Here is a 213713-nt window from a genome sequence, read left to right on the forward strand (position 1 = left end):
TACTCAGCGCATAGTTAAACTATGGAATTTGCTCCCACAAGATGCAGTAATGGCCACCAGCTTGGATGGTTTTAAAAGAAGATTAGACAAATTCATGGAGGACAGAGCTATCAATGGCTACTAGCCATGATGGCTGTGCTCTGCCACCCTAGTCAGAGGCAGCATGCTTCTGAAAACCAGTTGCCGGAAGTCTCAGGAGGAGAGAGTGTTCTCGCACTCGGGTCCTGCTTGCAGGATTCCCCCAGGCACCTGGTTGGCCACTGTGAGAACAGGATGCTGGACTAGATGGGCCACTGGCCTGATCCAGCAGGCTCTTCTTATGTTCTTATGTTCTCCTGATGACTACTCCCAAGGATTTCATATAGATGTTAAACAGCATGGGGGACAAGATGGTACCCTGTGGCACCCCCCAGCACAACTGCCAGGGGGCCGAAAGATAGTCATCCAATGCTATTCTCTGAGAACAACCATGGAGATAGGATCGGAACCACTGTAAAACAGTGCCTCCAATACCCATCTCACCAAGTTGGTCCAGAAGGATACCATGGTCAATGGTATCAAAAGCCACCAAGAGATCAAGTAAGAATAACAGGGTCGTACTTCTCCTGTCCTTCTCCCGATAAATGTCATCCATCAGGGAGACCAACACCAATTCAATCCCATACCAGGCCTGAACCCAGACTGGAATGGGTCAAGATAATCTCTTTCATTCAAGAGTACTTGCAATCTCTGTGCCACAATCCTCTCAATCACCTTCCCTCAAAAGGGGCTATTTGCGATTGGGCAGTAATCACAAACCAATGGGTCCAGGCAGGTGGGCTTTTTCAGGAGTGGTCAAATCACCACCTCTTTCATGGCAGCTGGAACCACTCCCTCCCTCAACAACATGTTGACCACAGCCTGGATACACTTGGTCAGGCCCCCTCGACAAGCTTTAATAAACCAAGAAGGGCAAGGTTCAAGAGGACACGTTGCTGGCCACATCATTGCAAGCACCTTGTCCACATAATTACACCACATTAACTGAAATTGATCCCAAGATGTTGCAGCAGATGTTGCACTGGACATCTCACTGGGGATTACAGCAGATGTGGATGCGACATCAAGATTGTTACGGAGGCAAGCAACTTTACCCTCAAAATGCCTTGCAAACAATTCACAGTGGGCCTCCAAAGGGTCTAAAACTTGATTTCCTGGAGTTGATGTCAACGGACCCCTGACAATATGGAAAAGCTCCACTGGACGGCTACTTGAGGATGCAATGATGGCAGAGAAGTCTTTGTCGCCCTCACTGCCACACAGTAGGCACGGTTATGATGTTTTACTCATGCCCGATCAGCCTCACAGCACGTCTTTCGCCATAAAAGCATTAAAGGCCTCAGTCTGCTCCCAGTGTGTGGTGGAGAGTGCTACTCATACAGAGCTGTCTGTGGGCCTTGCCTCTGGCCTGCTGCTTTTTCTTAGGGATCTGGCCTTGGACTAGAACATGACAGATAGTTATATGACAAGAAGCATTCATCCTGATTTGCTTGTGGAATCTTTACATGCCTTCCCATTAACAATTTGTTCGTCCTGCCCTTTTCAGTGCATTTCCCTGTCACTTTCCAAACTGCAAACAGTCTCAGTATTATTATTTAGTGGATTTGTTGCTCATGGAGAAGAGCCCTTTAATCCACTCTTCCTATTTTGTAGTAACTCAGGTAGTTTATTACTTCCCTAGATATGGGGAAGGACCATAGCTCAGCGGTAGAACATCTGCTTTGCATGCAGAATGTCCCTGGTTCATCTCCAGGTAGGGCAGGGAAAAACTACTTGCCTGAAACTCTGGAGAGTTGCTGCCAGTCAGAGTTGACTATCCTGGGCTAGAAGGACCAATGGTCTGACTCAGTATACAGCAGCTTCCTGTGTTCCTAATTCCTTTAAAGCTGCAGGTGCTGGCCTGACACAAACGTCTTCGAGCAACAAGCCCTACTGATATCAAAGGGACTTTACCCGCTAGGTAAAGGTCTGCAGTGGGGGCCTGCTTCACATGCAATGAGAAGTTTCCTATTTCATATGCCAAAGAAGCAGACAGATTTCAGGACAGGCCATCCTGTTGCCCTGAGATTGCGAGTCTCCCACATCAGACAAACAAACTTGGATGTCATTGCATGGCATTGCTTATTTATTGGAAACGCCACACACAGCCCTCTTGAACTGCAGTTATGAAGTCCTGAAGCTCTGCTGCTGAGCTGGCTGCTGTGACGCATCCTCTGTGTGTGTGTGTGTGTGCGTCCCTGGCAGTGAACATCCAGGGCTACATACTGTACTCTACCCATCCCCAACTCTTCCACTGGTTGGGAGGCAAGTGAGGAGCTCCAGCACTGAGGCAGGCCGCAGAATCTCTTGAGAGCTACGGATTCCGCAGCACCGCCACCCTCTTCCCAGGCTTCCCCGGTTCTCGTTGCTTTTCAGAGCAACAACTAAAATAGAAGTGTTAAAAAAGGCGTGGACTTGCCACAAGCACTGAATGAGTCATCCCCACATTGCTGGTAGGTCACTAAGGCAGCAAGGAGGAGGAGGTGGGGGACAGTTGAACATCTGAACGGAGGTAGAATTTCACATATTTTTTCCTTTTAGAGCAATAAGGGAAAATAGGTAACTGTTCTGTAGAATTTGCACCCCCCCTGCCTTATTAAGCGGTCCCCTCCTACCTGAGCAGTGAGATGTTCGAGGAAAAGCACTCTAGTGCTTACTTCCCTTTGGGTGAAAGAATATTAAAGGCTTATGGTGTCCTTGTAATGGTGTCCTATCTGCAAATAGGCAGAAATAATGGCTGCAGATAGGCACCCCTGAAGCAGGCAGTAAATCTGCCAACCCTGCATCAGATCCCCAGGGGGAGCCGTGGAACCCCAAGGTGCTTCACCCACCACCTCCCCATCTTTTCCATTCTAACTGCAAAATTAGCTCCACCCGTTTATTTGTCCCGGTCCCTTCGCCAGCAGGTGTCACCTTCCAAAGCTCTAATCAGGGGTGGCTAACCTCCATCCCTGAGGCCTGTGACATCTGTTGGAAGGTTCACTTCAGTCCATGCATTGCCTCACTGCGTGCTCTGAATCCATTGACCTTTAGGGGCAATAGATATAGTTAGTCGGTTGAAAGGGCCCCTGCTTGACTTCTCTCCTGGTGACTCTCCTCAAGTTTAAGCATGCCTCTGGTCAGTTAGACTGATATTCTCAGGGCTATCATCACTTCCAGTGCCTCCTCCTCCTTCCCACAATTCTCTCTCTTCCGCCCTCCCTTTTGCATTCAGCGAGTGTAGATGATCAGGCTTTCCTATCCACGTGTACTTTCTTAATAAAATGGATTTATTTTGTTTAAGATCAACACCACTCTCTTTCATATGCTTTTTATATCTCCAATGAACTCTGTGGCATAAAGCAGCTCTTCTTCAGTCCCCCGAGCACATTTTCCCTCCAAGATGCATTGCCAACAGATAGTTGGGGTGCATAGCCTGAGCCTGGGGCATCTGAAGGTTTGCAAGGCTTGGTGAAGGAGTACTGGGTGCTTTTAGAGTATAGCTTCTTCCCAAGGATGCATGGGCACTGTAGTTCTGTGGGGGAATGAGGGCTGCCCAGCCAAGAATTCCATAGATCCTCATTAAACTGCCGCTCCCAGAATGTCTTGGTGGAGGCTACAGAAGTGGCACAGAAGCAAGTTGGCTGCACTGCATTCCTAAGTAGACTGGTGCCCAATTCCTTAAACATTAGGAAAGGACCATAGGCCAATAGCAGAGTACTTGTTTGGAAGCAGAAGTTCTTCGGTTCAACCCCTGGCTTCTACGGTTAAAGGATCTCTGCCTGCATTCTAGGAGAGAAGACCTCCGCCCAAGAGCTTGAATAGCTGAAGGTGTCAGGCAGACAAATACTAGGTTACAAGGACCAACAGTATCAGGCCATGTCACATGCTCAGAACACTGGTGCCTCTTGCACATAGTTGCCACCAGACACTGGATCAATCCTCTGGCCAAATCCCAAATGTAATGATTGTATAGCATGTTCCATCCACCTCATCTTCTCTAGCTGTTTCAGCTGGACTTGGACAGTTCTTCTCATTTCCTTGAACTGTTGGTTTATGCTTCTAGGCCCTTCTGAACACTTGTCAGAGATGTTACATCCTTTGGGTGGGATGAATTACTCCAATTTATGAGCATACAGTCAGGGTAAAGCAATCCTAGGGACACTTCTTTTCTGTTAGTGTTTGCATTAAAAACACATGCCTAATTTTATACTACAAGCTGCTAAACTGTAGTGCTGAGTAATAAAGGGCTTTTTTCATTCTGTTGGCAGTCATAATGAGCTTGCAGTCAATCTCTTGCAAAGCTCATCTAAACTAGCTTATAGATGATGTAGGAAGAAGAGGAAAAGAGCGGGGGGAGCCTTTTTCCATATAAAACAAAATGAGAGGAGGGAAACCAATCAGCAATTAATAGCAGGGGAGTTGGGTGAAGGTTTTTTAAAAACTAAATTTTATTTTAATTATTACCCACATTACGATCAAAATAACAGACAGCTAGTATACCTTACAAATCAAAATATTTTACAGCAAGTTATTACCTTAAATTAATTACAAAAACCAAATGATTCTGGCAGCAACTGATAGCTGTCAACTTAAATCATTTTCATTTACATACATCATGAATTTCCACCAGATGGCATCAAAAGCCTGTGCTTTTACTCTACCTGGCAGGTACCAAAGATTATGTGTAATTTTATCTAACACTGCTATATTCCATATATTTCTACACCACACATCTGAGTTTGCCACCTCACTACTACTGTTTGGCATGCTGCCATTAATAACTTTGAAATTAAAGGTTTTGCTTTTAAATCAGCATTTCCACCCAGAAATAAAGATAATAAGAACAGTTCTGGAGTCTGCTCCATCGTTTCTTTGATTATATTAGACATTTCTCTATGTACCATATTCCAGGGCCCTTGTGCTGTCTTTGCACAAGTTCACCATAAATGACAATAAGTGCCTTTAATCAGACATCCTTGTCAGCATAATGGACTTATCATAGATGAGATATGTGACATACAAATTGGCAACAATTGCCATCTGTGGAATATTTTTAACTCTCTCTATTATTTGCGGACACAGTCTTAGAATGTTTAAATACATATAAACTAATCCATTCTGGCTTTTCAATTTTATCTGCAAGTTTTCTTCCCATTGTTGTTTTAATCCCATTGGTTGACCCATCATTTTATCTATTAAGCTTGTATGCAATGATGGGACTCTCCCTTTACCTTACCTTCCCCATCCAGCATAGCCCTCTCAAAACTAGTATACAGCCTACTGGTATGCACTTTAACCACAGGACTTTTAAAAAACTGCTCTAATTTATATGCCCGCAGCCAGGGAGTTGGGTAAAGATCAACAACATTCTAAAGAGTTCCCATCACTGGTATTTAGAAAGAGATGACTAGTTATCCACATAAAAACATAGGAAGCTGCTTTATACTAAATCAGTCCAGTGGTCCACCTAACTCAGTCTTGTCTCTACACTGAGATTTCAGGCGTGGATTTCAGGCCCAACCTGGAGATGCCGCTGGGGACAGAACCTGGGACCTTCTGCATGCAAGGCAGACGCTCTGCCACTGAGCCACAGACCTTCCCCAGCAATGTTCCACTGGTGTACTCTGGGATAAATAAGCCTCCGCTTTTAGGGGGAGAGGTGAAACAATCTCTTGGTATCTTTTCCAGCCTTTTGATCCTCACAAGCATCTCTCCTGTCCCATATTCAGAGCAGCCAGTTAATAACATCCCGGTTTGAAAACAGGCTTCATAGTCTCAAGCCGAAATGTTGTAGCAGGTCCATCTGGACTGGGTGCCTATAAAACAGCAGTTGCATTTTCATACATACAAAGTGTTCTTGCAGCATGGAATGCGAGCAGAAGGTCTGGAGCAGTTAGAAACCTGACGCGGCGGGTTCCAAGGAGCAGATGGATGGCAGGCACTGGGCTGAATGCACAGGCTCTGTAGCCGGGAGACTGGGGACTGCTGTAGAATCGCTGTGTGGGTGAGTCATTTAGCTGCTCTCTGCCTGCTAGAATCACAACCCTCTTTTCCTGGCAAATTCAACTGGAGAAGCTTTCAGCATAGATGCCGTGGCAGGATGTGATCCACCTGTTGATTTTTTTTGCAAGTCACAGAGTTGTTAAAAGCACAAGATGGGGTTGCTAAATAATTGTAGAGGTGCCCTTACAGCCTACCTCAGGCTCTGTTCCTAGCATCAGGTATTTCTACAGGGGATGGGTCAGATCTAGGGTTGCCAGTTTCCTGGCCTGAGACTGATCCTTTATCTTTAGGAGAAGAGAAAGTCAGCCAAGTGCAGGTGTTTTTGCAAACCTGCAATGGGAAAAACCACAAGGTGGAATTCTCCCTTCCCCCTGTGCAACTTTTAAAGATACAGAAGACCTATTGGAGCATGGGTTCTCAACAAGGGGGGAATTCCCCCCTGGGGAGGAATTTTAGGGTTCCAGGGGGGGAATTGGGACCACTATTCAGCAAAGTGTGATGTCCTGTAGATTATGTACAATCTGTAAAATTGTAGTTTGTTTTTAATTTAATCTGCGACATTCAATAAAGTTTATTGAATGTCACAGATTAAAATCGATTCTTGAACATGCAGCATTATTTTCATTTGCAAAATTAAATTATTATTTAAAGACCGGAAAGTGCTCCAAGAAATTCTGTTATAATATAAACTAAGAAATTTTTCTCTCACGAGAAACACCACCGTCACTCGCGAAACGTCAACACGATATGAGAGACTATCTTGGGAAGGGGGGAATTATATTCTGAACAATGGTGAAAGGGGGGAATGGAGCAAAAAAGGTTATGAACCACTGTATTGGAGGCTGGGCCTGGCAACCAAGAGGTCTTTTGTATCTTTAAAAGTTGTGCAGCGGGAAGGGAGAATTCCACCTTGTGGTTTTTCCCATTACACTGTTGCAAGAACACCTGCACTTGGCTGACTTTCTTTTCTCTAAAAGATACAGAAGCATTCTCCGGCCCTGAGCCTGGCAACCCTAGTTGTATATCCAACTATGTCATACTTAGAGTAGACCAATTGAAATAACAGGCATGACTAATGTAAGTCCATTATTTCAGTGGGTTCTATCTGAGTATGTTGCCGCTGGATAGAACTCTACTCTTCAATTCCACTTTCAAGAGGGAGCTTCCAGAACATCCACATGAGATCAAGATACTCTTTCTTCAGAGATTCCTGCATAAGCAGAGGGATAGACTGGATGGCCTTATGGGCCCTTTCCAACTAGGATTGTTATGAACTCTCCTGAGTTTGAGTCCATTTGCATGGGGTATAGTAAAAGGATATTGGCTGCAATCCATGAGAGGGCTGTGCTCAACTCTGCTAGAAATGTGGTAACTGTTTCAGAGCACTGATTCCGCAAGAGGCGAAGACCCTGGGCTCCCTCCAGTGGAAAAAGAGAACAAATGCAACTGCTGTAAGGCTTTCTTTCCACACTCTTCTTCCACCACCACCACCCCATTTTAGCAATTTACGCCCTGTGCCAAGACAAGCCCCAAGGACTGTGCTGATCAAATGCCAAGGGCACACCAGGGTAATGGAGTGCGCTCAGCTCTCTGCAGCAATCCTGGGGAGGCTTCAGCATGCAAATGGGTGGTTCTTGGATGCTGATTCCTCAGCAACTAAATGAGATATAACGGAGCCAGCTGTGCTCTCCTGCATTTACATCAGCCAAACCCTTTCCTTCTCTTCTTCTGTTATGCAAAGAGCCATAGCAATGGCCAGTTATCATGCTACAATGCAGTGCCTTCCAACCTTTTTTACTCTGGGGATTCACCATGCAGCTAAGGAGCAATGCCTTGCCAGGCTCCCATCCAGATTCCACCTCCTCGTGAACTTCCAGCAATGCCAAGAGGCCCTACTCAACCAGCAGTGAGTAGCTGAACATACAGCTTAACCCTCAAGAGTCCCGTGTTTGATCCTAATTTCTAACAGTGCAATCCACACTATGTCTCTGCAGAAGCAAGGCCTACAAAATTCAATCAGGCTTGTCCCAGGTAAGTGTGCTTAACAAGATGCTCTTCCTAGCTATTGCAAGAGTGGCATGAGAACATAAGAAGAGCCTGCTGGATCACACCAGTGGCCCATTTAGTCCAGCATCGTTCTCACAGTGGCCAACCAAAATGGGAAGCCTGCAAGCAGGAACTAAGCACAAGAGCATTCTCCTTTCCTGTGGTTTCCAGCAACTGGTATTCGGAAGCATACTGCCTCCAGCCATGGAGGGAGAGCGTAGCTATCATGGCTAGCAGCCATTGATGGCCTTATCCTCCATGAAAGTGTCTAACCCCTTTTTAAAGTTCTCCAAGTTGGTGGCCATTACTGCTTCTTGTGAGAGTGAGTTTCATGGTTAGCTATGTGCTGTGTGAAGAAGTTCTTTCTTTTGTCTGTCCTGAATCATAAGAACATAAGAACATAAGAAGAGCCTGCTGGATCAGGCCAGTGGCCCATCTAGTCCAGCATCCTGTTCTCACAGTGGCCAACCAGGTGCCTGGGGGAAGCCCGCAAGCAGGACCCGAGTGCAAGAACACTCTCCCCTCCTGAGGCTTCCGGCAACTGGTTTTCAGAAGCATGCTGCCTCTGACTAGGGTGGCAGAGCACAGCCATCATGGCTAGTAGCCATTGATAGCCCTGTCCTCCATGAATTTGTCTAATCTTCTTTTAAAGCCATCCAAGCTGGTGGCCATTACTGCATCTTGTGGGAGCAAATTCCATAGTTTAACTATGCGCTGAGTAAAGAAGTACTTCCTTTTGTCTGTCCTGAATCTTCCAACATTCAGCTTCTTTGAATGTCCACGAGTTCTAGTATTATGAGAGAGGGAGAAGAACTTTTCTCTATCCACTTTCTCAACGCCATGCATAATTTTATACACTTCTATCATGTCTCCTCTGACCCACCTTTTCTCTAAACTAAAAATCCTCAAATGCTGCAACCTTTCCTCGTAAGGGAGTCGCTCCATCCCCTTGATCATTCTGGTTGCCCTCTTCTGAACCTTTTCCAACTCTATAATATCCTTTTTGAGATGAGGCGACCAGAACTGTACACAGTATTCCAAATGCGGCCGCACCATAGATTTATACAACGACATTATGATATCGGCTGTTTTATTTTCAATACCTTTCCTAATTATCCCTAGCATGGAATTTGCCTTTTTCACAGCTTCCGCACACTGGGTCGACATTTTCATCGTGCTGTCCATTAGAACCCCGAGGTCTCTCTCCTGGTCGGTCACCGCCAGTTCAGACCCCATGAGCGTATATGTGAAATTAAGATTTTTTGCTCCAATATGCATAATTTTACACTTGTTTATATTGAATTGCATTTGCCATTTTTCTGCCCATTCACTCAGTTTGGAGAGGTCTTTTTGGAGCTCTTCGCAATCCCTTTTTGTTTTAACAACCCTGAACAATTTAGTGTCATCAGCAAACTTGGCCACTTCACTGCTCACTCCTAATCTAGGTCATTAACGAACAAGTTGAAAAGTACAGGTCCCAATACCGATCCTTGAGACACTCCACTTTCTACAGCCCTCCATTGGGAGAACTGTCCGTTGATTCCTACTCTCTGCTTTCTGCTTCTTAACCAATTTCTTATCCACAAGAGGACCTCTCCTCTTATTCCATGACTGCTAAGCTTCCTCAGAAGCCTTTGGTGAGGTACCTTGTCAAACGCTTTTTGAAAGTCTAAGTACACTATGTCCACTGGATCACCTCTATCTATATGCTTGTTGACACTCTCAAAGAATTCTAATAGGTTACTGAGACAGGACGTTCCCTTGCAGAAGCCATGCTGGCTCTGCTTCAGCAAGGCTTGTTCTTCTATGTGCTTAGTTAATCTAGCTTTAATAATACTTTCTACCAGTTTTCCAGGGACAGAAGTTAAGCTAACTGGCCTGTAATTTCCGGGATCCCCTCTGGATCCCTTTTTGAAGATTGGCGTTACATTTGCCACTTTCCAGTCCTCAGGCACGGAGGAGGACCCAAGGGACAAGTTACATATTTTAGTTAGCAGATCAGCAATTTCACCTTTGAGTTCTTTGAGAACTCTCGGGTGGATGCCTCCAACATTCAGCGTCGTTGAATGTCCACGAGTTCTAGTGTTGTGTGTGAGAGACAAAAACTTTCTTCTGTCCACATTTTCTATGCCGTGCATAATTTTATACACTTCTATCATGTCCCCGCTTTCACTCGCCTTTTCTCTAAACTAACAGCTGCTATTAGAAATAGGGACAGAGCCATGCGAAGCAGTTAGCAGGCCAGTTTTGGCTTACAAAATATGTCGCTTTGAAGCACAAGTGCAGTTGGCCACTTGTCAAGGTTAAGCCCAGAAGTGTCAGTCTAGTGCTAAGATTGACCAGCGGTGGTGGGGTGGAGCCAAAACAAACATGGAAGACTCATGTTCCTGGCTCCTTTAGACCTGCTCTATATGTTGGGTCTAATAGCTGATGGGATGGTGATGGATTAGATTTGAGGACAGAGAGAGAGAGAGAGAGAGAGAGAGAGAGAGAGAGAGAGAGAGAGAGAGAGAGATGCATAAGAGGACAAGAGATGGGTAGAGAGTGTTGTGGATATGGATGGGGAAATGGAGCGGGAGAGTTGGAGCTGGCAAGAATGTGTTTAAAAATCACTTGCAAGTAGGGATGAGGGAGAAATTAAGTTCATTGCACATTTACAGCGGAGCCAATCAAATCCACGCTTTCTGAAACAAACTGAGAACCGGAACAGGGCCATCCTTTGACATTTCCACTTATCTGAATTTTGCAATGTGGTTCTCCAACCAATGTTTACCAAAAATGTGTATATTAGGATAAAGTCTGTATAAAAATACATATAAGTGAAAAATAAGATACCAAAAATGCATTGTATAAGAAATTACTTGCAAACATATGCACATAAGTCAAAACTGCATTAAAATATCTTTATTGGGAGAAATTTGCACTATTTTTTTAAAAAAATTGCAAGTTGCTGCAGAACCATAGAAAGATGGGTTTACTATTGGAAAAATGAGAGACGAGAGAGACAAAATCCACAGATCCTTCCATCCCTACTTGCAAAGCTGCCTTTAAAAAAAAAAGCCCTCATCCAGCTGTGCCAGGAAAGCCACATGTGATGCTTTGAACTGACGGAGGCTGGTCAGCACAGCTCTCTTAGAATGTTTGTAACAGCTGCATTGCAGTATACCTCACGAATATAAGCCAAGTATGTTCTGCTCCTGAGAACGTTTGATAATCCTATGAAAAGCGTCCTGTTGCCATTGCTGCTTACAGCTGTTTCACAGAAGGGATGCTGGAGCCAGCAACCTCTTGAACTCAGATCCCTGCTGCTGAAAGCCCACTGCTTTTGAAGCCCATGTGTTGGCTTGAAGCCTCTCTGAACAAACAGTCTGAATACTTTTAGAATGCCAGTCTCCATGGCAACAACTAACTGTGTTCTTTGCAGAGTTTGGGTCTATAAATACATTTGTGATCTATAGTTGTGATGTTAGCTACATGGGAACAAAAGGGCGGGAGGGGAAATGTGACACTGAAGAGAGAAGAGGATATGGGAACAGTCAGGTCTGTGAGGTGCCCCTTGCCATCCTCACAGCCAAGTGTTCAGGGCATCTGCCTGTGTCTTGCTGAGGCTTAGAAATAACTTGGAACATGACAAGAAACTGCCTCTTGCATATATTTATTTCATACTGAAGGTGATTACCATTAGAAAATGCAGCCTGCTGCAATCTGCAGGCATGACTCCGCTCTAAATGGAGCCATCGTGCACGTGTCAGCCTTCGCCACCCTGGTGCCCTCCAAAAGTTTGGGGCTACAACTCCCATCAGCCCCAGCCAGCTGTAGTCCAAAACATCCAAAGGGCACCAGGTTGGCAAAGGATGGTGTATGCCAACTTATGTCCTGCATTTGGGGGGGGTGATGTACCCACTAAGACAGGTGTGGAGAATCTTTGGTCCTGCAGAAGTTGCTGAACTACAACTCCCACCAGCCCCAGCAAGCATGGCCGGTGGCCAGGCATTATGGGAGTTGTAGTTCAGCAAGATCCAGAGGGCCAAAGGCTCCTCACCCCTGCACTAAGAGCTCCATTCACTGAAAGGGCTACATATAGAAGTCCATCACTACCACACTTTTTTCCACAGTCAGTTTGCAGTGGTGGACCCGTTCTCTGTGGCACATTATGATTTGGACTTTTTGCTGATGCATAGATAGGACCTCCCTTAGTTGACTGTCAGAAGCACAAAAGAGAGATGCTGGGATTCCAGCTAGCCCCTGGAGCAACATCATCTGTCATTAAAGCCATAGCCTGTCACACACCCCATGTGTGGGCTGGACTATTGTTCAGTAGTGAGGGGGGACCCTTTCTGCACATTTATTTATTTATTTATTTGCAGCATTTATACCCTGCACTTCAGCCAAAAAGGCTTCAGAGGAGCTTCCATAAATCATTTCTAAGACAGACCCTGTCCTCCGGTTCACAATCTAAAAAGACATGTCACATGAGGACAAAGGAGGGATTAGGGAAAAGCAAGCTCAAACCCACGTTCTCACCTTTCTTTAAGCTACAGCTGATGTCAGTGGCAGTTCCGGCCGCCTTGCCCCTGCTGAAGTGCAGTCCCTCCCCAGAAGCACTCTTCCCCCCCGAGCAGATCTAGGAACAGAGCTGGTGGCAATGTCCAGGTCAGTGCCATGCAGGTCTTCCCTCAGTCTGGCTGAATACACATGGTACATGGCTTCTCTCAAAGAATCCTGGGAACAGAGCTATAATTTCCAGCACCTTTAAAAAACTACAATTCCCAGGATTCTTTGGAGGAAGCCATGGGCTTTAACATTGTTGTAACCATAGATCAACGATGAGGCTATCATCGGCAATTAGCCATAACAGCAAGGAATGACACCTCCAAATTCAAAGGCAGTACAGTATACCTCTGGTTAGCAAGTGCTGAGGGAAAAGCGGTGGTGGTTGAGGGGGGGGGGAACGGCTGTCTCCATCATGCTGTTTTTGAGTCTTGTCTCAATCGCAGCTAAAGAGCACTGGGCAACAGTGAGTGAAATGAGGACAAAAGATCACTTTAGGGCCCTTCCAGATGAGGGCTTAATACTGCAAATGGGTCATTCAGCTATTGCAGGCAGTTCTTGGCATCAGTTTGTTTGCTTGTTGTTTTGTTTACTTATTGGACTTTCCACAAAAAGGGTAAATGTGGATTAAATTGGGATTGACATTTGACGCCAACTACATTGTCTGGACATCATGAAAAACTTGCATGCAAGAGCAGCATCAACCCCAGAATAATACCATTTGGGAAGCCCCCTGAGATGGAGTTCTGTCAGGTACTAGGGAGCCAGTGCAGTTCTTTCAGCAGCGGGGTGACATGTTGGCGATGCCCCAGTGAACAGTCTCACTGCTGCATTTTGCACTAGCAAAATGTATTTATTTATTATTTGATGTATATCCCACCCTTCCGGCAGGAGCCCAGGGCGGCCCAGTACCCTTCCCCTCATTCTGAGCCCTAGAAACGTCTTCAGAGTTATATTGCCTGTCATACTGGAGGTAATACAGTCATCAAGGCAGCAGAAGTTCACACAATTGTTTCAGGAATGCAGTGACCAAACTTGTGTCATGTGTCAAATAGAGATGCAAGTTCACATTTAAGGAAACCACCAATGCCTCATTTGCCCCCCTCCAATGATGAGCAGTTGCCAGACTAGAATGGTAGTGCCCATGAGGAGGACTGTATGAGCAGCTCTGATACCTTTTTGCAGATTTTTGAGCATTTTCACTTAACAGCCTTTTGTAATGATCTCTCTCTCACGCACGCACAGACACTCACATTGTCCATCTTTATATTATTTTAGTTATTGTAGTCAGCACATATACATTTAAATTTTGATGGAACTTCCATAGGTAACAATAGATCCTCCTCCTTTATTTAAGCCCTCACTTCCTTCTGTAGGATTTTCCCCCAAGTTTGGGCATAGTTTTAGTTTTATGTTACCTCAGTATTGATGGGAATCAGAGGGGAGACAATGTGGAGTGCTACTACAAAGTGTCCACTAGAGGGCACTGTCATACACGCACTCAGACTTGCACTCCTCCTGAGCTCTGTGGCCGTAACCTTTTGTTTATTATTGCACATTCACTGCACATAAGAACATAGGATCGTGTTGAACAAAGTCCTGCTCGGAGCAGACCCACTGAAATGAATGAAGCTAAGTCAGTCATGTCTGTTAACTTCAGTGGGTCTACTCTGAGTAGGGCTAGCATGGAATGCCACCCTTTCAACATAAAAAGAGCCCTGTTGCATATAGCCAAAGTGGCTCCTCTAGTCCCAGATCCTGTTTCCAACAGCAGCCACCCAGGTGCCTCTAGGAAGTCAACAAGGCAATGGCCCTCACCTGCTATTGCCCCCCTCATAATCTGGGAGAATGTGCTCTGTGAAGCTGAAGCCTCACACATTAAACAGCAAATGGGACATCAGCGCTATAGGGGCCCATCTTGACTCCATTCTTCTGTGTTTGGTTTCACTGTCAGCCATTAACTAAAATATTTGTGCTAATGTCGGTTATGAACAGAAGGACTTTTATGGACCCATATGGACCCAATCTCTTAGGCTAACACCCACCCATCCTCCCTCAGTAACTAGTATTCCATGGCAAGCTGCCACCACGTAGCCACCCCTCTTCATATGGAGGTTCACACAGCTAATTCTTCTGCTTTGGGGAATTTTTCTAATTTCGTTAAAGCCATGACGGCCACTGGCCATCACTGCATATGTGAACAACTGAAAGATCACTTGTCCAGTACTGATCCTTGCGGGATGCTACTAACATTTTGGCCCTTTCATAAAGTATGGGGGCAGACAGAGCAGTTTGCCTCAAGGGGAAACACAGTTGGGGGACGGTTTCTGAACCACACAGGTACAGGCACAGGTATTAAAGGATGCACCAAAGGAGTACCTTTATGTGATTATAATTGAGCCTTCCTTTTATGAGTACTGTATAAAACTTTACAACTACGTTGCTCCTTTTTTCTCGTTTGACATCTCAAACCCTTTCTATGCAGCACATTCTTTAGGGCTTCCCTTAGTTTCCCACAGCTGGTCTCTGTCAGCCCTGTGAGATCAGCCTGGAGGACTTATGGGAGCAAACGCATCCTGCCCACACGGACCAATTCTTCCAGCATTCAGCTTCATTGGATGACCCCGTTGGGCTCTATGTTTATGAGCAAAGGATAACAGTTTTTCTCTGCCCACTTTCCCCCCATTATGTATAATATACCTCTAATGTCCCTTCTTGCTCACCTTTTTATATACTAAAAAGCCCCAAACATTGTTATAACCTTTCCCCATATTCCCTTGATCATTTTGGTTGCCCTTTTCCACCTCTTCTATACATTTTTTAGGTGAGGTGACCAGAAATGTACAGAGTATTCCAAATGAGGTTGCACCATCGATTTATATAACAGCATCATGATATCAGCAGTTCTATTTTCAATACCTTTCTTAATGATCCCCAACATGGAATTTGCCTTTTTCACAGCTGCCGCACACTGGTTCCACATCTTCATCAAGCTGTCCACCACAACCACGTCTCTTTCCTGATCAGTCACTGCAAGTTCAGACTTTATGAGAATACCAGGGGCTTTGCTTCTGTGTGCTTTGCGTGCCAACCCAACTCCCCACAAGGCACCTACCTCACCAATGGAGAGCAAGGAGGAAGGAATGGGCAGGAGAGTAGAACGGCTGCTGCAGAGCTGCCCAGGCCTGTGGCACCTGTCTTCCTTGTGTGGCTTGCCTCCACCTCTCTCTTCTGCTTAATTTCTTCTCCACAGGAGAAGGTCTCGAGGGGCGGGGGAGATGCCTTGGTGACCTCAGGATGGGGGAAGGAGAAAGGTGTCTTGGCAATCTGGGGGAGGGGGCTGGCTTCAGGAGAGTGAGGAGAATGAGGGAGTGATGGCTGCGCAGCAATACCTGAAGCCACTGGATAGTTTGGCGTGGTGGGTGCCTGGGGTTTCCATTCCTGGGGTTAGGTGGTGGGGTTGGCGCACAAAGCACACGGGGCAGAGCCCCTAGTTCTTCTATATGCTTGGTGTGTCTATGTTTAATCATGCTTTCCACCAGTTTTCCCAGAACAGACATTAAACTAACCAACCTGCAATTTCCTGGACCTCCTTTGGATCCCTTTTAAATAACTGCTGTTACATTGGACACTTTCCGGTCCTCAGGTATGCAGGCTGATCTTTGGGACGAGTTGCATATTTTTATTAGAAGATCAGCAATTTAACATTTGAGTTCTTTAAGAACTTTCAAGTGGATGCTATCCAGACCCAGACTCCCTTCCTGAGAAAGTTAGTTCAGGCACTGGGATCTGCCTACATCATCTGCTGTGAAGACAGATTTATTTATTATCTTCTTTTCCTCCTTCAGCGCACCTTTGACTCCCTTGCTGTCCAGAGGTCCAACTGCCTCCCTTGCTGGTCTCCTGCTACTAATGCATTATTGGTGGTGGTCTTTATGTTCTTAGCAATCTTAATAGCCCATCTCATGTTATGTTTTAGAGAATGCAGTGATTGACAGGAGCATTCCCCTGATTTAATTATAGAAAGTTGTCTTTTGTACAGGGATTTTTGCCATCCTCCTAGGCAGCATAACCTCAACTTATTGAGCTGGTTAATATCTGCTACTGATTCTATCATGGCCGCAGTTTTTGAACTTATCCTCCTGCTGTCACCTTGTCTGACATGTGATTCCTGTGCATTGCAGGGGATTCTGAGCTATATTCCAGTGCATACATATTCACACAGGGGAATGGCCAGGCCTGTAGAACCTCACTGTATTTTCTGTGATGTAAGAATGCAACCTAAAATACACCAACGATTTTCCTCACTGGATGACCTGAGGCCAATCACTATCTCACAATAGCCTAGCCTACCTCACAGGGATGGTGTGTAGATACAATTGAGAAAATAACCACATTTGCTGCCCTGGGCTCCTTGGCAAAAGGGCAAGACACAAAATGTAATACGTAACTCAAACAAATTTAAAATATTCATGATCTGCCTTTCTGTAGGGTAGCCTATAAACCCCCCAGAGAGCTTCAGCAATAAATGCAATAAATAAATATAAGGCGGCTAACCCTGTCCTACCAGCCTCAAACCCTTAACTGCAACGTACCCTTTACTAGGGTTTACGAAGCAGGCAGCATCACATTCAGCATTCCCTGGTGTAGCTGTGCTGCCTGTTCTTTAGTTCAGCCTTCCCCAACTGATTCGGACTACCACTCCCATCAGCCCCAGCTTCAGCAGCTGCCATGTGTGGTGGGGTACGACCATCCTCCCTGCGCCAGAATCGCTGCTGTTTACCTGGGCAAAGGGTGGTGTTGACGCCAGGGCCACGCAGGTGCACACAGTGCTGCCGATCTGGCGCTCCTGCTGGTGCACCCATGCAGCCCTGGCCTTGCTGCCACCCTACCCAGGCAAGCAGCAGCAACACAGGTGTCTGGAAGGCACCTCCACAGCACTGCCCCACCAGATACACCACTTCTGCCCAGCATCATTGGGCCATGTTGGCTGAGGCCAATGGGACCTGCAATCCAAAACATCTGGAGGGCACCAGGTTGTGGGAGGCTGGCTTAGGCCTTTCTCCCCTCCTTATCAGGTACAACACAGGCCATTTTGGACCAAGGCTGTTGAGCCCCCAACCTCCTCCCTATTTCCTCACCCTTCCAAGCCACCCACAAGGCCCCTTCCTCAGGCCTGTTGCCTTGGTTGCTAAGCAACCAGAGCATTCCCTCCGTCCCTCATCACTGAGCAACCTCATCCTCCCCTCTTCCCTGGACCCTGTTGCTAAGCAACCAGGGCCCCAGCGCCCCCTATTGGTTCGGGCGCTTCTCTCCCCGCCCCTACCATAGCAAACGGCAGAGCACGTGCCCCAAACACGCACAGAAACAGATCTCCCTGGGGCCACGCCCCCTCCACCAGCGCCTTGGCCCACCGGAGGGCGGGGCTTGTGGGACGTGATTGGCAGCCGCGCCTGCTCGGCGGCCGGCGCGAGCGGTTCCCGTTAGGTGGGCGGTTCAGAGAGAAAGCGGAGGAATGAACCGCAGGGAGGGAGACAAGCAGAGTGGACAAGCTCCAGCCAATCGGGACGCGTCAAGAGGGAGGAGTGGGCGGGGCGTCGGGCGCGAGTGAGTTCCGGCCACCTCCTCCTCCTCCTTCTTTCCCAGCCGGCCTGGCCTCTTCACTTCCAGGAGAAGGGATCCCTCCGCCCTTGGAATCACCACGCATAACGGCGGCGGCGGCGGCACGCAGCAACAGCAGCAGCAGCAGCGTGTGTGTGCCTCCGCCCACTGCCGACCGCGGGGACTATTTGTCGTGCTAGTGGCGGTTAGAACCGGAGAGGCGGAGCCGGAGACGGGGCGCGGCAGCCGGGCGAAGGGGGTGGATTGGCCGCGCGGAGGGGCAGGCGGCGGCAAAAAGCCAGGGGCAAGAAGGGAGGGGAGAGAGTGAGCGACGGAGGCGGGCTTTTGCCTTTCGCCCGGCCGGAGAGAGGGATGGAGGGAGCCGAGCTGAGGCGGAGGGAGGGAGCCACCCCGTGAGGAGAAGAGAGCGGAGGAAAAGGAGGCGGGTGGGAGATCCGGAGGAGGAGGCCTCCCTCGGCTCCTCATCCGCAGGCCGGGCCTGGGCCTAGGCCCTCCTCCCTCCCTCGGTGGTTTCGGGGGGGGGCAATTGCTCGGCGAGGCCCGCGCGCCCCCTTCACGCCGGGGGACGGGGCACCCCTCGCAGCCCCTCTGCCGCCACCGCCGCCGCCTTTCTCCCTCCCCCGGCCTGGCCCATCAGTCCGTTGAGGAGGACCCTTGCCCCTCCCCCACCTCACAAGGGCCCCCTCCTTTTGCCCTCCCCATCTCCACCCAGGCAGGGGCTTCTGCTGGGCTCCTCCCGCTCTTCGCCATTCTCTCACCCCTTTCCCCCTCTCCCCTCAGGGTGCTTTGATCTCGTTGTTGCCCCCACCGCCTCTGAGGTCCCCCCCTTTTTCTTTTTGCAGACTTCCAGGGGCTTCTCTCTCTTCCCCTCCCTGCTTTTTCAGCCCCTTGTCATTAATTTCGCTTCTGCATTTCGCTCCCTTGTTAGCAATCTGCTGCTTTGTCCTTTCTCGGTGGGGGCCTGTGCTACCTGTCCCCTCAGTTTTAGTGTCTGCACTGCCTAAAAAAATAGCGCTAGGGCCTATCCTCTGGGTCTCTCTAGGGTCCTGTCCTTTTCCTCCTTGGCATTTCCCCCCCCAAAAGTGGCCCTCCTGTGCAATCCAGTCTCTGTGGCTGCCCTCTGCCCAAGGGGGGGGGGTTCTGCTGCCGCTGGTGGCAGTAACTAGCAGCATGGTAGAGAAGCGGTGCCCACAGCTGCAGAGAGAGAGTGTGTACCGCTGGTTTTCTGAGCTGCCCTCTCCTCAACGGGTGGAGTTCCTTTGTGGCCTGCTGGACTTGTGCATCCCCCTCGAGTTACGTTTCCTTGGGGCCTGCTTAGAAGACCTGGCCCGCAAAGACTATCACTCGCTGCGGGATTCCGAAATCAAGGCCAATAACCCAGCTGACCTGGGTAGCCTCACCAACCTGACAGATGAGGTGGTGCGCAGCAAACTCTTGGTCTCACTTGCTCTCCTGGGTTCATCCCACCGCGAAGCGGCTGGAGTCCTCTTCCGCACCCTCACCCATATTGATTCTGTCATTCACAACTATGGACTGCAGCTCAATGAGGGCCGGACTGGAGATGAGTTTTTGCTGCTCTTCACCATGGCCTCCAACCATCCTGCCTTCAGCTTCCACCAAAAGCAGGTGCTGAGGCAAGAGCTCACGAAGATCCAGAATATCATTGCCAGTACCAGCAAACGCCCCAGCACTCCTACAGCTAGCAACATGGGAACATGTCCTGGTTGCCACAAGGTGTGTATTATATCCAGGGACTTCTCTTCCAGGGTTTGCAGAGATGGCAAGGATAGTACTCTATCCTGTTGGGGAGGAAGAGTCTGCCTGGTAGGATATACTGAGCAAGAGTGTCTCTCAGCAGTTGTGGCTGACAGTGGCTGTCAGCTAGTTTCACCAGTGGGCCAGCGAGGACACTCTTCTCCCTATCCCACCTCGCTTCCCTTTCTCAGTAGAGTGCGAAGCTCCCTTCTCTTAGTTGTGTGCCTTTGCTCCCACTTTTCTTCTGTTTCTTGAGGTGTAGAAATGGGCATCCAGGAGTTGGCATCTCCTTTAAACCATATGGGAGTCCCATGCCTTGTGCGCAGAAGCTCCTCAGACATGGGTCCCAAGTGTACAATGGACTTGCCCTGGCCATTCTTGAGATGGGTTGGGGCCAGGAGAATAGTTTCCTGCTTATGGTGGGTGACCTAGCCTTTGTTTTCAGATGGAGTTACTGAGCAGTCCTGCTAAAGGGCTTGAGAGCAAAAGGGTTTAATGGCTGGAATTCTGTTTTAGTAGCAAGTGTCGGTCCAGTGGTAGTCAAAATCTTTTCCAGTCTTCATTTAGTTGTAAAAGCCTTACGGCCCTTAGCAAAATTGACTGTCAATTGTACTTGAAAATGTTTAACAGCTACAGATAACAGAGTGAAATCTGTGCGGCTTGAATCTACAGGTTAGAGTTACTTCCTGCGGATGTACTTCAGTAGGTCATGCCTGTTGAGTATTGTTGCCTTATGAGTGTGGTGTTCTTGTCAGTGTGTTATTTTGACACTTCCTTGTGTGTTTCTTCTGTCAAAATAGATAGTATCACTAAGCAGAGGTGAGTCGTTGAATGGTTTTTACATTCCAGGTAAGGTGCCAATTTAGAGAAGGAAGTTTTGTGCAGGCACACCGCACAGTTTCTAGCATCTTCAGAAGTGGCCCAAGGCAACTTCCTTCTCCCTTTGTTACTGTGGCCTTGTAAAGTACACTTGACAGGTCAGTATAAGTTCTGAGGAAGCTACATTAGAAGTACTGCTTATGAGAACTGTGAAGGTTTTTCAGGGTCTGTCTTTGGATTTTTCCCTGTGAAAACTGTTCTGGATCAGGGGTTCTGCCATAGACTGGTCCATTCTGAGACTGATAGAAGGTATTTGAATGGAAGCTTCTACCTGATAGATAAGATGCACTTTGCTACAGTACCAATTTTCTTGTATGTGTGAGAAAGAGACCTGTTCGGGTAGTGTTTTTTGAGTTCTGATTGCTCCAAGTCTCTGTATATTTAAGAGACATAAACCCTAATTTATCGTCACTGTGAACATTTTATTGCTCTTGGTGTGTCAAAGAATGAAGCTTCATTTCTTGGATTAAACTGTCTTTTCCAGACTAACTACCAGTAGCTATTTAAGGATATTTTTAAAAAGTCAAAAACATTGGATTAAATCTGTAGCTAGATGAGCAGTAGGCAACATTCTTAAGCTCCCAATTAAATGGTCCATACATACCCTAAGCACTATTAGATGTGAGGCTTCTTTACACGTAAGTACTGTGCTGTACAAGCTAAGTGTCAGAAAGCTATCACAACATGTTTGTGTGAAGATCTTTACCACAGAGAGGGAAAAAAAATACAAGCATGGCTTGTGCTTGAAAACTGCCAAATAGGATATAAGAGGTATTCTCTATCACATTTGGAACCTGCAGGAGTAGCCAGAAAGTGTGCAGAGATGAATTGTGGGCTTTGAAAGGGGAATCCCTGAACTTGAAGGTGAGGAATCTGAACAGTGAGCTTCCTTTTGGCATCCTGTGGGCTTTGTAGTAGAAGTTACAGTGAAGTTTTAGTCCAACAGCATCTGGAGGGCCATAGATTTCTCATCCAAACCTTAGATTGACAGACCTCTGCCTGTTTATTTTTATTTATTTCAAAACATTTATATGCCACTTAATCATTTGCATTTCTAAGTGGTGTACATAAAAACAAGCCATACCTAAAATAAACAAACAATAGAATCATAATAAAGCCAAAAACCTGTTAGGAGTTGGTATTGCTAGGTAACACATGCAAAAGTGGTCCCAAAAAGCTGTTAGTAAATGGTACTTTTCTTCACATTTTGTATTGTTTGACAGTTATCAAATCACAAACAGGAATACTAGTGATGAAAAAGTATGCTATCCTAGACTTGCATGAGGATAGTATTTTCATCGCTTACTCAGATGCTTCAATTCTACAAATCATTGGCTTATTAAAAATTATATCAACAGCAACACTTGGACAAGCTGAATCTATCAAATTCACACTTTCACAAACAATATGAGAACCGAAACGCAATCATCCTTTGAAATTCACACTTATTTGAATTTTTGCAATGCAGATCACCAACCAGTGTGCATAAAAATGAATACATGAATGAAAATTGCTTACACAAATGCATTGTATGATGAGGTGGCTTGCAAAAATGTGTACATAAGTCAAAACTGCTTACAAAATGTGTTTATTAGGAGAAATTTGCACTAAAATGATGGAGAATGTTCACCAGGATTTTTTAAAAAAAATAAATAAATCACAGATTGCTCCAGAAGTGTGGAGAACTAAATTTAAGATTGGTAAAAATGAGAAAGTAAGAAAACTGAAATTGACAGACCTTTCCATTCCTACTATGATGATGAGTCCTAATTCTGAGATGATCAAAAGCAGTTCTTCCTAGAATGTTAAACTGAAATGAGCTACTGAACCATTCTGGGATGAATGTTGCTTCTTGCCCTCGATTAAGTTAGCTACTGCAATTGTAATTGTACAGAGTTGAAGCCCGGATGGCTTAGAACAATTACATATAGGCTCACACTATTTGAGTAGGGCTTGTGTATTAGAAAATATAGATAAATGGTCTTTAACATCTTCTTAGGAGTGTGATGGTTGGGCAAATGCTGCGTTGGTGCACATGCTTCCATGTCTAAGGATGGTGAGCCATAGGGAAGGACAGAGCATGAAACTGAATGGAAGAGAGGTGGGAGATCTTAGTTGTGTGAAAGATAGCAAGGAGTTTGTTGGTTTTGGAAGCAAGTATAGTTGGATAAGGAGCAACAGCTTATTGGTATTCTGCTGGGACCAGATTTCCAGTAGGCCAGCTGGGGTCCCAGTATGGACTAGCTGGGCCCAGTTTGAGTTGGGTGCAAAAAAGACCTGTTGTGCCTGGAAGTTGGGGGTATTGAATTGTAAGACAATGTATATATACCATGGTGTATGTTTCAACAGTTGGATTTTGCAACTTTAAAAAGGGTAAGGGCCCCAGAAGACACAGCTTGTGCTGTAAACCATTGTTGTATTGCATTTTCTCCTGAGGAATCTCAACCACATACTGCCTTAGAGGATATGGCACTCAGCAGAAAAAGTTACTAGACAATTGTAAAAAGCCCCAACTAAAATAACACTGGTTGTCTTAAGTGCTGCACTTTGAAGTGACTGGGGTTTGTTGTTCGTATGCGTATTTTATAAAAGTGACTCATGGTATTAGGTGAACTGGTGATAATTGTGAAATGAGAGCAATATCTAGAAAAATGCAGCTTTGCACCTGGGAAAACAGTGAACCTGAGCATATGTAAAGAGCCAAGCGTCAATATGTAAGAGCCTTCAGATTATGCACATTGTTTTAGTTCACATGTAATGCCAAACCTTGGTTGGATGTTGCATATGAACTGAACCATAATTTGGAAACCTCAAAGTGCAATCCCCTGTTGATCTTCATCATGGGTATATGATAATATACCATACATACAAAGGAGCTTGTAAACAGGAAAGTTCCTTTCAAATAAATAACCATGAGACTATTAGAAAATTCTGACTTGGAGAATTAAAACTGACTAGCTTGTTTCTTGCGGTTTTCTTCCTTTCCAGGTCACCCCAAGATCTGAAACCCCCATAAACAACATTGGTAACAGTTTAGAAAATGCACTTCATACATCAGCACATTCCATTGAGGAGTCATTACCCAAGAGACCTTCAGGGAAACACTCCAAAGGTGCATCTACAGGTTTTGCATGATATTTCTACATAATATTCCTGTTGTTGAAATAATTTTAGAGTTGATACTAGACAATAAAGTGTGTTTGGTGTTATAGATAAACTCGCATGCACAAATTACGCCTGACTGCAAATTAGTATTTAATGCTCAGGTATTCTTCTCATTTCTAGACTTAGTCTCCAATAGCAACTAGACATCAGCAGATTGTTTTCTGGAAGGAATTCTGGTATATAATTCTGTGTAGCATAAGTAATAAAGCTGTTTCTATAACATTGGATAAGCCTCTCGAGGTCAACTCCTTCTATATAACAAATAAAATCAGTAATCCTTTTGAAACCATTGGTGAATTTTTATATTTTTCAGAAAATGCATTAGGATGTTGAAAAGCAGGACCTCCAACAAAATGATGCATTGTGGAGTGCTCATATTAACTGTTCCAATCAGTCATGCCCTCATGCAGGATATTCCATTTCATTCTAGTCCCTGCCCTCCACAACAGTTGGCCAGCATTCCGTGGCAACTGAGCATGCCTCAAAGCCCATTAGGCTGTTTTGACGGAAATACTTTTTTTCTGTACTTCTGCAGACCTTGGGGTTTCTCCAAGCGTGCCAATACCTCCCTTGTGGGTGTTGGCAGCACTCTTTCAGCCATAGAGAGAATTATGATTCAGTAGCAGAAAAATGGAGGCGCAGAAGCCAAGAGGTTTTGTCTTGGTTCCTTCATTTTTTTTGTTTGGGAACCTGGCCAGTGAAATGACATTAGTTACAAGTAGACACAACATTTATATTAATATTTCAGTTTATTCGTTTGAAAGTAAAATGTGCAGCAAATCTGAATTATTTTTTGTTTGGTTCGGTTTTGATAAAAACAGGAAACAATAAATTTCTAGAAGTGCTTATTCTGATTTGTGTATATGTTTATGAGGAAAATGGTGATAATCCAGAAGTAAGTAAAGTGTCATGTCTTACTGAATTCCTATGTTTTTTCAGTGAAACAGATTAATATCTTTCTGTGGTGGTTCTGTAACGATGAAAAAATTATAGTAGCACTTGCCCTCTGAGTTTCTAGTTAACCAACAGGAGTTGCTCTTCGTCACTGTATTTATATACAGGTGCTTCACTGATCTATCTTTAATTCTTTTTTGTGCCTTTAAAAGATACAAATTATAATTATAATCCATTATTTAGACAAGCAAAACATGGAAGTGTGCTGTTATTTCTGCTGCTTTATGTCTCGGTCAAGTATGAATCTGCTTTCAGTTTTTCTAGTTCATGCAAGTAGAGTTAAAAGCCAGGTCATATCCTCCCACTTTAGTAGCTGCAGCACAAGAAGAGATCTGCACAGCAGCTGGTAAGTTGGCATCATGTCTTGAGCAAGTAGTGCAGAGGCCTGTTGTGCTGAATGTTCAATGCACGAATGAACTTCTGCTTTAAACAACCTTAAGCTGCTTTCTGTTCCATTGCTATGTCAGTCAATTTGTCTTTTTCTACCATAATTGAAAAATGTCCCAGTGCTTGGGTGGCACATTTCCATCTCAACGTTGATATGCCTCATGCCTTGGAAATATGCACTATTGGAAGAGTATCTGTATAGGGCCGGCCCCCTTCTGTTTGCTCTGGGATTCTAGAATGTGAGATTTTATTAAGCAAAACGTAATTCACTCTGGTGGTAGCAAAGGTATCAAGACTTCCTTCATTCCATTTCGAAATGGCAACCTACAAAGACTTTTCATTTATGATATTACTCTCTTCCCCAGAATGTTCTTTGTACAAAATCTTAATTAAAATACGTTCCAATTCATATGTGAAACACAGTTGGAACATCATAATGGAAAACCTTGCACTGTCATTAAAGTAGGCACATTGTCCCTTGTTGATACTGTTTGACAGCGTGTTTTCCATGGACACTAAACTTCCTAAACTACATTTTGAACAAAGAGTTAATTTTGACTGTGCTAAATACTGAGAGATTCCAAGAAGTTTAATTCTTAATTCATACTGAAGTTCAGCTTGTCATTTTGTGTACATGTTAAATTGAGCTAATTTCTAAAAGAATTAAAAACAGTCTTTTCATCCATGAGATTACATGCACAGACAAAACTAGAGTCTATTTGACAATAACCCAGTGAATGATCAGTGTTCTCCAACCTGTTGCCCTCTGGATGTGTTGGACTACAACTGCATCATTCTCAAACTCTTGGCCATGCTGACTGGGGGTGATAGGAGAGCTAGTCTGGAGGGTGCTAGTTTGGGGAAAGATGGTCTAATCTGATAACTAAAAACAATAAATACAAATTCAGCAGATCAGTACTTGATAAACAATGGAAATGCCTTGTGTATTGTTGTTGGAAAACCTGAGATTAAGGTCCCTGAACGTAAAGAGAAAACAAAACAAGATTATTCTCCCTACCTCTTGAGCAAATGATATGAGCAACAAGTACTCTCGTGCTATGTATGTAGCACGTCTCTTTAGAACTGTAACAGATGTTGTTCTGACCACAGCATATTTTCCAAAAGCATAGTGTGGGATAACGTACATTAAATCAGATGTGGAATTGAATTCTACGTTCGATAAGCTCTTACAGTAGTGTTCTATAGTTTAGAAAATGTTAAAACCTTACTGCATAAGGCTCCTCATATGACTTTTTGCAAATACATAGGAACGCATAACAAGTACGCAGTCATGTCAAGATTGTAGCAGCTTCCAATCTCAAGCAAAAATGGTAATATAGAGAACTGTGGCTTTATGTGAGGTGGTGTACATGGCTTTCTTTCCATTAACATCTTTAGCAGGTTGTAAAATATATTGCATAAGATAAATTTCTGTATTGATATGGGAGGAGTGGGGGACCTCAAGCTGGGGCCAGATGCGACCCTCCAGGCTTCTCTGTATGGCCCTTTCCTGCCCTCTTCAGTGTTTTTGCCTGGGTGGAATGTGCCCCATGAACTCTGATGATGCTTCCTCTATGCTTGAATGGAGGCTAAAGAGGTGCGAGCATGTGTAGAAACTCGCCTTCTATGCAAAGGTAAAATTTACATTTTTTTGCTCCAACTTTTGCCTCTGGCATGTGGCCTCCAGAAGGTTTACCATAAGGGAATGTGGCCCTTGGAGTTAAAAAGATTTCCTGCCCCTCTTATAAGGCATAGTCGTCATATCTCAGTCTAGAATTGATCTGTCCCTTTAATTTTTTTCTCTTCATAGGTTATTTTCCTGCAATGACTGGTAAAATTTTAAAGAGGTGGAAGGATACCATTCATCATCAGTTGTATTCTTTGCTGCTATTGCCACTCATTCATTACTCAGTCCCTCTCTTGCTACACATCTCCTAACATTCTTGCTTGTATACGCATCTGTTTCTCCGCAAGACTTGCTTAAAAAGCATTGGAAACTAGACGTCTTGGCTTAAAGTTGGTGAGGTTAAAAAGTAAGCAGTAGTAATAAGAGATTAGGACCTGCTTGCACATGGATGGAAGGGAAAAGCTTGATTTTTATATCTCCAGTATTGAGTTGATTTAGAGATGACAGCTGCAGATATGTGCACTAGATCTGATTGAAGTCAAGTGAAAATAACATTTGTGCAAGGATTGGGAAAGTGCTTGTACAATTCCCTGCAGCCTGCTTGGAATTAGACTCCTTTGTCTAACTAGTTCATTTCAGTAGTCACTTAATGTATACGGTCAAAATGTGAACCAATATTGGGGCAAGGACTACTGAGAAATCTTTGATCAGCCAGCACCTGTAGCATGCAGAGCTTAGCCTGAGAGGAATATAGCCAGACAAAGTAGAGAGCACTATATGGATTCCTGTTCCCTGGATCTCCTAAAGTGTGGCTGGGTCAGGACCAGTGCAATGTGATTGTGAAGACCTACTGTGAATGGAAAACATAACTAAGCGATGAAGAAAGATGTTCAGCCCTAGCCAAGGAGAATGAAAACCAGATGAAACTCCAAATGCTTCACAATTTAGGGTTCTAAATGATGCAAAATTAGTATGTGTAAGCAAGCCTGTCGGCTTTCAATTTTGATAGTAAAATGTGGGTCTTATGTGCTTCACATGTAGCAGTGTTTTAAACTCAAGATGAAACTGAACATTGAGCCTGAACTCTGGCACTTTTTAATGTAGGGCTGATTTTTTGTGATTTCTCTGGGTTATTTTAGTTGTACACTTTACCAAGTATGTGTGTGTTACATTGTTTATGACATACTTAAGTTCTTCTGTTTTTAGTGATGTTAACTTACCCTGAATCTATGTGGACAAAGCAAGTTATAAATTTAAATCTTAAAGTGAGTAAACATTGCAACTTGGGGCCAGGTTACCTTCAGGACTGCCTGAGCCCTTGCATCCCAGCCTGATCACTGAGAACATCTGGAAAAGCGCTATTAGTTGTCCCCACATCCTCCTCGCTTTTGACTTTCAGGCATCTATTGAAGACTTTTTTATGCTGACAGGACTTTGTAGCTTTTTAATTTTTAACTGACTAGTCAGTCACTTTAATGATTATCTGTACTGTTTTTAATGGTGTTTTGCTTTAATGATATACACCACCTTAATGTTTTATGATATGGTGGTATAGAAATACTTTAATAAATGATGCAGGCTTTTGATCAGCTTTAGATGTATGAGGATGAAGATGTAGCAATACAGGTCAAATACCAAATCTGTGCAGGAGAAATGGAGGGAAACAAAGCACCCTTGTAGCTCTTCTCCTGCGCAAAGACCTTTTGAGGTAGAACTAATCACCATGTGTCATTGGATGTAAAAAAAGTAACTAAATGATTTGTTTACAACTGATGCTTAAGTGATTACCTGTTTGGGAATGATTATCTCAACTGGAATAGTCTTATTTTATCATTTGAATTTGACCAAGTATCATTTTGTTTTTTCGAAACAAGCCAAAAAGAAAGCAGGAGGAAGAAAAGATCCAAGTAGAAAATGCAGAGGGGCTCTCCTGGTGTCTTGTGTTGTGTTCCTTAGGAAAGACCATTGATTTATTGCATTACCTCACTACATTGCGTGTATCCATTTCATCAGTGTATCATGCCTGTGCTATTTTTAACAATAACTTGAAGGGGCAGAACTGATGAAATTACATCATTTACATACACAGCTGAAAGAAAGTGGTATAAATCACAAAGATCATTTAAGAGAGTATCCCTGTGTGACTCTTGTGAACAATTTAGGTTTATATGCAACTTCAAATGGTGATTGGGTGGAGCTGCTATTCTTTGGATAGCTTCTGATCAGTAGTTTCTTGTAGGAAGCAATGCATTTATAATAGTGGTGTGCTCTGTATTTGGACTTAGGGCAGGTGTTGTGTGAAATAGGGTTAGGCTTCATGTAAGATTTGACTTGACGTTACAGTTGTTCATTTTTTACTTTCATCCCAAATATGGTGTAATAGAGTTTTTTGGAAGGACTTGGTGAGGGAAAGGAGGAAGAATAGGCTGACACTGATAGAGAAAGCTTGTAAATAGCCACTCTGCTGATAGGAGGTAAGAATTCCCTTGAGAAACATTCAGAAAACAAAACTTTTGAAACTGAAAGAGGCAGTTAATTCTTTCAGGCTGTGACTTGTGTGTGAGAGTGAGTGTGTGTGTGTGTGTGTGTGTGAGAGAGAGAGGGGAGGGAGAGCCAGCCAGCTATTAACCTGTGTGCTTGGTTGCAATTAGAGAGCCAGTGTGGCGTAGTGGTTAAGGTGTTGGACTGTGACCTGGGAGACCAGGGTTCGAATCCCCACATAGCCATGAAGCTCACTGGGTGACCTTGGGCCAGTCAGCCTCTCAGCCTCAGAGGAAGGCAATGGTAAACCACCTCCAAATACCTCTTACCATGAAAACCCTATTCATAGGGTCACCATAAGTCAGGATCGACTTGAAGACAGTCCATTTCCATTTTGGTTGCAATTGTGTCTGGTCCCAATATCTTAAATATGAAATCTTTACACCTTGTTTAATGGACTTCAGTTGCATCAGTTGTTTTTACTGTAAATTCTGCCACCATTTCCTTTATGTTTCTATTTAAAGAACATGTTTTGAAGCTTATTTGTTAAGCATGGAATTAATTTATCCATCTCTCCAAAATAGGTTAAAAATAGTTTAATGTAAAGCAGTCCTGAAAGCGTGAGCTAAACACTTCAGCTGATGAAAGTTTTGAGGTTCAGAATTGTGAACTTTATCACATTTTCCTGAAATCTTGAATATTTTTCATTGTAGAGGCTTCCCATCTACCTGTCAGAAGCTCCTACGTTACACCACTTCTATATAAATATCCATTAGAAGTGCAATAAATTCCAAGTGCACATATCTCATTAGTTAAAGGATGCCATATTCTTATGCTTTGTGCCAGCTTAATATCAATAACAATTGCAAATAAAAGGTTTAGCAACACTTATTTTATTTACAAAACATACACCATGCTTGCCACTATATGCCTCAAAGTGGCTTATGGGAGGTATTGGGACTCAGACCTGGGCAAGCCTCTAAAGCGACCGAGCTCCATAAGCATGGTGGAAGGAGGCTTACAGTGTTCTCATGATACTAGTATTATAGTATTTAACATCTTAAAGTAAAATTGGCTCTTTGTGCTTTGTATGCATCCATATGTTTATGAATTTCATGGTTTCCACTGAAATCTCCACTTAACTAAAGGGCACACAGTATACTGCTAATAAACCCTCTCCCCTCGCTTCGTAATATGGCAATAACAGTCCCCCAGAATTGTATCAGAGCTTATGAAACTATAATAACTGAACTTGGCCCTCGGATAACAGCCCTAACAGTTGCTCCAGCTTCTTTACGTCCTAGATCCTGGTTTGATAAAGAATGCAGGATTTCAAAGAAACACCTCATCAAATTAATTAAATCATTCCGAGTCAGTAATAACCCGGCCACTTTCCATCAGATAATAATACGAAGGACTTATAAAACGTTACTTAAAACGAAAAAGCAATCCTTCTATCAGGCAAATTGGAGGGCTCTATCAAAAGCTGCCCGTCCGGGAAACGAATCAGAATTTTGGAGAATTTTGCAGGGGAATCTAGATTCAGCAACCTATACACCTATTCCTTCTATTACTCAAGAGGAGTGGGTGGCCCATTTTAGTATGATCTTTGGTAGCCTGCTTCCCCTAAGACCAGTGGTAATAGCAAAAGAGTTGGCCGGCCTTCCACCTTGGCCACCAATTACTCCAGAGGAGGTCGGTGAGCTTATATCCTCCCTGAGACTAGGGAAAGCCCCCGGAGAAGATATGATACCCTCAGATTTTCTAGTACAAGATTCATCATGGTGGGCGCCCCTACTGGCTGCCCTTTTCACCTATATAAACAATACAGGCAGGATCCCGCAGGGCTGGTTAACTAGTATTGTGGTCCCTATTTTCAAAAAAGGAGACCCCACTAAACCAGTAAATTATCGTCCCATAAGCCTCCTTAATACATCCTCGAAGCTGTATAGCCAACTGCTTCTAAATAAACTAAAGGATTGGGATCAGTCAAATCTGATAATATGTGAAGAACAGGCTGGTTTTAGACCTAAAAAGAGCACAATTGACCAGGTCTTCACATTACACCATCTTATGAATAAATCAAGATCCAAAGCTTACCCATCACTATATCTAGCCTTTGTTGATTTTAGTGCGGCCTTCGATTCAGTGGATAGGAGGCTCCTTTGGCAGAAATTGGCCAAAACAAATATAGACAAAAGATTATATTGGCTGATTAGGGCTCTCTATCAATCTAATGTAGCCCAGAGACGTCAAGGGATTAAAGGTCCACTGTCAATTAAAATCCCAATTTTTAGGGGGGTTAAACAAGGGTGCCTTTTGGCCCCTTTTTTATTTAACTTCTTTATAAGTGATGTAGTAGAAGCACTAACATCGCCAGCCTTTTCCCCCCCCTCAATTGGAGATAAGAAAATCGCTACCCTCCTATATGCCGATGATGTGGTTCTATGTTCCCTAACAAAAATCGGACTTAGACGTATGATCCACAAACCGGAGGAATACTGCGTCTCCCAGAACTTAACAATCAACCAGTCCAAATCCAAAGTTATGATTTGTGGGAAATTTATGAAAATTAAGAATAGCTGGCTGCTAAACGGGGTCCAAATAGAATAGGTTTCAACCTTTAAATATCTGGGTATCCACCTGTCTAATAGACTTTCCTGGGCCCCACAAATCAAAGAAGCGGCCCTAGCTGGCTCTCGAGCTCTGGGCTTAGCAAAAAAGTTTTTTTTTACCCGTGGCGGACAGCTTGTCCCCCCGATGATAAAAATATTGAAAGCAAAAATCCTTCCTAAGATCCTATAAGGAGTTGAACTTCGGGGAGCTTCAGCTAGACTAAACTGGAGTCTATCCAAAATGTATTTATGAGGCAAGTGCTAGGCCTTCCTCAGGATACCCCGGCTGCCCATCTTAGAGCCGAATTAGGCCTGCCTTCAATAAATGCCCGCATAGATTTAGCCCTTCTTAGATTCTGGATTCAGCTCATTAATATGGACGATACCACTCTCGCTAAGCAATGCTGGCAAGAACAAATGCAGTCAGCTAGAGGGCCCGCAGAACGGCAAGCAATACTTTCTAAGTATGATCTTTCCCCTTCCAAACTGATGGAACTAAGTAACATCGCTCTCCGTAATTGGATCTTTGATTATGATGCAGCACAAGATCGAGCATCCATAGTGACGGCCCCCTTCTCAAGATGGTACCCCTGTTTTAAACTCAATCACTATATGTCAAATTATTTAGTAGCCATAGATAGAGCCCCCATCAGAAGAGCTTTTTCAGCTCTCCGTTTTCAAGTTATGCCTACGGCCTACCTTGAAGGGCGATTTTGTAGTATACCAATGGCCCAGCGTCAATGTATCTATGGATGTAAGGCCATTGAAGAGATTGCTCACTCTTTGCTCCACTGTCCACTTTATGCTGATCCTAGACAAAAAATTTTATCCCCTTTCCTCAACTTTTTAAGACATAGCTCCGACAGTGAGATGGTAAATATGTTTTTATCTGATGATTTTAATTTAGTGACTATCGCTACTGCCAATTTTGCAGTGGCAGCTCAAAAACTAAGAAAATCCTTCGTAACAAAATTGGCCGTTATGCCAATCCCTACACAAGATGTTTTAACTTTGGATATATCAATTGAATTCTAAAGTATGACTGAATCTTGTATATTCCATATACAAGACAACCTGACTTATGCTATGTTATCTAATTCTAAATGTTTGTTTGTACTTTGCACATGGCTTATGGCTAAGTTGGCAATAAAGTTATATTCTATTCCACTTAACTAAACATCCCCCTAAACACCTAAATAAATACTAGACACTCAGAATGCAGAAAAGTACTCTCTTCTTCCTCATAATCTTAATTTTTTGGTTTCTTTACCATTGGATGTCTGAATTACATTAAGGCTGCATCTATTTAGCCACAAATGTTACCCTGCATAGAGCTTTTCCACACTGCCATCTGATTTCCTGGCTGGGGTGTCTAATCCCCAGACAGTTCTCCGAAGAACGCTGTCCAAGCAGCTGCGGATACTATATTGTAGTCCCACTGACATGTTCCCAGGTATCATCCCATGTGGTTGCATATTAATTAATGCCTGCCAACCTGAATGCTCTGCAGCTACTCAGATCATGAATTCTGATAAGTGGCTGTTTATTTCCTGCAATACTGCAGAAACTCAGTTTTAACATTAATAGACCTATTTCCCCCAAATTTGTCCATTCCTTTTTCAAAGCCCTTTAAGGTAGTAGCGGTGGCTACGTTGTGCAGCACTGAAATCTACAGATCAGGCCTTGTCCATTCTGGCAATAATTACATGGTAGAACTGTTCTTTGGCTGTACCACATCATTTCAGGAAAAGAGACTGCATACCAGTATGAACCCGTTTGCATACATAGAAAACTAGCAGATCAGAATGAATGTTGGATTAGAGCTCGTTTGCTATCAGAGGAGTTTTTCTCTACCCCGTTCATAATTGAACAAACTCTGTCATGTCCTCCACCCTAGCATTCCCAGTTTTTCTAAAATAAAAAGGGCCATACAGTTCCTGCCTTTTGATAATTTTTAGTTGCTCTTTTATGTAACTTTTCCAGCCCTTAAGAGATGGGGTGACCAAATGTATACATACAGCACATGTGGCTGCAACATAGATTTATATCCATGTGCTGTGATTTGCATCCAATACCTTACAGCTTGTTTTAATTTTGTGTGATGAAAGTTCGGTTGGGCTACACCTCTAGAGATTCTGTGTTTGGAGCAATCCAGTTTTCCCTTACAGAGAGTAACTTTCTATTACAGTTGGAGAGTGACCCTTGCATATTGTACTTCAAAGGCTTCACTCAGCAGTTATTTCTGTGGCAAAAACCCCCAGATTATTTGCACAGTTAGCTTTAATCTTTTCTGTCCACAGCTTTCTGGCTCCAAGGATCTGTTCCCAAGCTTCAAAACTCTCAAAATGTGCGGATGTTCATCTTGGCATTGCCAACCTCAGGAGTTCAGGTTGTTAGTTCATGTCTCCTTTCTTCCCAAAATGAGCTGCCTTTGACCAAGTATAGATTTTCTATATTTGGAAAGTTTATATTTAACTTGTAGGTTGTGAACTGACCTTTGAACTACTGATGACCACACTTTTCCAGAGAAGGGTGTGCACTTCTTATGCAACCTTGAAGGCTGAAATCTTTGTTTTTCAACTAGCATCAGGATTGCCAAGAAATCCAGGAGATTTGCTTAAACCTGCAGTATGAACTTCTCTTGCTGGAGATCCTTTGACACCTCTTTACTCCACCTTCATCTTTCTGCACACATTTCATAGCTCGGGTGTGCAGTCGATTATAAAGCAAGAATTAGAAGGAGTAATATGATAACAAGTTGTTCTATGGCAGTTTTTGGAGCCAATAATACAGCTTGTTTATTTTTCACAAGTTTATTCATTTGTTTTTTTTTAAAAGTCTCCTGGAAAGTGGGAAAGTGTATTTTCATTGTTAACTCAAGACATAGCACTGTGATCCAGAGAACTTTAAGAAACATCATGTCTTTTAACTTTTATCATCTGAACATGGTATGTTGTATTCAGCCGTTTTGTGCAAAAATAATATTCCTCTGGTTTTTAGTTTCCTGTCCCAGAGATGAGTCATTCCCCTTTTAAATAGCAGGTTTTTTTCTCATAACCCTTAATATACTAATAAACTTCTGGAATACTTGTTAAGATGGGCTTTGTGGTTAACTAAAATGCTGACTTCACTACTCCTCTGGCCATTGAATTCATACTTTGTTTTGATTTCATTTTTTTTCTAAGAAGGAGAGGATGTGAGCACAAGTTTTTCATTTAATCTAGATCCTGTTTTTGGAGACACATGAGAGTTATTCACAGTCTGAAAACAAAAGGAACCAATTTGCAGAACCGGCCAGAAACATAAAAAAATATTAGCACTATGATTTGAAAGTAAGGCACACAACCAATAAATAAGCACTTCATATGCTGCTGCTGTGAGTACTACTATTCTGTAAAACAGGAGCAGGAAATCTCTGGCCTGGGACATGGCCCTTGGGACTCTTCCCCAATCAGTGAGCCTCACTGCCCTCTGCACACTTCCTGAGTCCTTAACCAAAATGGAGACAATAGTCAAGAAATCAGAAGAAGGCTAGGACTGGGGAGGGTAGCTGTGAGAGAACTAGAAAAGGTCCTCAAATGCAAAGATGTATCACTGAACACCAAAGTCAGGATCATTCAGACCATGGTATTCCCGATCTATATGTACGGATGTGAAAGTCGGACAGTGAAAAAAGCGGATAAGAGAAAAATAAACTCATTTGAAATGTGGTGTTGGAGGAGAGCTTTGAGGATACTGTGGACTGCGAAAAAGACCAATAATTGGGTGTTAGAACAAATTAAACCAGAACTATCACTAGAAGCTAAAATGATGAAACTGAGGTCATCATACTTTGGACACATCATGAGAAGACATGATTCACTAGAAAAGACAATAATGCTGGGAAGAACAGAAGGGAGTAGAAAAAGAGGAAGGCCAAACAAGAGATGGATTGATTCCATAAACGAAGCCACAGACCTGAACTTAGAAGATCTGAACGGTGGTTCATGACAGATGCTCTTGGAGGTCACTGATTCATAGGGTCACCATAAGTCGTAGTCGACTTGAAGGCACATAATAACAACAAGAACGTTTCCTTGAACTGTGGTAGTGCCTCTTGCCTGGATAAAGGACAGACAGATGTATAGAAACCTCTAGCTCATGGATGGCTAGAAGGTGTTCTACTGTACCAAGGTAGGAGTTGGCTACGTTGCCTCTGGTCCTACCTATTATTGGCATGTGGCACCTGCAAGCTTCCCACTGAGGGCATGTGGCCTTTGGACTGAAAAAAGTTCCCTACCCCTCCTGTAAAACTGGGAAAGGCCTTTATATCTACAAGTAATTGTTAAATGGCAACTCTCCCATGCTTGCCTTTCACTAGCTACTGTAGACATTCTCTTGCTGACTTATATTACTAGGTTCCCTTCCTTGAATGATAGTGTAAAGCAGCGTTACCCAACCTTTTTCAACCCAACGCCCCTTTGCAAAATCTTTTTGTGCCCAACGCCCCCCTCAGATTAAGTATATGCCAATGCTTCCTATTCTTCTTTTAAAATATGAGTAATGCATAAAATGTATTTTCAATGATTACTGCTCGTTTTTATCATGCCTTTTTATTGCACTTAGATTACACATTGAATTCTTATATGATTTATTAATATACATACATAAGCAAAAACTAATTAAGTCCACACAGTATGAACCAATAGAATACACTGTGTTACTTAACAACAAACTCATTCAGTTTACCGGCATTGTTTCGTTAAACAAGTTCATTTAAACATCACAGAAACAACGGGTAGCGAGTGTGTCCCATTCCTGAAGAAAACCAGTGAATAACTGACTGTCTGTGTCACCCGTTTGCACACGGCACTCATCCGTTGGAAGAATGCGCCCTCCACCAATACACCCAGCTTATCAAACACTCTCGTGATTGGTTCCAACATCCTTCAAGACAGCATTGGAACATTACCTAGTGCCGGGGCGTGGCTAATATCCACATTCCTTGGTATGACACTGGCCGCTGTTCAGAATTTCTTTACTAAAGAGCACACAGTATTTATAGTGTTATTTCCATGAATTGAGACTATTAAATACATTCTAACTGGGAACAAAACAGTTTAAAAATTAATGATTTGTGTATTAAATAAAATTAAACTTAGATGCTTCAACTGTCGCATCAGACCGCCAAATGTCAATGCCCCCCTAATGAACCCAAATGCCCCCCTAAAGTTTGTAGTCACGTCAACTCCCCCCCGAAAGGCTGTAACGCCACCCAGGGGGGTGCTACTGCCCACGTTGGGAATCGCTGGTGTTCGCTGGTGTAAAGCAACCAGTTTGCACTGCATTTATTTTAAAGAGTATAAACTTTATTGCAAGCTTAGCCATAGGCCATGTGCAAAATACAAACAAACATTTTAAAAAGACATATCTTGAATCAGGACATCTTGCATTGGTTTTGTCCTGGCCATCATCTCTAAAACAAAGGACTCTCTCAATTTTTGGGCCGCTATTGCAAAATTGGCAGTAGCTTTAGTCACTAAGTTTGAGTTGTCGACTAGGAGGGCAAGTTGTCGACTGCATTTATTTAGATTGTAAGCCTTCTGAGCAAGGACATCATGCTTCTTACAGCATTCAGCAGTCTTTAAGTGTGGTTTCAATTTGTTTATAGGAGAAAGGTAGTGTAGTAAGTGAGCTTTGCAACAGATTTTGCACAAACGTTTAGCGGTAAGGAGGTCTGTAATGTCAAACAAAAGCAGATCTAAAAAAATGCACAACAGACTGAAAGAAAAAAGTGGAATAGTGACCTGGATTGCACATCATGTTAAACCATAGTTAATGTTTAACTACTAGTTAATGCACATGAACATCTTGCTGGTGTACATTGCTCAAAACTACCTGCTTTGCTTCTCCCCCACTCCTGGCTGTGTCATGCCAGGAGCAACAAACCATAAGACTTTGTTGTGTCATCTGAACCCAAGTTCATGGCTGGTTCCTCTCCAACCAAACAACAAGCAGTAGCCACAGCTTATTCTTGGCTTTCCGCTCATGATTTGTTTGGGGTGGTGTGGGGACCAAACCATGAACTTCGGTTTGGATGACATGGCAAGCCAAGGCTCGTGGTTTGTTGCTCCCGCCGTGAGTGGAGGAGGAGTGAACTGGGAGCTTCCGAGCAGCATATACCAGCATGCTGCTTGTTCATGTTAAACCATAATTAAATATTAACTATGGTTTAACTTGTTGTGTAAACACAGCACCTGAGGGCTAGTAGGACTTGCTGTTGCTACAGGGTTTCATATAAGGACAGTTTTTGCAACAGAATAGACTAAGAGCCAACTCATCATAAATGTCTTTCTGCATTCTTATAGGATTTGGTTGAAGCAACTCATTAAGTATAAGTGACCAGGACTGCCTCTGTTCCTTTGTAATGAGAAAGGGTGATGTCAACCTGGTTCTTATTCTGTAATTTTAAAAATCTTGTTTTTTACTTTACTCTGGGCTTCCTGTTTCCAACCAGTTGTAATCTTCGGGCCTGTCTTTGTATCCAGACACCTTAAGAGCCAGAACCATTAGGATTTCTCTTCTCCATAGTGCACAGTACACAAATACTGAGCCACAGGGACGGTGCCAGGCATGACTGGGCCCTTGGGCACCAGCCTGCCCTGGGCCTGCAGTACTGTGGCCCAACCCCCCATACAGATGGCGTGAGATTAATAAGCCCACCTGTGCATCCCACCTACCTCTCCCATCCTTGTGAATGATGTGTGCGCTCTGCACACATGCCTGTCATCATCCAAAATGGCAATGGGGGCATCAGCCCCATAAGGAAGCTCCATAAGGGATGGTGCCTGGGAACTCCCTTTCTGCTATCTGCAGCAGGATCAGGAGCTGATGCTGTCACGGGAGCACCACCCTCCCACCCTAAGGAGGGGCCCTTCAGAGGTGCCTTTGGGCTGCAGGGGCCCTAGGCCAAAGCCCAACCTGGCCCCCCTCTGGCACCAGCCCTGCTCAGGGAAAGGTCTGTCAGATTCTGAAGGGCTCCTGAAGGAGCAATAACCACATACGGTTTGTGCACAGACATACACAGTATCTTTCAGATATATAAAATGTATGTCCGGGTTGCCTGTATAAGGGGTAGCTATGATTCCACATTTTCGGCTCAAGTTATTGTGTTAACACTCTGGCTTCTGAAGCTAAAGCAAGTGAGTCACATGTATGATCCAAAGAGCTCAATTCAGTTTTTAAAACTGAATGTGGTTTAGGTGATCATACAGTGGGAAAACATGCTCATGCATAATTGATTGGGTTCAGATAATTCAGCTGGATCACTGAACAGGCACTGCCTACGAATGACTTGAAGCTAGTGCTCAGTCCCCCTCTCTTATTCTGCTATCCTATCCTGTCAGGTAGTACTTGTCTATGCATACCGCATCTTGCGTAATTCCTTCCTCATAAGCTGTGAGCTCCCATAACTGCTGTCTCTGCCTTTTCCTTGTCTCTTCTCTCTCTTTTTTGGAGAGAGGTGCACTAATTGTTGTTCATACACTTTTGCAACCCAATGAATCTTTTCTCTTTCGCCTGTCTTATCTTTTGAGGTCTTAAGTTATCCTGTGCCCAGCCCTGCACACTCCCTCTCTCTCTCCCCCCCCCAACACACAAGCACAGGATAAGGCTAAGCACCACAAGCAGTTCTTTGAAATGCTAATAAAACCATGTGTCTTACTTCTAGGATCCTAGAACAATCTGGCAGTATGACAATCTTCTTACTTTCCACCTCCCAGCTGCTAAAGCATTGCCTTTGCTTTCAGATACAGCAAAATACTAAAGCAGGAATGGGGAACCTGTGGCCCTCTAGCTGCTTGCTAGACTCCAGCTCGCATCATGCTCACATTGGCTGGGGCTGATGGGAGCTGGGAGTCCAAACAGCTGTCCAGTATCCCCAAGGAGACAGAACGGCCTCTGCTTCTACTGTGGTCGGGCTGTTTGGAGAACAAGTTAATGTGTGTCAGGAGAACCTTATGTCTCGTGCTGAGCATTAAATGGAGTAAAGTTTAAGTCTAAAGGTTTCTATGTCATCTTAATATTTAATGATTTAGAACAGAGTAGGTCATGAGATGGGAAGCTCAACTGAACAATTATAAATGGGGCTGCGGGTAAAGGAGGACAAATGGAGTGCTTCTGTAAAGAACCCTTGTTGATGGCCCAAGAATATAGTGTCCACTACATTCCTAAGCTTGCAATGACACAAGCTCTATAGAACATTGGGGTGGTTTCTTTCTGAATGTAGTTAACACATCTATTAAATACATTTTTTATAAATAATCTGTGCTCTGAATTCTAGGATCATTTTTACTGAAAGGCATCAGACACTAGCAATGAGTTGCTGAATCCTTCAACTTTTTCATTTTGAGGCCTTTTGGGGAAGGGCCGTAGCTCAGTGGTGAGCATCTGCTTTGCATGCAGAAGGTCCCAGGTTCCGCCCCGGGCATCTCCAGGTGGGGCTGGGAGAGACGCTTACCTGAAACCTTGGAGAAGCCGCTGCCAGTCAGTGCAGACAATACTGAACTAGGTGGACCAATGATCTGATTCAGTATAAGGCAGTTCCCTATGTTCCTATATGACCCTTGGATATGTGGGTGGCTGCTTTAATTGTTGTTCCCAGGCAATTCCCTCAGCATCATGGCACACAAGGTCGGAAGAAGGCACTCGCTCCCCATAGGTGGTAGCATGCCGCATCTCTGTGTCCGTCTGTGGCAAAGTGTTCAGATACCTGCTTCACAGTGGAATAACCACTCGATAAACACAGTGACTGGCCATGTGCTTAAGAGTGTATGTGAATCCCTATTCGTTCAGTCTCTGATTAGGTTTCAGAGGAACACAGACACTTGTGGTACAAAGTACTGAAAAATAACACTAAAAATATTAAACAGTGCTACCAGCATAGCTGAGTTTTCATTTTATTCATTGAATAAAATCAAGGGGATGGAGCGACTCCCTTACGAGGAAAGGTTGCAGCATTTGGGGCTTTTTAGTTTAGAGAAAAGGCGGGTCAGAGGAGACATGATAGAAGTGTATAAAATTATGCATGGCATTGAGAAAGTGGATAGAGAAAAGTTCTTCTCCCTCTCTCATAATACTAGAACTCGTGGACATTCAAAGAAGCTGAATGTTGGAAGATTCAGGACAGACAAAAGGAAGTACTTCTTGACTCAGCGCATAGTTAAACTATGGAATTTGCTCCCACAAGATGCAGTAATGGCCACCAGCTTGGACGGCTTTAAAAGAAGATTAGACAAATTCATGGAGGACAGGGCTATCAATGGCTACTAGCCATGATGGCTGTGCTCTGCCACCCTAGTCAGAGGCAGCATGCTTCTGAAAACCAGTTGCCGGAAGCCTCAGGAGGGGAGAGTGTTCTTGCACTCGGGTCCTGCTTGCGGGCTTCCCCCAGGCACCTGGTAGGCCACTGTGAGAACAGGATGCTGGACTAGATGGGCCACTGGCCTGATCCAGCAGGCTCTTCTTATGTTCTTATGTTCTTATGAATGCATGATGCTCTGTGTATATGGACCAGACAGAGGAAAAATGAAACTTCATCTCTTTTATTTTAAACTGGTATTCACCATGTACGGAGAAATTGTGAATTTGGGGTGGTGGGGAGGGAGAGAAGGGGGTTGTGGTTTGGAAAAATGCTTAAATATTTTTTTCAAAGTTACCTTTATTCACTGGTTGCATTTGCCAGTAGTGCTAAGTCATGAAGTTTGGCTTAGTAAGCCATACTGTATGTGAGTTGTGTGCTAGTCCATTCCGCCTGAGCACTCTCACTTTACTCCTTCTAGTTGTGTGAGTGGGTGAGCAAACCGTGGCAGGGAAAGCCTAGTAGGACGTCCGAGTCTGGGATCAAGGTTTGTTAGGATAAAACAAACCTCGGTCCCAGGTTTGGGCATCACACAAAGCTTTTCCTGCTCACCCACTTGAATGAAGGCAGGAGTAAAGTGGGAGTGCTCTGGCTGTAGGTACACCTGCACAGTATGGTTGACTAAACCAAACGTTGTGGTTTAGGGTTACATATGAACGCTGCCATTATACAGACGTTGCTATTTTTAAACATGTTCTTGTTGACTTTGCCTGCTGGCATGTTCACTAGGAAGCTAAGAATGCTTGTGTTTTTAGAAAGTGCAGTAAACTGACTAACTTTTGTTTCAGAGTTGAGTATTTTGCATATGTTAGAAACCTTTGAGTAAGCACCTATTTGGGGTTGTGCCTTATTGCCTACCTTGCTTTTTAAAAAATGGTGGTCTAAATGTGCCTCAGTTGTAAAGCTTACCCATGAGTAAGAGCTGCTTACAGTCAGGGCTTGAAGTGGCTGTGTAGTTCTTCAAATGCTGTTATGTCCTTGTTTAAAAGGAACAATCCATTATGAGTGGTGTTTCCTTTTTGGAAAGTCTGTTTGGAACTCTTTTCCATTCTGTTTTCGATGCCAGTACTGTGTGTGGTGGCTTATAAAGCAAGCTTAGAATTCTGCCATTTGTGCTTCAAGTTACTCACAAATGTGGCTCTATGCCAGCTGGCAAATGGTGTGTTAACATGCCTCTGTCCACGAGTAACTTTATTAAGAGAGGCCACCTGATCTCAACTTTTGAAGGTTTCCCCAAAGAAGAATCTGACATCTTTTGTGCAGTTTTGTTTTGGCCCTCTTAAATGCAACAAATATTAGTTGGTGGCGCCTTTTTGCAGCTTTACTACATAAGTCTTTTGGAAGATTAAGCACTTAAGTTGCTCCTTGCTGCCTAGTCATTCTTCCATTAACCACATCTCCATATAAAGTCTCTTCCACGCCCAAGGCCTTCATCTCTGGCCAGCCTTAATTTCAGGAAGCACAGAATATGAGTTCTGGAAAAGGCCTTGGCCTGTTTCAGTCACAGAATTCAAAAAGAAAAGCCAGATCATCTCAAGCTTGATCGATAAGCATCTTTGGAGTTGAAAATGGGAGCACGTGTTTGTGTTTTCTGGCATGCAGCAGCTGTCAAAAAGGGTGACTACCAGTGCTTAGACAAATGTAGAAATACCCTGGTTGAAGCTCAGTCCAATGGGATCTGCCATCTTGGCTTTTGAAAATCCTCAGCTGCCATTTAGTGTATGCATGGCTCTTCACCTGATCAGTGCATTTCTACTCAGTGATAACAAAAAGCAAATATCCTAGAGGAAAGGGCAACGAATCCAAGAGACACAGGAACCTTGGGAAAGAACTTTTCCCATAATGCCTTGTGGCGTTGTAAAGACTAACAGATTTATGATAGCCTAAGTTTTCAGGGTTTTGAATCAACCTCATCTTACTCAGTGGAAGACTACAAAAAACTTAATGCCATCAAAAAAAAGGATAACCTTTAAGGTGCCAATATGTCTAGAGGTTCAGTGTACACAGACCCTAGTTGCAGAGGGCCAGTAAGAGGTTTAGTTGGGTGGCAAAGGATTAGCTATTGTAAAAAAAAATGTGGGTGGTCTTGTTCTCTAGTATAGGAAGGAACATAGAAAGGTGCCTCATACTGACCATTGATCCATCACACTCAGTATTGTCTACACTGACTGGGAGTGGCTCTCCAGGATTCAAGGAGATTTCTCTCCTGACCCTACCTGGAGATGCCAGGGGTTGAACCTGGGTCCTTATGCCTGCAGGGCAGATGCTCTACCACTGAGCTGTGCCCGTTCCCCAAATAACCTCCATCCCTGGTGAAACCTTTTTTCTTCACAATCATAAGGAACAGTCACAAAAACATGATTGTACTGTGTCCTATAAACACTTCCACATTTGGAATTACAATTATAGCTGCCACAAATGCTCCTGTAGTCACCACAAGTATAGCTTACTACAGATCTATGCTGCTAGAGATGGGAAAGTTCTAAAGGTTATGTGAAGGGCCTTCATCAGTGTTTGGTGGGAAAGAGCTGCTGGAAGGAGAAAAGGCAAAAGTTGAAAGCAACAGTGAAACAAATGTGGAATGGTTGCCTAAAGGGATATGGGAGTCGAAGTTCCCATTCAGCCACGATTCTCACTGGATGACGTTGAGCCAGTCACCATCCTGAACCAAACCTATTTGTGGGTGCTCGGGAGGCACCCTAACTTCCTTAGGTTCCCTGATGCAGAATGGGGTTCTTGATGAAGGCAGAGAAAACAGGGCTGGGCAGAGTGGAGAGTGGATTCATCCTGATAGGAGGCCTGTCGGCTCTTTTTCTGTTAATCTGGGAAGGCAGGAGATAATTTTGCTACAAAAACTCCACAACAGCCTGGAGCAAGATCTCCTTTTGAGCAAGGAGACACAGGAAATGGGACATTGATTGAGAGCTTCACATAATAAACAAGAGAAGTGAGAGGCTGAAGGAGGAGTTCTGTCATGATCAGACAAGCTCCCGGGGTGGGGTACACAGGCAGAAGTTGTGGGTGATTGACCTTACCCAGAGAGAACGGTGCTAAAGGACTCGAGGTGCACCACACTGCCCTTACTTATGCTACCTCACAGGGTTGGTGTGAGGATAAAATCAGAATGCCTCTACTGTGGCCTCAAGCTCCTTGGAGGAAGGCCAGTGTGCAAATGTAATAAATAAAAATATTTTAGAATCAGCATTTGCATTCTTTCATTTTCTTTGCAGAGAAAGAGCCAATTATTTTTTGTGTTGTAGAATTCAAAGAAATTTGTAAAATGATCCCCCCCTTCCTTCCCTCTCTTTAGCAAACTTTTCCCTCGCTTCATCCTCTTCCTTCCACTTTATGTGATTTAGAATTGTAAGCTCTCCACAGGAATGCCCGCATTGCTAAGTTCAGCCTAAGCGGAAGAAAAATGCTAGTACTAAGTGAACGTTTAGGGTATTGGTACTTTGGGGTCAAGATAATTTGAAATCGGATGTGGTGTAGGCTTGTACTCCCCAAAGATGTTACTGTTACTCTGAAACTTTCCTCCTAATTAGCTAAGACTTTTGGTCATGTTGGGTTTGATATCCAACAAAGAACACTAGAGGATACTTGATATAATTTACCATAGAAATACAGGGCTTATGCTACAATTGCTATTATCAATACCCAGGATTAGGTGTGAACCTGCACCTCGGATTGAGAGAAGAGAAATAATGTTGTGCATTAATGCTTTGGTTGCTTGGAGCATGTAACAGATCTTGTTCATTTTGTTTTCCAACAGTGAGTGTTGAAAAAGTGGAACTAAAAGGATTATTGCACAAGAAGAATGACAGGAACATTGAATATTCCTTTGAGGTAAGTTTCAGGGATTTGCAATGAGAGAGCACTTTTAAATTTAAAAGAGGTATGAAAGGGTCAGTCCTTTGGGGCACTTGGAACTCTTAGTATTCCAGAGTCTTGAGGACACTTTCACTTTTTCAGTCAAGACATTTGCTACTGTTGACACCAAAACTATTTCTGGAGCATTAGGTAAAGTTCTTCATAATTTATCATATATTCTGTCATAATATATGAAACCAAACAATATATCCAAACTGTGTCCTAACTGGAGGTGAGCCATACAGTCATAGAGGGAATTGGACATGTGTTTAAAGGTGTTGTCTAGCTAGCATGAAATTTTATTTTTTAAATGCACAGTATAATCTGTTTTATCAGCCACAACAGTAAAATGTCCCTGTGTATTTTAGCTCCGCCTGCGTAGAATAGGAAAAGTAAATTCCCTCATTGTAGACGATCCAGTGCAGAAACAGCGTCTTCCATCCAAACGTTTCTGCCGTTTCCCACAACTTTTCCCCTCCAGCTTGCTAACAAAACTGTGCTGTTTTGTTAGTGGCCTCATGACAGACTTGCAAAAGGCGCAAGAGAGTTGCATGTATAAACTTCTCTGCCCAGAATTCTGCATGAACAATGCAAGAATGTTGTGCTAGAATTTCAGTGGGAACTGCAGAAAACTGTCAGCAGAACGGTTCTGGGACCAAGAAATGTGTGTAATAAGTCAAAATGCAAGGTAACAGTAAACAGTACTGAAAAGTCAAATATATTTATTTAATGGAGTTTTGCATCCCATCCTCTATGTATGAGTTCTGAGCAGATCTCTTTGGTACTCTTTCACTTTCCAGTGTCTGGAAAGGCAAGCAAGATGTAATCTAATAGAACCATCCTGCTATAGTTCTGAAAGCTGATGGGGTGTATAACCTCAAGAACATTGTTAGTTCCTCACCTTGTACCTTTTACCGTGTGTGTGTGTTTGTGTGTGTGTGTGTGTGTGTGTGAGAGAGAGAGAGAGGGAGAGAGAGGGAGAGGGAGAGGGAGAGAGAGGAGAGAGAGATCAACAAAGCCTTGAAGCTGTCCGCTCTTCATTTCTTGGTTTTGGTGGCACAAGTGCTGGGAAGAGGAAATTCCTCAATTACGTAATGTATTTTGAAACACGTTCCTCTCACCAGTACTTTTGGCAGCATCCTCAGGGCTGAAAAATTGTGTGTGTTTGGTTGTCATTGATACTAGTGTCATGTGGAAAGACTACTCTAATCTTCTTCCCCTCCCAATAAGGCAGTATTTCCCCATAATTCTCAGATGCCTCTATATCCTAGACTAAAGTATACAAAGTTTTAAGTGCTGGATAAACTCTGGTGCATTAACAATTAACACATAGATGAGTGAAAGCAGTCAGCCATCAACCTAATGAACGTCTAGCTCGTGTTAATAAACATGTATTTATATATTTAATTAATTAATTTATATCCCGCTCTTCTTCCAGAAGGAGCCCAGGGCAACAGACATAACACTAAAACACTCTAAAACATCTTAAAAACTGACTTTAAAACATATTAAAACAAAACATGTTTAAAAACATACGTTTGAGTAAGTTTGTTGAAAATACAGGAAAGGGAATACTGACAGTGTTGGCTTGTTAAATCCTGTTACAGATCATAGGTCAGATGCCCATCTTGTTTCTTGATAGGCAACTGCTTTGCAGAGGTTGCCGTGTGTCGTATTTCCCATGTGACAGCATCACTAACAACCTGCACTGCAAGTGGGTGTGATTGTTGTCTGCGTTATCAATATGGAGTTCTCCTTTGGTAGTATTTTACTGATTAAAGAGGCACAGTATAACTTAGGTTCCTTTTTTTGCTTTCCTAAGGAAACAAAGTGTATCCACAGCTTATGTACAGTAATTATAGGAGTTGACTATAGAACATGCGTACATGGTTTTGTGTTCTTCTTTTAATATGATGTAGTTCTCTAACTTGACTCCTGTATTACATAAGGAATGCTACCTGTCTGAAGGATGGCATTTGAAGTGCACTCAGAGTTGTAATATTCAAGGTGGAAGTAAATAAATATACTCAAGTCAGAAAACATCCAATCTGTGCAACAATGGGAGAGAAAAAAAATGTTTCATTCTGTGGTAGTACAGTGTTAGTTTCAGCGGTGTAGCAGAGGACTCCAGAGACCCTTGGGAAAAGAAAGGGACAGTTATCTTTGGAACACAAATGTAGATAGAAATACAGCCTGCTCATGATGGCCTAGAAGCCCTTTTTCATTCATTCTAAAGACACTGGTCCTTCATCCTAGCAAACCCAGTTCCAGCTTTGTAACTCAAATCTTCTTCCTCATTCCCAAAGGTCTTCTGGTCTGATTCTTCAATGACACTGGTAACAAAGTCTTCTGCTGAAGTGACTGAATTCATTTCAAAGGTAAAAAGAATAAGGTGTCTCATCTTGTCATATAAACAATATTTCAGAAGCATCCTGAAGTACATTCTAGAATAGATACGATTCAGACAGTGGCCATCTGCAGGACCCTGCTTTTAAATAAATTGTGTAAATTTTAATAAGCTTATTTTTTCCTCACTTTCAATTGTTGTATTAAAATTTAATGTCTTCTCTCTTAGTTAGGTCAAATGTACCCAGAAGAAAATTTGGAGAAATTCATTCCTTGCCTACCTGGCCCAGATTCATTTTACTTAGAAAGAAATCACATGGACCTGGAATCGGACCTTAGGTATGCTTTGAAATCTTTCTCTAGAAGTGGGAAACTATACCAAATCAAAACTTATTTTGGTCATGTACTTGCTGTTAAGAATTCTCTTCCTCCCGCAGTTGTCTGCATGTTGATCTGTGAATGTTTTTCTGATTTATTGGTATTTAAGTTTACTGTTAGTTTGATTCTCATTTGATGTGTTAGCATTTCCTTAGCATTGAATAATCCTGCTTGAAACCTAGGATGGCATATCTAGTATGACTTGGCAGCAGCAGCACTGAAAGTGGCTGTGCCCTGAATTGCTGCTACATATCCTTGTGTCTGTCAAGCAGTTTCATCCAGTAGGGGTTTCTGTTGGCCCCTTGTGTGGTATCTGGGCCCCTTTGGCTCCTCGGAGTTGCAGAATACCAGTTTGCTTATTTTGATAGCACCATCTATATTCAAAGCACTGTGCAAAGAACAAGTTTGACTGGTCTTTATTCTTAATGAGCTTACAGTATAAAAACAGACATAGAAAAACAATGGTGGCAAGGATAAGCATGCCAGTATTTCAATTGCACAAATTCTGACTAAATTACAATAAGGTATTGAGACCAAGGAGTTGTTCTAAAGGCTTCCCAGTAAAGGTGAGGTTTGAGGAGGGATTTGAAACAAGTATGGTCACATGGAAGCATTTTGGAAGGTAGTTGCAGGCATAAGGAGCAGCAAGGAAGACAGGTGGAGTTATTTCCGGGAGCAGGAGACTTTTGTATGGCTGTGATGGAACCAAACAAGTGAAAGTCACAGGAAAGAGTACATTGGGATATAAGAGCGAGAAGATGGGGGGGGGGGGACAATGCCATGTGCGGCTTTGAAGGGCAAGATGAGGAGTTTGTGCTGGATCTGGGAAAGGACGGGAAGGTAATGTAGGGAGGGATTTCTCAGGGTTAGAGTGAAAAGAGAGGGGAATAATTTTGGCAGAAAATAATGGTGCTGAGTTTCCTAAAAAGCAAGATTGAATGTAGAAAGAAGGAATCAAACTTTAATTACAGAAGGACAAGTTTATTGTTTGTGGAGATTCAGCTGAAATGAGCTAAAGGCTTAGCTACACACTTTTAGATCCTAGCTAGGCCTGAACATTATTTGACCCCTTAAGAAAGATAAACCAGGCTTGGTAGATAAATTAGTTCCTCTAGTAGGCTGTAGCCTAAGGATCCCAATCAGGTTTCTAAAACCATAGTGTTTAGTACTCGGTTTTATGTTGAAAACAAAATCTTAGACTTTAGGGACGTCTTTCTTCACTTTTGCTAGGATTGGCAGAACTGCAGAAGTAAGTTCCCCAGCTGAGACAGGAAATGTGTGCCTCTCGTAGCCAGACCAAGTAGTGGGTTAACATTTTGGTTGTTTTGTCTAAAGTTTGAAATTTTGTTCACATGAGTGATATAACGGTAGAAATGACTTAGATCACTACTGCTATGAGCTTGCAAGTACCTATAAAGGGCAGGACGTTTCTGAGCTTTTAGGATCAATTTTAATTAGTCCATCTTTGCTGGATTAACTGGCATATCCATACAGTGATTGCTACTTTATATAAGAGCTGGAGTCCAGATTCTTTTTTAAAAAACTGGATTCAGTACAACTTTGCGGCTCCAAAGCTGTAGTGCATTTTTCATATTAATGGTTTTCACATGTCCCTGATCACTATAAAATGAAGCCACCGTCATGGGACCATTGAGATTGTAATTCGGCCAAAGGTTCCAGCAAAGCACATACCAACTGACTTGCCAGATGTCTTGATTTGGTCTGGATTGTTGAAGTTCGCTTATTTTTCTCACCATCTGCAGATCATCTACAGATACTGCCTTCAGAATTTAAGTTTCATGATCCTGTAGTAAACAATCAAAACTGTGTTATTAAAAATGTGAATTCAATAGAAACATTTTCCCAATTAGAACTCTCCCCATTCTTGCGTATAGACAGCACGTGGGACTTTCTGTTACTTTAAAACAGTTACTTTTCCAAACAACCATGGTTTCTTATGTGAGAGCAAGCTAATACTAGAAAATGCTATAACATCCTCTACTGAAATTGTAATTGTTCACAGTTCTTTTCTGGTGTGCTTGTACAAGTGTAAGGTGTCGGTTCTTACCTATAAAGCCCTAAACTGTTTGGGACCAGGTTCTGCCCAATACTGCTTTTTCCAATATAGTCTGCCCAATTCTGGGCAGTCTTCAGATGAGGCTCTTCTGCCTGTACCGTGACATGCTGAAGGTTGGTTGCCTGGGGTTTGGAGGAGGAAGAGGGCCTTTTCTGTGGTAGCACCCACTTCGTGAAATGAGCTCCTATGGAGATCAGGAGAGCACTGGCAGTGAGGGGCTTTCACAAACAGTTCAAGACCTTTTGTTTCTCTGGGTGTTTCCTGACTGCTGATACTGAGTTTTCTTTGGTTCTGACTGCTGTAGTTGCTGAAATTACATTTTATGATTATTTGGATGTTTCACTGTTATTTATTAGTCTTAATGGTTTTTATGGAGGTTGTCAGCCACTTTTGAGATTTATAAATGAAAAGCGGTACATTGAGTGTGTGTGAGCTCAAGTCCATTCAAATTCGGATCTGATTCATGTTGTTTAGCTCATTGCATTATTAACAGTGATATGACCCACTTCACATTACAGAAATTAGTGGGTGTTTGCCTCTGTGATACGCTCTTTGTAACAAGAGAGAGTCATATTCTTCTTGTTGACTACTTGTTCATGCTCTGTGAATTCAGGACTCCTTGTGTCATATATACACATTGGGTGGTATTCAGTGCTAGTCCTCAGAGTAAACCCATTGAAATTAATAGACATGATTTACTAGGGCCCATTAATTTTAATGGGTCTGCTCTGAATAGGACTTAGTTGAATACAACCCATTGTAAAAGAGAGAGAGAGAGAGAGAGAAACTACTACAGTGATTATCTGGAGGTACCTCTTCAGTTTGTGTACCTGATACTTCTATAATGTGTGAAGTAGCTCTTTGTGTGCTAAAATTTTCATTTGTCACTATAGTTAAAAACTGCAGTTTCGATCTTTGTGATGCAAATAAAAAAAAAATTATACTCCTGAAATCATTTTTCAGGTATTTGGCATCGTTACCTTCCCATGTCTGGAAAAATGACCACGTCAAGAAATTTTTCAGCACTTCATCTCGCTCCCAACAATTTCAGAATTCAAGTGAGTTCAAAGATTCACTTCACCCCCATTAACAAACATGCGAATGGATGTTTTTCCACTCAGTGCTTGTCCAAACACCAATTTCCTTCTTTTTAGGTCCAGGCAACACTTCCCTTTATAAAGTAGGTACGACGCTGGGTGCTTCTGGAAGGTGAGATGAATGTAGCATATGCGTGATATAGAGAAGCTATGGAATGTTGTTCAGATTCCTGTATAATTATGGAGAATGTTTTTCACTGTCACATAGGAATTGAATTTACATATTTGCCCCTTCATTGTTTGTGCAGAATACATCTGGTATTCTGGCTAGTTACTGGCCATAGCTGATGTTACGTTGTCCTACAAAGTAGGAACTTAACATAGAGAATGTTAAGCTGCTTTTGTAAATCCACACTTGAATTACAGTTCTGATGTAAGATTTCCCACTTCTATTGTCCCAGGGGAACAAATTCTCAAAGCACTGTTCTGGGGACGATAAATGTTAATGTAGAATTGGCGTATGACAAACAGCTAAAACCAATCCCTGCGTTTCTGTGACAAGGGGTTGTGTCGAGTGTGCAGGATGGTTAGTGATTTATTGCAGCTACATATCCTCTCTGTTCTGCTCCCAGTCCTCCGACTTCCCACTATGCTCACACTTCAGAAAGATGTCAAACTGCTTCGTGGACTGAGGGGCACTCGCTAGGGTGAAACAGTGCCTTGTTTCCTTGGAGAATGTACAGAATTCCTGTTCTTGGTTTGATGAGTAGAATAGTTTCTCCTTCTCTACTTGCAGACCTATCTGTGGTGTAGCTGGTATCCAGTCTTCACAGAACAGTCTCCAGCATCATGTGCAGCATCCAGCTGCTACGCCGGTTGCACTCCCCCACTGTGCTCACTCGGGTGGGGCTGGATCCACATTAACTTGCCGCTCCCAATTGGAGAACTCTTCACCTGTATTAATGACTCCCAGTCCTCAGACCCCACAGGCCCAGGAACAAAATGGGATTTTAGACTGGCTGCGGAAACTGCGCTTGCACAAGTACTATCCTGTTTTCAAACAGCTCACAATGGAGAAGGTAGAGTGCTGGGTAAATGGGGCGGGGGGAGGTTGGTTTTTGCTCTTGCATGTATTCTGTGGCATATACAGGGAATGCAAATGTTGGGACAGGCTTATGGTTAGAATTGCTGATATGGCTCCTTCAGCAATTTTGGATGAATCTGCTTTTGTGTATGTGTGGTAATTAGTTGCCCTGTATTTTTTTACATAATACTTATTAATATCTCTGTGAACACTTAATGCAAAATGTCTTCATCTAGTGGCTTATGTAGAAACTTCCTTGTGCATTTTTGGCAGCAGGTATTTCTCCTCTTGCTCAATTCTTTCATCTGTAAAAGCTGATGTATGTAGATCCAGATACCCCTCTATCCTGACTTTTGTTCCTAGAAACCAAAATCCATCATTTGATCAGGGAAAGAGTTGAGATGCCATGTTTTGTTCAGATGAATGTCACTCTTTTAATAACAGCTTTATTCACAACTTTTCTCAAATATTTTAAATGCTATATTTAAAAAAAACAACAACAACTGGAGTGCCCTCTGGTGGAATCTTCGCTCAAATCTAGAGCTTTAATTTGTGACTTCTGATAATGCATCATGTCTTTAAACTGTGTACAGTGTTTAGCACGTTTAGGCACTTTATAAAAGATAAATAATATATAAATGGAATGTAAGAATAGTATATTCTGATATTTTTTCTCTGCTTTATTAGAATAATTATCAAAGAGAACAAGCCTGAAAATAAAGTCTGGTTTTATCATTCTGAATTTGACACGTGCTTTTAGTGTGCAATTTGACAAATAGGTTTTGAATAATTTTACATAAAATTGGATACTGAGGTCACCTCAGTAGTTAGGCAGCTTGTCAAAACAATATAGGCATAATTTTATTTATTATTTTATTTATTTGTTTAATTTATATCCTGCCCCTCCTCCCAGAAAGAGTCCAGTGATCAAGGGTGTGCTTCAGTAGCAACTCTCAGTGAATCAAATCGGAAAGCTGATTGTGCAAAGAAAACACTGTCGCTAAAACCGTTGTTCATTTCTCTGCTCGGATGCTATTAAATTCTAATCTTTCCCTACAGCCTTAGTCCATGGCAGCTGGCAGCCAGATACATGAAGAGGAATCCAATATTGTGTGAAGGGATTCCGCTCGCACAAGCAGGACTTCACCTTCCTCTCTTTTCCCTGCAGGCCAAAATCTGCTCTGGGCAGTCCCCTGACCCTCGAGCAAATTTTGAGGGTGTTCCCGAGGGGGGGGGTTGCAAAGGGGAAGACGGGTGAAGTCCTGTTGTGCAAGTGGAAGCCCATTCTTTTGACACACAGACAGCATGGGATACAATCCCTTGATATTCCTCGCTGTTTCTTGTCTGCATTGGTGGCCAAGGAACATGCCCTTGCATTCTACTTTTATTTAAATGGCGAAGGAAGAAATCCCAAATAGCATTCACAGGGGAGGTTGAGATGTATAATAGCCTTCTACTGTAAAAATGTCAGATTATATAGTGCACCAGGCTATGCTGTATGACCTATGGCAGGGGTGGGGAAGCTCTGTCCTGCTAGCCAAATTTGACTTGCCGGGCCTCCTCATTTGGCCAGCCAGGCTGTTTTAACAAAACACCCACCTGCCCAACAGGGCAGGTAGAGATGCAGCTGCAGAAAGGATGATTATCTCCCTGTGGGAAGTTCAATCCTGCTTTGTGCAGTATCTTCTGACCTCCCAGCAAGCCAACTCTGACAGGTGGGTGGAACAGGCCACCTATCAATCACCTGGCATCAGATGAATAACAAGTGGATGGTCCCACCCACCTGTCTTAGTTGGCATGTGGGGATGGGAAAATAAAGATTTGGCCCACCAGGCCAATAGGTTCCCCACCTTGCTTGAGGCGAGTCTGCCCAAATACTTCACTTGCTGCTCATTTATTACATCTTAGTACCCTTGTGAATAACTCTAAAGCTTTACCACATGGTCTAGACTTACACAGAGGTATCCTCATATACACTTAACTTTATTGTCTACCTTATAGCTTTAAAATATGTTAACTAGTTTCATTAGTTTCATAATGAAGCCTCTGTCAAGCACACCATGTTTGACAGCATTGCCTTTATACATGCTATATGTTGCACATTATAAGAGTAACTCTTCCTTTTTTTCCTGTACAAGTTTCTGAGCCTTACTGAAGAAGATCTGAATAAATTTGAATCTCTCACCATGGGAGCAAAGAAGAAGCTCAAGACCCAGCTGGAGTTGGAAAAGTAGGTATTGGAGAAAAGGCGTCTCTGCCATGTTTTTTACAAGACCTTTTCCTCTCAATTTTCCCAATAGGAAATGCTTGAAAATGAAAACCTTGCTATGCACTTAGCCTAACGGAAGCCCATTAACAGGGCCTGCACACAACAGTACTCTTGGAATTATGGCTTTATTACATTTATACCCCATCCATGTGCATTGAGTGACATATATGAAAATGCCAGTGGGCTGTATCCAGTTAACACTGACTCAGAGGAGACCCACTGAAGTTAATAGACCTCATTTAGTCATGTCCATTTATTTCAGTGAGTGTTCTGCATAGAGGTTAACTGGATACAACCCAGTCTTCCCATTCATTTTTAAATCCAAGTTTATCTTAATTGACTGCTTCCCCCACTTCTCTTTTCATTCTAGGGAAAAGTCTGAAAAACGGACCCTCAATCCAGCACCATCCCCTTCTTTGAGCACTGGGGTGGCCAGAGTTCCTCCTACGACTCACATTGGTCCTATCCAAAGCATTCGAGGCAACCATACAGCAGGTAAACAGGCTACAAGGCTTAGATGAGTGTGTTTCCTGCACAGGAGAGATCTGAGCTTCTTCTTGTGTAGTTCTTGTGACTTGCAGCACAGCAGTGCAGTTTAGGTGAAGGCCAGTGGCTCTAGAACCAGTCCACCCTAAACAACGTTTTATTTTGCATTTTCAGTCAAAGGGTGATACCCAACATTAGTCATACTCAGAGGAGTAGACCCATGGAAATCAGTGGACTCAACTTACTTAAATCCATTGATTTCCATGGATATACTTGAGCATGACTAATGTTGGCTATCATCCAAATGTTCTTGGAGTCAAATAATGGATTCTGTTTGTCTAAAGATGACTTAATGATACCATTCACATTTCTTGATTCCTCCCTTCTCCACTGTGTTCCCACAAGAGTTGCGTGTTGATGTGGATCAGCCAACCTCCACAACCCCCCGAGAAGGAAGCTCTTCAGAATACTCTAGCTCCTCCTCTAGCCCCATGGGAATCCAGACCCGGGAGGAGAGCTCAGACAGCGCTGAGGAGAATGAGAGACGTAAGGAAAGCAGTGTCATTGTGTTGCAGCATCTGATTCATTGAGGTGACTGGTCATATCTGACATGTGTCTTATCTTGTAGGTTTAGAGGGCCTCCACTTGGAAGCTCCAGAGAAGGAGAAGCCAGTCATGATACTGAATCACTTCAACTCCAGCTCAGCCAGACCCACCGCTCAGGTTTTACCGGTGCAGAATGATGCTGGGCCCAGTCCATCCAGTCACCACCCCTTGCCAGGACAGATGATGACTGCAGGCTCCCCTCACATCACCCCAATTAGAATACTAAACTCTATGCACAAATCAGAGCGAGGAAATACAGACATGAAGCTCCTTTCATCATCTATGCACTCACTTTTGTCTTTAGAAGACAGGACAAAATTTTCACCTGGGGCACCTCGAAGCAACATCAAAATGGAGAAGAGTTTTGGAAATACTGTTGTGGATGGGATGCCGACTTCTTCCCATCAACCCATGCAAGTGCTGTCTGGAGTTTCTGAAAATGGCTCCTCTACACCTTCAATCAACTTTGGTCCAAGGACCAAAATGGTACATGCTTCCACCCTAGACCGAATGGTAAAAACAACCCAGCAGCCAGGAATTATAGTGGAAGCAAGCACTGCGGCCACCGTAACCTCCAGCACTGTCTTCCATGTGACAAGGCCCCCCATCAAACTCCTGGTGTCGTCTTCGGTCCCTGCTGATTCAACCATTGTGGGGCAGTCTTCCTGCTCCAGTAATATGCAATTTAGTGTGTCCCCAGCAATAATAAACCCCCGGACTGCTCTCTATACCGCCAATACCAAAGTGGCCTTTTCTGCAATGAGCAGTATGCCAGTAGCCCCAATGCCCAGCAGCAGCTTCTGTGCAAATAGCAACGCTGCTGCTTCGAGCAGTCACCAGTCCACATCATTTGCAAACATGGCAAATCTACCCAATTGTCCCGCTCCCAGCTCTAGCCCCACGCTGTCATCAGCTGCCGAGAACAATTTCTACAATAGCAGTAGTAGTGGTTCAGCCGGGAGCATCCCAGTACCAAATCAAAATCACCACCACCACCACCATCAGCAGCAGCCTCCTGGATGCATGGTGTGCAGTTCTTGTGGCTGTAGCGGGAACTGTGGCTCAAGTGGCATGACGGTCAGTTATGCTAATTACTTCCAGCACCCCTTTTCAGGACCTTCAGTGTTTACTTTCCCATTTCTGCCCTTCAACCCTCTGTGCAGCAGTGGCTACATAAATACACAACAGTACAACAGCAGTTCAGCTTTCCCTATGGTTCACTCTCCTTACAATGGTGGCATAACACCAGACTCTGTCATGAGCGGACAGTCGACGTTTGCAGTGCCACCAATGCAAAGCTTTATGGCCGGTACAACAGGGGTGTATCAAGCACAGGGGATGATGAGCAACAACAGTGGTGCAGGCCATAAAAAAAACGGGAATCTCTCCTGTTATAATTGTGGAGCCAGTGGTCATCGAGCTCAAGACTGCAAGCAGCCACCAATGGATTTCAATCGACAAGGTTAGGAACATGCTTGCTGAAGGTGGAGTTGGTAGACTTCTTGGAATACATAGTCAGGCTTCACTGTTTGGGATGTGGGGGTGGATAAAGGAAAATCTGAAAGTGGTCAAGAATTTAAAGTGATGACATACCGGAACATGTGAGTGGAGTTCACCATAGGTCTCACATTTTACCAGTTGTTTGTGCTCTTGAGGGTGAGGAGTAGCCTTCTGAAGCAAACCTAGGTGTTCTAAGATACAGGAGTGCTGGAATGTTGTTCAGGAATCAGCATGCTGAGCCCAAATAGTCTTACGGAGTAAGAAAGGGTTGCTTTGTTTCATTGTGATAGGAGGCTTTGAGACTGACCACTGTTAAATTCCCTATCTATAAAGAAACATGTGTCTGACCTGTGAAATGTAGCCTGTATAAAAGTTTTACGCTGCTGACTTGTATCTTTTCTTCTCCATGCAGGTACATTTCGGTTAAAATATGCTCCACCAGCTGAAAGTTTAGATTCCACAGACTGACATTTACTCTGTGGACTTGATATTTTGTGATGGCAAAAGCCATGGAGTAATTAGGGAACTTCAGATTGGAATCTGAGAAGTCCACTTGTTGAGCTTATTAATGTTATTTTTTTAATCCAAAGGTGCTCTACTTCACTACACTAGGAAGGAACTGAAGCTTAGGGGTTTATCAAACCCATTTTTACTGATATGCCAAAATTATAACATGGATCTTAATACTGGACCTTCCAGATGGTAGGTGAAACTGGCCAACTACCCTTTTTGTTGTAAACAAACTCCTGCACTTTTGCTGAAGAATGTTGCCATACTTCGATCTTCTGTGCTGGAAACTCGAACTCCTGGGCAGCTATGTTTGTAATCTGGAGTGAGAGCTAGAGGTTGACGGTGCAGTAGCCATTTGCCTGCTGGACTCTGGCATTTTGAGACTAGGTAAACATGTCTACTTTTTCTCAAAAACAAATCAGGCACTACTCTCTGGGATTTTAAAGGATTGCACTACAGAAGAATTATAATTCTATCTGCACTTTTAGCAGACTGAGATCAGTGCGAGAGACGTTCCAACGGTTGGAAATAGGCACCAGCAGGCTATGTGAACTTCTAATAAAGAAATCTTAACCCTCTCTCTCTCTCTCTCTCTTCCAAAAGAACAAAGGTGGAAGTTTCAGTTCATTCTGGAATGTTATGCTATGCTTGTCGGCGTTTATTTCTAAATAGAACCAAGTTGTCAGTCATGGATTAAACTTAAGTTTCCAAGGTCTAGTGCCACAGACTGAGCTCATAAACAGGTCTTCTAAAAAGTATTTTTCCTCTACAACTTTTGAATCTGTTACCATATATTGGTTTTTGCCACAGGAAACAATACTCTGCCTTTCACCAAAACTCCAACTCCTGCAGCAGAGTTTGCAAGCTTTACTTTGTCTAGCAAAAGTCTTTCTACAAGGGCTCTTGCTTACAGGATTTAGAAGTTGCAAAGTAAAAGACAGTTGTACATCTTTAATCACTGCTCGGGTTTACAGTCTGCCTTTTATTTGAAATACACTTATAGACTATTAGCATTGATGTTAACTAGGTAGCATTCTCCTCCACTAACTTTAGAGTTAGAATGAAGCCAGCAAAGCTCATGGTAGAACTGAAATAGTGTGGACTTAACCTGACCAAAGGGAAGCATGTCTTTGGGGTTGTTGTTTTTTCATGCTGAATTGGCTGTAGTTATCTTGTTTCATTGATAGGGCTGAAGTTTGGACTGCCTCACATACAACATTTTAGTGGGCTCACAAAGTATGTTATCATGTTGGTGGCAAATGTATTGCTTGAAGGTGCAGGGAAGTGGAATCAGCTGTGTCTCCCCACAGCATTTATGTGAGGTAGTAAAACTCCTTTGCTGTTTTACAGGGCATCTTAACTGAGGAAATAATGGTGAGAATGGCAGAAAACTAGGTACTCCACTCCGTTTTCTGTAATGCAGTGAAACTATTCTCATCCTTACCTCTTGCCTTTAAAAATCACAAACTGATGTATTTTCTTGGGTGGGGGTATCTGATGGGTTTGGCATAATATTAAACTCTGGGAGAAGCTTAGCATGAGGTTCATGCCTTACTAAGCTTCATGGAAAACAAGTCCAAAACTGTAAAAATCTGGTTTTGCAGCAATTCTACATCCAACTTCAGTTATTTTCTATGCAATGAAGTACTATACTTCCATATCCTTAGTTTGGCTTTGCCAAAACAGTATTACATATAAGGTTGGATCCAGCCTTAGCCCCATTGAAATCAATGGGACTTGTGTTCAACTACGTTTGGATCCAGTTCATAATATTCAAATAATTATGTTTGGAGTGACTGAACTTCTGAGACTGCTAATATTGCTGGTTACTGTTAGGAAACTTGTAAAACGATATACCACAAAGGTAAGGAGAACTGACAGCAATTTACTTTGCCTTAATTACCTTGAATGACATTAGTAGAAACCACATGCCAATCTGTACTGAATCTCAATGTTTACTCAAGGGTTGAGAGGCTTTCCATTGGCCTAGAATATGGTACTAAGAGCCAAACGTTTCAGCTCTTCAGTGGAAATAACCTAACATACACATGTCCCAGGATTAAAAAAAAGCCCTCACCAGGCATCTTAATTTGAATTTTTTTGGAAACTTGCCCCAATCAGGAGTGTCTTTAATTAGTAGACAAACAGAACTACTGGAGGAAAGCCTTGAAGAGCCAACTGCCTTGTTGGCTTCTAAAGCTATTAATCTGAGGTATATAAAAGGCAGGCCTATATAGTGAGTTCATACTAAAACTTGATCTATATTATCCACTGCTTCAGCCATCGTGGCTGACGATGTTTCATACAGGAACAGGAGCTTGTAGCAAGCCTCGAATGCAAAAGGAAATGCACACTTTTCTAAAACACTAGGGCTGCCATCCAATACACACGTACCTGGGAGTATGTCCCACTGAACCCAATGGCGCTTACTGCTGAGTAGACATGTATTGAATTGCAGCCTAACTCCATAGGTCATTGTTTGGCTATAATGCACTAAAGGACTTCAGAGGTGGTAATTCAACTTATGTTTTGAAAAGAAAGCGCAATGCAGAAAAACCCAACAGCCCTAATCTATATGGGATCAAAACATGCACTACAAAAATGGGCATTGTAAAATGTGTTGGGAAGTGCTATTTGCCTAGGACTGTAAGACATTAGCCAGGTATGTGACTTAGTTGAGGGGAAATCTCTCAAGTAGTCTACAACTGCAGTCAGTGGCTGATTAAGGAAAGACCTTCCTGAATTATGTTGAAACCCTGCATTTCATGTCATCCTGGGAAAATATAAAAACGCTAAGATACCCACAGATAAGCCACCCTAAGTAAAAGGCAAGTACTTCAATGGGTAGAATACTATTTTATGCTTTGGCCCTGAGGCCAGCTTAATTCTCTTAAGGGTGTTGGGGTTGTGAGTTTTTTGTTTTGCTTCTGAATAGACATAACCCTCTTCAGCTGCTTTACTGGATATAGCCAAAGGCAGAAATTAAAACAGCAATGCAGAAAGCAACAACTATTCAAACAATTTTTAGTCTTGCAACTACCCATGGGATTATTTCTGCAGACTAACTTTTTACAAATGTAAGAAGAGCCTATGTCTCGCAATCCAGGTTAACATGTTTCTTTTCAGAAATTAGGAATGAAGGAAACTCCTCTGCCCATTTCGAGCCATTTCTTTTACATCTAGTATTACAAATGTGCATGTAACTTTATATAAATATTAAAAGTTTTGTAAATATTTACCTAATTTGATTTTGAATTGTAAATGTCAAGTATTCTGGTATTGCAATTTTTATGTTTTATTATACTTTGTTAAAGGTAAAATTGTACATTTTTAGAATGTTTTTATCTGAGTAAATTTAATGTACTGAAAAAAATTAAAGACCATAGTAGTGTCTTTTAAGACATCTTCACTTTTAATTATTTTCCATTTTCAGTCAGTGGCTAAAGAAAATAAGCTTACTTGTAAGCACAGCAGGTTTAACCAAAGGCTAACAACACACATGCAATGTCTCAAAGGTGGTGGCAGCTGCAGGCAGATGTTGCAGAGCTATCCAACAGCTTTTGCTCTGCAAGTTGTCCATTTTAGGTAAGTGATCTTCAGGATACAGAAGAGCCTTGTTGCAGCCTAGAACAGAATCCCATCAGCTTCTTCTGCCACAAGCTTCCTTTAGCGCCAAGCTATCGTACTTATTTTGCAGAGTCCCATTTGGAAAACAGGCAATGTTATTTTTCATAAGCATCTCCACAAGTACCACTGTCACTAGTACAGCCACAGAGTCTCTAATTTTGTGACAATGTTCCATTCTGCAACAGTAAATCCGCTCCCAAAGGCTTTTGTTCAATTCTGTCAACTGCTCTTCATATATAAGCATTAAGATCAGTTTTAAAATGGACTTGTAAATGAGTGCAACTTCTAATCAAGTTGGGATAGAATCATCCATATCAGGACTTTTTTTTAAAGCAACATTTGTACAAGAGCATTGTACAATGTCATTGGTCAATAAGGATGGCTGTCTTACGAAGGAATATCAAACTGAACAGAAGGCTTTCTAAAATTTTACAGTAAAGTAAAAGTTCAAGTGAACATTTAAAAGTCAAAAGCAAGCATTGAACAGATACATGCAAAGATACAAGGTATCATAGTGGTATCTTACAGTAAACCAATATTTAGCACTGCTTTTTTTCTCCCCATAGTGGAAACTATCTGGATATAGCATATAATTAAATTCACACGCATTAATATACAAGAGTAAGTCTTAGCTTACTACATTTCACTGTATAACAGAGGAAGCAGAACACTTATTTGAATTACTTTCCTTTTGCATAGGACACATCCTCATTAAGGTCTTGTCCCTGTGCAACTGACTGGAAGCAGTGATCAAGCTCTCACCTGCTCTTTGTAACTTTAGACATTACCCATCTAAAGAAAACCAGGGCTTACTAGTGAGGAGGCAATACAAGTGTTCCTTGCTTCATCTATTTCAACAAAGATCAAGAACTTTGCAGGTAGGTTAATATGCTAAACAAAGAAACTTCAGTGGTTGTGAGGCTTGCCAATACTTACCGTGTTACTTTTGCAACTGGTCAACCTCAAAGCCCTACTCTCTGGAAAGCTCTAATACCATATGAAAGACAAAATGAAGTCCTCTCTGCTGGAGGGTGCAGGGTGATTTAACAAGAGTATCTTTTAACTAGGCATAGGACAGAATATTAGATTCCTGTTACAATGAAGCTTCTCTTGGATAATGGTTTAAGTACACGCTTCCTAAAACTAGCATAAAGCTGTAATGTTTCATATGTGTATTAGTCTGATGTTTATCTTCTAAAATAGCAGTACCAGTGAATTAATGCTCCCACCATTACATGCAATGAACTATCAAAACGAATTAAACAAAGCAGACCTGTATTCCTATTTGTTCCCTTTCTGAAAAAGCCGTTTTTATGAGCTGAAACGACGAGATGTCACACACAAGTATTTTCAGTTTGCTGCTAAATGCTAGCCCATTTTCTATGATTAGAGTAATGCAAACATCCTTTTTATTGGCAACTTAACACACAGTATGGTTTCGAATTCCAGAGGCTTTAAAGCAAATGTACCTGTGCAAATTTATGGCAGGTCTACAAAACTGGGCTGTTCGTCTACACTGGCATTCATCTGTTCAATGTTCACAACTAAAACAGTATGATGAGAACACCTGCAAAGCACAACTACTGTAAGCAGGTTGGTGACATCCCTTTCTTTTTCCTGTGGGAGGGAGGGGTAAAAACTATCCTAGGCTACAAGCCACAGGATGTGGTTTACACGGAGGATTTCATGCCAAATGTCTCCTGAGAGGCATACACCATGTACAGGAATCCATCCTCGTCCTTTTCACTTTCATACACCTCCGAAATGGGTGTGGAAACGCTCACCATGCTGTGTCCATTCACCAGTAAAAAGAAAGCTTGATTGGAATTCAGCTGCAGGCGACGCCTAGAAAACAAGAAACTGAATGGACACTTTCTGGATCGAGGCTGGTGGAGTTGAATGCAGAAGCAATTTAGTAAGAGGTACTGAGATTATCATACTTTGGACACAATGAGAAGACCTGATTCACTAAAAAGACAATTCTGGGAAAAACAGAAGGGAGTAGAAAAAGGAAGGCCAAACGAGATGGATTGATTCCATAAAGGAAGCCACAGACCTGAACTTAGAAGATCTGAACAGGGTGGTTCATAACAAATGCTCTTGGAGGTCGCTGATTCATAGGGTCGCCATAAGTCGTAATTGACTTGAAGGCACATAACAAAAACAAAACTCTCCCCCTTCACCACATCCAAGAATCATGAACACTAGAAAGCACGTATGATTAAGGGCACCTGTTATCTGAAGCCAGCCGCCTCACCAAGCAACACTGGAAGAGAGAGCTGTGCAGCTAGGCTGATCATATATTTATTTATTGGATTTATATCCCACCCTTCCAGTAGGAGCCTCAAATGATATGTTCAGGCCCTCTTATGTTGCCTAAGAGGAAGACAACGGTGCTACATTGTGTTAAGCTCTTGTGTTTGGTCCAATGGCAAAAGCAAGTTACCCTCTTGTTTTAGCCTTGCAATGGCCTACAGAGCACATGAGTCCACCATGGCAGCCACAGCAAGTGGTTTACTCAGTATCTCACGCCAACATTTTAGACAGCCCACGCAATCACACTCTTTCTGTACAAAATTCCCTTTATCATTAAGCTTCAGCAAATATGCTTGCCACAGTGACTGTGGCACCACTCTCCATCAAGAGTAATAACTGACCATCCTAACTTTGAAACGTGTGCTGGGGATCTCTGCCACCTTCCAAGTTAAGTGGAAAGCTAGCAGCTGCATGGGCAAAAAAGCTGAAGAGCCATGACTCCACCCAGCATCCTGTATCCCATCCCCCCCCCCCCACACATATATATATATAACTAGCCTTTCCTGCTTTAGAAAAGGGGAAAGGGAGGGACGTTGGGCACCACTTCCTGAAGGCACACAGTGCAATCGCAGGCAGTGGTGCCCAACGAAAACACTCTCTGCCCGACCTCTCTGAGAGGTTGTGGCGCCTTTGGGCAACGGTCCAACAGTGATATTCCCCAGCTAGGCTTTTCTTTGGGAGGGTGGGGATGGATGGGTACCATTCCAGCCAAAACATGTGGACCCCTGGTTATGACTGGAAACTTGACTCCCTTGGAAGAGTTTAATTCAAAACAGTAGCTTGTGTTAAATAAGCAGTAGGGACCTTTCCATACTGCAAGTTGGTTAGATACCTGATAATCTTGATCAGCTCACTCATGTTGACGTGATCAGGGACCAGAAACTTCGTTTTATCCAGAACAGGAAGTTGCTTTTCTCCTTTATACCTTTCAATAATTACCTGGAAAAAATTGTACAGTTACTGATGCAATTTTAGAACTTTCCAGTACAGGGAGCCCAAGGGACGTATTCTTGCTGTAATGGCACAAACAGGAATAGAAGTTTCTCCAAGAACACTGACACAAAATTGAGCCTTCAGTGTTATCTGGAATACTCCGCTAACAGAGATTCAGCAGGCACCTTCTGTTTTAACCTTTAAATACCTGCTGAAAACCAGTTAAGAAGATGTCTCTTCATAGTAGTTGACCTTGTTTTTAAACGTTGTAAACCACTTTGGTTTTTAAAAAATAAAATAGCGGTATACAAATATGTTTATAAATAAATTTTTACATCAGATATAGAAGTCATAATGGCACCTTTTAGTACAATACCTGCAAGTCTTCAGGGTCTAGTTTTTGCAATAATTAAATGAAACCTTGAGCAAGGGTGCAAACAGGATTTTTGGGGCTCAGTACATTATACTGTATGTAAAAGAGGGCACAGATTTACATAAAATTTGCATATGCTTTGTGTCATATCTGAGGGAGGCCAGGCCACAAAGGAAGAGTACAGTATTGCAGGGAAGGCATCAGGGCCTGTTTAGCCTTGAGAAGAGAAGACTGAGGGGAGATATGATAGCGCTCTTCAAGTACCTGAAAGGTTGCCACACAGAAGAGGGCCGGGATCTCTTCTCAATCATCCCAGAATGCAGGACATGGAATAATGGGCTCAAGTTACAGGAACACTGTACTGCAGCCCCTCATTTCTCATTTTTCACTCTGCTGTTTGCTAGTTTGGGCACCTTGAGGGTCTCCCTCTCTTTGGCTGGAGCATTTTTTTGGGCTTCCCTTTTTTGCTCAAGTTACAGGAAGCCAGATTTCAGGTGAACATCACGAAAATCTTCCTAATTGTAATAGTGGTAAGGAGGGGGTGGGCTCTCCAACACTGCGGGCATCCAAGAGGCAGATGGATAGCCACCTGTCGGGGATGCTTTATTTGGATTCCTGCATTGAGCAGGGGGTTGGACTTGATGGCCTTATAGGCCCCTTCCAACTCTACGATTCTATGAATCTATGATTCTAAGTGTGTGTCTGCTTTTGCAAGCCAAGTGGAGCCCCCTCCCCCAAAAAATTGGTGGACACATATGTAATAAAATGTCTGACAGACAGAATGTGAACAGGTGAAACTTCCCCCATAATTTCTTTTCCAAACAAGGAAAGGCTTAGCCTGTTGAATTTCTTCCAGCTGCACAGCTGCTAAAAGCACAAGAACCCTGCTTTCCCTCAATGCTCCTTCTCTTTTCTCCAGTTATATATAAGTAGGGCAAGGAGGCTGCAATCAGAAAGCAAACTGAAGGCGCAAACACTTGACTTCCCTTATATAAAGTAAAATGGAGGCAGGGGAAAATGAAAACCTTCACCAGGGCAAATATCTTTAGGTCATCACAGCCACGTATAAATGTGCATTTGTTATAGTCTCTCTGGTTAAGACAGGCAATACAGCTGGAAGTCTACTCACTGGTATTTTTGTTGGATGCTGCTCCCGAATGAGTCTGACATCTTCTACTCTTTGTTCTAGAGGAGAGAAAAACAAAGTTGTACCTAAATGCTTGAAGAGGCAAAGTTGCCGGGTAAATAAAGCCTACGCAGAGCATCCTGTTTTCTTGGGGCTTCAAGAGGAACACACAGGGCAGTCTAGAATGGGAGGTGCTTCAGTCCCACCCCCCCAAGCCGACAGCATCGGAAGCAGGGGCAACGCCTTGTCTTTCTAGATGGGGGGGCTGCTGAAATTTGACTCCAACCCCACCCACGGCTGGCATGAAACTGCTGATTGATTGTCCCTGAAGCCCTACTAATGTCCTAGCTTAACAACTGGAGCAGAATTTATTAAAAGGAAGGGTGGGGAGCACATAAGATAGGATCACGGGAGGTGGGGAGGATGCCAATATCTGAGGCCATCTTGTCAGAAAAGAACCTTAACCCTTTGTAGCAATAACAAATGGTCAAGCAATAACTTATCCCTGGCCTTTGACACGCGAGATACACATTTTCCTATACCCTATTCCCACAGCTGTAATTTGTTTTAAACTGTTTTAATTCTGAATTTTAAATGGTTTTAACCCACCCTGGGTCCTTTTGACAAAGGGCAGGTAAGAAATCAAACAAACAAAAAATGCAGGCAAGGAAAGTTAACAAGAACAACTCTCAATCCAGATTTTCCACAGGCCTCTTGCTGAATGGAAGCCCCTTATTTCCCTCCCCTCCACGTGGAAGGTTTTACAGCTCTTATTAAACGGCCCTGGCTGCTACACTCTGCTTGCACAAGAGTTGTTTAGATCAAAGTTTTGCATTTCCCTGAGCTGACAAACCTACATTATATACCTTAGATTTAAAATTGCCTCTCTCCCACTTTTTACCCTACTTGTCTGTAAGTTGAGAAGCAGAACTAATGGAATAACAACCAGAACTACAAAGTTAGCTGCTAAACAAAACAGTACTTACATCTGAGGGGAAAAAAGTTGAGCCACTCAGTACAAGTCTGCTGAAGCTAAGTAGTAGTTCTAGATCTGGACAGTGCCTGGATAAGAGACCACTTTGGAAGCCCATGGACCCAGCCTGAGGTCCATGGAAAAGAAGCAAACACAACTAGCAGTCTTCTTGCACATTAAGCATTTACAGCACAAGCTTTTGTAGACTAGAGACCACTTCACAGGTTATGTCATGATGAATTGTTACTCTTTTATTAAGGTGCTACAAGACTGCTCTTGCTGCGAAACTAATACAGAACCCCTTGGGGAATAAAGTTAGTGACAGAATATAGCTACCCTCTTGGGAAAATCAGAAGTGTCCTATGTGAAAAAATTTAAATTGCTTGGAGGAAATTAATATTGTATCTGATTGTTTTGTATTCTTAAAGCCAGAGAGCTTCCACTTGCCCCCCCCCAGCCTAGAGGAGAGACCATGCCCAAAACTCCTTTGAAGAGGAAAACAAACAGCAAGTGTGACCTTTACTTTCATTTTCAGCAGCAAAACAAAGCCATGGTTCTTGTTCCACTCCAGCATGAAAACAGGAAAACCAGTTTAGGCAGAACAAAAACAGTAAGAAAAAAAAAGCAACACCCATAGTCTTCCTATCTTTTTTTAAAAAAAATGATAGCAACAGCAAAGGAGAATGTTTTGGCTAAACCTAAACAGGGCTTGTTACATTAGGATCCTCAGATCCCATTTCGAAGCTAAAATTTGAAGGCCTGAGACAGAAGATTTTAACCTAATTCATAGGCCTTTGCCACCATTTTCATTTCTCTGTCACTAAACTCTTGTTTGGGGGGGGGGTTAATGCCCAAGGTTTTCTCCAACACTTCCTGTTTGGGTCTTGAGAAAGTCACCCTCCACAGGCCGCTTTGGTCATCAACAGTACGAGGAAAATTGTGGGCCAGTGATTCACCGCTGTCCTCTGCTTCCTCGCGAACAACAAACCGACGCAGCAGATGGGAGAGACAAAAGCTCTTAGAAAAGGTTTGGCTCCCAAGCTACCGACTGGCGTATGGGCAGGCAGGACCCAACACAGGATGGACAGGATGTGGGGGGCAGCGCCAAGCACTTCCACACCTCGAAGGACAGCCGCCCCAGACGAAGCTTGGGAATGAGCCTGCAGGCACCTACATCCCACCCCCACACAAAGGGCATCCAGATGACAAGTTTCAAGGCACCCAGCCCAGACTCAAGCCCTCTCACGTTAAAGCTATATCCCTCAAGACTCCTAGCACTGGCCCTTTGACAGGGGGCAACAAAGGGCAGGCCCCCTCACCCCCTAAGTGCTATAACGGGGGGGTGAGGTGGAGAAAGACTGGATAGGAGTGCCGAACGGGCACTCTGCCAGCCACGCCGCCCCTCCGGACGAACCAGGGGCGAGAGGCTGGCACCGAGGCCTGTTGACTCCTCCTCTGGCTCCTGAGCCCCACGAAAGCGAGCCTGCCTTCCCCCCAACTCCACGCCCCCCCACCGCCTCCATCCACATCCACGCCCAGAGAGAGAGAGAAAAGGGCAAAGATATGGAAGGGGGGGGAATGGATGTCCTCTTTATACTCCCTAACACTTTTTTGAGAGGGGGGTTTGAGAGACATAAGAATCATGGTGGTGGGTCACTGTGCCCCAGATCCAGAACTAGGAGAGAAGGAGCGGGGGTGAGGTTTGGTTGGGCTTCCAGCCCAGCCTCTCTTCCGAACAATTGGGGGGGGGGAGTTGAATAACACGCCAAGCCCCCATCGAGGTCCCTGAGGAGTAAAAGGCAGCCGAGAAAGTGGCCGTGGGGGGGGAGAGGGGGGAGGAAGGCTCGCCCCCCTTCCCTCACCTCTTCCTCCCCACAGACCCCAATTACCTTCTTCCTCCCCCCACGACAGCCACGTACAGCGTCATTAATGCCATTTACGTCCGCCCCACCCCGCCCCACCTCATCTCAGAATCAGCGACCTTGGGGGGGCTCCCCAGCTCTTCCCCCTCCCTACTCCTGAGGACCCCCAAGCAGCCACGGTCTCGGCCCCAAACCGAGGGCTCCCACCTCACAGGTGCTTCTTGCCCCCTCCTGTTGTTGTCGTGGTGCGTCACCCCCACACCCCTCAAATTCCTAGGCCTCCCCCCGCCAGGAACCTCACTAAGAGCCCCCACTCGCCCGCGTAGGCCCCGCGCCTACCGAAGGTGCGTCGCTGCTTGAAGCTCTTCTCCGAGGGCATCGCGGCGGCGGCGGTGGCGACTGACTCCTCCGCCTCCCTCCCTCTCTCTCTCTCGGCGGGGACCATCCACACCAAACCCCCTCCCCCCCGCGATCAGCTGACCAACGCCGCCCCGCCTCTCCCGAGCTGCTCGCGTCACAGGCAGGCAGGGAGGGAGAGAGAGAGGGCGGGCATTCGTCGGCCTCAACGGTTTCGCGGCGCACCACCGCGCACGCGCCGCGACGGAAGCCCGAAGCCCCAATCAGGAGGAGAAAAAAGGGGGGGGAGCCGACGCCGGTGACGTGACGTGCGCCTGCGCAGGCAAAAAAAAGGAGCGGGGCGGGAAGAAGAAATTGAGCTGCCGCAGGGCGGCGCCAAATCAGCGGCCTCAGCGCGCACAAACGCAGCTGCGCCCGTCGCCATGGTTACGGTGATCACCCTCCCAAGAGGAGGCCTCTGTTTTGCTTTAGCTGCCATCTCCACCTTCAAGAAAGACGCCCCAGAAACACACCTTGTTCTCTTCTTCTCACGATCAAGCGCCTTTTTTTAAGCTAAAAGCGCGTCATAGAGAAAGGAGGTGGGCCTCCTCTGAGCACGTGCAGAGTGACTTCCTCCCAGACTTCCATGTGTGGTGAGTCCTACCGTCAGGCCTTTCAGATTATCGGGACGGGGTTTCGCAGGATGCAACTTCTGCCGGTCCCTCCCCAATGTTTTTTTAAATCAACCTTACTTGAAATAATTTTTAATAAGGAAAAGAGTGCTCCTGAGCATGGACAGAGTATATTTCCCTTTCCCCCAAATACAAATAATAAAATTAAAATAAAGGAACCAAGCTAGTACCAAAAGAGCCGTGCAGTGTATTCCTAAAATGAGAACACAGCTGGGTGTACCTTGGGGAATTTTAGCCTGCTGCTGAGTCTGTGATTCATTGTAACATGGCTATATTAAATACACACATCTTGTGTCACCTTAAAGGCTAACAGACTTCCCAGCTGCAATCCACAACAACCTTTATTGGATCCACTGGAGCTGCTCAGTAAATACACATAGGATTGCGATGTTATTGGGCCATCACCTTCTGCAGGCCACTTCATCTTCTGTTAACGAGTCTTCATCTTCTGTTAACGAATGGACATAAGAACAGACCAAAGGCTCATCTGCTCCATGCTGTTTTCCACAGTGGCCAACTAGATGCCTCTGTGAAACCCACAAGCAAGACATGTGGGCGATAGCCCATCGTTGTTCACCAACAACTGGTACTCAGAGACATGGTGCCTTTAATCCTGGAGATACCATGTCACTAGATGGCCTTCCATGAATCTGTCTAGTCCCCTTTCAAATCCATCTAAGTTGGTGGCCATCACCACATGTCATGGAAGCAGTTTCCATTGTTTAAAAAACTATTTGATGAGTGAAGAAGTACTTCCACAATGGCTATGCTGTGCCAGTACAGTTGGAGGCAGTCTGCTTCTGAATACCAGTTGCTGGAAACCAGAGGAGTTGCTATTGTGCTCAGGTCCTGCCTGTAAGCTTCCCACCGGGCATTTAGCCAGCCGCTATGAGAACCGGATGCTGGACTAGTTGGGCCACTGGCCTGATCCAGCAGGCAGGCTCTTGTTATGTTCCTCTTGTTTGTTCTTACTCTTACTATTCAGCTTTGCTAGGATGACTCCATATTCTGGTATTATGAGACAGTGAGGGAGAAACATACCTGCCACAAATCTTTCATATTTAAGATGACACAACATGCATGTCTTTCCCTTTGTCTCTGTCGTTGCGTTCATGGTTAATAAAGGAGCAGCAAGTCCATTTCATTTGAGGAAGGGCAGTAGCTTGGGAGTAGAGCACCTGCCTTGCATGCAGAAAGTCCCAAGTGCAATCCCTGGCATTCCAGGTAGAGCAGGGAAAAGCTTTTGTCTGAAAATCTGGAGAGCTGCTGCCAGTTAGGGCAGACAAGACTGAGCTAGATAGACCAGTGGTCTGATTCAGTATAAGGCTGCTGCTATCCTATCTTCCTATGCAGGATGCCCTGATTGTATCCTGCAGTGGCAGATCATCAGACATTTAATTGCTGTTTACTCAGAGCCAAGTATTTCCTGTAACTGCATAATCCTAGTGTGACATTCTTGAACTCTAATGAGACCTGTCACCAATTTCATCATCACTAGCTTGTTTGTTTTCCTCCCAGCCATGTGGATCCCATTGGCTGTGACTACTTGGAAGGACTGGTCTGCTGAAAACAAAATTGGAAAAGGAAGGACAATCCTGGCATAGCTGTCTTTATACTCTGACGTCAGATGTCAGTTTTAAAGGAACTTCCAGCATGCTGCTGAAACAAAACAAAGATGCAATCTGACAGACTGTTGTGAGATCTACCCCTCCCTAGCCCTGATCCCAGAGAAAAGAGAATATATCCAACAACAGATTAGTGCTGTAAGGCTTTGTGGGCTTCCAGAAGCATCTGGTTTGCCAATGGAAAACAAGGCGGTGAACTTTTTGGACCTTTGATGCAGGTTCTCTTGGAGAAAACTGATTGTCTGGATCCATTTCAATTGGCGTTTAGGCCTGGTTTTGGCACGGAAGCTGCCTTGGTCGCCCTGTATGATGACCTATGTCAGGAGAGAGACAGGGCAAGTGTGTCCCTGTTAATTCTTCTTGATCTCTCAGCGGCTTTTGATACCATCAACCATGGTATTCTTCTGGAGCAGCTGTCTGAGCTGGGGGTGGGCGGTACTGTTTTGCAGTGATCCCAGTCCTACTTGGATGGTCATCTTCAGAGGATGGTGCTTGGGGAATGCTGTTTGGCCCAGTGAAACCTTCAATGCAGGGTTCTGTAAGGGTCAGTTCTATCCCCCATGCTATTTAATATCTATGAAACTGCTGAGTGGGGTCATCTGGAGTTTCGGAGTACATCGTCAGCAATATGACACGCTTCTACTTCTTTACATCTTCAGGTGGAGCAGTGGATATGCTAAACTGGTGTCTTGCCTGAGTAATGGAGTGGGTGAGAGCCAATAAACTGAAGCTTAATCTGGGCAAGACTGAGGTACTGGTAGTGGGCGGTTCTCTAGACAGGGTGGATGGATTGTGGCCTGCTCTGGATGGGGTTATGCTGCCTCTGAAGGAGCAGGCTTGGAGCATGGGGGTACTTCTGCATCCATTACTGTTGCTTGAGGCTCAAGTGGCCTTGGTGCCACAGAGTGCCTTCCATCAGCTTTGACTGGGAGCCCAGCTGCGCCCCTATCTGGACAGGGATAGCCTAACTTATGTTTATGCTCTGGTAACCATTATATGAGGGGCTGCCTTTGAAGACAGTTCAGAAACTGCAGCAGGTGCAGAATTTGGCAGCCAAATTGTTGACTGAGGTAAGCTGGTCCGCATGTATACAGTAACACCAGTTCTGTGTTATATTGGTGGTAGTGGCTACCAGTTAGTTTCCAGGCTCAGTTTCAAAGTGCTGGTTTTGGCAAATTGAACGCTATTCCTATTGAAATCAGAGAGGCACCTACAATCTTGATATTTTGTCGCCTACTGAAAATATTTCCGTTTCGCCAAATGTTCTTAGAAAATCAATGTTGGGCTTTTGTTCTGTATTTTATGATTGTATCATTTTCTTATGTTTTAATTATTTTATTGTACACCACTACAATATTTTTATGAGTTGACACGTTTATAAATAAAAAGAAAGAAAAGAGAAAGAAAATACAGGGAATGTTGAATAGAAAACATCTAGCAGCATTAAAAAATAACACATCAAGGTAAGCCACTTGTACAGGGTATAATCTTTCCTGGAGAATTATGCTCTTTTCTATGATTTGAAGAACTGAGCACCCATTTCAGGCTTGCCTGAGCACTGGGAAGCTGTGGGCTTTTAGAAATCCATCCTATTTCCATTGAACATAATTTCCCCTCAGAATAAAGTCACATATTACAAATGGGTAAGCAAGTAGTGATGGGTAAAGCTACCATCCTGGAGGATGAATATAACACTGAGGACTGTCTCTGATGTGATAAATATTTAATGGCTATTGATTTTTTAAATGCTTTTGAGTTAGAGCCATGGTGAGTCATTGGCTCAAGGGCTGCTGGCTCCCTATGCCATCAGCCCTCTTGCAGTGCAATTTTATGTATGCTTGCTCAGAAGTAAGTCTTACTGAGATCAGTGGGACTTATACCCAGATAAGTGTGCATAGGATTGCAGTGTTTGGTATTTCTAAGGCTGTAATCCTCTGCACAGGTAACTTGGAACAAGCCCCTTGGACATAGTAGGACCTACTTCTGGCTAAATATGAATATAGGATTGCACCGCCTGCACAATATCATTGTTATTCCTGTGGCTTGGAACTAAGCAAGTTAGTGATACTTGGATAATTTTTGTATCAAATTGTATATATCTGTATTTTATTATTTATTTATTTTATTCGATTTATATACCGCCTACAGCCCGAAGGCTCTCAGGGCGGTGCACAACATAGGATAAAATACAATAAAATCACAAAAACAGTAGAGCATAAATATTAAACAATAAACAACCTAATATACATTAAAAGCTTAAAAAATAGATTAAAATGCCTGGGAGAATAAAACGTTTTCACCTGGCGCCGAAAATATAAAAGTGTAGGAGCCAGGCGGACCTCATCGGGGAGACTGTTCCATAATTCGGGGGCAGCCACTGAAAAGGCCCTAGATCTTGTTACAACCCTCCGAGAGAACTCGGAGGAGGGCCTTAGATGTTGAACGTAATGAATGGGTAGGTTTTATTTCCCATGGAGTAGTATGTTTAACACACACACACGTTCCTTGCATTGTTATTTATTAATTGTTTACCAATTCTTTCAAGAGGAAACGTGACAGAATCCTACTGCACAAATCTGGTCAATATAGCTGGTCAGCGTTTGAAAAAACTTGTAACCAATATTTCTAGGGCACAAGGATTTTTTCTGTAAAAAAAAATGGTATTTTTATTTCTGTGCAGGTAGCTATTATAAATCTTAAACTATAAAACGGTTTACATAATTTAACCTTGAGGCAAATCACCTTCCTTTTCCAATGACTGACAAGAAAGCATAGGAGGAATTGTGATTGATTTTCAAACTACAAGGATATTTGCAATAGCAGCTCCTTTTCCGTGTAGAACTGTGAACCCTGAAGGATCTTTTATTCCGCTTTATAAAATATATCGGGAGAGAGGAATAACAACACCCCTACGATTTACAGAGGACAAAACTCAAATGCGCCAAAACTTTCTTTTATTATTGGTGAATACCAAGACGGTTATGTCAGGCTGTCTTTTGCGGAAGCCTCGTTGGCGCAGTAGGCAGCGCGTCAGTCTCATAATCTGAAGGTCGTGAGTTCGAGCCTCACACGGGGCAATGAGAGATTTTTTGCTCTCCTTGTTTCTGCACCGCAGGAGAGCTCGCCCGCTTTGCCACCACCCCCACTGCTCCGGGGGCCGTCAAAAAGAAAGGAATGCAAGCCTCCGACTCTCGTCTGTCTGTCCTTGAATCGTGCAATCGCATAGGTAGAATTGCCGCTGCTTGTAGAGACGGTGGGCACCACATTAAACGACAAACAAGTATACCCCGAGCGGAGCTCAGGGAGATCTGTTGCAGAAAGGGTGCGGATCGGGCTGCAAGCGCGCAGAAAGAGTTCACACGGCGAGGTTTAGGCTCAGGCGAAGGCTACCTGGGCATCAACTTATCCATACTCTGCAGAAACATTGAATAGCCCGGGGTTGATTTTTAATTCCACCTCCCACCCCCTTGAATCATTTGGCCACTTTTTCCGCCCCCAAAGACAGGCTACCAAAGACAGGCAAATTCGGAAGTGCAGCGTCCCTTCGTGATAGTCACAGCCACGCCCTCCCATCCCTTTGTTTTTACTGCTGCGTAGAGAAAGAGATCCTTGTTAACGCCGACTGCCACAACAACAGACGCCCCATGAACCAACAAGCAGGAAGGATGAGTGTGTTAGCTACTGGGAAGAGTCTTCTTAGCGACTGACTCACCTCCTTTCTCTCTGATTGGCTCCAGTGAGCAGGAAAGGACAACAAAGCATGATAGAAGACTCTGCTCAGTGTCTAACACATTCCCTTTCATGTTGATTGTCACATAGGATGCTGGAGACAGAGGGACCGTGCTGGGACCCTCCACCCAAAAAAGTGAAGGGTCTAAGATCCCCGAGACCCTGGACGACTACACCCCTGCTAAATCACTTAAAAGAAATATTATCTTGATCCAGAGTAGATTATTTATAGGATCTTCTCTCCGTCTCCCTCCCAATAGGCTATTCACTCTTCCCAACCCCGGGCAAAATAAAAATAAATTCTATCCATTGATAAGGACAGGACTAGGTGCATGAATAAGCAAAGTAGGCGGAGCTACAGGGCTCAGAGACGGGGCTTTTGATTCCTTTCTTGTGGGCGCCCATCCATCAAGGGTGCGAGGGCGTGGCCACAGGGAGTGCCTGCGTAAGGTCCAATAGCAGCCGGGGAGGGCGTGGCCACCTTGACAGCCTACAACGTGAGGACCCGAGTGTGAAGGCTCTGAGGGGAAAAGGGGAGCTTATAAGACTGAGCGCGGTCTCGAGAAGGAAGGGGGGGAGCGCGGTCTCGAGAAGGAAGGGGGGGAGCGCGGCCCGGATTGGCGAAAGGCCGCGGCCAATGGGAGTGCGGGGCGGAGAGCGAGACGCGGTGACTTTCCGCCGATTGGCGGAGAGCTGCAGGCGACGGGGCGGGGCCCTCCTGCGATTGGCCAGCGGGCGGAGTCCGCCGCGCGCCGGTGCCACAACCCCCTCTCCGTCTCCGTCCGCGCGAGTGAGGGGAAAGCGCCGCTGACGGAGTCGCTCGCTCGGCCCGTCATGGCGGTCTGCGCTCGGCTCTGCGGGGTGGGCCCGGCGCGGGGATGCCGGCGGCGGCGGGGCGCCCAGCGGAAGGGCGCGGCGGGCGACAGCAGTGAGCTGGACACAGACCCGGAGGAAGGAGGCGGCGGCGGCAGCTGCGGGGAGGAGAAGGGCGAGGACGCCGCCGAGGAGCGCATCGAGGGGGCGGCCTGGGCCCGAAGCAGCCCCCCACGCGGCCGCGCCCCGCTCTCCCTCCTCGAGCTGCCCCCGGAGCTCCTGGTGCAGATCTTCGCCTCCTTGCCCGGCACTGAGCTGCCCGGCCTGGCCCTCGTCTGCAGCGCCTTCCGGCGCATCCTCCGCACCGATACCATCTGGCGCCGGCGGTGCAAGGAAGGTGAGCGCCCGCCCGTCCGGGAGACGCCCGGCTGCCACTCCCGAGCCCATACGGATCCGACTCGCTGCGCTCCGGAGTCTGTCCGAGTCCGCCCCCCCCCTTGTGCTCCTTTGGAAACGGCGGCGGTGGAGGAGGAGGGGGTCGGGGATAGCTTTGGCTACCAGGAGAGGAACAGATCTGGAGCTCTGCAAGGCTTGGTAGGAAGGAGAAGCACATTCACAGCACAGTCTATCATTCAGAACCCCCCCCCCCAAAAAAAAAGAATCCTGGGAACTGTGGTTTACCCCGACACAGTTACAGTTCCAGCACCCTTAACAAATTACAGTTCCCAGGATTCTTGACATTTCACATTGCACTTTAAATGTATAGCATGTGTTAGGATGGAAGGTTTTTTGAAGGGGGAGAGGAAGAAATAATAATGGGGAAATCTGATCTGGGCGGAGGAGATGCACAAGGTTGGTCTGAGGTGCCGGTTAAAGGAAGGTGGTAAAGCCCCTGATTGTAGGCACAGCAGGCTGGCATTGCCGGGAGTTGGAAACTGCCCATTGCATAAGTCTAGGAAGTTCATTTATCTCTCACCCAACAGTGTTGGGAGGAACCACGTAGGTAGGTCAGGTGATGCCTGGCAGAAGAGGATACCAATGTGGCATTAGTGTTTTTGCAGAGGGAAAGGCTGTTAATAGTGGCAGGTCTCTGAAATGTAGTCCAGAACTTCCCTGCCCCCCCAAAAAAACAACCCAGCAACAGAGGGTTGGCTGGTGGTACCCTGAAGACAGAGTGATTTTACTGTGATAAAAGCTTTCATGGGCTAGAGGCTGATTCATTGGATGAAAAGCTGGTGCTTCCGAAAGCTTTTGCTAGGATAAATGTGTTTGTTTTTAAGGCAGCAGAGGATTTTTTGCCTTTTGCAACATAAACAACAGGTATCCCTCTGGAAATTCATACTATGCAGACAAAAAGGAATTCTAAAAGAAAAGAACTGTATATCTAGGGAAACCCCTCAAAGTGAAGCTTTAAACTAACATGGTACCTGATGACCTAGAAATTAGTAGCAGGGCATTCATAATTTGCTTGAAAGACTGAGGTGTATTGGTGGTGCCGTCAAGACTAACATTTATTGCACTGTGACCGTTTATCTATAGACGTAACAGAACTTGATTTCTTTTTCTAGTCCAACATGATAACTGCAGAAATTTATGACAGGGTGGAAGATCAAGAAGGCTGAAGAACGCAGCAGATTTTATGTATATATTAAGAAACTCATATACCCCCCCTTATCAAAGACTGCAGAGCAGTTTACAACATAATAACCATAGCAAACCATACAGCACAAAAAACGTAAACAATTATCTTAGTACAGCTCATAATAAAAGCAGCTTCAACATTCATTCCATCATAGTTCCTCTTTTCCAAAAGCCTGCTGAAAGAGGTGTCTCCTCACCTGTTTCCTAAAAGAAAACTGTTCCTATGCCATAATTGAAACTGGGGGTGGGTATGGTGAGCAGCTGATAACTTGAATTAGTATCATGCGTGTTCATGACAGCCTGTGTCAATGGTATGGAAGGCAAGGTTGAAAGTGAAAGGAGTATGTGGGAATGCAAAGATTTCACATTAGAGAGCATGATCTGATACATCCAAGTGCAAATGGGATCTGGCCTTCCAAGGAAAGACCGTAAATAGAAGAGGAGGAAGAGGAAGTTCCTGCTTGTAACATTGGGGAAAAATGAGGATGGAGCGTGCTAATACAATATGCAGGGAGTCCATCTTACCTTGCACAGTGTGGATTGGCTGACTGCTTGAGTCATTTGGAACTATCTGCTGTGCTCTGGTGCAGCTTGTTTCTTCTTCCAACTTCTGGCATTTTGTTGTAAGGACATGGAGCTGGGATGTGGAGGATTCTGCCTTGACACAGGAGATTGATTCATGACCACCTGGTCTCTTCCCACACTCTTAATTCTGTTCCTAGTCATGCCGTCCACATACTTAATGCTGAATGGAACATGGAAGCAACATGCTGTGTGCCTCAAAATTAGACCATCTTCATTAGACCAGAGGGGAGAGATCAGGAACATTAGTGTGAGTTTGGGGAGATTCAAGTTCAGGAGAGGCTCTTCTCAAAAATACGGCTCTCAAATTCTATAAGCCTGAGAAAAGGTACTTGGGAAACTCAGGACAAAAGTGAGGTAAACCAGAGGAAGGCTCTGCTGTGTCCAGCTTGTAATTTGAGGAGCAAGGGAATATACTTCTGGTAAGAAGACTGAGGGAACACTTGATCTAGCCATAAAATGGCCAGAGACATCAACTCTTATTCACAGCTTCTTGAAAGTATTCATGTAAAATCCTGGCAAATGATAGAACACTTCAGTCTTATGATGCAGTCTTGTACAGTAGGGCCCCGCTTACCGGCGCTTTGCTTACCGGCGTTCCGCTAATGTGGCAGCTAGGATTTCACTTTTTTTAAGCCAATTTTGCCATTTTCGCGTCTTGCATCATTTTCGCGTCATTTTCGCATGATGGCACTGTGATGTTCCTATATTAATGTATATATGGTAAGTGTTGGTTGTTTAGAAGATATATGGTAAGTAGTGAAAGAGGAGGGGGAGTGAATGGGCAGTAGAATGCTAGATGATTGGCTGAGTGTTTAAAATGGCTGAATGTATAAAAGGAAGGGTGAGAGTGGAATCGGGGTGGATGAGGTGAAACTGAGTGGGTTGCTTGGTGGGGTTTAGAGAGTTGTTTGCCAGGAGAGAGTGGAGAAGGAGGGAGGTGGAGTTCGGATTAGTATTGAGTAAAACCATATGCTTATGTGCTTTAAGAAGAAATCTTGTTAATCTTGTAAGCTTTGTTATCTGTAATAAATACTTAATTTGGTTTACCAAAGGCCTGATCCTTGGCTGGGGTTTCACAGCCCAGAAGGGAGGGTAAGGTAATGACCAAGGCTGAAGGGGAACTGTAACAAATGGTGTCAGCGGTGAAGAGAATAACAATACCAGTATTCAGAGTCTCTGGGAATACTAGTATTAAGACGTGACTGGTGGTTGCCTAGCAGGGGGATCTGTTGAGATCTGTGCTAGAGCGGGGAGAGAAACAATAAAAAAGGACAGTCCGGACTGGTGGAGTCCCTGGTGGTGCCTAGTGACAGGCAGTAGCCACGCGCAGGTAGGAACCTGACAGGGAGAGCCAGGGAAGGACGCCTCACAGGCACCATTATATTCAATGGGGTCCCGCTTTACGGCGAAATCCGCTTTACGGAACCCGCCGTATAAGCGGGGCCCACCTGTATACATATAAAATTACAAACCAATTGCATAAAACTGGTCTGCACAACTGTGTCCCACCAAGCCAGGAACAGCTCAGCAGCTATGTACTGTGATTTGCTAGCTGCTTGACCATCTCTCCCAATCTTTATAATCTGAGACAGCAAACAATAGGCAATTGTTCAGCCTTCCATTGAGTTGCAAGTTGTGCAAGCCTGAGATAACTATGTATGTGTTAAAGGGTCCATCCCATCAGCTTTTTTAATAAGATGATTATCTACCAATCTTAGCCTAATATTTGAGTGAGCATGAACAATCCAGGCATGGAGGAATCCCTTAATAGCTCCAGTACCTCAATTTCCTCAAATGGATGGTTGGGATGAAGAGTGCTGCTATCCTTAACAATCGAAGGGCAAATACCTGCGACATACGACCACCAAGATGACATTCAGAGTGCAAGGAATGAGGTGAAGGTTGTGGTGTAAAGGATGCATTGAATATTGATGGCAGGTATCATCCATCCATCCTACGCCCATGCTGCTAAATTGGGAACCCCAATCACAGTACATTGCAGATGCTTAGGGGAGTACCTGCCTGTTGCAACCAGCGCTCTATTGTACATTTCCTAGCAAAGTCACAGCCTACAATGCACATTCCATTCCTCTTCTGTGTTGCAAATGGATTCATGCCCTGTGGTCCATTAGTGAGGGCCCAGACCAGCTGTATCTGCTGCCAGCTTATGAAGTAATGCATTTTGGCCCTGCCAAAGAGAACGTTGGGGTTGGACATCTGAGTGCAGCAAGCAACTGCATTTGGGTGAGCTGGAGTCATCTGGGTGCATTAAGGATGCCGTCTGCGGCAGCAAGGGCTAACTTCTAATTTGTGTGGTGGCTTCATCTGAGGACAAGCCGCATTGACTCATCCTTGTGGATAGGCTTGGAACACACTTTAAATGGATTCTGCATCATGTTGCCCCAGCCTGCTGCATTCTTCCTTGCCTGGCATGATTTTGGATAAGTGCCATCTTAGTCTTGTCGCAGTTATTGTCGGTGTGTCCTTCTTTCTCTAAAAATCCCTGTCTGTGAGTCTCATAGCTTGCTTTACTGAACAACAGTTACTGGGGAAAATAGAGGGGCAGTGTCTCTCCCTATGTTCTTGAATGTCATGGTCTCCTCAGTACTCTGAACTGGGTAGAAAGCTCTGTTCTTCTGAAGACTCTTCTGCAGTTGGGATATTCTGGGTCACCTAATTCTAATATAACCCCTACCATAAATCAGGTTATCTGCATCTCCAAGGATTTCACCGTATCTTCCCAAGGCAGATTGTGATATGACAGCCTGCTTGGATAAAGTTAGAAGAAATGCAAACAAAACCATAACCTAATGTCTGGTCAAATGTGGTTTGTCCTATCCTTGGTGGATACAGGGTACTGTTTTCTTCTTCCTGAAATCCTTTAAAATATTCCCATTTAATAGTCTCTCAGTTTTTTAGGACTAAATCAACCCTTTTCTTGTATGAGAAAGCCTTGGGTTGGGGTCATTGCATACTTTTCCCAACAGAGAGATTTACTGAAGAAAGTAGGAAACCATTGCCTGGCAGATCCAAACCACAGGAACAGCTGGAGAGTGTTGATACTGCACAGTTGTTGTTTTCCTTTCCTTTTTTTAACTTCTGATTTGGGTTGATGTCTGAGCTGGGATGCCAGGCTGCGGGATAACAAGTTTTGGGTTACTGGTGTGTAAGCTGCTGGAGACAGATAAGACAGTTGCTGTCTTGCGTAGTGCTTGTTTGTTTATTTTCCATTTAAGGAGCACATCTTGGATTTTGAGATGGCCAAACTGATTATACAGGGACTGTAATGTGACCATCTTCACATCCATTCAATACAGCATTTTGCATTGCTAATGCAAGTCCTTTTATAGTAGCAATATGTCAGAGTTAGTCTAATTCTGCTTCTAATGAACTTCTGGAAATGCACTACAGAATCCAGTTCATGCCGGCAACACTGTCTCTGAAGCCCTCTAATTGCCTTGCAGGTGATTGGTGTGAATGATTATTTATGTAGTGCGGTTTGCAGTTAAAAGTATTGGCACAGAAATGCTGATGAGTGGACCTCATAAGAACATAAGAAGAGCCTGCTGGATCAGGCCAGTGGCCCATCTAGTCCAGCATCCTGTTCTCACAGTGGCCAACCAGGTGCCTGGGGGAAGCCCGCAAGCAGGACCCGAGTGCAAGAACACTCTCCCCTCCTGAGGCTTCCGGCAACTGGTTTTCAGAAGCATGCTGCCTCTGACTAGGGTGGCACAGCACAGCCATCACGGCTAGTAGCCATTGATAGCCCTGTCCTCCATGAATTTGTCTAATCTTCTTTTAAAGCCATCCAAGCTGGTGGCCATTACTGCATCTTGTGGGAGCAAATTCCATAGTTTAACTATGCGCTGAGTAAAGAAGTACTTCCTTTTGTCTGTCCTGAATCTTCCAACATTCAGCTTCTTTGAATGTCCACGAGTTCTAGTATTATGAGAGAGGGAGAAGAACTTTTCTCTATCCACTTTCTCAATGCCATGCATAATTTTATACACTTCTATCATGTCTCCTCTGACCCACCTTTTCTCTAAACTAAAAAGCCCCAAATGCTGCAACCTTTCCTCGTAAGGGAGTCGCTCCATCCCCTTGATCATTCTGGTTGCCCTCTTCTGAACCTTTTCCAACTCTATAATATCCTTTTTGAGATGAGGCGACCAGAACCGTACACAGTATTCCAAATGCGGCCGCACCATAGATTTATACAACGGCATTATGATATCGGCTGTTTTATTTTCAATACCTTTCCTAATTATTGCTAGCATGGAATTTGCCTTTTTCACAGCTGCCGCACACTGGGTCGACATTTTCATTGTGCTGTCCACTACAACCCCGAGGTCTCTCTCCTGGTCGGTCACCGCCAGTTCAGACCCCATGAGCGTATATGTGAAATTAAGATTTTTTGCTCCAATATGCATAATTTTACACTTGTTTATATTGAATTGCATTTGCCATTTTTCCGCCCATTCACTCAGTTTGGAGAGGTCTTTTTGGAGCTCTTCGCAATCCCTTTTTGTTTTAACAACCCTGAACAATTTAGTGTCGTCAGCAAACTTGCCCACTTCACTGCTCACTCCTAATTCTAGGTCATTAATGAACAAGTTGAAAAGTACAGGTCCCAATACCGATCCTTGAGGGACTCCACTTTCTACAGCCCTCCATTGGGAGAACTGTCCATTTATTCCTACTCTCTGCTTTCTGCTTCTGAACCAATTCCTTATCCACAAGAGGACCTCTCCTCTTATTCCATGACGGCTAAACTTCCTCAGAAGTCTTTGGTGAGGTACCTTGTCAAACGCTTTTTGAAAGTCTAAGTATACTATGTCCACTCATCACATTTGGAGTGTTCTGGCATCATATTATGGCCTCATTTTGCCCTCACGTTCCTCAGAGGACTTTTTAAGTTATGATTTATTTATTAAATTTATATCCTGCGCTTCCTTCCAGTAGGAGCCCAGGGTGGCAAACAAAAACACTAAAAACATCTTAAAAACATTTTAAAACAAAACATCTTTAAAACATATTAAAACATCTTTAAAAACAGCTTTTCAAAACAAACATCAACTTTGTGCTGGTCTCATTGATGTGAATGGCAAACTTTATGCTGCTTTCTCTTGGTCTGATTCTTGTGTTCCTTCTGGCAAATCGGTTAGGAAGTCTTGAACACAGTGGAACAAATTTTGGAAAAGAGCAAAGAGAAAATCTTGTATCAGACCAATAGGTTGTTGCAAACAAACTGCAGTGAAGTTTGCACGCTTGTCAGGCTGGAAGGCGGAAAGTAACCTCAGATCTGGAAATAAATTGTATTCCTCCTCGCTAGTGCCCAGAAACCTTGCTACAACCTGTATCCAGATCTAAAAGAGTTTCCCCACCTTCCCAAAGCAGAGTAGTGTCTGAAAGCCTGTATGCAGTGCTATAGTTCTCTTTAAAATAGCGAGTGAAGATCTCTTAGATCCACATGCCGATAAATACTTGCTTTGCTGTATGTTGAAACGGCACTACAAGTCAGAGGCTGTAAGAACTAATTTAGAATTTGGCAAACTGCAGTGAGTCTCCTCCGGCCCTGGTATTTCTGGATGATCTTTGTGTCAGATGATTCTTCAGTGTCTGATGTCTGGCAGGTGCTGAAAGCGTGAAGCTGCAGTTTAAATCTCTAGAGAGCTGGTCTGGTTTTAACTAGTACATCTAAGGCCTGGAACAAACACAGCATGTGCCTCTCTTGGTTTGATGTGGTTTGAGTTTGGGTGCCTTCTGTTTTGTCATTTATTTCCTCTCCCAGTCCCCACAGTGGATGTAGCAGTTTTGTAAATTGATCTGTTGGCTAACTTCTGCAAATTGTTTTTCTTTTTCAAAATTGCAGCAAAAGCCATCTCTCTCTCTGTGTGTGTGTGTGTGTATGTGTGTTTATATTTGGAAACTTCCAGCGGTACACAATGAGAGGGCCATTGCAATGGATTGGCAAGAACAAGGGAGCAGGCTGCACTCTGTCCATGTTCCAAAGCAGTCAGGGGTCTTTCATTCCTGGGGATTGGTGGGGACACATGCTGCTGGGTGCTTAGAATTTTGATACTGGCAACTAGAAATGTGATTTCCCCAGCCCTGTTTAAATTTACAGTCAAATGCAGGCTGCCACGGTTTGTTCCCTAGCAAGTCAGCTGCAGCTCAGTAGCCCCGTGTTCTGGCCTGCCAAATGCTTGACAGTCTCTGATCTTCTGCTTCCTTTCTGCTTGTTTTTTGCAAATCTAGGCAAGGACAAAACCAAGACATCTTTGAGTCCCACGGCTAGCTGCAAGTCACAACTTGTACAGACCTGGTCTGCAGCATTTGTTTTTTAACTGTGCATTTTGACAGACATGTCATCAATGTCATTTTACAGCAGAAATGGAAGCTGAATAACCCCAAAACTTTTGAAAGTTGAATTTATGTTCTGGACTTAAAACAACAAATATGACTGACACATGGAAATGATGGGCTTTGTGTTTCGTGTTGGGACTGAATTCTAGAGCTGATGGGAGGCCTTTGTCAGCGTGTTTAAACCAAGCCAAGAAACTGGCAGGTGTTTTAAGTGGAAGTCCCAAAGATTCTAATGAAAAAGGCAACTTTTTTGTCTCTGGAGAGCAAATGACATCCCCTGATCTTCTCTATTTAATTGCAGAATATGGCGTCTGTGAGAACCTGCGAAAGTTGGAGATCACCGGAGTGTCCTGTCAAGATGTATATGCCAAACGTAAGTGGAAATCACTTGTGTTTCTTTTGGTGCCATTCTGAATCCTTAATTTAAGTGACTCAAGAGTCTCAAACAGACTAGAGCTGTGAGTCAATAGCCATAACTCTCTTATCTGTAAAGCCATATTGGGCTTAATGCCTTTATTAGCACTTATGTGCGCTCTAGAAATGTCAAGAACTTTCCCTCTCTTCCCCATCTCTAAATGTAAAGGCATTTTAAAAAAGCATCAATGCTCCATGTGGCACTTTCGTATGTGAGCATTGTTTATGGTTAGCAGGTTTAGCAGCTGGTAACTGCTGACCCCCCATCCCCAACCCATTGGTACACAGGTCTGGTGGTTCTGGTAGGATTTTGAAGGGTCTTAGGACTTTGCCTTGAGAGTTTTGATGGACTTGAGGTTAAACTGGCAATCAGCCTTGGTTCTGAGACAATTCCACTGCGCATGCAAGTTCCCACTTTGCAAGCTGTGTTTTCATCATCCAGCCCTTCAAAAAGGTGGGATGCACCCCACCCCACCAGCAACCCATTCTGCTGGACTGCATACGTCTCTTTTATTTTAATCTGGAACTTGTACAGCTATCCCAGGCAAAAATATTATAGGGACATGTACTTAATTGACTGTCTGGAAGACAGACTTATGACACTTATGTGGCTTAGCTGGCAGTGTCATCTGAAGGAATCAAGGTGATCAATACATGAGTTGAAGTTTGCTGATGTAAAGGGAAGTCCTTACTTTTAAAATATTTCCCCCGATTCCAGAAAATTACAACCCCCACCCAAAGGAACCACCACTCATGACCCTTATTTCAGAACAAAGCTGCTCCCACCCACCCCCATCTGTGACCCAAGACTGAAGAAACTGGTGCGGTGGTAAGAAGGAATGGTAAAAGGAGAGCCAGACTTCTCATACTCGCCCTGCTGTGTCTGCTCAGGTATAAACCCACGAGTGAAGTCGGGGCGTTTTATGAAAATCCTTCCCGACTACGAGCACATGGAATACAGAGATGTTTACACCTGCCGTATGTACCTTCTGTTGGCAAATGCTTTCTGCACTGTGTTAGCATGAAGTGTGCCTGCCTGACCACGTAGCTGGCAAACTAAGCTTCCCAGGGCCATTTTTGGGGTTGGATATGTCTTCGGAAAACATCAGATGCCAAATCGAGCAGATGGGCTATAACTGAGGCTAGATGCACACTTATTGTTGTGCGAGTTACAGTGCATCTCCATTTCTTTTCTGAAAATGGGGCACCAGACACTAGTCAGATTCTGCCCCTTTTTACTCTAAAACTCTGATTGGATCAGCTTGAATGCATTGGTTTTTTAATTCAGCTTCAGGCAAATTTCGCAATTGATTGGTAGATCAACCCATTTGTCTTCCAGGTGTGGCCAATAGAAACACTTTGCTGCAGGCTCAGGCAGAGACAGTGACTGGCCCAACATTTTGCTGTGGGCAGTCCTGAAAGGTCTGAAGTTAGCAGTGTGGGAAGGGAGGTTGCGCACCAGGACAATCAGATGCTGCGGCACCCCCATTTCTTTGAAAGCATTCCATAGTTTTTCATGATCTACACAATCAAAGGCTTTGCTGTAATCTATAAAGCACAGCGTGATTTCCTTCTGAAATTCCTTGGTCCGTTCCATTATCCAGTGCATGTTTGCAATATGATCTCTGGTGCTTCTTCCCTTTCTAAATCCAGCTTGGACGTCTGGCACTTCTCACTCCATATATGGTAAGAGCCTTTGTTGTAGAATCTTGAGCATTACTTTACTTGCCTGGGATGTTAAGGCAATAGTTCGATAATTACTGCATTCCCTGGGATCCCCTTTCTTTGGAACTGGGATGTATATTGAAAACTTCCAGTCTGTGGACCATTGTTTAGCTTTCCATAGTTGTTGACAAATGTTTGTCAAAATTTGGACAGATTCAGTTTCAGTAACTTGTAGCAACTCTGTTGGTATGCCATCTGTTCCTGGTGATTTGTTTCTTCCAAGTATTTTAAGAGCAGCTTTTACCTCACATTCTAAAAGTTCTGGTTCTTCATCATATAGTTCCTCCATGAGTGAATGTGTCATCCTGGCATCTTTTTTATAGAGTTCTTCAGTGTATTGCTTCCATCTTACTTTTATTTCATCTTGGTCAGTCAGTGTGTTTCCCTGTTGATCCTTCAACATCCCTACCCTTGGTTTAAATTTCCTTTTATTTTCTCTAATCTTTTAGAATAGGGCTCTTGTTCTACCCTTTTTGTTGTCCTCTTTTATTTCTATACAATAACTATTGTAATAGTTTTCTTTGTCCCTACGCACTAGTCATTGTACAGTTGCATTTAGGGTTCTGACCGTGTTTGTGTCTCCTTTTGCTTCTGATTCCTTCTCTCTTTAATCATTTTAAGAGTTTCTTCAGTCATCCATTGAGGCCTTTCTCTCTTTTTAACTAGAGATGTGCCTTTTTGCATTCTTCCCTGATAATGTCTCTGACTTCAATCCATAGTTCTTCTGGTTCTCTGTCAACTAAGTTTAAAGCCTCAAATCTGTTCCTTATTTGATCTTTATATTATTCTGTGATGTTATTTAAATTGTATTTTGGCATTATGATTGCTTTGTTCTTCTTCTTTAGCTTTACTCTGATTTTTGATACAACCAGTTCATGATCTGTACCATGGTCTGCTCCTGGTCTTGTTTTTGCAGAAAGTATGGAACTTCTCCATCTTCTGTTACCAGTTATGTAATTAATTTGATTCCTATATTGACCATTTGGTGATGTCCACATGTACAGTCATCTTTTCGGTTGCTCAAAAAATATGTTTGTGAGAAACCGATTATTGGCTTCAAATAATTCGATAAGTCTTTCTCCTGCTTCATTTCTATCTCCTAAGCCCCATTTTCCCACTATTCCTAGTTCTTCTCTGTTCCCTACTCTTGCATTCCAGTCTCCCATGATTATCAGCACATCTTGTTTTGGTGTGTGATCAATTTCTTCCTGTACTTCTGTGTAAAATCTCTCCAATTCCTCCTCTTCTGCGTTTGCCATTGGAGCGTAGAATTCGATGATGGTTGTGTTAATAGGTTTCCCATTGAATCTCATTGATATAACTTGCTCAGACCTTGCATTATAGCTCTTAATTGTTTTTGCTGCATCACTTCTCACTAGTAAATAACCCTGTTTCTTCTTAATTTCTCATTTCCTGCATAAAATATTTCGTAGTTGCCTGATTGAAAATGTCCCATTCCCGTCCATTTTAATTCACTCACACCAAGTATTGTAACTTGCATTGCATGCAAAATGTCCCAGGTTCAATCCCTGGCATCTCCAGTAAAAAAAACAAAAGGAATGGGGTAATAGATGCTGGGGTGCCTCTGCCTGAGACAGCAGCCAGTCAGAGTGGATAATATTGGGCAAGATGAGGAGAGGGTTAAATCTGGTATGATTGGGTATGGGAGTTTGTAGCTATTCCACAGGTACAATGGGATTTTTACTTTGATGTATGCTAACTGCTTGTGTGGATGCTAGGAGCATAATTTGGAATGAGGCTTTTGTTTGTAGTTCTGTGCCTTCAAGTTGATTACGACTTATGGCGACCCTATGAATCAGTGACCTCCAAGAGTATCTGTCGTGAACCACCCTGTTCAGATCTTGTAAGTTCAGGTCTGTGGCTTCCTTTATGGAATCAATCCATCTCTTGTTTGGCCTTCCTCTTTTTCTGCTCCCTTCTGTTTTTCCCAGCATAATTGTCTTTTCTAGTGAATCATGTCTTCTCATTATGTATCCAAAGTATGATAACCTCAGTTTCATCATTTTAGCTTCTAGTGACAGTTCTGGTTTAATTTGTTCTAACACCCAATTATTGGTCTTTTTCGCAGTCCATGGTATCCGCAAAGCTCTCGTCCAACACCACATTTCAAATGAGTTGATTTTTCTCTTATCCACTTTTTTCACTGTCCAACTTCCACAGCCATACATAGAGGCTTTTGAGGGCCACTGATTTTGGCTTGATAGCCTCTGAACTGGACTGTGTAAAGCATTCTGCCTTAACGGGAACCTGTGGCAACCTTGTCTCCATTGGGGGCTTGAGAAGGAATAGAATGGATGAGCTTGAGGGCGCTATGGGCCTTTCTTTTGGTATTTCTCTGATTTACTTGGGTAGGTTTTTTTGCTTCTTTAAACGTGCGAAGGCTCACCCTCCATACCCCTGTCATATGGAGATGCCAACCCTGCTGACTCAGTGGCTCTGCAATTGCACTTCCTGCACGGAATTAGAATTGGGATTAGTCATTCTTCATGAATATAGGAAGCCACATTATACCAAGTCAGGCCATTCGTCCATCTAGCTCAGTGTCGTCTATCCTCATTGGCAGCGGTTACTTGAGGTTTCGGGGCTAGGGACGTTTCCAGCGCTACCTGGAGGTGAACCTGCAACCTTCTGTATCCAAAGCAGGGGCTCTGCTGTGACAGGCTTCAGCTGTTCTTCCTCAGGAGCCCTTTGCTTTTCAAGAGGGATGGCACAAGTTGGGCCCTGCCTTGATTTGACTAATGAACCTTCCAAAAGCTGGAGGCTTTTATTGTTAAACTGTTCTTCAGGCCTGGGAATCCCAAATGAAAATGGAAAGAAGTGCCCTGCCCAGGGAACTGCTGCTGTGTTGAAACAGAGTGGTGTTCATCAAAATCATGCCGATGTCACACCATTCATTTGAATGGTTTTGCTTTGAAACTGCACTCTCCACAGCTACAGCTGTCTGGAAGCCCCTGCCTGGATTCAGTTGCTTCTCATTCCTCCCTGACTTTGGGCCCAGCAGACCCAGATAACCCCTTTTAATTGCGTTCTGCTGTGGTTGGGAGCGTTTTAGTGGAGTGTCTCAAATGTGCAGGAGTGACTTTCATCATCAAAGAAGGAAGGAGGTCCTTAAATATCCTTTGCAACACCACCTCCCATTCAGGCAGGAGCCAGGGTCAGCCAGCGAACAACTGATGCTCCTTATGGAGAAGCAATGGCCCAGATGGGCACTGCCTTGCAGATGGGAGCCTGTTACAAGGCTTGGCTCTGGAAGAGGAAGCCATGTGGTGAGAGAGCAGTCTCTGCCTTCTTCTTTACTTTTTTTAAAAAGTGCTTTTTATTTTAGGTTGACTTCTCCCGTTCTCTCCCCCTGAAAGCCCTTCGGGGCTTTGGAGGGAGTACAGCCTGCAGACCCTTTGGAGTCACCAGGGAAGAGCCCATTTCCTCTCCCCACCCCCCTCAAATTTTGGTTTGCTGTACTGCTGTGCCTGACATGCAGGTCAGCTGCTGCAACAGGGCACATTCCAAGCACATTTCCACTCCCCACCCCCCAAAAAAAACTGGGAACTATAGTTTACCCTTCACATAGCTACAATTCCCAGCACCTTTAACAAACTATAGTTCCCAGAATTCTTTGAGAGGGGGAAACGTGCTTTGAGTATGCTTTATGAAATACTAATACATTTATATACTTTTGAAATGCAAAGCATTTCACACATATTATCTTGTCACCCTCACAACAAACCTGTAAGGTAGGCCTGTATTGTTATCTCCACATTGCAGAGCTTACCTTACTTCTGTTGGGAGAAGTAAGGCCTAAACTGTAGACTTCTGGATTTGGACCTCAGCTGTTTTGAGCTGCTGCCTGACACCACCTCTCTGCCTGTGGGGTTATTGTGAGAAAGCTGACCTGTGACTTCATGCACAGGGCTAGTGCTGATGCTCATCTTGGCTGTTCCAGAATTATGTCCACCTCTGCCCTGAGTGTTGTTTTCTGGCGTGTGGCAGACAAGGAATAAGCAGAGCTTTCATAGTCTGTTGCGAAGCATTGACTGTTCTAGAGCTCCCTCTTTGACTGAAGAAGGGCTGTGTATATTCTAGGCAAAATCTGGCATTGGAGACAGGATCCATAGTATGGAGAACCTGACACTTCTATTTAAAAAAAGAAAAGCAAAATTCTAGTCCCTCTTGCCATGTGGGTAATGCCTGGTGAAATGTCAGGAAGCCAGGGGAGTGCCTGAATATGGGCTGAAAAATGTGAGGTGGGAAATCCAGGACCAGAAAGCTTAAAAGCTGCTGTAGAGGAGAGGGGGCCCATTAGCTCGAGGCAGTGCTGCTGGAGGAGGGGGTGTTCCCCAATTAAACTGGCCGCAACTGCTGTTAGAGAAAAGACAGGTATCAGAATTTGCCCATCTCTTACACTGACGCATGCACCCCCCCAATGTTGTTAGCAGATTTTTGTGCGTGGAGGGGGAGGATTTTAATCAGGGAAAAACAAGGAGGAGAGTGTTGAGCAAATCCCCTTCCCACCACTGCTGACCTAAACCACTTTCTTCCCCCGGCTGCTTCTCAAGGTTTTTTGTTAGTTTAAATGACGAGCTCTGTCTGTGAGAGCCTCAGATTTCCATTGTTCCTGGAGGGGAGGCCTTGACTGTCCCGCAGTCCTTCTTCCTCCTCCCCGGGATTAGCAGAAGACGCAGAATAAATGATGCAAAAATGAGCAAACACAGATGCAAGGGGTGCTTTAATTTAATTTGCATGGTTCACGCAGGGCACTGAGTATTGGTTTCAGGATTTCTTGCCAAGCACCCACAGCCCAGCTTTCCTCTCCTTCCTATGCAGGGAAACTCTTTGACACACTCTGGGCTCCTCTGTTCTTCCAAGATCCCCCCCCAGCTTCCTGCCTGCCATCTTGTTATCTCCCTCTTTTTCCTCCCATTCTCTAGTGCTCCACCGATACCGGCACATTTTGGGACTCTGGCAGCCAGACATCGGACCGTATGGGGGGCTCTTGAACGTGGTGGTGAGTACAGAGGTTCCTGGATGTAGACATGGACCCCTGGATGTTGCATGTAAAGCACTCTGGGAGGCGCTTGGGGCTCTTTGGTGCTGCTTGAGGTGGGAGCTGACCTTTGTTCGTGTGCCGAAGGGAGTTGGGGCTCAGTTCAGGCTGAAGGGAGACACCAGAGGTGGCTTGAAGCGGTGCCTTTTGCATCTTCTCCTGCAGTGTTGAGCTTCAACATGTGTTAATAAGGGGTAGCAGTTCAGTGAATCATAAAAGGCCTGTGACAGTTAAGATGGGGCAAGGAGAGACAACATTTTTTGGCACAGGGGCGCAGGTGGTGACCCAACCAAGCATTCAAGTGAGGCAGTCGCAGCAGTGCCAGAGACAAGCAGAGCTGACCCAATGGACATAATCCAGAGGCATTCTCCTGCACAAACTCCCCTGAAATGAACAGCAGTGTTTTCATTTGTTTTAATGAGGCCAGTGGAAGAGAACCTTCCTGTGAATTGTGCTCCACATTAGTTAGTGGAAAAGGGAAGGTACCATTTAGAATAGATTTTCTGCCTTGGGCGGGCGCCAAAATGCCTTTCCTTGGACTGGCTCTGGGAAAGGGAGAAGAAGGTGGCTGGTCCCTCTCCTGCAATGAAAAGGAAGCTGGGTGTTTGGTACTACTGACTGCCAGCTCTGGAATGGATCCTCCTCCTGCTGCTGCTGCTGCTGCTGCTGCTGCGAGAAAAGCTGCTGACTTGATATGCTTTCTTCTACCTAATTATTCCATCTAATCTTGGCATGCACAGACGTTCTCTCTCATCAGCACAGCTGCTCTCTAGAGCTTAAAGATTCAGGCCAGGGGAGTGGCAGTTTGGTTTTCAGGAAGAACTGAGAACTCAAAAGCTGTATAAAATAAGTTCCCCTTCCTCTTGGGTGAGATGTGCTGTGAGTAGCCAGCTGAGCAGGAGCAGTATTGCTGCAAGGCAGCTATCCAGCTCTAGATAGGGATAACCCTGACCAAAGGCCCAGAAAGCATTGGGGCAGAGCTGCCATCTTGAAAACAAGCTCTGTTCAGGGTGCAACAGCGGCTGAAAGGCAAGCAGATTTTGACTCTCCTTATTTTGCCTGTGACAGGTAGATGGCTTGTTCATCATTGGCTGGATGTACTTGCCCCCTCACGATCCTCATGTGGATGACCCAATGAGATTCAAGCCCCTTTTCAGGATTCACTTAATGGAGAGAAAGAGTGCCACAGTTGAGTGCATGTATGGCCACAAGGGACCCCACAGCGGGCATATTCAGGTGAGCTACCTGTCCAGGCTGCCACAGATGCTGAAGGAACACTTGTCTTCTAAGGTTTTCTGTGCCCTGGTTGTTTTGAGTCAGTGTGTCAATTTGAGGCTCTGTCCATGACGATTTATGGCTTGTAACTCCTGCTCTTGCTTTTTCAACATGTACAGATTGTAAAAAAGGATGAGTTTTCCACAAAGTGCAACCAGACAGATCACCACCGAATGTCAGGAGGAAGGCAAGAGGTAAGCCCTGCCCAGGGAAGAAACTGCCATGTCCAGGCATAGCCTGGGCCACTTTCCAGCCCATTTTCCTGTTGTGTTCTTGGATAAGCATGACTGATACCATCACTAAAAACCAGGCCGTTAGCACAGGTTACCAGCTATTAATCAGAGATAGGGCTGTTTTTATCATATGAGCTAACTTCTCATCATTGGGAAGCAAACTAGCTCACAGAATATTTTATTTAAATCCTTCCTGTGCGTTCCTTCCAAACTCTGTTTCAGGACCCTCGCCCACTCAGCCCTGTTCTTCTCCATGCCCAAAGTGCTGTCTTCCATTGCCTAGTGGAAAGGGGGGTGTCTGCTGGGATGGGCGACAGGCAGTACAGACGAACATTTTCAATGCCAGTCACGTCTAAAGGCCAGTCTCAGGGTAGAGACACGTGTGAAGCATGCTGGCTTCAGTTCGCCTCCACTTCTGACTTCTGAATGCGGGGACGCACGATGCCAGGCAGACCCCACCCCGTTTTACTCCAAAACCTCAGACATTGCAGCTCCAGTGCACTTTACCCTGAAGTCAGCTTTGCACAGACTTCAGAACTGATTAGCCGTCAGCCCCGTTGCCACTCCAGGTGTGTCCAATGAAAACGCTTTGCTGCAGGCTAGGGCAGACACGAGTGACTGGCCCAACGCTTTCCTAATCAGCAGTGAGGAAGGGCGACGTGCCCAGCCATGGGCAGAATTGTTTCTAAATGCAGCCAGAGAAAACAGCCTGCAACTAGTGTGTCTGCAGCCTTAGTGGGGGCAGGGGGGCTGTTCTCTGTACAGCTGGTCACCTGGGACGAGGGATTGAAGTTGCAGATCGCAATGCAGAGTTAACACTGAAATGCTGCTCCTGGTGCTGTGCTCTGGCAGGAAGACGCCTGACGACGAGCGGATCATTGTCAAGAAGCCAATAGGGCTGGGAACGGAGGCGGGGGGCAAGAAATCCTCTTCCACAGCTGAGTAATAACCGTGCTGTCTGTGGGAAGGCCACTAGGTGAAATTAGGCTTTCTGCATCCTCCAGCAGTTCAGTATGTATGTAATACAAAAGCAGCACCATGCCTGCTAAAAGCAGTTATTTTTTTCCTAAGTCCATCTCAAAACAAAGCCTTGAATTAAATCTTTGGAGATGCTTGAAAGAGATGGTTCATATGTGAGAGTGTAGGGGCTTCCAGGCAAGCCTTTTTTCAGTGTTTCTCTGTGCTTTTTAACTGAGAATCCACGTGATGGTGTCATCCTTTTGAAAGTACCCTGTGCTTGTTCCTACCCACCCCAAATGTGGAAAATCCAACACAAAAACCTGAGGTGTGTAAATTTGCACTTTCCCCTGCCAGGTTTCATTTGGTGTGTTTTTGACGTGGATAGTGATGTTCTTGGAGGTTGTTCTCTAACTACGGCTCTTCTGGTTGATCCTCAGCTGTTTGCACCTGAACCATTTTGTGTCGGTCCACCTTCATGGCCAGGCATGCTTTTACTGTTGTTTGCACATATATTGCTTCAGGCTTTCAGATGGAGAATGAAGACAAGTTCTTGCAGCTTGTTTTGTTTTTCTAATTGGAGTTTATCTGGAATTCTGGTATATCATTGCAACCAGCAGCCATAAGCAGCAGCTCCAACCTTTATTTAGGAGGCAGTTTGTGTGTGTCATTTTATGGAACATGCAGCTGTGTTTTTGAGTCACGTAATGCAAATTACTGTGCACATGCTTCAGCAGAAATCTTGCCTTTCACAGCAAACTGGACCCACTCCTTTTTTTTTTTTAAATGAAGGGCAATTAAAGTTTACAGTAGTATGGAGGATCCACTGTAGTTCCACAGTCAACAAACAATGGTCTTCAGGAGGGTTGCATCTGGAAGCACCTGGTGATTATACATGAAGGAGTGAAATCACCCTGCCTTTGGACCTGCAAACTGACCAACTTAAGTCATGACTTCCTCCGTTTGGAATTCTGGGAATTGTAGTCCATTGAGAGGGGAGGCTAAGAATGGGTGGACAGCTTGATGGACAGTAGAGGAATCTTGTCCAAATGTGCCCACACTTTCTGGCTAGAGGAATGGGTCCCTCCCAGGCAGTTGCAACTCATTGGCTTTGCTTCTCTCCTTTGGGTGCTGTTGTAGGAGTTCCGGACGTGGCTGCGGGAGGAGTGGGGGCGGACTCTGGAAGACATCTTCCACGAACACATGCAAGAACTCATCTTGATGAAGTTCATCTATACCAGTCAATATGAGTAAGGGTTGGGGAACAGGGACCCCTTCTTTTCCCCTGAACATTCTGCTGCTGCTACAGCTAAAAAGAGGGGGAAAGTCAAGATGCTGATTTTTTTGAACAAATTGCGCAGACCAACAATACTGTTATGCACCTTCCCAATCAATGAGTTGTTTGAAGAGGGAGGCGCCAACCAGGTTTGGTTTCCTTTGGCTTGAGAGAACACCAGACTGTGGGGCCTTTGTAACAGTTCTATTTCTGATGCTCTGCCTGCACCATCTCTGCGCAGGAGGGGTGGGGTGGGAAGACATCAGCAGACTTGGGAGAACTCCAGCTTTTGCCAAAGGACAGAATATCTGTGGGGGTCAACATATCCTGTGGATTTTTCTTTTCTTTTCTTGTGGTGATGGCTGTATATTTTTCTGGAGTCAATGTAGATCTTTTTCTGTAAAAATAAAGTTAATGAACAAGGGGAAAAAAGGATATCTGTAGGGGCAACCCCTCCCCAAGAGAACCCCGCGCCCACACAGCCCAGTGAGGACTGCGCATGCTGTGGAATTCTAACTATCTTTGTACCGAAGTGCTCCACGTGACAACATTTTGCTGCAGGTCCCCCTTTGCTGTCCTTACAAATATACAAGCAGAGCATGAATGCAGGTGAAGAGGCACTCCCACGGGACAGCTAATCTGCTGCCCCACGCCATTGTATCCAGTGCCCTGAACATAAGAACATCAGGAGAGCCTGCTGGATCAGGCCAGTGGCCCATCTAGTCCAGCATCCTGTTCGCACAGTGGCCAGCCAGATGCCCATTATGGGAAGCCCACAAGCAGGACCTGAGCGCAAGAGCACTCTCCCCTTCTGTGGGTACCAGCAACTGGTTTTCAGAAGCATAGTGCATCTGACTATGGTGGCAGAGCATAGTCATCATGGCTAGTAGCCATGGATAGCCTTATTCTCCATGAGAGAGGCTGTGCCTTCTAAAGGTGTTTTCAGTCATCTTAGAGCTCTCTCCCCTCCTCTCACCTTGTTCACACACATCTGCCCAATCCTTATTCCAGAGAATGGAGATGCCACCTTTCCAAACTTTTGATGAATGATTTAATCTTTCTTTCCAAGTACCTCATAGCCATTAGCTCCTGTCGGCTGCCTATTTGGGGCTGTTTATCAGAAAACTGCCTTACAAAACGCATTTAACTAGCAAAGCAGTCCAAAGCACCTTGAATAGACTTGTTTTTGCCAAATTCTGTTCCCCAGTTTCCAAAAGCTGTGGATGTCTTTGGCAAGGACTGGAATGGGGATGAAGAATGGGGATGAAGGGAAGGTATGATGCCATGACAGTGATCAATGGAGGTAGCTGAGGGAGATGGGGATGGGGACTAGGAAGCTGTTCCTATGGTGGGCTCGGAGGGGCAAAGGTCTGTTCACTACCCAGAGACTCACTCTTATGTGCTTCTAGTTTGCTCCCAGATCCTGCTCACTCCTTCTACACGCAAGAGCTCTAGAAACTTGATTTTGGAAGGATTGTATTAAAACATGAAAGCTGGCCTTGTCAGATGCCTTGTCACTGATTCTGATGTTGTAGCAAACTGGTTCTGCCTTACCTGCATTGTATCAATATGCAGCTATCTTTCTCTTTCAGCAACTGCTTGACGTACAGGCGCATCTGCCTCCCTCCACGTAGTCCAGATGATCTCATCCAGCCGGGCCTCTTCAAGGGGACATATGGGAGCCATGGCCTTGAAATAGTCATGCTCAGCTTCCATGGAAAAAAGGCCAAAGGAACAAAGATCACAGTGAGCATCCCGGTTTTCTGTGTTCAACTGTGTATTGCCATAAAGTTAGCGTGATAGACATGTCACTCCTGTTCCACGAAGCCCTTCTTTTCTGCCCACAATCGAGAAGATGGTGTAGAGAACAGCAAATGTAGGGCCATTCTTCTGGTGTGGAAATGTCTGTGAGAAAAAAACGCAAAATGTTTCAACCAGGAATCCTCCCTTCTGAGGTGGCAGTAAACGTGTCCAATTCGTATGCACGGCTAGGCAACTTGCTTGTGCATGCTCTTTCTTCTTTAGATTCGCTTGCAGAATCTGGAATTGTGTTCAGTTCTTCCTTGATTTGTTGTTATGTGCCTTCAAGTCAATTATGATTTATGGCGACCTATGAATCAGAAACCTCCAATAGCATCTGTCATGGACCACCCTGTTCAGATCTTGTAAGTTCAGGTCTGTGGCTTCCTGTATGGAGTCAATCCATCTCTTGTTTGGCCTTCCTCTTTTTCTATTCCCTTCTGTTTTTCCCAGCATTATTGTCTTTTCTAGTGAATCCTGTCTTCTCATTACGCATCCAAAGTATGATAAGCTCAGTTTCATCATTTTAGCTTCTACTGAAGGAAGATATAGACAAGGCAAGGCCATGGTGGCTCAGGTGGGGTTGTGTTCAGGATAAGGTTTTGGGAAAGGGTGCGAGAAGAAACTGGTGTAGTAAGGAAGAGGAGGCTGCTCAAGACTGGGTGTCACGGAGGCGGGGGTTGTTAACCTTCATACCAAAGTCATTCCTCTCTCTTTCCTTGCCATCTCCAGGGTGACCCTAACATCCCAGCAGGCCAGCAGACGGTGGAGATTGACCTGGCACATCCCATCCAGCTGCCTGATGTTGAAAACCTGCATGATTTCAGCGAACTCTCTCGCATTGTCCTGGAGGTGCAAGAGCAGGTGCGGCGGGAGCAGGAGGAGGAGGAAGGGGAAGGCCTCCCAGTGGAGCGCCAGCCGCAGGCCCAGGAAGAGGAGGAGGAGCAGCAGCAGCCGGGGCTCTCTCGGCAGGAAGGGGGCGGAACAGAAGGGCCCCCAGCTGAAGAGGGAGCAGCAGCCCAGGGCTCTCCACCAGCCTCATGCCCCTTTGTGCTGCCGGGCGGCATTGCGTCCAGGAATGAGGATTACCCTCGGACCTGCAGAGCATGGTAAATGCAGAGAGCAAAGGGTTGTGCTTCAAGGGGTGTGCGTGGGGGATGCGGAGCTAGTCGGCCGTGAATATGCCTTGGGCCATCATCTGGCCCAGCCTATATTTTGTCCGGTATTTGCTCCCAGGAAGCAAAATATGCCCCTTTTGTTTTCATTTATTTTAGCCACCTAATTAAAAAATATTCTCTCGGCAACAAGGAGCTCCTATGGTGTGCCAGGAGACAAGGCTGGGCTCTTCTTGGGTAGGGTATGTTGGCTGGGGCCCTTCTACTGTCTAGTATAATTCCCTTCTATTTTTATTATAATTTCTGTCTTCCCTTTGTAAAAATAAAAACATTCCAACTTATTTATAAGAGTATTTCTAAGCTGCCCAGTGCATAAAAAAATGAGGGTGTACAATAAAAACATTAAAACATCTTAAAATTACAATAACAGAAAATAACAAAGCAACAAAGTGTGACTAAAATCAAAATAATTAAGCATGTAACAATCAGGAGGCAAAAATAAAACCTATTTTAAAAAGAGAAGCAGCAAACACAGTATTATGTAAAACAGAGAAATATCAAATGAGCCCCTGTAGTGGGTTGAAGCCAGCTGAGTCCTACTCAGAATAGACTCAGTGAAATGAATGGACCTCAGTTAGGCATGCCCATCCATTTCAACTCCCTTTCCCAGAAAAGAGTGGCTGTGGCTGGTTGGGAGTGCGCCTGCCAATATTTGGGGGAGGAGGAAGATGCTTGTGGTCTGAGCTATTAGCACTTAAAAATTTTTATTTTACTTATTTAACAAAATATATATATATAAAATGTATTTATGGTAATAAAACCTCTAAGCGGTTTATATTTAAGTAAGAGATTAAAGCGTTTTAGAAGAGACAAGATCCCTGATGTCCTGGAGGAAACGTGTCATACAGCTTGAGAGATGTCCAGTGGAGAACTGGGTGTTAATTTTCCTTGAACATGTCTGTCTGAACATGGAGGGTCGTGTAACCAGGAGCTTGTGGTTTCTGGGGCAAGTTGTGTGACACCTGGATTTCCACATGGAAGGTCACTCACTGCATCCTTTGTTTCCTCTTGCGCTTAGCTTCTACGGCACGGGACTCATCGCCGGCCACGGCTTCACCAGCCCTGAGCGAACCCCCGGCGTCTTTGTCTTGTTTGATGACGACCGCTTCGGCTTCATCTGGCTGGAGCTGCACTCATTTAGTCTCTACAGCCGCATCAAGGACTCCTTCCAAAATGCTGACGCTCCATTGCGGGAGGCTTTTGATGAAATGTTGAAGAACATCCAGTTACTGACATCATGATGGTGGCTGTCCCTGAGTGACATGACAGAGTGCCCGTCCCTGCAGCCATAGAGCTTGAGACAGCATGCACTTCCCGAGAAGGCCTTTTTACCAAAATGTACACATATTCTCACTCTCCTTGGCGCACTAACGATTCTCCCACAGTATGTTATGTATAGTTTGTAAAATAGCTCTGTATATTTGGAAGGCAGCCTCCCAAGGCAGTGGCCACTTGCATGCTACCTGTTCCTTTTGCTCTCTCCCCCCCCCATTGGTGCTTGAATGGGGACAAACCAAGGGTAGTGCCTTTCAGACCGTGTAAATAGTTGAATAGCAGAGATGTGTGTGTGTGTGTGTGTGTATTTCACTAAGAGCGAGCGGCCACTTGGTATTCTCTCTGGGCAGGCAAGCTATTCTCCAACATGACTCAGGAGCCTCAGGCTTCTTTTCTGAACATGTCTCTCTCACTTAAGAATCATGTTTGCTTTTTCTAAACAATAAATAAATCTGTGGCTGGCTGCCATGAGATACAAAAGTTCCCATGCACTGCATCACTCTAGGAACTTTTCCTTTAAACACAGACCTAAGTGTAAAATCTGGACTAACTATTCAGGTTGCCACATCCTGACTGGGCATCTCTGTCAATGGTGGGGAGGGCAGAGAGAGAGAGAGAGAGAGACAACAAACAGCACTGTTGCCTCTTGGCTTCCCATTCCACCGGTCCCCTTGTTTTCCAGCTGCTGGTCAAGGGAAGCAAAGATATCGTTGGATCACTCAAGTAGGAGGTGTTACTCTTGTAGATTCTCTCTTCCTTTATTTTCTGTCTCTGAGCCCATTGTGTGACCTGGAACAGAACTTTGCAGCATGACATGGCTCCAGGCTCTGGTCTGCTGCTGCTGATGCCGCTGCTGTCACTATTGGTTTTATTTCCTGAATTCTGTTCCACGGCACAGTACATGCGCTCTCTCCTCCTCTCCCTTCCCATCCACATCAGCCCCTGTGCCTCTTGTGTGAGGGGGCTTAATGCTGGAGCCCCACCCCTTCTCCCCTTGCCTCGCTTTGCTTGAGGAGGAGAATCTCTCGGAAGAGAAGCCCGGATGCACCAGTGAAATCAAGTGGCAGCTGCCTTTGGGCATCCTGCTGGTTACAAACCAGCTACTCTGGGTTGCTGCCACCTTACTCTCTTCGTGCCATGGTATGCACTACAAAATGCAAGCAGTGTCCAGCACCCTCATTCCAATTTGCACCCTTAACACGCCTTATGGGAAGCTGTGTGGTTCTCATGCAGTTCTAAGATTTGTTCTGTAATCTCCCTTCATTTGGTTTAGAGATCCTTCATGGGAATAGCCTCCTTTTAAACAGCTGGAGCTTGCAAATATATGTCTGATTTGCGGAATCTTTGAATTTTTCTTTCTTTCTTTCTTTCTTTCTGCTTTTAGTAACCCAACCCCAGACTTGTGGATATGATAGTGCCCACTGCACCCTCTTTTCCATCTCCTCTTGACGTCCATCCTCTGCAAAATATTCAACTCCTTCGGCCACTAGGAAGGGAAGCTAGAGAAGGAATGATGGCCAACCACCATATTCCTGTGAAATCACCACTGAGGGTGTCCGAAATGAACAACCCACAGTCTGTAGGATCAGTACTTCAGCCACTGCGTTCCTCTGCCACATCACCTCATGCACCTTCCTCTGAAGTTCTCTCGGGGGTCTGTGGAAGATGCCACAGCAGAAATCCCCTTAGCATCCCCAATCACAGCTTTGTAGAAACAAAATTTTCTTCTCTTCCTGTATCCATCATTGAAGAATCTGCTCTTTGCTTTTTTGCAGTATTGTAATTGCCCTCTGCTGTATGTTTAGTTACTGTTGCCTTACATGAGAAGAACTGCAGTCTTTCTGTATGAGCAAGCAGGGTAGTTTGGCATGTCTTGCATAGTCCTTTCTCAAGGGAGATGTTGCTTTGTCTCCTACAGCACCAGCAGCAACAGCAATAAATCCATTCTTTGCAGCATCAAGGACTCAAAAGCTACACTTTAGCCAGATTACAACCCATAATGATGAGAAGAGGATGAAGAGGGAGGTTGAGGTCAGGAACAGGGGTGCAGGGCAGAGGGAGCAAGAGCAGGGACGTGATGGAAACTGGGAGGCGTAAGGGCCTGTCTACAGCAGCAATGTCTGAGGTGGAGCCAGGTCTAGGGAAACGCGGGAGGAAGCCAAGGAGCATGGAAGGTCAGCCTTGAGGACAAGGCTGCAGTTCCTAACATCAATGCAGAAAAGAGTTGCTTGTTGAATGGACAACCTCCAGTTGACGAACCTGAAGTGTGTAATCCAGGGATTGCCAACCCATCACCCTCACATGCCATGGTGCCCATGAAGGCCTTCAGTGGCGCCCCCAGCAGGTAGTCCAGAATCCAAGCTTTCATTTTAAAAAAAGTAAGACTGTAGCCCTCCTAGAAAGTAAATTATGGAGCAAAATGTGCAGGTACCCTTCTAAGCGATTTCTGTGAAATGAGCCTGCTTGGTTCTTGTGCCTTTAACAGCTGTCTGGCAGGCATAAATTCAACAGGTCAAGCCTTTCCTAGTATAGAAATACGATCATGGGAAAAGCTTCACAATGACCACTCTCTAATTTTGTGTTATGCCACGCCTGCATGGCAGCCATTTTGTGACTGGTGCCCCCAGTAATTGTCAAAAATTTTAAATGTGGACCAAAAAGGATGGCGACTCCTGGTGTAATAAATTCAAGAGCTGCTGCAGGCCAGTTACATTAGAGGTTGCTGAACTTGTAGGTTGGCTGTAAGAGGCTTTTATACCCTCTCCTTTGTGAACAACTGGCTGCAGAGCCAGATAGGTGCTGTGTGTGTGCGAGAGAGAGAGACCTTTGTCCCCTGATGAAGGCTGAATTGCCAGCAGGATCATGGTTTCTTGTAAACCATATTTCTGCCTTTTCAACAGTCTGTCCTCAGGGCTTGTACTTTAGAGGTTTGCTTGTAAGCAAAAGCAATAGGCCTGCATAATATTAGACAGAAGGCGAAATGACTGGCAAGTAGCCCATGGAAGTGTGAAAATCATTTGAGTATCTGTGGCACACCAAAGTGGCTTTTGTAGCATGAGTACAGGAACTTGTTGAATCCAGTAAGCTATACAAGTAGTCGAGAAAGGCTCTTCTGTTTGCTTGCATCTCATTGTTGCCGTTAATTCACACGATAAATTGCGTCTAGTACTGATAAAGAGTGAAGTGCTGCAATTATGCTGTTATTGATCAACTCAGGCATAGCTGCACAGTATGCGTGCAGTAGTGTCTGAGTCCTTGCTTGAACCTTTCCCAAATGGAGCATTTATACAGCTTCGTCTTTCTGGAAGAACTGAGATGTGGAGGGAGATTCTGCAGTTTTCAGAGCTAGAAAGTGGGAACTTCTCCTGGTTTGACTATTCCATCAATAGCTGTCCCTCAATAGCCTGAGAGAGAGAGTTATGGCCACAGGCTGGTCCAGTGGGGACTGTGGTACAGATCTCATTGGCTACCAAAAATGAGTGAAAATGAAACATAATGTAGGTCTTCTGCAAATGGGCCCAATGAGAGCAGATGGAACTGAATCCTATCTCTAAGGGTTTGTTCAGAAGGTAGCTGCCACCTTCCCAGTGCCCCACCCCCCACAACCTGCTCCAGAACTGGTTGCAGGGGCAGGGAGGGGAGTTGCAAGGGGAAAGCTGCAGCGTTGTGCCACTTTGGACTCTGCTGTTCACGCTGACTCCACAAAGTCCGGTTCTGCTGCTTTTCCTAGCTGGGATCAGCATGGCAATGACCCCATTCTGTGTGTAGCTTGCAGGTGCCAGGAGTTCTCAGCTAGCTGTGGCTGATTCCCAAATAGGGGAACTCATCACACTGGCCTTGACCATAGAACGCTGCCTTGACGTGAATCTGATTGTTGGTCCATTTAGCCTGTCAAGGTGGAAGGGACTCTCTGCGAACTAACCCCGGAGGTCTTTCTCAGCCTTCTTCACTGAAGAGGTCCTTTTAAGCTGGAGGTGTGACCCTGGGGCCTTTCTGCAAAGCACGTGCTTTACCCCTAACCTCTGGCCAGTCTTCCTATTAATTAGGATATGTATTTATTTATTTAACATTAACTAGCAAAATGCCTATTGTTACTACATGTAGGGCTTATGAGATGGGATGCGTTATGTTGGATGGCTGTGTGTGCGCAGGCATGAGCACATGTGCTCACATGCAACTCCCCACTGTACATCGGGGGGAGGGGGAGGGCTGGATGTGCCCCAAGTGCGACACTTTTTAGCTTTTTCCCCGTAAGAATGAATGTCCATCAACATGGGAGAAAGTTAAGAGGCCTCACTGGGACCTGGGACCGCAGCCGTGGAGAATCTAGCCTGCTCCCAACTGCACAGGCCTGACCCCTCTTCTGTTCCTGGTCACCAGAGAATGTTGGCAGCTGCCTGTGCTGCACTTTGCCCATCTGTGTGCTTGGCACTTTGCAGGGTACCACAGGAGAAGGAAAAAGGGACAGAGGTCTCTGCCCTGAGGACTTCACCGTTGCATTTCAGTAGGCGGGGGAATGGCATACAAACAAGAGACGCAAGGGAAACAGGAGATGAATGTACGTGGTGATGCAAGGAGGTAATTTTTAGACTCTGGATTTTGTGTCATGCGTGTGTGTGTGTGTGTGTGTGTGGCTCGATGGCAACACATGATGTCACTCACTTCCAAAGTAGTAAGCCAGCCCTGCTGCATTTGGGGGCCTCCTGTTCATTCTCCTGTGTTGGGCCTTGGTGTCTGCCCCCGAGTCCTGCTCGGATGGCACTCCTGAATATGTGCAAGTGTAATCACTTATATATTTAGGCTTGGTTTCAGGTGGTGGCAAGTCCTGGCTCTTGTGCTGGGCACTATGTCGTTGGCCAGCCTTCAGTTACATATATGAATAGGTGCACTTTTAGAAATGGCTATCCTGTTTTAAAACTTGCCCCTTCGACCTCCTGTTGCCACAACTCTTTCTCTGCTGAATGGGAGAGGGGTTTCTGTTTGCCTTCCCCCAGAGGCCGCGGTGTGTCATGTGTGCCAGAGTTAGCAGCAGGCTTCTGCCTTTGGCCCATGACCTGTGCAGAAGTCGAGGTGCCGAGGAGCTTCCCTGATTTTGGCAGCTGAATGGAAGAATGTTGACACTTCCCATTCATCCTTTCTAGCCATGTGGATTTACAAAGCAGCCACTTTTGCTTTTAAAACCGGCCACTTTTATTTCCTGCCCGTCCCAAGGTGTAAGGAGGCTTACAGATAAAGCCACAGTGGTCAAGCCTGAGGTTTGCCTACTTTTTGGGTCTTGGATACGCAAGCTCCATTTCCACTTGCTTATTGTTGCTCAAGGAGCCTTTTCCCATTTGAGATAATAAAAAGAGATTTTGTGAGACTGAGACTGGTGTTCTCTGATGTTATGACTCCAACACACAGGAAGCCACCTTAGACCAGGTCCACTTAGTTCAGGGTTGTGTCATCTGACAGGGGCCACCACATAGGCCTTTCCCACAACTTGCTCCCCAAAGGCAACAGGTTCTGTCAGGGACTTAAGGTGTGACCTTCTGCATGCAAAACATGAGTTTATGGACCCTTTGCAAATCAAGGCAGCCTCGCCAGTGGTTCCCTCCATCTCCTACAGTAGCGGGTTAGCCCGTAATTTATTTCCTCTGTGGGGAGGGGAATCCCTTAAAGCAAGGGGAGGAAATCTTTTTCAGCTCCAGGGCCAAATGCCCTGGGGATCACATGCTGCTAATGGGGGAGGGGCCACAAACAGGTGGGTGGAGTAATGACTGGATTTACCTTTGTACAGTCGGCTACTTTCCATGCGTGCTTGCTCTCTCCTTCCGTCCAGACAAGCATGAAGCATGATGGTGTTGAAGGGCATTCCAGCCAGGTGCAAACCCTCAAGGAGAATGTGAAGGGGGGGGAGTCCTGAGAGCCAGATGGGGGGAGCTTGGTGGGCTGCATTTCCCCACCCCTGCCTTAAAACATTTCAGGGCGGTGGGGCTTGCAGAGCAAAGGAAGTGTTTCAAGCAGTCACAAATTGGCAGATTCAGAAGTGCTAGCTCCCTTGATAGACACAGCCCTGCCCCTCCCCTTTTTTGCTGAATGAGATCCTTGGTAATGCCTTCTCATACAACAGCAAACTCCCTGGGAGCCAATAAGCATGAAAGAAGAGTGTTAGCTACTGAGAAGTCTTCTCTACTGACAAACCTCAGCCCAGACTTTTCTCACTACCATCAGTGCCTCCTGATTCTGTCTTAATTCAAGTGACCTGCAGCAGGGGGTCCCCCCCCACCAGTGAAAAAATGTCTCTCTCTGCTTCATTCCCCCCCCCACCACTCTTGGAAATATCCAAGCTGTGAGAACACAGGAATGCAACACATTAGTTGTACAGTTCAGTCTGGGTGGAGGCTAAGGGGGCCTGGATTTGATGGTGGTTTTGGAGGCATAACTTGTAAAACATGTTGAATTCAAGAGGATGATTAAATCTCGTGCTTGCTCATTTCCACGTCTTCATTGGGTTGCTTCAACCTAAGGCCACAAGATGGTGCTCTTTGTAGGCATGACTCGGTTTGCATTTAAAGATGGAATTACCAAATTCGCACTCACAGCCAGCCTCTGAAATTTGCACTTTTCCAGGCAAGCAATGTGTGCAAAAATACAAATAATGTCAAGTGTGCATACAAACGCATTCTTATATTAGGATAAATTGTTTACAAAAATGTATTTAAAATCACCCAATGATCAGGCAAGCAGGCTTGGTGACCTCCCAAACTAATGCCATCCTAGAAGGGGGGGGGAGAAGGACTCATGAAAGTGTCCCCACAACCCTTAATGCTCCTTCCTCCCCACTTTCCAAAAACCACAACTTGCTGAGCAGGCAGAAGACAGTGTGTTTATTACAGAACAGCCCCAAGATCAAAGCTGGACAACTGGTAAGGAGAAGAGCCAACTAGTTAGGCTCCAGGAGTCATGGCTGGTCAGGCAGGGACTCTGGAGGGGGCTTCATCACCCTGCATGAGAAGGCAGCACTGCACACCAAGAGCAGCAGCTGGGCCTGTTTTCCACAATTCCACAGCTCCCTGTCGTTAGTAAGAGCCAGGAAGCCCCTACAGTAGAGGGGTTAGGAACACAGAAACATAGGACACCTTATACCATGTCAGACCATTTGTCCATCTTGCTCAGTATCGTCTACACCAACTGGCAGCAGCTCTCCAGGGTTTCAGGCAGGGGTCTCTCCCAGCCCTACCCTGGAGGTGCACCTGGGGATTCAGCCTGCAGGTGCTCTACCCCTGAACTACAGCCCATGCCCTAGCGTCACTCTTGAAGCCCACTGGGTGACCTCAGCCCAGTCCCACACCCTCAGCCTAATCTACCTTACAGGGTTGTTGTGAAAAATGGAGAAAGAGGGAAGCATGTACGTCACCTTGTGCCCCTTGGAGAAAAAAGGAGTACAAATTAAATGTAATAATAAATATTTTTTTAAACTGAGGAGTAGGATCCCCTTCAGACCTGTCCTGTCCAGCACGGTGTGTGGCGGGGGGTGGTGGTGTTGTAGTGCCATTTGTCTCTGTGAGGTATCGCAGGTCCTCTCTTCCCAAAAGTCCCGCATGACTTGTCTAGAAAATGCACAACAATGGAGTCTTGCCATCACATGGCTCAACCGCAGCTCCACAGCAGTTTGTGCAAATCCATCCAGAGGCCAAAACTGCTTGCTCCCAGGGCTTGGCTTTGCCCCTGGCTCCAACCTCGCCTCCGAAAAGGAAATGGAAACGTGCACACACGTCTCCCTCTCTTCGTTCCATTCACCCGGTGGGGAGAAGGTGCAAACAGCCTCTAAAAGCGCTTGAGAGATTTTTGAAATATTAAGCGACACAGAAATGCTTTTAAACAAGCAAACCACACCGATCACATGTTTTTAGTGGGTGGGAGTGGACGAGAGCCAGTCTCATCCTCTGTCGCCTAACATCCCTACATCACTTCCTTGCACTCACACACAGACCCCCAGACTACCTCAACTCACAGTACAGAAGCCCAGCAGAGCCCTTGCCACAGGTTGGTTCAAAAAACCACACCAAAAAGATTGGCAGCTGTCACTGTGGCCCTGGGACAATTCCATGCTGCAGGACATGCACGTAGCAAAAGCCACAACCTAAGAGGCAGCGTGCAGGCTGCAGGAGAGGAGACACGGGGGTGTAGCTGCTCTTGCGAATGCGAGAAGGAACCCAGGTGTAGAACAGGCCAGAGAGGCTGGTGTCCTTAGTGATGGCAGAGAGAGGGGATGGATCCTCCTTAGCCAAGTGAAAGAGGCGAAGCGCTGGGGTCCCTCCCGGCCAGCAGCAATTCTAGGCTCTGAAGAAGCATCCCTTCATGGTGCCCCCTCCCTAATCCTGTCTGAACCGCAGGGCAGGGACACTCCAACATTTCCGGCTAATGCAAAGGCTGTAAGCCATCCCTTCCAATATTGCACAGAGTCCAGTGAGGAGGGTGAGGCCTTATAGGCAGCAGATTTGTATTCTGCAGGCAGGGAAAAGAGGACACTGCAAGCTGCTAATCTTGCAGTGGAGGAGGGAGGGTGGGAGTGACCCCACGTGCATGAGACAAAGAGAGAGGGAGCCAGCCGCCTTGGCCTCCCAGCGTGGAGCTCAGCTACTTCCGCAAGATGGGCCTGTGCAGGGATTCCACGTAGGAGAGGGCGCTCTGCAGAGAGGTCAGGCAGTATCCCTCCTTGCCAATCAGATACCTAGCAAGAGAGAGAGAGAGATCCTGTCAGTGTCTGCAGGGAGAGACAGGCAGGCAATGCCCAAGGGGCTGGCTGGAGAAGCTTGAAAGCCAACATGCCACACCTTTAATAGACCGTATCCAGCAAGCATGGGGAACCTTTGGCTCTGCAGATGCTCTGAGCTACCCCTCCCATTTCCATTGGCCATGCTTGCTGGGGCTGACGGGAGTTGCCATTCAGCAACATCTGGAGGGCCACAGATGTGCCTCACACCTGTTGTATATAGCAAAGGGAGGGAGACGTTTTTCTGCCTCTCCCGTCTTATTAGAACTCGGGGTTCATCCCAGGACATTTTGTTGGGCAGCAGGTTACAATTCAAATGGACAGGAATGGGCATCACCAAATGGTCAACGTAGGAATCAAATCGATTATATAATTGGAAGCAGAAGATGGAGAAGTTCCCTACTTTCTGTGAAAACAAGACCAGGAGCAGACTGCGGTACAGATCATGAACTGGTCATATCAAAAATCAGAGTAAAGCTAAAGAAGAACAAAGCAATCATAATGCCAAAATACAATTTAAATAACATCCCAGAAGTACATAAAGATCAAATAAGGAACAGGTTTAAGGCTTTAAACTTAGTTGACAGAGAACCAGAAGAACTATGGACTGAAGTCAGAGACATTATCAAGAAGACAAAGTAATGACAACAGAAGATTTATGTAACTTTACAGTTGACAATGAGGACATTGAACTTGTCAAGGATTATCAATACCTTGGCACAATCATTAACCAAAATTGAGCCAATAGTCAAGAAATCAGAAGGCGGCTAGGAGTGGGGAGGGCACCTATAAGAGAACTAGAAAAGGTCCTCAAATGCCAAGATGTATCACTGAACAGTAAAGTCAGGATCATTCAGACCATGTTATTCCCGATCTCTCTGTATGGATGTGAAAGTTGGACAGTGAAAAAAGTGGGTAAGAGAAAAATCAGCTCATTTGAATGTGGTGCTGGAGGAGAGCTTTGCAGATACTGGGAGGGAGGGAGGGAGACGTTTTTCTGCCTCTCCCGTCTTATTAGAACTCAGGGTTCTCTCGCTGTATATTGTCTGCACTGGCTGGCAGCAGCTCTCCAGGGTTCCAGGCCAGATTCTCTCCCAGCGCCAGCCAGAGATGCCGCTGGGGACTGACCGTGGGGCCTTCTACATGCAAGGCAGCTGCTTTGCCACTGAGCTATGCCCCCTTCCCCGACTGAACGGCCTGACACAGACAGCGCACCGTAATTTTCTCCAGCATTACAAGAGCTCCACACTAGATCTCCGGTTCCTAAACTACGTTTTAACCTGGATGTGCTTTTGAGGCTGCCTGCACTCCCTTCAAGGGAAGAGCCAGCCCGCGCCAGTCACGGCAGCTGCCGCCAGAGGTGCTTATTCTGCGCTGCCTACAGAGGTGGCAGTGCAAGGGGAGTCCAACGCCTACCCTTCGTGGATGAACTCCTCCAGCGCAGCACACTCCGAGACCAGCTGGGGCAGGTTGCTCTTGAGGACCACATAGGAAAGGATGGGAAGGAGATCGTCAGCACCGCTGCAAGACAGAATTCCCCATTGGCTCTCCAGCCCACACCGCAGGGAGGGTTGGCTCCAGGGTCCCTCAAGAGCCTGCTTTAGCACATGCTGGGGCCGGCGATGCTTGATGTGGCTCAGAAAAAGGCAGGGGGTGTATATACAGCACAGTGTGATGACCAAAGCATTACTTGGGGTGGGGTGGGGTTGGACACAAGCTAATTCTCAAAATACACAAGAGTCTCCCATAACATAGAGCCAGATCATCATTGTTCAAGGACTCCCGTTAGGGAATGGAGGCGGCAGCTCCCCTCACTGGAGGTCTCTCCAGGGAAGGCTCCTTTGCTCATTGGCACAGCTTCTCCTTGGCACACGTACATGGTGGGCAGAATCCACTTCAGCAAAGCAGTGGGGTGGAAACGATCAAGAGGACTGGGAACCCAGCAAGCCGGCCTCATTGCCTAGAACAGGCACAATGATCCGCCCCCATGGTGTAAAAAGCTTCCTTTACACCATGGCTGTCCCTCTTGGCGCAGAGAGAGAGGCAGGTCTCTTTACCAGCCGTTGCCCAGACCCTTCCCAGCAGCCGGTGCCCTGAAGGGGCTCTGATGTAAGCCAGCCAGGGAGGAAGAGGCTCCCCAACTATACAGGAGAGAGAGACACTCTTGAAGGCAGACCCCAGCAGAGCCTCCCACCGCCACCAGTGCATTCTTTCACCTCACTCGGCAGGGAGCCGGGAAGATTGTCTCCCGACTCAGTGCCCCGCCTGCCCCACCTCAAGCTCTGTCCCCACAGTCTTGCTCTCGACCGCTTTAATTCCTTTGACAGCCCTCCCTGGCTGGGAGCCACTCCCCCCTCCCTCCTCCACCCTTCTGCAGCTCGCTGGCTAAATCGCTCTGACAGATCCAATCGCTTTAATTGGCAGACTCTAGCTCAGTCCCGGAGACTGCCAGCTGCAGACATGGGGACCCGGCACTCTGGCCCGGAGCGGCGGAGAGTCCCGCTGTCGGCAGGGATACAGCAAGACCGAGCTCTTGCTGATGGCATGTCTGGGCAACAGAGTGCCTGCAGCCAGCGAGCCCGAGTCAATGGCAGTGCCTGGAGCTCCAGACGGGGGAGAGGGGAGCCTTTGCAAGGAAAGGGAAACGCACCCCCTCCTTGCCCCGTGCCTCAAGGAAGGGGCAGATGCTTCTCCAAGGAAGCCTCTCGCCCCTAAGCCCAACCCAGGAGAACCAGCTTCTGTCTCCCTCTCCAGCGGATGAGCTGCTTCGCCAGGTTGCAGTACTCACATGGCGGCCGACGCTGGCTGGGTCCTGCCCTCGCTGCCCCCGCAGTATTCCTCAGCACATTCACAGATGACACGCAATGTCCGCACTGCAGAGTGGGAAAGACACGGAATGGGCAACACCAGGAACACCGTCCGTATCAAAGGTGTCCCCGGAACGGAGGGAGCTGGCCTACCCGGAGTCAGGCTGTCGGTCCATCTCGCTGGCCATTCTTCAACACTGGGTGCCCAGATGTTCTTGGACTACAACTCCCATCATTGCCAGCCTGTTTAGCCACTGATCACAGGGGTTGTAGCCCAACACCATCGGGGGACCCAAAGTTGAAGGACGCTGATCTAGCTCAGTGTTGTCTATACTGACTGGCAGGGGCTCTCCAGGGTTTCAAGCAGAGTGTCTCTTCTCGGTCCTACCTGGAGATACTGCAGAGGGTTGCAAGACAGGTGCTGAGCCACTAAACTATAATAAATATCGGGAACACAGACAATGGCCTTTATACCGAGTCAGTCCATCCAAATGAATATAGCCTACACTGACTGGCAGCAGCTCCCAAAGTTTCAGGCCGGAGCCTCTCTCTGACCTGCCTGGAGATGCTGGTGATTGGACCCGGGGCCTTTTGGTGCTCTACCACTGAGCTATGGCCTTTTCCTGACAAAAAGGTTAGCCAGGCTGCCCTACAACGGAATCAGGTGGAGCACAGGAGTTGCCTTATCTACATTGCGTCAGATCGTTAGTCCATCTACACTGACTGCCAGGGGCTCTCGCTTCCTGGAGACGCCCCTGGGGACTGAACCTCGGACCTTTGGCATGCAAAGCAGGTGCTCTTCCACGGAGCCACGGCCTTTCCCCAGGCCTCCCATTTCCTGTAAGATTTGGCTCCCCAAATCCCCTCTGCCGTCACTCCTCTCCTGTCCCCCCTTGCCCTGTGTAGACAGCACTGACCTGCAGGGGCAGAAGGCAGAGTCCTAGTTCCCTCCAAGCCAGCACTCTGGAGGGAGATGCAATGAAGGGGCTATCATGCGGGACATCTGCACTCTATGAGCTTCAGTTCCCAGCCTGGCCCTCTGCCGCCACAGCCTGCCCGACCCCCTCCTCCGCGGCCTGGCTCGGGTGCGTTGCGCCTCCCTGCGGCAGGCAGGCCTCACCGATGCAATCCAGCTTCTTCTGAGGGCAGCTGCCCAGACGAATCAGCATCAGTTCCTGTACAGCGGCACAGTACGGGTAGGTTGCGGCCCCGCGGTCGGGGTTGCCCTGGGGGAGCAACTTGGAAGAGATCCCTATTTCGGAGGGGGACATATTTCTGTGGAGCTCCATGATCCTGGAAAGGGCCATTTCCCGGAGTTTGTAGACATTCCTGTGGGTGGGGTGGGGGGCAAAGGGAGGCACAGAGAAACAGCAGAAACCACACTTAAGGCCCATCTGCACCACTTCATTATACCACAGGTGGGGGGGGACCCATGGCCCTCCAGATGTTGCTGAACTACAACTCCCATCAGCCCCAGCAAGTGTGCTCAGCGGCTAGTGATGATGGGAGATGAAGTTCAGCACCATCTGGAGGGCCAAAGGTTCCCCTCCACCTGTTATGAACAGTCATGGCTTCCCCCCAAGAATCCTGGGAACTGTAGTTTGTTCAAGGTGCTGAGAGTTGTCAGGAGACCCCTATCCCCCCTCACGGGGCTACAGTTCCCAGAGCGGTTTAGCAATCAGTCCCTCTTCCCAAGGAACTCTGGGAATTGTCGCTCTGTGGGGGGGAGCCAGGGGACTCCTAACAACTCTCAGCACCCTTAAACTACAGCTCCCAAGATTCTTTGCTTACAAAGTGGTACAGGAGTGCTTTAAATGCATGGTTCAGATGGGGCCTTACGCACACGCGGGTCCCATGCCAGCCTAGCCCAGAGAGCATGACTTGGAAGCCCCGTGAGCTGTTTCTCCCTCTTGCTAGCAAATGCATTTTCCTTTTAATTCATCAGCAAACAGGTGCCTGGCTGTTCACTCATGCAGATAAACACTGTGGGCTATGGCAGCCCCTTCGCCAGGTGAGATGTCTCCCTCGTGCCAGCCAGGAAAGCCTGGTCCACAAGGCAGCGCTCCTCGGCCCATGGCCCTCATCCGGCCCACCCTCCATCCACAGCACACCTTTACCTGTACACGGCCAGGAGGGGCCCCCAGAGCGGAGCAAAGAACACCTCCTCCAAGCGCGCCACGCACTGGTCCTTGGAGGCTGCCGTGTTGAGGCCCTCAAAGGCCAGCAGAGTCAGGGAGAGAAGCCTGTCTAGGGAGAGAACAGATTCAGGCAGAGCTGGCTGGTTAGAATCATAGAATAGTAGAGTTGGAAGGGGCCTATAAGGCCATCCAGTCCAACCCCCTGCTCAATGCAGAAATCCAAATCAAAGCATTCTCGACAGCTGCCTCTTGAATGCCTCTCTAGGTAATTGGTTCCACTGTCGTGTGGCTCTAACAGTTAGGAAGTTTTTCCTGATGTCCAGTCAAACTCTGGCTTCCTGCAACTTGAGCCCATTATTCCGTGTCCTGCACTCCAGGAACAATCGAGAAGAGATCCCGGCCCTCCTCTGTGTGGCAACCTTTCATGTACTTGCAGATTGCTATCATATCTCCCCTCCGTCTTCTCTTCTCCAGGCTCAACATGCCCAGTTCTTTCAGTCTCTCCTCATAAGACTCCCTTGACTGGCCACTGGCACAAGCGCCTTCCTCAAGGCAGCCCAGGAAGCAGAGGGCCAAGTCCGGGTACCAACTGACACGACAGGGAGGAAATGAAACCAACATGCCTGATGGCATCTTATCTATGTTTACGTGCCAGGCAAAGACTTTCCTCTTTAGCCAGGCTTGTGGCCCTTAAGGTGTGGGGCCTTACCTAGTGGGGGCCTCTTTTAGTGGGGCTGGACCTGTAGCCCTGTCCTTTATTTTGTACTGACGTGTTTCTAGGGTGTTTTTCCCCAAATCGTTGTTAACAGTTTTAATGTATAGATTGTGTTTATTTTAACTGGTTTTAATGTAAGTCGCTTTGGGTCATCTCTGTGACAAAAGTGACTGAGAAATATAATAAAAAATGATAATTTCATCACACAGGTGGGAGGAAAAAGAGAAAAAGGCCCACAAGACCGTGGGTCAGGGATGTGGGGTGATCTGTGGCCCTCTGGCTGCTGTTAGGCACCGTCCCCATCAGTGTGGCCCATGTTCAGGGACAATGGGAACTGGGGCCCAACAACATTTATCTGTGTCACTTCAATATTTGTAGACCACACTTTTCATAAAAATGCAGCAAGGCAATATCCAGCATACAAAATCACAGTAACTTTGGTCAAAGCAACAGTAAAATCTTCAAAGCAGCGGTAAAAGCATTTAAAATAAAATAAAAAAGTCAGTTAAAAGCATGAATAAAAGCAAGATAGACAAAGTAATCAATTTTTCAAAGGATTGTCTGAACAATCCAGTTTTCAATAGATGTCTGAAAGTGTGGATCAGTCAGCAGGTGAAAGTGTGTGTGCGTGTGCATGCATGAGTGAGTGTGTGCGTGTGTGAGTGAGTGAGAGAGAACAACCCTACAGAAGATGCAGACAAGGATGCCAAGTGCCCCCTGGTGCCCAGGGAGCCACAGAAGATGGCTCTTGTGGCGCTGTCTTCACCAACCGAGTGCCCTCCAGCTGTTCTGCGATACAATTCCCATCAGCCCAAGCCAACATGGTTATAGGGTGCCAAGGCTGCCAGGAGCATGAGCTGTCTGGGGGCTGATGGGGAGCTGTAATCCAAAACAGCTGAGAGGAGGCACCAAGTTGGGGAAGGCTGATCTGTGGAATTTGCCCCGTTCCACAGAATATGGCGATAGCCACTGACATGGATGGTTTCAAAGGAGGATTTGCAAGGCTCTGCTTTTGTTCTGCATGGAGATGGGAACATGTTCCAAAGTTGTTTGCTGTTTTGGAAGGGGGGAAAAAAAGGCCCTGGTGAAGTTGGTGGCTGGGTGGTGCTGGGGTAGAATTCTTGGCTCTGAATACTTGTACATTGGCCTGTGGCAACTTTGTAAAATTTGAGCCACCCTTGCCATTTTCACAAGATCACACTCCTCCCCACTGGATCAGTTCCGCGCCCCCCATGGCCCCCTGCTCCGTGTCCAATACAAAAGACTTGTGTGAATTTCATTGTGAAAAACTTCTGTAAGCTGTTTTGAGCTTAGATAGAAGTATTCTAAATCAACAACTAGGCCAGTGCAAAGGATTTTTAACACCTTGTGTGTGCTAATTGGCTCACCAACGCCAGGACACCCGTGCCATCAAACGCTGTTTTGTGAATTACTAAATGCTGATTGCATAACTAATTGCCCGTACTTTCCCTGCATTTCATTTTCCTCTTACTTCTCTTTTTACAACCCCTCACCCACCCATGCATATGCGTTCTCGATGGCCTCCTAATCCACAAAAGCTTCTTAGGCCCTAATAAACGTGTTAGGTCTTTAGGGTGCCCCAAGAGAGCCTTTAAAGGAAATAAAGCTGCTCTCACCGATGGAGTTGTGAATGTCCTTCACGATTGCCTTCAGCTGCTCTCGCTGGGTTGGCTTCCTCCCAGCTGCCGGGCCCTGGGGCTCTCGCAGGGGCCCCGAAGGCCAGGAGTCAGTGGCAGATAAGAACCGCTCTAGGTCTTCGAAGGAGCTCTCCTTCTCCGCCAGCAAAGGCGCAGGCTCTCCACCAGGAGGGCTCTGGAGCAGGCAGCTCAGGCTCGGGTCCTCAATGAGCGGGGTACTGGAGGTGCTGTGGCACAGGTTCAGCTGGTTGTTTTCCTGGACGGAGAACAGGGAGTGCAAGCTCTGGGAGGACCGCAGCCTCCGGCCCTCGGGGGCTGGTGCCAGAAACACCTCTGCATCCAGCGAGGAGGAAAGGGACAGGCCGCGGGCGATCTTCACGGTGGCTCTGGCCTCTACTGTACTCCAGCTCACGAGCGGATAGAGGCGGCTGTAAGCTGAGCACTGCAACTTCCGCAGCAACTGGCAGATGGGGTGATCTGCAAAGCTGGAGGCAAGGAAGGGGGCCATTTATGGAATCAAGGTGCAAAGGACCCACACACACACTTCCCCTGTGAAATGAAGGGGAGTGGACAATCCCTCTCTGCAATCACACATAACTCACACTGAGAAAGCACAAGAATGCCGTCTTTTGCAAACTGATACAGAAACGCCAGCTGTCCAAGTGCAGATTTGGACTTTAAGTGAGAAGGGTTTAAAGTTCCTAGATCTCATGGCTGAATAATAATAACAGCAACAACAATAATAATAAAACCAATACTCTGACCCAAGAAGTGGGGGAAACCTCAGAGACCCTGTGCAGGTCACACCCTTGTTCACCTAAGATTCAGAGCAACTGCTTCTGGAGGTTTTGGGATCTGTTGGAGGCAGAGACTTGCAACACCATCCTACAAGAGGGGCAGGGATCATATGGGGCCCTCCAGAAGTTGCTGGACTCCAACTCCCATCATCCCTGACCATCATCCAGGCCGGCTGGGGCCAACGGGAGTTGGAAATCCAGCAACATCTGGAGGGCCACAGCTGTTCCTTGTCCCTGCTTTTCAAGCTTATTCTGAAGTCGCACTGAGCCCATCAAGGCTACTCCCAAGAAAACGTGCACAGCCAGCTGAAATTATTGGGGTTGTAACGAACGTTAATCAAACTCAAGAGTAAACTCCCTGAAATTAATGGACATGGCTATCCTAAGTCTATTCATTTCAGTGGGTCTACTCTGTGTACAATGTTGTTGGCTACAAGCCATTGCATTTATTTCCCCAACTTTCCATGGGGTGGCCCCAGTTTATCTTCAAAACAGTCCTATAAAGTAGGTTTGGCTGAGGGCATGGTGATTACATGCTAAAAGCAAAAACATTAGCAGACTTCAAATCCAGACTACGTAATAGCTTGACTCTGCATCTCAAAAGCCATTCCAAGAAAAACCTTCCTAAGCTTCTGACAGGTGCTCAGACAACAACTCGTCCAAAGATCATCAAGGTGCAGGGAGTTCCCCAGCTCCTGAGAACTGCTCTCGACACGCCCTCTCCTATCTCAGGAGCACAGGCAATGCTGAGAAGGGCACCTTAAGGCCACGACTCCCATTTCCCTGCCCCCCTTGGCCCCCAATCCTCCATCCCCATTTCTCCTGCCCAAGGCCTGCTGGCAAAACTGCAAGCGCTGGAAAGTCCAGTTCCACAAGTCACAGCAATTTGTACCCTACCTGAGGAGGTGAGAGATGAGCTTGGGCACCAGTGACAGATCATTGGGGCTCTTTTTCAGCTGGGCCTTCCACAACCTCGGCCATTCCTGTGGGGCAGAACAGAGCACACCATCCTCTTGCATCAGAACATGGCTACAGACCATCCCACCTGCAGAACGGCCCCCGACTCCCCACATCTGGTGAATACAGAAAGCTACAAAAGTTGTGCTGCTTGAAGCCACCATTCCCTGCCCCACCCCCAGGGTCCTCTGGGGCCTGAGCTGCATGGGCCAGGGGCCAGGTAAGCTGTAGGGGCCAGGTGGAGACGGGTGGATGCATGACGCAATCTTAGTACAGTATCCCTTCCTGTTCTATGGTTCTGGATTTGCATGGAACTCAGGAAAGCTGCCTTAGATCAAGTCTTTGGTCCATCCATTGTGATACTGTCAACACTCACTGGAAGCAGCTCTCCAGCGTTTTGGGCAGGGGGACTTTTCCCAGCTGGACCTGGAGATGTAACACCAGGGATTGAACCTGTGACCTTCTGGTTTCAAAGCGCATCCTCTGCCACTGAGCTACAGCCCTCCCCTTAAACCCCCCCAGTGGAGCCAGGTAGGATGGGAGGATCCAGCCTCTTCACCGCACTTCCAGGCCTCGGCCTCCCTCAGTGGCTCTCCGTTGCCCTAGCCCTCTCCAGGAAAAGGCCACCTTCTTTCAAGCCTTGAACCTTGGGAGGTGCAAGCCGGGGCAGACTGAATTGTGCACCATCACGAAACCAACAGCACAACCCCTCCTCGGCCCGGCAAATGCAGCCTTGCCACGTACATGGTCCTGCTCGTACTCCAGGACGGCGGCATAAATGGCCCGCTGCTCCTGCTCTTCCGGGGTCAACACGGCATTGCTGGAAAACCTCCTAAAGAAATGCAAGCACAGGGCCAGGACCAGGGCCAGGGTCAGGGGAGACTCAAGAGGGCCAAGGTCCCCCGTCCTGAGCCACGGGGAGTGGCGGTGCAGCGAGGCCCCCACGGAGCATACTCACCTGTTGGCAGCTTCCTGCAGCCGGAGCCGGCGCTCTTCCATCTTCCTCTGGAGCTGGGGTGGAGCAGAGTTAAGGTTCCACCGGCAACCCCCCTGCCTCCCCCTCTCCTCCGCCACAGCGGCCGCAACCCCGGAGGCCCCGTCACCAGGAGGTGGCACTCACTCCCAGCCAGCTAAACCTATGAGGCATCCGGGATAAACTCCAGTCCGGGCCAGCTGGGAGGGGGCGTGTGTCTCTAGCGGCTTTCCAGTTTGCCATCCCTCATCCTTCACCTTGAATATCTCATTACAGCAGGGACTAACCATCTCCCATACAAAGCACACCCCAGCTATCTGCTCAGGCCCTTGAATAGCTACAGCAGGGGAAGCCAACCTGGTGTCCTTCAGATGTTGTGGACTCAGCCCCAGTCAGTATGGCTAACTGTCAGGGATGATGCAAGCTGTAATTCAGCAACTTTTTGAGGGCACCATGTTGGCTACTCCTGAAAAGCTCAACAGTCAGTGGAGACTGGTAACTCCAATGTCAGTAGGGCACTGAATCTACTCCACGTTTTAGTCTCAAGGAGCTTGGAGCTATCCAAATTCCTTGAAAGTTTGGACTAAAACCCGGAGTGGATTCGCTGCCCTACTGAGATCGGAACCACCAGTCTCCACCGTCAACAGGTATGTTTAACCCTATTCACAAGGCTATGAGGACTGTCAGGCACCATACCCGTTGAACTTCAGGCTGGGAAAAGCCCCTAATCCAGCCTTTAAAAAGAGGCTCTGGTCCAAGAGTTGCAGTCTCCAGGATGCCTGAAAGCAATTAAGCATAGAAAAGGATACTGTCTCTTCCCGCGCTTTGGCAATCACCAAGTTTTCCATCATCTGGCGCTGAAGGGAAAGGGTCTGTGGGGTACAGAATGGCACTGAGGCCACGATTCATGGACTGTTGGGACCAGAAGAGGGGAGAGCAGAAAAGGGACCCCAAAGCATCCACAAGAACTTGAGTGGGCCCCAAACCCAGAGTTTGGTATAAATAATCTTACTGTTTGGTACGATATACAGTTTTTATAGACAACGTTGTGTCCTTGTTATACACAACTGTTCTGTTATTGCCATTACAATGAAATTGCTAATGTGGCGGTCAATGTTTGCTATGTTGTGTTGTTCCCTTGAAAACGGCTTCTTAAAAACCTAGGGATGGCAGAAGCCTACCCAGCTGGGGACCAGGAGACAAAGAAGCACCTTCGGGGAGGAGCCGGAAGTCATCCAAGGTCAAAGGGACAATCTGGGGGGGCCACGCCTCATGGTGGACTTCGGGGCTCCTCCTCAGCCAGGAAGAGAACCAACAGCCTCCTCCACCACTCCCACATCTTCTGGGGTGCACAAGGAGGTCCCCCCAAATCCCCATTCCTCTGGCATGTCTCTGGGGCTGCGCAACCAATCCAGGCAAAGCCCAGATCCCAAACCATTTTGGCCCAGTTTAGGTCTCAGCCAGATCAGGCTGAGAAAAGCCCCAGGCCAGACTGGCTCACCCGGAGCGATCCAGGGCTGTCCAGAAGGTGGGGCAGGTGCGTGGTAATGGGGGGGTGGGGACAAAGAGAGGCAGGCAGCCACTGTAGGGTCTGCTTCGTGAGCACGGCCCGTGCAGACAACGCACCGACAAAGTAGCAGCCGTCAGGGCTGAACTCTCCGCTCACCAGCTGGGCAAACACCACAGGGAATGCCCTGGCGCATCTGCACCCAGCAGGACAGAACACAATGCTTAACTTAGGTGTAAGCTCCTAATTAAATCTCAGAGCTGGCCCCTGAATCAACCTCGGGCCTGGATCTAGGTTGGGTTGGCTCCAGACCTTGGATTGGGATGCACAGCCCCATTATATCATATTGGGCCCACAAATGCTGGAGACGCCCCATTCTCCGGGCTAGACGCCGTGCCCACAGACCCCCACTTGCCAGCGACGTCTTTTGCAGGGCCTGGCTGGGGTTGAGCCGGGCCAGGCGCGCCTCATAGGTGGCCTTCAGCTTCTGGTTCTGCCGCGAGGCCTCCTCCAGCGGCGTGAGTTCCCTGCATTGGAAGCAGAAGCACTTTAAAAGGTCAGCCGTCAAAGGGGACACCTCCAGCCCCAGGACCCTACAGCCACCTTCCTCCCACCCGAGGCAAGCCACCGGCAGGCCAAGACAGCTTCCCTTACTTTTTCGTGCTCTGCATTTCTGTAATTTGCAGCTTCTGGAACATCTCAGGAGGCAAGAAAGGCGAGAGCTTCCCACCTTCATCCGAGAAGACCCTGCGGTGCCGGGAGACAGGAGCAGGGCCCAAAGCCCTCTCCCCCACCGCCAGCTTCACCTTGGCTTTTCCTGGAAGTGCGAAGGAAACAACAAGAGTGTCGGGCAAGCCACAGAGTCATGCAGGAAGCTGCCTTAGACTCTTCATCCATCTAGTTCAGCCTTGTATACTCTGACTGGCAGCAGCAGTGGTCTTCAGGATTTCAGCCAGGGAGTCTCTCCCAGACTTACCTGGAGATGCCATTGGGGATTGAATCTGGGGGCTCCTCCTTGCAAGGCAGATTTATTCTATTTATTTACTATTTGATTTATATCCCGCCCTTCCTCCCAGCAGGAGCCTAGGGAGGCAATACTCTACCACTACGGCCCCTTTCCTGTCACAGAGCCGGGCCTTTGAAATCAGCTTTTTAAAAAGACTGTAATGTTATGACTTTTTATGTAACTTATGAACAATTCACTGAACATTCTTCCTCCTTGATCTTCATTCTGGAACATCAGGGTCAGCCTATTTTGTTTGTATGTGCCTTCAAGTTGATTATGACTTATGGCGACCCTATGAATCAGTAAAAACAACCACAGCATTGAGCAGGGGGTTAGACTTGATGCCTTATAGGCCCCTTCCAACTCTACCCTTCTAGGATTCTATGAACCACCACCATAACAAAATTAAAAAAACAAAAATAAACCAAAAGAGTGGCCATTAGCAATAATTGTGGCCCCCAGGCAACAGGCCAATTCATAAGCTGGAGGCGTGGATGGTCCACAACTGTGACCTTCGTGACTGTTTGGAGGTGCCAGTGGAGCAGGGTTGCCCTGGGGGTGGGCTTTCTCCAGCTACTGCAGAGTTCGCTGGCAAGCTGATCTCACTCCAGCCCTTGCTAAAGAATTACATCATCATGAAATTTTTAAAACGGCAAGCTTCCGCTTACATGGCTGACACTCTTAGCTTATCTGACAGTGGTCATGTAATGGGCAGTCAATTACCAGTATCTGGCTGGGCGATTGGCTGATGTGCGCGTGCCCGAGGGAGGGGGAAGGAGAAACACATAGGCTGTGGCCTGGAGTAGGCCTCAGCAGGATTTTGGATTCATTTTGCATGCAGAGGAAGATTAGGTCAAGTCTGCACATTCATTAGAATGAGGTGACAGAGGGGACTGTACCATTTCAGATTCCAGGTGGCGGGTCACTTTATTTAAAATGCAACCCTTCAAGATGACAAAAGGGAACAACAGAGAGGGGGCTGGGCTAGGAACCTCCTCCCTGATCTGCCAGCTTTCTTCTTGCATGGTTTTTTTCTTTTTTCTCTCCTAAAACGGGGAAGCGTTCCAAAAAGGTGTTGTATGGAAGAGATCCATGTCATTTCTGATCTGAAAGGGTAGAGCCCACCATTGCCTCAGGATCCCACTGGCTCACTCTGCTGCACGGCTGGAGCAAGCCACAAGGACTGGCCGAGGCAGCGGAGTTTTGCTTCTCCTGGGAGTGGCCAATTCAGAAAAAAGCCCTCCATATTTCTTCCTCCCCAGACGCAAGCCTGCTTTCCAGTAGGGCCAGATCCTTTGCTGGCGCAGACAGGAATCTGGCAATGAAAGAGCCATGCTCTGTCAAGGTCTGGCACTGCCACTGCTGTAAAGAAGGGACCACCATGCGTGTGTGTGTGTAAGGCAGGGGAGTAAGGCTCACCAATTTTGGCAATGCTGCTCTTGGCTCTTTCCAGGCACTGCTCCGCCACCTTCAGCATCTTGGGAGTATCGGGTGCCACGTTGTTGCCATCTGCTGTAAGGGAAGGAGGACAGGAAACAGTGTGAGCCTCTCAGTCCCATCACAACTGGAAGCAAAACCTTCCCTTACAAGGCAGAGTGGTGTAGTGGTTAGAGTATTGGACTGGGACCTAGGAGACGAGGGTTCAAATCCCTGCTGGGCTGTGAAGCTCACAGGGTGACCTTAAGCCAGTCACTCCTCTCAGTCTAACCCACCTCACAGGGTTATTGTGAACATAAAACCAGGAGAGGGAGAGCAACGTTTGTACATCACCTGGAGATCCTTGGAGGAAAGGTGGGATATAAATGAAATAATAAAAATACAAAACAAAAACATCCTCAGACTCTCCATGGTCAGCCACAAGGTCACCTTCTCCATCCTCTATGCATGCCCTTTTCCATTTTGCCTACGTGACAGGGCCTCTGCCAGGGGATTCAGGGAAGGCAAGAAATGAGCCCTTTCACCACCCTTCCTTCCGGGCGAGAGTGGGCCCAATGCCTTCTGCAGATCTGCTCAAAACCCACAGCAATGGGCAATATGCTTTTAGCCAACAGCAACCTAACAAAGGCCCTTCTCAGACGCCCCCTTGACGTTCTGCAGACTCCACGCCAGGGAGCCATAAAATCCAGCCAGTTTTGTCCAGCCAGCTCCACAAGCAAGGCGCGGAGGAGCTGTTGTTGACCAGCAGGGAAACTCAGCAGGGTGGGGCACAGCTGAGCTCAGAAAGCCTAAGCAAACACTCCTGGCGTTGTCAAAAGGCTGAAGCCTCAAAGCTGTCAAAGTATTTGGGGTGGTCCTGAATATCCAAGCGTGTTTTCTTCTCTCTAATAGCCCTCCTTGTCCCATGAAGAACACCTTCTTAAGCGCCACAGAGCCAGCCCGAGGGCTCTGCAACCCACGCCGGCCCATCGCCACCATGGAAGCTGCACCTTCCAACCACTGGAAATGTGAGCCAGAGAAGAGAATGTCCACGTAAGCCACAAAGGAAAAGCCATGACGCACCACTGGCGGTTGCCTCTGCCTCTTCCAACAGGACCTGGGAAATGTAGTTGATGCTCTTCAAGTACTCCACGTAGGCTTCCTACCCACCAGAGGGAGACAGGACAGCAATTCAGTTTGGCAGGGCAAGTCCTGTGGGGTCCACGACTAATAAGCAGTCCCTCATCCCACCCTCGGGGCCAGCCCAAGATCTTTTGCTGCAGCGTGCAGTTTGAGAGGCACAGGCCCCAAATCCCCTGCAGTGCCCCAGATGATGTCCGGCTGACCTCAGGTTGGCAGGGCTATTGCATTGGCACCCCTGAAAACATTGCCATATGGGGGGCTTGTAGAGCAGGGGTGGGGGAACCTGAGGCTTGGGGCCCAAATGTGCCCATCCAAACATCTGTTTGGGCCCTGAGACTCTCCCAGGCCACCCTGTCCCCTGCTCAGCACTCCCAGAGGTGCTTCTGCCAGCCTTGCCTGTCCTAGAACTGCTCGCCTGGATGGAGAGAGTCTGGCTGGCCCCGATCCTCCCTTGAAGGCAAATAAACAAGTGCTCATAAAGGGGAAAGGCCCGCCTTGGCTGGAAGTAACAGGCCAACAGGGGGCTGAAAGTGGGCCACCATTTTGCTGCCCAGGCAAAGGACACCATGGCACCGTGCCATGGTATGATGGAGCAGGGGCTGGCCGGGGTGGGGTGGGTGGGTGGGTGGGGGTCGCCCAGGCGGCCCAGAGGGAGGCGCGGGGGAGCCCGGCGGGCAGTGCTGAGCACCGGCACCACCATCCTGCTGCGCGGAGCAGGTTGGGTTCTTGGCGCAGATGGACCGACACGCCCCGGAGGCTCACCCCGCCGCAGAGCAAGGCGCCCCCCGGATGGCAGGCAGGCAGAGGAGGTGGGGGTCCCGCATCCCTCTCCCGGAATCCAAGCAGGAGGAGCAGCCCCAGCCGAGAAAAGAGGGAACAACACCACAGCCCCTCCCCTTTCCAAAGTAATTGCAAGCCTCCGCCCACCCCGCCCCCGGCAGCTGATAACACGGGAGACGCATTCACACGTATTCAGACCCGGGCAAAGCCTCCCCTCTTGTTTAAAGGGTGGGGGGAGGCCTATTCACCGCCCCTCCATCCCTACCCCGTCTCACCCGCGGCCGGTCTCCGGCGTCCAGCTCGAGGGCGCCCTTGGCCAGCTTCATGGCGCTCTGCAGCGGCTTCACCGCCGGCTCCGGAGCTGCCGGGGCGGGTGCTGAAGCGGCCATGGCTGGGCCGGAACCCCCCTCTAGGGAGTGGCGCCCGGGCGGGCAGAATTGAGACTGGGGCACATAGGGGCCGGACGAGTTAGGACGACGGAGCCGGAGGGGGACGAGGTCAGAGGTGGGCGGAGCTTTTGCCAGCAGGGTTCACTCTCCGCTTTGTCATTGGCCGGCGGCTTGCTGGGAGGCGTGGCGAGTCGTCGCAAGAGTTTCAGGTCTTTTGCTGCGCACGGTCAAGGGCGCTGCGGTGCGGAGAACGCAGACGGCGAAGCCGGCGGCGTGCCCGGGGCGCCTGGCGGCTCCTCTGACCAGGAATGGCGCAGGCTGGCCTCTAGCAGCGGCGGCTCCAAAAGAAATTTGGGAAGAAGGCGCGCAAAGGGCAGAGTGCAGTTTGGGGAGGGGGCACCATCTTTTGTCTCACAAGTGAAGCATACATGTGCAAGACAATGGCAGAAAGGCTTATTCGTTCATTAAATTTGAATCCCAAAGGAGCCCAGGGCAGCAAATGTATCAGAAATATCTGTCCAAAAATAATTAAAAAACATCTTAAAACATTTAAAAGCCATCACATATCCTCGCAGTTGCTAATGTCAAGGTTGCGGTGGCCAGCATCTCAGCCATCCAATGCCTGGGTAAACAGGAATGTTTTTACATTTATCCTGAAACTCAATAGGCACACTTCCCTAGGAAGGCCGTTCTGCCCAGAGGAAGCCATCACCAAGAAGGCCCCTGCCACGGATCACTGCCAAAGAGGCTAGCAGCCAGAGGTGGCACAACCAACAGGATGGCTCTGTTGTACCTCCACCGTCAAGAGGCGGGATGGCTGTTTGTGTGAGTTGCTGGGATGTCCCAAGTGGGGAGAGTTGGTGTTGCGCTTGGCTCTTGCATGCCACTGGGGCATCTGGTTGGCCATTGTGAGAACAGGATGCTGGACTAGAATGGCCAGTGGCTTCATGCGGCAGCCAGGCTCTTCTGACGTTCAGAGGCCCTTCCCCCCAGTACTTCCGCCTTCAGAGGTGGGGCAGGGACTCACCAGAAGACAGGGGCCTTTTAGGGATTGGTACCTGCTAAGGATACCTCCCCGCTGTGAGCCGCCCTGCATGTTTTTGGCCAATTAAACTAGTAGGTTTAGTAGCATTAATTAGTACTACTAAACTCAATGAGTAGGAGGCAAGGACTTCTTACTCGCCAAAGCTTTTGATGACCTGCAGTGTGGATATTATCTGCTGCGAACAGGGCAGACTGTGGGCTGCTTTATTTATTTATTGGAAACACTCATATCCCACCTTATAGCCCTGAGAGGCTTTCAAAGCAGCTTCCATAAGATTATCACCATAAACATCACAGTCAAGTCTGATGCCAGGAAGAGAAGCACCAGGGTGTCCCTCTGCCGCCAAGATTATTTGAGGGCAAATCCCCTGCCCTCATCACAGGAACACAGAAAGCGACCTTGAACTGAATCGTCCATCTAGCTCAGTCCTGCCTACACTGACTGGCAGCCGCCCTCCAGGATTGTCAGACAGGATTCCCTCCCCACTCTAGCTGGAGTTGCCATTGGGGATTGAACCTGGGCCCTTCTGCATGCGAGGCAGCTGCTCTGCAACTGGGTCCGACAGCTTCTGCCCACTGAGCTAGCCCACTGGGGCTGAGCTGCTGGATTCCTTTCATTTACTGCTTTATTGGGTGTCCCCGCTGGACTTTCACGAAATTTTTGGTCCTGCCGCCGTTGCTTTGGCTGTGGCTTGTGCAGCTGGTTGAGCGGACCCGCCCTTTTAAGGCCGTCATTTGCTATGCCGCCAAAGAGTCTTTGGGCTTCCAAGCAGCAGTCATCCAGGCCCTTGAGGAGGGCACTCCTGATCCAGGGCCCCCGCGCCACTTTCCTTCTGGACCCACTAGCCGGCGCTTCCCTCGAGGCTCTGCCTCCGGCTGGGGCTTTCAGCTCGTCTCTTGGCCAGCGAGGCGGGAAGAGACGGCTCGGCCAGCAGGTCGACCGCAGAGCTGGCTGGCCGCGGGTTGCCGGGAGGGCCCGCCACCGCGCCCCGGGGAGCGGACTGGCACCAGGGCAGCAGCCTCTGGCCGGGCGGCGTCTCTGCCAACGCGGGCGGAGCTCCTGCCGGGCTGGGCTCCTCCGTCCGCCAGGGGCGCTGCGGGCCGGAGCCGCGCCGAGGCACGGCCGGAGCCCGAGCCAGCGCCTGCCGAGCGGGGGCCGGTTGGGCTCTGCGTGGCCATGAAGCGGGATCGACGCGGCCGGTTCCTGCCCGCGGGCGCGGCGGCCAAGGCCGCTCCAGGGCTGCCTCCAGCCGAGGCCACCAAGCGGGACACGACGGCCCGGGGACGCCCCGCCGCCTCCCGGCAGCAGGAGGGAAGCGCGCCGGAGCAACGGCAGGAGCCCGAGCCCTGGGCCGCGCCAGCACCGGAGGCAGCGGCAGTAGCAGCAGCGGGTGAGCGCAGGCGGACGGGCGCCCCCAGCAGCGCGCTCTCCCTGGGACTCTGCGGGGCGCCCCGATCTCCCCCACCCCGCATGTCCTGGGAAGGAAGCGCCGGCGGGGAGCGCGCGGGAACACGAATGAGACGGGGCGCGCGCCCTGGAAGCGGCTTGGCACCCAGGCGGCGCGGCGAGGCGGGCTGCTGGTGGTGGCGAAGGGGGGCTGGGCTGAAGGGAGCCACACCGCGGCCGTGACCTCCCCGATCCTGCTGCGAGGGCTGGGCCTCGATGTGTGGAAAGAAGCAAACAGAGCCTTGCCCTCTTTGCTGGGTTCATCACTTCATTCGGGGATGCGTCTAACAGAAAGAAAACGCCTCCCCCCCTCAAAAAAGAAATCTGTCACTTGTGCTATGTTGATGCCAAGAGTTCCAGGCCCTTTTGGCACCAGCCCTGGAGCGGACTGGCTTGGCGTCCAGCCATGGGGAGTGAATGTATGGTAGAGGCTTCTGTGCACATGTATGCTAACTGCCTCACCACTATCACCCAAATATTTTAGCCATCCTGGGCAGCTGAAGTTGCATCCCCAGTGCAGTTGCAGTGGTGTCCAGGACAGTTTGCTTTGCACACCCCCCCCCCATATATATATATGTTATATATATATATAACTATTTGGGTCGTTGGTACAATGGGGCAGGCCCTGACCAATCAGCTGACAAGTTCCTTGCAGGATTGATAGAAGCTCTGGCACTCTATTTGGAACACATCAGTGCCCAGAGTGTTCATACTCCCTCCATCAGAGGCATGGAGAGATGCCAGATGAACAAACCAGGAACAAGACTTGAACACAGGGCTGGGGAATGGCCGGCCTTCCTCCCTGTGTTGATGGACTTCAGCTCCCAGCCTGGCCAATGTTCAGGGATGATAGGAGCTGTAGGCCAGAGGCTGCCCATCCTTGAATCGAGATACAGTTGCTGTTGCAGGTTCAGAGATTTGTTCCCCTGGAGCAGGCACTTGCCCTTTTTGTTGCTGATTATAATTCTGTGAAAAGCCATAAATGCAGACGGCTGCTGTGGAGACAAGGAAGGTATTCCTCCGCAGCACCAGGGAGCATTTCCCTGTACCAGCATCCATCCATCCATCCATCCACCCACCCGCCTTTGTCAGAGGGGTAGGCAACCTCTGTGGCCCTCTGGCTGTTGTTGGACAAGATGGATTAATCGACATGTTTATTTGGAGAAAAATTGATAGATATATTTCTTAAAGAATTGAAACCTCTCTTTGACTTTTTGTGGAAAGAATAAAGTAATGTTTATGAGATTTGATGATTAATTAAGATAACTACTGGAGGAAAGTAATTTTATAATATAATTTAAGAGACAGGATTGTTATATATTGTAGAACTACAACTGATTTGATCTGCGACAAATGGGAAGTCAACATTTTATTTTTTTGTTTAATCATTTTTGTTTTGTTTTGTTTTTTGTCTTTGAATGTTTTATGATTTTGTTTTGTATGTTTTATGAAAATTTGAATAAAAATTATTGTAAAAAAAAAAGGAATGATGGGAGCTGGAGTCCAGCAACAGAGGAGGGCTGCAAGTTCCCCACCCTTCCTTTGTTTTTTGGCACAAGAAGAAACAACCCAAATTAACACACACACACACACACACACACACACACCTATTTTCTCACAATTCCTGGTAGAGGGTTTGAAAGAAGCTGAAAATACCTAGGAATGAGTGGATTTGAAAGGTCCTACCCTGGATTGATCTAGTCCATGGATGGGGAACATATGCGGCCCTCCCAATGATGTTGGACTACAACTCCCATCATCCCTGACTACTGACTGCTAGGGCTGATGGGAGTTAGAGTCCAGCAACTATCTGGATGGCCACATCAGATTCCTCACTCCTGTTGCAGGCTGAGCTGGCTCAAGTAGCTGTTCCAGGTGAATATTTACAGGAAAGGGTCAATGGTTTGAAAAGAAAACCTTTGTGCTGCTTGGAGAGCCTTTTTACAGGGCTAGAAAAAAATCACAGGTCACTTGGTACCCTGGAAACAGCTCTGTGCAGGCTAACGCCAAAACCTGTTCTCTAGGTGTGATCTGTGGCACCTGGTTCCATTTCTGTCTGTATTACTTTCAAACATCCAGCTCTCCTTTCATGTAGAATAGGAACGGGGGCTGAAGAAATGGGTCCTGGGTACCAGGCTCTACAGCTGGGACACCACCCAGGATCAAGAGGAGACTTGTGATGGCTCTGAGCAAAACTAGTGCTCTGATTGGCCAGTGCTGCTGCTGACATCACCTCTGGACTCTTCCAAATCAGGAAGTTCTGCAGAGGGGACTGTGGGCAGTTTGCAAACCCAGCCCCAACTTGCTTTAAAGCAAACAGCAACAGGAGCTTGTTCCTCTTTTGTTTCCAATTCTTGGTAAAGGGGGACCTGGATGGTTAAAACCAAGGCCTGCTCTCTGACGTAAAGAGGAGAAAGGGCCAGACCCCAAATGATGCCCTGAGGTAGGAAGGGGGCAATGATCACATGGGCTAGGGCTGCCCTTGTTGGTATCCCACAGCAGAGGCTAATATTCAACCGGAAGCTTTGCTCTCACTCAGGTTGCATGTCTGCTGTATGTGGGCAACTTGGGCTGTTGGTGTTGGGAGATGACAAGATCTGGTAAAGGGACAGAAATGCCTCCCACGAGATGACTGAAGGGGCGCACAAGGAGCAGGTTCGGGGCAAAGACTCTTCTCTGCCAGAGACCCTGGAAAACTGGTGCAACTCCGTGCATGCGGTACCAGGGGAGATGAATAAATAGTCCAACCTGGTACAAGGTGGCTTCCTGTGTTTACCAACTGAAAATCTTGCTCCATTCCCTGAAGCATTATCCACGCACTTTCAAGCTTCTGTCTGCACCCATAAGGGCTACAACTTTGGGTATAGGTGTGTTTAGAGAAGCTGCTAAGTTTTAGGATGCTGGATTCTACACCTGATACAAAACATGGTGCTTTTGCATGGTACAATCATGGAAAATTTGGTCAATGCAGAAGATAAATACATTAAATTCAAGCCCCTGAATCCCAAAAGGATGTGCTTACCTGGTGAGCAAGGACTGTTTCATAACATTTGTCTGGATCCACCCACTTCTGTGCTCCAGTAGTTAGTTCACACAACAGTTGGGGGGGGTTGTTCTCCCTGTCTCGTGTAAACACAGGCCTCCTTCTGTCTCTCTGGCCTGACCAGGGGTCTTTAAGGACCGTAGCCCAGTAGCAGGGCTTTACATGCAGAAGGGTCCCAGGTCAACCCCTGACATCTTTAGGTAAGGCTGGAAAAGACCCCTGCCTGACTCCGCAGAGATCTGCTGCCATGAAATGGAGACAGCCCAGAGACCAGAGACCAATGGCCCCTTCCCAATGTTCTGAAAGCCTATACACATGCCAGAGTGACTTCCTTTCTTTTCCGGGAATCTTTGCAGGAATATGCCGGGGCGTGACCACAGGCTACTGCCGGCTTTGCCACGGGAAGTTTTCCTCACGGAGCCTGCGGAATGCTTTTGGGAAGGTCCCCGTGGTGGGCGAGAGCTCCGAGAAGCAGCAGCGCCTGGACCAAGTCTTCTTCACAGATTTCCAGCGGCTGGTGGGCGTAGCGGTCCATCAAGACTCAGCTCTCCCCCAGTTTGTCTGCAAGAAGTGCCATGCCCAGTTCTACAAGTGCCACAGCATCCTCAAAGCCTTCATCCAGAAGGTGAACGTCTCGCCTGCAGGCCACCTGAAGTCACACGGAAAGTAGGTTGAGCGGCTTCCTCCACTCACAAGGGGCTGAGTTGCCAGTGGCTTCTCACCTGTAGCAAGCAAGAATTGCCCCTCAAGCAGGCAGGCAAACATTTGTGAGCTGGAAGAGCTGGCTGTTATATAAAAAATATTTTCTTAGACTGATGTGCCACAAATGACTTTCACCGATAGGCAGGGCTAGCGAAATACTTTGTGCGTTCGTATACTTTGTGTGGCCTTATTTGCAAGGCCAGAAGTCCCTGGGAACTTCTCAGCAGCTGAAAAGAAACAAGGCACCTTTTTAGGTTATGAAACTGTCACTATTAGACAGTTGTTTTCAATGCTGTTTTGTTTTAATGTATTTTAAGATCTGTTTTTATGATATTTTAAAGTGTTTTAGTGCTTTTATTTACCGCCCTGGGCTTCTACTGGGAGGAAGGGCGGGATACAAAAACAAATAAATAATAAAGATTAGATCAGAGCACACCCTGTCTGAGTCTGTCTTCTCTGGAAGGCATCTGATCAGCTCTGCCATCTGTTTTGTGTACAGGAACAACCTTCTCCAATCTTCCCTTCCTGCTACGAAAAGAGATACTCCTCCCTCTTTGGGTAAGTAGAACCATTTCGGCTCCTCTGAATTTTGTCCTTGATGTAAACAGCAGTTGCCGTGTTGCTTCCGTCCAAAGACTTGAAAGGCACTTTCTTTTCGCTTTGCTTGCCCTTATTGCTGATGTGGCGCTGAGTCACCTGCAATTTCCCCATAGCTAGTGGGGACCAGCGTGGCTTTTGCACTCCAGGGCTAGCTCCAGTGGCTGCTTGGCAAGGCAATATTTTCATTTATTTATATACTGAGTTGTATCCAAAAGTCCTACTCAGAGCAGACCCGTTGAAATTAATGAACCTAAGTTAGTCATTCCCATTCACTTCAGTGGGTCTACTCTGAGGAGGACTAATACTGGATACCACCCTAATCATATTTATTACCCACCCTTCACAAAAAAGTCCATGGACAGGGCATAGTAAGAATAAAATACAACCAGATTATTAAATGATATTTTAAAAATCCAGAATAAAATACAGCATCAGAAACTGTAAGGGAAAGCTCCCATTTTTTAAAGTGCCAAACAGCCAGCCATCTGCAGTCCTGGGTGTGGCCCCAGCCTCCCTTACAGTATCACAAGACTCAGGAAAACTCTTGAAATCCAAAACACACACACAAATAGGTACAGTTTCATCTTGTAATGCCCAGCAGAAGGCAATGTGCTTACCATCTTTTTCCTCTTCAAGTGTAGGTAAGCATTAATTTTTTAAAGCTGTATTGATTAATTTTATTAAGATAATTTGTATTTGTATTGATTAATTTGCTGGCATGAACATCAGCTGCACGGGCAGAGGACATTTCCCCCCAACTCAAAGCCTGTTATGTTCAGCCTGGGCCCACCTAACAGTCGGAGGGTCACTTGCTTCCTGCATCATGTGAGCCAGGCATTGAGAGAGCAGGGGGCAACTTGTGTGCTCATTTCATTGCCACTTTTTTTTTAAAAAAAAGTAAAACTTGTTAGCGTGTGTTGCTCTAAAGCTCAGGTCCAAGGCAAGCTCCATTGTCACTTATGTTTTGTAAGCTGCTTTGAGGGCGTTGCTGGGAGATAGACTAGGAACTGAATTAGCAGCAGCAGCAGCGACTTCTTATCTGGGAGTCTGGTTATTCATCAGCCTGATGCTATACAGGACTGGGTGGGCATAAGCATATTGATATTAAGGAGCTAACTCTGCATAGGTTACGGTTGTCTCTGTTTTAAGAACAAAAACAACATTGAGCTATGCAAGTGGTGTAAATTATGTGGATTAATCTGATTTCTGCCAGTTCTGCAGAAGGAGAAGTTTTGCCTAGAAGCAAAGCCTCACCCGCTGAGCTCTGCAAGCCTCGGTCAGCGCTTCCCGGCTGCTGTAATCTTACAAGGCAGAGACCCTCCATCCACACACATTCAAAACAACCTGAAACAATCAACAGATTATACATTTTAAATGAAAACTGAGTTTCTCAAGATGCTGAATTCAGTGCTCACAAATAATCATGAAATGCACACAGCCTTGTTTATTAATTACTAGATTTATATCCCGCCCTTTCTCCCAGTAGGAGCCCAGAGCCTGCCTTAGGCCTGAGCTTTAGAGAAACACACTCTAACAAGTTTTACTTTTTTTAAAAAAAAAAGTGGAAATGAAATGAGCACACAAGTTGCCCCCTGCTCTCTCAATGCCTGGCTCACATGATGTAGGAAGCAAGTGACCCTCCGACTGTTAGGTGGGCCCAGGCTGAACATAACAGGCTTTGAGTTGGGGGGAAATGTCCTCTGCCCGTGCAGCTGATGTTCATGCCAGCAAATTATTCTAATTGTAAATGGTGATTTGACTTGAGCACACATACAGAAAACACTTCCCCTTCCATGCCCCCCAGAGAGCAAATATTGCCGAATGTGCTTGAGTTACAGCTATTTGGTAATAAGTACAGCCAGATCCACTCCAAGATTAAATTGTTCTGTTAAGTATTAGTAAATGTTTCAAGCGAGTAGGAAGCCTCAGGCTCAGGGGCCGAAACCTCTCTGTCTGGCCCTCAGGACTCGCGAGGTCACTGCCTTTCTCTCCAGACCACACCTTAATCTGCATCTCCTGGAGCCCGGATGAAATGTGTCCTTGAACTGTGATAAAGCCTTTTGCTTGCCTGGATGGAGAGATGTGTGTGAGTGTGTGTAGAGAAACTAGCCTGCTGTACAAAGGTCAGGGTCCCATCCATTGATCTCCTCTCCGCTTGTGCCCCTGGCCCTGCCCGCCACTGATGACATGCAGCCTCCAGAAGGTTCCCCACAAAGGAAAGCAACCCTTAGGCTGAAAAGAGTTCCCCATCCTTGGTTTAAAAAAATAAAACTTAGACATAACCTGTTTTGACTTTGAGTTGGGGAGTGTACCACCTAGTCTCTGTAGCTCATGCCAGCAAGTTATTCTGGAGGTGATGGTGTGGCACAGCTATTTCAACAGCATGCACGGTACTCCCTGTCTGTCTCTCTCCCTGTGAACAGCAGACCTGATCACATCCAGCCCCCAGTGCCTCCACAACTTGGTGATGTGGACTCACAACCACGCAGAGAGCTGCCAGATTGCTCCAAGCCTGCAGAGCATGCTGTCCTCAGAGTACTGTGGGATCATCCGGGCCGTCTGGGGCTGCAGAGAGGGCCACGATTATGTCATGAGCACGGATTCGGACTGCAGCGCCTTGCTGGTGGATAATGCCTTGTCCGTCAAATGGGAACTGAACAAGGGCACTGCCGCTCAGCAGCACATGACTGGCAATGGGGTGGATACCAATTGCACTGAGGCTTTTGGTGCACCACCAGAACCCCAGCAGGGCACTACCAGGACAGCAGCCAGACAGCAGCCAACAAAGAGTGGGGCTGCTTTGCCCTTGCTTAGCACAGAAAACCAGGCACCAGAGAGCCAGGATTTGCCTTCATTGCAAGATACCCCAGAACCTCCTCTGCAGGAGGAAAGCCTGCCGCAGCCAGGTAAGTGGGTTGCCTGGAACGTATTTCTGGGCCACAGTGGGGATCCCCGGGCACAACTCCACACAAGCCTTTATACCCTTAGTTGCTAAAATGAAACAAACTTCTGACATTTCAAAAAGGGAGCGGGTAGCTGTTCAAGCTGTTCACAGAGCTGAGTGTCAACATTTCTGTCTGATAGCCAAGTTATCAGGTCTGTTCTTTGCATTCCTGTTACTTTTTAATTTCCACCCCACTAACTTGGTTTTCCCTCCAGCCAATGTGCCCAAGCTCTCAATCGTATTTATTCATTTATTATTTAATTTGTATCCCGCCCTTCCTCCCAGCAGGAGCCCAGGGCGGCAAACAAAGCAGGCTCTTGCCTGGGAAGCTCATGCCCATGTCACTTGCCTTGGGTGCCACAGGACCCTTGTGAAACGAGAGGAATGTGCCTCTCCACCCTTTGTAACACACGCTTGTTCTTCGTCTGCCTAGGATCACTGAGCGAGAAGTTGGTTCCGTCTGCAGCCTCGGATGAGCGGGTAAAAGACGAGTTCAGTGACCTTTCTGAGGGGTGAGAGAAGAAGAGCAGGCTTCACATGTCACCTTTGCAAGCACGAAAAAATGATTGTGGGGTGGGCGCGGATCTCATTCCTCACCACTCATTGTTTGCGGGGTGGAGTGAGGGGTCAGGACAGGGTCTGACGCACAGGCAGGTTTGGGGAACCTCTGTTACAAATCTGGCACTGCCGACATCCTTTCATGGGCAGTTCAGATGGTTTTGCTTTGAAAACTTGTGAACCTTTGTTTCCCTGGTGAAATTTGGCTACGATACCAATTGGTACGTGCATGAGCTAAACAGAGCTGCTAATTCACTTCCATGTATAACTGCAGTCCTGGTATGCTCGGTACCTTCGTCCTGGGTCTCAGATGTCCATAGAAGTTCTGTCCTTTGACCTGGAAGTCGTCCTCTAACGCCCCTTGCTGCCTGGGGGCTGGTTATAGTTTACTGAGTGGAGAAGATAAAGCGTGGTTGCTTTATCATGAGCTCAGACATTGGAAAACTGTTCTGGGGTTAACCCTAGCTTGTATTAAGTCCTGAAGATGTTCCTCTCTGCTCCAGATGCACACACAGGAGTCTGTTTGGTGCAATTATTATTATTAGATGTATATCCCGCCCTTCCTCCCAGCAGGAGCCCAGGGTGGCAAACAAAAGCACTAAAAACATTAAAACATCATAAAAACAAACTTTAAAAAACATTGAAACAAAACATCTTCAAAAATGTTACTTAAAAAAAGCTATGAAAACATCTGCTAAGATTAAAAACATGTTAAAAAAGAAAGTTTAAGAACATAATAAAAAGCAGGTGAAGATTCCAGTTCCCACATGCTTGGGAAATTTGCTAGCTAGGGTTCTCAAGGGTCAGCTTGCAGGTCATCCTCAGCAGAGCCTGTCACCATCTGAGGACTGTAGCCTAGACAGGGCTTCTTAAAGACACTGGCAGGGAGCCCAGGAAATAGGTTCACTGTCCTCTGGGCATATGCACGACTTGCATGGCTGCTGTCCTGGAGGAAAGAGCTGGCCAATAAGCTCAGCTCAGGACAGCTCATGTGTTATCTCGGAGGGAACAACGACCTTGGCACAGCCACTGCTTCGCTCTTGTTGCTTCCAGAAAAGCATGATCTGCAGCAGCTTTCACTGAGGGCGAGTTCTAAACCCAAATTTAGGAAGGGCTATTAGCTTCCCTAAAGGAAGCCACAGACCTGAACTTACAAGGTCTGAACAGGGTGGTTCACGGCAGATGCTACTGGAGGTCGCTGATTCATGGGGGCGCCATAAGTCGCGATCGACTTGAAGGCGTGTAACAACATTAGCTCAAAGGCAGAGCAGCTGCGTTGTATGCAGAAGAGCGCCAGGTAAGGCTGGGAATGTCCTGCCTGCAACCCTGGGCAACTGTTGCCAGTCAAGGTATGATGACAGCAAGCCACATGGGCCATTGGTCTGACATGGCATAAGACAACTCTCTACATTCCCTTTGGTCTAACAACCTTTTGCGGGCACCACCGTTGTCAGCTTTTAAAAGTGAAACTGACTCCAATGAGAGCTAGAAGCTCTCTTTTTTTTTTAAAGACCCTGAAAGCTAGCTTCAGTTACTTGATTGGTACCCAGGAAGGCAAATTCCTGGGGCTTCCTTCAGCCACACAGCAAACCACTTTCTTTGCTTGCCTTTTGATGGCACAGTTGTCTTCACGTTGAGCTACACCGATTTGCTCTGGGCCACTGTCTGGAGTTTGCTGTTTCCTGAATCCAAGGCTCCCAGTCAAGGAAAGAGCTCACTTTCTGGCAGCCTGGCCGGTGCTTCCTCTTGAACTGCTGTCTCTGCTGCCAACGTTATTGCCAAGGGAGGCTTCACCCACCTTCTGCTTTGGTAAAAGGAGCCATTTGCTTTCTCAGGGACTCCTCGAGCGATGACGAGAATGACAAGAGAGCACGGTCATCAGATGACTCCTTCGAGCCTTACCCAGAAAAGAGGTGAGGGCATTTCCTTTACACTCCAGCACAAGACAGGAATTGCTCTTGAAGGAATCCAACCTCCTGCCCCTCTTCCAACCTCTGTGGGCAAAGCCAAGCCCACCTTCATTCCCCTCCCCTTCATTCCTGTATTCTCTCTCCCCTTAGGAGAAAAAAGTGTTTCTCTTTCCCCAAAATGCATTATTTATTCATTTGTTTTATTTTAACAGTTAGTCAGGGAAGGGCGTAGCTCCGTGGTAGAACATTTGCTTCACCTGGTCCCAGGCTGAGTTCCCAGCATCTCCAGCTGGGCCTGGAACCCTGGAGAGCGCTGCTGCCAGTGTGGACAGTCCTGAGCTACATAGGCCAAAGGCCTGACTAGTACTGCATCTGGCCATGGGCCTAATTCCACCCAGGGGGCAAAGACCAGGGGAATGGAGAGAGAGAGAGTGAGGAAAGGGAGCTGTAGAAAGAGGAAAGAGTGGCAGAGGGAGAGCGCAATGGTCCCCAAACGTTTGTCCCCAACAGACCACTCCAAAACTGCTGATGGTCTTGGTGGACCACTTAAATGATTTTTCTGCCTGTTTTGGCAGTCGTGATGTGTTCAGGGGCTGAGTAATCTTAAATTGTCTTTTTATTGCTTTTGTTTCTTATATAGTCTATTTTATTGCATTAAAATTTCTATACCATAGAACTCAAATTGAAATAAAAAAGGAATAAAGGCAGCAGTGAAAATGCAGTTAAAAGTCAGTACGAATATTTAATACAGACTTGGTGTGGGCCACCTGAACAGGCCACTGGTGGTCCACCGACTACAGTTTGGGAACTCCTGAGATAAAGACAAAGCGGAAGCCCCACCCCCTATTGCCCCTGGCCCCACCCACTGCTGGAAAGTGGCCCCAGACAGGTTACCTTTCTGGGAATGTGGCCCTCAATAGAAAAAAAAAACACAAGAAGTTGCTCACCTCTGTTTAATAACCTCCACGGAGAAGCGAAGGCAACTCAACATTTCCTGTTCCTTCTCCGTTAGGGTGTCCAACAACAGGAAAACTGAAGGCAAAGAAGCAAAGAAGCTGAAAGAGCCCAAGATAAGGAAGAAGCCGGGACCCAAACCTGGCTGGAAAAAGAAGATCAAATGTGAAAGGTAACATATGTTCCCACACAGCTCATGAGGTGCGAAATTCCCCCAGAGAATGGTGCCTCTTCTCACTGGCTACCCTTTTCTCCACTTTTTCCAGAGAGGAGCTGCCAACCATTTACAAGTGTCCTCATCAGGGCTGCACTGCTGTGTACAGAGGTGCAGATGGCATGAAGGTATGCGGATAATTCCTTTCCTCTTGGTGTTGGGAGCCCTTGGCTTTATTTTCAGGAACAGGGGTGTATCCCTTGACTGCACAAATTTGGCAGTGCAAAAATATTAAAGATGCCATATACCCTTCCATGTAACTTTAAAGTTGACAAGGAGGACATTGAACTTGTCAAGGATTATCAATCCCTTGGCACATTCATTAACCAAAATGGAGACAATAGTCAAGAAATCAGAAGAAGGCTAGGAGTGGGCAGGGCAGCTATGAGAGAACTACAAAAGGTCCTCAAGTGCAAAGATGTATCATTGAACAGTAAAGGCAGGATCATTCAGACCATGGTATTCCCAATCTCTATGTATGGATGTGAAAGTTGGACAGCGAAAAAAGCGGATAAGAGGAAAATCAACTCCTTTGAAATGTGGTGTGGAAGGAGAGCTTTGCAGACCATGGACTGCGAAACAGGCAAACAATTGGGTGTTAGAACAAATTAAACCAGAACTATCATTAGAAGCTAAAATGATGAAACTGAGGTTATCATACTTTGGATACATAATGAGAAGACCTGATTCACTAGAAAAGACAATAATTCTGGGAAAAACAGAAGGGAATAGAAAGAGAGGAAGGCCAAACAAGAGATGGATTGATTCCATAAAGGAAGCCACAGATCTGAAGTTACAAGATCTGAACAGGGGAGTTTATAACAGATGCTCTTGGAGGTCACTGATTCATAAGGTTGCCATAAGTCATAATCAACTTGAAGGCACATAACAACAACAACAATCCCCTTCCACTACTGGTTGGTGTCATTTATTAACTTGCAGAAGCAATATATATGATTAAAACTAACCAATGAAAAGCCAGTTAACAAATTGTAATGACAAACAGTCCTATTTAATGCGAACACACCCAGTTTACAAGGAGAAAAACGAACAACTGGGCTTATAGTTCTAAACAGGGTGCACGCAAGATCCACATTTTATTGCAGGTTTGATTAAATGGATGCAGCTTCCTCCTTCCTGCTCCCATCACCCCAGTTATGTCAGATGTAGCCCAAAACATCTGGAGGGCACTCAGCTGACAAAGGGTGCCATGGACGATCAGAATGTCACTGCAGTTCTGCCACTGAAGCAGAGGATCAAACTGCCCTTTCACTTCAAAAACACTATAGTGAAAAGGGTCCCTATATAAAGATCCCCATCTTTCTTCTTGGATCTTAGAAGCACATCAAAGAGCATCACGAGGAGGTCCGGGAAAGGCCCTGCCCACATCCAGGTTGCAACAAAGTGTTCATGATTGACCGGTACCTTCAACGTCACGTGAAACTCATTCACACGGGTACGTTGTGCTTTGGAGAGGTGAAATGGCACAGGGGAGAACTGCCCAGGACAGAGCCATGTATCACAGATGATGCACAAGAACGGTCCCATCTGTGGAGTGCTCTCCCAAGGGAAACACACCTGGCGCCCTCATTGTCGATTTTAGGTGCCAGGCTAAGACATTTTCATTTACCCAGGCTTTTGGTGGTGAAGTTAGCCTGCAATATGGTGCTTATCTTTTATTTGCAATGGGATAGGACTTGTCCTTCTTACTATATTGTCAGGTGAGCATCTTAGGAATTTTGAATCATATTTTTTTTAAAAAATTGGCTTTTAACTAATATTATCTGGGGGAGCTATTTTGTTAAGTTGCTTTAAGAGACTTTTTGTATGAAGTGACCAAAAATGTAATAAATAATAATAATGGGTGCAAAGTTGACCTGCCCAGAAACTGTAAATGTCTGTGTCACCATAAATGGGGTGCATGGGAAAGTGCTCCAGTTACTTCTGGAAGGAATAGCAGAAAGTATATTACCTGAACAATACCATTCACCTGATTTCTTCCCCTCCTCCGATGCCATTTTTCCCTCCTCTTCTGAGAGTGTCAAAGATGGAAACAGTCACAACGATGTAAGAGCAGCCTTGTTGGGTCAGACCAAAACCCCATCTAGTCCAGCACGCTGCTTCCCACAGTTGCAGACTAGATGCATCTGGGAGGCCCAAAAGGACATGAGTGCCAGAGCCCTCTCCCCTTGCATGCTCCCCACAGCAACTGGTATTCAGAAACAGACTGCCTTTGATGCTGGAGCCATCACAGCTAGCCATCGATAGCTTTATCCCTCCTTGAATTTGTCTAAACCTTACTTAAAGCCAACCAAGCCATTGTGACTTTCCAACCCCGTTTCCTTCTCCGATTGCAGAGGTACGGAATTATATCTGCGACGAATGTGGCCAGACATTCAAGCAGCGCAAGCACCTCTCGGTTCACCAGATGCGCCACTCAGGCGCAAAACCCCTCCAGTAAGTACACTTCATTTATTGCCTTTTAAGGGAAAGGGTTGTGTTGCTTTAATGGGGTGTCTTAGGTTACTTAACATTCTGTTTGGAAACTGTTATGCCCTAATGATGTGAAGAAAGTTTGCCTCTCTTGCAGATGCACCATTAAGGGTGTTTCCATATGAGAAAGCGTCTCACTCACTTTGGGTCCGTGGGTTAGCTTTTGCGGTTTGTGTGTCCAGTACCGTGGAAAATAATAGACCTAGAAGTGGAGCTACTACATTTCCTGCAGGACTGTCAGAATCTTGAAATGCAGTTACTTGTGACTGATCATGTTGCTATAACAGAGTGCAACACTCAGGGCTTTTCTCTGGGGTGTGCAGCCTCTCCTCCACCCAAGAATGAGGGAGTGGTACTGCGGGGACAACGAAAGCGTCCATGCAAGTTAGTGCAGCTGCGCTGGAGTGAGGGAAAACTTTTTCATACAAGTCTGTCTTTTGAAAGCACCAATCACCAAAATAGGACTGGCTCCTGTCCATAAGGGAAGAAGGGTGTGGTATCTCAATCTAGGAAGAGTTGCTGACCTGGGACCCTTCTTTGAGGATACTCCATTGTCACAGAAGTTTGTGTATATAAGTGTGCACTTGGCGATTTGGAAACTAGTTGAAATGGTGTACGTTTTAATGCTTGATACTTTTCATTCCAAGGTTGCATTTATGTTCATTTTAAATTTTAGTGTTTTATTAGAAGAATGGTTTGTACTCATAAGCAGCAACTATTATCGAAAGAGAAGTATGCAGAACTGGACTCTCCACTTGTTTTAAAACAAACTTCAGATTTTAGATTTTATTAGCTCTAAGTCAGGTTTAGAGAGCCAGTGTGGTGTAGGGGTTAAGGTGTTGGACTACGACCTGGGAGACCAGGGTTCGAATCCCCACACAGCCATGAAGCTCACTGGGTGACCTTGGGCCAGTCGCTGCCTCTCAGAGGGAGGCCATGGGAAACAACTCTGAATACCGCTCACCATGAAAACCCTATTTGTAGGGTCGCCATAAGTCGGGATTGACTTGAAGGCAGTCCATTTCCATTTTTTCATTTTCAAGTCAGATTTGGAAAGTAGTAAGTTGGTCTCTTCTGTGTGGCCTATTGGCCTGTTGATCCTGTTGTGTGGTTTGACGACTCCACTGCTTCGGCCGTCACACAAGATGTTAATCAATAGTTTGTCCATGATTTTGCACAGCAGGCAGAATCCCCTTCAGTGGTTGATTCCCAGTACTTGCACTGAAATTCCTAAGAGTGTTCTCTCATTGCAGTTACTGGGCGACCAATGTCTCTTGACAAACCAGCTTCATTGGCTGGAATCTCACAAGTTAGACAACTGGTTGGAAAATGTTATCTTCTTTTAGCTAGCTGCAGAAGAGATGGTATAGCTCTACTAGCCTCTTGAATTTTCAATCTGGAAGCATGTTTTTTTCTATGAAACGGAGGAAGTGCAGCCCAGGATTCAGGGTACTGCACAGATCAAATACACGGTGACTGGAAGCCTCCTGTCACCTGAGTGAGTGCAGCTGCTGTGAGGTTTCTGCTGAGGCAGAAGTCTGAGGCTGTGCTAGTCCTCCTCCTCCATGAGGACTGGCATCCGGTGTGGCTGGTCTGATGTCCGCTTTATGCTTTCCCGCTCCAGGTGTGAAATCTGCGGCTTCCAGTGCAGACAGCGAGCATCCCTCAAATACCACATGACCAAACACAAAGCAGAGACTGAGCTGGAGTTTGCCTGCGACCAATGTGGGAAGCGCTTTGAAAAGGCTCATAACCTTAACGTTCACATGTCTATGGTGCATCCCCTGACACAGACTCAGGACAAAGCCAAGGTAGCTGAACCAGAGCAAGAGTCTCTGCCGGAGGTTTCGGGAACTGCAGAAAGCCAGCCTGTAAAATCGGAACCAAGTACGCAACAAGAACCCACCTGAAAGACCCCAGAGAAGAACCCTGATCCAGCCTTGCATAAAACAACACTGAGTGGGAGTTTTAAATGTACGTTTTATAATGGATTCTCGAAAAAAAGGACTCTGTGGAAATCGCTTCTGCTTGCTGGTGAACCACTTTCCATTGCTGTGATTACTCTTTCTCTGTGCTTGTGTCCAACACCTTAGCAGCATCTTATGGAGCAATATGTTTTGCCAAAAGGAACGGGCTGCTCTGCCTTCCCTCTGACATGGTGATGGCCGACCTCAAAAAGGTATCACACCTGTTATAAAGGTGTGCCGACCACAGACACAGATAAATTCATTGGGGGAGGGGCTCTCAAGATGATGAAACGCCTAGTTTAAACCAACTTGTTTTAAATTAAATTCCAAAGCCAATCTAAAAAGAAAACCAGAATATTTGTAACATAATTTTTATTGTTACAAAGTCATGGTTATGCTTGTAATAAATTATTTACACAGTACGTTTACCAGATTAGGCCCTGGCAGACACGTTCCCCTTTTCCTGTCTGTGCTTTTTGTCTGCATGTGTCCAGGGAATCTCCTCATACATGCCAAGCTGGACTCCAGCTGTCAGAAAAGGAGAAGTTCTTCATCAAGTAGATCCCCATAATCGCTGGCATTCACAAGGGCAGCCTTCATCTCTGGGTCCAGCTCTCCGCAGAGATCCACTAACTAAGAAGGGAAAGAGAGGCTCATATCAAGAGACCAGTTGCCTTGGCAGACTGTCTCCCAACAGGATTATTTATTTATTTGTTTGTTAAATTTTTATACCGCCCCACTAGCATAGCTCTCTGGGTGGTGTACAACAGAAAGTATATACAATAAAATCACATAAATCGGTACAAAAACATATATATAAAAATCCACAAATCTAAAACCAATTTGAACATATTAAACTAAAATGCCTTGAGGCTGCAAGGAAGGGCTGTCGCTGGTTCATCCTCAGTGCAGTCTGCCGCCAGCAGCACTTTGGAGGGAGGGATCTCTAGCCTATCCGTGTCATTTCTAAGAGCACGCAGGGCCTGGTGCTCTGTAATCAACTGTGACTGTAAGCAACAGCAGCAGCAGCCAAAGGTGTGCAAGAAATCAAGGCACAGCTACTTCTTGGGTAGAGAGCAGGGGCACCAAGGACAGGAAGCTGCCTTACCCCAAGGCAGACTGTCTGTCCGTCTAGCCAAGGGTGGGGAACCCGTGACCCTTCAGTTGCCGTTGGACTCCCAACTCCTATCAGCCCAAGCCAGCATGGCTGATTGCCAGGGATGATGATGGGAGCTGGAGGCTAGCAACATGTGGAGAGCCAGGGGTTCCCCACCCTTGAGCCTTACCTGGAGATGCCAGGGGTTGAACCTGGGGCCTTCTGCATGTAAAGCCAGCGCTCTACCACTGATCTGTGATCCCTACCCCCAAAACTTAAGCTTTTAAAAAGGCACAGCCTTCTTTGCCCCTCCTTCAACAGCTACATCGGGCTTTGAAGTAGCAACCACAAGACTAGAGAGAAGGAAGGAACTGTTCAAGGATGCTACTTGGGGGTTTGTGCTTCCAGCATAGAGCCGTACATGCAAAGCTAGGGACCAGGTTCAATCCCTGCCATGTCCTGAGTGTGGACCCACAGACAAACGGGCTGGAAAACACCGCTGCATGAAGTGCAATCGCCATTTAGGAGATGCAGGCCAACGGCCAGCCTTGCAGTGCAGCCAGACCAAGAGGGGGTACATTTCATCTTTTTCATCCTCAAAAGGTCTGGAGTTAACTTGTATTTCTCCTTGCCCAAAGCTGAGTTTTTGTCCACCTCCCCTCAAATAAATGCTGGATTTGATATTTGTACACCATCACAGCCCGATAAAAGTGATGGGGTGAACTTTGCAAGGGAATTGTGGCACAGGGCAAAGGACTGAGCCGCCTGCTGTTGTTTGGCTGAACTAGTACTCTGGAAGTATCAACAGGACAATCCACAGTGCCTCACGCTGCCCTGGATCTCTGAAGTCTTGAGTTGGCAAAAAGACCTTTCACCTACCTGCTGGAGGCTGGAAAAGCTCCCTCGGGGGCACTGGGGGATTGCATGCAGCAGGAATTGCCGTGCTCTTTTTATCAGCTCCAGTGAATCCTGCTGGAGGAGACAGATGCAGCTCAGGTGACATTGCAGTTTATCCTCAGCTTAAGAGCTGTAGGAACAGAAGGGAGAACAGCTGGCGGGTCATCTAATTCAGGGGCAGGGAATGTCTGGCCCTCCAGATGATGCTGGACTACAACTCCCATCAGCCCCAGCCAGCATGGCCAACGGCCAAGGATGATGGGAGTTGGAGTTCATCAGCATTGCAAGGGCTACTGATGTTCCCCACCCTTTATTTAACCCTCTGAAGGAAGGCAAAGAGCTGGCCTGGCTTGTCTCTAGCCGGGGTTCCTTACACTGGCACTGAAATGCTCCAGCAGTCAAAAACATCTTCCAAACCTAAATCTGCTTCTACTTTAAACACATTTCCAGGGCACATACGGTGAATAATTGTGCTGCCTTCTGTTGGCCAATCTTATTCAGGCTTTGAGAGACTGCTGACAGGTGAAGCTATATTTTCAACACCCTGAAGCCAGCAAAGACAAAAATGCAAAGCTGCTTTGCATGGATGTTTATTAGAGTAACAGCTGTGCGCTCTCGCTCTCTCAGGCACACACCCTTCCACTACTGAGCCCTAATCTGTTCTAGGTGCTCCCAGGTAGCAGATGAGTGCTGTCCAAACAATGAGTCATAGAAGTCAACACAATAGGCAAATAGAGTCTGTGGATAGCCAGGAAGGGGAGAGTACTTTGGAAGGAAGGAAGGAGGGAGGAGCTGATACAACCACATAAAAAGGGAAGGGAACAACATGCTCACAAGCTCCCTGGTGTGCTGGCTTGGTCCCACCACTCTGGCCCCATCCACAAAGAGCAGCAGCAATTGTGCGTACATGTCAATGGCAGCGTACAGGAATGTTTGCTGTCCGATAAAGTGTTCCGGTTCAAATGTGACAATGAGGCTACAGAAGAAAGAACAAGTTAGCAGGCCGAACAGGCAGCAGGTGTGACCCTCTAAGGCTCCCTCCCCACTTTGCACAGGGACACACATCTGCAGGCAGAATTGCAGCCAGACCCTTTTTTAAAAAAAACTCAAAAATTCAAACCTGGCATTGGGACAATGGAGGATAAGAACAAGTTGAGAAGAAAAGCGACAGTCAGTCCACGGAACCCACTGTCACAGGGTTTTTGTGGCGATAATTAGCACATATGCCTTTTAAGAAGGAATGGAGGAGAAATAATCGGAGGATGGGATGGAGAGCCAAAAAAAGGCAATCTCCAGTTGCAGGGTGGTTACTAAATGTGTGCCCTGCTTGTAAACCTTGGTGGTATTTCCGACCATCTGGTAGGGTAGTGGGGTAAGCTCAGGTGGTGGTTGAAGGGAGACTGTTCACCAGGCCCAAGATGGTAATTCTTACCTTCTGAATGTAGCAACAGACCCTGCCATTCCCCCAACCCCAGCAAATTCAGGATGAAAGAGTACTTGGCAAAGCAAAACAGAAATGAATCTAGGAGAGACTGTGATGGTTCCTTTCTAAAGCAGGGAAAGCCTCTGCCTTTAATGCATATCCCACTTTATCGTCATAAAATAAAACTCCAAGGGGCTAATATACAAAATGATGAACACACTAAAACAGCTGCTTTGACCTACAGCTCCCATCAGCTGGCTGGAACTGATGAGAGTTGCAGTCCAAAACAGCTGGGGGGCACCCAGTTGGTGAAGACTGCACTAAAACATCAAAATGTAAAAAGAAATTAAGCTGCAGGGAAAGAGACAGCAAATCCACAACATGCATTACAGGATATAAATGGTGTCTCTCTCTTGCTTGGGGATATTGGGCGTTTGTGTAACTAATCAGTTAAGCAAGTACATAAAGTGTCCTTCACAAATTTCTGGTGCCCTTGATTTTCTCAACAAATAGGTTTATTGCATGCAGAATACACTTCTGAAATTTACCTATAGAAGGCAACCGGCAACAGCCTCAAGTGCTGATCTGACACAGCCCCACGTGGGATTTGGCAAGGGCTATGGTCTGCAATGCCAGAAGAGACAAGAGATCTTAGCTGAGCACCAGTTTTCAATCAAACATTTCTCACAGCGCTGCTATCATTTGGATTCTTGAGGGCTGTACCCCAACTTATTTCCACTCGGAGCAGACCCCTTGAAATTGATGGACCTAAGCGAGTCATGCCCATTAATTTTGATGGGTCAACGCAAAGCAGAACTTAGCCAAGAACAAAAAAGAACCCTCCGAGAACTGTAGGAGATGGAGCAGTGTCCGCACCTTTCCCTGCCGAACAGAAGACAGTCAGCCAGGATGCACCTTGTTCCTGCAAGAGCTGAAGCATCTTTGAGCTCCAGTCCAAGGCTTTGTAGGCATCCTTGCCTTCCTGCAAGTTGCAAGAGAAATGCATACGTGTATCTTTTCTGCTTGGTGCATCCTAAAGCCATCAGTACGGCCACTAGGAACAGCCACCAGGCAGTTCTGAGCAAACCCACTACCTCTCTGCCTTAGTTTGCCCATCTGTAAAGAACAGGACTTCCTTTCAGGATAAGTGGCAGACAGACAAGGGCTGTTAACATACATTGTGAACTTAAAAGTATTTATTTATTTATTTTATATCACTCCCATTGTCCCAGCCAGAGCCCAGGGAAGCAACATCTTCTTTAAAAAGGCTTTAAAAACATGTAACAAAGTCCAGCACAGATGCAGACTGGAATAAGATCTCTATTGCAAAGGTTTGTTGAAAGAGGAAGGTCTTCAAAAGGCGCTGGAAAGATAACTGATGGCGCCTGTCTAATATTTAAGGGTCGGTGCCACTACACTAACGGTCCACTTCCTATGTTGTGCGGAACAGACCTCCTGATAAGATGGTATCTGCAAGAGGCCCTCACTTGCAAGGGCAGTGATCAGCTGCGTATATAAGGGGTAAGATGGTCTTTCAGGTATCCTGGTCCCAAGCTGCATAGACTTTGTACATGAATGTTATATAAATGAATGGCAGTTTTGCAGATATAGATGCAAGTCAAACCACAATGAAAGAGAAGTCACTGGGCCTTCAGCTGCAACCAAACAGGTTGATAAAGCTACTTACCTGCGGGGCCACTCTTGTAGAGATGAAATCCACGAGTGAAAAGAAGAAGAGGTTCACCAGGAGCTGTCAGGTGGGGCAAAAAAGCAACAAGACATAAAATGACTTACTTGAAACTTGAGCCCTGAGCCCACCCAGTGGACTGTCCTGTGCCAGGCGAAGTCAGTGTGGCCCTCTGGGCCATCACAGTCACAACTCCTCCCTCCCTTATTGTTGCATTTGGATAGGACTAAGTACACACACACCCTGGGGAAAAAAGAGTTGGGTGTTTTGGTTTTTAAATCAGCACATCATGGAAAAGGAAATTGCAAAATGTAATCTCTTACTTGTTCTGATCCAGGCCCCAACTTTTTCAGTCCTTCATTCATTTTTCTATGTACCATTTGCTGCTGAACAGCAAAATGCAAGAAGGCTGCAGGAATCCATGGAATGTCAGAGACCAGGGAAACGGCTTCTGATGAGAGGAAGCTAGGAGATAAAGCCAAAACAGCAATCAGGAGTTGCTGTAGTCTCTTAAAAGGCCAAATGGCTTTTTGTGGCATAAACCTTTCTACTTTTTCAGGGGTGTGACTGAGAAGAGGGGATGTGAAGACACTTGAAGTCCTGGGTCTATGCTAGGTGAATCAAGGCGAAAGCTAAAAAGGTAATAGGAACCCCCTCCCCCCCAAAAAAACCCTCTTATCTCCTCATAGCTGGGGTGGGAGACATGAAGCTGACAGAGAAGCTCAACACCTGCCCAGGTGTGGCCTGTTTTCTTGGAGTTACCTGCTGACTGAGGACTGTAACTCCCTGAGGCTTTGCAATCCCTGTGCGAGGGGAGTGCCAAAGAGTCTGTTCCACTCTGAGCAAAGCATGGGCTCCAGCCTCTGCCACCACCGCTTAACAGAGCAAGACAGACAACATGAATCAGCCACTTCTTAAAATCATCTGAATGTCATGTATTTACACCCCACTCGTACATAGGATTTCTCAGAGGTCTCCTGCCCATGGAACTGGTCAGATTCTCACCGCCTTTGCTGCAGGCAACGCTGCAGTATCAAGCAGCCCTATGCCGCTCTGTGTAAACTAGATACTTGCAGACAGAAATAGGACTGCTAGCTTTTTTAAACAGAAAAGCTGCTTAAGTATTGCTATTTTAGAGTACAGAATTTGAGTACTTTGGCACAATGCCTGCTCTGGATGGGCTACTGTGGTTAAAAAAAATGTACCTCAACAATCTCCAGAACCACCCTGGCTTATTAAGTCCCTGCTTAAGATATCTTGCATCATATTATGGACCAAGAGCTTTTTGAATTCTTCTCAGGAGACATTTAGAAAGTTAAATCAAGAGCATAGGCCTCTTACCGCTGCAGAACAAATTATTATAGGGCACCTGGCTGGACACAAGGTGAGAACGGCGGTCACCTCCTGCGCAGGTTTGTCACACTCCAAACTGGCGCTCAGCAAGCCCTGAAGTGCAGCAAAGACATTTGGGTGCAATTCACTAAGGCAGCCTCCAATTCACTATATAATGAATGCAATTCACTAAGGCAGCCTTCGCCAATACGCTAGAAAAATCTACGAGCATTGTTTCGCAGTGGCATATTGGTGGGACACATGCAGGCACATTGCCTTAGCGCAGCCTTTGCCAACCTGGTGCCCTCCAGATGTTTTGGCCTACAACCCTCACCAGCCCCAGCCAGCATCTGGAGGGCACCAGGTTGGCAAAGGCTGCGCTAAGGAAATGTGCCTGCATGTGCCCACCAATATGCCGCTGCCAAACAATACTCGTGGATTTTTCTAGTGCATTTCAACCCCTCCACTCGCACGCACAATGGCAATAGGGAATTGTCTTGCTAGTCTATGCAAAAGGCATTCCCTGTTCTGTCTGTCTGTCTGTTTCTCACACACACACACACACACACACGGTGCACATCCAACTCTTAATAATACAAGGAGATCAAGGTTGGTGGATTAAATTGCTTTCCTAAAAACAAGCTGCCCAGCAGGGGTGAAATTCAGAAGACAAAAGGCAAGTGAAAAATTACCCTGAAGAAATGAGCAGTGATGTCGTAAGAGAGTGCACAGCCTCTGGAGCAGATATTCCTCTGTAACAAAAAAATGCTAATGAGTTTGAGAGAATGAGGCAAGTATTCCCAGGAATTCCAGATAACGGACTCCAAAAATCAGTACTGAAAGGCAGGTGCACCCTGACTAAATGGTGCCCACCCAAGACTGTGATTTTTCATCCTGTTTTGAGCTGCAATTCCTCTCAAGTAAGCAGACAGGATATCAGAGTGATATCACAGAAAGTTGGGCGAAGTGTCTTTCCAAGGCAGTGATCTCCCACTCCCGCAAGACAGCAGGCTAGAATGAGAGCTGCATTCTTTTAAAATCAGTAGATCAGCCTTCCCCTGCTTTGGACTACAACTCCCATCAGCCTCAGCATCATGCAGATGTGATGGCTCAAGATAATGGGAGTTGTAGTCCAAAACATCTGGCGGGTGCCAGCCTGGGGAAAGCTGCAGCAGACTGATCTCTCAATGAGGCTGCTTTAAGCCCCAGGAGGATTCGGCAACAGCGCACCCAGATCGCAAAATTCACAGCCAGGAATGGTTACCGGAGTAGTGCTGAGCTTTAGGACATGGTACAAACCAGTTCTGTGTTTGCAAAACAGAAGAAGTCTTCACAATCCAGAGTGATTTTCTTTCCTCTCTGCTGTGTCGCAATGAGAACAGATGGCGGGAGACCCAAAAGAATCCTGTACAAAAGACAGCTTCTTTCAGGAGAAAACCACATCCACTCTGCCTTTTATTAAGAGTGGGGCCTGATTCACCGATTCACAAACTGCCAGTGGCAGCAATGGACATAAGCATTAGCAGAGCTGGGACCGAGATCAAACAACTGCCGTTCCTCCCTGCACCCTTCATGACAGCAGGGAAGACTGTAGCTCAGTGGCAGAGCACCAGCGTTGCCTGCAGAGGCTGGGGGCTCAGTCCCTGGAGTGTGCCCAGGTAGGGCTGGGAGTGTTCCCCCTCGGAAATCCTGGCGAGCCACTGCCAGCCAGTGTGGGTAGACAACACTGAGGCAGACGAAGCAATGCCCAGACTCAGCACAGTCGTTATTTCAAATGTTTGGACAGCCTTCCTCCTCAAAGGGAGCTCACAATAATAAAATTAATTTCAAAAGCAATTTAAGTCAACATATGTTGCAGGCAACAGTTAAAAACAGCAGCATGAAAAAACTTCACAGAACTATCAGCTGCAAGCTTAGATACCTTTAAAAAAATCTTTCCATGTTTCCTCAATGCAGGTAAAGTGGGGGAGTGCCTGATTTTCCTTGGGAGTTAGTTCCGTAGCCTGGGTCTACCTCTGGGGATACCACGTCTTGGGTACTGATAGCTTCCTCTGTTCCATAACCCAGGAGGAAGCAGGAGGGAAAAATGTAGCAGCCCATTGGTGTAGTGGTTAGAGTGCTGGACTACGACCTGGGAGACCAGGGTTCGAATCCCCACACAGCCATGAAGCTCCCTGGGTGACCTTGGGCCAGTCACTGCCTCTCAGCCTCAGAGGGAGGCAGTGGTAAAACCCCCTCTGAATACCCCTTACCATGAAAACCCTGTTCATAGGGTCGCCATAAGCCGGGATCGCCTTCAAGGCAGTCCATTTCCATTTTCCATTGGCCTCTGTGCACCTGTGTTTCTAACTAGCCTTCAAACCACTTGGACTTGCTAGCCAACATTATGCATTTACCTTGTTTGGAGGAGCAGCTCTTGTTGCCAAAGTAGCCTTTCGCCCACGACAGACCCATGGCCCAGAGCTTTTAGCCGCTCCTGGAGAACCCTGAATAGGAAGTGCCCCCCTCTGCTGCAGACGTCAAGTGGGGCTCTCCTGCGCCCCAGCTCCAGCTCCAGCAGCATCTCCTGACATTGAGACAGCAGCTGGTTTATACGTTGGCATGAGCTAGGCTTTTAACTCCTATTAATACCTTGGCAGCAGTGGATCTGAGATCAAGACAGCGGTATGCATAAATAGAAGGGACTTGTACATTCCTTTTCCCTCAAAACATCCCTGAACATTAAAAACAACCTTGCAGAGTCAGCCAATATGAGGCAAGCCACTATTGTAAAGCTACCCCATGCTCTAGATCAGCCTTCTCCAACCTGGTGCCCTGCAGATTTTGTAGACTACATATCCCATCAGCCCCAGCCAGAACTGCCATACTGGCCGGGGCTGATGGGAGTTGTAGTCCAAAACAGTTATCCATGCTCTGGTAGTCTTCAGGGTGGACTTTTGTGACGAGCTTTGCATGAGGTTGCCCTTGAAAGTAATCCAGACGTTGCAATGAATGCAGAATGTGGTAGTCTGTGGTGGGAACTGGCATTCCAGACCCGGTTGCTGTATTTACCAACAATACAGCAAAAGTGAACATGTGCGTGCATGCACCATTATCAACATGGTGTCTGAGACTGGGTGACCAGTAGTCACCACCAGCAGCCAAAGCATAAGGCAGCTGGTCACAAGGCTGGCTGAGTCTCCTACAGTTTAACTGAGCAATGCTGCTTTATGGCTTGGGCAGCATCTGTGCACTTGGTCTTCCCGTGCAAGGAATGGTATGACAACTCTAAGTGGGAAAATAATAGAGGAGAAGACAACGCCATGTCCAAGAAACCTGCAGCATACACATTTGTAGCACCTGCAATCGGCAGTAGACGTCGGGGCTTCCTCTCCCATGGGTCATGGAACATTTGGGATTTTTTAGGTGGGTGCACTTGTCAAACTCAGACCTGGAATTAAAAGCAATGGAGGAGGCATGACTGCAGAGCCCAGAAACACCTGAACACACAAAAGAAGTTGGTGCCAGAGAAATCAGGTAGTAGAGACATGTTCAAAACACCCTGCACGGCAGTTCACAGCAGGCCTCACTGGTGTTAGCTTTTCATCTTTAACATGCAATCAATAAACCAAAACTCTTAATAAAGTGCATTCTTTGGAAGAGTGGGGTTAAATAAAAATGGGGGAGGGGGAGAACAAACTCAACTGTGGGTAATGTTTATAAGAATTTTGTAGGTGCAGAGGAGAGAGCCAGTGTGGTGTAGTGGTTGGACTACAACCTGGGAGACCAGGGTTCGAATCCCCACACAGCCATGAAGCTCACTGGGTGACCTTGGGCCAGTCACTGTCTCTCAGCCTCAGAGGAAGGCAATGGGAAACCCCCTCTGAGTACCGCTTACCGTGAAAACCTTATTCATAGGGTCGCCATAAGTCGGAATCGACTTGAAGGGAGCCCATTTCCATTTCAGGTAGAGAGGAACATAGCACTTTCATCCAGCTGTTCACAGTCAGAGGAAACAAGCTAGAGTTTGGTATGGAGGGACAGGAACGTAGGATGCTGCTTTGCACCAAGTCAGACCCTTGGTCCATCGAGCTCAGTTCTGTCTACGCTGACTGGCAGCGGCTCCCCAGAGTTTTATGCAAGGGATACTTCCAGCCCTACCTGGAGATGCTGGAGACTGAACCTGGGACCTTCTGCATGCAAAGCAGATGCTCTGCCCCTGAACTATGAAGCCCTTCCCCTTTTTGGTGCTTTGCTTACAAACACATACAGTATGTTGAAGTAATTTCACCAACATCTTTACTGCAAAGGAAGCCAGCTGGGAAGCTGTGTGCCTCCGACTCTCAGTTGCTGGGAATCACAAGTGGGGAAGAGAGTTCTTGCGCTCAGGTCTCGCGTGTGGGCTTCCCAGAAGAGGCATGGGGTTGGCCACCGTGAGAGCAGGATGCCGGCGCAGATGGGCCTCCTCTGGCCTGACCCAGTTTCTGGGCTCTTCTTATGTTCTCACCTTTGACAGAAATCCAGGATGGTGCCAATAAGAACAGCGCACATCTCTTTCAAGTCTCCATCACAGCCACCAGCAGCGGCAGACATAGGGAGAAAGTGCTGATATAAAGCCCAGTAGTGGAACTCATGCCTGCAGAGAGGAGAGAGACTGTGAAAGCCCAACCTTCTGTCATGAAATGAGAGAGAATTGATGAGGGAAAAGATTTCATGCGACATCTTCTAATGGCCATCTGGACAGAGAAGCTGAGCCTTTTAATACCAGGTTCAAAAGAGAGAGAGCGGTGGAGGGTGAGAGTTTACCAAGACAGTGTCAAAGAGTAAACCATGAATTATGTGAGTTAATTATCTCTCCCCCCGACTTTGGTCTTAGGAAGAAGGACGTCTTGTCTGCATCTTGTGCTCTGTCTTCGTAGAAATTAAGGGGGCATTTTATTTATTTATGGAAAAGTTTTCTATAACACTTTTCACAAAGTGTATTAAATTAGCATACAACAATTTAAAATAAAACTACATAAATACACATATACCGTAGACCAAGAATAAACTACAAAAAGTATTTGAGAAAGAGCTATTTTTCATGCAGAAATTACCACTTATCACATCACAAACACCTCCACTATAAACGTTAAAAAGAAAACTTCTAAATCCACTGCCCTCCAAAAAGATTTCACCTGTAAGAGGCCAGCCTGGATGCTTTATTTTCACCTTCAAGTCTGGACTCATTTGCAGGTGGCCAAAACATCACATCATATGAATGTAAATCAACCTTTGCCAACTTGATGGCTCTCCAGATGTGCAGGCTAGGGCTGATGGGAGTTGTAGTCTAAAACTTCTGGAGGGCACCAGCCTGGTGAAGACTGAAACAAATCCCCTTTTTGTTGAGGTCCTGAGCCAAAGTTAAAGGGAATCTGCAGTGCTGTTATATGCACCTGCTATAGTTATTCACAATTCCAGAGAGAGAGACAGACAGACTCTAATGTTAACCTCAGGGCTGAAAAAACACACCAGCTTGGCTTTTGCTGGCTGAAGGATGCAGACTCACAACAAGAGTGCAAGATTTCCCAGACAGCTCCTGATTTTTTATATCTACCAGTCTCTAAGCTCTGCTCTTCCAAATGGAAAAGCATTTGCTACTTACAGCTGCTCTTTTATTAGGACGGTTTGCCCTCACCTCTCACAAGGAGAAAGGACGTCTTCATCAGGACGGACTCCTAGCTCCATCAGCAGCCACTCTCGGAGGGTCAGCTACAAGAAAGGCAGAGAGATTTCTGCGTGGGAAACAGAAACAGCAACATCCCCAGGCACCTTACTATCTTCTCCTTGCTATCATTAGGCCATCTGCTCTGGGCCCTAAGGCACAAACTGAGGCATTAATGACATGGAATGCCTTAAATCAGAGGCAGATGAGGATTTACTAGCAGATCAAGTGATTTGAAGTAGACTGGCAGAGTTTTCTGACTCCCTATTGTTTAATAATGGCAACAATAAAATAACCTCCCTCTCTCACACCACACAATTATACTGCTGAAATGAAGAAAGACTGGGGAAAGCAGGCAAGCAGCGATATGTCTTTGTGTGGAAAATTTGTTAGTTCAGTTCTGGGACTCAGAACAAAATTCCTGGGCTCAGAATTATTCAATTCTATACGGGGAGGTCTTTTGCACCTGGCTCCATTGGTGGAAGTCAGGGTTCTAGTAAAAATCCCACAGCCTGAAATCTGCCTACCCCTGCTTTGAGCCCTCCATGTCCTGTGAACCACTTCCTCCTTCATGCCTCATTGTGGATATCATAATTGGCCATAATTACCCTCGTGTTAATAAAACCTGTGCTCCCTATTCAAACAGGAGGAACACTCAAGAGAAGCCATCCCAGCAGCTGCCCATGGAACAGGGGAAATCCAGAAAAGATGCATGTAACTCCTGACAATATGACGCACACGCAGTATGTATGTACTTGGCAGTCACTCTTCATGTGTAATGTACAGCTCTTCAGACACTTTGCTCAGAGTGTGTCCCCACTTTCAGAGGGATGCTCAGGCACAGCTAGGCCCGTCTTAGCAAGCATCGGTTTTTGTGGCTAATCAGTAGCACCTGAACAGGGAAGGCTCAGACTGCTACAGGCAACATCAAGGCACGGTTGGCAGAGAGGAAAGGAAGCCGCGGGATTTACCTGGAAAGCTTTCTCCTGCAAAAGCGCTTTGAACTGTGCCTGCTTCCATAAGCAGAGGGCAGCCTTCCGGAAACAGAAAGCAGGGCGGGATAAAGTTTTCCAGGGAAGCTCAGCTGGTTCTCCTTCACAGTCTATTCCTCGTGCTTCCAAGCTGAGCCGCGGAACAACATATTGAAGCTACAAAACAGAAGAACAGGCCGTGCAAAAGCTACCCAATACTGTGTGTCGTTGGGTGAATTCAAATCAGCGATCATCCTAGATTCTGCCTCAGGGAGGGTTTACACACCAGCCTTTGTCAACTTGGTGCCCTCCAGATGTTGCTAAATACAACTAAAACCCAGGAGAAGAAAAAAACGTCAAGGTGCCAAGGTCAAAAGAAAGCAGCAAGAATATAAGCTGTTCCAGTCTTTATGCATGCTGTAAGGAGAGGTCTGTGGCTCAGTGACAGAGCAACTGGTTTGAATGCAGAAGGCCCCAGGTTCAGTCCCCAGGTAGGGCTGGGAAAGACTTCATTTGCCAGAGACCTTGAAGAGCTGCTGCCAGTCAGTACAGGCAACACTGAGCTACACAGAACAATGGTCTGTCTCGGCCTAAGGCAGCTACTTATGTTGCTTTAGAAAATGGAAATGGACTGCCTTCAAGTTGATCCTGATTTATGGCGACCCTACGAATATGGTTTTCATGGTAAGCGGTATTCAGAGGGAATTTCCTATTGCCTTCCTCTGAGGCTGAGGGGCAGTGACTGGCCCAAGGCCACCCACTGAGCTTTGTGGCTGTGTGGGGATTCGAACCCTGGTCTCCCAGGTTGCAGTCCAACACTCTAACCACTACACCACACTGGCTCTCGAAAATGGAAATGGACTGCCTTCCAGTTGATTCCACCTAAGGCAGCTACTTATGTTGCTTATGAAAATGTAAATGTACTGCCTTCTTCGATCCCGACTTATGGCAACCCTACGAATAGGGTTTTCATGGTAAGTGGTCTTCAGAGGGGGTTTCCCATTGCCTCCCTCTGAGGCTGAGAGGCAGTGACTGGCCCAGGGTCACCCAGTGAGCTTCATGGCTGTGTGGGGATTCGAACCCTGGTCTCCCAGGTCGTAGTCCAACACCTTAACCACTAGGCCACACTGGCTCTCTGTGTTGCTTATACAAATCCACAAGTAAACCTGACAGCATGACAGAGTCTGATTTTTTTGCTGACATTACCCATCTAACCCCCAAACTCTCCCCCAATTATTAAACAGCATTTGTGTTTAAGATGTTGGAACATAAAAATCCTGAAACCTGGAAAAACAAGTTACAAAGAGACTTTTGAGAATAGCGGGCTGAAGGATGCTACGCTCACAACAGAAGCCTGAGCAATCAGTCTGGGCAGAATCCTGGAGAAACACGGTAGGTTAGCACAGTACAGAATACCCGAGCGGAAACATCTGCAACAGGAAGATGTGGTCACGCTGAGATTTTGAGCGAGTGCAGAATAACTGTGGTTTCCTTAAAGAAAAAATTAAAAGCTTACCTTTTTTACAAAACCAGGATGAAGTAAGGAACACAGGCAGTCATGGGAAAAGGAAGAAAACTTGCAAAAGGAGTAGGAAAGGGCAGCGGCACAAAACCTGCACAGAGAGAGAAAGAAAAGCATCATTTTGTCTGGCCCGTCACATCAGTCCTTTTCCTATTATTACTATAAATTATTCCACCCATCCTCCAGGGGGCTGAAGGGCAACATATATGGCTCTCCCCATCCCAACACCTATTTTATAACAGCCCTGTGAGGTAGGCAAGGTTGTCAAGTGAGCTTGGTGGCCAAGGGGGTATTTGAACTTCAGTCTCCCCAGCTCTTGGTCTGACATTAACCATGACTACATTTTACAGAATTCAAATTGCTTTATAAGATGCCTAATAGGATAAAGTGTAGAGAAGTTATGTGAGCAACTTCCTATCCACAGACTTGCAATCCAAGTAACGCTCAGGGCAAGACACCATTTCTCTTCTAAAGGGAAGATCTGTTATCTGGACAGAACGTTGGATGGAGAATGCGGCTTACCTCATGCAGAAGACAACAGACTCTCCTGTCCGGCACACCAATAAGTGATCCCAAAGTTCAGTCACTGAAAGGCTTCCTGCGGAGGCAGAGCGAGGAGGCCAAGTGCAGAGGTCCACCTCAGGAATTAAGGACTTGGCTTCATTTAAGTGGACTACAAAGACCGCCAGGCCTATGACTTGAGCGCTGCTTAGAGAAGGACCCTACGAACGCAGCCAGACAAAACATGCCCCAGTCAAGGCACACAAACGACATTTTATTCAGGACAACTGGATTCAGTAAAGCGGGGTGGCTAACCCATGGATTTCTAGATGTTGTTGGACTACGACTGCCATCATCCCTGACCATTGGCCATTCCGGCTGGGGCTGATGGGACCTGGATTTCAGCAGGACCTGGAGGGTCACAAGTTATCCCTGCAGTAAAGCCCTGAGCAATTATTAGAAGGGGTCTCTCCTGGAGCCTCAAGCAGACTGATACTCTAGGACGGCAACATAAGGAGCCAGTTAAATTCCTGTTCTTCAACAGGCTGCCTGTTTTAAGACGTCAGCTTATCACACTGGGAAACCAACCTGATGATACATAAGCTGGCACAGCCTGCCCAACAAGGATGGCAAGAGTCGGCGGTGCCCACAAACCATTTTCACGAAAAGAGACGGCCAGGCCCCCTGCCTGCAGGGAACACATAAACCGTATTATCATATTGCTGCCAGGATGGAAAATCATTTGTCTGTGCTTAATTGCGTTGCACAAACTGCATGTATGTAAGCAGGTGTAATTTTACCTTTCTGGAGGCAAGTAGTAGGAGGCAGCCATTACACTCTGACAGAACATCATCATCAGAAGATCAACTGCCTGAGAGAGAGAGAGAGAGAGAGAGAGAGAGAGAGAGAGAGAGAGAGAGAGATGGGCAGCTCATTCCTAGTCCAGGATATTTATATGCCAGCAGGCAAAGAGTTCCGACTCCTTCCACACAACTATGAAGAAGCGAGAGCTAGTTTCCCTCATTTTGTCTGACAAGGCCTGATAGCACAACCAATGTGGAGCTGTTGCTCTTCAGTTGGGTGGGATCCTAACATCTGATCTCCAGGAAATGATTCTATTGCAGGGATGTCTCATTTTTCTAGCACTCAGTCTGCAACATATTGTTGCTTGGAAGAATGTGATTCTAGTGGGACTACACTGCAACCAAGAGTTTTTCATAGGCACCTACTGGGCAATATCGATGAGGTCACCAGTTCCATTCTCTTTCCCTCACAAACATGTGACCTGAACACAAGAGTTCTGCCCGCAAAGGCAGAAGTTGCATGACACAGTCATGACAAAGTGTGGACCAGCTCCTTGACAGCACACACCATCCAGCCTTTAAAAGGCGTGCTGGGTAATAACTGCACCTTTCCCCTTTGCCTGTCCAGTTTGTCTGCTCTAGTTTAAAGCGTGCCATTTCTGTTTCTGTTCTGTACCCTATCTAGCACACTGTTAATTTTTATTTCGTGCTAAAGAGCAATTGGCTAAAGAGTGTTTGTACGTTCTTGCAAACAGGAAGCTTACTTCACAGGCTCCAGCCTGGCATGCAAAACCTTGGCCGGAAATGGGTCCCAGAGCCCTAGAAAGATCGCGAGCATAGGAAGCAGGCATATTGGTCTTTAATCTGCTTATTACTAAAAGTAAAAGAGGTGGCAGGTTTTTATGTTAATGCAAGCGACTCAGAAGAATGCTGCAAGCGCATCATCCTACAAAGAGGGATGTTTGCTGGCTGGAGTAGCAACAGCACTTAGATATGGCAAGACACAGTAATCAGAACCAATTATCATAGTCTCCGACACTGTGCTATCCATGAGGGTCCCAAGATTTGGCTCCTGTCCAAGACATAAGAACATCAGACTAAAGGTCCAGCATCCTGTTCTCACAGTGGCCAACAAGATGCCTACAGAAAGCGCATAAGAAGGATGTAAGAGCAGCAGCCACCTTCCCACTTGCGATTCCCAGCAACTGGCCTTCGGAGGCATTACTGCCTCAGATACTGGAGCTATTATATAGCCATAATGTCTGAGAGCCACCAGCCTCATCTATGAATTTGTCTAATCCTCTTTTAAAGTCATCCACGCTGGTGGCCATCCCTGCTTCTTTTGGGAGTGAATTCCATAGTTTATGCTCTGTGGGAAGAAGCGCTTCCTTTTGTCCATTCCTGAATCTCCTGACATTCAACTTCATTAGACGGTCCAATTGGGTTCTAGAATTTGACACATGAAATAAATATTTCTAGGACCCACCTTATTCTCTTATCTATTTATTATTTGATTTATATCCCACTCTTCCTCCCAGCAGGAGCCCAGGGCAGCATTCTCTTGACTGTAATTGTTACAAAAGAACCAGGCCTGAATGGAGGCCTGACTGATATAGGCTCTCAATTCCTTGAGATGCCAATAAGGAATAGAGACAAGACCAGACCACCGTAAATGCTTGCCTTTATTAGAACCTTTGCAAAGGGAGGGCCTCAATCACGTGGCTCTCTCGAACAGTTGACAAGTATCATATTTATAGGCTATTAACGCATCATATTCATAATCTTTAAGGTTTCACAAGCTCAAAGTACATTAGTAATCAAGAATACATGATGCAATGCTTTCCTAAAATTGTTTAATTTTCCACTTCTCTGTTCTCATCTTCAGACTTCCTTTATCCTTGACCTTTGGTCCTACAAGCTAGCAATAGCATCCCTAATTGCTGAAGAAGCAGATAAACAGAAATTCCTGTATTTTGCACAAAGCAAGCATATGTTATATTTCGCATCAATTGATTTTATTTCAGTGACATTTTAATTTTTAACCCATTGTAACATAATTTGTTTTAAACCGATTTTAATATTGTATTTCAAAACTGTTGTACCCACCCTGGGACAGGGTAAAGGGCAGGTAAGAAATCAATCAATCATGAGAGATGGAGAAAGTCTTGTCTCCATCCACCTTCTCCACACCATCAGTCATTTTATACACCTCTATCATGTTTTCCCCCGTACTCATCTTCTTTTCTAAACTAAAAGATACCCCATTATCCACTTTAGCTAGGGATTTTTAGAGGGGACCTCCTCTGTACACACCCCTTGATCCTGCTGTTCAACTTCAGGATTGGAAAGGTTAAGCTTGATCCTAAGACTCAGGGATGCGGCTTCATCCTCATCTTTCACACGACCCAGAACACCCACCAGTTTCTCAGAGACTACAGCAATCTGAGCCGGCACCTCTGCAAAAAAAGAGCAACGTGGCAGAAGAGGCAACAAGGAGGGTAAAAAACACAACAGGTTATAGCCAGCTGCTCAAGTTCCTTAGGAACTGAAAACAACACACAGACCCCTCACACGCAGATTGTTCTGCCACCTGCACAAGCACAGTAGCAGAGGCACATGCGGTGCTGGACTCCAGCAGAAGGAAGGGGGAGCATTCACAAACAATAACATAACAGAAGACTGATGGGAGTTTAAGCTCAACAGTCTAAAGCAGGTTAGGCCAAGTATTTAGTACACTCAAAAGTGGATGATGAACTTTCCTGAGCCTTTTCCAGCCAAGACAAAGCACAGCTTTTGCCAAAGACTAGATGCTGAAAATTAAAGCGAATCGGACAAACTATGTGCACCCTTGGCCTGGGAATTTATTTATTTTATTTATTAATTATATTTCTATACCACCCCATAGCCGAAGCTCTCTGGGCGGTTCACAACATATAATTCCCATCCGTTCCCCCAATGCCCAAGCAAATTACCCATGTCAAGAGGGGACAATATAATATCCTGCAGCAGTCAGGAAGCTGCAGCCACCAGGCCCTCATAGCAGCCTTCCCATCTCCCTGCTGTGGCTGCTTGGAGACCCACAGAGGTTTCCACCACAGCAGTTCTCTTTGCCCCTTTGCCACTTCCTGAGCAGATGGCTTCTACCTGCTGCGATTGCCAAGTCTGGTTTGCTTCACCTTGCCCAACCAGCTCTCCCAGGGAACTGCAGAGTCTCCCCACAAAGATGTCTTTTAATTTTTACTTTTTAGTCCCTTTAGTACCACTCCCATATGTGTGTGTGTGTGTGTGTGTGTATATATGGTATTGTATTGTATTAATTTTAATTTACTCTAATGTTCTTGTGCTTTTTATTGTGTGCAATTTTGTTATGTATGTGTGCAATTTATTGTAAGCCGCCCTGAGTGCCCTATTTTAGGGCAGAATAGAAATATTTTAAATAACAATAAATAAATGCCTCTTACCCCTGCTGAATTATCCCCACATTCACGAGGAAGCATAAAGTTGGGCAATAGTCAGTGAGGCCCATAAACATTACGCGCTTACAACATAGGCTCATATAGTCTGTAAAAGCCGCTTTGCAGTCACATCACTTGCTGTCTTATCCCCAGTTTATTTATTTATTTATTTGCCTTCCCATACCATCGTGTCTGCTTTGGTCTGTAATCAGCAGCCTCAGAGCTTCAAGTTCAGCCTTGAGGAGTTCCAGGGGCTCCTTGAGATGGCTTGTCTCCATTTCTGTTGCTTCATCTATGGAACACAAGTAGCTGCTGCCTTATACCAGGGTCAAGCTATTTTGTACATCTAGCCCAATGTTATCAATTTATTGTATTATTTAAAATATCTTCTAACTGCTCTTCTTCGGAAGATTTCAGTGTGTAAACAGTTCACACAACATATAAATGCAATACAACAACAACAACGGCAGTCTGAAAACAGAAAACTAAGGAACAAAAAATAAAAAGGCAAATCCCAATAAATTCTATTCCAAATGCCTGGGCCAATAGGAAAGCCTCCATCTGATACTCAAGTCTTTCGTTACTGGTAGTGGCTTTCAGGGGCACAGGCAGAAAAAGGTATTTCACATCACTTGCAAGCATATTCCTTTTTTAACTGCAGATGCCTGGGATTGAACTTGGGACCCTCTGTATCCAAAGTGAATGGCTCTCTGCCACTTAGATGTGGTCTCTGCCCCCAGAAAGGGAAGGAAGTACATTTCAGCTCAGCTTGCAATATAAACATTGTCAACTTGAAGCCTCACCAATTTGATGGAGCAACCTCAAAAGAGCATTTGTAAAATGCTTTGTTGTTATGTGCCTTCAAGTCGATTTTGACTTATGGCGACCTTATGAATCAGTGACCTCCAAGAGCATCTGTCGTGAAGCATCCTGTTCAGATCTTGTAAGTTCAGGTCTGTGGCTTCCTTTATGGAATCAATCCATCTCTTGTTTGGCCTTCCTCTTTTTCTGCTCCCTTTCTGTTTTTCCCAGCATTATTGTCTTTTCTAGTGAATCATGTCTTCTCATGATGTGTCCAAAGTATGATAATCTCAGTTTCATCATTTTAGCTTCTAGGTGCTCACAGCGTCACCTCTTTTGGTCTGGGTTAGGCTACTCATCATAGAGAATGGATTAGAATTTGTGCAATTGACCGAATTCATCTCCATATACACATCAATATTTAGCCAATTCAGCACATCACAGTCTCTAGGCTAATTTAGCAGTACAGTTCATTAATCCTGCTTCACTGGCACAAGGCTACATCTAAGAGACAGTGATTGTTTTAGAAATAGCAGGCAATGCAATTCCATCGATATCAAGCCAACTGCATTAAATTAAAGCACAGAAAGAGGCCAAATCATTTTATTCACTTCTGGTACAGAATGACTAGAGCAGCCACTAGGGGCCAGTGTCCCCAGTTTGGAACAAATCTTTTCATTCGGCTGCTGCAAGCTGCCAGACATCCCTGCCCTCTTACTGATTTCTGGCACTCAGGACCCCAAGCAGCCCAGGCCTAAGAACATCATCTCAGGCATCACATTAAGTAGAAAGGTCCACAGCTCTGCAGAAACACCACCAGCAGCAGTTCGTTGTAGGACACATCTGCTCCAGATCATCTTTTGTCGGATTGGCATCAGACAACACAGGAAGCATCTTGCACAGCCCATACTGCAACTTAACTGGCATGGAGTTCAGCAGCAGCACCCCTTCCCTTTACACCAAGGAAAATGCCAGTGCCTCAGCAATGCAATTTCCTATTTCACAACAGAAACCAATCACTAACCTTGGGAAAATGCCAACCTTTTGTATTTCCCCCTTTATATACTTAGGAAAAGGACAACAAAGCAGCAGCGTTTGTTTTATTTCATTCTTCTCAAAAGGCAAATAGATTTTTCTCACCTTGCAAGAGCTTCTCTTTAACAGCTTTGCATTCTTCAATATACCTGGTGAACGTGTTCAGAGGGATTTTGTCAGCCCTGTTTTACAAAAGACAAACATTGTTACACCCACCACTGTTGCCAAGCTCCACTTATCACCATGGCTCGGTTCGCATGTCACATTAAACCATAGTTTTAATACAAACTATGGTTTAACGCCAGTGACTGGTGTGCAAGTGCATGCTGCTCAAAAGAGGGTGCAGTGCTCTTCTTCCACTCCTGCTGGGGGGAAAACAAGCCAGAGTCTTGCTGAGTCCCATTAGCAGCTATGAGTGGTAACCAAGGTTTGTGCTTGGTCCCTCCCACAGTGTTGGGAGGGAAACCAGCCATGAGCCCAGGTTCGGATGACAGGAGAAGCCAGACACTGGCTTATTCCATCTGCAGTGCACAGCAGGAGCTGGGGAGGTGCATCACAGAAACTTTTAAGTAGCATGCACCGGCACACTGCTCGCTCACATTAAACCATAGCTTGTTTAAAACTATGGTTTAATGTGATGTGCAAACCAGGCCTATTTGCTTCTGAAGGAATCCATACTATGTTAAAATATTTCAGTATTTTCTGAGTTGTCCTTTGATTTGTTTGCTTGTTTGCTAAAGCAATTGGAGAGGGATGATAACTCAAGGAAAATACAGGCCTTGCATGCAGTCTCAAGATTCAGTCTCTCAGAGTCATCTCCAGTTAAAAGATTCAGGTAGCAAGCAATGGGAATGACCTTTCTGTGCCTGAAACCCTGGACAGCCACTGCCAGTCAGAGTAGACAATACTGGGCTAGATGGACCTGGGTTTAAGGCAGCTTCACTGAACATTACAACAGCCCTTCCTAGGCAGACAGGAAAAGCGCTGCTAGGGCTGTTAAGAGGAGGAGTTCCTTTAAAACTGGAAGTTTCCTAGAGCTACTACAGCTTTTAAGGGGAGTTGTTCCTTTAAAATTGGAAGTTTCAGCCATATTATTGGCTGACCAAGGAAGCAATAAAATGGGCTGGAGAGACAAACAGGAAGCTTTCAATTAATATTAGAAAGGATCTTTTCCATATAGAACTCACTAGTGAGTAGGCATTATATAGAACAGCGGTGGGAACATGGGCCAGTCCTGGCCTGCCAGGTGGTCCGGTATGGCCAGCGAGGCCATTTTTCACAAACACATCAACCTGTCAATCAGCTAATGTCATCATGACATCAGCTGATGGGCAGGAGGGCAGGTTTCAATTCTGCTTTGGCTGCCCAAACGTGCTTGCAGCCAAAACAGGATTTAGCCCCTCTATACACACAAACTTGGCTTCAAAGTGCGGCATCACCTGTCAGGTGACTGACAGGTGGGCAGCCCCACCCATCTGTCAAGCTTGGCCTATCAAGGGATAGGAAGGTAGCAATCTGGCGCTCTGGCCAGAAAAGGTTGCCCACTCCTGATACAGAAGGACTTTGGCCACAGGAAAGGACATTTCTAGTTAATATACTGCTATATCAAAGTGCTGGGTGGAACCTCTGCTCTAATCCCTCTTCATGCTAGTTACAGAAAAGCAGTGCCCAAGCAGTGCCAAATGGCTCTGACATGGAAGCTGCCAAAGAGATAAAAGTTCATTTTGCACCACATGGGAGTATTTTTGCATACAGAGTTACCAAAAAGAAACCTGGGGGCCAAGAACAGCAGACACCAAGAGGCAGTGAGGTTCATGAGGCATTTAGGAGAGGGGCAGGACTGCTAACACCTCTGGGGGACTCGGCTGCAGGCACAGAAACAGTCATAGCATCACAGGAAGGGGAGACAGAGTAGCCTCAGGTGATCACAGTCTTCTTCAGCATGAAGGCTCTAATATCGGAGAACGATTGTGGGTTTACAAAATCTACTTTCTTACCTCTTGAGGTCATCTATCAAAGCCATGCGGGAGTCAGGTGTTTGAGGAAGCTGCAATTTTTTAAAAAAAGTGTTTTAATGTCAGTTTTGACATTGCTGATTTCAGTGTAGGTGTTTTTACTCTGCAGGTCATTTTGAGAGTGTGCATTTTTTTTATACTACACTACACTTGATCTTAGCCAAAAGGCCGAGAAGCGATGCATTTTTTTTATAGAGAACAGTGGCCTATATGGTTATGAATAAATAAAATAAAATCAATCCAAAAAAAATGTAAAAAATCCCATTTGCCAACCAAATCTGAAGAAAAACAAGGATACTAACCACGCGTGGCACAAGCAAAGCAGGAATAAAACGGGAGGTGTAATAGGACCGCCTGAAAATGCTAAAAGGCAGGACGACAGATGAGGTAGAGATTAACCAGAGCTGAAAGTAACAGTCGAGTTAAATATACTTAGGAAGGCATTAAAGCTACGTTTTTTTAAAAAATCACACAAAAACAAAAGTATATCAATAACACAGAACGTGGATGTATTATAACAACTCTTTGGCTTGATTTGCTAAAGGGGAGTTCTGCCGCAGGAAAGGAGACACAACATGCATAGACACCAAGAAGGAAGAACCTAAGGAGGGCCCCACAGCTGGATCACGCCACAAGGAGCCCATTTAGTCCAGCATCCTGTTCTCACAATGGCCACCTAGCTGCCCCAATTAGAAGCCCACAAGCGAGACCTGAGCGCAACAGCAGCACTCTCCCCGCTTGTGATTCCTTCCCATCAATTCATAAGTTTATTGTCTCTGACAGCAGGGCTGTGGAGTTGGAGTCATGGAGTCGTGAGCAATTTTGGGTGGAGTCAGAGTTGGTAGAAATGTACCAGCTCCAACTTCAAAATAAATTTTGATTGACAATTTTTTAAAAATATAAATTCAAAATGTCAAAGAAGCTTCCCATGAAGTCAGCTGTCGTTGACATTTTACCATAACTCAAGATGGAAAACATTTTGTGTGTCAGTGTATGACACAGGACCCAGATGAAGACAAATGCTGTGATGCCAAGATCAGCGCATATTCGGCAGCGATAAAAATGCTCCTACGAGAGCTTCCAATTTAAAAAGACATTTACAGCGCTTTCCAGGGCTGTGGAGTTGGAAGCAATTTTGGGTGGAGTCAGACAGTAGAAAAATAGAGTCGGTTTGGGGTACCAACTCCACAGCCCTGTCTGACAGCAGAGGTGGAATGGGACAAAAGAGAAAGGCAAGCAACTGTCAGCAGGTCCTCTGGACCCTTGACTGATTCTAGCAAGGGTCTAGGTTCCTAGGTTTGATCCAGAGCTTGGAAAAGTTATTTTTAAACTACAACTCCCATCAGCCCCAGCCAGCATGGCCACTGGGTTGGGCTGATAGGAGTTGTAGTTCAAAAAAGTAACTTTTCCAAGCTCTGGTTTGATCTCGTAAGAACTTAGGAAGATCCTGGCAGTGGCGGCTGCTGCTACTGCTGGGTCAGACCGAGGGGGAGGCATCTAGACCAGTATCACGCATCCCACAGCGGCCATCCAGATGCCCATAAAAAGGACCTGAGCACAGTAGTCCTTTTTACGTCTTCAGGGCATTCACAGGGAGGAGTACCTTCAACCGCTGCCCATGACAGCTTCCTCAAAACAAGCAGTTCCACGATCTGCATGCTGCAGTGCGAGGGGCCTTGAGTGACTGAGTGAAACAAACAAGGACTTGCCCCAGAGGGGGACTGGGGGATGTTTCCAAAAGGACAGCCTTTTTAACTGAAGTAGGGGATCGGCCATTTAGGTGCATTGGCTCTTTTCCTCCTTCCAAGGATCTTTCTGCATGCAGCCTTCAGCTGCGTGCACTGGGCACCTGCAGCTTCATCTGAGTCACACACACACACACACACACACACCGCTCTTTTAAGCCCTTTTCCCCATCTATTGTCCTTGAAACAGAATTTCTTGCTGAGCTGACATGAAAGTACCGTACCTGGCTTCCATCACACTTGTTGGGATCTTTCCAGTGTTTTCAAATATCTGAATGGCCTTTTCAACGTCTTGAAGTGCCTGGCAAGGTGGCTGACGAATGCACACAAAAAAGAAAAGCAGCGGAGGGGGGAGGAAGGACAGGAGAAATGGTTTTTATCTCCGTTTGCACAACCAATCGAGTCTTCCTTGCATGATCTTTTGTGCTTTGTGACCGTCTCAGCCAACCCATGGGAGACATGAATGATTCAGTTGCATAACAAGCATCTGGTGTTGGGGAACTGTGACAGCATAACAAGAGCAGTAGAACATGCTCAAGTGTATCTTCCAAATTTCATATATTTTATGTCTTGGGATTAAAGATGCCTGTCAGGCATGCTTTAAGCTGGATTCCTGCATTGAGCAGGACTCAATGGCCTTATAGACCCCTGCCAAATCTACTACAATTTTATGATTCTGTGCTCTTAAGTGGAAATTAGCCCCTTTGGGGCAGGAGGAACATTAATGCTGTTTTTGGGTCTGGCACAAATGAGTGGCTACAATAAAAACGGGGGGGGGACAACCAGGAAAATCAATTTTGTGACATTCAACAGGGCCCAACAGAGTCATAAGAAGAATGAAAAACAACCTTTCCTTAGTAATATACTGAGAAATTGAAATCAGAACTCCCTGAAAGCAAACACAGCCACAGTCAGCAATGTTTATTCCTCACACTTAATTTTTTTTTTTTTTAAAAAGCAGGGTTTTATACATTTCCACAGTCCATCAACATGTCCCAACATCTTGGATCAGAATATAAACAGAATTGTGGATATAAATGAATATTATAATATTGGTCTGAACTAATCAAACCAGGATGTTACATTCATATCTGCCATGGAAATTAAAACTGGATCCACATATACTTTTCTGCCTGCCTTGTAAATAGGAGCAGAAAAATTACTAGCCTGCAACAGAGTCTCATCCAACTGCCTGCTGTATTTCCACGCTGGGTGCAGATGAAGGATGGCAGCCTGGGGGGGTTCTAGGCTGAACACCAAGGAGGGGCAGAGCACCACCACTCCCTTGCCCACATCCAGGTCCCTCTCACCTATGACCATCAGCAAGTGCTCAAATACAAGGCTGCTGTCACCCACCCTTTTTATCCTGAGCGTGTGCAGTAAAAGCCTTTGCCTCCTTTCAAAGGAAGGCTGTGAGTTCTAAACCATGGGAGGGCCAGGAGAGGTTGTGGCTCCAACACTTTGGAATTCCCTCCCCTTAAATGTTAGACAGGCATCACCTGTGTTATCTTTTCGGCGCCTACTGAAGACATTTCTCTTTCAACAAGCCTTTTAAGTAGAGACCTTATCCCAATCTGCATCTGTGCTGGGATTGCTTTTAAATATGTTTTTAAAATGCTTTTTTGTTAACGAAGTTTTGTCTTAACATGTTTTCTTTTGTTTTTAAGATGTTTCAGAGTGCTTATAGTGTTTTTGTTTGCTGCCCTGGGCTCCTTCTGGCAGGAAGGGTGGGATATAAATTTAATAAAATAATAATAAAAATAAAACTTGGTGCTACACTGGATACAACCCATTGTTTTTTTTACAAAACTGTGGAATGATGGGATATAAATTCTCTAAGTCAAGAAGTTCCCACTTTCCCTTCAACAGAGCCTTTTTACGTCCTCCCTAAGTCCAGTGTCCACATTACAGTGTTAGTGTTATAGTCCAGGTGTAGCCAACATGGTGCCCTTCAGCTGTTCTGAACTCCAACTTCCAACAGTCCCAGCCGGCGTGGCCAATGGCCAGGGATGATGGTGGAAGCTGTAGTCCAGCCACATTTGCAGGCCAGAGTGTTGGCTCTCCCTGTTAATGCCTTGAGATGCATCATGGTAGCAACAGAAAGGTTTAAAAAATGTTGCTATCTCTATTTTGAAAATATTTTTTTTAAAAAAAACAGTAAAATAAGGTGAAACTTGCTATCCACTAATGTAAAGTCATATTGCTAATTTTCTCCCCATGTAACCAATATATTAAGGGAAGATCTGTACTTGAGAGGAGTTACCACGGCAACAAGGCACAGCATTTATCACTAGGAGGCGCTCAGTCTGGGTGGTTCTTGTGTACCTGCACAGCTTCCTTCATGGAAGACAGATCCTCATAGAGACCCATGTCTTCCATTGCAATCTGGAAAGCATTAGAAGAAAAAGGAGCACAGCTGAGGGCATAGTGATGGAAAAGGACAGGGGGCTTTGTGTGAGGCAAGGCTGAGCCCCAGAACTGGTCCCAACAGTTCCAAGGTTTATCTTGTCCAGCCGACCCTGCAGAAACACTGCCAGCATCCCCTGCACATCTACAAGAGAGCAGGCAGACTCCAGGTAGGTGAGTGAGCCCCGGCACCTCCCTCTTAAAGAGACTGGGCCCTAGAAAAGAAAGAAGCCCTTCACTGACCTTGAAATCAGCCAACCGGGTTTTGGCTAGAGTGATGTATTCCAGAAGGAAGGGACGGTATTTGGGGGGCACAAATGGCGGGTGCATAACGTGGACCTAGAGAGGATTCAAAGCAAGGTTACGCCAACAGGCGTGACTCCATTTTCCAGGCAACCTGGCGTTCCAAGACACGCTTGTGAAGCAGTTCTCCGAGTTGTTAAGCAAAAGCAGACGACGCACAGCCACCATAGTGGGAAGAACTGATCAGTGGCAAAGAGACAGTTGTCTTTCTCCCTGCTGTGGACTCAGGATGCCCCTAGTGGTTTTGCACATTCCCTTCCACGGTATGGGCTACTGAGAACAAGAGGTGAATGTCTGTAGCAGGAACAGCACTTCCAGGACTTACAAGAAGCAAGATTTATTGTATAGACATTGCACAGTATGCTGCATTTTTTATGCAAATGGCCTAAGCAAGAAAGCTTAGACCGTTTCACACTTCCTAGAGGTTCAAGCAGTGTTTAGGGGGGAAAGTAAACTGTAGCAGAGTGGCACAATCATAACAATTTCTCACCTTCAAGTATTGCGGGGCCTCAAAGGGCACCAACTCTGACAGGAACTTGAAGAGGAAGACCAAGGCCTTCTTACTGCTATAGTGGAAGCCACTGGCGCTCCCAAAGGCAACCTGGAAAAAGGCAGCAATGCACTGAAGATAGTTATACTATGTGCGTACCTAAGACAATAGAATTTGCTCCCATAAGATGCAGTGATGGTCACCAACTTGGACAGCTTCAGGAAATTCATGGAGGAAAAGGCTGTCTAATGGCTACATTACCTGTGGGACTAGAGGCAGGTGTGCCACTGAAGACTACCTGCTGAGGGGGTGGGAGACAGCAGGAGAGTGCTACTGGGCTCATGCACTGTGTGGGGACTTCCCAAAAGCATCTGGCTGGCTACTGTAGGAAACAGGATGCTGGACTGGATGGGCATGGAGAACCCCTGCATGGTCCCAGGCTATGGTCTGAAGGCACATGAGGCCAGCTCCCTGCTGAAGCTAAGCAGGGTCAGGTCTGGTCAGTGCCTGGATGGGAGACCGCCTGGGAACCATAAGTAAGCCGCCTTGGGTTTCCCTCATGGAAAGAAAGGCGGGGTAGAAATGTAATAAATAAATAAATAGTTAGGGCCATGAGGCCGTTTTTGCCAAGCCACGCCCACTTGCCCTACAACTGATGTCAGGTGCGGAGGAGGCAAAGATGCCGCTCCCTGCCAAAAACAGGGTTTCCCCGCACAGCTTGACTTCAAGCCCTCCAGGCAAAGGAAAAACACTTCACCTGATGTCACAGTGACACCAGGTGATTGACAGGCAGGTGGCCCTATCCACTTCTCAAAATGGCCTGCTGGGGTTCAGGGAGGTGAGGATCTGGCCCACCAGCTGGAAAAAGTTCCCTAAACGAGAAAGCCCTCTGGACTGATCCAACCAGGCTCATCTTACGTTAAATCTCGTCTGGTCAAACCCTTCCTGCCCTCAGTGGTGATGTGGAACAACCAGGGCTGAGGCCTACTCAGTCTGCAGGATGAGTCTCTTCTCCATCTGGTATGCAATGTTTCAGTTATTACAGCCCAAAAATGGAACTTTCCCTTTTGGCAACAACTTCTCGCCTCATTTGCTTGTGATCCACTATAGCAATGGGTAGGAAACCTGTGGCCCTCTAGGCATTGCTGGATTCTAAATGCAATGTGGCCAAAGATCAGGAGCAAGGGGACAAGAGGTCCCACAACGTCTGGAGGGCCACAGATAAGGGGTCAGAGAATTCCACCAGAAATGGAAACTGCCACTATTCACATGTTCATCAGAGGTCAGAAACAGAAACCACGCAAGTGAATACAAGTGGTATTTGCTACAATTTTTTTGAGTCCACACACTTCACTTAAATGTTATTTTTTATGTTTTTCTTCCAATGAAATTAAGTACTTAATTGAATTAGTTTCAACCAAAGTGGACAGTGAGATGAATGACATAAGTTTTAGCGGAAGCAGACCTGTAGCAGAACGGAAACAGCTGTGATTGTGATGAACATAGGACAGGTCAGAAATCGCTGCCTCACCTCCCTAACCACAGATTCCCCACCTCTGAACTCTTTGAGATTCTTCTCTGCAGTATTGGTCCAACCATTTCCCACCCCAAGGCTGATTTATAATATTTTTGTTTTGAGTTTTCTATTCAGCATTCCCTCTGCCATCTGGATAAATGAAGATGTGCGTGAATAACGATTGCCTGTTCTTCCTTTGCTTATGCAGCTTTGCTCCATTTTGGCTCTAAATCCATCCCAGAACAAGCACAAAGCATCTTCAAGTCCTGGGTTCTGACATAGCAGTGCACTCAGTACAAGAAACCTGTCTATCCTTGTAGAATGCAACATACACACACACAAATCCTTGTAACTTACATAGCAAGTTTCTCAGAAAAACATATCCATTTGCCGTTACCTTAAACCATTTCGAATAAGGCATGAACATCGCAGGACCCTCCAGAGCTGCCTGGCGGACTATTAAGAACGCAGTGACCATGTTTTCCAGATCATAGTTCTCAAAGGCTTTTCTCAACAGATGGTCCAGGAGGTCTAGAAGCACAGCAAGATCTCCAAATTATTATATATCTATGGGGGAACTTGGATGCTTAAAAAACACACACAACAGCAGTCCTGTGCTCAAAGATTAAATCATTGCCAAACAAGACTTTGAATATTACTATATTAAGACTTTTTTATCTTATGAAGACGTTGAAGAAATGGCGACAGACAACTACAAAGACAACACTGGCCCAGTTCACACAGCACAGCACCAAATGTACCAATCTTTCCCCACTGGCCCAAGGTCACACAATAAACTTGAGAGGTGGACTGAATGCAGGTCTTCCTTGTCCTAGCCCAACTCACTAGCCACTGAACATCATCAAAGGTCCTGCGTCACATTTCCCTGCTGGCAGATGTGGTGGGTGTGTATGAGAGAAAGGACCTTTGTAGCTGTGGTGTGCTGCCAATACTGTGGAATAATCACCAGCATCCTCATTGTATGTACGTGTTCAGCTGCCTGGTAAAGACGTGGCTCTCTCAGGGATCCAGTTACTGATTTCTGCTGCTGTTGCTACAATATTTCCCCCCCTGCTGGCTCCTGTTGTATTTATTGCCGTGGTGGTGTTGCTTTTTAATTTGTTTCTTAATTGCTTTGATTTTTCATTTTTACTATTAGCTACTTTGGACTAGTTTTCAGAATGAGCACCAGATAATATATTTTTACTTCAAAAGTGAACAAACATAATAACCTCATAACTATTTCTAGGGTTTTATGGTTTAAACATTATGCAGGCTACGTTTAAGATCTCTAGATATTAATGCTCACACCTAAGCTTGTGTTCCTACCTTCCAAGGGAAAGAGACTTGCCAAAATAATCAAATTCAGACTGGGAACATTTGTAGGACATATATATATGTCCTACAAATGTTAAATAAATAAATAAATAAATTACAGACAGACAGACAGACCAATATTCTTTGTGAATATTTCTAAAATACTGAACAGCCAGCTTTAAGCATCACATTGCATTAGGCATTTTCCCCCGCATGTCCCTCGGTTCTGGCCTTGGGAAACGAGAAGGAGAGTTTTCCAAACTCTACATACCTTTAATCAAGCGTTCTGCTTCGGGATGACAGACCAGCAGAGTGGAAACGCAGGACAGGACATGGTGCCAATTTACTTCACTCGTCTCCAGGACTTGCTGCAAATGACGTATCAGTTCCTCTGCTTTGAACACCAAAAACAGCTAGAAGGGAAGATCAAGGAAGTCCTTTTGGAATCTAAGAAAGTTGGGGCAGAGCACCCAAGAACATTCACATGGGTCCTCACCATCACGTGTAAGTCACTTCTGACCAATTTTGTTAGGGTACGTGTGGTGGGGGGTGAAGAAGAATAGCAAATTTTGCATGTCTGGGATAGATCAACTTTCTTATTCAGTGTTTGGCCTCCAAAGGAAAAGATGTCACCCACCTCACTCACACCCAATTACTGTCATGACAGCACCATGAGAGGCCTTTTGTCAGGCATCAGGCCTGCTCGGACAGGAGAGGGCTGTGCATCGGGGCAGAGCATCTGGTGTGCATGCAGAAGGTCCCAAGTTCCATCTCTGGTATGTTCAGGGAGAGCTTGGAAAAGTTACTTTTTTAAACTACAGCTCCCATCAGCCCCAGCCAGCATGGCCACTGGATTGGGCTGATGGAAGTTGTAGTTCAAAAAAGTAACTTTTCCAAGCTCTGTGTTCAGGGAGGTCTCCTTCCTGAAACTCTGGAGAGCCGCTGCCAGTCACTGCAGACAGTACTGAGCTGGATGGACCATTCAATGGTCTGACTCAGTATAAAGCAGCTTGCTTGAGTTTCAGACCTGGAACCTGAGAGGAGGAGCAGGCAAAGAGGACCCTACACACATCTCAACACTGCCAGTGACTCTGAGAAGCTGTTTGATCCAGGCATCCTTGCCCCAGACTGGATGGCCCCAAAGCAGCTGTCTGGGTTCCTGATCAGTTCCAGACCACCACCCCTCATCTCCCCCCGGGGAGCAGGAGCGATGGTGAGCCAGGGAGAAGCTTCAAAGCTGCCACCAAAGTGCCTGGCCAACTGCACATGAAGCTACTCAGGAGGAAGGGGAAATGCATAGAAGCACTTGCCCAGATCAGGGCCTGGCTGAGAACCAGGAAGGTGTGTAGCCTCCAACTCCAATGTAAATAGAGCTGATTCTTTGCTGAAGAAAGAGCTCTTTAAAAAGCTCCAGCCTTCCTGTCCTGGGGAGTTGGACACCTGTGATGAGAGGTCCAAATGTCTTCCCTTCCTTGCAAGCATGCAAGCAAGCGAAGACTAACACCATGGATATTTCCCCATGCTCTCCTTTTACATCTACTTTTTATAGCCCCTTTTTGTGTTGCAAGCCTCTTGGCACGAACATCATCTTCCTGATGCATTATTTGGCTCCCTGGTCTCCGCTTACAATGCTGCTGGCTATTCTTCAGTGAAAGAGAACAAGCTATTTTACTGTAATTGAAACATGCCATTTCTCAGAAGCCCGGGCTCAGTGCAGATCACGTTCCAGGGAGTGTGACACGAGAGCCGAAAAGCTAGTTCCAGTCATTTTAAGGAACACAAACTTAAGAAAATAACAATAGGGGACGGTGCTAAAATGTTAAGTGTTCCTGTTCAGATCCCACAAGGAAGACATACTTTGCGGAACAGCATGGTGAGCACTGAGCTTGTTCTTGCAAAGCTCCAGTCTCTCTGAAGATTGATGGCGTCAGAAACTGTATTCAGAAAAGATACGGCAGGGGCAGGGGGGAGAGAAAAAAAAATTCACAAAACAGTAAGAGCGCTGCCACAGAAGGATAAAAATATCAGAGTTCCCTTGCTTTTCCCTCACAAAATAGGTCAATTATTTCTAGCAACTCCTCAAACCATTAACCCCAGGACACACACCCCGCTCGCTCGCTCGCTCTCACACAGGCTACTCTCTGAAAAGCTGAGATAATGAGTAAAAAACTGTGAATTCACAATAATGCAGTGTTCATATTTCCGTAGGGCGATGCAGGGCTGCCTTTCAGGAAGGGCATAGCAGAGGATGAGTGAAAAACAAATTCTCTGCATGATGCTTTGAATTAGTAAGACTGCAGGTGACTCCTGGAGTCCAAACATCTTCCAGAGGAGCCAGGAGCGGCGTGGCCTCCCTGTCAGATTAATAGCCAGCAGTTCTACTGGTGGCAGCTGAAGAGTAACATTTACATGAAAAGTAATTGTTCATGCAAGAGTAATGTGTATTTTACTTTTGTCACTCAGTCAGTTAAGAGCTTATTTAGCTGAAAAGTGATTTTAAAAATGCCTACAATATATTTTTACAAGACTAAGAAGCAGGAGTGAGAAACTTCAGTCTTAAGCCATCTGGTTTTCAACTTCCACGAGGGCCCCCATTTCTCCCATATGGCCCCAGCTTCATTTCTTTTGGTCTGGCCTTGAACCATGGGTAGGCCACCTTTTTTCCTGTCAAGGGTAATCTGTCAGGGACTGAATGCTGGCAGTGGGTAGGGCCAGAGCCGAAAGTGTAGGGAGCCAGCCTTCCCCCTCCCCCTGCCCAGTCAATTTGTCAGAGGTCTGAACTGATCACTTGCAGAGGGCTTTTAAAAACAAGCTGAGGGGCACATTAAATTAGGCCAAGGGCCACATGCACCCCAGGTGAGCAGGTTGCTCACCTCTTGCCTTAGGCCTATGTCTGAAAGCCACATGAAACAGGGGTGGCATTGTAAGGACACTGGCAGGATCTGAGTCAAAAGGAGGATCCTCTTCAGTAGCTGCGGATTGCATGGCAGGGAAAGAAAAAACAGACCCTCCAGAAATCTCCCCCCACCCCCACTTAGGCCCTCTTCAGGTATATGAAGGGTTACCCCCAGCCTGATTAACTCCTCTCTCATCCCCTCAGCCCAAAAATCATTCTAAAATCAGTAACATACCAACAAATACACAAACAAGACATATAAAGCACTACAGCATTTCAAAATTAGTTCCAACACACGATGGTGTCCTATGCTAGTCCTACTTGGAGTAGATCTATTGACGTTAGTGGACATGACATCATCAATTTCAGTGGGTCTATTCTGAGTGGACTTAGTTGGATACAACCCATAGTAATATAAGCTTCTGAAACTTATACTGTCAAGTTCTAGAACATTAGGAACTTGTTGTGTGATTATTGGCTTTCCCTATTCCCAGTAAGGTTTGTTACCTTGTACCCCAACATTTGAATAATCATTCTGTTACTGATGGAGCCTCTTTATCTCCCCTCACCCCACCCCAAGTTTGGACTAACAATCATTATGACTGCAGAGAGATGTATAATCATTCCTCTATCCCCTGTTGAAATTAATGATGCAACATGGCAAAACAATCTAGCTCAGAGATCTAACGCTTATAAGTAACCAGTCATATCTTGTATACTGGCCAGTGCTAACTTCAAGTACTCCACAATTTTGGGACATTTCTAACCAATGTGAGTTATGGCCACATAATCAAAATTACAATGTCAGCACAATTGTCATTAACTCCTGGGTAAATGCAGCGTATTCTTAATGAGAGAGAGAGAGAGACCATCTTGCTTTCTTTTAATTTCACACTTAAGTGTTAACTGAAGCACTGAATTCCAAACGCATCTTCAAACAGATGTAGGTATATTTCTGTATAGATGTTTCCCAGTTCCCTTGAGAGGAAGTCCTACCTTTTAGCTGAGGGTTGTAGGTAAGAACCTGGGTCAAGGTGTGACTAATGAATGGCTGCAGAGACTCTGGAGGGACTGTACCTTGGTATGCCGCCACACCAAACACACGGAGCCTATAAATGGAAAGCAAACCTTTACGTCTAAGTGCTCAAGAACAATGACTCATCAGGCATGAATTACTGATAATGGCTCTCATTTTCTCACTAAATCGACATTCACAAGGAAGACTGTCAAAATGTATGTAAATATTTATCATTTATTTTTAACAACATATGCAGAAAAAAATACACAGGATTTTTCTCTTTAAATAGTAAGCTGTTGCACAAAAGCAAAGAATGGAGATAAGGGCTGAGGGATGGAGCTTTGAATGGAGACAGACAATCAGGAAAAGATTTAAATGCATCAACTTCCAGGAACTGGACTCAGTGGGGGCCATAAACAGGCATCTGGTGAGAAAAAGCAGGTGGCATCTGCAGCTTGCAGCCTGGAGAGGAATGCCTGCATAAGAAGCTCAAGATAAAAAAAACCCCACAACTGCTGCAACAATCCTGTTGATTTCAGAAATAAGGTCTAGGATTTCTCATACAAATTGCTGTTAAGTTGCATATTGGCCAGGTGTCGAAGATAAAGAACATAAGTATTATGTTATTGTACCAAAACAGTGGGCTGTTCATGGCAAGAGTGGGAAACCTTTGCCCCCCCCCACAGATGTTACTGAACTACATCTCTCATCAGCCCGAGCAAGCAATGGCCAATAGCCAAAGGTGATGGGAGTTGTAGTCCAACAACATTGGGGGGGGGGTTAAAGGTCACCCACTCCTGGTCTACAGAGAACTGCTGCTGGACACGTTGTATTCTCAGGGAGGTTCTCTCACACCACCAGTGACCTTTGGTTTGCATGCATCTTTGGGGTGAGAAGGAAACTGAAATTACAAGCAACATTCCATTAAATCTGGGATGGGGAACCTGCGGCCTCCTAGTTGTTGGACTACGTGTCCCATCATACCTGACCATTAGCCATGCTGGCTGGGGCTGATGGGCCAACAGTTCCCCACCCCTGTATGAAATGATACACTTGCATAGTTAAGAAGCGCTCCCCTATTTCACTGCTCTCAGAGCCACGCATAACACCACTCTCTCTTTTGCAAAACCTTTAGAAAGGGGCAGAGCCCTCACCAGCACTTCACTGCTTTCAACGCGGAAGCGTCTTTCTGCTTCTCTTTGGCCACAGCATCAAGCACCCCTAAAGAGAAACAAAAACAAAGTGGCCTCAGTGGGTGAAAAACACACGTAGAAGGAATCAGACAAACAATATGGAAGAAGCCATTTGGGGGACACAGACATTTAAGGAGATGCCCTCATTAGGAGAATGGAGGAAGAGCAGTTCTTCAAAGGTTGACGCTATTATGAACAGTTTCTTAAGAGGCAGGGACTTGGAAACAATTAACCCTGACCTTGAGACACTTTAAGAGGCTTGGCATGCACAGTGACTAAAGATTGCCTTAAAATTTGTACTCTGGAAATAATTGCGGCACAATTCACCAGGAAGGTTTCTTGTGCCAAGTGCCTCTAAAACGAACGTGAGCTGCACATCAGCAAAGCAGCGAGAGGGAAAAGGCAATCAGCTTCAGAACAAAAGAATCCTGGGACCTGGAGATTTGCTGGGATGGTCTTGACACGGCTGTCAAGATGAACAAGATTGTGACAACTACCGAATGCAAAGTATTATTATTATTATTATTATTATTTCCATGTATAGACCGCTTACTATCTAAAAGATCTCAGAGAGGTTTACAATAGAATACACAAGGTACAATAAAAACATATCAAATTAATTTACAAAGCAAAATACATAAACAATATCCATATACTTAAACATATACATAAACACAGTATAAAGGTCAGAATTCACCAAGGGAAGCCCGTAAGCCACCCTCCCAGCTCTATGAGAGTGTCAGAAAACTGAAATTATGTTGGGGTTGGGGTTAAAGTAGGGGTTGCATCCATTGTAGTCCTAAGTTAAAGTCACTTAGCAGTACACTTGCTCCACTAGCTAAATGTTTTGCGCCAGCAAAATGTTGGTCCGTAAGAAAAGGCATAAGCAGGTCACTTGTGACTTAGTTGCACAATAGGTTGTGCTATCTGTTGGTCCAGATCCCAACAGAGACAGGACCCCATGAGCAGCAAGAGTTCCACTAGCAGAAACTAGTTCCACTTGCACTGGATTCCTCTTTTGTGCAGCATTAAAATTCACCCTTTTGAGTGGCAGTTCAGCAACAACTGGAGGGCCAAAGTTTCTCCACCCCTGTGCTAGCAGACAGAGGATGCTGGATACAGACCCAGATATGTTACTGCAATTCAGAGAGATGTGCAATTTGAAGATTTTTGTTTCATTCTCAAACTCCAGCTGATAATACATGATTATTAAAAATGCATTTGTGCCATCTACAAGGCACCAGTCACCACATGGCATAGTTCAAGCTATTCCCCTTTCACATTACTGCTCCTTACATTAGCAATCCCCAGCCCCCCCTTACACATGCAGGGGTAGTTGAAAAGCTAATTACATACACAGCAGATTCCAGCACATCTACAACACCCCCACCCTGTCAGAACAGGGAGAAGTATCTCTACTGAAGTGTAATTATAATTTAGATCCCAATGTAATTTAGTTCTACAAGCACCACTTACATGCCAGCATTCTGTCAAGTACAGCACAACAGATCTGTTAAAAAAAAAAAGCACATATACACATGATACTATCATTAGGTTTTCAGCAGATCTGCTCAAGTAACAAACTCTAAAATGCTCTGGCTATTTCAACTTAAAGATACATTTGCCAGTTAGTAAAGTGCATAGGGTTTAATCCAATGCTGTCCTTTTCCTTGATGGAAGACGGTCAGTCAGTGGAACAGATAATGATGCCATTTCCCCCACAGGCCCTTCTCTTCTCCTTATATTTACTCAAGAGGATTGGGTGATCCTCCCTCTGGAGAAGACACTGGGAGCACCATTGGTGGAGGCATTGCAACTCCTGCCTCTCTCCCCATTCCACGGATGACTGGCTTCCATCAGCAGAGGAAACAACATCAGATTCTACCCAGAGATTCATTACATTTAAAAGTAAAGAGAAAGGTGTTTTATGGCCTCTCATGACCCCAGGACCTCTTGATCTCTCTGGAGGAAAGAAAAAGGTTGAGGAAGCAAGCGCAGGCCCTTAATGGAAGACAGCAACTTTAGAAGAGTGGTCACTTGCATGCTCAGGCTTGCCTCCCAGGTTGCATGAGCTTTCAGAAAAACTCCAAGGCCCACAAAATCACTGTTGAGGGCTAAGACTGCTGAGTTGTCTTGTCTATGGGCTGCAAGCTAGGAACACCAGAAGGTGCCTTCTTCCATGCTGGGGCAGCGGTTTGTTTAGGTTTGTATTGTCCACTAAACTGACTGGCAGAATCAAGCTCTTGCTGCAGAGCCACTGACTTGTTTCATTCATCTTTCTGCTGCTTCAATACCATTTTACTAAAAGCTACAATACTTAGCAACTCCATTGCATTCTCACTTTGGAGATCTTCTGCAATTCCAACTTCTTTCCCAACACAAATGTTTTCTGAAATCCGTTACGAAGAAGCACAGTCACGAAGTCTACAAATTAAGAGTAAAGGCATGGTCAGCATTCCCCTACACCAATAAGAAGGGGAGACAGATAATGTGGAAGGCTGGAGGACTGCCGGCAACAAATGGTGCTTGGAAATCTCTTCTGTACAGAATAGGGCCCCTTTTGTTTCATTAATCCATGAAGAAGGAAAGAAATGCTGAATTCTTGAAGAAGAATCAGCAGAACCTGAATTGTCTCAGCATTCCCACTCTATATCTCATGGCAATTAAAAAACTGTAAAAAACCACGACTGTTGTGAATGCACTGTCACATTCCAAAAAAGTTGTGCTGGCCCTTTGCTGCCATTATTGTAACAAGTAGTCTGCCAGGATACCAAGCTGATATTTCCCCAAGCAAGGGTTTGGTGTCTGGCTTAACAATGACAGTAGTAGAACCCATCACTAATTCTGACTAGGAATTAAGCAAGGTCCTGGAGGTCACAAAGGTGTTAACTAGGATAAACTGAAGAAGCTTAGGCCGCGAAAGACAGTTTAAGGCAAGAAGGGTGACATTCCCTTGGCTCAGTGGACATGGCAGCTATCAGAATATTCTGGACCAAAGACTGACCCGATCAGCGAAGGTTCTGTATGACTCCCAATTAGAGGACTATGCTGGGAAGGAATAAAGGCCTGAACCAGGGATGGCCACATTTTAATACTCCAGATGTTGCTAGACTACAACTCCCATCATATCTGCAACTACTGACTAGCTGGCTGGGGCTGATAGGAGATGGAACCCAACAGGCCCCCCACCCCTGGCCCAGAACACCCTGCGGAAGGCAGAAATTGGCAGGCAATGCTCAGTCCTTGGAAGGTTCCTAGGTTGCCAACAAGCCATGGGCACTGCCTTCAGACACAAAGGAACCTGCTTTTAGTCTCCGCAGGAGCCAACATCTGACAGCACCTTCTCCCCCCGTATACAATACGTTCGAAGTCAGAGCTTGCCTGTAAGTATGCACCCCAAGGTCTCCGTGTCCAGGGATGGATCTTCTGTCTGATGGCAAAGACAACAGAGGCTTCCGCACAACCACTCTTCCAACGCAGAAGCATCTGGATTACTGAGAAGATACAACAGCAACTGTGGCTTCCATCATTTGTTCTTTTTCTAGGGACAGTTTTCCCCAACCCTGCATTGTCCGGTTCTTGGCTCTTAAAGCAGCTCTTTGCTGTTAACTCATGTCAAGGATCGCTGCAAGTCTTGCTTAGCACTCTATACACAGTGCATGCACCCTTGTCAAGCACGTCTTTATATTGAGAGTGGAAAATGCAAAGTGTCACAAACAAGAATCCAGAGAGCTGACAAATTTCATGTCAAGCCAAAAATGCTGGCAAGCCAATACTTACTTCTCCAGCAGCTCTTCCAGGCTAACAATGTTCTCTCTCTGCAGGTGCCATGCAACTTCCAGAATGAGCGGGCTCTGAGAGAAACAATGCTACCGTGAGGTTCAGGACCTGCAAACAGGTATGGCCAACACCAACAGCTGCATAACTGAACTACCTGCCTAAGACTAAGCAGCTGATTAGAGGGGCCCATGTAGTTGCTGAAAGCCCCACATCCAGCCACAAACCATCTGCTGCCTCAGAAACGGCAAGCCGGGAGACTGCTCTGAGTGAACGAGATACTGTAGTAACAGTATGAGCCAAACGACGTAAGGCACAACTCCACAAATACTTCAGAGAAAATAAGATGACTGGCACAGGCCAAGTATTTTTAATGCTACAATACTGAGAGTTTAACAGACCTGCACCTAGGAGTTTGCTACTTAAATGATTTTCAAACATCAGGAAGAAAAACCAGAGAAATCCTGCATTTCTCCACAAACGCTTAAAGGTATTTTTCAGTGACTAGAAGTGTCTTTTAACAGCTTTGTCTGGTACACCAGCTACAGTCGTATCTGGATCAGGATCACTTGACCACTGTAATCCGTGCATTGGTAACTCAAGACTGGATTCCTGCAATGTGCTCTATGTGGGGCTGCCCTTGGACCTGGTCCAGAAGCTCCGGGTGGTGCCGAATGCAGTAGCTAGACTGCTGATGGGGGCAGACAGCCAACAACATGTGACGCTTCTGCTAAAACATCTGCACTGACTGCCCAAATGCTACAAGGCCGGGTTGAGGCTCTTGTGTTCATATACAAAAAACAATGGAACAACTTGGGTCCAGCATATGGACTGGCTGAGACCTTCTATTCCAGCCCAATCACTGAGATCATCCAGAGGGACCCTGTTAGTTGTCCCCTGTGTTACAGAGGCCTTAATGGCCTCAACCAGAAGTTGGGCATTTTAAGTATCACTGGTCCCATGCTGTGAAACACTCTGATGTACAGGGTATAAATAAAATAATGCATCATCAAGAGAAGTTACAATCACCCAGTAATTAGGTTACAGCAGGAATGGGGAACATGTGGCCCTCCCAGATGTTGTTCGACTATAGCTCCCAACGTCCACTGGCCGTACTGGCTGGTGTTGATAGGAGTTAGCATATAGTGTCTCTGCCATGCAGCCCCACCTATCTACAAAGCTCTTACCTGCAATTTCCACATTTCTTGAGCAAATAGCAAACGGCAGAAACCATTGTGCGTTAACAAATCCTTCAAGGTCTGAAGCAAGCATAACAACTTTTTCTGGAATTGAACAACAGAGTGCTGTTAGCTTCATTTAAAAAAAAAATTAGCTGGCAGTTTACAAGGGTGCAGACTTTTTACCTCCTTCCTTCACTTCTTTCTGATGCTGCTTGCACCAGCCAGGTAAGGGAAGAGGTGATGGATTTAGGGCGATGAAGTAAATAGACCAGAAGGAAGCTGGGTGGGAGGGAGGCAGCTGGGGGGAGGGGGATCATGAGAATGTTAGCAAATTTGAAATGTCTCAGATATAAGCTGAGAAAATATTTCCAATCCAATGTGAGCTGGCAGGGGCGGGGAGAGGGGAAGCTTGCCTATCATAATTATCAGATAACAGCCAGGTAAGAGTAGGCCACAGAACCCTCCTAAGCAAGTTTTTTATGCATAGATTATCAGTTTCTCATTTTTTTCTGTAATACAAGTAACAAGCATGAACAATAAAAGGGGGGAAAACAGAGCACCAAAACACATCAAGTCACAATATCATTTGAAAAAGCAGACTTGTGTTTTTAAAGAGAGAGAGAAAAAAGGAAAGGAAAATAAATCGGGGGAGAAGGGGTCCTATAGGGAAGGGAGAGAGTAGGCTCCAGCCTCCTAAGCAAGTTGCCAGTCTGCCTACAACAGCCTTCTCCAACATGTCGTCCAAACTTCTGGAGGCCACCAACTCCCATCAGCCCTAACCATCATGGCTGTGAGATGCTGAGGCTGATGGGAGCTTGGCTGTGCTAGCCGGGGATTATAGGAGTTGTCATCCAAAACATCTGGAGGGCACCAAGCTGGAGAAGGCTGGCCTACAGCACCTAGCACCATAAATGCAGCGTGCTGAGATAAAAAGATTTCCCTTCCTGACCACAGGGGAATTGACAGGTGAACCCAGGTGAAAGCCAGAATTCTGTTGATGGACCCTCTAACTGATCTTGTATCCAACGCGAAACAACATCTTGCCGGTCTGTCTTTAGTACCTCCAACAACCATGTAAGCATCACTTACAAACAACAGCAGAAACATGGGATGCACCCTTCTCTCCCACTCTGGCCACAATTGAAAACGATATTCCTCCCCACTTACCCTCTGCTCAGCATTCAGCAGCACAGCTTGATCAGACTCAGCAGAGATCTTCTCGATGTTGCTGGCAGCTATTCTAGCTGACAAGATTCCCACCGGCATACCCAATGTGGAGGCCTGATCCTGCAAGGCTGAGACTGGAACATAAAAGCAGAAGAGTTAAAAAAGGGAGAGGCAGCCAGCAAAGGCAGACTGGGCATCACGGCCGTATCCATTCTTGCACATGGGCCTTAACACACAGCTTGAAATTTCACCAGGAAATAGCAAGGAGGGGGGAGAGTATATTTCAAGGAACAGCACATGAATGCTTTTACAACGTTCCTTGGTTGCATTCCTAGCATTTTTAACTAAAAAGGTTCAGGCTGCAAGGCTAGGAAAGTTTGCTGCCTCAAAGCTTGGGAAGCTGCTGCTCCCAGCTGCGGTTGAGAGTGACCATTGATTTGAATGTATTTGTCTTTCTGAATAGATGAACTTGATTTTCAGCAGCATTCTCTGTTATTTAGGTTGTTTTAAACTGTTTTAATTATATGTTTTTAAATTGTTGTAACCCACTCTGGGACTTCTGGGTGAAGGGTGGGTAATATAACAACAACAGCAGCAGCAAAACAGGTCTTCCTTCACCCACCCACAAACAGTTCTGGAACAGGAGCTTCAGTGCCGTGTGTACTTGAACTAATTGAACATAATGGCTTGTTCCATACTGAACTTCCCACCTGTAAAAATAACACAGAGAGAGAAAATTATAATCTTGTTTTTACTGCGTACATATCAAATACTCCATCATTTGCTGGCCCTGTTCCAGATGTAGCCTTGGGCGTGCTTGCACAGCAAACATTTTAGAATCCAGAAAGAAATATAATACTGCTCTAAAATGGGAGAGAGAAGCCTTTGCCAACATGTTGCCCACCAGATGCTTTGAACTACAACTCTCATCAGCACCACCCAACACTGGCTGAGGCTGGTGGGAATTGTTGTCCAAAACATCAGGAGGGCAACCGGTTAGTGCAGACTGCAAAGAGAAAGGGAACACAATCGGTAAACGGGAAATACTCAGTTGACAGGCTTGCACATTTCTTTTTTATTCATATAGTCTCTTCAGCTTCATAGAACAAGATGATATCCAAAGGAAGAAGAATGTGGGCACCTAGCAACGTCTGTGTGTTTCAGATATCTATCCACACATTTTCTTTTCTAAAAGACAATGATTTTATGATTAAAGGAAATTTAACAGGTAGTAGTGCTGAAACTGTTCAAAAGAAAGTAAAGCCGCAATCCTAACACACTTTCCCCTAGGAAATTAATTTTTTTTCACGAGTTTAGAGATTGTATTTTATTGTGGTATGTATGGCTTTTGCAATGGTTTGTAGTTTTTGATATACTGTGGATTTGTACTGAAGCATGGTTTTATTGTTATGTTTTTATTTCTAAGAGGACACCTGAAGGATTTATTTTATGAAGCATTTCATAAATATAAATAAATACAGGGTGAAAGCCCCACTGAGCTCAGTGGAACTTGATTCTGAGTCAAGTCAGCTTACGGCTGCTACCATAAGCCAATTCTGCTCCCTGTAGAGATATTATCCTGTCTCCAACAGGAATCAACTCCATATATTTATTTGCAGTAATCTGCATATATTCCCAGCCTATCCTTTAGGACAATTTAAACCAGAAACAAACTGAACGCTGAACTTCTATGGCAGAAAAAGCACCAGGAAGCTGTTCAAAGTCAATATTGCTACCTTCCTTACCTCCAGCAGGAGATCGCCCAGGTTCTGATGGCAACTCAAAATATGAAGAGCTGCCTCCTGCAGCTTCTGTTCATTTTTAAGATTACATTTCTGTTTCTTGGGTCTTCCAGCTTTGGAGAGGGGGGCGAGGGGGGGATTGAGAGAAAGACAGACATCTTAGCCTTAGACATCAAGCCACAACACATTGCTAAACTGGTCTTGGTAAATGGGTCAAAATGGAAATGGACTGCCTTCAAGTCAATTCCGACTTTTGGCAACCCTATGAAGAGGATTTTCATGGTAAATGGTATTCAGAGGTGGTTTACCATTGCCTCCCTCTGAGGCCGAGAGGCAGTGACTGGCCCAAGGTCACCCAGGGAGCTTCATGGCTGTGTGGGGATTCAAACCCTGGTCTCCCAAGTCGTAGTCCAACATTCTAACCACTACACCACACTGGCTCTCAAATGGGCCAAGCCAAGTTGAATTCTGCGAGTCGTAAGGGAGAACGGGGACATATTTCCCATTTCCAAGAATCACCTTTCAACAGATGCGATTGGATCCTAAGATATGTTTACTTAGGGAAGTTTACAGATGGAAAATTTGCCATCCTCTTCTCCCCACTGTAACAGCCAGTGACCCCTGAAAAGACTCTCCAGAGGCGTGAAGACTGCTGGAGGAAGCAAGGAACAGGACACTCTTCTTCCATAAGCTTTCTTAACTTTTCTGAGGATCCAATTCCAATTCTGGGCAAGTCTCCCTCCCCCAGCAGCCCCCTGCACTCCATTCCACATTGTTCAGGCAGGCCTTACTGACTCTCCTGAGAAGGTTTGGGAGGCACGGGGGTCTGTTGAAGGCAGGAGGGGACACAACACCTCACTTCCATGAACTTGCTTAAGTTCACTTTTCTTAGGATCCAAGCCTTACTAGTCAGGTCTTAGAGAGAACAGAGAATAAAGTCTGAGTTCTTAACAACCATCATGTGTTTATTTGTTGTGTTTTTTTAAGAGCATGGAAGACCAGACACTTGGGATCTTTCCACCTCTGCCCTGTTGTATCCAAAACCTTGCACACTAATCCCTAAGGCAATCATAACCAACAGGCACTGCTTGCATCTTGGGCTTTGGGGCTTGCACCAGATCAAGTTGACCTCTATCAGTCTGCAAGTCACTTCAGCAGGATCCACTTGGCATTGCCAAATACTCACTAAAAGAACATATAAGAAGAGCCTGCTGGATCAGGCTAATAGCCCTTCTAGTTCAGCATCCTGTCCTCACAGTTGCCAACCAGATGCCTGAATGAGAAGCCCGCAAGCAGGGCCTGAGCACAAGAGCACCCTCCCCTCCTGCGGTTTCCAGCAACTGGTATTCAGAAGCAGAGCTTGGAAAAGTTACTTTTTTGAACTACAACTCCCATCAGTCCAATCCAGTGGCCATGCTGGCTGGGGCTGATGGGAGTTGTAGTTCAAAAAAAGTAACTTTTCCAAGCTCTGTTCAGAAGCATGCTACCGTGGACCATTGAGGCAGAGCAGAGCCATCATAGCTAGTCAGCTAGCAGCCATTGAAAATCAGGCCAGTCATCTGGCTCTACATACATTGATGATAACTCTTTTTCTGGCTCTAAGAGCAGAAAAAAGAGCCCTGATGGATCAGGCCAAACGGACCATCTAGTCCACCACCCTGTTCACACAGTGGCCTAGCACATCCCTATAGCAAGCCCATAAGAGGTTAACTTCCATGGCCACTACCCAGTTGATATTACTGGGCACTCCCCAAACATCTGCCACTATATTCTACAGCCTGGCATCATAGCCTATCTTCAGACATATTTGTTTGTTTACATAAATGTATACTGCATACCTTCAGCATAAATTTATGTTCCCAGGGCAGCTAACAAAGCAGTAAGAAATAATTAAGAGACAGAATAAAAAAATAAAAAAATTGATCTAAAACAGCAACAATCCATTCAAGTAGGCAATAAAACCAAAACCGCTTTAAGTTAAAAATGCTAACATTAGTTGTTCTTAAATGCTTGGAAATGCAAATGGACTGACTTCAAGTCGATCCCAACTTATGGCGACCCTACGAATATGGTTTTCATGGTAAGCGGTATTCAGAGGTGGTTTACCATTGCCTCCCTCTGAGGCTCAGAGGCAGTGACTGGCCCAAGGTCACCCAGTGAGCTTCGTAGCTGTGTGGGGATTCAAACCCTGGTCTCCCAGGTCGTAGTCCAACACTCTAACCACTACACAACACTGTCTCTCTCTTAGATGCTTAGGAAAACAAATGTTTTGCCTAGCATCCAGATGGCAGCAGCAGAGGTGCCAGACAAGCCTCTCCAAGGAGGCCATTCTAAAGGCGATGAGCCATTACTGCAGAGGTTAACAGCACACACGCACATTTATTATTTATTTATTTAAAATATTTCTATCCCCCCTTCTACCCTACTGAGCCTCTGAGCATACAGAAATGTAACCCCCTCCCCACTCGGCAAGCCCTGGGCCCCTTGCAACGAGAACCTCTGAGCATACACAGAATGCGATTGCCACCTACCCAGAAGCGTAGACAAGACCCGACCGGGCACTTTTTCTCCTGCGGGCATCGCCGCGGCGGCAGCTCTTAACGACCCTCAGCTCACAGCGCGCGCGCAACAACCAACCAGCGCGCCTTACGCTCTCATTGGCCGCCAGCTGGACGTCTTGCCCAATAGGAAGAAGGGCTGAAGGTGTGCCCTTTCCCGTTTCCTAAACGGCCATTTTGGGAGTGGCGGTAAGGAAAGGAGGTGAAAGTCAAGCAGAGGCCGGGCGCCATCTTAGTGGTGGCGTGGGAGGTTTGTATCGGGCTTCTACGCATGCGTGATAGCGCAAGGCTCGTTAAGAGGCAGGGTTGAGTTCCGCCTGTGAGTCTGTGGCAGGGATAGGGCGTCCTTCAGAGAAAGTAGCCGTGCATTTGTCAAAGTGTGACACCACAGCCTTAATTTGGGCGCCTGATCTCTCTTCCCTGCCCTTCGAATCCGGAGATTTATATTTTTAGGACCCACCCTATTTTTTTATTGCAAATAGTTTTTACATTGTTTTTAAGGATGTATTTTAAATAAATAATAAATTAAATTAATACATTAATTTAAGATATGAGAAATGTTTCTGGGCCTGGATACTCAAAAGCATCATATAATCATCATCTTTTTATACCACCTTTCTTCCAAAAAGATCAAGGTGACATACATGGTTCTCCCCCTGACAACAACCCTGCAAGGTAGGGTAGGCTGAGAGTTGATGACGGGCCCAAGGTCACCCAGTGGGGTTCCTGGCCAAGTAGGGATTTGAACCCTGGTCTTACAGGAGCTAGTCTTGACACTCTTACCAGATGCCCTACTGGCTCTCAATGTGCAAGGGCATTGGGAAAGGTGTTCAAGGCAAGAGAAGAGTGTAGCTCAGGGTTTATTCTCAGCTTTTTTTCCTACTGCACAAGCAGCCAGCACACTGCCCCCAAACTAGTCAAGTAATTTGTCCAATAATATACTATTAGCAGGGCTTTTTTGTGACATTGCTCACCAGTACAGAATATGTGCATCTCCTTTTTTGCTGCCCATGCCAACCATTTTGTGCTGGCACCCCACTGCGTTTTTATCAATATATGAGGTCTGGCACCTTGGTGTTTTTTTTTACCGAAAAGCACTGACTAGTAGTATAAGGTTATGAAGATTTGAAAGGAAGCAGTATTTATCTTCATTGTCTGTTACTTTTTATCTTTTCTCATCTATTTCTTTTTTAGAAACTACCTAGCGCCTTATTAAACCCCATATGCTCAGCTGCACAAAAACTTATTTCACACTGCCCAAATTGTTTTGACGCTTCACAGAATGTGTCTAGCTGCACGTTAGAATAAACCTTAGTGCAGCTACTGCAGATTGATTGACCTATAATAGCTCAGGTTTTGTCAAGCTGCCCCCCTCCAGATGTTTTGGACTACAACTCCCATCAGCCCCAGCCAGTACATGCTGGCTGGGGCTGATGGGAGTTGTAGTCCAAAACATCTGGTCTTGGTGAAGACTGCAGTAGCTTGTTTCTTTTTGAGCCAAAAAAAAGCAGCAACCTCTGGCCTTTTGCCAAAGAGCCCGTAAGGTAGTTAAACTGCACAGTGCTCTGCTTTAGCAGGAATAACTTATGTGGTTTTACTCTCATCAGCGCTGGACCGGTTCCCATCTGCAATGTGTTCTAGTTGGCCTAAGTACCCATTAGCTGCTGCAGTTCCTCATTCTGAGTGCCATGTCCTGCAAGCGGCAGTAATTCACTTGGAAAACACAACCGCAGTCAACCAACAACCGGTCAAGCAAGTGAAAAATACAGCAAAAGGTCTTGAGGTGGAGCGAGCGATGGCTTGGCTTGGCTTTCCCAGAGACCAATTAAGAAAACTGACTTCTGCCGGAGCTGTTAAGGAGACCTTTTAATTGCCTTTCCTTGACTCTCCTTAGCAGCTTGTTGTTCAGCAGACCTTGGAGTGCTAGGCAGGTGGGATATTCATGTTGCCCTTCAGCCTCCTCCTGACCCAGACAAACATGCCATGGGGAGGGCTGCAGGGAGAAAGTTGGGCCTGTCCCCAGCAGTCCTCTTCCAGGGGTGCCAGCTTTGCTCTCTGGTCATGACTCCTCCTGGGAAGCAAAGAATGACCTTGCAACTGGCAAGGAAAGAATGACAGAAGTCTTGTCCCGCTAAGGCCACATTCACACCAGACATTTATTCCACTAATTCCACTTGAAATAGGCATGGCTTCCCCCAAAGAATCCTGGGAACTGTAGTTTGTGAAGGGTGCTGAGAGTTGAGCTACAATTTCCAGAGTGGTTTCACAGTCAGACCCTCTTCCCCGAGAACTGCAGGTCTGTGAGGGAAAGAGGGGTCACCTAACAACTCTCACCACCTCAACGAACTACACTTCCCAGGATTCTTTGTTGGAAGCCATGACTGTTTCAAATAATAGTGGAATAAATGTATGATGTGAATGTGGTCTAGATAACCTGGGCCAGATGTGAGGTCTGCATGATAAGAACATAAGAAGAGCTTGCTGAATCAGGCCAGGACACATCTAGTCCAGCATCCTGTTCTCACAGTGGCAGGCCAGATGACTTTACTTACTATTGTGCACCACCCAGAGAGCCTTCTGGCTGTGGGCGGTATAAAAATTGAATAAAATAAATAAAATAAATAAAAGAGTGGAACTCCCTACCATTAAATATTACGCAGGCGCCATCTCTGTTATATTTTTCTGCTGTTCACCGCCCAGAGAGCTATCGCTAGTCGGGCGGGATATAAGCCTAATAAATAAATAAATAAATAATTTTTTGCCCCCTATTGAAAACTTTCCTCTTTCAACAAGCTTTTTAAGTTGAGACCTTATTCCAGTCTGCGTCTGTGTTGGAATCGCTTCTTAATATGTTTTAAAACCTTTTTTTATGTTTTTAACCTTTTTTTGCTTTGTTAAGATGACTTCAAAGCTTTTTAAAAAATGTTTTTAAAGTTGTTTTGTTTTAATGTATTGTAAAGTATGTTTTTATGATGTTTTAAAGTGCTTTTAGTGCCTTTGTTTGCTACCCTGGGCTCCTGCTGGGACTGGAGGAACGGCAGGATATAAATCAAATAATTAATAAATAAAGAGTGCTCTCCCCTCCTGCGGGTCCCAACCACTGGTACTCAGAAGCACACTGTCTCCAACTGCAAAGGCAGAGCACAGCAATTGTGGACGGGAGCCACTGATAGCTTTGGGAAAAAAGGGAAATGGACTGCCTTCAAGTCGATTCTGACTCATGGCGACCCTATGAATAGGGTCTTCATGGTAAGCGGTATTCAGAGGTGGTTTACCATTGCCTTCCTCTGAGGCTGAGAGGCAGTGACTGGCCCAAGGTCACCCAGTGAGCTACATGGCTGGGTGGGAATTCGAACCCTGGTCTCCCAGGTTGTAGTCCAACACCTTAACCCCTACACTACACTGGCTCTCAACTACCAACAACAGAAGAATGGAAAAGAAACGTGGAATGGGTCTGAAATGCAAAACTACTTTACGTGGAATAGGGTCTGAAATGCAAAACCACTACGCCACACTGGCTCACCCTCCATGAACTTGTCTAATCCTCTTTAAATCCACCTCACACTCGCCTCCCTTAGGAAGACAGGTTACAGGTCAGTGACAGAGCCCATTCCATGCTAAATGTCCTGCTTTCTCCCCAGTTAAAAGGATCTGGCAGCAGATGGAGGGAAAGACCCCTCTGCTTAAGACCCTGGAAAACTACTGCCAGGTACAGTAGATGATACGAGACTACACAGAAAAGATAGGGTGCTTCCAAGCACCTTGGACAGCTCCTTGAAAGTTGAGACTAAAACCTGGAGCAGATCCCACTGCCCCACTGGCATGGAGCCACCACTGCCAAGATGGCTTCTTGCTGAGTGGCTGCATCAAGACCTGGGCTCACCCATCCTCATCGGAAAGGAAAGTGGAAGGAAGCTCCAGGGCACCTGTGGCCCTCTAGATGCTGCCAGGCTCCTAGCTGCCATCAGTCTTGCCCAATGGCCACACTGGCTGGGGCTGAAGGAACCCTGGTTCTCCACCCTGCTCCAGGGAGTGTTCTAGAATCCCTGGGCATGACACATCAGAGAACACAAAACAATCCAATTTTGTGGAGGTTGGCAAAGCAATCGCATCAAAGGTGGGAAGGCATTGATAAGCATCTGCAAATATTTGGCAGCCACAAATAATGATGGAGCAAGAAAGGAATTTCCTCACGTGGGCCAACAGGTGGAAGCTAGGAACGGGCAAAGGCGAGCTGGGCTGAGTATTGCAGGCTATTTGGGACCAGTGTCTTTCCCAACTCACGTTTAGCACAGAGGCACTCCCAACAGACAAAGTAACTGCATATCAACCTCCATAATCACAAGTCAGGACATTCACAAGGAAAATTGTTGCCTTGTGGCTTTGGACTCTTCCAGTTCTGCAATTTCAGGAGCTGCTGGAGTGCAGTGCTGTGGTTCCCAAACCTTCCCCCCCTCCGTGGACCACTTGAAAATTGCTGAGGGTCCTGGCAGACTACTTACAATTTTTTTTCTGTCTCTTGTAGCAACTGAAATACTATTGAATTCAAACTGTAATTCAATAAAACACAACAGAAGAAATAAAATAAGCAATAAAAATGCAATTTAAAATCAGTATGAATATTTAATGCGATGGATGTGCCATCTCCTGTCTTCAACCACAAATCCACAATACGCTGCCGACCACCTGAATGAAGCTCACAGACCACTGATGGCCCATAGACCACCATTTGGAAGCTCCTGGTGTAATGGATGTGGTACTGGATTTGAACCCAGGAGGCCTGATTCAAATCCCTGCTGAGCTACAAGGCCTTGGCCAAACCAAGAGCCTGGCTAGGTCAGACCAAAGCCTCATCTAGATCAGCATCCTGTCCCCACAGTGGCCAACCAGATGTCCTAGTGGGAAGCCCGCAAGCAGGACCCGAGTGAAACAGCCCTCTCCCCACTTGCAATTTCCAGCAATTGGCATTCTGAGACATGTGCCTCCACCAGTGGAGATAGAACATAGCCATCATGGCTAGTAGCCATTGAAAACCTCATCCTCCATGAATTTATCAACCCCCCTTTAAAATCCATCAAAGCTGGTGGCCATTGCGACACTTTATGGTAGTGAATGCCATAGTTTAACTATGAGATGTGTGAGGAAGGACTTTCTTTTGTCTGCCCCAAATCTTCCAACATTCAGCTTCATTGGATGTCCACGAGTTCTAGTGTTATGAGAGATGGAGAAAAACTTCTCTCCATCTGCTTTCTCCATACCATGCATAATTTTATACAAGTCATAGGCATGTCACCCTGAGTTCCTGCAAGGAAAAACAGGATGCACTTAAAGTTTTTGCATTCTGCATCAAGCAGGCCACAGTTCTCTGACAAAGAGAGAAGTCTGCAGCAGACTGAGGTTTTCCCTCCTTGTTCTGGAGTTAAATCTCTTCGGAGAAGCTTTTAATAAATTGGACCTGATCATCCACCAGGCCTGGGAAGGGGAATGGAGTGTGTCATTTTCTGGGTTGTCCCTTCAGAGCCAGTGTGACGTAGTGGTTAGAGAGTGTTGGACTATGCCCTGGGAGACCAGGGTTCGAATCCCCAGACAGTCATGAAGCTCACTGGGTGACCTTGGGCCAGTCACTGCCTGAAGGCAATGGTAAACCCCCTCTGAATAACGCTTACCATGAAAACCCTATTCATAGGGTCGCCATAAGTCGGGATCAACTTCAAGGCAGTCCATTTCCATTTTTTCTTCTGGGCAATGGATATTTGTCTCCTGCTACTGCTGCATTTCACCACTTACTTGTGTGACGTCTCTGCTCCTTTGGAAGCTGCTGTTCCCAGCCTTCACCAGCAGCCGTTTCTTCATGCGCTCTGTGCCACTAACAATAGAACTATCTATTTTTAATTTTACTTGCAGCTTTCCACAGTCTGCGTGGCCAACTTTGTTGCTATTAGGCGTGAAGCATATTTAATATCATGGAAAGGCCAGCATCTCTTCATGCTGACTTTAATAGGTGTGGTTTTTAAAAAAATTAAAACACTAATGAAGAGACTGGATAGGAAGCAGAGGAAATTTTTGCTTTTCCCTTTGCTCTTGAAATGAAGTATCTTGGCAGTTTGTTGTAGAGGATGAAAGTAAAACATATATGTGGATATAACCAGCCCTAAAGCTAAGCTGCAAAGAGAAGCAATTTGCTGAGCCTGTCTCCCATTTGCACTGCATCTTTGTCCAGGCTTTTACATAAGGGCCAGGAGGATACAAAGTACGAAGCAATCAAAGTGGTCTGTAAAAGAACGGTAGCATTGCTCTTGCAGGGTGGTGTAGGTACTGAGCATGGATAATGAAGGGCCACTTTGCAGAGCTTTCAGTTTAGCCTAGAGGGAGTCACGTTAGCCATTGCAGGCTTTTGCCTATGTTCCCTGCAAGAGGTTGGAGGCCCCAAAGCACACCACTGAATCCTCTAATTAGCAACCCAATCAGTGGTCCTCCTGCTTTTCTGCAGGGTGGGTTGCTTCCTTTGTCATAAGGATTCAGACTGGGCAAATTGAACTTTGGGTTTCACTTTTAACATAGCAAGATGCATCATGGGAAAGAGTGACCAGCAGACCTGGGCAAGACTCCAGTCTGATGTAAGGACCAATACTGGCAGGGGCATATGGCCAGAAATTCCCTCCTGGGAGCCTGAAGAATTGGCTGTGTGAAATCAGTGGAGTCTGTCCTAAGCTCTGGAATCTGCTGAGTAAATGTAAGCCAGGATCCAAGAATGCAAGAAAGTGGCAGATCAGAAGCTCTGTCTGCGTCTTGGTGAACCTCATGTGCTGCATGCAGGATCGAGGTTGACCTGACTTGAAAGAACTTGTATGATGCTCTCCCCACTTTGTTGGAAGGGCTGTGGGAAGATCGGGACCTACTTTCACTTGTGGTGGGAACGTGAGCGTGTACAAGACGTTTGGTTGCTGATTTATAATGAAATGTTAGCCATATCTCAAGAACACTTTGCATTTCCGCCAACATTGTTGTTATTAAACATCTTTGATGACTCACATGCGAAACTGGCACTGCTCTTTAAAGAACTTATCATTTACATGACTTTGGCAGCAAAAGTGATAATTGCTTCACAATGGGAAACAACAACCAGTCTCTCAATTGGACATTAGTACAATTCCTTATGGAATATCGCCATAATGGAAAAGCTGACACATGAACTGAAGTCAAGACCAGGAAAATAAACACTGAACTCTTTTTATATCGTTTGGGATCCATTTATTGAATACACTTCTGAAGATTGATTTGCCCATGGCCCATCCATAGAAGCCTGGAAATATGTTTAATTGTAGTAGTGACCAATTGGTCAGGTAAAGTGGTTTCTGGAGAGGTTTTGTTCCCTTGTATATTTTTGTTAAATTTTGTTTGTATTTAGTTGCAATGGTATCGGATGGTCATGTATAAGAAATCTTGGTGTTATTTGGAGAATTTATACCTGCAAGAAAAATAAATAAAAAGTTTATACACACAAAAAGAGAAAGAAAGAACGTGTATGCAGCTCTCAGCTAACTACAAGGGGAGGCAAATCAAGACTTGGAAGATCCCAGCACCAGCAGGAAGAGTTAGGATTGTAGCTCAGTGACAGAGCATATGATCTGCATACAAAAGGTCCCAGGTTCTCTCTAGTGGGTGGAAATTAGTAACAATTAGTGGATGCCAATGGCAAATACAGTATTAGGCAAGCGTGGCAGTTTAGACATTTTTGGCTTTCTATACTATACAAACAAAACAAACATGCTAAATTAGATCACGTTGTTGTTATTGTTATGTGCCTTCAAGTCGATCACGACTTATGGCGACCCTATGAATCAGTGACCTTCAAGAGCATCTGTCATGAGCCACCGTTCAGATCTTGTAAGTTCAGGTCTGTGGCTTCCTTTAGGGAATCAATTCATCTCTTGTTTGGTCTTCCTTTTTTTCTGCTTCCTTCTGTTTTTCCCAGCAGCAGATCACTTTGTAGGTCATCAGAAAATTTCCTAATGCAAACGGAAAATTTTTCAATGCAAATTACCTGATGTAAACTACCCTGATTTGCATATTTTTTCCCTGGAAAACCCACCTCACTGGCATCTCTAGGTAGGGCAGGAAATTACTCTTGTATGAAGCCCTGGAGAGCCGCTGCAAGTCACTGTAAACAGCACTAAAGCTAGATGGACCAACAAATGTCCTGACTTGGAATATGTCAGCTTCCTATGTTCAACAAGTAGTCAAAATGCAGCACAATCCTCTGCATGTTTACTTGGAAGTAACTCCCACTAATTGTGCATAGTACTGCAGCCATGCAGCCTGGTTCTATGCAGGTTAACCACACAATCCACTTTTAAGTAGAGACCTTATCCCAGTCTGTGTCTGTGCTGCAACTGCTTTTCAAGATGTTTTTAAAGCTTTTTTTCCAAAAGGTATTTTAAATATGTTTTGTTTTAATATGTTTTCAAATATGTTTTAATGTCTTTTTTTTAATGATGTTTTATAGTGTTTTTGTTAGCTCCCACTGGGAGGAAGGGCAGGATATAAATTTAATTAAGAATAAGAATAAGAATCCTAACCATGTCTACTCAGAAGAAAGACCTATTGAATTTAATGGACCTTAATCTCAGGTAATTGGGATTAGGGTTACAGCCTTAGGTGCACTTAAAAATTCTTTTCATTTGGCTTTAGGTGCACCTAACCCTGCATAGGATTAGAGTTTTAATGTTTTACAGGTCCTGTCTCTGGTCCTGAAGGGTTCTTGGTCTAACCCCACAGATTTAATGCAACTGACATACATGTGCTAGTGGTAAAATATGGCGCTTCTGGAGCAGATTAACCTATTCCCTGTTGTTCTTTGCACCAGACCCCCTTCTGATATGCACATCTATGCCCATGAGTTTATGCACACATTGACTGCAGTATCTAGATGGTGGCATTTAACCACAAAGGATTATTGCCCTACTTTTATCCTTAGCAGGGCAGGTGAGCTCTGTTTATCAGGGGTGTAGTCGTCCAGGGTCTCGGGGGGTCTTAGATCCCTTACATTTTGGGGAGCAGGTTCCCAGCAGGGTCCCTATGACTCCAGCATCCTATGAGCCAATCAGAATGAAAGAGGAGTGTGTTAGCTCCTGAGAAGAGTCTTCCAACTTATTTCCTTGTTGTTTCCTGCTGATTGGAGCCAATCAGAGTGAAAAGGGTTCCTATTAGTTCCTAAAGGACAGTCAAATGGTGACAGTAATTCAAGACTGGGCAGATTATTCTATAATCTTAGAAGGTTGTATGATTTTAGAAGTGGGTGTGTCTGTGACTACCATGAAAGGACCCTGCACTGAATTTGCCACTACATTATTGATTTTAATTATGGTTAATTCTGTGGGAGAAGACAGTGAACATGCCCATAGTTCTGTCACGGGGCTTTGGAGGGGCCAGCCCTGTGATTTCTTGAAACCTGGCATCTGTGAAAAGAAATCTGAGGGCTGGCACCATTCTCAGTATCCAGCAGACCACTGGGCTAGTCCTTATGGGAAACAAGCAAGAGGAGCTTGAAGTCTTAGTGCATCAAGGCAAATATGACTTCATAGGGATAACAGAGACTTGGTGGGATGACTCCCATGATTGGAATATAGCCATTCAAGGATATAAACTCTACAGAAAGAATAGAAGCAACAGAAAAGGAGGGGGAGTAGCGTTATACGTCAAAGACAAATACACTTCTATGGAAATCCAAGAGAGCGAACAAAGTGGTCTGGTAGAGACCATTTGGGTAAAAATAAATGGAGAAACAAATAAAACCGACATGGTAGTAGGTGTCTACTACAGACCCACTGGCCAAGAAGAGGTGGTAGATGAGGCCTTTCTCAAACAAATCTCTGAAATCTCAAGGAGGCAAGAAGTAGCAGTGATGGGGGACTTCAACTACCCAGATATCTGCTGGGAGACAAACTCTGTGAAGCACAAAACCTCCAACAAATTCCTGATGGGCCTTGCTGATAATTTCCTCTTTCAAAAAGTAGAAGAAGGAACAAGGGGATCGGCAATCCTGGACCTGATCTTAACTAACAGGGACGAATTGGTCACGGGAATTAAAGCGGTCGGTACCTTGGGGGAAAGTGACCATGTAATGCTGGAATTCGTGATTCTGGGGAAAGCCAAAGAAGAATATAGTCAAATATGGACCTTGGATTTCAGGAAAGCCGATTTTAGCAAGCTCAGGGAAATGATGGGTAGGATCCCGTGGCTAGATAGACTAAAGAAAAAAGGAGCCCAAGAAGCGTGGGAGTTCATGAAGAAGGTATTACGAAAAGTGCAATCGCAAACAATTCCAAAGAGGAAGAAAAACGGAAGACATCAGAAAAAGCCAATGTGGCTACACGGAAGACTGGTGGAGGAGGTAAAAATAAAAAAGAGCATGTATAAAGAATGGAAGGAAGGACACATCACCAAGGAAGAGTACCGACGAGCGGCTCGGGCTTGCAGGAATAGCGTAAGGAAAGCTAAAACCCAGAATGAACTGAGGCTGGCGAGGGAAGCGAGGAACAACAAAAAGGGGGTTTTCAGATGTGTTTGAAGCAAGAGAAAGACCAAGGAAACGGTGGGACTGCTGCTCAATGAGGATGGCAAAATGTTGACAGATAACGAGGAAAAAGCAGAACTGCTCAACACCTATTTTGCCTCCGTTTTCTCCCAAAAAGGGAACAGTGTGCAACCTTGCATCGGTAGCAATCTCAGTAAGGGGTCGGGATTGCAGTTCAAGATTGAAAAGGAGATAGTCAGGAAATACCTAGTTAACCTAAATGAGTTCAAATCTCCAGGGCCTGATGAACTGCATCCCAGAGTATTGAAGGAACTTGCTGATGTACTCTCGGAACCTCTTGCCATCATCTTTGAGAAATCCTGGAGAACAGGAAAGGTGCCGGAGGATTGGAGATGGGCAAACGTCGTCCCGCTCTTTTAAAAGGGTAAAAAAGAAGATCCGGGGAATTACAGGCCGGTCAGTCTGACTTCAATACCGGGAAAGATATTAGAACGGATAATAAAAGAGTCCATTGGCAACTATCTAGATGACAATGCTGTGATTAGTAGGAGCCAGCATGGGTTTGTCAAGAAAAAATCCTGTCAAACTAACCTCATCTCTTTTTTTGATCGGGTCACTAGCTTAGTAGATGGTGGAAATGCCGTAGATGTCATCTATCTAGATTCCAGCAAAGCGTTTGACAAAGTCCCCCACGACCTTTTGATTAGCAAACTGGTCAAATGCGGACTAGATGGAAATACTGTCAGGTGGATTCATAACTGGTTAGAAAACCGTACTCAAAGAGTGGTCGTCGGTGGCTCTGCTTCGGACTGGAAGGAGGTTTCGAGTGGAGTGCCACAGGGTTCTGTCCTGGGGCCGATACTCTTCAACATTTTTATCAATGACTTAGATAACGGGGTGGAGGGAAGCCTTATGAAGTTTGCGGATGATACGAAACTGGGAGGGATAGCTAACACAATGGAAGACAGGAATAAAATCCAAAAGGACCTGGATAGACTAGGAAATTGGGCTGAAATTAATAAAATGAAATTCAATAAAGACAAATGCAAGATTCTGCACTTAGGCCACAAAAACAAAATGCACGGGTACAGGATGGGAAATACCCGGCTTAGCAGTAGTGCGTGTGAGAAGGACCTTGGAATTGTAGTGGATCGCAAGTTGAACATGACCCAGCAGTGTGATGCTGTGGCAAAAAAGGCAAACGCGGTTTTGGGCTGCATAAACAGAGCTATAGTTTCCAGGTCGAGGGAAGTAATACTCCCACTATATTCTGCATTAGTCAGGCCTCATCTGGAATACTGCGTTCAGTTCTGGACGCCTCATTTTAAGAAAGATATAGACAAGTTAGAGCGGGTTCAGAAGAGGGCGACGAGGATGATAGCCGGTATGGAGAACAAGTCTTATGAGGAAAGGTTGAAGGAACTTGGCATGTTCAGTCTGGTGAAGAGAAGGCTGAGGGGTGACATGATTGCACTCTTTAAGTACCTGAAGGGCTGTCACATAGAGGAGGGTACAGATTTGTTCTCTGCTGCCCCAGAGGGTAGGACTAGGTCTAATGGTTTTAAGTCGCAGGAGCGTAGATTCAGATTGGACATTAGAAGGAACTTCTTGACAGTAAGGGCAGTTCGGCAATGGAACCGACTGCCTAGGGAGGTGGTGGGATCCCCTTCGCTGGATGTCTTCAAGCAGAGGCTGGACAGCTATCTGCGGGAGATGCTCTAGCTGTGGATTTCCTGCTGTGAGCAGGGGGTTGGACTCGATGGCCTACAAGGCCCCTTCCAACTCTATGATTCTAGATTCTATTATCATATCTTGGCTGCCATAGTTAACTACCGGGAAGGGCCTACCGTGGGCACCAAGTCTCCTTCCATCATGGGACTTAAGGCAGCATACGTGAGGTTTCTTTGCAGATATCAATCTAGGCCTGACATACCCAGACCTTCTCAGTTCCAGCTAGCTAGCTAGCTAGTGGACTCATGGACTTATGTGCTTTTAGGCGGTACCACGGGGCCAATTTTAGCTCTGCAAGTGTTAAGTTGTAAATGTAGATTGTGATGGTTATTGTTATTTAACTCTCGTAAATTGTGTTTTGTTATTGTATTGCTTTATTGTTTTATTGATGTATTCTTATATTTTATTTTGATATTTGTGTTTTTTGTAAGCAACCTTGAGGGCCTTGGGCCGAAAGGCGGAGTATAAATAATAATAATCAGCATCAGCATAATGTAGCCATTACTTTGGCTAAAAGCTCACAGCAAGATTTACCACTATATCCTTCCTCCTCCCAGCTCCCCCAGACCCTCATGCAGGTGTGTCAATAATTAGACCCAGGGGCAAATTCCCCGGCAATGTAGCTGTCCCCATCTCTTGCTCTAACCTACCTCACAGGGTTGTTGTGAAGGTAAGATGGGAGGGGGGAGACTCATATATGTGATATATGTTAAGGACCACTTGATTCCTTATGTCACTGCTAGGTTGCCAGGTCCATGGCCTGAGACTGATCCTGTATCTTTAGGAGAAGAGAAAGTCAGCCAAGTGCAGGTGTTCTTGCAAGCCTGTAATGGGAAAAACCACAAGGTGGAATTCCCCCTTCCTTCTGCACAACTTGATACAGAAGACCTCTTGGAGGCCGGGCCTGGCAATTCGGAGGACCATGGAACCCCCAAAACTTTTCAAATAGGTGGTATAAGTTGCAGCAGAAGCACACAATGATTGGGGATCAGACAGAAATTCAGTTTGGTTCAAATGCAAACCTATCTAATTCACACTTTGCAAAGCACTACGCGGGCTGAAAAGTAGGTATCCCTTGAAATTCATGGTTCTTCACATTTTACACGGCAATTCTCTGCAAAGCAAATTATGTGCACAAACATGCACACTAGGGGAAAGTGTGCCTAAAAAGTCACAGATCAGTGAAAATAGCAGAAGTAATTGCATTGCATCAGGAAAACAAAATCTTGCAAATTGTGTACATTAGAAGAAATGCTCACTAAAATAACATGGGAAGTCACTTTCACAGAGTCCTAAGGGATTTTCCTGCCTCCCTTTCCTCTGTCCTCTTCACCAGTCTGATGCCCTGGGTAATTACCAGTCTGATGCCCTCGGACTCCCCGCCCTGGAAGGAACCGGTGGCAGCGAAGCGACACCGGCGGTGGGGGTGCTGAAGCAGGGACAGGCCCAGCAGCCGCCTGCCTCGGTGGTGGCAGCCTCCGCCTCCACCTGGATTCAGACAGCCTTGACTCTTCAGCTCCTGAGTCCGATCTCCTCTTGGGCATTCTGGACAGTCTGGATCCAGACATGTGCCTGCACTATGGTGGCCCAGGACCAGCCTGCCTGGAGAAGTTGCACCAGAAAGGATGTGGAGGAGAAGCAGATTCCGTACCAGCCTCCTCCTTTTCCACTCTGGGGCCCACATCACCCAAGCTGGAGACCATTAATGAACTGATCTGGTTTGACCATGAGTATACCAACAAATGTTTATGTGAATTTGTATACATTTGTATAATTTTCTTAATAATGTTATTTGTTATTTAGTTTAATTTTTGTAAAGTGTATTGCTTTCATTGATGTATTTTTATATTTGTGTGTGTGTGTGTGTGTATATATATATATATATATATATATATATATATATATATATATATATGAACGTAATTGTGATTAACCAGAGGTTTTTATTATATTAACAAAAGGTTTCAGCTTCCGCCTTCATCAGCTGCCAACATACAAATGCTGTTCCCAAGGGGGCAGTTATAGAGCTTTGAGGATGGAATGCTCAGAGGGGCTTCCTTGGCAGAAGCTAAGTGGTGGTGGTACTGTCCTCCAGGGTCAGGCCATGTGGTGCCAATGTGTCCAGAGAGTAAATCCAAAAGTTCTCCCTTTGGGTCAATGCTGCTGGATCTGCTGGCATCTCTGTGGCTGTAATGGAAAAGTCCAACAGGCTGTGACCCTCGATGTTAAAATGGTTTGCAACTGGTTGCTCCACTTTTTTTGTCAAGATTGCCGACTTGTGATTCCTGAAGCTCGTGTGTAGGTCAGTTGTGGTCTTTCCTACGTATTGGATATGACATCTTATATATATTGGTAAGCCGCCTTGAGGGCCTTTGGCCAAAAGGCGGGGTATAAATAAATTTAATTAATAAATAAAATAAAATAAATTAGCATACAGGGTGCAAAGGTCCATGGGAGATGCATTTAGTCTCCCTTCCCCTCCTAGTGCTGCTGCTCCAATTAAATGGGAACTCCATTCTCTATGGTTGCTTTTAAGTGGGGGGAAATCTAGAAGATCCAATCATGGGCTTTCCTATCTCCAGGGCTGGCCCTGCCCTTAGCCAAAGTGAGGCAACCATCTCAAGTGGCAGATGTTGGGGTAGTGTTGGCAGCCACCTTCTAGCCCAGGGGTAGCCAGTGTGGTGCCCTGTAGGTGTTGTTGGACTCCAGCTCTCATCAGCCTCAGCCAGCTTGGCCAGTTTTCAGGGGTAATGAGAGCTGTAATTCAACATCATCTGGGGGAGCCATCATGTTGACTCCCCAGGCTCTGGTCATTCCTCCTGAGATCAGTAACCATTCCTCTCTCTTCTGAGGACATTTATTTTTGTCACATGGTCTGTCCTGTACCCCCTAAGCAGGGGTGTAGCCATTCAGGGTCTTTGAGGGGTGTCTTAGACCCTTTACTTTTTTGGGAGCAGGTCCCAGCAGGGTTCCTACATCTCCAGCACCCTACGAGCCAATCAGCATGAAAGGGGAGTCAATTAGACACCGAGAATAGTCTTCTAACAAACTTCCTTGTCCTTTTTTGCTGATTGGAGCCAATCAGAGTAAAAGAAGATGAGATATCCACTGAGAAGACTCTTTGTAGTAGCTAACATTCTCCCCTTTCATGCTGATTGGCTCTTAGGGATGTCTGCTGTTGTGGGAGAAGGCTAATCTGCTGCCCTCAAGTGAACTGGAGGATACTGCCCATTGTCAGTGTGGAAGTAAATCTCAGCTACCAGTACATCCAGCAATTCAAGCAATATCTTTGACAGTGAGAAAGGACAGTCAAATGGTGACAGTGGTAGAGAAGCAGAAAGCAACAGTCAAGCCTGGCCAGATTATTCTATAAATTTAAGGTGGATAATCTGAAAAGGGGGTGTGGCTGTGCCTATCATGAAGGGACCCTGCACTTCTGAATTTGCCACTACACTACTGGGGACACTGGCTTCCCATCCCTGCTGTAGATAGTGTGGTCACTTGCGCATAAAGAGGCCAAAAGGAGACACAGGTCTGCATAGAATTTGCATAGGCTAATAAGAGCATAAGAATCAGGCCAATAGCCCAACTAGTCCAGCATCCTGTTCTCAGAGTGGCCAACCAGAAGCCAATAGGAAGCCCACACGCAGGACCTGAGTGAAACAACACTCTCCTTGCTTGTGATTCCCAGCAACTGGTATTCAGAGACAAAGTGCCTCTCACAATGGAGGCAGAACATAGCCATTGTGGCTCATAGTAGTTGTATCCCCCAGGAATTTGTCTAATCCTCTTTTGAAGCCAAGTTGGTGGCCATCACTGTCTCCTGTAGGAGTGACTTCCATAGTTCGACTGGGCTGTGCATGAAAAAGAACTTCCTTTTGTCTGTCCTGAATCTTCTGACATTCAGCTTCATTGGATATCCATGAGTTTTAGTCTTGTAAGAAAGAGAGAAGTTCTCCCTACCTGCTTTTCCATGCATAATCTTATACATTTTTATCATGTCCCCTCTCAGTTGCCTTTTTTCTAAACTGAAAAGCCTCAAATGCTATAGCCTTTTCTGATAAGCAAATTGCTCCAACTGCTTGACCAACATGGTTATCCTTTTCCGATCCCTTTCCAACAATGCAAGATCTTTTTTGAGGTGAGGCAGCCAGGACTGTGTACAGTATTCCAAGGGAGGGCTAGGGATGGGTGAGAAATTCAATTCAGATTGCATTTCTAACAAATTCACACTTTCTGAAACAATATGAGGACTGAAATACAGCCATCCTTCCAAGTTCATACTTATGCAAATTTTGCATCACAGTTCGCTAACCAAACAATGTTTACCAAAGGGCATATGTTAGGTGAAAGTGTGCATAAAAATGAACACAGGAGTGAATATAACATGCAAAAATGCATTATATGACAAGAAACTGGTTGCAGAAATGTGTACATTGGTGAAAAATGCCTACAAAAATATATTTAGTAGGAGAAATTCTCATTAAACTGCTGGAGAATTTTCCTGAGGATTTAAAAAAAACAACCCTGCAAATTGCTGCAGAAATGTGGAGAACTGAATTTAAGATTGGGAAAATGAGAAATGGAGAGAACCGAAAATGACCGATCTTTTCATCCTTTGCGAGGGCTCTGTGATGATCCTGTATTAGTGTAAATATGGTAAGTGCTGTTTGTATAGGAGATACATGGTAAGTGGAATGAAAGAGGAGGGGGGAGTGAATGGGCAGTAGAATGCTGGATGATTGGCTGAGGGTTGAGAATGGGTGGACAGTATAAATGGAAGGATGACAGTTGAATCTGGGTGGACGGTGAACATGAGTGGGTTGTTTTGGTGGGTTTTTGAGAGGAGATTGGGTGGAGAGTTGGTGGATGTGAGGAGAGTGTGGAGTTCGGATTAATACTAAGACCAGTACCTCAGGAATAGATGAAACCATATGCTTAAGTGCCTTTATAAAGTAATCTTGTTATCTCTGTTATTTAATAAATATATTTGGTTTACCAAAGGCCTGATCCTTGGCTGGGGTTCCACAGACCAGAAGGGAGGGTAAGGTAAATACCAAGGCTGAAGGGTAACAAATGGTGGCAGCGGTGAAGAGAATAACACCACAAGTATTCAGAGCAAACCAGGATTATCTGCATTGATACAAAGGAATTGGGACAGCTTAAGCACGCAGTCACAGAGGTAACCTGATAGAGAGACTCAGGCAGAGTCTCTGGGAATACGGGTTATAGGACGTGACTGGTGGTGCTGCCTAGCAGGGGGATCTGGTGAGGTCTATGCTAGAGCGGGGAGAGAAACCATAAAAAAGGACAGTCCGGACTGGTGGAGTCCCTGGTGGTGCCTAGTGACAGGCAGTAACCACGAGCAGGTAGGAACCTGACAGGGAGAGCCAGGGAAGGGCGTCACAGGCTCACCATAGATTCGAATAATGGTATGATGATACTGGCAGTTTTCTTTTCAGTCCTATTGCTAATGTTCCCTCATGTGGCATTTGTCCTTTTCACACCTGTCACACACTGGGTGGGCATTTTCATCAAGTTATCCACTATGATCCCAAAGTCTAGTTCCTAGTCAGTTGCCTCCAGTTCAGTTGCCATAAGCTCATACTGGAAATTGGGGGGTTTGCCCTGATATATATCATTTTACACTTGCTTACATTGAATGGCCTTTTCTATTTTACTTCCCATTCACCCAGTTTGGTGAAGAATCCTTTTGTGACTTTTCGCATTCCAATTTTGTTTTAAACACCTTGACCAATTTGCTGTCACCAGCAAAGAAAGAAACTTCACTGCTTGCCTCCAAACTCCAGGTGGTTTATGAACAAGTTTAAAAGTGCAGGTGCAAATGCTAATTCTTGGGGGAGGTGCTTTCTACATTCCTTCATTGGGAGAATGGTGCCTTCTACCAACTCCGGTTGGTGGCCCAGCTACGCCCCTATCTGGACAGGGATAACCTGGCTTCCGTTGTCCATGCTCTGGTAACCTGCAAGTTAGATTACTGCAATGCGCTTTACGTGGGGCTGCCTTTGAAGACAGTTTGGAAACTGCAGCTTGTGCAAAATGCAGTGGCCAGATTGATAACAGGGACCAGACAGTTGGAACATATAAAACAGATTCTGGCCCCCTTCACTGGCTGCCTGTATGTTTCCGAGCCCAATTCAAGGTGCTGATTTTAACCTATAAAGCCTTACACGGCTTGGGACCACAATACCTGATGGAACGCCTCTCCTGACACGAACCCACCCGTACACTACGCTCCACATCAAATGTCCTCCTCCGGGTGCCTACTCTGAGGGAAGCTGGGAGTCTGGCAACAAGGGGGAGGGCCTTCTCAGTGGTGGCCCCCAAATTATGGAATGATCTTTTTGATGAGGTGTTCCTGGCGCCGAAAAGATAACAGTGTTGGCGCCAGGTTAAGACTGTTCTCTTCTCCCAGGCATTTTTAACAGCATTTACATAGCACGTTTTTAACTTGCCTTTTGGTTTTTATGGGTTTTAATTTGGTATGGTTTTAAATTTGTATACTTATTTTTAAAGTTTTTAACTGTAAATCGCCCAGAGAGCTTCGGCTATGAGGCGGTATATAAATGCAATAAATAAATAAACCCAGACTTTGTACAGATCATATAATGAAAAAGGCAAAGGAGTCAAAAAGTATTTATCAATATATTTATTTCCTTTTCAGGTTAATTTAATCCTGGTTATTTTTATTAACATTTTTTGAGGAGATATTTGAGGAGAAAGTGTGTGTGGCTTCTCCCTCTTCTGGTTCTCTCTCTGTCCTCCTTCTCCCTTCTCAAGAAACAGTAGACACTTAAGTAGTGCAATAGTACAATTGTTTAGCATTTCTTTTCAAGGTTACTTAAAGAGTCTTGCCTTGGTTCAGAAGGGGTCCCTGCTGTCACAGCTGCTTCTCTGCTGGGAGAAACTGTGTGTGGCCTCCACCTCCCCTTACAGCCACCCCTTTCCTCCAAGTTTTCCACTATTTGGAGCATTGGTTCAGAAGGTTTCCATGCTGTCGCATTTGGCTATTTATTGATTGGTTTGTGGCCTCCACCACCCCTTACAGCCACCCCTATCCTCCAATTCTTCAGAAGATTTCTCATGTCATATTCTATACAAAGTTTGCTCAATCATTTCTCAACTGACAGCATTACCAAGGCTGTGATCTGAAACAGCATTCCTCAGGAATGTCTTCATCTTCTTCAGAGCTTCATCCTCTTCAGAGCTTCATCCTCTTCAGAGCTTCATCCTCTTCTGCTTCTGCTGTTGTCATAGGTATAGTCATGAGGATTCTGAGTAACGTTTGCTCCAATGCTGGCTCCAGATTGTTCTCCAAAAGAAGGTATAGGAGCATGGAAACATCCCTACATTTGTACAGTTCTGTTGTCTGGTGTAGGAGGAAGAGCTCTGTCTTCAACCAATCTTTCTCCAGCAATAAATGCCTGCTGTGGAAATCTTTGGCTGTGTGTTGGAATCAAAGTCCCCTGTATCAGTGATGAACTTGAAAGATGACTGGTGAATACAAATTGTTCGTTGGCATGTGCGATGATGATATCACAGGTTTCCGATGCCACGCAATGCAGGATCGCCTTTGATTTGTTTCAGGGAAAGTGAGATTCCAAAGGTAATTCAGCAAACGAGCTTCAAATGGACTCTCTCACAATATCAGTGGAATCCCCAGACTCTGACAGAGATGTCTTCACTGCTGCAGAATCCATGGCTGTTGTTTGGAATCTATTGTAGAGGACATAGGTGTGAGACCTTATTCTATGGAACGGAGATAGCAAGTACAGGAAGAGACCACAGGGCAGAATGAAGGAAGCAAGATAAGCAACCCCAGGACAGGGGAGGAGACCAGAAGAAGAGAAGAGAGCCCACAGTAGGGGTAAAGGAGGCCATTGGGCCTCAAGGTAAGGGAAGAGACACAAAGGTATGGGTGAAAGGAGGCAAGTGGGCCTGGAAGCAAGAGAAGAGACTTACCCAAAGGTGGAGATGAAGTAGGCCAGTAGGCCAGGAAGGAGATATGTGGGATGAATATATTGTCATTCCTACAGTGCTTTCTTTGAAATGCTACTTACCGGTGCAGAGTCCCGTCACCTCTTTTGTTGCTGCCCAAGGACACCATTTTATGCTGGCACCCATGGCACTTTTCTCAAGAGATGACTCCTGGCACCTCATTTCTTTCTCCGCTTTGACCCCACACTCGCGGAGGTCATTTGCTTCCATGCCATTCCTTTAACCGCACACTGGGATGGGGATCTCTTCTTTTATTTCCTGGCCCACTGCCTTCTTTCACCTAAACTCTGTTGTATGTGTGTGTGTGGTTTGATGCGCTGGCCCGGCGCCTCGTTCACTGCAACTCTGGGCATGGTATCTCTCCTCTTCCTTCGAGGCCTGCTGGCCCAACCGTAAGAGTCATGCCATCCCCTAAGAGAAGAGACCTCAGGGAGTCAGGAAAGGAGGCCAGTGGAGTTGAAATTAAGAGACCAGGGGAAGAGGAGAGCAGCCAGCATGCATTAAAAGAATAGACCTCTAAGGAGGATTGGGGTAAAGGAGGCCAGAGGGCCAGGAAGTAAGAGAAGAGACCTCCCCAAGGTTAGGGTAAAGAAGGCCACTGGGTCAGCAGGTAAGAGAAGAGACAGCCCCAAGGTTGGGGTAAAGGAGGCCAACGGGCCAGGAAGCAAGAGAAGAGACAGCCCCGAGGTTGGGGTAAAGAAGGCCAGTGGGTCAGAAGGTAAGAGAAGAGACAGCCCCGAGGTTGGGGTAAAGTAGGCCAGCGGGCCAGGAAGCAAGAGAAGAGAACCGCCAGGGGATCAGATAGAAGGAGCCCAAGAATTAAGAGAAGAGACCTCCTCGAGGGTGAGGGTAAAGGAAGCCCGTTGGCCAGGAAGTAAGAGAAGGGATGACTCTTAGGATTGGGCTGAACATGGCCAGCAGGCCCCGAAGGAAGAGGAGATACCAAATATAACACAACCCCCAGAGTTGCAACGAAGGAGGCACCGGGCCAGGGCTTAAAAAAGAAACCACACACACACACACAAGAGAGTGAAGGTGAAGGAAGGCAGTGGGCCAGCAAATAAGAGATCCCCATCCCAGTGTGCGGTTTGAGGGAGCCAGCAGGCATGGAAGCAAATGACCTCAGAGCTTGGAAAAGTTACTTTTTTGAACTACAACTCCCATCAGCCCCAGCCAGCATGTGCTGGCTGGGGCTGATGGGAGTTGTAGTTCAAAAAAGTAACTTTTCCAAGCCTGGTCGATGGTCAGAAGGCTACTGGGTCAGGAGAAGAAAATCCATCCATTCCCTGAAAAGAGAGATCCATCCTCTTTCTGCAACAATCTCTTCTTCCTGAGCAGGTGATCCTTTCAAGCCTGCCTGCTCCTCCCTCCTCCATGCCGGATGGTCCTGAGTAATGGGCCAGGGAAGGATAGCACCTCACAGAAGAGACATCACTGGTGATGTAATAATTGCCATATTGCAGTTGGCAGTCGATGAGGTCGTTTGCCCCAGTTGGGAATGTTGACATTAATGCACAATGCATGACCTGTGTGTAAAGGCAAAGTTGAGAGAGAAGGCACTGCAGGGACTCTGACACGAAATGACCGCTCCGAAGCCCAGCCCTTCCATGTGCAGCTGAGACTCCTGTGGCTGTTCAAAGTTTCTGCGGCAACCGCACAGGAGAACACAAAGTTCTGCTCTTTGAAGGTTCCGTGTGTTATTGTGGTAACTGCACATTTCTCCCCTGGAAGTGTGCTACCTAGCAAGCCAGCCCAGATAGCACCAGATGTTTAGGTCCCCAGGTGACTGGGCATTACCTCATCTGGTCAGATGGATAGTCTGTAGCTACATCTATTGCCCCCTCTCATGTTTACCATTCATTCATTCATTCATTCATTCATACCCTGCCCTTCCTCCCAGTGGGAGCCCAGTTCCTATTACACAGAATATCTTATTTCCAAAGACAATAAAGATGAATAAATTACAGAAAATCATCATGATGGGGGTGGTAGTGGTGATGATAGAATTACAGATCTATAGCGATATAAGGTTGAAACACACCCACCTCTTAAAGTCTTCCAAAAACGAAAACAAAGCCTTCATTTGGAGTATAATTTGTGGGAGCTATTTTGCATCTCCACATTTATCTGAATTCCCCCTCCCTCCCGTGTGAGAAGTCCCCTCCTCAAATGTGTCAGAAAAAGATAATGTTTTGAGAAGTTTGTCCAAAGAGGTCAGTGGGCTACAAAAGAGAACCTAATGAGAGGTTTGAGGCCATCAGTAAGCCAGGAGAAGTGTCCCCTTTGAGAAGTTTGGGTCATTCTCAGCAAGATCCATACTTCTCCTCTGAGCAACATGTGGCTGTAAGGATACTGGCCATTCTCTCCCTTCTAGCCCACCCCCTTAGCCTCACACCATCCACTTCCAACAGCAATGAAGGGCTACAAGAACACTGGGCTACATTGCAGGGTTGTTGTAACCCCCCTCTTTCTCAGCAGTTGAAGAGGGGGGCAGAAACCTGCCCACCAAGGACAGGAGGAGTGTGGAGGTCTCAGGGATCTTTTGCTGGAAACCCCAAAGAGCACAGAAAATGAGCGAGGTTCCACCTTCCACTGCCATGGGTTTAGCTATTTTTAATCAGACTTAGTGGCTGCAATTTCCCAGCTGCTTTTTGGTGCTTGACTGAAGATGGAAGGAGGCCTTAACACAACATGTAAAACCAGAAAGGGTTGGTTTGTTTATTAATTGAGTTTCAACCAATGAAGGGTTGAGCTGGAGCCTTGAAGTTGAGCTGAAGGTCTTAACGAGAGTCATTGTGTACGCCCCACTCTGACCAAACTCAGACCTAAACGCTAAACATAGACGACCCCCCGATGTGCAATGTGGGGCTAAGATCACTAGACTACACGGCAGAATTTATTTTATCTGACAAGACTTATATACCAGTTAATAAAAGAATAAGTGGTTTACTTAAAACTGTTTAATATATCTGAAAAGATACCTCAAAGATTGTCTCACTCTTTAGATCTCCAAATGATCATGTTTTCCAATGGTTTAATTGCTTTATCGCTTCTGCCCTGGCTCCTGTGGGAGGAAGGGCTGCCCCGCTTGTGAGCTTCTGGCTGGCTCATCTGCTTGGCCGCTGTGAAAACAGGGTGGGTCCCCTTTGGCCTGACCCAGCAACAGCCTGGCTCTTCTGAGGTGGGGTATATATTTAAGAAAGAAAGAAAGAAAGAAAGAAAGAGAGAATATAATCAAAAGATTGATTTAAAAACAGAGACTAAAAGAGATATTAAAGGTAACAGACATAACTAATTTGTTTTGTTATTTTCAAATTGATTTTTAAAGTGGTGTAACCTTTTATTATGAATATTAATAATAATATTAATAACAATAATAACACCATTTTATCAGGAGGTCCGTTCTGCACAACATAGAAAGCAGACCTTTAGTGTGGTGGCACCGACCCTGTGGAATTCCCTCCCCTGTGTGTGTGTGTGTGTGTGTACATGCGCGCATACACACATGCATTATGTTCACCTCTAGTGTAGCATGTAATGCATTATTTAATTGGTTTAAAAAACAGATTACAGTCCATCAGTAGACTATTGGCCAATATCCAAGGGACCATTTGATGCATGCTGGTTGCTGGTATCTAGACTTTTTATCAACCTCAATCAGATCCAGGAAGCTGCTTACTTACATCCTTTTTAAGCAAGAGTGCAGCAGACTCAGAATAACTTAACAGAAATCACTGTTAAACCATCCTAAGTATGTACTCTTGGTTTGTAAATGTAATACATAAAAAAATAGATTCTGTGGTTTCTTTCACCCAGTAAATTGGCGAAACAGCAGAGCAAGCTTTTCCAGCTTCAGAGGCCAAGCCACAGAAGGGGGCTCAGATGCTGATAGTGAGCAGAGCACCTTTGAAGACAATGGAAGCCGTAGCGGTTCCTGTTTTATTCTGCGCAGACATAGCGAGCGATGTGGCAGTAACGTTAGTCAGACCATGTTGCCCACGTTTCCAGTGAATGGAAAGATGCACAGCAGTGTGGACTGCAATGGGGTGGTTTCCTTGGTAGGAGGGCCCCCAGCACTCCTG

General features: G+C 45.9%; 6 protein-coding genes, 1 non-coding gene and 1 pseudogene across 17 annotated transcripts; 4 read left to right on the top strand and 4 right to left on the bottom strand.

Annotated features, from left to right (window-relative positions):
* The first annotated feature begins 18203 nt into the window (after window positions 1-18203).
* Window positions 18204-58283, top strand: ZCCHC14 (zinc finger CCHC-type containing 14). Its single transcript, XM_061594521.1, has 13 exons — window positions 18204-20016; window positions 23905-24028; window positions 45315-45388; window positions 47719-47790; window positions 47988-48097; window positions 51177-51271; window positions 51368-51422; window positions 52047-52329; window positions 54473-54564; window positions 54974-55098; window positions 55495-55635; window positions 55718-57157; window positions 57608-58283. Exons 1-13 carry the CDS (start codon window positions 19453-19455, stop codon window positions 57661-57663), a joined length of 3231 nt encoding a protein of 1076 aa, XP_061450505.1. The 5' UTR covers window positions 18204-19452; the 3' UTR covers window positions 57664-58283.
* A 2811-nt stretch (window positions 58284-61094) lies between these two features.
* MAP1LC3B (microtubule associated protein 1 light chain 3 beta) lies at window positions 61095-69557 on the bottom strand. Its single transcript, XM_061594534.1, has 4 exons — window positions 69255-69557; window positions 66084-66139; window positions 64481-64587; window positions 61095-63177 (listed from the first exon to the last, which is right to left on the bottom strand). The coding sequence occupies exons 1-4, from the start codon at window positions 69358-69360 to the stop codon at window positions 63003-63005; spliced, it is 444 nt and encodes a 147-aa protein (XP_061450518.1). The 5' UTR covers window positions 69361-69557; the 3' UTR covers window positions 61095-63002.
* Window positions 69558-74572: 5015 nt separating this feature from the next.
* On the top strand, window positions 74573-74645 carry TRNAM-CAU (transfer RNA methionine (anticodon CAU)). The gene has a single exon. It is a non-coding gene; the product is annotated as a tRNA-Met (tRNA).
* A 1310-nt stretch (window positions 74646-75955) lies between these two features.
* On the top strand, window positions 75956-106370 carry FBXO31 (F-box protein 31). 3 transcript variants are annotated; one of them, XM_061594531.1, is made up of 10 exons: window positions 75956-76507; window positions 85004-85075; window positions 86008-86094; window positions 91788-91864; window positions 92972-93139; window positions 93298-93372; window positions 95509-95618; window positions 97237-97390; window positions 98177-98553; window positions 99638-106370. In XM_061594531.1, the coding sequence occupies exons 1-10, from the start codon at window positions 76132-76134 to the stop codon at window positions 99858-99860; spliced, it is 1719 nt and encodes a 572-aa protein (XP_061450515.1). In that variant the 5' UTR covers window positions 75956-76131; the 3' UTR covers window positions 99861-106370. The 3 variants fall into 3 exon arrangements, with proteins under 3 accessions (XP_061450515.1, XP_061450516.1, XP_061450517.1); XM_061594532.1 differs by lacking the exon at window positions 86008-86094 and having other exon boundaries at window positions 75958-76507; XM_061594533.1 differs by lacking the exons at window positions 75956-76507; window positions 86008-86094 and adding an exon at window positions 85886-86007.
* A 272-nt stretch (window positions 106371-106642) lies between these two features.
* Window positions 106643-125152, bottom strand: VPS9D1 (VPS9 domain containing 1). Of its 6 annotated transcripts, none has more exons than XM_061594523.1 (15): window positions 124825-125152; window positions 123710-123788; window positions 122630-122719; window positions 120859-121021; window positions 120620-120731; window positions 119507-119569; window positions 118683-118735; window positions 118469-118556; window positions 117665-117750; window positions 115950-116455; window positions 113577-113706; window positions 112580-112788; window positions 111441-111525; window positions 110069-110173; window positions 106644-108610 (listed from the first exon to the last, which is right to left on the bottom strand). In XM_061594523.1, the coding sequence occupies exons 1-15, from the start codon at window positions 124936-124938 to the stop codon at window positions 108517-108519; spliced, it is 1977 nt and encodes a 658-aa protein (XP_061450507.1). In that variant the 5' UTR covers window positions 124939-125152; the 3' UTR covers window positions 106644-108516. The 6 variants fall into 6 exon arrangements, 5 of the variants coding, with proteins under 5 accessions (XP_061450508.1, XP_061450507.1, XP_061450506.1 ...); XM_061594522.1 differs by having other exon boundaries at window positions 122630-122722; window positions 124825-125150; XM_061594526.1 differs by having other exon boundaries at window positions 108522-108610; window positions 110069-110127; window positions 122630-122722.
* A 1472-nt stretch (window positions 125153-126624) lies between these two features.
* Window positions 126625-143236, top strand: ZNF276 (zinc finger protein 276). 3 transcript variants are annotated; one of them, XM_061594529.1, is made up of 11 exons: window positions 126625-127373; window positions 130829-131138; window positions 131674-131732; window positions 134198-134680; window positions 135152-135230; window positions 137112-137189; window positions 138199-138312; window positions 138407-138482; window positions 139693-139810; window positions 140712-140811; window positions 142472-143236. In XM_061594529.1, the coding sequence occupies exons 1-11, from the start codon at window positions 127160-127162 to the stop codon at window positions 142755-142757; spliced, it is 1917 nt and encodes a 638-aa protein (XP_061450513.1). In that variant the 5' UTR covers window positions 126625-127159; the 3' UTR covers window positions 142758-143236. The 3 variants fall into 3 exon arrangements, with proteins under 3 accessions (XP_061450513.1, XP_061450514.1, XP_061450512.1); XM_061594528.1 differs by having other exon boundaries at window positions 126755-127373; window positions 134201-134680; XM_061594530.1 differs by lacking the exon at window positions 139693-139810 and having other exon boundaries at window positions 126751-127373; window positions 142472-142619.
* On the bottom strand, window positions 143194-189458 carry FANCA (FA complementation group A). Of its 2 annotated transcripts, none has more exons than XM_061594520.1 (43): window positions 189318-189458; window positions 186790-186899; window positions 185667-185754; window positions 185045-185178; window positions 183884-183979; window positions 182700-182773; window positions 182301-182413; window positions 181261-181343; window positions 180396-180429; window positions 178881-178947; window positions 177705-177817; window positions 175670-175746; window positions 174084-174225; window positions 172893-173026; window positions 170980-171090; window positions 170430-170525; window positions 170106-170165; window positions 168005-168093; window positions 166338-166398; window positions 166018-166067; window positions 164126-164202; window positions 162369-162476; window positions 161043-161185; window positions 158727-158797; window positions 158515-158614; window positions 157948-158147; window positions 157420-157516; window positions 155904-156080; window positions 154906-154979; window positions 153736-153864; window positions 152589-152679; window positions 151646-151815; window positions 150549-150654; window positions 149942-150001; window positions 149259-149363; window positions 148680-148792; window positions 148241-148382; window positions 147918-147980; window positions 147107-147212; window positions 146779-146854; window positions 145642-145783; window positions 144790-144879; window positions 143194-143447 (listed from the first exon to the last, which is right to left on the bottom strand). In XM_061594520.1, exons 1-43 carry the CDS (start codon window positions 189364-189366, stop codon window positions 143346-143348), a joined length of 4323 nt encoding a protein of 1440 aa, XP_061450504.1. In that variant the 5' UTR covers window positions 189367-189458; the 3' UTR covers window positions 143194-143345. The 2 variants fall into 2 exon arrangements, with proteins under 2 accessions (XP_061450504.1, XP_061450503.1); XM_061594519.1 differs by having other exon boundaries at window positions 144790-144882.
* On the bottom strand, window positions 166063-166215 carry LOC133369460 (U2 spliceosomal RNA; annotated as a pseudogene).
* Window positions 189459-213713: the final 24255 nt, after the last annotated feature.

The sequence above is a fragment of the Rhineura floridana genome, chromosome 13, assembly GCF_030035675.1.
Source record: "Rhineura floridana isolate rRhiFlo1 chromosome 13, rRhiFlo1.hap2, whole genome shotgun sequence".
In the NCBI taxonomy this organism is placed as follows: domain Eukaryota; kingdom Metazoa; phylum Chordata; class Lepidosauria; order Squamata; family Rhineuridae; genus Rhineura; species Rhineura floridana.

Excerpts from the sequence above, each read along its gene's own strand:
- FANCA (XM_061594519.1), bottom strand. The coding sequence starts at position 189,366 with ATGCCCGCAGGAGAAAAAGTGCCCGGTCGGGTCTTGTCTACGCTTCTG. Across the intron at positions 186,900-189,317 it reads GGTCTTGTCTACGCTTCTGG|CTGGAAGACCCAAGAAACAG; the intron begins GTAGGTGGCAAT and ends CCCTCTCCAAAG. Across the intron at positions 173,027-174,083 it reads AGCAGAACGCTTGATTAAAG|ACCTCCTGGACCATCTGTTG; the intron begins GTATGTAGAGTT and ends CTGTGCTTCTAG.
- ZNF276 (XM_061594529.1), top strand. The coding sequence starts at position 127,160 with ATGAAGCGGGATCGACGCGGCCGGTTCCTGCCCGCGGGCGCGGCGGCC. Across the intron at positions 131,139-131,673 it reads CACCTGAAGTCACACGGAAA|GAACAACCTTCTCCAATCTT; the intron begins GTAGGTTGAGCG and ends TTTTGTGTACAG. Across the intron at positions 137,190-138,198 it reads GAGCCTTACCCAGAAAAGAG|GGTGTCCAACAACAGGAAAA; the intron begins GTGAGGGCATTT and ends CTTCTCCGTTAG.
- FBXO31 (XM_061594531.1), top strand. The coding sequence starts at position 76,132 with ATGGCGGTCTGCGCTCGGCTCTGCGGGGTGGGCCCGGCGCGGGGATGC. Across the intron at positions 85,076-86,007 it reads TCAAGATGTATATGCCAAAC|GTATAAACCCACGAGTGAAG; the intron begins GTAAGTGGAAAT and ends GTGTCTGCTCAG. Across the intron at positions 93,373-95,508 it reads TGTCAGGAGGAAGGCAAGAG|GAGTTCCGGACGTGGCTGCG; the intron begins GTAAGCCCTGCC and ends GTGCTGTTGTAG.
- VPS9D1 (XM_061594522.1), bottom strand. The coding sequence starts at position 124,938 with ATGGCCGCTTCAGCACCCGCCCCGGCAGCTCCGGAGCCGGCGGTGAAG. Across the intron at positions 113,707-115,949 it reads GGACATTCACAACTCCATCG|ACAGGCTTCTCTCCCTGACT; the intron begins GTGAGAGCAGCT and ends TTCTCTCCCTAG. Across the intron at positions 108,611-110,068 it reads GAGGAGTTCATCCACGAAGG|GTATCTGATTGGCAAGGAGG; the intron begins GTAGGCGTTGGA and ends CTCTCTTGCTAG.
- MAP1LC3B (XM_061594534.1), bottom strand. The coding sequence starts at position 69,360 with ATGGTCCCCGCCGAGAGAGAGAGAGGGAGGGAGGCGGAGGAGTCAGTC. Across the intron at positions 66,140-69,254 it reads CAAGCAGCGACGCACCTTCG|AACAAAGAGTAGAAGATGTC; the intron begins GTAGGCGCGGGG and ends TCTCTCCTCTAG. Across the intron at positions 64,588-66,083 it reads AGCATCCAACAAAAATACCA|GTAATTATTGAAAGGTATAA; the intron begins GTGAGTAGACTT and ends AATTTTTTCCAG.
- ZCCHC14 (XM_061594521.1), top strand. The coding sequence starts at position 19,453 with ATGGTAGAGAAGCGGTGCCCACAGCTGCAGAGAGAGAGTGTGTACCGC. Across the intron at positions 48,098-51,176 it reads GACCTGGAATCGGACCTTAG|GTATTTGGCATCGTTACCTT; the intron begins GTATGCTTTGAA and ends ATCATTTTTCAG. Across the intron at positions 55,636-55,717 it reads CGCTGAGGAGAATGAGAGAC|GTTTAGAGGGCCTCCACTTG; the intron begins GTAAGGAAAGCA and ends CTTATCTTGTAG.